Genomic DNA, 225,517 nt, shown 5'->3' on the forward strand with positions numbered 1-225,517 from the left:
GGTGATCTCATGTCAGCCAAGGCTCCATAAAGCAAGAGGCTTCTACTCAGTACTCACGTTCAAGTGAATATGGGCAAAAAGTCCCCTACAGATGTTCTTTGCTGAATATGCAGAGGCTGGAGTGTCATCAGAGGAACATGGATAAAAGCTGGCAAGCATAGCCCTGTGTCTCCTCCTTATGTGGAGACTTATGTGAACAGGACTATTCTGTATCACCAAGCCTGGGCTATAAAACCATCCCCTGTTCATGTTTTAATGAGTTCATGTTCTTTCTCCGCTGTCATAGAATCATGGAATTATAGAGTTGGAAGCGACGCCAAGGTTCATCCACTCTAATATAGGAATCCTGCCCACAGTCATCCTTGGGTGGGCTTGAACCACCAACCTTCTGGTTAACAGCCAGACACACTGACCCATTGCACCACGGAGGAGGGAATGTGTCAGAAACAGTATATCTCTAAATATCAATTGCTAAGAATCAGAAATGCAAAGAATGCTGTTGTTCTCAGGTCCTTCCTGCATTCAGGTGTCTCACGGGCATCAGATTGGCCACTGTGAGAAGGCGATGCTCAACTAGATAGGCCATTGAGCTGATCCAGCAGGGCTCTTCCTATTTTTCTTATGTTCTTAATCTTCCCATCACCGTCATTCGCTTGTCACTGTGATATTTTAGGTACACACAATTGCTGAAATGGTGGCGTGAGCCACAGGACATCTACCGATGTGGAGTGTGAGTTAAATGTTTTCTTTTCGATATTAAAAAGTTCCCTCCCAAATTAAATCAACATTGCTTGAGCCGCAGTGTTGGTTATATTATTTAGGAATGCAATCTTGCATGTAAGCCAGAAGCTTCTCATAGTGTCGGGGGGGGGGGGCACGGGTTGAATTGAGACATTGGAGCCATCCCCAGAAAACAGATGAAAAATATATGGACACATGTTAAGTTGCCAACTGCAACAGTGCAAATAGATCACGTTAAGTCACTGGAAGTGAAGCAAGGGGTTTCATGGAGCACAGAGGGCTAGTTTAGAATCTTTGTAGGGTGAAATGAACCCTCCTTTTAAAAAATCCCCAACCCCAGTGATTCAGCTCCATTTATAGTTAGCAGGGCTTTCTCTGCAAACCCCTTCATAACCCCAGAGCAATCTGGAAGCCTACCTTCAAAGAGGCTCATCACCTGACATCAAGGTAAATGACAAGTGGGCAGCCCCAAATTTGTCCCAGAAGGGGTAATGAAGATAAAGATCTGACCCACCTGGGATAAATGTTTCCCCATCTCTTATCTACACTGACTGCCAGCAGTTCTCTGAGGTTTCAGGCCAGGATGGCATCTGCAAGATGTCCTTTCCTGCAGAGTGCAGTGATTCGTTGAGGAAATAAGGGGTGAAACAATATTTTCGGTCTTCTGGTCCCAACCTCCACAGATCCTACTAGTATGAGCGGAGGAGCTAGCATACTAAAAATTGAAAATATCCATGGCAGTTCTCATGCTTGCACAGGTTCCTGAGCCAGGGTGGGTTGGGAGCTTTAGTATTTAGTTTCACTTACGTCATGCAGCACTTTTGCGTAGTTGTAAGAACTCCCTTTCCTGAAGCAAGGACCCCTTCAGCATGAAGGGCCCCTTTGGATTCAAACCATTACTTTTGCAAAATTACAGTCTGTGTAAGTCAAAAGGCAAGCTATGGAATAAAATAAATTCCAGCCAACAGCATCACACATGCCCTCACCAATGGTGGGGTGTGGAGTTATATGTGCGAGGCTAAGCATGATGGACATAAAACCATGTCTGAAAGGTAGACTTTGATGTGTGGCCCAGTCTTTGAGGCCTGTTCTTTTAGCAGCTCATGGTCCTTTGCTGTTTAGAGGGAAGTGAGCCTTTCACATGCAAAAAACAAACAAAAAAAAACCTGCAGCTTAGAGGAAAGACTCGGTATAAATGTGCATCTGACCAAAAAGAATATTTAAAAATCCTTTCTATTAAGGAAGTGGCTTGTGAAAATGGGCATATTAGACTGTATGCAAAAACAATGTAGGTAGTAAGATAAAAGCTTACAAAAATGCTGGTGAGATGGCGCTTTTTTAATATAAAAAAAATGCAAGCTGTTGCAGAAAGAAGTGAACCAAACTTAAGCCTGAAAAAATGAGAAACCAAGAGAAACCGAAATGGATAGATTCATCCATCTCTACCTAAGAGGTTCCAATTCTGATCTTTTGGGATTCGCATTCTTCCTATCTGGGGAAAAATCCATAATACCGGTCAGCAATGCTGCCTTCTTGTTTTAAGCTTACCCTCAGAACATCTAAAAGCAGCTGATGTTTCACTTAACGTATCACGCTCATCTTCGGAGGAAATGAAAACCACATTGTCTCTTTAGCAACAATGGGAAACAAATGCTCTTAACAGTATAGTTATTGGATAAAATGCCTTCTCACCAACAACCAATATGAAAGAAAGTGGCTATAAAAACAAGTCCTTAGAATGACATATTTCTATTATGCTCTGCACAGTGCCTCTCTTCCCCTTCCATATTTAAGAACTTTTCCAGGGAAACAAGACTTACGTTTACTGCACAGGGCCATTTCGAAAAGGAAATGACTGCATAAAAGAAAGACATCAGCATTGTACCTCAAGTCACGGCGCTTATCATTAATTAGATTTCTTGCACCTCATTCCAAATCTCCTGATTATCTCTCCCAACAGTCTCAGTTAGTTGGGGAACAAGATGGAGACCACAGGACAATTCCCATGGCACCAAACAATGTCCTCCTCTCCTATTTATTAGAAATGGCCTTGATGACACCCTAACAGTGCTACAATTATCAGAGTGGTATAACAGTTAATCCTTCTTCCCAGGGAACTCTGGGAATTGTAGCTCTGGGTGGGGAATAGGGGTCTCTTAACAACTCTCTGCACCTTTGACAATTATTGTTGTTGTTAATTATTTATTATTATGAATGATTAAATAAATATACTGCCCTTCATCCAAGGATTACAGGGTGGTTTACAGCTCCCAGAATTCTTTGGGGGGCAGCAATGCCTGTTTAGCGTGGTATCATACTGCTTTAAATGTATAGTGTGAATATGGCTTCTGTTTGAAACTGAATGGCTTTGTCTCCAAAGTTTAGTGATACTGTAGTTGATTTTGCTACTATTTATTTTCTCTTTGCACATGAATGTATCTGAGAGAAGACTGTGACTTTGAGGTCAGTGTTGGACAGGACCACAGACAAAAGAGGGTGGGGCATTCCTTTTCTGCCACTCTCCTTCCTTCCTTCCTTCCTTCCTTCCTTCCTTCCTTCCCAATAGGACACCGGGGGGTGCATTGCCAGAGATCTGAACTGGTTGCTTGCAGAAGGCTTTTAAAATCATGCTGAGGGCCACAGAAAATTAAGTTGAGAGTCATAAGTTGCCCCTTCCTGAACTGAATCCCACGGGATCCAATATTTTATGGAATGTGACACCTCAAGTTCCTTGCAGCTGCTAACTCATCACTTTCCACTGACTTGCACCAGCCCCTCAATGTCATTTCCCTCCCTGGAATTCCTTGTGGGAAGCAAGCATTAGGTTGGTTGTGCACAGGAGATTGCTCCATTGTGCGCTGTTTTTGCTGGAACCAGAAGGCTCTTTATCAAAAGGGGAGGCTGAACTTTCATTCAGACCTGAAGGAAGAGTCGGAGACGTTTCTCTTCCACATACCCTCACCCCCACATATTTTTTGAGAAGAGCTGGGTAGTGTTTATGATGATCTATTTCAGACATTCTTTAGCTGCTGACACCTTAGCTTCACGGCTTGACAACTGATTGATTCGCTCTCCTTTGTGGAATAAGAATGGCTGACCTTTTCCCTCCCAGATTCCCATCATAGGCTAAGTCCAGTATCCTATTTCTTGGCTCCATGCCATGGGAAAGAGGGGATGCAGAGACAGTTCGAAACCTGATGCATGCATTTGCAGGATGGCAGAGAAGGAAGATCGGGTGGGAGGCCGGGGAGAGCTTTGCAAATCATTTCGTATTGTTCTGTGCTCTTCAGTCTAGGAGAGGCATTTTTATCTCAGAGGCAAATTCTCCTCTATCTCTGCCCTGTTGTTGTTTTTTTACATAATGATGAGCCCTGCTTTAGACTGCTCCAAGCACGTCTGGTCCCTAGGATCTCTTTCAAAAGCCTTAGCCACTGGGGTCAATTTCCAAGGGAAATCCATCACACTCGTGGCATAGATACTCCTTTGCACAAGTCATTAGTTAAGTTAAAGGATAAATTACAGCTCCTATTGTGGGTCTCCCTGACTCCTTAGAATGCAGTATCTTGTCAGAGAGAAGCAGATGCCCATTGCTACTGTGAATCAGATTGGGGAAACAGCTAGAACTGGAATAACAATGGTGTGGTTTTCTTCCAAGTACTGTTGCCGTATTATCCTAGCTGGAGACATTGGAATTGTGCAGAGGCAATGCTCAAGTGCAAGTCAATGCATACCTACTCAGAAGTAGACCTCATTGCATTAACTGGGACTACTTCTAAATAAGCACTAAGCCTCAAATTGAGAGTAGTTCTTCAGAAGAGTGAATGGAACAGTCCGTTTCCATTCCATGTCAGTTTTGCATGTGCTCAATCATAGGTCCATATCTGGTTTCTGTGGATTAAAAAAAAAATCATGACATATTCATGCCCTCCAACATTCTCCTGATGAAAATTGGAACACAAGAGCACAACACCAAAAGACAAACATATTTTGGTGCCTCTTGCGCACCCAAGTCAGTTGACTAGTTCAAGAGCACAGAACCACTGCAAGCGCTGGCTCAGCCCCAGGACATTCTGGGATTGTTTCTGTAATTCTGGGAATGTCCTGTTAATAATAACAATAATTTTATTATTTGTACCTGGCCCATATGACTGGGTTGCCCTAGCCACTCTGGGCAGCTTCCAACAAATATAAATTAAATATCAAACTAAAACATAGGTAGTTGGAGGGTATACATATTCCATTTAAACTGTGCACACTTTCCCCTAAAGTATGCGTTTTGCACTCCTTCTGCTAAACTGGGACCTTAGGGTGAAGGGCAGGTAATAATAATATTATAATAGGGACATGGGTGGCGCTGTGGTCTAAACCACTGAGCCTAGGGCTTGCCGATCAGAAGGTTGGCGGTTTGAATCCCCGCGACGGGGTGAGCTTCCGTTGCTCGGTCCCAACTCCTGCCAACCTTGCAGTTCAAAAGCACTTCAAAGTGCAAGTAGATAAATAGGTACCGCTGCAGTGAGAAGGTAAATAGCATTTCCGTGCTCTGCTCTGGTTCCGCTAGAAGCAGCTGAGTCATGCTGGCCATATGACCCAGAAAAAACGTCTGCGGACAAATGCTGGCTCCCTCAGCCAGTAAAGCGAGATGAGCGCCACAACCCCAGAGTCGTTCGTGACTGGACTTAACTGTCAGGGGTCCTTTACCTTTACCTATAATAATAATAATAAGTTTATTGGTATGCTTTTTTAATGTAGCTGTTCTATGAAACACACATTTTGTATTCAACTTTCAGTAACCATTGTGCACATTTCTTATCCAAAACTTTGGATGGTTTTGTACAAAGTTCAGAAAAAAACAAATGTGCTCTCTGCTGGGCATTGCTTGGTGCTTAACACAAGTGTTGGCGACTAAACAAGCTACTGAAATAGGGTTGGGGGCAGGTTCCTGTCTTTAAGACAGGCCTACAGTAGGCTTCTTCCTAGAGAAGAGAAGGAGGGCTGTACTTAAGGAGACAGAAGACTGCCATCCACTGTGACTTTAGTGACATCCACTTTAGCTGATGGGGCCTCCTGCTGCCGCCGCACCACCGGAGCACAATTTCTGTTCTCATCCTGAAGCAAAGTTCTTAACCCGAGGTACTATTTCTGGGCTAGCAGAGACTGTAACCTGAAGCGTATGTAACCTGAAGCGTATGTAACTCGAGGTACCACTGTACAAGCCATAAAACCAGTTCTGTTTCTTTTTTAAAAATACAGAGCAGGGGAATACACACACACATACACACAAAGCATATATGTCCAGTGGGAAGGAAAAGAGGTAAAAAAAAATATGCCAGCTAATGATAAATGTATCACAGACCAAAATGCTTCCACTGTGATCCCTGCCTGGTCTTTATCTCCACGAGCACACACATGCACACTAGGGAATAGGGGGTGGGAATGGATGTAATTGCATTCTAAAGAGAAACTATCTAATATTGCACTTTTTGAACCAATAAAGAACGAAACACAATTATTCCTTCCAGTTTGCACTTTTCCAAACTTTGTGACACAATTCTCCAACCAATGTGTATCAAAATGCATATTTTAGGGAAAGTGTTTTGTATTTTTAAAAAATGACACACATTGGTGAAAATAATCCACAGAATGCAATATATTGGGGGAAGCTGCTTGCAGAAATGTGTATATTCAGGGAAATTTGCACTAAAATGCTGGTTAATTTCCATAAGGATTTTTTTCCCTTAAAAAAATCACAAATTGCCGTGAAGAACTAAATTTAAGATTGGAAAAATGACAACTGAGATACATAAAAATAGACAGATTCATCTGTCCCTGGTGCATGTGCATGTGTGTGCTTGCACAGTGCTAGTTGACACATTCAGAAATACAATATGGACGACATTTCACATGACTCCACTTGGCTGCTCTTGCCATATAAATCGAGGGATATTTCTGGGAGGGAGCATTCCAAGTGTGTGTGTTAGTATGTGTTAGTATCTTTTCACTAGATGGTGTCACTTGCCATATGGAAGAGTTTCCTCTCACACTGCCACACTGAGGCTCCCACCCTATCTGCATAGAAAAGGGCAAGTGGAAGACAATAAACAGTTACTTTTGCTGCTGAGCATATTGTAGTCCTGGATAGGCAACGTGTCTGCCATGCCACCTTTTGCAGCCTGTAAAAAAAGAAAATAAATAATCTGTCTTTTATAGAGCACTATTACAAAGCACTGTTGTAAACTTTGAGTTGATACGGCGCCAGTGGGGGGTGGAATTTACCTCAGACGAGAATTCTATAGGTTATATAGTAAATTTGTTTGGATTAACACATTTATTTTGAACTGGTTTTCTGTTCGCAGTTGTCTTTTGGTTTTTTGTATTGGCTCCACCTTCTGAACCTTGAGGATAGTGGAGAATAATGACGCATACAAGATGAAAGAATATTCCGGAAGTTTGAGGTACAAAACCTGAGGGGCAACATAGTCATCCATTTGAACAGAATTTGTCCAAGACGTTTTACTGTTTGAGGCAAAGGACAACCCACTTTTGACTTACAGAAGCTGACTGGATTGGCAGCTGAGTGTTACTTCAGTACTTAGCGACAAAACAAGGTCTTCCAATTCACTTGAAGGCCGCAGGTTAATAATTGGGAGCACAAGACAGGCCACATGGCAGGCAGTGCTTTGCCCTCCATTGCTCTGTCCTCCAAGGGCAAAGCAAGAGGAATCAGAAGGAATAGTCAAGGGCTTGCTAAGATGTATAAGGCTAAATCACATAAGTGCTGGAGATGCAATGAGGTTGAGGGAACGTTCTTTCACATGTGGTGGAGCTGTAAAAGGGTAAAAGAGTATTGGGAAATAATCCGTAATGAATTGAAAAAAATGTTTAAAAGTACTTTTTTTAAAAAAAAAAAAAGTCCTTTTCGTTGGGGATAATTCAGACGTAAATTCCCAGGTGTCAAAAAAAGGTTATTTATGAATGCCACTACTGTGACCTGTATTTTGTTAGCCCAAAAAATGGAAAATGAGCGAGGTCCCAACTAAAGAAGAATGGCAACTTAAGCTGACAGAATATGCGCAGCTTGCTGACTTAACATATAGAATAAGAGAACAAGAAGAACATACGTTTAGAGAAGATTGGAAAATGTTTATTGAATACATGGGGGAGTTGTGTACACTTGAAAACGTTGGGAGGATTAAGATAAATTCAACAGTGTAAATAAGTTTTGATGGATCTAATAATGGAATACTGAGTGGTTTAGGTTTTGTAAAAATATGCAGGGATTCATTCTATGCAAAATGAACCATGGAAAGAGAAGAATGGAAGTCATTGATATTTTATGGATGTTTAAATGAGTATTTTAAATTGTAAAACAGAAAATGAAATAAAAATATATATGAAGGAACAGCCAAGGGGCTACGCATGCTGCTCCCCGGCATTGCCACCTAAGGCAGGAGCTTCATTCCACTTCATTTAGGACTGGACCTGACTTTGAATGCTCTATCCAGATTCTGTACTTCTGTGATCCCTAGACTAAGAATGCACACCAGTCAACACTCACACTTTGAGCACAACTTCCTGGAATTACAGAACCCAACTTATGATTGTGCCCCAGGATGTTCCATTTCGGCTCCCGGGGGAGTGAGCCCCCCAAAGACATGGATTGGATCAAATCGTGGGTGGGAATTTTGAATACCATTGACCAGCAGGAGAGGAGAATTTGTCTCCCATTGGTTGCCGGGCGCGATACTCACAGCGACGCAGCATATGGTGGTGTTGGAGAGAGGATGGTGAGTAGATAACAACAACTGTTTGCTCTGGACAATGAGCTCCTGTGAGTTAACTCTCCTTTCCCACGTACTGTGCTGACTGCCCAGAAAACCGGGTGCCTCCCTGTGGCAGGTATTAACATTTTTTAAAATAAATAAATAAACAACAACAAACGTGGCACTTTAAACGATGTGTTTAGCATGGAGCCCAATTGGGTCCTCAGGGCTACAGAGGTATTAGCAGCAAAGGACGCCCTGCAGCTGGCTGCCAAATGCCTCCTGGGACAAATATCCATCAGTTCAGTAGCTGAGCCAGCATCATGCAGTGAGATCAGCTGCAGATACTTTCTCATGCATTGCAAATAAATTTCCCTGTCATCTACAAATCACATACAGTTTATAAAATATGAGCAAGGGAACCTTAGGGCAGTGGTTTGTCTTCAAATGAATATGTATATCACAGGCAGGTTGGGCTTTTCCTCCCTGGAAATAGAGCCTTGAACATAGCTGAAATGCATTAGAAGTTAACCTTTGGCACACTTACAACAATAGCCGAAAGAGGCCGGAGCAAAATACATCTAGGCAGGGGTCTTTCTGAGGCATTTGTGCCACCTAGTGCATGGAAACAGAACAGAGCATTCACTCTGGCTCCCAACATTTGAAATGCCATTTGTGATAGATAGATGATAGATAGATATAGATAGAGATGATGATGATGATAGATAGATAGATAGATAGATAGATAGATAGATAGATAGATGATAGATAGATGATAGATAGATGATAGATAGATAGATAGATAGATAGATATAGATAGATAGATAATGATGATAGATAGATAGATAGATAGATAGATAGATAGATAGATAGATAGATAGATAGAGATAGATGATAGATAGATAGATAGATAGATAGATAGATAGATAGATAGATAGATAGATGATAGATAGATAGATAGATAGAAGAAGAGTTTAAATTTGATATCCCGCCTTTCACTCCCCTTCAGGAGTCTCAAAGCGGCTAACATTCTCCTTTCCCTTCCTCCCCCACAACAAACACTCTGTGAGGTGAGTGGGGCTGAGAGACTTCAAAGAAGTGTGACTAGCCCAAGGTCACCCAGCAGCTGCATGTGGAGGAGCGGAGACGCGAACCCAGTTCCCCAGATTACGAGACTACCACTCTTAACCACTACACCACACTGGCTCTAGATAGATAGATAGATAGATAGATAGATAGATAGATAGATAGAATTTATATCCCTCCCTCCCTTCCAAAGGAGCCCTGGGTAGCACCCTGCCCCCATTTGATAAAGTGGGCTCTAGCCTATAGGAGATTTTACCACAATAAATAAGTTAATTTTTAACTTATTCAGATGCCACAATATGTGTTGCCTTTGCTGCTATAAACTTGGCACAGCTATCCCTTTAGACATTGGGTTGAATCAAGGGTAAGCTTAAACTGAAAACAATGGGACTTCATTAAGCCATTGATTGCAGGGGGAATTAAGTCCAACTATCTTAGCTTGAATCCAGCCCCTTGTAATTACAGCTAGAGTTGCAACTACTGTTCTAGCATTCAGACTGCAGCATCGTAAGTGGCTTTATGCTGATTCGCATTGAATATTATTTTAGCTATGCAACGAATTATATATATATATATATATATATATATATATATATATATATACTTGCCTTTTGGATTTCAGTGGCATATATAATATGTCAGGAATTATCCATGTGCTTCGTAGCATCCTGTAAGATAAAAAATATATGCTCAATCGTGGTTTCACAGAAGCTCTGCTAAACAACTAGAGTAACAGGTTTATTGCACGTGAGGTTTTGGAGGTAACGGTCTTTTATCACTGATACAGATTGCTGCTAAAAAACATTTAACAGCACCATAACAGACTAGGAGTTGCCACTGAGCTGATTTCCTTCTTGACACCTATTCACAAACCACATTTTGTCCTGTGAGGTATAATCAAATACAAATTGCTATGAAATGCTGCCATCTTGTGGATAATGAATATTCCAGAATTATATGGAAAGATAGCTTGTGGTGACTGCCTAAACCAGACTTATCTGCAAAGTGAACCCCTAGTTCTCTTGCCCGACTGTGACTCACTCTATAACTTAGCCAAAACACATGCAACTGAAACCATTGCACATCGCTTCCTTGCTTGACTATCTGTCAGCACTCACCCTCCTGAGTGTGCTATTGGGAAGAGAAGGAATTCTTAAAAATAGAAAGGAGCTGCATAGTATAGGCCTAAATCCTTTTTGTATTTGGATTGCAGGAATGAAAGGAGCTGAAACAGCACTCACAAATTTTAGGAGTGACTCCAACATTCACACCAAGCCTCCGGAGCTGATGTTCTCCATGACAATCATGGGACTGTCTCAGCCTGACACCCTCAATCTCATTTTTGCATTGCAGCAGGCTGGGTTTTGTTCCATGATTCAGGGTGCCAAACTTATGCCTTTATCATGCCTTGTTGCAGGAGATAATACTTCTGGCTTGTTAAATATAACTGGTTTAATTGACACAGAAATGGAAAGCCCATGTGTATTAATGAAGGTTTAAAATGGCAAATGACTAAATGTGGGGGGTTTTCGTAGTAGATTTCTAAGTGGGCTCGGAGCACTTGCTGAGTTGATGATTAAGTAATTGTTGTTTTCTGCTAGTTAACATGTGAGTGTTGTAACCTTAGATCAGGTGACAAAGGTATAGGGTTGCAAATTCACCATCTTGAAAGGGTGGCAGCTGTTAGTCTTATTACAAAAGCATGTGATAATGGCTCCCTAAGCTGCATAGACTTAAGAAGGCTAAGGCAGGCTGGAATGTGGGAGAGAGACACCGTTTTGATTTTTTGGAAGTTTTGGATGTATATTTGATGTCTTATATTCTGCTTTCTAAAGAGTTCTGCAAGTAAAAGTTTGAATAATAATTTTATGGGTCTGGACAATGGTTTCTGACAAAAAGAGTCCATTCTTTTGCATCCAATCACTTCAAACTGCACAATATTAATATCTGCAATACAGCTGCCTTGAAAGAGGTGCTTCCATCCTTCAGAGGCCCATCCTGGACCATGAGGTTTTTAATGCCAACATTCCCTTCTTGGGCAAGGCCTTGAGAAGTTTGTGGACATAAAATGTCACCTGATTATCTTGACGCATTTCAATCTAGCTTTGGGCTAGGGGTAAAAGGTAAAGGTAAAGGTACCCCTGCCCGTACGGGCCAGTCTTGACAGACTCTGGGGTTGTGCGCCCATCTCACTTAAGAGGCCAGGGGCCAGCGCTGTCCGGAGACACTTCCGGGTCACGTGGCCAGCGTGACATCGCTGCTCTGGCCAGAGCCAGAGCCAGAGCCAGAGCCGCACACGGAAACGCCGTTTACCTTCCCGCTGGTAAGCGGTCCCTATTTATCTACTTGCACCCGGAGGTGCTTTTGAACTGCTAGGTTGGCAGGCGCTGGGACCGAGCAGCGGGAGCGCACCCCGCCGCAGGGATTCGAACCGCCGACCTTTCGATCGGCAAGCCCTAGGCGCTGAGGCTTTAACCCACAGCGCCACCTGCGTCCCAACTTGGGCTAGGGGTGGGAAACCTTTTTTTTGGCCTGAGGGCCACATTTCCTTCCAGGGGCCACATACTATTGGCGAGCAGGTCCAAGGCCAAAAGTGGGTGGAACAGCAAATGTAAATTTTACCTTCACTTCTATCCTCCATCCAGGCAAGCAAGAGTCATGATCAGTGTTCAAGGACATGTTCCAGCCTGGCAGAAATGCTTGGGGGATGACATAGGTCCAGATGGGTGTATGGCCTGAGGAGAATTCTAAGGGCCAGATAGAGATGACTAGACTTAGGGTTTGATTCTTTCCCTCAGAAAGGGCTAAACCAGGATGGTCCAACATATGGACCGAAGACTCAAGGCCTTTTTTGGAAGCCCAAAGAACATTTGATGCCCAGCCGTAGCCCTTTCACTGCCTTCCCAAAGCCAAGTAAGCGAGGTGCTTGGCTTTGTGAAGAAGGCATGAAGTCTCTGATAAGGTACTAGAGTCCTCCTTCCTCATTCCCAAACACTTCCCCAGCTTTGGGAAGGAGGAGAGAGAGCTCTAGGACCCTGCCAGAGGCCTTGTGCCTCCTTCCCAAAGCCCAGCACCTCACTTAGCTGGCTTTGGAAAGGCAATGCAAGGTGCCATATTTTGGCCTCACTCCCACCACCCTGTGCATGCAACACAGCAGTATGTGGCCCTCGGGTTCCGTGTCAAAGTACTCTTGTGGCCCACTTGGCTCAGAATTGGGAAAAATGAGATCTTACCGACGAAGAAAGATTGGCTGACTAAATTGATGGAGTATGCTGAGATGGATAAGCTGACAGGGCAGATAAGAGATCAAACAAAACAAAAATTCAAAAATGATTGGAATATATTTAAACAATAAATAAAAGACCATTATGGAGAATTAAAAATTTTGACTGGTTTAGAATAACTCTTGTAAGGAAATATTAAAATATAGTGCAAAAATAAGTTACCAAAAATATAGATATGTTATGAGGGGCATTCAACTAAGTAAAATAGAGGACCCAAGTAAGAAGGGGAGGGAAGTCATGTGTAAATGGAGTACAAATGGATCAAACAAATAAGTAAATATTTTGTTTTCTTTATTATGTCTTAGAATCACATGTTTAGTTACAGGAGAATTGAGAAGTTACAATGTGATTTCATGAATATTTGTCAAAAGAGACGAATAAAGATGAAGTGGGGGGGAGTTGGGCTGCCCTGGGCTGGACACCCACAAGCATTGAGTAATGGAAGGTTTGGGCGTCATTTCCAACACCCTGATTCCCTAAGCTCATGCCGAGAAAGGGAGACTCCACACTTGTGGGGGAAAGCTAAGCACCCTTACTATTAATAAGCATCCATTTTGAGCTCCATTATGATTCAGCATGAATGTAGTTGTCTTTTCTAGATTTGGGGTTAGGGTTAGGTCTGGTTTGCCACCCTACTCCGATAAAGCTAAAAATGAATATGTCAATCCACAACAGCATTTCCATTTTAATCAGCGCCCATTTTTTAAAGTCAGAACCATCCCTTCATATACATATTCATCCTTACAGTTTGGTTTTCTACAGAGTTGATGAGATCCCATTCGACCACAACGCTGAATGGCAGCCGCTTAGCTAGCAGCAATGTCAAGCGATGAGGCTGCCCAGGCGCATTAATTACTGTTGCTGTTGTTAATTATTTACCCAATGTCATAGGTGTGCATGGCAATACATCATTTCGACAGGCTCCTACCCCAAGGATTTTACATTCTAATCTGGATGGACACACTACAAGCAATTATGGGATGGGGGCAGGAGTGGAGAGCACTTGGTCGACTCCATGCGGTCACTGTGACCGTGGGATATGTTTGTTCCTTTGGACACCCAATGTTAATGCCTCTAATGGCCATAGCTGTCAACTTTTCCCTTTTCTTGTGAGGAATCCTATTCGGAATAAGGGAATTTCCCTTTAAAAAAGGGAACAGTTGACAGCTATGCTAATGGCCTCTGTGTGCATTTCTTGAATCTATGGGTTTCTTTGTGAAAATTCAGGATGTAAAGATGTCAAAGATTTTGAGTTTCTATTTTATTAGAAACAATGATACAATGTCTTTTTAAGGAGATATCCTCTCCTCCCAAAAAGCCAGTTTTAAGCTTCCCCCCAAAAAATCTTAAAATTAGCCAGTACATAAAAACACCAGTCTGCCAAGCACTGCATCTGCATAAATTGGTACAAGTTAACTGTACTCTAGATACCAGCCTGGGATGTTTTTTTTTTGGCCCAGATTAAGGAAAGGCAAAGTTTTATATAGGTCCAAAGCAGTTCAGCCAATTAGAAGCAAATGGAGGTAGCAGCTGACAGGAAACAGCATGTCAGGGTCTGGGTACCATGGCCAGCAGCATGATCTGCAGCACCTGGGAGAGCTCCATGGGTAATGGCTTTGAGGGAGAGCAGATTTCAAAGGAGTCCTGCCACTGGTGCCCTCCAGACATCTTGGACTACAACCCCCATCAGCCCCTGCCAGCATGGTGCACCACCTGGAGCTGATGGGAGTTGTAGTCCTAATAATATTCATCTTATTATTTATACCCCACCTATCTGGTTGGGTTGCCCCAGCCACTCTGGGCAGCTAAACACCTAGAGGGCATCGTGTTGGCAAACAGCTGGTTTAAGGGATTTAAAAGGGTGAAGGGCTGACTTGGAGCCATGTGTTTTGTGGTGCATATAAATGATCTCAAATCTGTGCATCAGCTTCACACAGTCAATGGATCTGTGCAAGAGGGAGTTCAGACTCCTCGCTGTGAACTACCAGTCCTGCCTTCGGAGGCTGGCAAATCATACCTGTCCTTTTCCTTGGAAAGGTCCACATAAAGTCCCATGTTGGACTCTTCCCTAGGCAAGTGTGTAAACCTATAGGGTAGATTGGAAGAGTTTTGACTCCTGGGTCACTTCCAGATGACCTGTTTCTTGAGCATTCATTCTGATTTGTTTGCACAAAAGCTGTCTGTGGGGAGGTTGGGCAGCATCAGCTGTTTATTTAGCATCCCTCCTGGTTTGTTATATGGTGTTGCATCAAGCAAATATTATCTCACACTTTCCAGGGCATTGCCCCATAACTTTCCTTTTTGCAAAAAGTCTGTTTTTGGGCAGGATTGCTGAACAACAGCACCAAATCAACCTTAATTGTACAAACTGAATTTGCCAGTATAGGATTGTATCCCACCTGAAGTTTATCTTCCTTTCTTTCTCAGTCCTTCCTTCCTTCCTTCCTTCCTTCCTTCCTTCCTTCCTTCCTTCCTTCCTGTCCCTTTAAATTGAAAGTTTGAACCAGGAGGCTGCTTCATTTAATCTTGTGAAGTTTCGTCTGCATCTGTGGTCCTGTTCAAGTTGTTATTAGTAGCTCTCTGTACTGATTCTAGTGTGGTTTTGGATCAGGCCCTTCATAAGCATTCCTAGAAAATAGGCACAGCTCTTGATTTTATTTTTTAAGTCTAGCTATTTGGCTGACATTTCCTGCCAAAAAAGAAAAAGAAAGAAAGAAAGAAAGTTTGAAAAATTTGTTCTGGGACAGGATTTACGGAAGCAGGCTAATATAAAAGAGCTGGTAAGTCTGCTTTGCTTACAAATGCAGTATCTATGGGAACTGGTGGTTTGACCAGAGCAAATATGTTCTCCAGGAGAGACAGGGCTGATCCCAGATCAAGTATGTGGTCGTCTCACCCTTTCCCAGTCCAGGTCCACCTTCCTGTTTTATGAGTGTCTGAAAAAAGCTTCTCCAAGTCAAGGGAGCGGGGCCAGTCCAAGGCATTTTGTTGCCTGAAGCAGACACCATGTGCATGTCCCTCCCCACCAGCTATGGACAATACGTTAAGAAGCCTTGCTGAACCATTCAGGCATGTGTATTCAACTCGCCAATGGTTCTGCGTAAAGCAGGCTGCTTCACTCAGCTGTATGGCAGGGCTGGCCCTGGAGGTGGAGAGGAAGGACTAGCTGTCCGTTATTATTATTTTATTTTGTTGTTGTTGTTTAGTCTTTTAGTTGTGTCCGACTCTTTGTGACCCCATGGACCAGAGCACGCCAGGCCCTCCTGTCTTCCACTGCCTCCCACAGTTTGGTCAAACTCATGTTGGTAGCTTCGAGAACACTGTCCAACCATCTCGCCCTCTGTCATCCCCTTCTCCTTGTGCCCTCCATCTTTCCCAACATCAGGGTCTTTTCCAGGGAGTCTTCTCTTCTCATGAGGTGGCCAAAGTATTGGAGCCTCAGCTTCAGGATCTGTCCTTCCAGTGAGCACTCAGGGCTGATTTCTATCAGAATGGATGCGTTAGATCTTCTTGCAGTCCATGGGACTCTCAAGAGTCTCCTCCAGCACCATAATTCAAAAGCATCAATTCTTCGGCGATCAGCCTTCTTTATGGTCCAGCTCTCACTTCCATACATCACTACTGGGAAAACCATAGCTTTTACTATACGGACCTTTGTTGGCAAGGTGATGTCTCTGCTTTTTATGATGCTGTCTAGGTTTTTAAGATGCTTTCTAGGTCTATTTTATTTTATTTTTGGTTAAACTGCATACCTACAGCTAAAGCTCAGCAGCAGAGCATCTGCCTTGCATTCAGAAGTTCCCAGGTTCGATTCCTGGCACCTCCAGGAAGGGCTGGGAGTGACTCCCTGCCTGGAATCTTGCAGAGCTGCTGTCAGTCATAGAATCATAGAATCATAGAATCATAGAGGTGGAAGAGACCACAAGGGCCATCGAGTCCAACCCCCTGCCAAGCAGGAAACACCATCAGAGCACTCCTGACATATGGTTGTCAAGCCTCTTCTTAAAGACCTCCAAAGAAGGAGACTCCACCACACTCCTTGGCAGCAAATTCCACTGTCAAACAGCTCTTACTGTCAGGAAGTTCTTCCTAATGTTTAGGTGGAATCTTCTTTCTTGTAGTTTGGATCCATTGCTCTGTGTCCGCTTCTCTGGAGCAGCAGAAAACAACCTTACTCCCTCCTCTATGTGACATCCTTTTATATATTTGAACATGGCTATCATATCACACCTTAACCTCCTCTTCTCCAGGCTAAATATGCCCAGCTCCCTTAGCCGTTCCTCATAAGGCATCGTTTCCAGGCCTTTGACCATTTTGGTTGCCCTCCTCTGGACACGTTCCAGTTTGTCAGTGTCCTTCTTGAACTGTGGTGCCCAGAACTGGACACAGTACTCCAGGTGAGGTCTGATGAGAGCAGAATACAGTGGCACCATTACTTCCCTTGATCTAGATGCTATACTCCTATTGATGCAGCCCAGAATTGCATTGGCTTTTTTTAGCTGCCACGTCACTGTTGGCTCATGTCAAGTTTGTGGTCAACCAAGACTCCTAGATCCTTTTCACATGTACTGCTCTCAAGCCAGGTGTCACCCATCTTGTATTTGTGCCTCTCATTTTTTTTGCCCAAGTGCAATACTTTACATTCCTCCCTGTTAAAAATCATCTTGTTTGTTTTGGCCCAGTTCTCTAATCTGTCAAGGTCGTTTTGAAGTGTGATCCTGTCCTCTGGGGTGTTAGCCACCCCTCCCAGTTTGGTGTCATCTGCAAATTTGATCAGGATGCCCTTGAGTCCATCATCCAAGTCGTTGATAAAGATGTTGAATAAGACCGGGCCCAAGACAGAACCCTGTGGCACCTCACTAGTCACTCTTCTCCTGGATGAAGAGGAACCATTGATGAGCACCCTTTGGGTTTGGTCAGTCAGCCAGTTACAAATCCACTGAGTGGTAGCATAGTCAAGACCGCATTTTACCAGCTTCTTTACAAGAATATCATGGGGCACCTTGTCAAATGCCTTGCTGAAATCAAGGTAGGCTACATCCACTGCGTTCCCTTCATCTACCAGGGTTGTAATTCTGTCAAAAAACGAGATCAGGTTAGTCTGACATGACTTATTTTTCAGAAATCCATGCTGACTATTGTCTGTTGGACAATACTGACCTAGGTGGACCACTGCCCAGACTCAATCTGAGGCAGCTCCCAATGTTCCTAATCTTTTAGAACATCAATGACCTTGCATCAAAATGTGTGTCACAAATACGGAGAGCCATGTTGGATGGTCACCAGAACATCTGTTGAGAGAACTGAGAGAGAAAACGGGTTATCCAGAGGGGACGTTAAGAAGAAAAGAGAAGGTTTCAAAAAATAAAATGAGAGCAGCATATGTATTATTTATTATAAATTCAGAAGCAAAGTGAAGAGTTATGACCCAGCTTTTGGTAGACCTAAAGGCAGCCTTTGACAGTGTTCCTAGAAATATCCTATGGGAGAAACTTGCGAAACAGGGCATTGATAGAAGACTCTTATGGCTTATAAGTCAGCTCCATGAAGATACCCTTGCCAGAGTGAGACTTACTCCTGCGGGCGACCTCACAAATTTGATACCAATAAACAAGGGAGTGCGCCAAGGATGTATATTGGCTCCCTGTCTATTCAATCTATTTATCAGCGACATGCGAGCACCCCTAGTTAACGCTTCTTTAAGTATACACGCGCCTAGACTAGCGGACTACCGCTGCCCACTCCTTTTATATGTGGACGACGCGGTAATTCTATCTTATACACGTGTTGGACTAATCAGAGCTCTGAAGATCTTTGCCACGTATTGTCAACTCAACCAATTAACCATCAACCATGTTAAATCCAAGATTCTGATTTTCTCCAGAAGCCGGAGATTATACGAATGGAAGCTTGGTGGAGCAAAAATAGAGCAAGTTCTAAAATTTCAATACCTAGGAGTTATTTTTCAATACAATTTGGGGTGGAAAGCTCAAATTCAACACCTACTTAACAAGGCCAAAACTCTGTCATATGCGCTCCTCCGATTCTTTTTTTCGGATGGAGCTTTGCACGTTCCCTCGGCCCTAAAGGTGTTCAAGGCAAAAGTGGTTGCCGTGCTTGCTTATGCTGCCCCGCTTTGGGCTGTGATGACAGATCTTGCTCCTCTCAAGACACTGCAAAATCAATTTCTACGTTGGCTCCTAATGCTCCCTCTGTGCGTAAGCAACGCAGCCATGCGACTAGAATTGAAGATCGCATCCTTAGAAACTTGCCTGTGGAAGCAAGTCTTCAATTATTGGTTATCATTGTGGCATAGACTACCAAACCATTACCTTGTCCAATGCTTATGGCGAGATGAATTCTCTAGCCCTTGGACTAGTAGAATTCATGCCAAACTCCTGAGTTATGGAATCTCTCCTTCAGATTCCCTAAAACTAGACCAAATTACTGCTCAAAGACTGATCCGCCAAAGACTGGATGACATCGATCTACAGCGAAATTATATGCTGGGGGGAGGTGTTTGTTCGCCTCAGAACATTGGTATCACATTAACTTACTGCCTTCCATCATACCTCTCCTCCCTTTCGACTGTTGCCCATAGACTGGCCTTTACCAAAGCGAGGTTCAACGTTTTTCCCTCCAACGTCCTGAGACATAGATTCTCAAAGGGCCAAGCCCCCGCCATGTGCGAATGTGATAAGGAGACACCGGAGTCGCTCCAGCACATTATGTTCACTTGCCCCCTGTTTAATGTGCCACGGGCAAATTTGTTGGGATCAATCATACAGAAACTAGAGGGCACCCCATCAAAATTCCACCTTGCCCAAATCTTGCAGGATAAGGATACTCATACGACCCTGAAAGTGGCAAGGTTCCTGGTCGCTGTCCTTACCGAAAAGCGACGCCAGGGGGCACTACAAGCTAACTAAGGCGTAGTATGCCATTCTATTCTATAGTACTTTATTGTTATAGTGGTGCTTTAGTGGCTGTTTTCCCCACGTGCACAAGTTGTTATTTATGTGTCGTTTTTACCTGTATGGGCCTATGGCCGTAAATAAAATTACTACTACTACTACCCAGCTTTTGGAATAGTGAACAGCGATGCAACCTTCCAATTGGCTGCCAGTGATGACAGACCCGTCCTGAATGAGCTGCTTATGTTAAGCTATCTAAGCTATAACTTTTTTGTTGTTGGTTACATATTTCACAGCAGCGTAGAGCCCTTCTGGGTAAAACATTTCCAGGGGGTTATTGAGGTCCCCAGGCTGGTAAGGTCAAGCCCCTCCTTCACAACATGCTAGAGGTATTTCAGAGAGTTCACACCAAAGCTACTCCTGCCTGTCAGGACCAATTGTGCAAACCATTTACATGATTGCCTAAATTGCTTTCAGCTCCCATTCAGGATACGTAAGAGAAATGTTGAAGGGATGTGGTGGCAGGGCATTGTCAGTGGATTTATTCAAGGATTGAGTCATGCAATTAAAGTAGCACACGTTTGTGTTTGTTGACTTTGTGTGGACTAGTTTGGTGACATTCATTGTCTGGGAAATGGTTTGTCGGTTTGTTCTCTATGCATTCAGACACCTCTCAAGAGATCATTGCCAAAGTCAGCATTCCCAAGGTGGGAGGGGGGATGGTTTTTGTCAGTGTTGGTATGCCACCCGCCATTTTGAATGAAGATGGAGGAGGCAGTCCTTGTCAACATTTGGGCACCAGATGCCATGCTGAATCAAGACCAAATAAACCACAATTAAACATTAGTGCACATGCGCGCACACAAAAATTGATTTGGGGATGGGTCAGGTTTTTCCCAGGCTAGGATGAAGCCCTTTGTTGGGGTGTATAATGATTTCTGGCAGGCGAGCAGCCTGCTAAATCAGCAAAGACTCTACGTCAGTTTTATACAAGTTTATTTAAAAGAAAAGCACCTTCAGAGCATGGCAATCTGCCTGCTCCCATTAATCTAGCTACTCAGTCTGACTCATCGTTCCTCCCCCAACAGGAAGAACGCCCAAATCCCGCCTTTCGTCTCTTTTCCTTCCGTTGCTCTTGGAATCTCTCTAATCACCTCATTTAAGACTGCAGGGCTGAGCTACCTCTTCCCCAGAATAGCCTCCAACAGTGTCTTATCTGCTGGTTGCCTGGCAATGCCTTGGCCAACATCCAACTCTTCCTTCCTTTGGGAACTAACCGCTTCTTCTTTGGAAGGAAGGGGCCGTGGGCTGTTCATCTAAAATCAGACAGATAGCTCTCATCTACAGTCAGCCTCTTCCTCACCCAGCTCAATTTCTGAGGCTGACTCTCCCGGTGTGCTCGGGGGGGGCACATTCCTGACAGGGTGTGTGTTCCCAGTAACAGTAGCCAGCATCGCCAATGGTCAAGGATAATGGGAGTTGTAGTCCAGGGTCAAACTGGGAAAAGAGAGAGGAGGGGAAGATATGATTGACAGTTGTCTGCAATTAGTATACTAGAGGATGAGCGATGTAATGCTACTATAGATCGATCAGTTTATTTATTTCTGCCCTGATACAGGTTCTTCCAAGAGGCCCAAAACTCCATCTTCAAACATCAGTATCATTCAAAAAGTGTCACGCGTTCCAAATTGCAGGCCTTTAAATCTTTTAACCTAAAATAAGTCAATCCATTCTTCTGTATTTTGCATTCCTATAGCATCAGCCATTCAAGGGCGAACGTGAGACAACCATAGTGCGAATTTTTCCCTTTGAATTTTGTGCAGCCGTATATCTACTATTTCTTCCTGTGGGGCATGTTTATAAGAACCAGTAACCATGGTAGGACTGCAGGCATTTTTCACCCCCAGGCAATATTTCCCCTATTAAAACCATAGGCGTAAACTGACTCCTGTGTCAAATTTTGGAATGCCCCAGGTTTTACTCATTTCATGGAAAAGGCTCTAAATGCACAAAGTGACTGAAGAAGAGAGCTGCTTTGTGAAACTAAACGTATTCTGTTCCATGTTATAAAATGACTGTCATGCATTTTTGCAGCACTCCTCAGCCAGGGAATGTGGCAGTTTCAACAAACTCGCATTTGTGGTAGTGCTTTTTTAGATAGTTGCATATAGATGCACGTGCCTTTGAAGCTTCCTCGCAGAAATACAAAGAATATGTTTTAACAACTGGCAACTGTTTGGAATGGAATGCAGATGTGAGAACATATGGCTGTAAGGTGTGCTTCATGGGGAAGTGATACCCAGGGCAAACATTTTAATATATATATTTTAGCAAACCAGCTCTCCCTGCACTTTGACGTAAGCTGACTGTTTGTGCTACGTTCTGACATTTATGTAGGGAAAGGGCTTCTTTGTCTTACTTTGGAGATGGATGGTGAGAGCCTCACAAAAACAGAACACACATTTTCACAGGAAGTTGAAATCAACTTCCATTTTATTTTCTTTCTTTTACACCAGTTGATGTGAGCTTCATTTGGGCCATTGCTGCTATTATACTGCATTGGTTCAGTTTATGCCGAACCCAGTATGCACTTAAAAAATAGTAATTTTTTCTAGGCAAACAGAAAATTATCGTAAGGTGAACCACACCCATTAAAATCAAAACTAGGTTTGCTGTTGGGGCTGTAAAATGCCCTTGTGCTCAGTAATATTGTTATGAGGAGGGGTCGTGGATAAAAGAGGCTTGGTGGGTCCAGAAATATGTCTTAAAGTCGGTCAAACTTGCAGGCCAGGTCTGTCTATATCTTCCTTTGCAAGAGAAATTACCTGGAAGATAGAGCAGAAAACATTTTTTCCTAAGGAAAATCTCTGAAGTATTTCTTTTTCTCACCCCCTTAGAAAAAGAAAACCACTTTGCATAATTTTCTCCAAATATTCTCCAACTGCTGTGGAATGTTGCCACTTCTGAGGCACTGTGAAAAATGCAAAATGGTGCCTAGGCTGCCAACACAGTTGCTGCTGCTGCCACTCGCAGTACCCGCAAAACGAAACGAAACCTGAGGAGGAGGGAACACATTTGTTCCTAGTGCAGACCCCGCCACACACACATACACACACACAAAAACTGTTGTAGAACTTCTCTCCACCCCTGGAGAATCTGGTCCATTCCTCTGCCCGTATGGTGAAGGCTTTTGAGAAGCTTTTCAGACACAGCTCTACTGAAAGGAGAAATATTTTCATCCCAACAGCCCATCATCTAATGATTATATACATCTGTGTCTTTGTGAAAGGTGACAGGCTGTAGTTTTTTGAGCTAGTCAAGGAGACACAGAGAGAGGGCTTCACAGATTTTGGGGCTCTTTGAGGCATAGGAGCATTTTGGAGGTACTGGGCTTCCTCTCTGAAATTGTATGTGGGGCAGTGGAATTAGCTGCTGCAGCATGTAAGCTGTTTGCCTCCACCTATGTTTGTAATTAAGCTCAGATATGGAAGACACACCATAAGTCTTCAGTGACCTCCTTCCAAGTAAAACTAAGCCCAAGTAAGTGCTGCACCCTTAGAACTTCTCACTCCGCAGAGAAAACCTAACAATATATGTTACAATTTAAAACTATAAAACATGGTGAGGCCTTTTTTTTTTTTTTGTCTATAGCAGTTGCTGACCACCTTTCCTCGAAGTACCCAGGGCACTACTTGACAGAATAGGTCATGCCATCTAAATATCGTTTGAATGAGAGCCAGTGTGGTGTAGTGGTTAAGAGCGGTGGACTCGTAATCTGGTGAACCGGGTTCGATTCCCCGCTCCTCCACATGCAGCTGCTGGGTGACCTTGGGCCAGTCACACTTCTCTGAAGTCTCTCAGCCCCACTCACCTCACAGAGTGTTTGTTGTGGGGGAGGAAGGGAAAGGAGAATGTTAGCCGCCTTGAGACTCCTTCGGGTAGTGATAAAGTGGGATATCAAATCCAAACTCTTCTTCTCTTCTTAAAATTTAAAAAATAAAATAAAAATAAATAAATATTGCTTGAATAAAATAAATCCAAATAAATAAAAAGAAGATTAGTTATTATTAATTTAAAAGAATTAAACTTCGGTTTTCCATCAATGGTCTCCAAGAAAGCTTACATACAAAATTCAGTTAGAACAATGCATCAGTACAGATAAAAGAAAGGATTTCTTCTTATAGCACATAGTGAAACTTTGGAGCTTGATTCCACAGGAGGCAATTATTGCTATCCCACACTTTTACAATTTTTTATCTTTTTATTTTTATTAGTTTTCAAATTATTTTAGAACCACAAAGACGAACAATTAAAAAATCCATAATATTAAGTACAAGGCATACAAAACCTAAACATATTAAATAATCAAGTGATATATGATTCATGATACGTTTCACTAGACCTTATGGAGAGAGATGCCTTTAAATCTGAAACCAAACTCTATGAAATAAAATCCTACCATACTGAGTAGAAATGACCAGAGCCTTCCTGTTGCTTTGGGACCTGTAGCTTATGTGATATTTTTGTAATAACTAAAAATAACTAAATTCCAAAAATATTTATACCGTAAGGATAAAGGGGGATTTTTTCTTCTTATATCTCCTGATAAATTTTATTCCAGAATAGAGAAACATGTGGGCATTCCCACCAACACATCTAGTGCCTTCTCCCACACCACTTTCCTTATCACGAAAATTCCAGGGAAATTGGAGGGAAACAGTTCTGTGAATGGATCTGCTTTCCCCACCCCACCCCCAAAAAAGAATAGCAACCATCTGGAATCACCCTAAAATTGAGAGAGAGAGAGAGAGACTGTGATAGTTGGCAAGAAGGCAACTATAAGGAAAACCTGAAAATGGAGCAGCTCCCCCTTGGGAAGAATTAAATGCCATGCATGCTGCAATTGCTTTCAAATTGCAGCTTTTCCCCTCTAGAGGGATCTGTTTCACCACATTTGAAGCCTTCCACAGCAAAAGGATTTGTTTGTGTTGTTTTGAGGCTCTCGTAATTCAATTCCTTATGTTCTGCAAATGGGATCTATCAGATCTTTGCATACCTTGTGTGTTCCAGCTGATGCTTGCTTCTTATTATTGCTTTTCCCCTTTTACTAGCAAACCGAAACTTTACTAAATGTACACGAGTGAAAGTATGGTGAATGCAATCATGACAAGCCGCAGTGTCCATGGTGCTTCCATTCTATTTCCGAGTGCTTTCAGAATCGTGCCCTCTTTGGCAAGGCTGCACATGACTATCGGCAAGACCCAAAGGTGACTCCAGTAGGGGCATCTGGTCCCAGCTCTGCTCGCTGTACCACAAATTTTCCACACCTGCACCTGACTGATGTCATGTGAGTTGTTCCTCTGGCTAGGTTGCAGTCACATGACCTGCTCCAGCTAATCGGATTTGGTGCAAATGGTGCTGGCATTCCTTCCTTTTTGCATCTTATTGTTTGGCCAATTTGTTTCAGATGTTAGCAGGTCCTGAGGGATTCTTTGTTTGCATATGTGTCGGGGAACAGGTATGCCACTTTGATACAGAGTTGTCACAGGCCAGTCTGTTTACTTGCCTGCTCCATTTATATTCAGCTTTACTCCAAGGAGCTCAAGGCAGCACACTGTTGTGGTGTGACAGGGCAGCATGGCTGGCAGGACAAAGACGACCTGGAGGAGGGAACCTGCAGCTACTGGGGGTCCTCAGGACTCGGGTCAGAAGACTTCAGCACCCTGTGGAAAATGAAGAGCTGTCAGAAGGGCTGAGGGAAGAGGGGCCAGTGGGAGAGCAAGAAGACAGCATGGAATACCTGGAACCAGGGCTTTTTTTCCAGTCGCAACTCAGTTCTAGCACCCCTCAGGTTGATGCCATTGTCATGATGGTGATGATAGTAATAATTTATTATTTATTATTTGTACTCTGCCCATCTGGCTGGGTTTCCCCAGCCACTTTGGGCGGCTTCCGACAAAGACAAAAAATACACTAAAATGTCACACATTAAAAACTTCCCTGAACAGGGCTGCCTTCAGATGTTTTCTGAATGTCAGGTAGTTGTTTATCTCTTTGACATCTGGTGGGAGGGCATTCCACAGGGCGGGCGCCACTACCGAGAAGGCCCTCTGTCTGGTTCCCTGTAGCCTCACTTCTCGCAATGAGGGAACCGCCAGAAGGCCCTCGGCGCTGGACCTCAGCGTCCGGGCAGAACGATGGGGGTGGAGACGCTCCTTCAGGTATACTGGACCGAGGCAGTTTAGGGCTTTAAAGGTCAGCACCAACACTTTGAATTGTGCTCAGAAACGTACTGGGAGCCAATTATAAGAGAACAAGGGAGATGTTCATGGGACCTCTTTTTCTAGAGGTCCCTGTGTTGTCTAGCACAGAGGGGGTTCAGAGCCTGGAGGAAACCAGTTTCCCGTCCCTGCTGTCTCCAAGAGCCAGACGGGGGATTAGGAGGGCAGAACAGCTGGGATGGCAGATAGGAAGGAGCACCAGATGGAAAGTACATGACTCGCCGCCACCTGAAGACCATTAAGAGTCAAGCCAGCAGTTGGAACTAATGAAGCCAAGACCCAAGTGGTGAGTCTCAGCCCATCAACTAAGGGCAGAAGTGGAGAGATAGCAAGCACTCGGAGTCACCACAACTTTCTAGGGTGCATGCATGCTCAATGCGAGAGACGCACAGGAAGGGGACATCCGAGACAGTGTGACGCGGCAGCTAAAAAAGCCAATGCAATTCTGGGCTGCATCAATAGGAGTATAGCATCTAGATCAAGGGAAGTAATAGTGCCACTGTATTCTGCTCTGGTCAGACCTCACCTGGAGTACTGTGCCCAGTTCTGGGCACCACAGTTCAAGAAGGACACTGACAAACTGGAACGTGTCCAGAGGAGGGCAACCAAAATGGTCCAAGGCCTGGAAACGATGCCTTCTGAGGAACGGCTAAGGGAGCTGGGCATGTTTAGCCTGGAGAAGAGGAGGTTAAGGGGTGATATGATAGCCATGTTCAAATATATAAAAGGATGTCACATAGAGGAGGGAGAAAGGTTGTTTTCTGCTGCTCCAGAGAAGCGGACACGGAGCAATGGTTCCAAACTACAAGAAAGAAGATTCCACCTAAACATTAGGAAGAACTTCCTGACAGTAAGAGCTGTTTGACAGTGGAATTTGCTGCCAAGGAGTGTGGTGGAGTCTCCTTCTTTGGAGGTCTTTAAGCAGAGGCTTGACAACCATATGTCAGGAGTGCTCTGATGGTGTTTCCTGCTGGGCAGGGGGTTGGACTCGATGGCCCTTGTGGTCTCTTCCAACTCTATGATTCTATGAGACCAAGAGAGGAAATGACAATGGTGGGTCTGAACAGTGGAGGGAGCTGCTGTGTCACCAGATGGTGACGGATGGCAAAGGCAGAAAGCACTTCGGAAGAATCATTGTTGCTGACACCTAGGAACCATCAGGGGCAGGAAACTACATTATAGCTAGCCACTGCACAAGAGCCACTGGCCCTGGTATTGAAGCTGAGAACATATCTGGGGCCCACAGACCTCAGCATGGAATGCCTGCCAGGACACATGCATGGTTCTCCCATTTCACATCTTGGCCTTTCAACAAGGCTGCAAGGTTGGCTAGACTGAGAGATGGTGGTAACTCCATGTGCTTTGTGGACGAGTGGAGAGCTGAACCCTGGTATCCTGGGTTTCAGTCCAATACTCTGACCACTACACCAAATTAACTGCATGCCATGGCTAATTTCATTCAGGCCAGTAGCTGTGGTATGACACAGGAACAAACATCATTGGGCAAAATTCTTCACATGCTTCCCCTGAGAAAACAGCAGGAGACAACTGTATGTTAGTATCCCACCCACATGAAGGGGGCTGCAAATGCATTATTTTATGGAATCAAATAAGTGCAAAACATGTGCTATATTCCATCTTGTGAAAGCTAAAAAAATAACGCAGAAATTAACAGTTAGGAAAACACAAGGGAAATGAAATGAAAGGCCCTGTGATTGTGGCCTGAAAACAATTATTGGCCAGATATTGATAGTGGTGAGGATGCCTGGACGACAATCTCAGCAATCTCTTCCAGATTGGCATTCCATGCAAATATTCTCATTAGTCTGTCCAAAGGGCAGGCAAGACCTCAACTATTCCTCCGTAAGTTCTGAAGAATCCAGGGTGCTTATTCCATGGGCAGCCGATGATAGAAAAACATCTTACCTGACTTTCGGTTGAGAGTTTATCAAGTATCACATCTAATTACTTGGTCTTTGATTTTTTTTTCCCGTATCTCAGCTCTGACGCACTTCTGACATCAAAATGTATGTAAATGCTTCTGTCACAGCAAACTCTGCTACCTTTGAGCTTATCCTAATTAATAGGTAATAATCATTAAAGCTGTGACAGACTAAGAACTTTTTTTCCATAACATGGAATCAAGGACGGTACCACTGAACTAGTTTATTCATCACAGAACAGAATTTGTATAGGACTGTGAGATAAACTAAAAGGAATTTAAAGAACATTTGTTTTCTCAAAGCGCTCTGTCCTATTCATTCCTCAAAGTGAAGGATTTATTAACTGTGGCCAGAGTTTTCTGTTAGGCCTTCTCGATACTGTCTACTTAAAGGACCATCCCCTTCCATATTATGATAATTCATACTGTAAAAATGGTGACTGGAATAACCTTAAGCGCGGGGGGGGGGGAGCCTTTCTGTGACCACAATCCTAATTACAAAAGCTGTCTCCACACTTGGGTGTTGATGCATTTGTGGGCCCCTTTTTCCATATATGCATTTGTGTGCCTTCATCCTCACACGAGTGCTTTCCATTTTATACCTCCTAAATCTGTTTCGGTGTTTCTTGTTTATACCAGTGATGCATTCTGGGGTGTTTGTTTTCAGAACAGAGAATGAGCTGGTTTGGATGTCACAGTTAGTCAGAACATGGCTTACCATGAGTCCGCGCAAACGTGCTGGCTCCCAATGAATAAACTGCAGCTTGTAGTCCAGCAACATCTAGAAGGCCACAGCTTACCTGCGCCTGATCTAGAAGACCCAATTCATCCTCCCTTAAATGCACAGCTTGCTCGTGCCTCAACCAGGGCTGACATCACAAACCCGTACAGGTGATGAACAACCAGCTGAATTGAAACATGGGAGCCTGCCATAACGGGTTGTGGATCATTGCCTTGCTACATGTGTGTGCTCAGCCAAGGCTGAGGAAAAAGAACGGAAGCGAAAGAGGCTCCATTCAACATGATCCACCAGCGCTGTGGTCTAAACCACTGAGCCTCTTGGGTTTGCCAATCAGAAGGTAAGCAGTTTGAATCTGTGCGACGGGGTGAGCTCCCGTTGCTCTGTCCCAGCTCCTGCCAACCTAGCAGTGTGAAAGCATGTCAGTGCAAGTAGATAAATAGGTACCGCTGCGGCAGGAAGGTAAATGGCATTTCCATGTGCTCTGGTTTCTGTCATGGTGTCCTGTTGCACCAGAAGCAGTTTAGTCATGCTGGCCACATGACCCAGAAAGCCGTCTGTGAACAAACTCCGGCTCTCTTGGCCTGAAAGCAAGATGAGCGCCACAACCCCATAGTCGCCTGTGACTGGACTTAACCGTCCAGGGGTCTTTTACCTCTAACCTTTACCAGAGGGTGGATTGTGCCTTGGGTGCTCTTGGATCATTTTTAACACTTTGTGTACTATTTAACCTTCCCAAAGCGCCAGTTAGGACAGATCTAGGCCAAATGTTTGAAGCGTATAACTTCCCACAAAGAATCTTGGGGACTGCAGTTTGTTAAGGGTGCTGTAGCTCTGTGATGGTGGAACTACAGCTCCCAGGATGCTTTGGGGCGGTAAGTCGTGTGTTTTATTATGTGCATTGGACATTCCATTTTCCTGCTAGGTGTGTTCCTCCTTGCTTTTCCCGGTGACATCTTTCACCCTGCCTCAGGGTCATGAGGTTTGTTGATCGTTTCTTTGCTTGCTCTGCAGTCACATACCACCCTGCGATTACTGAGTTTTGTGCTGCAAAGGTGTTTTTTTCAAATGCATCTGGTGACTGGCCTGGTGACTATAATAAAGTGGGAGGGTGGGGAAAACCTCCCTCTTATGTCCCCTTTCTCATAACCTTTAAACCTTTAAAGTTTCTAGTTAAGAAGCACCTCTCTCTCTTTCATCTCACTGCACACTGCTCTTCCCTTTTATCTCTGTGTCTTCTACCTAGACATATCAAGGGCAGATCAACATCATGCATTTAAAGCATAGTTAACACGCATTTAAAGCACATGACTTCCCCTGAAGAATTCTGGCAACCATAGTTTATTAAGGGTGAAGGGAATTGTTGCTCTGTGAGGGGGAAACTACAGCTTTTTTGTTAGGAATTGGACATGGAACACTAGGAAGTAGGAATGGGTGGATCTGTCGATTTCAGTTTCTCTCAATATCTCATTTTTCCAGTCTTAAGCTCAGTTCTCTGAATTTCCACATCACTTTACAATTTCCCCCCCAAAACAAATGTTCTCATAAAAAATCATCCTTTTTTTCTACAGATTTATCTGAGTATAGCCCTCTCCCCAAACACAATGCATTTTTGAATGCTATTTTTTTACTAATATGTGTTTTTTTATTTGCACTTTGCCCTAGCATATCCATTTTATTTTACACATTGCTTTTGACTAGAGAACTGCATTGCAAAATTTGGAGAGGTGCAAATTTCGGAGGATGCTTATATTTCGGTTTGCCTGTGGTTTCAGAAAGTGTGAATTGGGTAGGTTCGCCTTTAAATGAGTGTTGAATGGAATTCCTTCATCATTCCTAGTACGACAACAGTTTTTAAGATACAGCGGTGGACTCAGGAATGTGTTTCTGTTTGTTGTTTAGCTTCAGATGTTTCCTGATAAGCAGGAGGTGCTTAATAGCAAACAAAACAAAATTCAGACATTAACATAGACTCCAATTTTTCAAATACTGTGCTTTAATGCCTATATTCTAAATATCAAAAAATGTTAATGTTAAGATTAATGCATTGTCACAAAGTTGTGAGTATGGGAATGGGAATTTGTTTTTCCACGTGGTGAAGGATCTCCATGCAGTTCTCCATGCAAATTCACTCCAGAGGGAACCTCTGTCCCTTATCTGTCACAAAAATAAGTCACTTAGAAGCAGTCACACTCTGGCAGCTGTTGCTTCACTGTCCTATCTTAGTGGAAAAAGGCTTTTTGGAGTCAGCCCTGCAGCTGACAGTGTCGATAATCAATTTCACTAAGTCATCATATCAGCTTCCCTCCACCTCCCTCCCCAAAATTAAAGGAACAATGTGCAAATTGCATATTAACCTGATTTATTTATTTTTTTAAGAGCGGAAGAGGAATAACCTGGTGATTTGCTAAATTCAGGAGAATAGGACAAAATAATAATAATACACCACCTTTGCAGTGCAGCTCAAACTGTGCAGCAATTCAAAGATGGGCAGTGAGTCAGATGGTGCAACAATTAAAAATTGGTTCCATTTAGGGTGGCCAGATGCAAAGAAAATACCATTTCCAGCATCTATCTGAGACACAAATTCCACATGACGATCAGTTGTATGACAATCTCCTTAACACTACTCCCTTTGCATGTTGTTTTTTGATGCTTAGTGACGTCAGGGGCTTCATTCAAGGGCAGAATGAACTCTCTGTGTATGAGACAAACAGATCAAATTATTAAACCCTTGACCTTTCTGTTAGGAGAAGGACCATGATTCAGTGGGAGAGCACAAGGTCCCAGCATCTCCAGGTGAAGTGTGGGATATTCCCTTTCTAAAAACCTGGAAATCTGCCACCAGTCAGTGTAGACAACAATACTCTGCTAGATGGACCAGTGGCCTGACTGAGTAGAAGACAGCTTATTTTGTTCCTGTTATTTTTTCAATCAAAATACCCTTCAACTGCTTTTCATATGTGTGGAGGAAGGGATTTTTTACACACACAGAGAGAAGACAGGATTAAACAGTTTCCTTGCCTCTCTTCCCATTCTTTCTTTAACTTCTTTATTTTTCAGTATTTTTAAAAAAATACAGTGTCTGCAAGACTTTTGATGTTTAAAAAGCATGAAAAGGAATCACACAACTGCTCATCAGGAAACAAGAGGAGCAAACAGAGAAAGGCACTTGACATGGGTCTCGCTCTTCAACCTGCTGCAAATGTGTCTCGGGTTCATTTTTTAATTCTTTGTGTGTGGAAATGCTGGAGGAGGGGATGTTTTCTGGCTGAACAAGTAGCACAGTAACATAGGAAACTGTCTTCTACTGAGTCTGGAGACCAGCACAGCAGAGATGGATTTAGGGCAGCATGATTGGTTTCCCCACACTGGGCACTGAGCTGAGGAGAGCACCACAGGGTGTTGCAACTATGATGTAGTGCATGAGCAGAACAGAAGATGAGAGGTGGAGGGGGGTGCTGAATTTTGGCCTCACACAAGGCACCACTTACATTTGATAGGCTAAAGTCCACCCCTGGTCTTGCCTCTGCACATTGGAGCCAGTTTTGTTAAAATGGTGGTGGCTGCTGGGTGCTCTGTTTGACACTGCAGCCTGCCTGCCTGCCAGCTAGGAAGCAGGTGGTGATGGGGAGGAACCAAGTGCAGCTTGACTAGGACCGCCCGCCCCCCCCCCCAAAAAATAAATAAATCTGGGCCTGAAGTGTGAAACCCTTCGCCCACCTGCACCAACATGCCTTCGGGTTCCCCTGGCAAGGTGAGTAGGATAAAAGCCAACTCCTTAAGTAATGCAAACCTTGTCGTCTCACCATGGAAAAACCAACTAACACCACCCTTTTTTTCCATTTGACAGGCTGGTAAACAGAGTAACCGGGATATTAAAATCATTTTTCTTCAGCAATGCAGTAGTGATTGGAATTAGTGATTGGAATTAGTCAATTAGTCAATGTTTTGTAACCGTCCATAAAGGGGGGGGGGAGCCTAACTTGACACATGCCCTCATAATCACTTTGGCAAACAAACATGCGACAGTGATATTATATATTGTGGGATAATGAGTTCAAAGCTGTATAACCTAGAAATCTTTTACTACGTGAAGCGGTATTACGGGCATAACGTCAGTTGTTATCACTGCTGCCGTGATTTCAAAGTGATCAGGAGAGGTGAATTGACTGGCTAAGAGTTTCTATCCAAGAACTACTGTACTGGAACTCAAAAACCTCTGGCTCTCTTGGCCAGGGCAACAGAAAGAAGCATAGTTGGCTGTGTATTAATTTGACATTTGTCACAGGCTCAGCCCCTGCCCAATTCCTCATGCACACTAATCCAAATGGAAGAGTAATGCTATAATAATAATAATAATAATAATAATAATAATAATAATAAGGCTCAGGGTGGCTAACAAGCATTAATAAAAACAAGTTGAATGAATACAACTTAAAAACAAGATTAAAATACAACATTAAAATATTGAAACATTAAATGATTAAATGCAGCCTCATTACAGGAGGAGAAAGGAAAAAGGAAAAAGAAAGAGGGGGAGGGGGAGGGAATCAAACTGGCTCCATGCCAAAGGCCAGGCGGAACAACTCTGTCTTACAGGCCCTGTGGAAAGAAATCAGATCCTGCAGGGCCCTGGTCTCATGAGGCAGAGCGTTCCACCAGGCCGGAGCCAGAGTTGAAAAGGCCCTGGCTCTGGTTGAAGCCAATCTAACTTCCTTAGGGCCCGGGACATCTAGGGTGTTGCTATTTATGGACCTTGAGGCTCTCCGTGGGGCATACCGGGAGAGGCGGTCCCGTAGGTCTTTAGATCTTTAGATCTAAGAGCATAAGAAAAATCCAGTTGCTTCAGGCCAGTGGTCCATCTAGTCCAGCATTCTGTTCTCACAGTGGCCAGCCAGATGCCTATGGGATGCCTGCATACAGGAACTGATCACCTCCTGCAGCTTCCAGCAAAAGTGTCAAGAGGCTTACTGACTCTGACAACTGCTAGTAGACATTGATTGCCTTCCCCTCCAATCCTCTTTCAAAGCCATCCAAGCTGGTGGCCATCACTGCATCATGTAGGACCATATTTCATAGTTTAATTGTGGGATGAAGCACTTTATTTAGTCTGCCCTGAATCTTCCCACATTCAGCTTCTTTGCATGTCCCCCAAGTTCTAGAATTATGAAAGAAGGGGCAGAGAATCTTCCCTATCCACTTTCTCTACACCATGCATGATTTTATATACCGTATTTTTCGCCCCATAGGGCGCACCGGCCCATAGAACGCACCTAGTGTTTTTTTTGGGGGGGGATAAAGAAAAAAATGTATTTTCCCCCCCAGGCGCGGGGCTGGAGTGGGAGAAGCCAGAGCTTCCCCCGACCCCAGCCCCCAGAACAGGGCTCCCGCCGGGCTCCCACGCCTTGTGGATATCTGCCTGAAGCCCAAACCAGGTCGGGGAACAGCGGGATGGTGCCGCTGCGCCTCCCCGCTGTCCCCCGAGCTTGTGGGGCTGGCGGCAGGGAGAAGCGCGCTTCTCCCCACGGCCAGCCTCCAAACCAGGTTGGGGAAGCGAAGCCCGGGCCACGCTGTGCAGCGCGCCCCAGGCTTCAAGATGCAGGCTGCTATCTGCAAGCCTAGGGAGCCCGACGGGAACTCCCGCAGGCTCCCAAGGCTTGCAGAGAGCTTCCTGAAGCCTGGAGAGCGAGAGGGGTCGGTGTGCACCGATCCTTCTCGCTCTCCAGGCTTCACCAACAGCCTGCATTCGCCCCATAGGACGCACACACATTTCCCCTTCATTTTTGGAGGGGGGAAAGTGCATCCTATAGGGCAAAAAATACGGTATATAAACTTGGGTCTCCAGCTGTTTTTGGACTACAACTCCCATCATCCCTAGCTAGCATCCTTGGCAACAATCCCAGCAACAAGGCAGCCTATGAGAAATTGGTCTATGGACCATTGGTCTACCTTTCTGCCTATCCTTAGTTTCTACAAATTGCAAACATCAGCATTTTCTTAAGAATTTGCCTGCAAGTGTTTTTCTTTTCTCTTTTTAAACACAGAGGGTTGGATCCAGCCCTCAGTGTGAACCCATTGAAATCAATGGTACTTGAGTTATCCCATGACTAAATTGGTTTCAATGGGTCTACTTTAAGCATGACTAAGTCTGGATCCCGCACAATACACAATCCAGGACAACTTGCTTTCCGTCACTCTTGCCATCACCAGCAGTGAAATATATCACAGCCTCAGAATGCCCAGCAAACTGGTTCTGAAACCAAGAGAGTACATTATGTGGCACAACCAGATTTATGAACTGATTGCAGGTGTTTGATAGGCATGTATCATAATTTAAAAAGTGGTGCTGCTATATGACTCCGTAATAAAAACAAAAAGAATGGGATAAAGCGGTGAGAGGAATTGGGGGGGGGGGTGGATTTGATTCAGAGCTCATTTAAATAACTAATTCACATTTTCTGAAAGAATACATGAAGCAACACACAGCCATTCTTCATAATTTGCATTTCTCTGAATTTTGCAGTGGCAGTGCAGTTCTTTAGCCAATGAATGTGCCCAAAAATTTATATACTTGGGTAAAGTATGTGTTAAAATGCACATATTGGGGGGGGGGGGATGCATGATATTAAGGAAATGGTTTTGATTTTCCAACTTTTCCCCTCATCTGCTTTTGAGCTGCTACCTTCCTCAAACCCCTGTTGTAAATCTATACCTCAGGATGAATACGCTTCAGCTTATTTTCGGGTTGCGCTCCGCGGCAACCCGAAAGTAATGGAACGTGTTACTTCCATCACCACTCACGCATGCACAGACACTCAAAATGACATCACGCACATGCGCGGAAGTGGCGAAACGCAACCCGCGCACTCGCAGTCGCATCTTACATTCGCTTCAGGATGCGAACGGGGCTCTGGAACAGATCCCGTTCGCATCCAGAGGTAACACTGTACTGTCTCCCTCTTCCTCCTCCCTGGAAGGATCAAGATGGGGAGGTCGTCTCCAGCATTCCTCCTCTGCCCAGTCCCTGACAATAACACAAGAGTTCCTGGTGCTCCCGGGGCCTTATCAGCTGAAGGCACCTATGAAGCCTTCTTCATATCTTCTCACTCAAAACTGGGGTTGACTGATGTGCATGCCACCTGATTCTGACTATTTTGCTTTTGTGGTTTGCACAAGGAAAAGCCCACACTAAAGCTTCAGTCTTAGCTGGATGATAATGAGACTGGCCCCAACTAGGAAAATAAAAAAGGGTTTGAACAAGCCTGTACAGCACAGACTGGAAATGCAAGATAACGGATGAGGCGTTGGGCTATGAGATCAGAACAGGAGCTAGCAGTGTTACACCCTCCATCTGGAAGAGTAAGAAACATTGAAAAAAAGAATCTGGTATACAACTTTTGAAGAGCACATGGCTTGTGGTTTGAGAGTAGGGAGTCATGTATGCTGGAGGTCCTCTGTAAAAGAAACAGCTGTCTGTTGCATATGTTATCTCCCAAAGTCCATTCGAACTTTGTGGTTCTGTGATTCTATAAAAACCAGTTAGAACTAGTAATGCTCCAAACCCATTCCCACCCAGCTTAGCCCCCTCCCCATATCCTCCACACATCACATTCCCAGTGCTATGGCAAGCGGTTATTGCTTAAATTTTCAAATTGGATAGAAATATGTTTGCAGGAAATGCACCATAGAGCAGCATTTCTCAGGAGATCACAGGGTGTGTATGAACTGTGGCTGTACTCAGCTTCAAACACCAGGCAATTGTTATCTCACCCTTCCAAACTTACGACAGCACTAAGACACCATTTGCCAAATAGTCCAAAATATGCATGCCTCTTATAATGTTGATACACATGAAAATTGCGGCATATTCCCTTAAAATACTAGGTAAGGTCAGAATCCCTTTGGCACAGACACTAAATTTTACCTGACATTGTATTTGTACTTCCATATACGTACCCAAGCACAAAATATCTAGCGAGAATAAGGCCTTGAAAGATTTTATTTTTCGTAGACACAAGGTGTTTACTTAAAAAAAACACTTTATTTACAGCATCCAACTTTTTCTTCTTCAACATATAAAATTCACAAGGCATGTGGAGAAAGTTTGCACCAGTGTTTTGTTCACAAAAGCATATATACAAGCCAAGGTTTTTAATTAGATGCAGAATTAGATGTGTCAGGTAAAACATTATTATTCCAAACAGAATTATATTCCAGGGAGTCCACTTATTATACAGACAGGAGGTAACTTCACAAGAAGTTATAACATAAACCTTCATACAGTGAAGAGAGCACATTCAAAAGATGATGCACAACCACTTTTTTTGGCAGTTCATTACCTGTGAATATGATTTTTTAAATGTCAGCAACCGTCCCCAAATGAAGTGCTTGGATTGAGGCCATATTTGGCACAAACTATAGAAATCTTTAGAATACTTTGGTTAAGATTCATGCAGCTTTCAATCCATGCATCTCAACATTAAGAATCAAGAACTCAGTCACCTCATCATAATCATAAGGTATCATGGCCATACCAAAGCCCGCAAAGAGAACTAAATCTTACTGGAATGTGCTACCCAATATTTGTGTGAAAATTTCAGGATGTGGCAAAATTTAGAGTTTAGAGGGCTTTATTGCGAATTTTTATCATACCAGGAAGCTGGCCAGTTCACTTAGAATCCCTCGGGGGGGGGACGGACAATGTTCTATTATAATTTATAGTACACATTTGTAAGTGTATAGCAATGACCCTGTGGCTTTCTTCATTGCGGGATGGCTTCCATCACGTCAGAATGAAATCCTTACATAGGGAGGAATGTGCTTAAAGCAAAAAATAAGAGGTCATGGATCAAAACAATCTATAAATGAGGATGGACAATCCACCCACTTCTTTCAAAGCTGAAGAAAATTTTGAGACGATGAGTAGGAAGTGGAACACAGGAAGCTGCCTTATTCCAAATAGACCACTGGTCTATCCACCTCAGTATTGACTGGTAAGGCTCTCTAAGGTTAGAGACAAGAAACTTTCCCAAGTCCTGCTTGGAGATGCCAGGAACTGAACCTGAGGACAGGCCCAGGGCTGACCAGTATATCGTGTTTTGAAAAATAAGACTTGGACAATGGTTTTGCAGAACAAAAACCCATGGGTGAAAACAACAGGTCAAGTGCTAGGAGCCGCTCTAGGAGCAAAGCAGCACATGCAATTGCATGTTTATAGAAACTATAGGAAGGTACAACAAATTTGATTTTTTTGGCAAGGGGGGAATCTCGACGACTCTTCCTGATCTGCAAAAGTTAGAGCAGTATAATAGTCAAAACCCTTGCTTCTCCTGAGAGTTGTCTTGGATGGATTGTATCAAGCTGCCACAGACATTCTTTGGCAAACATGTATCCTGACGATTTCTATATTCCCTGGTGTTAACTCACTGACATGGATATTTGAAGCTGGTGAAACCTCTCACTTGCACACAGACACATTTGCAAGAGGTGCCCATTTCTTAAAGGGGAAAAAATGAGTAGGAACATGATCTATATTTCCAAGTAAGATATATTACATGTTTATTTGCGGCGGACATTTTGGAAATAGGAACGACACTGACCATCACCCCTCAAACAAAATATGTTTGTTATTTTGGAAATATGCAGAGTACAGTTAAGAAGTTATGCTATTTAAGATATGATTGGGGGGGAATATAAATATATAACCTGTATACAAAAAAATCAAATCAATATTACAGATGGACACATACTAAAACACAACAGTCTCAACTCACGCTACAAAAATCCATACATTCATTCACTGAAATGGCAGGAAAATACACAGGCAGGAGAGATAATCATTTGTTTCAACGGTGCTTTCAACTGATAATACAGAGCAGCAATACTTTGGTGGATTATAACCATAGTTCATTGCCAGCGTTCAGGTAAACCTGCCTAACAATCCCTTAGGCCAGCCTTCCCCCCACTTGGTACCCTCCACCCCACTTTTCCAGAAATCCCACTTCTAATTTCAAGTAAACAAGAAGCATTTGAAAACAAGACTAATGAAACTACCACCTACTGTCATTCCTTCATAATGGTGCTCTGGGGCAGCCCAATCAAAGGGAACTAAGAAACCTGCAACGAGCACCACATTTCGGTAAAGACAGAGTTAAAAAACCAGTGTGCTCAGCCGTAAGGTATTTACCCCTGGAGGAAAAGGAATTAAGTGTCAAAATGGCACTGGGCATATTTGGCAAATGCCAGAAACACTCCTTGAAGACTAGGGATGGCTAAATGCAGTTCTGTTTCCTGGGATGTCCCTCATTTCAGCATTGCAGGGCTGAAGGTACCAGTGGCTGCATGGATAGAAGGGCCTTCTACCTGCACAGCTAGACCTTTAGATACAAGCCAAGAACACCTGCTCTAGATGCCCTCTTATGCTATGCATTGGACACCCAGCTGTCAAACGCCACTCCCCAGGCTTGTGGCAAGTGCTTGCCAGCAGCTTTTTAGCCAAGGGGGCATTGCCACGGATAACTTTGCCCTAGATGAACAGCAGTCGCCAAGCGCAAGCCCAAGCTGCCTAGAATTGTGTGCTGTTTATATAGGGCTTGTCATTGCCTGCTTCTTTGTAACTGTCCTTTGAGCAGCTGTGCTTTTTGACGGGCTCCTCAGCCCACATGGGTTCATTGGGAATCTCCACCACGTCTTTCCTGTGGAAGACTTTGTGCAGCGAGGGAGACAGGCTGCTCTTCTTCTCGTTGTAGCCGTTGACCTCAGCCAGGGCCGCTTCCTGCTGGCTACAGCACAACTGTGGGTCACAAGCTCTGGAGATGCACGGAGTGCTGCACAGGACTTCGGGGTTCTTCTGGTCGGTGTACTCTGGCTGGATGGTGACTGAGTGGACCCCCGCTTCATGGAACAACTCCCTCATCTTCTGCGAAGCGTCTTGGTAATCGGAACTGGTGTGGCATTTGACGTGGAGGGTGGCAATGTTCTTCCCACTGACCATCTCCCAGACATGCACCTCATGAATGCTTGTAATGCCTGGCACTTCGAGAAGCTTGTTTGCTGTTTGGTGGGGAGGGAGGACAATAAAAACAAGCAGAAAATAAACTCAATGAGATTTCATGAAGGGTCTACTGGCAGCAGTGATTTGATCAGAAACACTGTTCAGCAGCACACTGCAAAAGCAGAGAACCTTCCAGGACAAATACATTTTACGGGAGGGTTCATGGCCAGATCCAAAACATTCCTGGAAGAAGCAGAACAACTGGACCATGCTAAACTATGCCTAGAGTCTTCCTGGGCTGCAGGGGCATCAGCACAGCACCACACATGATAGGAAAACAGTGAAGTGGAGCTCAAGTTCTGGAAACATTAGCTGATTGAATCAAATGTGAGGTACTAAAAACAGACCCTGCTAAATGGCAAGTATCTGTATGGATTAGGTACCAGCATAATTTTAGGGAACCCAGCGCTGGGTATTTATGCCTTGCATGAGGTTTAAAACATACAAATGGCAACATCAGGTTCCCATCCCCACCCCCCAGGCTAGAAAGCTATCCCCATGGGATGGCATAACTCGGGGGAGGGGGGATATGTCTTGGAGACTTGGAAAGTTTCTGCACAAGTTTAAATTCAAAAGCAAAAAAAAGCCCCCAAACCTTCACATGGTCTGAGTGTGTGCATAAGACAAAAGATTTATTTTTATACTGCCCAACTAACAATGCCCTCTGGGCACTTAACCGTTATCCTTCTACCTTCTTACATCTATAGATGTATGCAGTGATTTCAGGGAACAGCAGCTCAACGCCTGCTGTTTTGCATGAGTACTGTGTTCTCGAAATGCATGCTTTCACTAATCCACCAAGATTTGAGTCATGTTGCTAAGACACCACCATGTGAGTCAGTTTCTCAAAGCTCCTGAGAATGTAGAGCTGGTGGTTTGGTGCATAATCCAGAAATGTAATTCCAGGAATAACACTGGCTTTTTAAGTGCTTCGGCAGTGAAGTGCAACTTACTCAGCAACTGCATATTAACACTCTTGGGAACCATCTGCAGTAAGATTGTTGCCGTCTCCTTGATAAGCGGGAAGGCTGACGAGAGTATGATGATCACCATAATTATGGTCAGGCTTGGATCAATGTAGCACTCCCAGTTGCATGGGGTGTTCTCGTCCAGAGGAAGTGCATAGAATATGGAAGCAGCCACTACAACGATAACTGAGCCAAGAGCATCTCCCATCACATGCAAAAGAACACCTGAAATAAAGGACAGGAGAAACATTTGCTTTGATGATCAGATTTTGGGTGGTTCAAAGGCAGTAGATGTCAACCAGAGCTCAATCAAAACTTGCTTTTGAACCTAACTTTTAATAAATAGGACAATATTAAAATCAAGGTTCCACTTTCACATGTGACCTAGACCCATAATTCCCAATGTCGTCACAGAATGACTACATTCACGTGAGCACTAGTATTAGATTCAAAGCATTAACTTTAAGAATGGAAGAGCAAACTATAGAGGACATTACAAGTGAAATTTTACTTAGACGGGTCCACAGCGATGCCAGTGAAAAAGTGTGAAGACTGCAATGAGTCCATTTTGCCACATGTACACATAGTGAGAAACCACCATCTATTGTGGCTTCCCATTGACCCAGAATTGGCCTCCACAGTCACTTATGGACACACTGTTAAGACCATATTCATGGCAAAAACAATTTTACTTGGCTATAGGTGATCGCCAAAGAAGAAGACATGCAATAAAGCGCATGGGCACATGATCTTCACACACTTATGTTCTCCTATGCCTGTGTAAGTAAAAAATAAAATGTGGAGCGTCCCTAAGCTCTTCGACTACAAACTGAAAGCTGGATCATTTGATATTGTTAATGCATCAGATACATGGACATCATCATGTGTAAAGCATTCTAAACTTGGCCTTCTAGGAGTCAACTTGGCTGCATCTGAGCAGCTATATTCTATCTGTATTCTTTTTATTTGGTCAGTAATTTAATAACTTTCTGGATTAAATATGATTTATTGATATCTTGTACAGCGGCGGAAGAACCCTCTCTGGAACCTGGGGTGGCGCAGCCAGTACAGACTGCGCACGCGTGGCAGCCCATACGGTCGCCATGCGAGAGGCAGCCTGTATGGTCGCCGCACGCAAGAGCGGCAGCACCCATACGGACTGCGGGCACCCTCGGCCGCTCTACAGCTGGGGGGAGGCAGGGGCCATCTTGTCACCCCTCCCAAAGTGGCACCCGAGGTGGATCGCCCCCTCCATCCCCCATTCCTATGCCACTGATCTTGAACTATAAATGTATTTAGAAATGGTGGGAATAAACCGGAACAGGTCACCAATAAAGACAGTCCCCCAAAACTGGGTAAGTCGTCTATCCTGTATTACCTCTAATATTCAAAGCTTCGGATTTTTTCTCTTTTTTCTGTATCACCTCATCTTCGGGCTTATTCTGGGTATTTATGGTGTCACCTGCATTCAAAGAAGAAACGCTGTGTTGTGTATAAGTTCTACAAACAGAAAAAACACCAATCTTTTCAAAACCAACTTAAATCTTAAACGGTACCAGACGTTTTAGCAATGACCCTCCCACGCCTGCATGCAGATAACACACGTGCAATCATAACTGGAATAATTTCATGGAAACACGGAAAGTAAACAAACTCCAATACATATAAATTGCGGTTATTTATTTGTGTTTAAAAGCTCTGCAAACTCCCACACATTTTTTTTGGTCAGCAAAAGGGGGGGAATTATTTTATGAGCAAAAGGGCAAAGTGCAAAAACCAAATACCCCAACCCCCAAAAAAAGTAGTTGAAGAAAAAGAAACTAACACAGAGAGAAAATATTGCCAGGGAAGGACACAAAAAATGAAAGGAGGGCAAATAAACATGGAAGAAGGGAACAGGAAGGAATAGAAAAGAAGGGGGGAAGGTGTAAAAAAAAAAAGGAGAGAGAAAAGTGTGGAGAGAAAAATAACAAACCAGAAAGCTGATGATCTAATCTACCTAAAAGTCAGTATAACATTAGAAGTTATTTAACTATACCCACTTTTAACTGGCACTAAAATCTGCACATATTTTTTTGTATTTGGCCTGTGTTCATATCACCTAGAGACTAGTTGGAGACTAGATGGAGGTGGAGGAAAGAGAGGTTGGAAAGAGAAAAGTAAGAATAGGGAAAGCTGAGGATTGGATAACTTTAGGGAGGATTTAAAACGAAAGAGAGCCAGTGTGGTGGTTGGCATGATGGGCTTTGAAACGCCCACTCGGCCAAAAAGCTCACTGGAGGATCTTGGTTCCCTATCTCTTAGCCTAACCTACCGCACAGGGTTGCTGTGAGGACAAAATGGAGACGAGGAGAAGTGCGTACCACTCCCCAGAGAAAAGGTGAGGTATAAATGTAATATAAATAAAGCAAAAAAGTACTAATACAAGAGTGGGGGATGTGATGGGGTGGCAGTGAAAAACAAGAGGGAAGAAAGCATTTAGAGCTGGATAAATATATTTATTCATCATAATATAAATAGAAGAATTATAATTATAAGTGTGGGGAAATGTACAAGTTAAGGAAAGGAGGTGGGTGAGAAACGAATTATACTGATGCAAAGAAAACTGATGGAAAAAGTCTGCCCCCAAAGAAGAGAATATGGGGGAAATAAGAACAAAGCGAGAAAGAAAGAAAGAAAGAAAGAAAGAAAGAAAGAAAGAAAGAAAGGAGGAGAAAGAAAATGGTGAAGAGAGGAAAGGAGGCGAGGGATCAGTGAAGGAGGAAACCGAGAGGCACCTGCTCCGTCCAGGCTGCAAGACTCCAGGTCAAGGTCGAGGGCCGCTGGCCGGGCGCCCTCGGGGGCCGCGGCGGCGCCGGGCTCGGGGTCTCCGTCGAGGCTGGGCTCTGGCGTGGCCTTGGCCGACGGGCCGCGTCGGAGGCAGGCGGGCCAGCAGGAGGCCCAGTCCTGGAAGACGAGGAGCCCCACGAGGTTGACGGCGAGGCCGAGCGCGCCCACGATGAGGATGAGCTCGGCGTCGCGGATGGCCTGGGGGCTGGCCAGGCGCTGCAGGGCCTCCACGAGGATGGTGAAGGAGAGCGCGGCCAGGAAGACGGCGTTACAGAGGGCGCCCACCACCTCGGCGCGGCCGTAGCCGAAGGAGGCGTCGGGGCTGCGGCGCCGGCGGCGGCGGGAGATGCGCCCGGTGGAGAGGCCCACGCAGAGCGCGATCAGGTCGGAGAGCATGTTGAAGGAGTCGGACACCAGCGCGATGGAGTTGCCCACGTAGCCCGACACCATCTCGGCCACGAAGAAGCCCGCCGTCAGCACCAGCATGAAGATCAGGCGGCACGTCTGGCCCGTGTAGCGCCCCATGGCGAAGCGGGAAGCGGCGCGCTTGGAGAGGAGGGCGCTGCCGGGTGGGCGCCCCTACTCTTGAAGCCCTCCAGGGGCTTCCTGGGCTCCAGCCCCCGAGCTGGCTTGCTGCTTCGCCGTCGCGCCCTCCGTCGGGCTGGCTGAGCCTTTGGACCGGCGGGCAGATAGGCGAAGGCGCGGCGCTGCTGGCCCTCTCCGCCGCCTGGCAACAAGTGCTTTGCGCGCCCTGCCGCGGCTGGTGACTCTGCACTTTGCTTTTATAGCGGCGCGGCAGGGGCGGCACCGACGCCCTTCTGCACCGACAGCGCCCGGCGAGATTTGCCGCCGTCCGCAATTTCTTATCCATCAGCGCTAAAGGATAAAGGGGGAAAAGCGCCGATTGCCAACTCGCCACCCCGCCCACGCGCTTGCCGTGCACCCAGCCAAGGTACAAGAGCCATCTCAGCATCTCTGCCTCCTTTACCTTTAAACCGGGAAGATGTTGGACAGGTGTAGGTTTCACCTGCCGCTCCTGGGGATCATTTAGGACGCTGCCACACACACATTAGGGTGTATCGGTTTTCCCCGTTGCTGGACACATGCTCTCACGACCATGTTTTGCAGCTATGGGTGTGAACTCGTCTTTATCATAAAGAGCTGGCGATCCTATAATCTCCCTGTTATTTGCAAATGCTCATCATATCTTAAATTATTGACCAATATTTATGGAGTCCCCTGCCCCGTTTGAGCCCAGAGCCAAAATGGCCATAAAATAATCTTGGAAAGAGCAATGGAGGATAAGAAGTTTAAGCGCAGGTTCGCCCAGCCCAAAAGCTTGTTTTTCAACATAATTGTGTTGTCTTATGTATATTCTCATTAAAACCCATATAAGCATCTCCAGAAAACATTTAAGCCCCAGGATTTTTTATGTTCTGCTTCCTTCAAGCTCAATGATTCTTTTAAAAAGCAGATACTTACAATATTACCAATTATGCCCTTTTCAGTTTCACTGTCTCTTATACAAGCTGGAATCAAATCTGAAGACTAGTCTGTATTTTAGATAAGATTATCTTATCATTTGTGGGCTGCCATTTAATTTCATCCTGATTTTAATTTTAAGCTGTATTTTAATTCATTGTTTGATTGTGTTTTTAATGTATCATATATTTGGTGTTAGCTGCCCTGAGCCCAGTCCTGGCCGAGGAGGACAGGGTATAAATAAAATTTATTATCATCATCAACAACATCATTATTATTACATGAATCCAATGCTACTACAATCAGTGCACATTTAAAGACCTGGCTTCCCCCAAAGAATCCTGGGAACTGTAGTTTGTTAAGAGCACTGGGAATTGTAGCTCTGTGAAGGAGAAGCTACAGTTTTCAGGATTCTTTGGGAGAAACTAATATACTTTAAATGCATGGTGCAAATCTGCAAATGGATCTTCATCAATAATTCCAAATTAATTTAAGCGGATGACGTGTTTTGAAATGTTATCAGCTTAAATTAATTTGGAATTATTGGAATTAATGTTGCCATTGAATAACCTCTTTTGAAATTCAGTGAATCACCAATATTAAACATTGCAGGATGGGAGGAAACCCAGCGTCAAGGAATATTATGGTCCAATGGGCATAGATTAGACAACATGAAAAAAATCTGGAACTAATTGAAATCACAAGCAACGGTATAGCTCTTTTCACTAAAAGCTTACAAATCAACAACAACAAAAAGACGCAGCATTTTCTGTATTGTCCAAGTCATACACCTTAAGCACTTATTTGCCTGTTACAAAATTCATCCATTATATGATATTCTCATCCTCAAAAACCAATGAAACAGCATCTGTTCCCCACCACCATGCACAAAAGAAGTATCATTTTCTCCTGAGAGAAGAAAAATGGCTCTGCTGCTTGTTGGTGAAGAAGATATGCTATATCTTCACTATATCCTGCATGTGTCGTAGAATTATAGAGTTGCAAGGGACCATGAGGGTCATCTAGTCCAACCCCTGCAATGCAGGCATCTCAACCAAAGCATCCATGGCCGATGGCCACCTCTGCTTAAATTCCTCCATTGAAGAAGAACCCACCACGTTCCAAGAGAGTCTGTTCCACTGTGGAACAGCTCTTACCGTCAGAAGGCGGGATTCTTTCTTTTCTGTTCCCCAACTGAATTGATGCCCGCCAATGCTGCCAGATTGGATAGTGGCAATAGTGTTTTACTGCCAAGTTGTAAGTGGATGCTGTAAATGACACTGCCTTATCAAATCGCAGCAGACAAGAATATGATTGCGGTTATGTTTAATATCCCAAATTGGCTTGCCAAGTTCTGTCGAGGAAAGAATAATATTTTATCTGAATAGCATTTGTAGTTCCCATTTATTCAAATAACAGTTGAAATATCAAGCAGATCTAACTGAAATTGAGACACTAACATTAAGGTAAAAAAAAAAAAACCTCATTCTGTGAGTAGCATAGTTTTAGCATCATTTACCCTCTTTACTGTTGCTTAAACCTCCAGTCACATTATTAATTATGTGTGCAAGGATTAAACTGGGGCAACACGACTACTAGCCATGATGGCTATATCTTACCTCTGTGCATCCCAGTTGCCTAGGATCGTATTGCACCCAGGTCCTGCTTGTGGGTTGCTGTGAGAACAAACTGCTAAATAGTCCTTTGGTTTGATCCAACAGGACACTTCCTGCTTTCTTATGTTCTGCAGACCAGTTTGTGGCAGACCATAGCTGTCTTTTTGTTCTCATGCTTAGCCATTCAGTGGGTTCGTAACTACTGAATTTTCTAGATCTCAGCCCTCTTAATGATGTCAGGCCATAACTGCCTGCACCTGATTGGTTATGGGGAAACCAATGTCAAGAATTACAAACCCAGCACAGGGATTTCTCCATCCTCAATGAACCAGTTGAGTTTCAGAATCCTTGTGGAGAAAGCCACTGACGAAAATAAAGGTAGCACAAGACAGTGGTTGGAATTTGGTTGTGACATAAAGATTGTGTCGCCTTGGAGTCTCTGTCTAATATAACTATCCTGCCTCCCGGGATTGTATTTAGGATTTATGGACATATTGGTCTATTTTGGTTTCTCCGTGTTTTTCCTGTCTTATGTTCAGATCGACTATATCCACATCAGTTTGTGAAGTTTGTAAAGGTCCTGACAAAAATTCATATACATTTTCATAGGAACTTAAGAAGCTGCTATATAATGAATCCAGGCCATTGGTCCAGCTAGCTCAGCATAATCTACACTGAATAGTGCTGGCTCACAAGGATTTCAGACAGATTCCAGTCCTACGTGGAGACTCTGGGGATTGGACCAGAGAAACGTCTACATCCAAAACAGATACTTCATCACTGAGCTATAGCCTTTCATGTATGCTTCTCCTAATATAGACATTTTTGCATGCAGTTTTGTCTAACGTACATATTTTTTCCCAGCAGTTTCTCCTCACAGAATGCCCTTTTTACATTATTTTCTTACGCACACATTTTTGTGTGCACTTTTACCTAATGCACACTTTTTGGTGTGCATATTCTCCGTCGGAGAATTGCATTGCAAAATTCAGAGAAGTACGAATTTCAAAGGATAACTGCAAAATTAGGTAGAATAAGAACAGAGAGGTCACATGCACACCCTACATTTAAGGCACTCCTACAGCACTTTAACAGTCATGGAGAATCCTGGGAAATATAGTTTGTTTGGGGTGCTGAAAATTGTAGGTCTTTTGAGGTCAGCACACGTAACAAACCAGAGTTCCCAGGATATTTGGAAGGAGCCATTGTGGAATGAGAGTTTTAAATGCATGGTGTGGATGTGATCCAAATCCAAAGTAATAATAATAAAAGTTATAATAGTGCAGGGAGGGGAAGCATCTTCACTCAACACTGAAAGGATAATACTGTGAACACCAGGCAAACTTCCTTGTTGACGGAATTTGACAAGCGGTGCCACTACTATACTAAGGAGATCTCCATTCTAGTCCTACCTGCCTTACCTCAGGTTGGGCTCACTTTATAAGCAGGTTGATGTGAGAGAAGGTGTTCCTGCAGGTATCTGAATTCCATCCCTGAAGGACTTTGAAGGTAAGCACCAGCATTTTTAATTGTGCTCCTTGTACGATCTCAGGGAACAATAACTTTGCATATTCAAGAAGGAGCTATAGCCAATCCTGCAAAGCGTACCTGTATGAGATATGCATTTGAACACCTGTTTGTCAGATTCCCACTTGGCATTTTGAGGGGCACATTTAAAAAAAATATCCACCTAAAAGAATGTGTGATTTGGCTCCAAGTCTGTTCAAAAGGAGTAACTCTGTAAGATGGCATGTTGTTTCTAGGTTACCTCTGAAGGATTCTTAATAATTGTGGCCAAAGTGCAAAGCTGGCTAATAGCCATTTATACAACAACCAGATTATTAATTGCTAGAAAGCAATAATTGGCTTGTCCATTGACGTCAACGGGCTGCACAGTTATCACTAAGGGCAGAGTGTGATGAGATGTGGATTGCATAGCTTGGAATGTGTCCTCTACATTCGGTTTCCATTGCTCCTGCACTGTGGGGAGGTACTATAGGTCCATGAATACACTCCAGAAACCACTCAAGCTGAAAGGGCAGGGAATTTACTGGATCTGCCACCACTGCTTCCCACACCTCCCAATTCTACAAGTTTATTTGGCCAGAATAGTGACTACAGATGTTCATGTTTAGACAAACATTTATCTCTGACACCTAAATGTTAGCCTAGTCCAGGGATAGCCATCCCAGGTGTTGTTGGTCTCCATCTTCCATCAGCTGCAGCCAGCATGACCACTGGTCAGCAGGGATAAGAGCTGTTGGCCAACAGGATCTGGAGAACATCAAGTCAGTCACCCATGTCCTGGTAGAGCATGACATGGCAACTGACTTTTCAAATGCTCTGCTTTAGTATTAGGGCATTGGTGACTCACACAATTTCCATCAAAAGCGAGAGAGAGAAAGAGATTTAGCAGACCCAATCACTGTGCTCCTTTAGACACCTGCTGAAAACTTTTCTGTTTCAGCAAGCCTATCCAGACACAGAATTTGCTCTTAAATTTGCTTTATCTCATTTTTAATTGTATTTGTTATTACCGAAATGTTTGCCTTTGGGAGGAAGGGTGGGGCATACATTTAATACATAAATAATATCAAACTTGGTTGACCAAGAAAATAACAGTGGAGTGATTATGTGTTCTCCCCAAGATCCTAATGAGAAAAAAGAGTCGACACACAACTTTCAACCTTTTATTTTATTTTAATTGTGTAACACATTTGCAACTTGCCCAGCCGTCAGAAGAGGTGGCTCATAACAATAATTAAAATCAGAAATCATATACCTTTGACATAATATATTGGTACAAACTAGTTATATCCAATGAAATGTGTGTAGCTTTTTAAAGCAAGAACAAATGTGACCCCCATTGGCAGTGCAGTGCAATGTTGCCTATTATAGTGCAGCTTCTTAATTCTGGACCCAGAACTTACTTACGTAATGTGCCATAAAGCTCCTGATGATTTAAACAGATGCTGATTTATTTATTTTTAAAGTCACTTAGGGGATTCAGATTTCCATTTCTACTGTTTGGCCTTTTCCCAGACTTCTACTATTCTCTTGACAGAATTCAGCCAGCAGTGTAGATTACTTAATTTCAAGGAACAGTGAGATGACGCTTCTCTTTCTCATAACGCAAATAGGCAGTAGCAGCAACAACAAATCAGCAATGTAGCCCTGATCGCACAGTCACTCTCACACACATTCTTAGTGCCAATGCATACATATAGAATAGTATATGTTGTACCTACTTCTGTACATATGGAATAAGGCATTTTCAAGACTCACCTAGATCAGGAAAGGGTGTTATCACTGGACCTTCTCTAATTGAGTAGCCTAAGAAAAATATTAATGGAAAGCATACTGGTTTAATATTCTGGGAAAGGCTCAGACTAACCAAACAGCAATAGAATTTGTCTAGTTTTAAATTACCAGTCATTCCACCTCTGAAGAGTATAGACTCAGCTGAATAGCCATGATTTCATCAAAGCTAATGGAAAATATCCATAGCCTCAAAGTTATATTTCCAATAGAGGTAGTTAGGGTTGCTTCCAAATGTAACTGAGTTGTGTTTCGATAAAGGGAAATGCCACACTGGTAAGTTCTCAGTAACTTGCCAAAAGCTTGTGGCTTGTGATGCATTGTAATAATTTTTTGTTATTTAAAAAAAGGCCAACACATGATTGCTTTTGATCATGCCACATATTGAACTATTTAAAAGTTTAGTGTCTGCATCAAGGAGCAACCCCCCCCCAAAAAAAAATCACCCCTTAATAACGTGTCAACCTATGTCTAGAAGTATTAGTTATGGACAAGGTAGTGATTTGTAAAATTCCTTACCTGTTTCCATGTCTTGGTCAACAGAGTCACGGCAGTAACAACAGTCCAGAAAGACGACATAATTGACTGCGTTGAAGAACAGCCCTACAAGTCCAGCGATTAGGACAAACAGCGCATTTTCGGTCTTCTGTGGGTTGAGGAACCTCTTCAGGGCTTCGATCAGGATGCTGAACATGAGGGCCGTGGCAAAGACAGAGTTGCCAAATGCACCCACCACATCGGCCCGTGGGAAGCCGAAGGTGCCATTCTTGTGCCACCGAATGCGGCTGACTCTTACGCCCAGCAAGCCGACGATCATAGAGATCAGGTGAGACAGGACAGCAAAAGCGTCCGACGTGAGAGAGAGGGAGTTACCTATGTAGCCCACCACCATTTCACCCACAAAAAGCATAAAAGTCACAATGCACATGAAGAAAAGCCGGCTGCTCCGTCCTGTGTAGCGACCCATGGCTTAGAAGCGTTCTCTGTGCTTGCGAGAAGGGTCTTGGCAGGATTAGCAAGCGACGATTGGCAGGTCTCCCCTTTTTATTGTCTGCAGCTGCTTGTGTTTAGAAGCTAATTTTTATAAGATGCACTAAAGCAATAAAACCAGTTTAAAGGGCAATTAAGCTAGGGGGTTATCGCGTGGAGGCCTCCACTCAATAAGTGCGTAAAGGAAACTAAGATATCAAATGAAACAAGCTGTTTGTTTGTCTCATTGCCCGGGGTGCTAACGTTTGAGGCTGCAGCAACAATTCTTCACAGCTGGGGCTCCCGCCTTATTGTTCACAGAGGTTCATTGGGTGCTGGAGGGGAGGAGTGAGGCCTTGAGCAGGACCTTGGCCTAGGCCAGAGGTAGAAAACATGATGCCAGGTATTGATGGGTTCAAACTCCCATCTGCCCCAGGCAACATGATGGGAGATGTAGTTCAGCAATATCTTGAAGGCATCTCCCCTGGCCTAGGTCAACGTTTCCCAAACTTCTGGGAGCTGCAACACCCTTTTTCTGAATCAATATTACAAGTGCAATTTAATTCATGGGTAGGCAAACTAAGGCCCGGGGGCCAGATCCTGCCCAATCGCCTTCTAAATCTGGCCTGCAGACAGTCCAGGAATCAGCGTGTTTTTACATGAGTAGAATGTGTCCTTTTATTTAAAATGTATCTCTGGGTTATTTGTGGGGCATAGGAATTCGTTCTTTCTTTTTTTCAAAATACAGTCCAGCCCCCCACAAGGTCTGAGGGACAGTGGACCGGCCCCCTGCTGAAAACGTTTGTTGACCCCTAATTTAATTTTTATACACCCTTTATATTGGGAGGATGAAGCAGTCGGAATTGGTCTTACATAAGTAAGAGCCAGCATTGGATTAGGATGAGGAGACGCAAGTTCAGATTCCCACTCAGTTATGGGCCTGTTACTTTCTCTTTCTCTTTCTCTCTCTCTCTCCCTAATCAACACCACAGGGTTGTTGTGGGATAAAATGGGGCAAGGCTATGCATCCCCCCCCCCATTGGAAGATTCAGGATAAAGAAAGTACTTCTTCACACAGTAGTGCATAGTTCAACTATGGAGCTCTCTCCCACAGGACGTACCCAGATGGCTTTAAAAGAGGATTGGACAGATTCATGGGGGAGAGGTCTATTGGTGGCTACTGGGCATGGTGGTTGTACTCTGCCTCCACACTTGGAGACAGCAATGTTTCTGAATACTAGCTGCTGGAAACCACTGGAGGGGAAGGGCTCTCGTGCTCAAATCCTGCTTGTGGGTTCCCCACAGGCAACTGGTTGGCCCCTGTGGGAACAGGATGTTGAACTAGATGGGCCACTGTCTGGATCCAGCAGGTTCTCCTTATGTTCTTTGAAGGACAGTGGACACCACAGACGTGTGGACAGAATGCAAGTATTAGTGGAACTAGAAAAATAAGCCTGGGCAAAGAATGGAGGAATGATTTTCTGAATTAGAGTCCTTGGCCATGCAACCAGTTGCTTAGTGTGTGTGTGTGTGTGTGTGTGTGTGTGTCTGTGTCTGTGTCTCTGTGTGTGGTTTGACAGGGTTTTCTTCTTTGCAAGTCCACATTCAAATATGCTTAAGACCAATTGGTCATTTAAGGGCACTGTCACGGACATAGCCGGTCATTCTGCAAACTCTCCTGCGAACAAGCCTAAAGTTGTAAAAACCAGACAGTCTTTTCATTGATTGCCCGGAATTCCATATTCCTGATGCTTTTTTAAAACCAAGTGACTACCTAAATGGGTCCAAAGTTAGAAACATAACAATTTCACTAAGCCTTCTGGTAATTTACGGTAATCATTAAGTTGAAACCATTACCTTTTTACTATAGAAAAGAATGTTTGTAATACCAATCCGTATATCTTAAACTGCATGCCCCTTCATTCCCAGAAGTACGTTTCTTGGCCCAGTTGACAGAAGAACTTGGTGATCTGCATGATCAGATCATGGGTGACAGCTATTCACACAATCAGCTTCTCATTGGAACAATATAAAACCCCAAGGAACTGCTGATTGCTGGTACAGTTGCTAATTGTCGTGGAAATTGGTAGCTTCTTATGGAACTAATTACCTAGGAAATGACAATAGATCCCAATAATTCAGAGCTAATTGGGATTTGCAATGAATGTCCCCTGCCCACTTTCATAATTGTATTTATTTCCATTCTTAAAATAGGTGGTGACCTTGCAATTATCACTGCCTTACACATTTCTTTATGATGCTGAAATTGTTTCCCAGATCCTTATTCAACCCAGAGTTGTGTGAATAAGACTTTATTTGATGCTACACCACAAAATAAGAATGATAATACCCCATAGCATACATCTTTATCACTGGAAGACTCTCCCCTCAAGGTGCAACATCATTCTCTGGGGCAAAAATGCATTAATGTACAGTAATAAATAAGGGAATGGGAGCTGTGCACTCTAAAATAAAGCACTGGACCATCCCAAATGACACCACCAGGTGAACATCCCCTACGACGTGCCCTAGAGTTGAGTCCAGCCTGTTACTTTCCTGTAGCAACTACAGCAGCGTCACAGTTTCACATGTTAAATAGAAGGTCTAGCTTGTTCATTTTCAGTTTTGTCATCATGATGATGATAGCCTATCTCCTCTTCAAACAGATGTTCACCATCCTCCATCCTGGTTATCAGTTTGGGAGTATGTACCTTTCAGTGCAAGTTAGCCCATTTTTTCATGCACACATATTTTAATGGCTCACACTTCTTTGTGCAACACACATTTTATTGCGCTTCACAGATATTGCTCCTGAGTTCACAGGTGCAGCTGCAGGCAGACCAGTCCCCATCCTACCCCACCACGACCACCCCTTTTCTGGCCATGGGTTTTTCCCCTCCTGCCCCTGCAGCTGGGGCATGTGTAGCTTAATAGGCTAGTATAGTGTAAACATAACTTTTATGTGTACTGGGAAACAAAACAAAAATTGTATGACTCACTTAATTGCAATATTCACTTTATTGTGGTGATCTGGAACCACACCCACAACTTCTCTGAGGTATGTCTGTACTTTGAGCAGACTTTAACTATGTTGGATGAAGAGCATTTCTTTCACAATTAATTTCCAAGCAATATCAAGAGCCAAGGTTAGCAGGGAAAGAAAATTGTTATCAATACTAGCTATATATAATACACGTTACTAAATAAAGCTTGCTTTCTCAACTGGCCAGCTAAACCATGGGTAGCCAATGGATCTCAAACCCTCAGAGAAGGAAAGCTCTGATCCTAAACCTCTGCTGCCTTGTGGGTTATCTTTGGGAGAAGAAAAGGCTAAGGATTGAACCCTATACACATCTGGAGGGGAGTCCCTAAGGAGCACACCTCCTTCCAGCAACTCCTGCAGCCAAGCTGGTGCCAAATGTATTGCTCCGCTTTCCTTTGGATCACCTCAACAAGGCCAAGAGTTGGATCTTGTTGTATGGGCAAGCTCAGGACCTCCATACACACTGCCCAGGTTTGCGCCCCAGCAAGGTCATTTTTGTGCTAACGCAGCAGTTTGACTTCACCCCTGGAGACACACTCCATTGCCTCCCAAGACCGACTGGGGCACACAGACTCCTGAAGGCGTACTCCATTATTTCCCAAGATAGATGGATGTGAACAACAACCACCCATGAGGCAGTCAGGTGGCAATGAGTTTACTCATTAATTTATTCTCCCTTACTCTCCAGAGCTGATTTAAGGCATGCACAGGGGGCTGTAAGAAGAAGTCCCATCCCGTAAACAGACGTCCACTTGTGCAACATGGAATATCACCTGTGGTATCCATGATCCAACCCAAAGTTACATATTGTAATGTCTCATAAAGTCACTTGTATATAAATTACAGGAGCCTCACGGTACTTAGCTTTGGCTGGGTCATTCAGCGCTTTTTCCAATTATGTTTTGGTTTCAAAGGCCAGGGCAAAGGAACTTCTGAGGGTGCAAACTACAGAGAGGGCCAGTCTCCTGAGAGGATCTGTAGGGAATGAAATGCTCTTTCAAATATTTGGAGTCATTTAGGGCTTTAAACACTAACACCAGCTCATTGAATTAATGTTCCTACTGAAACCTTAAAAAAAAAAAATCAAAGTAATTGTGATCAAGAGACACAAACTCAAGCAAATGACATAGTGTGGGCATTATTTAAATCAAGTTGTTCTGAATCTGCCATTCATTTCTTTGAAGCTGCAGTGACTCAGAAGCCAAACCAGCCTTGTTCAATGTTTCCCCTACTACATCTGTTCATGCCAATCATTTTTCAAATTGATATTAAGAGAATTTCATTTATAAAAGGGTAGTGAGGGGGGAAAGAAAAAAATGATAAAAAACCCTGTTATATTACCATATATTAATATACAGATGCTTATTCTTATTATCCTAATGTACACATAACTGTCAGTAATCTAATATATTCTGTGTAAACTAATTCCAAATATCACTGTATTTACCCAAAGGAAGTATGCCTCTAAGCTATCGGTTCATATGTTGCCAATGTTGTCATGCTGTTGGGCCATTAATTAAAGGGGATTGATTACCCTATTCCTGCCAATCATAGGAATGATCAGCAATTATCACAGTATAGTTGCATTCTTGTAAATCTTGTGAAAAATGACTTGGTAAAGGCACAAGGTAGGGAACTGTCCTATCTGCAGGTGCTGGAAATATGACTGGTTTTAATGGTCATTGTGACGCAGATCTTTAAACTAAACAAGGTGGCATCCATTGAAGTTGCTTCCAATGAAGATTATGTACACTAATGCAGTGCTCTCCAGATGCTGGATTACAAATCCCATCATCCCTGACCACTGGTCATATAGGCAGGAGCTCATGGGAGTTGTACTCTGGAGGGCACTATGCTGTACACTTTTAAGTTTTTCTAACAATTGGTTTTCTAATCACAATTTTAAAACTTTAAACTTAGCACTCTGCAGGCAGACAGTATCTTCCACTCATGGAATGAAGTGTTGCAGCTCATTCAAGAATGTTGAACACTACAGTATTAATGTGAATTTATCCAACCTTTGCATACGGCATTATCTACCACACAAACCATTTTATCCCACAAGCAAAAAAGAAGCCAAGTGGTAGCTGACAATATGTATTTATTATTAGAGATGTTGTATACAGAAAAGTCTGTGCATCACTGCTAGTCTGACTGGAGGGACTCTTTGACTCTGTATGGCTTTATTTGCAGCTGTTTTAAAAAGTAACAAAAACGTGATAGGATCTGGGAAGATTTCAGTCTTTATTTCAAAAAGTTGAGGGCTTAAAAGATAAAGAAAATGGTGTTTCAAACTAGCAGTTTAGTAACTACGGCCAAAGAGGGTGTAGAACTTGGCAAGGTTCTTGCCACAGACACATTTTGCTCCGTTCTCCAGCTTACACAGCGGCTTGAAGGGGATGCAGAGACTTTTTGCTCCCATGGATGGAGCGCCAGGCTCAAGGTCTTGATCTCTGAAATGGAAAGCAGATTTCCTTTAATGCCCAAAACTGAGCTAAATGGCAATGCCCCACAATTGTGCACTAACCAAAGGTATCACATATGACCTAATGTGAGCCTGATTTGCAGAAATCAAAACATTCTTGAACCAAAGGAATTAATGCTGCGCAGAGAGTAAAGTTAAGGTAGCGAGATAGATTTGCAAGAGAGCTTTACAAAGACAAAAGACGGAGGACTGACAAAAACGAGGGACAGTCTATTGTCCCATAATTAGTAGGGATGTTGCAGGGCTTCCGGTGAACCATGAACCAAAGGGTGTCTTGGCACCTTAATACAGATCATGGTCTTCCACTGTAAACTGTTCCTCCAACAAGTCTAGAACAAAGGTGCTTTTCCTTTTAGAAAAATTATACTTCTTGTTAGCTGATTCTTTAGCATGGGCCCCATAACATCTATTACAAAGACCAATTCCTATTTTTGTCTTAACGTTCAAATTTGAAAGAACTCAGAACAAGTGTGCATCTCAATTGGTACTTATGTATTTGTATAGTTATGTCTATACACAAACATTTATTTACCTGGCAGTTGTCTTTTTGATCCAGTCCTCACAATCTATTTCACCACAGAAAGGAATCTGCACTATCTGAAGTCAGAAAGGAAAATACACATTGTTGAGGTTATATAATTAATCTTAATTAATGTCTTATATATTGAATAAAACTTGTCTGTTCCAATCTGCAAGGGAAAATAACTGAAATGAGTCTAACAGAAAGTAGTGTAATGTTTATCTGTTTTAGCTGCCTTGAGAGAAGTCAAGTCTGATGATAGGATTCAAAAGCCTTATGAGCTTTATATTTCACTACAAATAAAATTTCACTCCCCTGCCCCTCTGGCCTAAGATTTGTGTGTACATTCAACACAGTGGCCCCAGCAGAGAGCTTCTTGAAAGTGACTGGACTTTTGAAAACATCTTCACATTAAGATAGAAAGTCGCCCCTCAGTGGTGCAACTCAGTAAAACACCACTTAAAGCCAGACGTTATAAGGAAGGACAATGTCATTAGAACTTATTCTGCAAAAGATTCATAGAAAAAACAGTCCCTAACGTATTTCCTTAAAGTGAAAATTTGAATGCCATGTTTTCTCTCCAAAATCACTTATTAATTGAATATTTTAGCTTTCATGTATTTTGCCAGAATTTCAGAAACACTCTTCTAGATCCAGAAGCAAACATATTTTGCAATAATGCACACAGAAGTGCTCATCACAAAGGAAGAGAGGTGCGTGTGTAGGGAGCTCACACGCCCAAGAGATTATTGGACTGGCATGTTAAACTGAATGACATGCCCTGGTCTGCAGAACCAAAGGAATAACCATTATGAGTTCTTGAACTTCAAGTGACGTATTCGCTTTTCAATAAAGATGTCTTCTGTATTGTTTGTTTTCCAAGCCATAAAGGCTTTACAGGCATTTGCTACATTTGAAATTTAACATAAACTAAGCTCAGCTTCAGTAGATAGCACATACAGCACATAGGAAAGTTAATAATTTCTCATAATTCAGCATTGTTTGAGTGATTATACTTCATTCTGGCTCCAACTTTTAGAAAAGAAAGAAATTGATTCAAACTTGAAGCACACATTAAGGGAGCCTGCTATTCTTCTAGGAAACATGAATATGAAATGTGTATAGTTTGCAGGATTTTGTTCCTCTCAAGAGTGCTACAATTCGAACAGCAGCACCACCAGATCACATAAAGGCCTTCAACTTGGACTCAATGGCACTGGACTCAATGACACTCCTGACCCATGAAAGGAAAAAAACAGGATGGAAAATGCCAGGTCCTAAAACCTAATTTAGTTTATGACAAACAGCAGCAGGATGCATAAGTTGTATCTGTTTAAATAAATTCCACAACGTAAGTCAGCTGCTTGTTTTGAAGGAGGCATGTTGGAAAATGACTTATCTTTAATAAATGTTATTAAAAATAGGTCAAAGCTATTTGAGAATAATTCACACAAATCAAACTCTAACGTAAAACCAGTAGCCAGAGCACAAAACACTCCAGCGGCAATCTAAAATACTTTGCTGCAATTAAAGGTGCTTCATTGCACCTTCATATCAATTCCAATAACCTCTTGTCATCCAGCTTTTCTGCATGTACTTGTTGACCTCTATTTAAATCAGATAGAAAGAGTTCTTTGACGCAAGCAATGCGTTCTTTGAACTGACAAGACTAGTTATATGGTCTGCTAATTATTTTACGGTTACTTGTAATGAATTGATTACAGTATCTGATCTAGAATTCAACTTGATACTATTTCTTAGAGATGGCATGGCTATTTTCTGCTGAAAAAGCAGCACAGCTGAATAAGTGTCACAGAGAAGGCAGCCTTCCACCTTCACTAATGTTTTTAAAGACGTGGAGAGGCATCCTTTTCACATACTGCAATGGACATACATAGATGTCCCATAGCCTTGATGGAGGATGAATGGGTTATGAGAGCTGACCACAAAGGAAAAGATTCTGCAGTGACAGCTGCAATTAAATGAGCCAAGAGGTTAAAGTTTTTAAAGAACTACAGGCTCCACTACATGTCTTAAAACTGCAAGCATTATTCCCAAGGAATGTGATATTGATTTAACATTTGGCATTTTTTGAGGTTGCAATTATTCTGAGACTCCTAAGAAACTCTCATGTTTTAGGTCAGTACAAACTGCTAATTCTGCAATCCCTGAATAAATTTGTGTTGCTCAATTGTGCCTTCACTTGCAAAAACAAAACTTGCAGCCTATTCTTACAAATGCTTCCTTGAAAGACCGCCACACCGTGTTCATTAAGGCTGTAAATATACATTGGATTCCAGTCTTGATCATGCTGCAGATTTCTTACCTTTCCCAAATCAAGTGCAGTCTGAAACTCTTCCATTGTATTGGCCACCACCATATGATTCTTTAGGTCATTAGAAGCTCTGAGAAAGAGTAGATATTCAGTCAACATAAGCTTTTACTTATTGTAAAAAGAAACTCTTTAACCACAGAGCCAGATCTTAAGAATGCATCTGAATTGCATCCCACTAATTACATTCCAGTTTTTGTCCACACAGCAGTCCAAACAATGGTTAGGTACATGCTTAGCTGCAGTCAAAGGTGGGATATAAAAGTGCAATAGCCCAAAGTACAATGCAACTCATTCTGTGTGCCCAAGGTGACTTTGGGCTTCTGTGCTTCAAACCTTCAACGCACACCACACCTCTTTTGAAAATGAAGGGAATTTGTGACTGTGTTATATTCACAAGACACACTGAAGTCCTTATGCAGACCTAAAGTAGCTCTTGGGATACAAATTTAAGTCCTGTGATATCTTAGTGCAGGACAAGCATCTGGGCCTAGAATCCACTTCCAAGAGAAGCTTGATTCCATTAATATAGAGTATGCCTTCTCTGGGTGTCAGGCCATAAAAACTGGTGGAAGAGCAAACTGAAAGTACAAGGGCTAGTATTCAGTTTAGATGGCATGAGTTTTTTTGTGAGAAAAGTCAGCATTAGCCAATAGAAAGGACTGTAACTTCTATACTGATGACCTTTTTTGCCTAGCTGGTCAGGCAAAGCAATCTAAGAGAATTGGGGGGGGGGGTGAATTGAATATAGATAAATAATCAGTTCTAGAGTCACAGAAGGGAGGAGCTGCATTTTACCCCCTCCCCCTTTCTAGTCTTGTTTTTTTTTTTTTAGTCTCTTCATTGCTCCTGTTTGGGGGATTCACTCGACCATTCCCCACCCCACCAGCTCAAGCTATTGGGAAACTTTGAGATCATTGGTGAGGGTGATTCAGACAGCTCAGTTTGCCATGCATTCAGTGCAATCCAGGCAGGGTGGGTAAGTGAATGTTAAATCTAGTTGTGCCCTGATCCTCAGTTCATTTCCTCATTCCTTTGGAAACCCATGAAACGACAGACAGATGAATGAGACACACAGTATAAAGAAGCAAATGTGTCAGTTTGAAAACAGCCTCCCCCAAACTCAACCTGTCAAAAAGATTAGTCTGGATTTTGTCCAGAACACGTCTCAGCTGGTCCACTGCTTCATTTTCAGCAAAAGTCAGCTTCTCTCCTGTGTCTCGTCTAACAGCTACAAACTGATGATTTTTCATATCTCGTGGACCCACTTCAAGCCTGATTGGAACACCCTAAAAAAAAAAAGGCGGAGGCCATGAACAGAGCGTTTTATACATTTCTTTACATCTGTCTACCTTGCTTAAGTGGAACACAAAACTATTTCAGGGAAGGAGCTACCCCGGGTTATAGTCAAGAAACTTACACCTGGCAAAAATGCAAATTATTCCACACTCCAGAATAATATAAAACAAATGTGTCACTTTAAACCAAATCTTTAAACTATGGTTTAAAGGTGAAGGCACCCACTGCAGGTATCACAGGTGCTTTATTCCTCTTCTGCTCCTGTTGCACTGCTAACAGCCAAGCCACGTTGCAGCTTAGCTTTACATCCAGGTTCGTGTTGTTTGTTTCGCCCAAACTACAAGTAGAAAGCCAAGAACAAACCTTCCAGACAGATCATGCTTTGCTTCAAGGAAAACAAACTCTGACTCTGGGCTTGGATGCAAAGCTAAGCCAAACCAAGTTTCAGATCCCAGCAGCACAGTTTAGTGCAAGTATGGTTTAAAGTGACATGCAAACCAGACCAGTATTGATAGCATGTCTCCAATAAGATAACATCCTGAAAGTTTAGTTTACACTGCAAAAACTCAAGCTATTACTCCTTCCCAGCCTAGAAGTAAGACAATGTGAGTGAGTCAATACTAAGAGGTTGGATACTTTATTACACAGGCACTCTTGAAGTAGGTGAACTCATCAGAACTGGAAAATAAAGAACAGATGACATGTACTTAGGGGAAAGTTCATAAGGAGGAGGGTTTACTGTCGCTAACTGGTAACTCCCATTTTCCTTCTGCATATACTACTGAATGATGTATCCAAGGAAAGGCTGACAATGAGGAATGCATCAAAGGAGAACAGAACTGAACAACATTTACCTTAAGCTCCCAGTGATTGAATTTCCATCCAGGTGAATAGTTCTCTCTCAAGTCAACACGCGCACGGATATTGGCACTTAATAGCTGCTTACGGTATTCAGTACACTTTGCCATCAGGGCCTCCTTGTCTTCTTCCGAAAGCGAATTGGTGATTCCACAGGGAATAATCACAACCTGAGTGGTGATGCAATGATTGAGTTAGGAGCATTAACAAAAATGCTGTTTGCAAGAATTACAATATGTAGGCCCTAAACTTGTAGATTGCTCTTAAAACCATCAGTTTTGAAGCAAAAGGACTATTGAAGCAGTGCTGCAATAAAATCAACTGCATTAAAATTTTATAAATATACACTGAAACAGTGACCAAGCACTCAATGAGCAGAATTATTTATACATGTATTTATTGTATTGATTTATTTTATTGTTTCCCAGAACTAGGACTCAAGGCGCTCACAAAAATTAAAATAAACACAGATAAAACACACACAGCTTAAAACATATAAAATGTTGCTGTTTAAAACGTAATTAAACTGGAAAAAAGAAACTGTGCCAACAGAAAAGGAATAGCAAGAGAAACTGTTAAGAGTATATTGAACTGACTAGATTAACAGAGGCAATTTGAGATCACATTAAACAGGAGTTTCAAAAAGCATGGGGAAAATGCAGAGAATACTTCACAAAACAGTGCCCTAAAATACATACCTGGACTTGTTTTGATTAATGTCTGCAGGAGACTTTGTGGATATTTAAGTTATAATTAGAAAAATCTTAATAATTATTCATAAAGGACACAGTTTATAAGAATAAGGAGGCCAGATACAGGATAAAGGAAGTCTTTTATTTTGTTGTTTGTACTGTTGTATGTTATGTTCACTGTATGTTATGCTCACGTTTAATGTGTATTGGGGGGGTTGTGTTATGTTGTAAATAAAATTCCAATAAAAAATGAAAAATAAAAAATAAATAAAAAGCAATTAAACTACCTATGGAATTAAAACACATCTATTAAAACGCAGATGGGGAAAACAGTACAGCATACCATTAGGATACCTTTCCTTAAAAGCAGTTAGTTCCCAAAGAAAGTTTTCAGATGCTGCTAGAAGGACAAGGAGAGAGCAAACATAGCCTCCAGAGAGTTCCAAAGCCTGGGAGCAGCCACTGAGAAGGTCCTCTCCAAAATACCCACCAAATGTCCCTGTGAGGAAGGCTGGACTCAGAGAAGTGCCTCCCCTGAAGATTTCAGAACCCAGGCAGCTTCATATGGCTCAGTCCTTCAGAATTAAGGGCCAGTAAATGTGTGTTGGATCAAAAAGGTGTTGTCGATTGAGGGTGAAAACACCTAAGTAAAGGTGTCTGCCAGATCTCTCAGGAGGCTGTTTCATAATGCAGTAAGAATGCCCTCTTTCTGCTTGCCACCCAGTGGACAGAAGCAGGCTGCCGCAAGATTTCCCCATCCTCTCTCTATTTCCCTCCACATCTTAAAGATACAGTCAGAGGACATCAGCAGCTGCACAAGCATTAAGATTATCTGCCAGTCAACTCAGTGACTTGGAGCCAGACTAAGTTACTTGTGCTTAGGTCTTATGCAAATCTATGGGGCAATTTAGTCGTGACTTACACTTAAGTTTCCATTAAACTAATTTAATGGGATCTAAGTGTAACTATCTTAGTCTGGATTCAACACCCCCCCACCACCACCATTCTAGAAAATAAAAGGGAAAAGAGAGATGAATTGGCACTAGCAAAAGGTTTGTATCTATGTGATTTTACTCACCTGAACAGAAGCGACCCTGGGAGGTAGTACTAGACCCATGTTATCTCCATGAATCATGGTCATTACGCCAATGGTCCGCGTTGTGATACCCCAAGAGTTCTGATAAGCAAATTGCTTCTCTCCTGGTATCCTGGGATCTTCAAAGACAATCTCAAACATCTTTGAAAAATTCTGTCCCAAGTGATGAGAAGTTGCTCCCTTAAAAAAGGCAACAATAAACAAAATTCAGATAACGTCTTCCTACATATTAATGAAGTATATAAAATGTTTTTATGAGAACATACCTGGATGCCTCGCCCACTGGCGGATATAAATGCCTCAATGGTAGTTGTATAATCTCCGCCTGCAAACTTCTCCTTTTCTGTCTTTCTTCCTTTCACAACAGGAATTGCCAGAAGCTCTTCATACACACGAGCATACAGATCAAGGATCTGTAATACCTGAGACAAGTAATAAAAAACAGTTTGTAGAAATTTAGACTAAGCTATATGCCAAAAGTATTACTTAACCATTTGGTAGAATCATAGGAAAGCCAATGATAAATATGAATGGCCTTCTCGAATCCTAATAATTTATGGCGGCTATCAAATAAAAATTTAGCATTTACAGTTTAAAGCTCTAGCAATAACCACTGAATCCTATCCGACAACAGATAGTGGTTCTCGGACATGAAATTATCTGTCATTTGTAACTATGATAGTTCACTAGTTGTGTTATTTCATTTCCTGTCTGGGGGTTCACATAGTTGACACCCAATTTTGAAACATGTAGATTATTTGAGTGACAACAACAAGCCAATGAGATTCAAATTAATTCTTGTATATCACCCCATGAGAAAACAATGTCCAACACAATTTAACACTGCATCTACTTTTCATATAATCTCTCTGTGTTATTAGCCTTTTCGGACATACTGAAGAAAAGAAGCTTCACTGTTTTCCCTCAATTATGCTGAAATAGGAAGTGGACTCCCTCCACCCACTGATACAACAATTCCAAATTTTCCTTGAATGGTGGATGGTGAAGAATGAAGTTCGTTTAACTTAATCTGTGCACTGTACCTCTTCTGCTGCCTCTTCGTAAGTTGCAAACGCTGTGTGTCCCTCCTGCCACAGGAATTCACGAGTACGCAAGAAAGGCTGTGGATGTTTGAACTCCCAGCGCTGCAATACAAAACAAACAAACAAAAAACAGAGTGTCATGAAAAGTTAAGTTGTTGTCATCATTAATGAGCTTGTTTTAAATGTATTATTTAGCATTGCTCAAAGTTCTATTTTTCAATGATGCATTATACTATATGAATTCAAAGGCATAGTGAGTTGTAATTAACGAAATGCAAAGGCTAAGGCTCCATCGGTACAAGAAACTTTCAACCCCTCTGCTCCCCCTAAATTTGTTCTGGAGTTTCCCAAACCCTCCAGATTAGATTTGGGGACGACATGAAGTTTCTGCCAGGGTGGGGTCCCAATGAACCTAGAGAGAGTTCTTGTGCTGGCTTCTGCTAGTGCTACCTAGATTTTACATATTGTTAAGAAACCTACTATTCACACAAAAGGAACCAGAGATTATTTTAACTGCCATTTGTTTTCAATATAAAAATGCTATATTCTCATATGCTGATTTCTATTATTTCTGTGAAGATTGTAAATACCAGTAGACAAGGATAATTTGCATGATCACATATCCAGATACAGTGGTACCTCGGGTTAAGAACTTAATTCGTTCTGGAGGTCCGTTCTTAACCTGAAACTGTTCTTAACCTGAGGTACCACTTTAGCTAATGGGGCCTCCTGCTGCTGCTGCCGTGCAATTTCTGTTCTCATCCTGAAGCCAAGTTCTTATCCTGAGGTACTTATTTCTAGGTTAGCAGAGTCTGTAACCTGAAGCGTCTGTAACCTGAAGCATATGTAACCCGAGGTACCACTGTATATCGCAACGGCTGTCACAGTTCAGGCCTGTAGAGATTCCCAAAATGTGTGCACTACATACCACATTTTTTTCATTCAACATGGCGTTTGTTAGGATGTGGAAAGCAGCAATGAAGAAATATTCAGAGCATAAGATATGAATCAAATCCTTCAACACAAGAAGTGCCAGGTGAAAAAATATGGCAATTTCTCCCCACAAAGACTATACATTCTAACAACCCACAACTTAACTTAAAAAGCGGGTTTTGGTGATTGCTGATTGATTGATTGATTGATTGATTGATTGATTGATTAAGAATGAGCATATTGGGTAAAGCACAGCAAATATCCGGTATATCTTTCACTTACCACAACATTGCACCACTGATTAAGTTTGATGGGGAGATCCCTGTGTGATTGAACCCACTTTGCATAGGCAGGATACATTACTGCAAAAAAAGGAGAATATTTTCAGAATGCTAACTATTGGTTTTGAAAACCTGATTTGTAAGAGTTTTTATTCCCATGCATAATAATACCTGTGTGAACTAAGGGTGACCTCCAGTGATGTCAGCCTATTTGCGCTTCCACTGGTGCAATGTGACTTGTCCTTCCTACCCTCCCCCTAGAACCCCCCAGTTTGCAAATTGGGGAGAAAGGAGAGGAAAGGGAAATCCCATCCTATCTGCTGGCATGTTGCTGGATCTTACCCTAAGTGTTAGGCTAATCCTTTATATTTAAAATTTAAATACATGAGAACATGTTGTTCATCTTGTTTCTTCCTTATTTATTGCATTTTATTCATTGCATTTATATCCCAGCTTTCCTTGAAGGAGCTCAAGGTGATGTGCACAGAAATCTTCACTACAACCCTGTGAGGTAGGTTAGGCTAAGAGTGAGTGACATGGCCCAAGGTCGCTCAGTGAGCTTCACAGCTACAACTCTAACCACTACACCACATTTCTTGATAACAAAATACTTGATTTCTCCCCTACTCTACCTGCTTTCATTCATGAGTAGATGAACTTCAGTTATTATAAAAGCCAACATCACTAATTGATAGGAAAGAGGGACTATTTAGCTGTAGTATTTTATTTTAAATCTGTAAGACTGTACCTGTTTCACTAGTAGGACGTACAGCTATTGGTTCAGCCAGCTCTGTTTTGCCAGATCTTGTAACCCAGGCAACCTGAAATCAATGAATGTAAAAGTTTAGAAAATACTACTTTTTATAAATATATTTCATGTCATTCTTAATAATATGGTGGGTACAATTTTGTTTTTTAAAAAAATTGTGACACATGTTGTCAGGGACTCAGCGGGAGCGCAGGGAGGAGAGGAGATGGAGAGCGAGGGGGAGCAATCCGAGGGCAGCGTAGGAGAGGATGACAGCAGCCCAATAGATTCCGTGAGCCTCTCCAGCGAATCGGAAGATTCACAGAAGGGGGCGCCGATGGGCAGGGCAAGGGGGGACCCAAGGGGGACACCCCAGAAACAAGGGGCCAGCGGGGACTCCCAGAGCAGCAGTTGGAAATCAGGACCAGCTTCCCCACCAGAGCGTAGTGGGGGGGAGGAGTCCCAGGTATCAGAGCCCACATATTCACCACCAGCGAGAGAAGAGGAGTCAGGGGTGGCCACGCCTCCATCGGAGAGCGAGGGAACGGTCAAGAGGAAAGTTGCAGGCTGGGCGCGCGCGCCAAGTTCAAATGTACAGGCGAGCGGCACAGAAGGTAGCCCGGATAGGGAACCAGGTCCTAAAGCCCGCCGGAAGGAGGGGGAAGAATCATCAGGGTCAGCGTCAGAGGAGTCCAGGAAGGATGAAACCCTAGCGGGCAGGAGGGCCCAGAGGAGAAAGGAACTTAGGAAGAGGTGGAGCAAGGCGAGAGTCTTAAACTGGTGTGGAAGGGGCGGAGACTCAGACGGGACTTCGCCGGTCTAAGGTCGAGACGTAGAGCTGCGCGCTGCGGCTTTAAAATGGAAACTGAACCTCAATAAAGACTTTTGTACATAACTACAGCCTAGCGTTGGTCCTCTGTGAGCTGGGACCTGGAGGCAGCTCTGACACATGTGAATTCTGTTTATCAATTGAAGCTCATAATTGTAAACTTAAATTCCATACATTATTATTAATAATGTGATATAAGATTACCTCCGGGGCAAAATCAGCAATGTGTGTCTTCTCCTTTTCCAACGCAGCCTGGGATACGAACATTGGAAAGTAGCAGTTTTCCACACCAAGTTTCTTGATTTCACCATCAAAAAACTCTTTGATGCTTTCCCAGATGGAAAAAGCCCAGGGACGGAGAATGTAACAGCCACTCACATCGTAGTATTCAATCATCTCTGATTTTGTGATCACCTTTTAAAGGAAATATCAATGTTTCAGTGTCACGAAAATCGTGTTGTCGGCAGCAAGTTTTAAAAGTATCAAATAGAAATAAAATTGAACGCATGACTTTCAATGGAAATGAGCACTGAACATTCATGTATGAAAGGTGTTTATCTTTTATTAGAACCATAAATATCCAAATGCACCTATGTAGAGACCGGTTTGCATGTAACACTAAGGCAAGACATTGCTTAGAGCGAGTAAGCAAACATATGGATCTCAACCACTGTACCCTTTTCCTATGGCTGCTGCACAGGCTGGGGCTGAGCCATGGTTTGGTTTAGCATTAAATCTGATGCCAAGCAGCCACTTTAGACAAGCCAGGAGCTGCAACCAAGGTTCGTTCTTGATTGCAGTTTAGCTGCAAAAACTGTTCTTAAGAGTACATTATTTTGAAGACTGTGAAAGAGCACTCCCAGGTAAAACTCAAGATATACTTGCCTGAGAATACCAGTCAGATAGATTCTCTTCCTTCTTAGCCTCTAGTCCCAACCTGTCGTATATTAGAAAGATAGAAGCATAATCTTAGCCTCAAAAACAACCGCCATAATTAATAAAGCAACAGCCCACTTTAAATATTTTGTTTTATTTCAAAAAACTGTTAAAACTATGCAGACATGAATTAAAATGTTTAAACATTTCAATGAATTTAAACAGGCAAATTTATTATATAACGGCAAGAGTCTTCAAGCTGACAAGCTCCCTCAAATAACAATACAATTAGTGGGGAAAGAGCATATTAAATGTGAAGGGGGAAAACCCCAGCGAGTGTTCTGGTAGCTCCAGTCATGGTGAGGAGGACTGGAGCACCACTATGCCACCCTCTGAGCTGTGTCGCTGCTGCTCAGTGGGACCCGGATGGGGCACAGGAGCACTGAGCTGATGGTGCCAATCTAGTGCTACCTTGTCCTCACTTGATCCCAGCAAGCAGCCAGGAGAACAGGGCAGGAGTGGTGCCCTACCTCATTCTCCGCAACTGGGTAGTTCTCTTTTTGCTCTCATGGTGTCAGGAAAAATACATACTTATGAAAAGAAAAATCCCTTCCCCCTTTCACATTTGCTATTTCTTTCACCTGAAACATCTCCATGCTTTTGCCAGGCCAGCTTCCTATATATGATTCCTATAAGCCACAATTTTACTCAAAGACTCTCTCCCATGGACTACCACAACCCCCAACTTACTTCTGCTACCAACTTAATTACGTCCATATTAGCTCCTTTTCCTTGGCTTTTGTTGTAGGCAGTCTGGACAAGGACTGTCTATTTTGTGTATTCTACCCAAAAGCTAGCAAACAAGTTGATAGTGATGTTGCAATAGTTAGAAGGGATCCAAGCCCAACAAAAGAACAGATTTATAATGTTTTAACATAAAAACAACCCAGCAGGGTTGGGGTGTTGTTGTTTTTTGCCTTCATTATCTCCCTTATAGCCAATACCAATTTTAACACTACATTATTTCCTTTACCCTGCTGCCCAGACTATATTTTAAGTAGAAATTTCACCTGGTTTGTTTCTTAGGTCCCTGACCATCTCCTGGTCCATTTGAGGATAAGTTGCTGCCACCACTTTGGTCTTTCTGTGATTCTTTCTTTTGGCCCTCATTCTGCTTCTGTTGCTTATTTTGCTTCTCGGATTTGTTCTCTTTCTCTTTCTTCCTCTTGTCTTTGTCTTCTGCTCCGGTTGCAGAGACTGGTTTATAGTCTATTCCCGCCAGTGTCTTGTACTGCGCCTTCAATTGAAGCAGCTCTTGCACTGCAGCATCAATCTTATCCTTGGGGAGGACACCATTCCCATGGAAACACAGGTAACCAAAAAGAAATGAAATAATAGTTAGCTGCATAGAATAGGCAAGGTACAATAATTATACGTACTGGGGAAACTACAGAAAGCAGGCTGAAAGGGAGAACTTCAATGAAACTTCTGCAAGCCGTGATTAGCTGACATATCCGAACCAGCAAACTAAGATTGGAAAGCTAGTTTTCAATCCTGGTTTGCAAAGCTTGAACCAACTATGCTTTTCTTCTTTTGGCGTCACAGCAAAGTGCAGTTTGGGGAAAAAACCACAGTCAATTACTAACCAAGGAGATTTCATGAGAGAGGTAAAAGCACCATTGTTTGGTGTTAGAACTAAAACTACCCAAATGCTTTGAGACATCTGGCGAGAGGCTATAATCAACATAAAAGCAACCCCCAAAGAGTCCCGAAAGTGGAATCCTCACATTCTGTAGCCAAAATATGTGTACTATTCCTTGTTAGGACATGTAACTTGGCAGTATGGAATATAATTGACAGAAAGTTCACACTCGGTGCACAACACCATCAGGAAACAGGATCACTGGTAGAGGTTTGCCCAGCATTTTTGAGAGCTGCTGACAGCTTGAGCAGACAATACCAGTCTACTGGACCACTGGTCTGATTTCATATTAGGCAACCAAAAAGGGAGGGGACAGCCAGACAGCCGGGCATAATGGTTAGTGCTGAACTCTGGGAGACCAGGGTCCAAATCCCTGCTTAGCCATGAAGCTCTCTGAGTGAACCTGGGCCAATGCTGTGGACATTTACTATGCAAACAGTAATATACAGTGGTATCTCGCAAGACGAATGCCTCGTAAGACGAAAAACTCGCAAGACGAAAGAGTTTTTCATTTTTTTAGTTGCTTCGCAAGACGGATTTCCCTATGGGCTTGCTTCGCAAGACGGAAACGTCTTGCAAGTTTGTTTCCTTTGTCTTGCAAGTTTGTTTCCTTTTTCTTGAAACCGTGCATTCAGGGGGTGCAGTTGCAACTTGACAACTCATAGCACGCGGTGTGGTAGCCTTTTTTGAGGTTTTTGAAGACTTTGGTGATTTTTGAAGCTTTTCCAAAATCCGTGCTTCGCAAGACAAAAAAACTCGCAGAATGAATTAATTTCGTCTTGCGAGGTACCACTGTAATGATGAAGTAAGACTGAAACTAAAACCTAAGAAAGGCCTATGTAGTCTATCATTCTGTTCTCACAGTGGCCAATCAGACAGGCCTGCGAAGCAAGCTCCTTCCTCAATTAGGAATCCAGCAACTGATATTAAGAGGCATAAGGTCTTCAGCATTGTGCAAAACAACAATTAGGTCAACATACACAGTTTGCCTCATCTTGCAACAATCTTATATATATATATTTAAGTCTAGGATATTTGTGGATTGCATTGAAAGATCACCAGGGGTCTGAAAATAGAAAAATAGAGGACAAATGTTGTCAGGAGCTGAAGTAAAGATGAGCATGTCAATGAAAGGCAGGAGGAAAAAAAACTGGAGCAGCTACTTCCCTCAAACTCCTTTTTCTGCCTTTGGCCAGAAGGTGGTGATAAATGCTCATGATACGCTTCCGAGTGAAAGGAGAATAGGCTGAATTAAGAGAGGATGCTTTTACATTTTACAAATGCTGCGAAATTCCAAATTTCTCCAGATGCATACCTGCAGAATACTTGACACTGAAAAGAGACCATCTTGCAACTGCAGGTCAGGATATTAGCATAAATTTTAAGTTAAAGGAAATGTGATGAGTACCCCAGGATCCACTCAAACACGTTAAACTGTTAATAAACAGTATTACCTTTTCTGCCTTCTCCGCTTTCAATTTCCGGACCTCTTCTCCTTGGAGAGCAACCTTGTTAAAGAGAGCTTTTGCTTCTGCAGAGTCAGGGACACTGGTTTCTGTCCTTGCCAGCTGGTTTAAGGCATGTGCCTGAGGTGCTGGTAACTGTCCTGGCTTATAATCCTGACCAGTCTTTTCTTTATATTCCGCTTTTAGGGAAAGGAGGAGTTTTACAGCTTCATCCACTTTATCCTATGGGAAGTATTATTGGGAGGGCATTCATGTCACAAGTCCAAGAGTTATGCATGCATATACCTCTAGTTTCCTGCCTGCATATCCAAGGGTGTGTTAACAACACTACATAGATTTGCAATAGATTTTATATTGGCAGATTCCTTTCTGCTCCTTTGCTCCCTCAAAATGGCCTTGTTTCCCCCACAATGGGATCCAGATACATGGAGAAAAGTATTAGCAGTTACTGAGAGTTGCATCCAATGCTGGCCAACAAAATTTTCACCTTCCTCTCCTACTCCCATTTGCCCCCAAAATCTGCTGCGGAGGATCTTCCAACCCTCTGGAACTGATTTTGAGGGTGTGCAGGGGCTGTACTGTTGCACAAGCAGAAGTGTGTTGAAGGAGTGAAACAACAGCACAATATACAACCTTGACTTCCTGGTCCCTTGAAAAAAACTTCTGCCAAAATCAGAATTATGCACAGCTGATGAACAGAGAAAAAACACAGATTTGAAACCACATGCATAATAAAACCACTATTCTACCTTGGACACCTTTTCGGCTTTGAGTCTCCGTACCAGCTCGCCTTGTTCAACTACTTTATTGTACAGAACGTTTCTGTCTACTGGGCTAGAAGATGTCAAACCATTGCAGGACAGAGGAGCAGGATCAGAAGCACAAGAGGACAGGGAGGAGGAAGAGGAGGAGGAGCAGGAGGAGGAAAGAGGAACTGCAGGTGGATGTCCAGGTTTATAATCTTGGCCTGTCTTTTGCTTATATTCTGCTTTTAGAGCAAGAAGCACTTTCACAGCAGCATCTATCTGATCCTGAAGCAGAGAGATAATACAAGAAACGTATCGGTTAAGAATGGAAAAGTTTAATGCAAAATTTTCCAATATGAAACTGAAGATTAAGTGGGCTAGTGCAAATGATAAAATGATCAATCTACAAATAAATTTAACTGTTAGCATTGATATCAAAGTTTTGTTCTGCTTGGACAAAAGAATCATCTGTCTTGCATGCAATAAGTGAAAATGGAGAGAAACCAAATATTGCGTAATACTTTGCAAAAGTAAAAATAAAAATACTGAAAAAAATAGAATACAATTTTCTAAATTTTGTGAATTGCTCAAGGACCTAATCATGCATCTTAAAAACATAATGTTCAGCACTCTTTCTGCCGTCATGACCATTATACCTTTGCTGCTTTCTCTGACTTAAGTCTACGAACCACTTCGCCCTGTTCTGCCACTTTGCTGTAAAGAGCTTTGCAGACTACTGGACAGAGGGGCATGGAAGAAGGAAGAGCAGAAGGAGCTGAACTAGGAAGCAAACTCTTTGCTGGGTTTCCAGGTTTGTATTCCTGGCCTGTCTTTTGCTTATATTCCGCTTTCAGAGCTAAAAGCACTTTCACAGCAGCATCTATCTGATCCTACAACAGGAAGCGAAAGAACAGTTAAAAAGAGAGAAAAAGACAGAAAAGCATGTAGCAAAGTAGATACGATAGTTAGGATGCACACGATTAAGTTGACAAAAAGAAAAAAATCAGTAAGAGGCTTATTAGAACCCATAAATCATCATATGCTCTTCACTTAATGAAGCTATTTGAATGTAACCAACAACTAAGGTTTTGCTTTGCATAGAGTGCTCCTTAACTGAAGTTTTATTTGTATTCTATGGGATGGATTCAGGTATGTAATAAGATGGGGTTCGTCAAACTGGGAAGGTAGCCCAGCTAGGAGAAGGGAGACTCTGATCCTAAACCTCTGCTGCCTTGCAGGGTATATCTGGGAGAAGAAAAGTCTAAGGAGTAAACCCTACACAAATCCAGAATGGAGTCCCTAAGACAGATGGATGGCACCTTGTATGCCTCCTTTCAGCAACTCCTGCAGCCAATCTGGTGCCAAATGTATTGCTCTGCTTTCCTTTGGATCACATTAGTGCGGCAGAGAGGGAAGTCGCAAGGTGAATACACCAGAGCAGGAGAAGGGGGATCGTTCTTTTCTGGCAAGCTGCAATGCTTGTGCAGACGGAATGTTCGTCATAGTGCAACACTGATCTCCACCCCGTCCAGAAAATTGGTGCAATATCCACTTTCACATAGTTCAGCAAAGATACCAGAGGGCCATTATTCTGGGGACATTAATGGAGGGGGCAGAATTAGTCACCACCACTTTTAATTAATATTTTATCTTTTGACACTTCTACCATAGATGGTTTTTTTAAAAAATCCATTTTCTCTCCTGCCAGACCTATGTTTATCATCCCCAACTTCTCCTGTTCTCTTAAGGTTAGTGGTAGTCCTGCCCAAGGAGTTATTCTTTGTCTATCTACTTTTATAAATAACAGAAAAGACAGATCTATCATCCACCTGATAAAAGGTTGCAACGATCACTTCTCAATTCCTTCTTATCCAGGCTTATTCTTCAAACACTAACCTTGGGCACTTTTTCTGCTTTTAGCTTTCGAACCACTTCCCCTTGCTCAGCTACTTTATCATAAAGAGACTTGCTGTCTAGATGGGTGGCACTGGCAGCCTCAGACTTGGAAGGCTGGGCCTGAACTGCAGCGACTGGAGGATTCCCAGGCTTGTAGTCTTGACCCGTCTTCTCCTTGTATTCTGCTTTCAAGGCTAGCAGCTGTTTCACGGCAGCGTCAACTTCTTCCTTTGCTGCTTTCTTTGATTTCAATTCACGAACTGCATCTCCTTGGGCAGACACCTTGCTGTAAAGAGCCAAGTGGTCTTCGACTGAAGCAGGGGCTGCAGCATGAGAAGCGTCAGCCACAAGTGGAGCAGATCGTCCTTTCGGTGCAGTACCAGCCTTGGGAAAAAAGAACAAATACATGTCTTTACAATGAATCAAACTGGATGAAAGAGAATTAAAACACTACTGGTGAAAAACTTGCTGTTTCAAGTAGAACCGCAGCAAAGTTGGTCAGGGCACTTCAATATGCAAAGACCTACTACAAATGTCTCTTTTATCCTCCACCCACCCAGAACAGGATAGCATCCAATGTTTGCAAAGGAGGAGAAGAACTGAAAATAAACTAAAATAAATCAACTTTGGTTAGCACAGGTGTTTCCCAAGTCTGATTACTAGTTCTGTGCTGTTTAAAACCTGGAACACTTTTATAGCAGTGTAGTTTGCCAAACACCTGACCATCTTCACTGCCCTCATCTGAACCCATCCCAATTTGTCTATATCCTTCTTCAAAGGCAAGGGTCAGCACTGGACACAGTACTCCAGATGAGGTGAGACCAGTACAGAATAAAGTGGAAGTGTTACTTCTTATGACTTGGCAACCATGGTTCTATTAAAGCAGCATAAAACTGAATCAGTCTTTTTGCAGTCAGGTAAGATTGCTGACTCATGTTCAGTTTCTGATGATGATGATTTATACGACAAGACTATAAACCTGGAGTTCTTTTTATATGTGCTGCTGTCAAGCCAGGTTTCCTCCATTCTACACCTGTTCTACAGTTATGCCAGGCATCCCAAACATCCTTCTGACGAACAATCAAAATACACTAGGTTTCCTTACCTCTTTCTTTGCCGTTTCTGCCTTGGTTTTCTCCTTAGATCCAGATGTTGGCATTTCTTTTGTATGTCCATCAGGGATATAAATCAAAATGCATGGGGCTTCTTTACAGCTGTATGGACTACAAAGATTACATCAATTGGTTTTTTCATGATTATCTCCCATTGATTGGCATAATATAGAAAATGTGAATACAACACTTCTGTCAGAGCCACCCTGGGTCCCAGCTCACAAGAGACCAAAGTCCAGTCCAAGTTATATACAAAAGGTTTTATTGAAGATCATTGTCGTGATTACATCCAAACTCCGTGGCTCCACATCTGTTACCCTTAGATGTTAGAAGTCCCCTCTGAGTCCGTCCCTCCCCTGCACCAATTTAAGAGGCTTGTGCTGCTCCACCTTTTCCTCTCCTTCCTTTTCCGCAGGGTCTTCCTGCCCCCCTGTGTTCCCTCTTTCCGGGACTCCCCAGAGGCTGAGTCTTCTCCTGCCTGCTGCCCCCTCCTTCGTGCTTTAGCACCAGGCTCCTCCCCAGAGCTCTCCCCACTTCCGCGCGCCTCCACATTTGAACTTGGCGCGCGTACGTTGCTCCTGACCTTCCTTTCAACAGCCACACTGCTCCCGGTACTGCTTTCCGCCCCTTCCGGCAGGACGTCTTGCCCCGATCTCCTTCCCCCCTCTGCTCCTTGTTCTGTTCCTCCCGACACACTGGTAACTCCACCCTCTTCACTCCGTTCCGGTGGAGAAGCAGGTCTCGATCTCCAACTCCCACTGGCGGTTCCCCCTACGTTCCCCTGCTCCTGACTGCTTCCCCCTTGGGCTCCCCTTGGCTTGACCAGGGGGGCTCCCTTTTGGGAATCCTCCGATTCACTGGACGGACTCATGGACCATCTCGGGTCATTGTCGTCCTCTTCCTCGTCAGGCTGGAATCCTTCTCCCTCACTCTCGGTCTCCTCCCTCCTCTGCGCCTCTCTCCCTGAACCCCTGACATCCATCCCCCCCTCGAAGCCCCCCCTTCCCCCCTCCCCCCCATCGGGTGCGGGTTGTGGGAACTGCAGCTCCTCGGAGGTAGATGCAGGATACAGTTCGGCTACGTCCATGACCTCTGCTGGCAGCTCGGTGTACGTGTGTTCGAATTCGGGTTCTTCACCCAAAATGTTCGCAGTTCCCTCTTCCATTGCTACTTCGTCTGGTGCTGCCGGCCAAGGCCCCTTCAGCCATTTCTTGCGCCAGGCTTCCTCTGGTTGCTCATCCCACCAATAAGAGGGCTCTGTGTCCACCCCCGAACACGATCCCCTGGGCGAGTTTGAGTTCGGCGTTCTTTCCTCGGCTGAAGAAAAGCCGTGGAAAGTGCTGCCTGAACATGTGGGGGTAAAGAGCCAGTCATCGAAGTACTCGGCTGGCATGGGTCTATGTGGGAAAAGGGCATGGAACTCGTCCTTTAAAAGAGGTTCGTCTAAAGCGTAGTCCGGCACCCACCCACTGGCACTGACTGGTGCACCCTCTCTGACTAGAAAGTATTCTATTCCCTCTTCCCCCCATCTCGAGTCCAGGATCTCTGTGACCTCGTTGAGTGGTTCGACCCTAGGCGATCCCTCCCTCCTAGGTGACTCTGTGCGTGGCTGCGGTATTGTTTCAGACTCCTGAAACCTGTGCGGGGCCTTGTAGGGAGTGAGCACCGACCTATGAAAAACCGGGTGGACTCTGGAACCTTCGGGGAGGGCCAGTCGAAAAGCCACGGGGTTGATCTTAGCCTCCACCTGGTATGGTCCTAGCTGCCTGTGCCCTAGCTTCTTCTTGGCCAACGACTTGGTTGGCATCGCCTGGGCCGCTAACCACACCCAGTCCCCCACCTGGATGTCCTCTCCCACTCTTCTGCCTTTGTCTGCCTGCACCTTATATGCTTGTTTGACTAGCTCCAAATGTCTCCGCAGCTCCTCGTGCACCTCTTGTAGTTCTGCAGCGAACTGGTCGGCCTCTTGCGGCTCCCCCTCTCTTGGTGCTACGAACCCCGGGAAGGTCCTGGGATGACGTCCATTGTTCGCGAAGAACGGCGTCACCCCCGTCGACGCATGCTTCGTGTTGTTGTAGGCAAACTCCGCCATCGGTAGGTAGTCCACCCAAGCTGTGGGTCGCTGATTTGCATAACATCTCAGGTACTGCTGCATGATCGCGTTGACCCTCTCGGCCTGGCCGTTGGTTTGTGGATGTCTTGCCGACGCTAGGTTGATCTTGACGCGCAGGATACCTAGGAGCTTCTGCCAAAAATTGGAAATAAACTGGCGCCCCCTGTCGGACAGGATGGCCCGCGGCAGCCCATGCGCCCGGAACACGTGGTCGATGAAGAGCTTGGCGGTCTGTTCCGCCGTCGCCACCTTCGCGCAGGGAATGAAGTGCGCCATCTTGGTGAACAAGTCCACCACCACCAGTACCGCCGTCTTGCCTCTGGAACTGGGCAGGTCAGTGACGAAGTCCAGCGCCACCCTCTCCCACGGTTGCTGTGGTGTTTCCAGTGGTTCCAGCAAGCCCGCCGGCTTCTGGTGTACTGGCTTGGACCTCTGACAAGTGTCACATCTGGCGACGTACTCCGCTACTTCTCCTCGCATCTGGGGCCACCAAAAGTCCCTGGCCACCAGTTCTATTGTCTTCTCCCTGCCGAAATGGCCCGCACTGGGAGCGTCGTGCAACTGCTGCAGAACCTTTGCTCGGAGCTCGTCGCTCGGCACGTAGAGGGCACCCTTGTGAGTTAACAGTCCGTCGCGTAACTGGAACTCATCGTCTCTCAGCGAACCCCGACGCAGCTCCTCTATTTTGGATTGTGCAAACTGATCTACCTGCAACGCGCGTCGCACTGCGTCCAGGTCGACAGCGATGGCAGCGCACGCCCACGCCTGCGGTGCAAAAATGTGCCTGGCTGCTATTGGCGCCGCTTCCTCAAGATATTGCGGTTTCCTGGAGAGCGCATCGGCTATAACGTTGGAGTCCCCTGGGACGTACTCTATCCTGAAGTCGAAATCCGCGAAGAACTCTGCCCAGCGCATGTGTCTTTGGCTCTGGAGTTTCGCCGTGCGCCAATACTCTAAATTCTTGTGATCCGTGCGGACCTGCACTGTGTGCTTGGCTCCAATGAGGAAATGTCGCCACGCTTTGAACGCTGCGTGAATGGCTAACAGCTCCCTGTCCCATATGGTGTAGTTTTGCTCCGCTTTGCTGAGCTTTCTGGAGTAAAAGGCACCGGGTCTCCAGTTTCCATGTGGATCTTCTTGCAGGAGTACGGCTCCAACCGCTCTGTCTGACGCGTCGGTCTCTACTCGTATGGGCTTGCCTGGATTCACGTGCAGCAGCTGCTGCTCGGAGGCGAAAAGGCTTTTAAGCTTCTGAAAAGAGCGCTCCGCCTGTTCCGTCCACACGAACCTCTTTTTCTTGGAACTGAGAGTGTCCGTGATCGCTGCCGTCTCCTTTGCAAAACCTCTGATGAATTTGCGGTAGAAGTTGGCGAAGCCGATGAATCTTTGGACTTCCTTCCGATTGCGAGGGCTCTTCCAGTCCAACACCGCGCGGACCTTGGCGCTGTCCATGGCCAGCCCCTTGTCGGACAGCTTGTAGCCTAGGAAATCCACGTCCGTCACATCAAACTGGCACTTCTCTAACTTGGCGTAGAGCTTGTTCTCCTGTAGTCTCTGCAGGACTTCCTTTACGTCCTTCTCATGGGCCTCCTCCGTTTCCGAAAAGATCAGGATGTCGTCGAGGAAACACACGCATTTCTTGTAGAGAAGTCCCGCTAGCACGTGATGCATAAATGCTTGAAAGACGTGAGATCCATTTTGGAGACCAAATGGCATCACTCTGTATTCGTACGTGCCCAGAGGCGTGAACATGGCCGTCTTCCACTCATCGCCCTCCCGGATGCGTATGAGGTTATACGCTCCACGCAGATCCAATTTGGTGAAGATCTTCCCCTTCCTTACGGTTGCCAGGAGATCATCTATCTTGGGCATGGGGAAGGCCTTGGGTTTGGTCTTACTGTTTATGAATCGATAGTCCACAATGAGTCTTTTTTGGGGCGTGTCCTTTTTCTTTACAAAGAAAACAGGACTGCCCCCCACCGCTTTCGATTCTCGGATGAATCCGCGCTTCAAATTGTGCTCTATGAACTCCCTGAGTTCTTGCATCTCGTCCTCAGACATGGAATACAGCTTTGCAGTCGGCAACTGCGCCCCTGGCACCAGGTCGATGGCACAATCATAAGGCCTGTGGGGCGGCAACTGGTCAGCTTCCTTCTCGCAGAAAACCTCCAGGAACCCCTCGTACTTGCGGGGTACTGCCTGCACCATGCCAAGTTGCAACTGCTGCTCCGCTCCCTCCTCCCGGCTGGACTGGATGCAATGTTGAGCACAGTACGATGAGCAAAAGGTGATCTGCCGTTGGTACCACGCTACAGCAGGACTGTGTCTCTCCAGCCAACTCATGCCTAATACTATAGGCGTGTCTGAAAGGCGGGTGACATTGAAGCTGATGACTTCTCGATGATTTCCAATCCTCATCACCATGGGAGGCGTCTGTTGCACAACTTGTCCTCCTAGCAATTTCCTGCCATCCACCGTGACTACGTTCAGAGGTGTTGTCGCTGGCAGAAGCGCTTTGCGATGCTGCTTGACAAAGTGCGTCCCCACAAAATCTGCGTTGCTCCCAGAATCAATCGTGATGGGGACTTCCAGGGTGGTTCCATTCGGCAACTGAAGTGTTGCAGTGAGCTGCACCGCTGGCTTGGGTGGTAAAGGGTCTGTGCGTTGCAAAAGCGCTGGGGACTGCTCTACAGATTCGCCTGGCTGAGCCCCAGCAGCTCTGCTTCCAGCCAGGCACTGTCGTTTCCCTGAGGTTGCTCTGCTTGCATCATTTCTGCTGCAACAGTTGCTAAAACTGCAGTGTGTTTCTGCAGCCTCTGGGGACACTCTTTCGCCATGTGCTGTGCACTGTCGCAAATGTAACACTTCCTGGTCCCTCTAGGAGGCTGTGCCTTTACTGCACCGGAAGCTGGGGCTCTGGCTGTTGCTTGAGCCTTAGCACCACCAAGTTCCATGGGCTCCTCCCCCTGCCTTCCCAGTGGCGAAGGATGTGACTGACTGAACTCCCTGGGGATGAAAGAAGACGTCCTCGCTGGTGGACGCACCTGACGTTCTTCCTCAGTGTGCCAAGGACGTCCCTCGTGCCTTATCCCAATCGCCAAAGCCCTCTGCACAAGCTCCTCCAGGGTCTGGGGTCTGTCTCCCCTGGCAAGTTCATCCTTAATGGGACCGCTGAGCCCCTCCCAGAACAAATCCCTCACAGGTGCACAATCCTTCTCCCAGCTTAGCGCAGTCAGTAAAGCAAAAAATCTGGAATGGTACTGACGCACAGTGACTTTGCCTTGCCGCAATCCAAAAATTTCCCTGCGTGCAAGATCCACATCTACAGTTGACTGGAAGCAGGCATCCATTGCTTTAATGAATTCATCTGCATCGCGGCGGGCAGGGCCATCTTCACGCCACAAATTGCGCAACCAGTCTCTGGCCGGCCCATGCAAGTGAGAAACAATAAACCCCACTTTCTCCTCCTCATCTTTAAAGTCATGACGAAGCAAGTGCAATGCATACAAAACGTCTGCTCTGAAACTGGGGTAGTGCTTCAGGTTCCCATCGAAGTGGGTGACTAGGCTGCCCCCCCTCCGTCCAAGTCCAATCCCTTCTGATCTGGACCCTGGGAACCCTTCCCTGCTTGCACGTTCCCACCTGGTTTGCAGGTCCTGGCAGCGCTTCTCCATTTCGTCATGCTTCTTCTGAGACGCAAGGACTGCAGCAGTGAGTTCGGAAACTGTAGTTCGTAGAGCTGTCAACTGCTCCTCCGCACTCATGGCTGTCACCGTTCGTGAGCTTTGCAAAAAAAAATTTTTGCGTTCTTCGGAGGGGACTTACTGTCAGAGCCACCCTGGGTCCCAGCTCACAAGAGACCAAAGTCCAGTCCAAGTTATATACAAAAGGTTTTATTGAAGATCATTGTCGTGATTACATCCAAACTCCGTGGCTCCACATCTGTTACCCTTAGATGTTAGAAGTCCCCTCTGAGTCCGTCCCTCCCCTGCACCAATTTAAGAGGCTTGTGCTGCTCCACCTTTTCCTCTCCTTCCTTTTCCGCAGGGTCTTCCTGCCCCCCTGTGTTCCCTCTTTCCGGGACTCCCCAGAGGCTGAGTCTTCTCCTGCCTGCTGCCCCCTCCTTCGTGCTTTAGCACCAGGCTCCTCCCCAGAGCTCTCCCCACTTCCGCGCGCCTCCACATTTGAACTTGGCGCGCGTACGTTGCTCCTGACCTTCCTTTCAACAGCCACACTGCTCCCGGTACTGCTTTCCGCCCCTTCCGGCAGGACGTCTTGCCCCGATCTCCTTCCCCCCTCTGCTCCTTGTTCTGTTCCTCCCGACACACTGGTAACTCCACCCTCTTCACTCCGTTCCGGTGGAGAAGCAGGTCTCGATCTCCAACTCCCACTGGCGGTTCCCCCTACGTTCCCCTGCTCCTGACTGCTTCCCCCTTGGGCTCCCCTTGGCTTGACCAGGGGGGCTCCCTTTTGGGAATCCTCCGATTCACTGGACGGACTCATGGACCATCTCGGGTCATTGTCGTCCTCTTCCTCGTCAGGCTGGAATCCTTCTCCCTCACTCTCGGTCTCCTCCCTCCTCTGCGCCTCTCTCCCTGAACCCCTGACAACTTCTAAAATACAAGCACCTAAATTCCAACGTGAGAGAGGGTTAAGCGTGAGCTCAATTTCCCTGCTACGTTAATGGGATATGTAACTTAGTCCTGTGCATATTTACCAGGCAAATCTCCCATGGTTCAGTGGGACTTACTCCCAGGTAAAGGTGTGCTACAGTGCATCGGTTAGATCTATGTACTTCTTTTCACACTGATTGTAATTTTATACATATCAAAAGAACATGTATTTGTATAAAAATAAATGCTCATATGAAAATTGTAAAAACAGTAATACCCCCAGCTGGACAAACTTGTAATTTATTTCAGCATCAATATCTGCTTACTGTTTGTAGTCTTGCTGCTCTCCTAATGGCATCAGTCTAGCAAAATAGTAACTAATCTGAGGCATCCCCAAAGCTTTTGAACCTCTGATAAAACAGGTTTCTTATTTACAGCATTTTTTCAGTTATCTGCCATTTCACAAAGGGCCAAGTGCCATGGGAAGCCAGTGTAAGAAGAGAAAATATGTGTCCATTGCCAAGGAAACCAGAATGATGCTCCTGTGCCCCAACCCAATTATGCTTAGTTGAGCAGCTGGGGCACAATGTGGATGAGATGTGAATCCTATTGAAACAAATGCAGTGCAGATGGCCAACCTCTGCATTCCAATGCCCTATTTTCAGTGGGATGCACCCCCAGATGCATATCCAAAGCATGCATCTCCATCCAGTCAGGCATAGCGATGAGTGCCGAGTGCTGGATCAGGCTGAAGAGTGGTGACTTTCAGCACAATATGATATGCCAGAGAGTAATGGCCTAGTTGCCTGAGGATAGCAGGATGCATTTCCTCGTTTTTTCCATGAAATGCCGACATATCAGGGGTTTGATGGCTGTCAACTGGTATGTGTGTTGGTGAAATGTGCAGAAGAATAGAAGGCAAACACCAAAAAAACCCCAACTATTTGTGGTGAAATGTCAAGCCTCATGAAAATTCAGTGCAGCAATAGAATTATGCTAAAATGGAGTTAGGAGTAGAATAATAATGAATAGATAAAACCTTTACATTTTGTTATCTGCATGGTTCAACAAATGGGGGGGGGGGGATATATAGCCTGATATTACAGAGAACAGGCTGCCTGCTGTTCAGTTTGTTCAAGAGGACACACAAGAGCTACACACACACTCTTTTCTAATCATTCTGTTCCAAAGGCACCCCTCTATTTACTTTTGTGAAATGCATTCGACAAGTCTCTAATTTTTTATCTACGTGGACTCCTGGCAAAACAGGAGCGTTTGGAATATGAGTATAAATATGGGAATTTGGGCTGTGAAACTCTGCAATGGCCATAACACACTTATCTAATGCTACGGCAGAGCATACCAAATGGATAAACGAAAGGAATGAGTTTCCAGTTGCTCACCTAATAGGCTCATATGGCTGATCACAAATATAAAAGCCTCTTCTCTGAATCTGTATTATATCTCCTTTTTTCAGATCTTTAAGGCAAGGATCACCTAACATCAATTCTTCTTGCTGTAAACAGGTTAAAAATCAAGTCAGCATTACATCCCATGAACAACATTGTACATGTGCTAAGAATTAGTGTAGTGGCATTGCAAGGGTGAGGCCAGCCCAGGAGGAAAGACACATCTTGCTGAATACTGAAAACCCCCAATTTACAATATGGCAACTCATTTGGAGAGCCAATATCTAAAAGGAAGAAAAGCAGGCATACAACCAATATTGTATAGTGGCTAGAGTGTCAGATTTTGATTAGGAAGACTTCAGCTCAAATATTGTCCCTACCACAAAGCTTACTGTGTGATTTTGAGGGCTATTCACAATCACCCAGCCTAAGCTAAATTGCAGGTTTACTGTGGTAGAAAAAAGTCCAGGGGAGTGGAGTGGGAGACCATATTTGAGCTCCTTGAAGTACGAGAGAAATTTTAAAAATGTAATAATAATATAAATAGGTGACATGTTGCAAGCTACCTTGCTATTTCTGTTGACATACTGCTTGAAATCTTCCTCTTTGCCCAGGACAGGTTTGGTGATCAAGTGTTCATAGTTGACACAGACAGTAGGGATGGAAGGAGCACGAGGAGTTTCTGCCAACCAGGTGATCTTAGCAGTTTTTTTGTAGTCCTTATTCTCCAAATTTAGTTTAGCATCAATGGATGTGATTTTCCCAGCGGCGTTCCTACACAGAAGCAGAACACACTGTAATTAAATAGTGCAAATAAATGACTGGTATAGTATCTAGGTTATATCAGTGGCATGCAGTTAACTTGATTTTCATAGAGAAGTTTAAATAAATAAATAAAATAAAACCACTCTGGGTGGCTTCCAACAAAGATTAAAAATACATTAAAATGTCACACATTAAAAACTTCCCTGAACAGGGCTGCCTTCAGATGTCTTCTAAACGTCAGGCAGTTGTTTATCTCTTTGGCATTTGATGGGAGGGCATTCCACAGGGCGGGCGCCACTACCGAAAAGGCCCTCTGCCTGGTTCCCTGTAGCTTTGCTTCTCGCAGTGAGGGAACCGCCAGAAGCCCTCAGAGCTGGACCTCTACCATCACATTCAACAGTCAAGCTACACTCGGCTGGATCTATTGTGAGATGTCACTTCAACTTATGCAATTTCTGCTTGCTGCCCCGCAGTTGCAGCTCCCTTGCAGCATGTCCTAACAATCCCTTGAACCCCCAAGAACAGCTTCTGGAAGTGCAGAAGGTTGCAATTGGGTGGGGGATACAGATAACGGAACTGTGCTTGCAGTGCTAACAGTCCCATCCATTACATACTTTTCTTCAATGTTTAAAAAGCCAGACCTCTTGTTCCCAATAAAATTCTCGACGATGGAATTCAACATCCCAGCTTGTTCCAAGATCCAGAAACTTACTTGTGTATTTTGGTGACGATTATGTTGCCCCAGTTAATAAATGTAACCATCTCTCCTTCTGTCAACGTCTCTGCATCTGCGCCTTCAATCAGCACTTTGGGACTGTACCATACAGGCTTCAAGCCAACCTCAGCATTCTGCATGTTAACGAGAAAGAAAAGAACTTACCCAGATGCTTGGTTAAGGCTGCAATCCTAACACGTGCCCAACAATAATCTCCACTTACTCACAGAACTTACTTCTGAGTAGACATGGTTAGGGTTGCACTGCAGGTTTTTGCTTTAGATTATAACACACCAATCCATCCTAGAATACACAAATGCTGAACTTTGCAGGAGAGTTTGCTATTAATCTGAATTCTTCTTTGGATTGAAATGAGATGGTTCAAACTATGAGCTGGTCCATCCTACATGCCTGGGGAGGGAGAACTGCTATGCTCAAGCCAGAAAGGCAAAAGATGTGAAGGGGGTAAAGGTAAAGGGACCCCTGACCATTAGGTCCAGTCGCGGACGACTCTGGGGTTGTGGCACTCATCTCGCTTTACTGACCGAGGGAGCCGGTATACAGCTTCCGGGTCATGTGGCCAGCATGACTAAGCTGCTTCTGGCGAACCAGAGCAGAGCACGGAAACGTGAAGGGGGTGCCCCTTCCTATTTCCCGCCTCTGCTGATAGGTCCCCCAGCTTCAGATCTGGCATAGTCTTCTCCCTGGTTTGGGGATGTGCCAGGGTGTATTAGACAGTTAAACTCCAGGGGCTCCCTCAACCTGCCTCAGCACATACATCCCAACTCTAAAATAAAAACTGTTTTCTCTCAAGATCTTTCCCAGAGTGCTAAAGAGCATATTATGTCACCTTGCACTCCCATTTTACTCTTTCATCAGCTCTGCCATCCATGAGCTAACTAATCTTACTTTTCCTTTGTTACATTTTGGGAGTGTGGAAGAATGGTTTCAAGCAAACTTGGGAATACTACACAAGTTCTCTGTTTTAACGATCTGCATTACAGTGTCTCTTAAAACAAAACAACTAACTAGCAAACCTTTGGATGCTTGGCGACTTCTTTCATCTCTTCTTGAGCTTCAGGAACGTTTACTGTGACTACTTCATTCTTCAGCAAAGCGGTGTAGCGAGGTGCCACAGGATCTATAACCTACATACCAAGAATAACCAAAAATAATCACATCTATTCAGTACGCCCAGAACAGATTTTTTTTTAAAAAAAAATCAGAATTATGTGAACTAAAAAGTGTATGCATCATTTAGGAATATTAACTGGTATTCTTTGTGTTACTGCATCTTTGGTCAATAAGAAAAGAGTAACTCAAAATCCACAAGAGTTACACACTCTCCTGGCCTTCCACACAAAAAACGGATACCTCTGGTTTAGAACTCATCTAAAACTTTACATATATAGTAGAGGGCAATAAATGTTATAGTTCTGGCCATAAAGCAAGTAAAAATCCTAGTAATCTCATACCTGTGTAGATTACAGGTAACTCTGAATGTTGGCTTAAGTCTTACAGGATAAGCCAATGTATGCATGCTAGAAAGCAAACCCTACTTGAGTTTCAATGCAGCTTATTTCTAAGTAAACGTGTGTAAGAGTGAAGCCTTAGTGTGCAATTATGCTGAACTCACGGGATCAGTTTTTAAAAGAACAATAGATTTCACCCTTAGTTATTATCAACACAGGACACAATTCCATAATTTCACTTTTTTTCCTGTGAATTTCTTCCGTGAAGTATGTTTTCCGGCATCACCGTTATTCAACAAAAGCCAGGAGCAGCCACATGGCCGGGCAGGGGGCATGGAGTCGCTCTCCCAAGAGCAGTATCACTACTGCTTACTAGGATGGTGCAGGAGAAAGTGGGTGGCATGACTGTGGTAAGGTAGGGACAGGGTGGGTGTGCCGACAGAGTCAATCTGGTACTCCCACCGGGGCTCCTGAGCAACCCTGGCCTCATTGTCACACTTCCGCATCAAGCTGCGGCAACACCTGTTGGGAAGGTGGCTCCATGCTCCCACACCCCACCGACTGCCCCTAACAACAGTGTTAGATCACTATAATAAGGCAACATCACAGCAATGAACTCAAGAATAGCTTCTCCTCTCTTGCATGACTGACAAAATAGTCTTCTACTCTATTCACAACTCAAACAGAACAGCCTCCAGGTATTTTTGCTTCTGCTTTTACTTCACTTGCTTCTTTATCAGTTTAGGCTTTTCAGTCTCTCTTACAAGGCCTTGCTACTTTGTACTAGCTGGAGGTGTTAAGGCTAGTAAAGGAATGGAGAAATGATGTACATACATACAAAACTAGCTCACCTGGGAGAGAAATCTGAGGGCAGTATTTATGTATTTATTTTTAGGTTACATGTGAAAACAGCGACTTCTAAGGAAATATCCTATATTCTGCTCTCCCAAATTCTAGAGTCATGAGTACAATAGTGTTGCAGGAGAAAATTAACTAAAACAGATTTTGTACCTGAAGTGAAACAACGTACACATTACTACTGATATGGATGCTAACTAGTTGGAAGTACTTGAAACACACATCACTCATATTTCCACCTATCAATAAGAAACACAAGGAAGTTGTTGACACCATGGATCTGGGCACCCCAGGAGTCTAAATTCAATAATCTGACTTGGGATTAGATCCAGGTATCAGCAACACTTGTGTTACTTTTTAATAGGTGTGAAGAGGTATAATTTTCTTATCAGTATTCACAAAAAAGCAAAACTTTAACTGCCCCACAGCTAACCAGCGCAGTTTGTTGACTGCACTAACAAACAGAGGTTATTTGGGTATACTTGAATTAATCTAACTGTTAAGAGTTTGCTTTTCTCTAGTGCTACTGACTCATTATTTTTGCTTTCTCAGTAGCTCAATACTTGGTCCTACAAACCAATTCAATGCCTTCGCTTTCACTCTTGCCCCAGGGTGAATGCATAAGGCAGCATACAGTGCCAAGAAGTGAACAACAACATAAATTTAAGGCCAATGGTGTTTATAAATTTGTTTGGCGCACTAGTGTCCATCTATGCAGCAACAAAAAGAACCAATTGATAATCCCTCATATAAAATAAAGAGAACAAATGACAGGGGCTTTAGGGGAATACAAGACACATGCCAGGCAAGCAAATACTTAGTTCTGGGGCAAGCCTCCTTGAAAACAAGCAAAAATCCAGACTCAAGTTAAAAGAATAAGAACAGCCACAGAGTTGTGCAGACAGACACAAACAGTTCGCCTTATTATAGTGTCCAAGCATCTGCTGCCAAAGAAGCAACTAACCATGTCAAGATGCAGTATTCCTTATTTGATGCTAAATTAAGACACATCAGAAGAGCTTTACTTGCTGTCTGAGAGAGAAAATGTTAACGCCTTCAGTACACTGCAGAAAGGCAGCATGTCCAGCATTGTAAATTAAAAGTGACACCTTCTTCTCCGTTGAGAAATTCAGACTCAGATCATTATTTCCCCTTTAGAACAGGAATAATGCATTTTAAGATGGAAATACACAGCTCTTGTTATGTAAGCAAACGTGGTTGTGCTATGAGAAGTTGCACAGTGATGGCTTATGCTATGTATGCTTACAATACTGTAAGCTATATGCTAAGGCAGAAAAAGCATTAAGTAATACCTTCTTACAGATAGCTCGCAGCTTGAAAGCAGAAAAATGAAATGCAGAATTTTCATCAGAGTTTACATTAGCAAAATATCATTATCTCCCACACAATTCAAGAACAACAATTCAGTATCAGACTGGCAGAAGTCAGCAAGATTAGTGTTAGCCCTGGTTAGCAAGAGGGGACATTCCATTTTCCTGAAGATGAGGAGCAAGGTGATGCAACATACTGCATTAGCTAGTCTTTGAAGAGCATTCCAAAGAACGCTGGGTTCACAACCAGCAACAAGAGAGCAGGTGTCAATCAGAAATGTCATCAGATCAAAATGGAGGAGCATGTACCTTTTTGTTAAATGACCAAATTTTATCCCACTCCATGTTTACAACTGATCGAGAGGAGCCCTGTAAAATATAATGGGAAGAGGGGGATAGGAGAAAGAAAGGCCATAAATCTTGATGGTGTTATTTGTTGTTGCATTTTGAATTACATCTTATTTACTTTAACCATTCCTCTTCCACAACCTTACTTCTTTACAAAAATAAACATCCTTCCTCAGGACTAGAAATAAGTGTCTTGCTGGGGGTGAGGGTGGGAGGAATCCATCAATAAGTAATCATTCTTTGTTGCAAAATAGAGACGATCTTCTTTAACACACTATGCTTTCTTAAAAGTTTCAGGTATAAGTCTGAGGGTAAATTAAAGATGTCCAGTTAGATATTGAACATGCTATAGTTATTTGATGTATTGTTATTTTCCAAATGTTAATACGATGTATCAACTTCTTTAAATCATAATCCTATGGTCCCTGGTAGAGTATCTCAGAGAATGAGTGGTCTATGTTTCACAGTAAGGTTGGTAGTACTATGGGAAATATAGCCCCAAAACATGTAAAAGGCTACCCATGGATTGGACAACTGAACAATCAAAGTCACAAGAGGAAGACTTTCCTGATGTTCTTGAAAGAAGGACTCGTCTATAAAATGACTAGATCTACAAAATAATAAAAAAATCCTTCCAGTAGCACCTTAGAGGCATGCACACTTCTTCAGATGCACACGAAAGCTCATACCAATAACAAACTTAGTTGGTCTCTAAGGTGCTACTGGAAGGAATTTCTTTTATTTTGTTTCGACTACGGCAGACCAACACGGCTACCTACCTGTAACTAGATCTACAAAGACACTCCAGCTGAAGGGAGAGTGGACATGCAACCACCTACCTGTGCAGCAATAAACTGTTTCAGTCCTTCAACTGTCATGCCTCTTCTTAGGACACCACGCACAGTTGGGAATCTTGGGTCATCCCTAATAGAAAGGAATTTCTGCTTAATTTAACAATGCAAAACTGTGACAATATCAAGAAGCCTATGTTGAATAAACTTGGAAGAGAAGATTCTTAAAATTCTCTTTTTATTTTGGCTCTCCCAACAGCCTGCACATCTTTCTTTTATCCTGCAAAAGCTGTGATACTGACTTTGATGAATTCATAGCAACCTGCTTAATTCTTGGGTATTTTCCCAAGAACAGCAGGCATCCCATAAGCACAGATCAATCTAAGGACCAGAAGAGTGTTTGCTGGAAATGGTTTTGCTGAAAATGATACAATGTATATCTAAAACACTATATCAGAAAGTAACAGTAATTTTTCAACAAACATGCATGCATTGTACCATTGATTTCTTAAATAATTACATAGTTACCCAAGGGATGTTATTAACATTCATACCAAACTTTCTGAGACTTTAACTCTCTTATTTTTGGAGATTTCTACTCATTTTGCTTAATTTATATGTAGTAAAAAGTTGTCAACAATGACACTTGAGAAGAACGAGCATCTTTCCAATCATATTTTTTGGGCATACAAGTGACGTGAAGAAAAACTCAATCTGGTTAACCTGGTTAATGTAGTACTAATAATTGTGCAGGTGGCCATGGAAAAGTAAATTAATCCACCATTCCTTTTGCATGGTTTTTGTTACTATTAGGTAGATTTCTGCCACATTCTGTTCCCCATGTTTGAAACCTCAGTTGAAAAGGAAAGATTACATTAAAAGAAGAGTGCAGGGAGACCCACACACTTTCCCTACTTTGAACCTACATATTCAAACATTGCTCATCACAAAACTGAGCACAAAACTCCACCCCCATCATTCTGCCCGGACACTGAGGTCCAGTGCTGAGGGCCTTCTGGCGGTTCCCTCGCTGCAAGAAGCCAAGTTACAGGGAACCAGGCAGAGGGCCTTCTCTGTAGTGGCACCCGCCCTGTGGAACACCCTCCCATCAGATGTCAAAGAGAAAAACAACTACCAGACTTTTAGAAGACATCTGAAGGCAGCCCTGTTTAGGGAAGCTTTTAATGTTTGATGGACTATTGTATTTTAATATTTTGTTGGAAGTCGCCCAGAGTGGCTGGGGAAACCCAGCCAGAAGGGCGGGGTATAAATAATAAATTATTCAATTTATTTATTTATTTATTTATTATTATTGTCAATAATTCTGAACAATTATCTGAGTTTGAAAGTCTAACACTGACAGTTAAGAAAAGTTGTTTGATAAAAAGACTGAGCAAGGGTATTTAAAATATATTGACTAACACAATAGCTAGCAAGTTGTAAACCTGTTAATTTCTTCATTCTTTGGAATAATTTTGTAAATTAAAAAAATTAAGCCACATCAACTTATTTTTAGTGTAAGATACTGCTTATGAAAAATTATCTATACACTGATTACATTGCAAAACAAATGTGCACATGTAATTCCTACCAAGTTTAACTCCTTTAACATACCAGCCATCCACTAGCCCTTCGTTGACAAACCAAGTGAGCTTCCTTTTAGACAATACAGTGTTGTTGAGGTTTAAGCGGCTGTACTCCCAGATATATGGTTTTCTTATTTCCAAGGCTTCAATAATCCAGTAGAACTGTTCATCTCTGTCATGATATTCTGTTGTTCTTAATGCATGAGTGACACCTTCAATACTGTCAACTATGGGACAGGCAAAATCATACGTGGGATAAATACTGAAACGTAAGAAAAAATGCAAGTAAGCTTCATGTGCACATTGAAAGTGTTGAGCACTGCACACACTATTAATAAATTTAATAAGCAATCTCTAAAGCAACAGAAAGATTTAGCCTGTTGTGATGACTACTGTTAATGAAAGAGGAAAAAAGAACTTTCTATTATCTTCAAACCAAGCTCAAACACTATACTGTACAGTTGTACCTTTGTTCTCAAACAAAGTGCTTGTGCTGTAATGTTCAGGTTTTGCTTCTGTTAAATATATAACAGAAGCAAAACTCTAACGTTACAGCACAAACACAGTAGTTATAGTGAGTGAGCTAGTTCCAGGAACTAGTGAGTGAGGTAGGTCCACAGTAATTATAGGAAATGAGCTAGTTCCAGGAACTGCTTTTCCAGAATGAAAAAGTGAAAGAGAAAATAGGAAGGTTTTTCTTTTGAGCTCACTGATAGTAGAGGATTGAGCCCAGCTGTAACTGTTCATAAAGCAAGCTTCTTTGGAGCAAAAAATTAATAGGGTGAAACTCCGTTATTACCCCAAATCCCTTTTTCCTGAGATAGTAAGAATGTGGGGGGAGCAGGGGGCCACCTGCAAGGAAGAATACTTAACATCTTCTATGGCTTCCAATCCCAGAAAAAAACCCCTCTCTCACACACACAGTGTGTGCTTTTTCCCAATTCACTTCCCATTTCAGATTTGGGAGGGAGTAGAAAGAGATTAAAAGGAGGAAGGAAGGGTTAAGAAACCGCTCTCTAATTCTCCCTGGAAAGTGCATCCGCAGTCCACAGTAGTATTAGGATGGGATCCCCTCAAAATGTTATCTCTGCCCAGTGTTTTAATCAGACAAAGCTATGCTGGCAAGGCCAGAAGCTGCTGTGAAAAGAAGAGGTTTTCCATAACACTGTTGGGATTTCATCAGGCAAAGCAAAACTCAACTTAATTTGATAAAGGGCCAAAGATAAAGACACCAATTCAGTGGCCCCATCCACACTTAATGAGAAACCATCGCTAAATTTTAAGAATAGTTTAGCAAGAATGTACAGTGTGCTGGGTAACACTGCAAAAATTCACGAGTCAATCCTCCCCTGGTCTTTCCTTCAGCATGCCAAGGAGGAAACAAACCAGAAGTTGGCTGGGCATGACATGTGAAACAGCTCTTGTGGTTTGTTCATAGAGAAACAAACCATTAGTGCTGGTTTGCAGGTAATGACAAACCAGCATCTGGTTTGCTTCCCTCCCTGTGTACTGAAAGAAGGACTGTGAGAGTCTCTCGTTCTGCAACTAAGAGCACAGTAGCCTGAGGCCCACTACTTATCTCACTGTAAGTGGCCCTATCACTAAGTGAATTGCAATTTCCATTTCCTAACACATACTTGTACTTATTTCCTGTTCGTGGATGTGGCTGGTTTTTGCAACGATAAAGAGTTGGGTCCCTCATGCATCCATTGTTACTACTCATGTCGATTTTTGCTCGTAGACAGCAGGTCTGCCCATATTCCGTTCCCTTTTTCATTTCCTCCCACATTTTGAAGTTCTTCTCAACAGCTATAAAACGGCAAAGATTTAGTTCAGATTTAATAACCCAGCTCTGGTACTATGAAATATTATTTACCAAAAGTGAGACATCTCCAACAAGAATGGAGCTAAAACTGACAGCAACTCTAGCCTAGCAGGTATTTTGGCAATGACTTTAACTAAAGAGTTTAACATTTTCTCATATGAAATTCCATTGATTTATTTAGCTACTATTGTCTCTTCTGACTGGCAGCATCTCTCCAGGATCTCAGATAGAGGTCTTTCCCAGATCTACAACATGATGATCTTTTAACTACATATGCAAAAAATTAACGAGATCATCATCTGAGGCCCATTTTTGTGTGCCTCCTCCATGAGAGGTCCAGAGGGTGGCAATACAATAATGGGCCTTTTCTGCAGTGGCTCCCCATTTGTGGATGCTCTCCCAAGGGAGACTCACCTGGTGCCTTCATTACATATCTTTACGCACCAGACAAAAACGTTCCTCTTCAACCAGGCCTTGGGCTGATTAGCATTCTATGTTCTTCTAAATGTGTTGGTGGGAAGGGGGTTCTTGATTTGTTTTTGTTACTGTTATGTATTTTGGGTTCTCATTTTGTATTTTTATGTTGTGAACCATCCTGATATCTTTGGATGAAGGGTGGTATTCAGATTTAATAAATGATGATAATAACAACAATAGTAACAACAAAAACTAAGCAACTAATTAACAAAGCAAATAGAGATGGAAGCCAGACAAAGCATCTTACAGTTATTTCTGTGCTTGGACTCTGTTCTTTGCTCTCGTTCCATTTTCATTTGTTCTGCTGGCGTATCATCTACATAAGCCTTCCCCTCATGAATGAGCTTCTCAGCATATTTCATTATTGTTTCAAAATGATCCGAAGTATATGTGAATTGGTCTGGTTTGATGTGCAGCATTGCAACATCTTCCAAGATAACCTGAAGATATAAATGTTGAAAGGATTAACTTGATATACAAAAATCCTAGTATGAAGTCCTCTCACTGACAGATCTTGCCTTTTTCACCTGATCCTTATTTTCACCTGATCCAGTAGGTCATTGGGGGTTGCGGTTGCTTACAGAGCTCTACAAAAGAACTTTGAAATCTTACTATGTCAATTTAGTTTTTTCTAAATGCTTAATTAATCCAGAGAATAACAATTTCTGCATTTCTGAATTGTGCATGAGGATATCCTAGATCTCACTGCCAATTTCAACCTCTCAGTACCTTCTGATACCATTAGCCACTATTTCCTTCTGAATAGGTCATCTTAGGTGGGAACCAGAGCCATCCAAGTGAAGAACAAGATCCTCAGTGCAATTATAGCAAGCCCACTTGGCTTCTTAGCACTATTAATGCATATGCATTGGGGTGAAAGAGGTTCATTTGCTATCAATGTGGTATTTTAAAAAACACTTTTTAAAAGCCCAGCTTCACAATGAATCAGGCTCTGTACTTGATTTCATAGTCTGCATTGTAAATCAAATAAATCCATAAGAGAGAGATCTTCTCTAGCTCTGTTCATATTTTATTCCAGTGCAATGAGCTTTTCTTCTCTGTTGTTTCATCCCATATCACCCAAGGTAACTTTTGAAAGCCTAGAAGCACATGGGTGAGGCCAAACACCCAGCTGTCTGCTGAAAAAAGCAAGGACAACATTTGGGTGGAAAGGACTTAGGTTCAGCCCCAGGCTATTCCTAAAGCACCTGTGTGAATGATACCCTTTGTGTTATGTAAGGTATCCCCACCCACTCCATAGTTAACAAACAGAACTGTATAGAAATCAAAACAATCGGAGACCCAGAATGAGATATCATTAAGAAAAGATACCTTTTCAAAATCTTCTTTTTCTTTTTCTGGATTTGTATCATCAAACCTCATGATCAGTTTACCCTTGAAGTTGACCTGGTAGTGCTGATTCAACAGAGCAGCTTTTGCATGTCCAATATGCAAGTATCTAGGCAGAAAAGAACGTCAAGAAAAAAAGAACATTGGATACAAGGGGAAAGTAAAGTAAAACATAGAGCACGCCAAAGGAAGAGGCAAAATAGTAGTATTTCCCTTCTTTAATTGCCACTGTAAAGTATGTTTTGTTTAATATAAAAAAAAACTTAAAACTTTTTCTTTCAGTCATAACTTCTTAGCCTCTTGAGAACAGAATCCAATTGTTTTTGGACTCAGACCAAGTTAATGTTTGAAGTCAGTGACTTAGGAATTGTACATGCACACACCACCATTCTTTTGTTTAAGGTACACTTTATATCACTTTCAAGACAAATGCCTACCACAATACTCAATAACTGATATGGCAAAAACCATTCTATAGCCTGATTATCATCAAAAAAAGCTCAAAAAAGAGGCTCCAGAAGGAAGGGAGCAAGGAAAGGAAAGCCCTATCCCCTAAGTGAAGCTCCACTCATAGTTCTTTCGATACAGGCCTATGTAAGCTAAAATATTTACCGGTAACTGATAAAACACAAATATTGTGAATCTTTAAATTTTCCAATTAAAAGAAATGTGAGCTAACAGTAATAATGCAGAACACTGAGGTTTCCCAGGACAGAATGAGACGGAAATAAAACTCTCAAAATATACTTTATTTTCCTTCATGTTTGACACATACATTTGTCAGTTACATGAGAAGGGCGTCTAAAGATAAGCAGTTTCATACAAAAGAACACGCTTTAAAAAGTAATTTAAAAGTAACATGGTTTTTAAATTCTCCTTTCCTTATGAAAATTACAAGAGAAAATCCATTCTCTATCTTTCACACTGCGAAAAGAGTGTGGGTTTAAAAGTCCTTACACACACCAACCTACAAATGTCAACTTACCCACTTGCCTCAGGAGGAAATCTAACAATGACTTTTCCCATCTCTGCTCCAGGGAGTTCAACGAATTTCCCAACATCTTGCTTCTTCTCTGCTGCCTTAAAATTAAAACAATGAATGAAATTATTAAATCACAAACTGAGCACAGAAACACACAGACTTTTATTATGAAAGCTAAGTTAGCAGTAACAACTGATTGAGTAAATAATTATCTGAGATGGGCTCTATGAACAGCAGCACAAGTTCAATGGGCTGGATCCAGAGAAAAGGCGGCTGGCGGAAGAGGCTTTTTCTGCCACCTCATTCCCCTGGCAGCTCTACCCCCCCCCCCACCTTGTGCCCCCAGCATCTAGAATGGGGACCTTCCAGTATTATCTTTCTGTTACTGAACAGAGAGCAGTGGTCAGCAGGTAGAAGTGGTGGTGCTTATATGATCTCCCGTTACAACACTGCGCTTACCAGGAGGGAGAGGGGTGAGGCAGCAGAAAGGTTGGCACAGTGCAAATGCAGGAAAGGAGTCAATCCAGAGCTCCTGCTGGTGAGTTTGCACCATGCTGACCTCCCTACCCATCCCAGCAAGCACAGTGAAGTCAGTGACAGGAAGTGAGATAAGCGTCCCTGTCCTTTCCCACTGATTGCTACTGTGAGCAAATCCCTAAGCTGAAACATGACAAGGTTGTTAGAGTGGCACAACTATATCAGTTAAAGCTTGCATCTTAACAGTTTGATTCTAAACTGAATATGCTTGTTTCTTTAACTTGCTTTTTATTGTACTTTGAGCACTACATCCAATACAGTGGTACCTCGGGTTAAGAACTTAATTCGTTCTTGAGGTCCGTTCTTAACCTGAAACTATTCTTAATCTGAGGTACCACTTTAGCTAATGGGGCCCCCAGAACACGATTTCTGTTCTCATCCTGAAGCAAAGTTCTTAACCCGAGGTACTATTTCTGGGTTAGCGGAGTGTGTAACCTGAAGCGTCTGTAACCTGAAGCTTCTGTAACCTGAGGTACCACTGTATAGGCTACATTGCACAGAAAGACAAAAACTGCTGTTAGCTGTGCTGGTCTACTAGAAAAAAAAAATATAAAAGCAACAGTAGTGCAATATCTTTTATAAGGACCAACCAAAAAGTCACAAAGTAATGAACAAGCTTTTAGTTTCCTCCCATTCTTCTTTTGAAAACTATGCTAACAACACTGCTGATTCAGATCTTTTGTGTCTCAGATGTGCAGCAGCCCATTGTGACCTTTTCTGCTCAGCACTTTGCAGATAAAATCATTTACATCCACCCTTAGTTAGATGACAGAACTCTGGTAGAATACGAGCCAGAAATGCCTAATCAGCAAAAAGCTTACCATTTTAGTCTTTGGAATAGCAGCTCCCACAGTCCACCTGGAACCTACTGACTGGAAAACATGCTGTGTTTCAAGAAAGTTGTACCAGCGTTTTACATGAACTGGAGCTTTACCATGAAGTAACAGCTCTTGCCCTGCACTGTTGCCTATTGGGGGGAAAAGCTATGTTTTATTAAACATTAGGAAGCAGACAGTTTGGCAGGATTTCTTACTGACATGATTCACACCAAACATCAGCACAGATCAATATTAGAAGCTCAGCTATGAGAACACACCACTAGAAAAAAATAAAATTCTATGTTTTAATTTTAGGGAGGGCACAGAATAGATGCATTCACTGAGCTGTTCAGGTGTACAGGTCTCCTCAAACATATGCAATTTTTTTGGGGGGGGAAAGTGGTATCACATTACAAAATAATTCACTGGCGAAAATGGTAAAAACACAGTTGGAAAAGCTGTTTAAACAATAATGTAACAGATCTGTAGATTCCATGGGTTGTAGCCTTCCATGAATAGAGTTACTTTCATTCATATAACAAAAATGAGGTATGCAACCTATTATGCTGCAGAATTTAATTCATGCAAAACATTATATGTTATTTAATCTGTCATTTATATCTAACTCTTCAATCCTAAAAGTGCTTCCAGAGCAACTATTAATTAAAACAATCTATTTAAAACAGCCATTACATTAAAACAATAAAATTACAGAACATCACCCAAAGCAAAAAGAAGAAAAACGGCTGGTCTCACTAAATTTACCAGTATGTAAAAATAGGAAGAGAATTCTTTGGATTTAAATTTCAAAATATATTAACACGCTGGTGAATGAGTAGTTACAAAGGTCCTGCAATTTTAACACATTTTCTATATTATTTACCTTTTAGTGTTGCCCAGACACTGAAATCTGCAAGACTCAAAGAGTTCCCAACCAAATAAGTTCTCAGAGAAAGGCAGTTATTGAGCTCTTGAACTGCTGAAGCAAAACTGGTGGAAGAAGACAACTTTGTGGTGCTGAACTCCATCCAATGGTCAACCTTTGGAAAAGAAGGGAGTTTTTTTTTGCTTAAATATTTTGTAACAAGTTATATAAAAGTGTTGTTTATAGCCAACACCAAAAATCATACACTGGGTGCTATTAACCTAAGTTTTACTCAGTATAGATCTACTGAAAACCAACTATTGGTCTTAGCCATTCAGTCTCCTGGAGCCTATCTTCGCATGCAGGGGAGGTTCCTAACGGACTGAGAGTTTGAGACCCATTGGCTATTCTCATCTGGTTTAGCCAGCCAGTTGAAGCCATTCCTGGGGTGTGGCTGCTGTCACATCTTGACAGCTTCTAGGAGCCACAGGGGAGAACTGAGTGCAGGGTAGGGTCCAAGGGTGGAGAAACTACCCCAGAAGAAGCACGACGAGTCCCCTGCAGAGGTACTATGATTCCCACACTAAAACCAGCACAATGAGCTTTTCTTAGTAGGTAATTAATGTCGGTGGCACTGTGGTCTAAACCACAGAGCCTAGGGCTTGCCGATCAGAAGGTCGGCAGTTCTAATCCCCGCGACGGGGTGAGCTCCCATTGCTCGGTCCCTGCTACTGCCCACCTAGCAGTTCGAAAGCACGTCAAAGTGCAAGTAGATAAGTAGGAACCACTGCGGCGGGAAGGTAAACAGCATTTCCGTGTGCTGCTCTGGTTTCGCCAGAAGCGGCTTAGTCATGCTGGCCACATGACCCAGAAAAACTGTCTGCGGACAAACGTCGGCTCCCTCAGCCAGTAAAGCGAAATGAGCGCCGCAACCCCAGAGTCATTCGCAACGGGACTTAACTGTCAGAGGTCCTTTACCTTAATTAACAGCCAGTGAAATTCTTTCAACGGTGGAGTAACATGTTGGCAATATCCTGTTCCAGGGAGGAGTCAAGACTCCACATTTTACACCATTTTCAAGGGCAGCTGCACATAGCATGAATTGCAGTTCGCTAATTTAAGTGGGACTACTTTGAACTAAAACTTAGTTGATTACCACCCATTGCCATTAGGGAATATTAAAAGAAATACACAGCCTACACATCAATTAATAACACTCTGCAACATTTAAGGTAATAATCAAATAGCAGGGGGAATAATCAAATAGGCAATCTCAAATATAAGCAATTGAATCATACCTCAGTGTGTTCCAGCAAATTAGATCCATATAATCCAGCAGACGTGGCAATTCTAGCCAGATAGCGAGCTATGGAATTCACATCTGTAAATGTAACTTGACTATTTAAAGGGGGGGGGGAGAGAGAAAGAAAAATACATGAGCTTCTCCAGGCTGAAATACAATTGCATTAGAATGGATCATAAAAGCAGCTTAGTAAGTTATTTTTAAATGAACTAATGGGCATTCTACCAAATAATAAAAAAAATCAGTTAAGTGCCTGCCCCTTTTAGACCTTTACAATATGCTGCGCTACTCTAAATCTCGTTACTTGAGGAGAAAAACCATCGGAAGTTTGATGATGTTCAATTAACTATCAAGCAAGAAAGGTGGCAACATGAAAATGTTTTTTTTAAAAAAAAAATAATATATCAGGAGAGATATAGATATAGATATGCTCAGGGCAATCTTCCTTTTTATTATTCTGAACTTAAAAACTAGCATTTTTCTACTTGGAATGAAGAGGGGCAGATGCTGCTCATCTCTGGTCCATGCTTCTTGATGGGGAAGGTGCCCCTGTATCTATTCACAACTAGCTCATAAAAATGAGTGAACCAGTCCCAGCCCCTTTACTTTGAATATGAAGAAGGGACAAAGAGAGGTGAAACAGCCAGTATGTTTATCAAACTAAACTGAGGTAACCATTTACAATGAAATATTGTTTGGGGGAGGAGGGGAGAAGACGGGAAGTGAAATACAAATTGCGCAACTGATTTCAATCAATTAGTTTACAGTAAGAATACTACTATTTTAGTTGTTGGGTGCTAAAACAGATAAAAATGGATTCTAAGCCTAATAAAGATAGCAAAAACAAAATAATGACAAACAGGAGAATTCCTAAATTAATTTTATTAAGAATACCACTCCAAACTCAGTTCAACGAAGAACTAAAGAAGGGTTTTTTACATAAAAAGTAGCAATAAAAAAGAGCAGTATGTAAATATATACAAACACATAGTAGCTTTATAATACAGAAGACAGAGGTCAAACAGGAGCAAAGAAGTGAGATGGCCAAATATTCATCCCACAAACAACCATTAAATCATATTACTCTTTCTTCTGCCCTCCACTCAACAGCATAAATACATAAATTGACTTTTAAAAGCACTAATGGCAAAGATACAAGGCACTTACTCAGATACCCGTAGAATGTTCTCTTGGCCTTCTTCAACTGAAATTTTAACATGATCCTTCACATGTTCTGCAGTAAGCAAGGCTCCTAAAATACAGTATTTGTTGATTAAAAGAGAAAATTTTTCATAATCATATTTTTTGAAGGGATTGAGATTAAACTCAATACTTCCCTCATCACTTGAAGACCGATACACTCAGGAAAGAAATCAGTTTATTCCTGCTGGTGATATTTCCGGGCAGCAATTAGGGTTGAAGAGAAGGGGGAAAGCCTTGACTAGTTTACAGTAATGACCTCAGTAGGGAAAGGCTGTAAATTCACTTACCAGCACTATCTCAAAATTCAAAGTGCTGCACCACAACACTATACTAAATGCATGATCCAAAGAAATCTTTATATTTAAGCCCTGCAGATTTCAATGGGAGCAGGTTAAACCTAAACTTAAAGCAGCTATTCTGTTTGAACTAACAGTTCTAAACTTCCAAGGACTGCTGTTAAGGTCACATCTATCTAAAAATTTTGGATACTTGGATTTTAAGCACTCCCCTGGTAGCTATAGGTGCCAAGAACTGCTTGCAGGTGAGTAGGCTGGTGCAAGAGGGATGAAGTTTCCTATTGCTCCTCCCAACCAAGCAACCAGAGGGAAGCCCCTCCTTCACAATCAGCTAGAAATGCAGAGGGTTGCTGCAGGAGGCAATGCACTCTGTCACTCCTCTACTAGCCCACGGCAAGATAGTAGAACAAGTATTTCAGGCTAGTAACTGTTTGTGGCTTATTTACAAGATTTGTCTTAATTTTAAAAAACATAAAAATCCAATGCATGTCTATTTGGCAGTAAGTCCTGGTTACAGTTTTAGTGAATCTAAACAAAAGAAGAAGAGTTTGGATTTGATATCCTGCCTTTCACTCCCTTTAAGGAGTCTCAAAGCGGCTAACATTCTCCTTTCCCTTCCTCCCCCACAACAAACACTCTGTGAGGTGAGTGGGGCTGAGAGACTTCAGAGAAGTGTGACTGGCCCAAGGTCACCCAGCAGCTGCATGTGGAGGAGCGGGGAAGCAAACCCGGTTCCCCAGATTACGAGACTACTGGTCTTAACCACTACACCACACTGGCTCCCTCAAGTTCACTTAAGTTACTTAAGATCCTCAAGTTCACTTAAGTTACGTTTATCATTTTGTTATTGTGCAGCTTTGACACTTCTATAAGTACCACTAGCTTCAATATACCAAATAAGTGTGCATTAGATGAAAGTTCAAATTCTAAATAGTCTTAGGCAAAATTATTTGGTGTTAAGTCCTGTAAAATTAAGAGGAATGCCTGAACAAACTTGCATCCACACTGTTAAAATACTCAGTGTTTTTCTATATTAGACTCAAAAGACTTGCAGCCTAACTCAGTCCAACTCAGCATTCATGCATTCATATTATTTCAGGTCAAGGTTTTGGTTTTGGTTTTTTAAAAAAGAGGGACAAAGAGAGAGGAACACACAAGCATTCTTTCTGGGTGAACATCTTCCTGCATTGTGTCCATAGCATAAGCACACTTGCTTCAGTGGAGCTTACTTCTCAGTAAGCATTCTTAGGATTAAATTGCACAACAAAATATGAATGTTTTAACTTTACTTATATTAAGTAGAACAATATTTATGGTACAATATTTAATATGCTAAACTTGCAGTATTATTAAGGAGTGTTATTGCAGGCAAATGCACATTATTCAAGACTACACTGGAGTTATTTCAGGAGGCAGGATGAGAAGCTATAATTACAATTCAGAAATCCCATGACTGAGCATAAAATCCTCCTGAGCTACGCCCCACTATGTCTAAAAGCAGTGCCAATTCACTAACGAAATGGCATTTATAGAATTTCATAAATATATATATATAGAGAGAGAGAGAGATGCTCAGAATTTACTTTTTCTCTCTCTCTTGCACTACGTGGACCAACTCCCTGGGTTTGGTTCTGCTTGATGGCATCTACACATCTTATAAACTGTAAGGATCTACAGTGAATGAGGTGCCTTTTCTGATCGTTAAGTCCGGTGCCACTAAAAGTGGCGATGCATTATTCTCGATGACCCCGATTGTTATTGAACAGGGTGGCTGTGAAGGGCGTGAAGGAATCACTAATCCGGAGTCCCAGGCATGCCAGGTTCCGATGCTTGTGGCCTATATATACTCTAGATTAGAAGATCCTCCAGCTGTCCAGCTCGGCGCCACGTGTCAGCCCCTTTCAGTCGAGCTCGGCCCACCCCCCAGCCCACCCCCTTTCTCCCCTTGCCTGCTTATGCATACACTGAAGGGAAGGGAGGCTCCCATGTAAAATAATGCAGCTGGCAACTACAAATTCACTTTGGGCAGGTGGATTATGGGTATGCTCTGTCTCCACATGAGTGGTTGTTACTCCAGATTGGGTATTTGGCTCTCGAGCCCCCAGTTTCTGCCTGCCCTTGCCGGCCTCTTCCCACCATCTCAAGCCCTTTCTCACCCACCCCCCTCTGCCCTCCGTCCCCTTTCGCCCGCCTCAACCCTCTCTCCCTCGGCCCAGAGAAGGGGGGGGGGGGAATGCGGCGAGGCGCGTCTCGCTCTGCCCTTGGCTTTGGAAACGTCCCCGCTGCCAGGCGAGCGAGCGGGAGGATGAATGGACAGGCGAGGCGCCGCCGCCGCCGCCTGACGCAACATGGCAGCCACACGCTGCCGCTCCACCAGCCCCACCGGAGGGGCTGCCCGCTGGCCTCCTCCCGCGTCCAAATCCCGTGTAGGAAAAGAGGGGCAGCCCTTACCGAGAGGGACGTCCGAGGGGTTCACCGTCAAGCTCAGCGCCATTCCGGCGGCGGCAGCGACAGGCAGAAAGGACCGGGCAGGAGCGCGGCGACTGGCAGCGAGGCTGAAGACGCGGCCCTCCCCTTTCCCGGCTCTGCTCCCGCCTCTCGAGTAGAGGCAGCAGCGCCGCCTCCTGCTTCGGCTCCCGGCTGGTCACAAGGCCTGACGCCTGCGCCTCTTCCTCCCCGGAGGACGCCGAGAGGCTCTTCCCCGCCCGCAACCCCGTAACTCTCGAGGCGCGTTTCTCCTAAACCGTAAAGCCCTTCTCGCCTTGTCAGCCGCGGCTCCTCCCCTCAGAAAAGAATGAGGGGCGGCCGCAGGCGCTTCACGCGATTGCTCTTCATACGTTACGTGGCAGGCGCGGGTTTGGAAGCGCGTGTGGCTGCTCGTCACGCAGCCGCCTACAGTATCCTTGTCGAGGACACACGTGGCGGGTTTGGGGGCTGTCAAGGAGCCCCGAGGCAGCTGGGATATTGGCAGCCTCTTCAGAAGCTGGTGCCTGAAAGGGCAAAATCTGCGACCTTCGTTTCAAACCTTGGTCTTCTGTAAGGAAGATGGGGCATGGGCAATGCTGCGTCATTGTCACTGATGGGCTATGACTATTGTTATTTTATTTTAGGTTGCAATTCTAACCAATAGTAAGGGTTCATAGCAGATACTCCTCACTTTCCCATTATCCTTCTAGGCTAGGCCTAGGTGGACATGCCTCATCATCACTCTTTTAGATTATTGAACGTTTCCCTAATGAACAAGAACCTGTCATAATACTGCTAAATAAAATACAATTAGAACACTAAAAATACTAGGATTTAAGTGGCTTCTTCCTCTATGCCTACTTAATTGGGTCTTACCTTGCTTATTGACCTTCCATATGATTTAAGCAATGACACAAACTAGAAAGTGGGAAATCTGGGATAATTTGTACAAAAGGTGTGATTTCCAACTTTTGAGGTGTTGCAGTGAGAATTCTGCCTGGAGCTGTAACACAAGCTAAACACATCAATTGTGATCCAGACTCCTTTGTACAGAGGGGATACTTATTTTACACGAGAAGGGAAATTTTGGTGGATTAAACTCCTTCTCTTCCTGTACTGCAGTCTTGATCCAAATTGTTTCCCAATCTCCCCTAGGCTGCTTCTAATGAAATAAAAATACTTCCTGGTTTGTTAAACCTATATTCCACGATATACAAACCAGAAAACGATGAGTAAGGGCTTCCTACAAAATAAGAAGACAAACCAGTTTCCAGAGTCAAGCTGTGTGTGCAATGAGGAATGGGGAGAGAAGAAGAGAGAGCATCAAGGGGGCATCATGTCCCATTTCTGAGTCCAGTGTTAATTCCAAACAGACCATAAGACACATTTAAGAAATGGTAAATATCATTTAATTTTCACAGTCATTTTAATCCACTCAAGACACATTGTGCTTTCAGTGTATAAAAGCTGAAATACATTTGTCTATAGCCTCTTCATACGTGAATTGAACAAAGGGGGCATCATATTGCTGGTCAAGCATTGTATGGATGTTTGCACTCAAGAAGCCTAGCATAAACAGTAGGCAAGCGGTGTAGCCCTGCTCCCCAGTCATCACATGAGACCCACCCCCTTGAGTGAGTCACTTGTGAACAGGGTTTATAAACAGAGGTGATTTATTTTGCACCATTAAATATAATGGTACTTATAGTTTTTTGCTCTCAAGTTATCAAGGAAATGTGATTGTGTAAAGATTTGATTATTCAACAGGAATGTGTATAGATTAATAACAATAAACACAGTAATGGGGCAATATAACATTTTAGAACTATGCTAAGTGAAGTAACCTACTGTTCCAAATGAAAACCAAATTTAATGCCTGTTGTAACCTATGGTTGGCAGGGAGAGGAAATTACTAAACACTGTGGCAGAATGAAACTTTGATCCAGTTCCATAAGCCATTACCAATTCCAGCTAAGAATAATAATAGCTGAAGCTCCTTCCCAATCAAGTGGAATGCACCATGCTTTGAATTTTAAGGCACAAGAGCTTGTTTAACTGTCTCAGGAACTCGACTGGCATAATAGTCATGGTTTTTCAAAGCAGCAAGGACACCTCCTGAATTCATATGCTTGACGTCTTTGTTATAACAAAAGAAATTGCCATGAATATCAGTGAGCTTGCCTGAAAGAAAAAGAAGAGGTTAGCCTTTAAACAGAGCAGCTCTATTTCTACAAAGGAAGGGGATTGTAGAAACATAGTAAGTTGCCTTATACCAGTTCAGACCATTAGTCAATTTAACTCAGTATTGTCTACTCTGACTGGAAGCAGCTCTCCATGGTTTTAGACAGAAGTCTCTCCCAGCCATACCTGGAAGTGCCAGGGATTTAACTTTGGATGTTTTGCATACAAAGCAGATCTTCTACCACTGAAGTATGGCTCTTCCAAGGTTATTTGGTAAAGGAACTGAACTCTCCTTTTCCATACCTTGGTTATCTAAATTTATTTCCCTCCATTACATAATCCCATTTTAGCATAATGGGTAATTCATTTATTTAATTGATTTATAATCAACTCTTTAAGAGAAATCTCGACAAAGTAGCTCACAAGCATACACTCCAAATATTATAGATACTGAAAAACATTGAAATATTCATATGCATGATTATCCCAGTAACAAAAGCCAGAAAAAAACCTAACCACAAAATATAACTGGCCTATAACTCAGCAATATAGTTGCTATGTCAAGGAAACTCAGTAGCCACAGAGAAGAATTTAGCACATAGGTCTTCCTGTACGTGCAACTGGTTTCATCAAATGTTTCAACTAACAATTGAAAGAACTGGAATGACTGCAAAGGTTTTGTATCCTTGCTTGCTTATTTATTTGCACTTGAGAAGATATGCCAACAAATGTGAGTGTAAATGAAATCATAATTTTAATACTACCTCATATAAAAATTGCATGGTAAAACAACCCAAAATAGAAAGGCAGTTTTAGGTTATTATCTAATATATATGTGTACACAGACACACATACTGTGTTATCATACATAGACAACATTACAAAATGTAGAGCAGCATCTGAAAACCTTTTTGTTTCATTTATTCCAGGGTATCTATTGACTCACCTCCTACAGCATGCAAAATAGCTTCTGGTGCACATGTGTCCCACTTCTTGCAACCAGGGCTGGCAAATACATAAGCAGATGCCTTGCCTTCCACAAGTTGAATGATCTGTCATGAACAAAGTTACAGTCACCATGTAGGCAATTGCATTTACAGGCAAACTCTCCCTGTATGAGTTTGGATGATCAAATTTCAACTTAATAAGGCAAGATGGACCAAGGCTTTGGCCCATTAACACAGTCCCTTCACTCCTCCCTTGGTGTGAACCAACCAACCAAGTCGTCTTTCATTAAATGTAGCTTCTTATTTCATTCAAAGTGAGTATCTATTTATAGTTACTACTAACACTTTTGAAATAAGGCAACACATTAAACCAAAGTTTGAAATCATTTCAAAACCACGGTTCCTTCCAAAGCTGTTAAACATCATTCCTGGTTAGCATAGAACAGTTACTATAGTTAAGGGAAGATGATGTTCTGCATGTGGAAAAATGCTTCATCACAACACCCTGAACATCTTTACAATGAGTAGGGCAGCACAGTTTTCAGTTGGTGGTGATTAACTATGTACACTATGCATCTGTAGCAACCAGCTTCTGTGGAGGCAGAGTTCTATACATTTTTGATTCAGTGAAGCTATCCCAATATTTCAGTGGTCATTTTTACATAGTGAACAATTTATCTGAAATTCAGGAGAAATTACCCTCCTCCACAGGGAATGGTTGACGGGTCGGTTGAAGTTGCTTCATTTGCCCATGAAAGCCCAAACTCCATTGCTTGAAAACAACAACAAACCTATGACTTAGTCATAAGGTGTTTTCGGTTTTTTAATGTGCAAACCCCCTAAAAGCACTAGAAGGAGGCAGAGCATTTTGAAGGCCACTTCCTAAATTATCTCCGTCCTATCAAGGATTAGTATGTCTCAAAGTCCCATCAGAAGCTAAAACAATTCACATTTCTTCCTAACACTTGCATATCCCACCCTATAACGTGAGAAGAGGTTTAGTTTAGCAGTGAAAGGGAAGCAACAGTGGCACCCTACTGACAGTGGGAGAGATGGAGTCAAGTGGCAACAAGGTCAGGTGAGCTCTAGGTTGGTGGCAGACCTGCAGGTGTATACACACCTGCAAGCCTGCCAGTGGCAATTGGAGATCCCTCTCTGCAACCTCACCTTGCCCATCCTCTCTGCAACCTCACCTTGCCCATCCCTTGTCACAGGAAGCAGCAGCACTGCCAGCAGCATGAAGAAATTGCTACCACTACAGCTGACGGCTTAATCCATGTACTCATTCTCATGGAAAGGATGTTCTGCAGTACAGCTCACAAAGAGCAATCGTATTTTTTGGTCCTAATCTTTTTTTAAAAAACATTATCTTTCTAAAAATTGAAACAAAATTATCTCCACACCTTATTTCCTGCACCACCAACTCTCACCACATGATCAGGGTTCATGGCACTAATGCAATCATTGACCAGCTTGCTGCTGTGTGACCGTGTGGTGGTGATAATATGTTTCCCAGCTGGAGCCTCCTTCAGCTGAAATCCAAAGGCACCCAAACCTAGGACTCCCCAGATTGTCCTGCCCAGGACTGCATCTGCACCTGCCTGCGAAAAAGGCACAAAAAGTTCAGACACTGCAATGATGCCTTTCGTCGTAAACTACGGTTTTAAAAAGAAAGTAACGCAGATGATCGCTGGAAGTACTGCACTTATGCTGTGGAAAGAAAACAAAACTTATTTAACAGCATTACTCTTATTTTGCCTATTTTTTCCATTAACACACGAGTTCCATCCCTGGTAGGGATTGTATTTTTATGATTAGTGAAGAAATAGAGTCAGGACTCTGTGATTCTTTTCCTGAGTTACAGCAGTATGAGGTCTACTTTTGCCCTATAATAACATATAACGTCTCAGAACACTTCGTAAGATAATATTACTTCCTCCAAAACTCCCTAAAGGGGAAATAGAATCCCACTAATGATACTAAGTCAACTGTTTCGCTTTCTGATATACAATATTTGCTTTCCCAAACATTTTATCTTTGACTGCAGTCATTGTACCATCAAGCTCACTTACTCAATTACCTTTATAATTTAGTGATTTTTCCTCCATGTAAATGAGACAAAGCTCCAGGTTTTACCCAGACTGTTAAGTACAGCAGCTCTATCCCCATCATCCATAGGAAGTCATCTCTGCACAGTATCCAGAAATATTTCCAGCCTTCAAGCCTAATCTCAGCAGACCACAGCATATGGTGCGTTACTTTATAACGAAACAACTCAAGAATTCCTGATGTTATACCGGTATATGAAAAGTTTCCCCTGACTCTACAACAAGATTGCAGATAAGCCCTGATTGTGGGCATAGCATTTGCCTAGTGGGATTTAGTAAGAAAGAGTTGATCCTTTCCTTAGAAATAATTCTTTGCCTAATTTTGTGCACTTTCTTTTATCTATACATACACCACTGTTATATGCACCCCATTATCCAGCAGCAGCTAGGGGAATCAGGCAATTTGTTTGATAAAGGTAAAGGTAAAGGTACCCCTGCCCGTACGGGCCAGTCTTGACAGACTCTGGGGTTGTGCGCCCATCTCACTTAAGAGGCCAGGGGCCAGCGCTGTCCGGAGACACTTCCGGGTCACGTGGCCAGCGTGACATCGCTGCTCTGGCGAGCCAGAGCCGCACACGGAAACGCCGTTTACCTTCCCGCTGGTAAGCGGTCCCTATTTATCTACTTGCACCCGGAGGTGCTTTCGAACTGCTAGGTTGGCAGGCGCTGGGACCGAGCAGCGGGAGCGCACCCCGCCGCAGGGATTCGAACCGCCGACCTTTCGATCGGCAAGCCCTAGGCGCTGAGGCTTTAACCCACAGCGCCACCTGCGTCCCTAATTTGTTTGATACTTTTCAGCAAATCAAGGCATCTCCTACCTCGTAGTTATAATAGGGTTGGTTAATGACTCCTGCTATTGCTTTTCCTCCATAAGCAATTCCGATAAGAACTGTCACATGATCAAGAAGTCCTGAAAGAGTGAATAAAGAGTTGTAGCTTGAAACGTCTTCTAACTTTTGTCATCTGTGTCATCTCAGATCATATCAAGCATTTTTCTCAGCATAGGGTTAGACCAAGCATAACCAGGGTGGTGGTCCCCAAGTGTTGAGAGGAAAAACTCCTATCACCCATTACCCAAGTTATACGGGGCCCTTGGGAGTGGGAGTCAAGCAACACCCCGAGAGCACAATTTGGGCCACCCCCCAAGTTAGATTTACAGTTTCAGAATATTTAGAACATTATAATAGAAATTTGCTGCATGTATATTTATTATATTACATTTATATCCCACCTTTCATAAATGATGAAATTCAAGATGGTGAATATATTGTTCTCAGGCACTCTCCTAACCAGACATTGCTGCACCTGCTTATATTGAGCAAGTTTCCTGCACCTTGTCTCTTTATTTCTTATGTACTGGTATCTTATTGTATTACACTCAAAGGCCGCCAACTCTAAACAAGCAAGAGGTGCTGGCTATCACTCATTAAAATAATGATTCACTAAAATCAAGATTCATTTTAAAAAGGAAGAGCTAAGACAGGCTCAAATTCTCACAACATAACTTGGAAGAAATAGGGATTCCCTGAATGTGGCTAGCAATTGACAGTACAATCTATACATGTCTACTCAGAAGTAAGTCACATTGAGTTCAGTGGAACTAACTTCCAGATGAAGGGGAGATAGGACTGTAGGCTTAGTCAATTAACAAAGAATGAATAATCACCCAGCTGATTTGGTTTCACAGTCCAATTTCTATTATCAAACCCAATCTTCTACAGCTTTTTCAGGTAATGGTGACCTCTACCTGTCCAGTTATCGCTGGTAAATGTCACACATTAACTCAATATGACTTTGGCATTGTGCTTATTAAAACAAAAGCGCATACTCAATGCAAATGCTTTTTTAAAAAAGAAAAAGCAAACCTTCTGTGTATTCTTTGGTTCCATCCAGAGGGTCGACCCATACAACAAGCTTTGAAAGGAAACAAAATGAAGGATAGTATCAAGCAGAGATACAGACCTGATATCAAAAGCATTGCTACCAAGAAAGAAGAAGAAAATAAACTGTGAAGTGCATCTTCACCTGGAGCAACTACAAATTGCCTCATCACTGCTGAATAAGTTCGGCCACCCCACTCCCTTATCTCCCCTTGGTCAATGCACATCTCATAGAAGTGTGATCTGGCATGTGAAGGAAAGATCGCTGAGCTGTCAAACGTATGCAGCCGAACTCCAGACTGCAAATTAGAAATCTTTTTATGGTTAAGGATTAATGTTAGTTTTAGTTTATCCAAATGTCTTTCTTCACACAGTCAGAAATCCCAAACCAATTTACAAAACCAATGACATATTAAATGTATTGTACAATAAAAGAGATTTTACAACAGTACAAATACCCTAGAATGACTCGCCCAGAAAAGTCATCTAACAATATAAAACAAACCATCCCACCTGTGTAAGAACACACACCCAAAAACAGTCACCAAAAGCCAGACTCCTAGTGCTATCCAAATGCCTGTAAGAATAAAAATGCAATCGCCTGGCCCAGGAAGGATAACAAAATTGACACCAGACAAACTTCCCTTGGGAAGTGTTCCATAACTGGGGTGACATCTAATTCAATAATTAGATGAACCTTTAGTTATTAGTACCTCTTCTTCTTTAATGTTAGTATACTGCTGTGGACAGGTTTTCTTCAAGATATCCTCACACTGGCCATTCTCAAGTAACTCTTCATCTACATCTTCAGAGGGAAGATCCTGATGTAAAAAGGAGAGAGAGATACACAGTTAAGGTTAATAATACTGAGACCGGTACATAAGTATTTGCCGGTTCACCATGCATAAACCTACGTAATAATGGGTAACATGAGAAAGAAATGGTGGTGTGTGTGTGGATTGACAAATCTCTCTCTTTGGGGCTTAAAAAATTATAAGCTATGAAGAGGCAGCAATAAGAAAAAAAACTGAGGACATTTTATTTGCTTTTTACTAATAGTCTCAATTAATCAATTGCTGCTTTTATCAATTGCTGTTGGTGTATTGCTGCTGCTCGTTTTCAAGTGGATTGTGGTTCTATTGCTGTTCTATTGCATTTTTATACATTTTTGTACACCACAGTTGTGCCCTACAAAGTATCAAACCAGACAAGCCTGAACAGCACATGCTGGATTTTAGTGTCCTCACCTCTTCACCGATGATCGTGAGCTTAGGAAACTTTCGTGCCAAAGAGGAACAAATGCTCATCTGCACCAGCCGGTCAGCCTTGGTCTGCAGGTCATTAGCTCCTGACTGTTCAGATAGAATAGAATAGATAGAATAGGTTGACAGTCAAAGCTATGATGTGGCCCAAACAGAATACTAACTTCTTTCCTTTCCCCAGTGAAGATATACTAACAGCCTTGCAAATACATTTCTCAGCTTGTAAACTATGACAAGAGGCCGTGGTAATCTTGTGAATCTGTGAGGTTCTATGGCCCAGCAAATCTTTCCATGTTCCAACAGAGGGAAGGTGCCTTTTTTCGTGGAATGCTTTAGACTTAGATAAGTTTGCATGTTTGCATATCTAACTAGCAGTCATCTAATGAATGTTTCAAGCACTATAAAATATATTTATAAATAAATTTCCAAATAAGGTACTCATTTTTATATTCCTGAAACAGATGTTCCCTTTAACCACCAACTCATACCGAACATGTTTTCTCTTTCTTTCTTTTTCTTTCTTTTCATACTGAACATGTTTTCTAGGACTTGCCGATATCAGAAGGTTGGCAGTTCGAATCCCCGTGACAGGGTGAGCTCCCGTTGCTCAGTCCCTGCTCCTGCCAACCTAGCAGTTCGAAAGCACATCAAAGTGCAAGTAGATAAATAGGTACCACTCTGGCAGGAAGGTGAACGACGTTTCTGTGCGCTGCTCTGGTTCGCCAGAAGTGGCTTAGTCATGCTGGCCACATGACCCGGAAGCTGTACGCCGGCTCACTCAGCCAGTAAAGCGAGACAAGCGCCGCAACCCCAGAGTCGGCCACAACTGGACCTAATGGTCAGGGGTCCCTTTACCTTTATTATTTTTATTTTTAAAATGTAAAAATTGTATTTTATGTAAAGAAGTTTTTGTTAAGGTGCAATAAAAGGTAGATCAGAGTTAGACTCCACGCCTTGAAACAAGATGCAGAAACTTAGGCATTCATAAGCACCATCATGGTGCGGTGGTTGGAGTGTTGGACTAGGCTGGGGAGACCCAGGTTCCAATCCCCACTCAGCCATTAAGTTCACTGCATCACTGTGTGAGCCAGTAACCATCTTTCTACTTAACTGACCTCACAGAGTTGTTGTGAAGATAAAGTGGGGAAAGAACTAGTTATGCCACCTTGAGCTCCTTGAAGTAAAGACAGGATATACATGATGATAAATAAAACACCAGTCACAATGTCCAGCACATAAAGAAGACTTCTACAGAGGGCCATCCAGCTCAATATTATCAAGATTGACTGGCAGTGGGTCTCCATGGCTTCATACAAGGATGTCTCCCAGCCCTACCAGAAGATAGTGGGGTCAAACCTGGGACCTTCCGCATGAACAACATAATGCTCTACTAGTGAGCTATGGCTGTTCTGCAGAGAGAAAACATGTGTGCAAAAAAATCACAAACACCACAGTGAAGAATCTCTTTTAATCGCTTTGATGGAATTGACAAGAAAGGGTCAATACTTGGGTTTTATCAGCTCTTGTATCCTAGATTATTGCCTATGGAATCCTGCAAATTTTTCAAAGCCTAGAATTTTAAAATGTCCCAGAAGCCTAAGAAAGCAGGCATCTGCAGAGTCTCTATACCAGGCATAGGCAAACTCGGCCCTCCAGATGTTTTTTGATACTACAATTCCCATCATCCCTGACCACTGCTCCTGTTAGCTAGGGATGATGGGAGTTGTAGTCCCAAAACATCTGGAGGGACGAGTTTGCCTATGCCTGCTCTATACTGTACTAGAATCTATAGGGATAGCCAGCAAAATGATTCAGAAAAAGAAAGCTGGCAGGTGGATTCACAGTAACGTGGGCCATGATTTCTGATTACAGTTCAGGCGACTAATGCATTTCCCAGCACCCCATCAATTGAAGTTGGCATGGCCTATCTGAAAATAGCAATTCAGAATAGGTCCCCACTGAATACTGAGAGGCTTGTTTCTGAGTTAAACACGCATAGAATTCTGCTACATGTTATACTGGGGTTGATCATTAATGCAATGCACACTTACCTAGGAGTAAGTCCCACTGGACTAAATTGGAACTTATTTCTGAGGAGGCATGCATAGGAGTGTGCTGACAGTTACCTTCTCAACTACGCCCAGATCTCCTCCGGCCATGACTTTTCTCACAATTGTTCCTGCCTTATTAGCGACAGAATATGCCGAGGCCACAAGACGCATCAATACAGTTGGACTGGAAGACATGCTTACTGCACAGAAGAAGGGATAAAAATCTTGTGAGTGCCACCGTCATCTCCCCAAACAAACACGTTACAAGCTTAGCACAAAAATATTCAGTGGGGAAAATGAATATTGCATTAGCAGTGGGCAACATATGCTGTATTTTTCTTTCAGAAATATTGTGAGGCACGACTCGCCCACCTAGAAATATTCTTTGCTCCTTCTGTGCCCCCTCAGAATTCTTTTCTGTTTCTGCCACTGTTGCCTTGATGTTGACTAAAGAAGAATGAAAGGGTGAGAAGATGAAATTCACATTTATCGCTCTGCCCACTTTTGCCTGTGGCCCTGCCCACCACTACCATGTGGCTTCTGAAAGCTTGCTGAGAGGCAAATGCAGCACTGAGGCTGAAAGGTTCACCATCCCTGAAATAAATAATCAGGTAAATAAATGATTTAGTAATGCCTTCATAGCACTGTGAAAAGGAAAGGCTAAATGTAAACTCCACAGAACATTTTATTGTGATTAGAAAAGGCAAGAATGTGCAAGCTTTAAACTAGTTTTATTATTACATAAAGATAAGTCTCCACAGACTCCCTTTGTTTGCTTTCCTCACTTATTCTCAGAGGTATTCATTACCTTTGATCCAGTTATGCAACTAACTGCTTTTCTACCTTTGGAAATTCCTTACCCAACTCATGTTACAATCTAACTCTTTTACATTTATTGCTAAACCTGCTCAAAAATATAGATATATATTGTCTTCTCTCCTCTTTTAAAAGAACCCCCCCCACACACACCCACACACAAATGACAGTGTGTCCTTCAACATTTGCATCGGAAGGTAAAAAGCTGCAGAGTTTAGCTAAAAGGGGCCTTTCTGGAAGTGATAGGCCACAATCCCATGATCCTTCAAGACAGAGGTGATGAACCTTTTTCAGACTGAGAGCCACAAATCCTTCTGGACAACCTTCCAATGGCCACATGCCAGTAGCGGACAGGGCCAGGGGCAAAACCTGAGTGGAACAACACCTGTAAATTTTACCTTTGTAGTTTACACATGCACACCTCTGTCCTCCATGCAGGAAATCAAGATGGATTATTCAATGACATACTCCAGCCAAGACAAGCACTCAAGGAGGGTGGAGAAGCAGGGCTGGTGAGAGGTGTGACTTGAAAAAATAAAGTGTGGCTGGGCAGAGGCTTAAGGGCCAGACAGAAAGGTACAGGAGGGTCACATCCCCACATAATCCTAACCCCACCTGCCTGGGCCTGAGGTTAAAAGTGCTTGTGCATACCCAACAGATCTTTCACCCACTGCAAGTGCAAAACACACAGTCTGAAACTCTACCTGTTTACTTTAAACACAGTCCAATTATGTTCAATGAGGTTTACTCCCAGATAAGGGTACACAGGGCTGCAATCTTCTGCTGGGGCGGTGAGAGGCAAACCTGAAATGATATTAAGCATGACAAAAGCCCTATTGTGGATATATCACAAAGTGCTTGGCAGATATATAACTTATGTGACTGATAGTATTATTCTGACCACTACACAAAGCTACACTTTTATCCTACATTAATTGATCTAGAATTCACATGTAGGATTTGCTTGACAGTGAAAATAGTAGAAATTTCACATTGATTTCTGTGGTTTCTTATGAACAAATAATAATGTTTTTAAAACATGCCATTCCGGGCCAGCCTAGGCAACATATACTAATGTTATATATTTGATGTTAGCCGCCCTGAGCCCGGTTTCGGCCGGTGTGGGCGCAATACAAATAAAAGTTTATTATTATTATTATTATTATTATTATTATTATTATTATTACTAGAGAGCGGCAAGGATCAACAGCAATTCCACGTCAGCTCATTACATTAATTTAATGTTAGGGAAAGCCCTGCCCATTCTAAAAGCCCAGCGAATTGCGCCTCGTTTTTCCCTGGAAGTTCAATGTGCTTCTCTCTCTTTCGCAATCGTGGAAATGCCTAGCGGGTGCAAATATCCCTCCCGTTGGTTCTCCGCCGCCCCATACGATCCCTGCAGCTGCTAAATAAATACTGGCACAAACATGACTATCTGTGATACGCATTAAAGAAGGTGAGGGAAATATGAAAAGTGCATGCCTACCTGCCTTTGCAACAGCAGCTCTCCAAGCACACCTGCAACACAACCTCCCAGCCCGAATGCTAAACCCTTCCGTGACTTCCCCCCTCTAAGCCGCCCGTTCTTTCTCCGCCTCGCCTACCAGCATCAGCTGGGTCCTAAAGCCCATTCTATCCATTTCCCGTACACGTTTCTTTGCGGGGCGGATAGGAAAATACTCTAGAATTCACGTAGGATTCGCATGACGGTGAAAAACAGGCATTGAAATAGTAGAAATTTCACGGTGATTTCTGTGGTTTCTGATGAACAAATAATGATGTTTTTAAGACATGCCATTTCTGGCCAGCCTAGGCAACTGTCTCAATCTACCGTACCTAACGGTAGGGCCAGCCCTGTATTGCTACCATGTCCTTAAGGAGGAAGAGCAACACATAAATAATATTAAATAAACTTACCATCCTAACTACAGAATAGTAGTGCGTAGATAAACAATCAAACTTACTTAGCTTACTTACTTACAAACTTACTTACCCAATCCTATATACTGGTGTACATTCCATTGAGTTCGATGGGGCTTACTCTCAAATAAATAAGAATAGGGTTGTAATCTGGGGTGTGTGAGAGAAAGCTTCTGGGTTATCTATTTACTCACTGTAGCAAATTGAGGTCAGATTGCAGAAACTCCTTAAACGGGCAGCGTCGACTATGTATGTGGTTTCTATTTAAAGGCAAACCTCTGAACTGTTCGACATTTTAGAGAGTATATTATATTGCTTCTGCATAATAACGCTTTAGTAAAAAGCAGCTTTCTTAAAGTCAATGCGGAGCGTCCAGACTTAAAGATCTATGGATGTTTTACCCATCAAAACGACGCCCCACTCAGTTCAGTACAAGTAATAAGTGAGTCGTGGATGGTGGATGGCGGATGGCAAACTTAGAGAATTCCACTGAGGCTTGCAAATAAATGTGCATAGGATCGGGGTTTTACGTTGAAAAGCATGTGCGATTCCTTTTAATTGTGGATTGTTTTCTGTTTTATAACTTTTCCTTTAAATGGGTAGCCCCTTTGAATTTCTTATGACAAATAGCCTTGATATAAGGTTTGTTTTCCCCCTCCTAAATGCAAAAATAAACACCGGCGGCAATATATCAGTCCTTGAAGTGCAAGGGGTGTTTTTTTGTGTGTGTGTGTGTGCGCGCGCGCGCGTCTGTTTTCTGTTTGTTGGGTTGCGGCTTCTCAAATAGCAAGGCAGCGTTGTGTGAAGCCTTTTTTGCTTACGACCTTTCCAGGGTGTCTTTGAAAACTTCAGCACGCTCTCTCCCCTTCCAGAGTCTGAAACATGCCACAAGCCGGTCTGTGCGATTTCCAGTCAAGAACTTTCTGCGTGGCTCATTAAAGCTCCGAAAGTTGGGCTTCATTTGCCTTTTTCAGCTGTTATTACACACCCGCAAGCAGCAAGCGGGAGGACCGACCTCTAGAGGGCGCTGGGCAATTCAAACCCCGCCCGGCCCGGCAGCACGCGAAAGAACGCGAAAAAGAAGCAAGAAGCCGTTTGAGATGTCCCTTTCCGGGCCCCGTTATACCCTCGCTGCTCGCCGTAGCAGGCCCGGAAGTGCCCATAGGGCAAAGTTAGGAAGATGTGGGCACTGCGGGCGCCGCCGCTGCTCCAGTCCTCTCAGCGTGCCTGGGGCTGGGCATGCAGGGCGGTGTCTGCGGGGCCCGGGAGGGCCCAGAAAGCGAGCCCAAACTCGAAATACCGCGAGACGGTCTTGCTGCCCCGAAGCGATTTCCCCGTCCACTTGCCCGGCCGGCTGCAGCCCGAAACGGAGTTGGAGATTCAGCAGGTAGAAGAAGGAAACGGGGGCGGCTGGGCGGAGATAGGGGGGCGCTTTTTTGAAAAAATACGCCCTCCCGCCCCCCAGTTGCAAACCAAATTGCGTAGTAGTGCAATCGACGCGCACGTTTTCGTTAGGACATGTCATGTCACTACGGGCGCTGGGGAAACCTGAGCATCCTCGGGGTCCTGGTGAAGGAGAAATCTGACACTTTCCTTCAATGCCGGATTTACGTATAAGTTAAACAAGCTATAGCTTAGGGCTCCATTCTCTTGGGGGCTCCCAAAAAATCAAAGGGGAAAAAACTGGATGTACATTTCCAAAATATAACATAAAAAACAAATAAAGTAAAATAAAAGCCTAATACAGCAACAGTGTGTTGTGCAGGCTCCTATGATGTAAGTAATGGACATATATTCAACACAAAAATATAGCATATACAGTATTCAACACAAAAAAAACAGCGACAATTTGTTGTTGACAAAGGACAGCTGGACATATAAAGGGCCCCGTTACCTTCTGTAGCTTAGGGCCTCATCAAACCTAAATCCAGCCCTGCTTTCCCCCCACTTTGAAGCTGCCAATGAAGTTTTCATAGCAAGAAGTTACTTGAGGTTCAAAAAAATAGTAGCTTCAGGAAGGCGATTTGTTGAGAGAGAGAGAGAGAAACGTTTCCTACCCATGCACCAAAGTGCTGAGACTCTCCTGTTATTCATGTAACAGAAATGTGCGTGTTAATTGTTTTCAAATGATTTCTTTGCTAGTTTGATTTTATTGGGACATACCAGAAGGTCAGATCCAACTAATATCAAGAATCTGCTTTTGCAATCCTCTACAGTCACAACTATTAGACTTCACCCCCTAAGAGGCACTCTGTTGTCTCCCAGGAAAGATGGATGCCAACCCACCAGCTTTTCCAATCAGCATCCCAGAAATTTATACGCATAATGCAAATTACATATAATGCAGTTTGAACATTTATTCCAATATGCTATCTTCATATGTAGTTGACAGATTAAACTAGTTTAATTGCAATCCCCTCATTCCAGGGAAACCTGTAAAGAAAGCTAAGATTGCCAAAAGTGGTTGGGGATCTCTAACAGAATTCAAAACACCCTTACCAAATTACAGTTCCTTGGGGGAGTTGTGATTGTTAAGCTCCACAGAATTTGAATTGTAATGCAGTAAAATACAATATAACAAGCAAAAGCAATTAATCACAATTAAAAATCAACCACAAATCCGCAGATACACCATAGACCAGGCATGGCCAAACTTGGCCCTCCAGATGTTTTGGGACTACAATTCCCATCATCCCTGACCACTGGTCCTATTAGGGATGATGGGAGATGTAGTCCCAAAACAGCTGGAGGGCTAAGTTTGGCTATGCCTGCCATAGACCATTGGAAGGAAGTTTGCAGACCCTGCTGTAAAATACTCATTTTGTGTTTAGAATATGGTATGTAATACTATTTCTAATTATGTGTTTCTATAGAAATGTGGCTTCTCAGAACTGTATTCATGGCAAAGACAAAGGAAAACCAAGCAAGAATTTTGTCTTCATGATGGACCACCGTATGCCAATGGAGATCCCCATGTTGGTCATGCATTGAATAAAGTGAGTGTTATCTTCCTAAATAAAACTGCTTTGCCTCTATAAATACTTAACAATCAGTTCATGAGCAGGTCAATAAAAGTTTTGTATCTTTCAGTATTGATCTTATGTGTACTTAAATGTATGGAACGATAATAGAAATTACCTTTCCATTGAGGCTCCAAGAATGAGTGTGATATTAAATGGCAAAGAATGGTTGGTGTGATCTTCCGTGGCATATTAATGTTGAATTGTGTCAATTTGAAGTCAGTCAATGTTTGCCAGTGTATCTAGTCTCTGAGTTCATAGGTTTGTTAAACATTGGAGCAGGTGGAATCTAAATACATGCTGAAGGAACCCTGAGAACTTGTAGAGTGAGATAGAAATATGTGTGCTTTTCTTTTTCTTTGGTTTCCCTTTAGATTTTGAAAGACATCACAAATCGGTTTCACGTGATGAGAGGCTATAAGGTACACTATGTGCCTGGATGGGATTGCCATGGATTACCTATAGAGTTGAGAGCATTGTCAGAACTTGAGGAAACGGAACATCTTTCTCCAATGGAAATCAGACAGAAAGGTATATTGCCTCTTGCAAGCTTTCTGAGAGAGGTTTGTGATGTGGGTGAGCAATTTATGTCATTGTTGGTCTATGATAGGTATGTTGTGTATGTTCTATGTTATGTATACTTGTTTGTGAGGATTGCAGAATCGGTGTGATCTCATATGTTTGAGAGATACCTTCTTAGATTATAGGTGCATAATTTAAAGCAGGATTGGGGAACCTGTAGCCCTGTTGATGCTTTTGGTTTCCAACTCTCATTTAGCCCCAGCAAGCATGACCAGTTGTCAGGGATGATGGGAGTTGTTTGAAAGCAAGTTGTTCACTAGATAGAATTGCAAGAACTGCTTTCTGGTTCTAGGCCTTTGTGGAGGAATTTTGAGAGCTGAAAAGGTAGTCTGTGAGATTCAAATTCACAATGGGCTTTTTTCTCCACATTTCAGCTAAAGAATTTGCAGAAAAGGTAATTGAAAAACAGAAAGAGGCCTTTATCCGCTGGGGCATAATGGCAGATTGGGAGAACTGCTACCATACATTTGATAGAAAGTACGAAGCAAAACAACTGGGCATTTTTCACCAAATGTTTGATAAGGTGAGTTAACATTTATTTGGTAAGTAAGACTTACACTGCCAAGGTTGCCATTCACTTTTGATTACTTAAACCATGTTCTTTTCCTTCTAGGGTTATATTTATCAGGACTATAAGCCAGTGTTTTGGTCTCCTTCAACAAAGTAAGTGGTAACCGTACTCATTCTTGAAATATAGTCGGTGAGAGAGTGGAAGGCCTTTATCCTCATTTAATTCACTTTCTTTTCATGCAGTACAGCCTTGGCTGAAGCTGAACTTGAATACAACCAGCAGCATGTTAGTCGTTCTGTTTATGTCAGATTTCCCTTATTGAAACCACCACCCAAGCTAGCTTCTGTGTTAGGTATGTTGTGTATGTTCTATGTTATGTATACTCTTAGCACAGTTTTTGTTAATGTTCTTTTAATGTACTTGAAATAATGCTTATTAAATAGACTTTTCCTTGTAGACGGATTACCTGCTGTGAATTTGATAATCTGGACCACACAACCTTGGACTATTCCATCGAATGAAGCTGTCTGTTATATGCCAAATTCAGAGTATGTACTTATTTGCTTTTAATTTCTCTGGGACATGCTTAAAATCTGTTATTGCTAACAGTAGGGATTAGGGTTGTTGTTGTTCTTATCACAGAGGTAGGATGATCCTATGCACATGTACTCAGAAGTTAGTTCAATAGAGCTTATTTCAGGTACATATGTATGATTTTCTACTTTAATAGGAGTAATTTTGCATCATTAATTTTGGCTGGTAACTATACTGGTATATCACAGACTCCTCCGGATTGAAAAAAGGTGTTTTGTATGCATTTTATTGCCAATATGTATGTCTCTTCTTGTATTCTAGCCATTTAATGTAGTGATGCAGTAAGACCACTTATTGTCTACCTTTATTCTGTTGAACATTTTTGCTCACTGCTTTACAATTTTTTTAAAAAGAGGTGCTTGTTGTAAAGCTTAGAAACATACTGTGTTGCAGCTTGCTGAAGGGCTTTTGATCTATCAGGGATTATTCTGATGTCCCCTCTTGTCTGGTGCCCCCTGAACCACATCCCACAGTGTTCTGAAGAGTCAGTCTCCAAATCCTCCTGGAGCAGATTTTCAGGGAACACAGAAGAGAAGGGAATTGGCAAAACACTGTATTGCTGTTTTCCATTCGCTTAAGCTTTAGCTACATCAAATCTCTTCTATGAACAAAGGGCCACCTTGGAGGTTATCATAGTTGTGAATGCATCAGATGTGACATGGGTTCATGGTTTCCAGTAGTCTCTTCCACCACTCCATTCACAAAACAAGCATTGTGAATCTAAAAGCAGTCTGTAGTTTCGCACAAAGAGCTGCTAAAGAGGAAAGAGGAAAAGCCTTAGATTTGTGTTCTTGCATGTTGTGTTAGCTATGTCTAATGGCCACAACAAAGCAAAAACAGCCTGTAGGAGGATTTAAATAAAAATATTTGGAAAATCCTAGCTAAAACTATTAGAGACTAGGAGTTGTGTGGCCATGGAAGGATGCAGCATAAATCAAAAAGAGATAAAATTGGAGGATGCCTTGTGTTATTGTATCCAATTGTTTTCTGATTCAAAGACAGGTGACCTTTATAAGGAAACTAATGTAATTTAATTCAGTGCAGATTTCTAGAAACATTGAACTGGATTTTTCTGTTCCTGATCACAATGAGTCATGTGAAAATGCCTTGTTATGGCATTAACATTTCCATGATAGAAATTGTTTTAGCGGCACCCTTGGGAAATACAGATTGTCACAAAATGGGGAGGATCTGCTCTACTAATTTTGGGGAGAGCTCTGTGATACTTGCATGCATTTTTTATGATTTGAATGGTGCTAAATTAAAAGATGTCATAAAATTTTAGGTATTCCATTGTGAAGTGTGCAGACACAGGGGAACATTTCATTGTAGCGGCAGAAAGAGTACAATCTATAGCTGCTGCTTTGGATATGCAGTTTGACGTGATTTCAACATGTAAAGGTAACCCCCTTTTTAATATTTGACTAAAGAAATGGATATATTTCTAATACTGAATAGTAGAGGACCGGTTGCTGACTTACTTTCCTGTAAATTAGAATAATTTACCTGTAGCTTACCTGTAGTTGAGTTAGAGTAATTTGTAGAATGATAGCTAATCTGAAACAATAAACCTATTTATTAAATTATTGTAGTTATTCTTGAGGTATCCATTGGTGCCTCCTTCAACAGGCTGTTCCCATGTTGCTTTTTAGGAGGTGAATCTGGTAATCCAGTTGCTCACTGGCAGGCAAAAGGAATGACTGAACTAGGCTATATAATTCAAAAGTTCCTCATAGAAAGAATGGGGAGACTTTAAATTGAGTGGTCAGGGAGATGGGGTGTTAAACATTCTACAAGTTGACTAACTTGTTTAGCCTCCTGCCCTGGGAGATCTCCCCTTCCCTGCCTCTCACACAACCACCCATCACCTTCATCTGTATGCAGACCCCTCATTAACCCTGAGTACAGGATAACAAAAAAGCACAAGGGCATTCAATAGCACTGCCTCATCGTGAAACAATATGTTCCCTTCGCTCCAGGGTTCTAAGATCTTTGGAGAGCCTTCACAAATACAGGAAACTTCAGGAAGTGGCTCATGAGTTGAGAACAGTGGGAATGACTGGAGTGGGTGGGGCAGGGAGTAGAGGTAGCACACTCTCCTACATGAGAGTAGAGGGTAATGCTTCTTTTTAAGATGGTGCTTGTTATTGGCAGTTTCTTTTAAGTACCTGAATTATCAGTACATATTTCTTTGGAAAAGATGCTGCCTGGTTTCTTTGGCCATCTTTTTCGTCAATAAAACACTGCAGACCTCTTCTCTCTCTCCATCCCCCAACCCGCTATAGATATATACATGTGTGCAGTTTTTCTACTGGTCAGTTGTTGTTTTTACTTCTGCTGTGTTCTCCTTCAGGTACAGATTTGGAAAGTGGTGTGTGCTCACACCCCACCATTCCTGAAAAGCAGTCTCCCCTTTTGCCTGCAAACCATGTGACCATGTCAAAAGGAACAGGATTAGTTCATACAGCCCCAGCTCATGGTATGGAAGATTACAGTGTAGCTTCTCATCACCAGCTACCCATGGTACTGTGGTTTTGCTTGCTTTGTCTTTAACATGTGGGTTTTCCCCCCTTCTTGCACCAAAAATATTATTTATCAAACATAATAAGTGTTATAAAATCACTTGATAGCACTCTGTAGCCACTCTGGTGCCATCAAGGTACACAAGACTACCAACTGTCACGCTGGTGGGGGGCTTGTAGTCTAAAACATTGTGGAGAGGGCACTTACATTTGGAAGGCTGACTTAGGTGATACGTCCATTCTCAAACAGAACAAATCTTTGCTGGTGCAACAGGGTTTCCCATCCTCTTCTCCCCCTGCCTCCCCCCCACCTGCCCAAATCTGTTCCAGAGAATTGGGAAGCCCACCAAAATAAATTGGGTGGGGGAAGCTGTTGGGGTGAATAGAGGGAAGGGAAGAGCCGCTGTATGCAAGAAAGTTTATCTGTTTAAGTATACTGTCAGAGGTGGAACAGAATGTGTTTGTGCATTGGATAAAAGCAATAGTTGTATTCATCCAGGTATAGGTCGCATGTAGTTGTGCAATAAAGAAACAGAATGCTCTTGATTCGGTCCTGAAAACCATCCAGTTGCAATAAACATAGTGATGGATTTACAAGATGTATATAAATCCTCTATTTTATTAATATTCCTTTTTATATCATCTAGATTGCCTAGCATCCAGAGTGTGCAAATAAAAGCATTAAAAAAACCATACCCTAGAACAGAAAACATTTTAAACATTGGGGACAAACAATTGGATACTAAAAGTATCATATACAGCCTTACTGTCTCAGTTCTTCCAAAATACCTGAATAACTAAATGCATCCTCTAAAGGTGCTAGAAGGACAATACTGAAGGAGCCAGCCATATTTCCAACAGGGGGAGAGTTGCATCGTTGTGGTGCCACTGCAGAGAAGTCCCTGGCATGTCTCATCACACAAGAGGCAATACCTGTTGGTGATACCACTAGGCACTCCTCCCCTGCCCATCTCAGAGCCTGAGTAGGCACATACTGGGAAGGGTGTTCCAAGTGCCTGGCTCATCTAGAGCACTTGTGTTCCTTAGAGAGTACCTTGTGGAAGTCTCCTTTTGCCATCTCAAGTTGACTGTAGGCAGCTCCTTTGATAACACCCTCTTCATGTTTAAAAACAGGCTTTAGCTGCCCTTGCTATTCTCCACAGCTCTTTCCAGCCCTATAGTTCCTTCACTTTGGTTATTCTGCAAAATCCAGAACTGAGAGTATCTTCCAGATAGATCCCATCCCCTTAGAATTCGTGAAGTTTTGTAATACTCTAACATATATAATTGTATGTGTATAAAATATAAATTACATGAGAGATGGGGGGCCATAAGCTTGCATTTGAAATATTAATCTTAGTTTTTAAAATGTTTTATGTATGAGCAGTACAGGTAGTTGCCATTTTGAGCAAAAAGAGTTAATGCGCCTCACTAAAATCTTGGAAGTCTGCTTTTCTCTCATGGCTAAATGTATTTGCTTCTGGTGGGAAAGTTTAGCATCTTATACCTCACTCTGGATAAGAATGATATCGCCTTCCTCCTTCTAGTAGTGAGCTCAAACTTTCTCAACTTTTTTGACATAACCTCAAAAGTTCCCACCTCCCCCTTAGGACTGCCTGGTGGGTGAAGATGGACGTTTCACAGAGGCTGCAGGGTCTGAGCTTCAAAAGAAAGCTGTCCTCGAAGAAGGAAATGAAGCTGGTATGTATATTTTGTATTGTATTCAGAAGTAAAATGGAGTTTATCAGATATAATGAATGCCCTGTTGTGCCAAGAGAAGTGCATTAGCATTTGGAATTTCAGCCGAGTGATAATTTTCAGCCGAGTGATAATTTTGTTCACTTTCCTCAGTCATTCGGATGCTTCAAGGAACAAAGAGCTTATTAAAAGAAGAGAAATGCATACACAGCTACCCCTATGACTGGAGGACTAAGAAACCAGTGATCATTCGTGCCAGCAAGCAGTGGTTCATTAATACGGCAAATCTCAAGGCTGCTGCCCAGGTACAAGGCAGACTTCTAAGGTGTATGGATACTCACTTGTATGTGGGAGGGGGGCATACTTTGCATAGCTGATACAGTCATACCTCGGGTTGAAGTAGCTTCAGGTTTTCGGGTTTCGCTCTGTAGCGACCCAGAAGTAACGGAACGCATTACTTCCAGGTTTCGCCACATGCGCAGACGCTCAAAATGACGTCATGCGCGGAAGTGGCGAATTGCAACGTGCAGACGCGGGTTGCCTTCACTTTAGGATGCGAACGGGGCTCCAGAATGGATCCCATTCGCATCCAGAGGTACCACTGTATTTTAATTACCAAAAGTATCAGTATTACTGCATGCCTCTAGGCGGCTTTCTGATGAGTGATGTGTAGCAAGAAAGACCATTGGTTTTGCTAGCTGGGGCTGATGGGAGTTGGGCTCCCCAGTCTCACCATCCATGGTCTAAATAGTGCCTTCGTCTTCCTTTAAGTCTCAACTTTGTCAAATGCTTTCTGGCTATTTTACAGGACGCACTAAAGAAAGTAAAATTTGTCCCAGCCTCGGGGGTGAACAGAATGCTAGAGATGCTGGACAAAAGAACATACTGGTGTATATCGAGGCAGCGGCGTTGGGGTGTTCCCATTCCAGTTTTTTACCATAAGGAAACGGGAGAATCATTAATAAACAGGTGAGTACTTTACAGTCTTCTGTTTTATTTCAAAAAGGAATTTGGTTTGCTGTCAGAAATACAATCTTTTTTGCGTAGAACAATCATTGGCATTACAATACATGCCGTATTCTGGCGTTTGCTGTTTCGGTTCCTGTGGCGGATGATTTGTCGAAACAGGGCATTTTGCATGGAAATCCAATCCTGCGATATATTAGCATGTTTGTTCCCAAATTAAAATCTCTCAGGAAGTTTGATGGATGCTGGGCGTAAACAAGCACTGCAGCTATTGGCTTTGATGTCGGGATCTGCATGGGATGGGATAAGAGTACAGAGCAGCCCTCTAGACTAAATGGGGCAATGTCTTCCGCAAGGGTTTGCGTGCAGATTGCACCACATCCCTATGAAAGCGGCCACAGAATGGGACGCATCTATGCAAGCTGAGATTCCAGCATTTCGGGGTTGGACTAGATGACCCTTGGTGTCCCTTCCAAACTTACAATTCTATGATTCTAAGTCAAACCATCACAGTGTGCTAAATAGGCAGACCACAGGCATTTACCTGCTGGGAGCAAAATGCTTATACAGAGGATGAAACCTGTCTTATTTGCAGTGCACATTGCACTGCAAGATCAAGGAGCATAGGCTCTGCTGTCTAGCATCAAGGAATGAAGGGGTGGTGCTGGGAACCCTGCTCATCTGAGAGCCAAGTGCAGCCCTGGGTTTCCCCCTCCATGAATGACGAATGAGCCTGCATTCACTTATTTGGGAAACAGTAAGAGGGTGTGCCTCTGGATGGGTCTCAACCTGGCAGCCCCAGACCCTAAGAAACAAGCCCGCTGCCTGAGTCTTGAATCACTCCATTTGGTGGTTATTTTTGCATTTGTGCTGGCCCTTGGGAAGTGGCATCTATCTGTGAACTAGTCCCTGTTGTTGTGGTTTGCTTTGGCTGGCCATGCAGCAGCAGCAGCAGCAGCAGCTGGTGTTTCTTTATGGTTGCTGAAGGTGAGGAAAAGGCATGAGGTCCAGAAGTTCACCAGACTGCTGCTGTCGGGTAAGAGTAAAACAGTGTTGGGTCTGTCTGCAGAAAAACAGACATGTTCATGGCAGCGCTTGCCCCGTGCAGAGGCCTGGTGAGGCCGCCCAGCTGTAGTTCTTACAGTGGGGGCAGATGCAGCCTGGGGTTGCAGTGGCTAAAGAGTAAAGTCTGTCCCAATATCCCAGTATCTTGGGTATTGGGAGACCTCTCAGGAGCTAGAGGAAATACATCACTGAGCACAGGTATTGTTGCCTATCTGCCGTACTGCACTCCATTCTGGCTTTCACAGGAGAAAAGACTGCATCATCAAACGATAATCCCTCTGTGTCACAGAGAAACTGTCTTTTATGACAGTTGTGATTTGCAAAAGCCCATCTTCTTTCCCCTAAATGTTTGTTTGTGGCCAAGTGAAGTACCATGTCACCCTCTTGTCCTATACGTCTGCTTTTATTATTTCTCCTCTCTGATTCCTGATTTGCAAGGCCTGGTTGCTATTGTTCATTAATAAAGGAGAGCTATTGGTGTTATTGGTGAACTCTTCTTGTGCAACCCAATCCTGTCCTGTCCTGCTTAGTTTCCCCGGAAGCAAGCTGGGCAGGGAGGCTAGTTTGCACCAGGGGGAAGAGGTTTTCCCCACCTCATCATGATTAAGAGAACTGATTGGGTGGAAAGGAAAAAGGACAGAACTAGTGGTTAATTACTGGAAGGAGAAGTGCTGGACCTAAATCTGCCTGACCTCAGATTTCACAGTGTTTGCAAAATATTGTGGCTCAACTAGAGAACTAGTACCCCTGCCCTTTGGTGCTTAGGTATCAAAGCAGGTCAAGGCATTGCTCATTCTTGAAATGTAAAAATGGCTTTGTCTTGCCAATTTGCTGTTGTAAACTGTCTGTGTTCCAGTTTTAACCACACCTTACTCTTTGTCCTCTGCGCTACTCCCTCTGCAAACATTCTGCAGCAGATAGAGATGGATAAGTGTGTTTCTCAGAGCAGGGGTCGGTAAGAAGGTTGACCAAAGTATTCTGGTAGGCTAATTTCCGGTGAACGGCTTAGTATCTGCTGGTTGCTGGGGTTCTTGCCAAGAATGCTGGATTATGCAGACCTTGGCCTAAGCAACAAGGTGCCTTCATTCTTACGCAAGAGTTCGTGCTTGTGATCACGTAAATCAAAATGATGTGCATGCTCTCTTACTCTGTAAGCTTTTAAAGCACATTGGTGATTCCAGTAACAAAACAAGAAATTGACCATGCAAGACTGAAGTCTCTGCTTTAGAAGTTCTGAAATAGATGTTCATGACATCCTGATAGTCTCTTGTCACAAAGGATTTGTGGATGGGCCATGTTTGGCTTCAACTCTGGAACTAGGAATAGGATTTCTGGAGTGTGCTGCTTCTACTTGGATTTGACACTGTGTGTGTTTACTCTGGTTAAGGCGAATCCAGCAGTGTTCCTGAAGCGACTGAACCTGCTAACTTAGCACTGTTCACTTGTAGCGCCAGAAAGAGGGAGATGAGAGCTCGGTGCCCAACTATATACCCTTCATATGTACAACATTTCAGATTCAGTAGGTAACATCTTTGGTTAATAAATGGCAGTAGCACGGATAAGAACAAGAGAACATGTTCCAAGCTCTAGACATGAACGCAGAAACCCGCATGTTCTAAATAATCCTACACATTATTTGCTTCCTCTTTATGGCACACTACTTGCAATCATGTACTTTGCCCTCCTGTACTGCAGGAAGTTACTGTTTATGAATTCGGTTCATTTAATAAAAAAGCACCCTTGATCATAAAATCACTTCTTTTGTATGATCAGGGATGAAAGTAAATTAAACACTCTTAGCACTCTTGGCCATACATGGGATGACATTTTGAAAATAGTTGAATAAAGCATTTTATTGGAAGCAAAGATTCTCCTTATTGTAGTTTTGAAGTGGACATCTAGGCAGTTGTCTAACAAACAGCAGCAAAAGCGTACTCTTTTGAAACATGCAATTGATATATATGCCCCTAATATTTCTGAGTAGTTATACTGAACAATTGGGGCAAATCGGTCAACTCCAACAGTTTTTTTTAAAGCCCAGAGTATACATTATCATTTGCAGCAATCATGTGAAGCAAATCTTCCCTTTGGTTAAATACAGTAGTTAGTAATACATGACTGCAAACTAAGCTCCTGTGCAGATGAGGACTGCATAGTTAGATAAAAGTATGTTTATTTTATACTTTTACTTGACATACAGATCTTGTGCATTCCTTGCGGAGTAGTGAAAGTATTCAGAATATTGGCCTACAGAAATGACAGGCAAACTTAGAAAGCACTGTCTGTCAAATCATAGGTCATTACCCTGAACCTCAATTTTGAACAGAAACTTTGTCAGAACATTTCCTGCTGAACACACGGAACTTTTATGTGTGTAGCTAGACATCATGCCAACATTATCATACAGAAATAAAATTTGGGAAAGAAACACGGTGTTTTCAGTAGAGCTGATGCACTGTAAATAACAGGTAGTTAGTTGTTCTGTTGTGCAGTTGTTCTTCAGGGAATATCCAGTGAAGGTCAGTGGCCTTCAAAAGTAACAGCACCTCCACTGGAAATATGGCTAGTCCACATGGAGTTGCTGTTACACTTGACAGCCCTGCTTGAAGCATTTCTTTTCTGTCCATCGTTGGGTCTGTAAATGTTCTTATTGCATCTCGTTTAAAATAGGTGTCTGTGAAATGTTCCCCTCAACCTCAAGATAAGCAGAACAAACGTTTTGTGCAGCCCATAGAACATTTACTAGAGTGATTTTTTAAAATCTCCATTTCTGACATACCTGCTACATGTGAAAAATCAAGAGTTTGCCGTCTCTTGCCCCACCCAGTCCCCCATTTATATCCAATGTCATGTGGGGAATCTGGTACATCCCTGGTGCCCCACAGGTATAGTACAGAACCGGATTATGCTGCAGCAGGTACCACGATCCATCAAAGAATCTTTAAAGAAGAAGAAGAAGAAAAGTTTAAAAATGGTATTTGAATGCAGATAAAATCCTTTCTGGAGAAGCATTTCTCTGCTTTGAGAAATGTTGAGATTAGAGGCACATGAATTTATGTTAAAAGAAATGAAACCAGCTTTCAGTTTCCCCCAACAGATAAATGAAAGTTATTTCAATTCAATTTCCCACAACAGATAAATGAAAGTAAGGACTTGTGTGTAAAACTAGGCAAAACTGTTTCTTAAACTAAGAAACAGATTAACAGCCTTCTCTCTATGAAGTGGAAGGACTGAAGCTAAATGTTTTCCCACTTACAGAAGAAACAGTGGCCCCTAGAACTTAATTCAATTTAAAACTTACAAAATCCTGAACTATGCAGTGTGAGAACACTGAGCAGAAATGGAAAGAGTTAATTACAAATTTGTGAAAGCGTTTGCAGCTTGTTGTACACTAGATACTTTACTCAAATAAGGGGAAAGCTTCCTCATTGACAATCCAGATTAGCTGGAATGACTTAGATTTAAAATAAATGAATTACCTTGCTAAATCAGCTGCTTTCCAAGTACTCAAGTTTAATTACTTGAATATCTGTCCATGTGAGAGCTAAATGTCCCGTCACCTATATTTCACTAGTAGATGGATGTGGTTATCCTCATTTAATTAAGAAAATTACTAAATCGCCTGGTTGAGCTAATCCTTCCACATCGTAGCTCTTAAATCTTAATTTCTGATCCAAAATCTGCATTAATTTCTGTAAATTTATAAGGTCCTACTTAAGTAGCTTAAAAGGTAAGTGCAAGAGAGCTTACCTGGCACTCCTCGCTGTTGTACAAAAAGGTTGGAGCAGCAACCACCAGCGCCTGTTTCTTTCCTCGCCCCAAAAACGTCTCAGTGTTGCTTAATTTCCCACTAAATAAGCATTTGGTGTAATCAATATCAGACTTCAAAATGATTGGTTGGCGTCATGGTAGCGTGAATTGCCCTGTGAATTTTCATGCTAGAAACCTAGAGAGTGACACGTAATGCAACTTCTGCCCAATACGGCGTATAAATCCAGGGCAAAGTTTTACAGCCAAGCTTCTTTTGCTTACATTGTGAATTATGGTTCTCAAACTGAAACTTGCCCTTCGTAGAGTGATAAGTAGATATTTGAGGAAGGTGTATAATGTACACTGCAGAGAGAACTTTTGCCTTGGGTTTTTTTCAAGGTATGTTCTGTACAGATGAGAACAGGAAACATATGCTTGTTTTGGGGGGGGGGGGACAACCCACAAGAGTGGAGATGTATTCCAGGATTTGGAAAGGTTTTACGGCTATCAAATACAGTGGTACCCCGGATTAAGTACTTAATTCGTTCCGGAGGTCCGTTCTTAACCTGAAACTGTTCTTAACCTGAAGCACCACTTTAGCTAATGGGGCCTCCTGCTGCTGCTGCACCGCCGGAGCACGATTTCTGTTCTGTTCTCATCCTGAAGCAAAGTTCTTAACCCGAGGTACTATCGCTGAGTTAGCAGAGTCCCAGTGTATTTAACCCAAAGTGCCACTGTACGGTGTTTTTGGGGGCCAATGAGATTCTGAAAAACTATAGCTAGTAGTTCTTTTTTTAAAAAAAATTGTGAGAACAGTAAGTTGCTGATCATTCTGGTAATTAGAAATCTGTAGGATCATATTTTGTTTTTAACTTCTTAAGAAAATGAGTTTCCTGATGTTTTTGTGCCATAATTTTATGTTCTGTTTTAGATTAGCAGGTAACACTCATTGACTATATAGAGTATAAATTCTTCCATGAATGTTACTGCTTTTAAAGCTAGGTTCTAGTCTGTTCTACAGCAAACTCTGAAAATTTGTTTGCAAAACTGCTTAAGGGCTTGAAGGAAATAGAGAGAGAGAGACCCTGAGATTCTGAAGAATGGTTCTGTTTTCACAAATGACACCTGCCCACCTACACATGTTTATCATTTGTCATGTCTATATCATTGATATCATTTATTTATCCCTTGTGAAGGTTTCGTGCCTTGTTGCCTGGAGGCAATTCTAATTTCCCCCAGACAAGTGGCTATTTTCAAGCCTGTTACATGCAATTATTAATTATATCTAACCATAGCATCTTCACTATCAACTGCTTGTCAGGTTGCAGAGTGAAGTACCTCCTATAGCCAGCTAATTTTGTGAGTGCCTGTCATTTTGTAGCCAAAATGGCACCAGCCACATTTAAGAGGGTCGTCATCTGCAAGCTTGGGACGCAGATGGCGCTGTGGGTTAAAGCCTCAGCGCCTAGGGCTTGCCGATCGAAAGGTCGGCGGTTCGAATCCCTGCGGCGGGGTGCGCTGCTCGAATCCCGCTGCTCGGTCCCAGCGCCTGCCAACCTAGCAGTTCGAAAGCACCTCCGGGTGCAAGTAGATAAATAGGGACCACTTACTAGTGGGAAGGTAAATGGCGTTTCCGTGTGCGACTATGGCTCGCCAGAGCAGCGATGTCACGCTGGCCACGTGACCCGGAAGTGTCTCCAGACAGCGCTGGCCCCCGGCCTCTTAAGTGAGATGGGCGCACAACCCCAGAGTCTGTCAAGACTGGCCCGTACGGGCAGGGGTACCTTTACCTTTTACATCTGCAAGCTTAGGGAAATGCAGTGGACTATCTTGAAAGTAGATATGGCTGGAACCCTGATAGAAATACTGCACACTGCATCATTTTGTTGCAGGTCTCACTTGCAGTAATCTAATCTCATCAAAGTGTGTTCAATTGCTATTGGCTTTTGGGTTTCTCAGGGAATGTAACATGGCTTTGTTATCACATTTTATATGCTTTGCTAAAGTCCAGTATGTGTTGAATCAAGATATTATCTTGATTCAAACAAATGGCTCATTTTAAATTCATTGTAGTTAAACTATGGAACTTGCTCCCACTGGAGGCAGTCATGGCCACCAACTTGGATGGCTTTAAAAGAGGATTAGACAGATTCATGGAGAGGAGAAGGCCATTCACAGCTGCTAGGCACATGCCATAATGTCCATGTTACAGGTGGGCAGAGTGCACTTATGTTTCCCTCAGGCCACTGTGAGAACAGGATGATGGGCGAGATGAACCACTGGCCTGATCTAGCAGACTCTTATGTCACAGTGTTCTGAAATAAAGCTTGCCTCTTTAAAAGTTTTACTTTTTTATACAGCTCATGTCTCAGAATTGGAAATTCCAATGCAATGGTCACCAACCTTTTGGGGCCCAGGGACACATTTGGAATTCTGAGGGAATGTTGTAGGCACCAGTCACAAAATGGCCGTCACAAGGGGGCATTGCTTGACACAAAATGGCTGTCAAGTGGGTATAAAAAGGTAAAGGTAAAGGTACCCCTGCCCGTACGGGCCAGTCTTGACAGACTCTGGGGTTGTGCGCCCATCTCACTCAAGAGGCCAGGGGCCAGCGCTGTCCGGAGACACTTCCGGGTCACGTGGCCAGCGTGACAAAGCTGCATCTGGCGAGCCAGAGCCACACACGGAAACGCCGTTTACCTTCCCGCTGGTAAGCGGTCCCTATTTATCTATTTGCACCCGGAGGTGCTTTCTAGGTTGGCAGGCGCTGGGACCGAGCAGCTAGGTTGGCAGGCGCTGGGACCGAGCAGCGGGAGCGCACCCCGCCGCAGGGATTCGAACCGCCGACCTTTCAATCGGCAAGTCCTAGGCGCTGAGGCTTTAACCCACAGCGCCACCCACCTGTCAAGTGGGTATAGCTCGATGCAAAATTGGGACTACTGGTATTCCTACATAATAATAAAGCAGCAACTGATTGGTTGACCTGGGAAACCAGGTTTCAAATTCCCTACTCGGTCATGAAGTTCACTGGGTGATTTTGGGCCAGTCACTTTCTCTCAGCCTAAGGTACCTCACACTATGGTTGCGAGGATATAATGGAAAGGGGCGAAACTATGCTTGCCAGCTTGAGTTGCCTAGAGGATATTATTGTAATAATAATAAAAAAAAACCCTCATCCTTCAGGGCAAGAAAAAGTAATGAGACAAGCTTAAAGGCTAGTGGGGAAGAAACCCCCTTTCCACTCTGCCCGCCACTCAAAATTAAAATTCAAGAAACAACAAGAAGGGCTGCCCCATCATCTCTTATCCCCTCCCCTCTGAGGCAAAATGCCCTCTGGAACAAGAAAACAGGGGAGAGAGCCCCTCATCACCTCTCCTTTTCCAAAATAAACATGCTTTATGATACTGTACTAGAAAAAGTGGGAAGGCAAACCATGAGGTGAGCAGGAATGCATACCTGCTGCTTACCTGTCCCCCAAAGGAGGGAGGAAGTGGCTGCCCAACCAATTTGAGTGAAAGCAAGTGGGAACTTCCAGCTTTGGGGGCTGCTCTGCAGTATAAAGCAATATGAAGCCTAGAGAGTACCTGCACAGTTTGCTACATAACTTTTTGTCTAGGAAGGCTGGAGACTTAGTGTTTCTTTTTAAGGGAATGCTCAGAGTTGGGAGCTCCTTCCGGGGGGTGCTAACGAAGACCTTCACAGGCGCCAGATTAGCAACCTCTGTTCTGCTGGTTCTCAGTTTGCTTCAATGTCTTGTGCTATTTTGAAGAACATATTAGCAGTAGTCTCTTGATCCGTTGTCTCTGCTTTGCTTTCCCCTCCCCCCTACAGACAAAGCATTGAGAATGTTATTAAAATAGTGGAGCAGCATGGCAGTGATGCCTGGTGGACCCTTCCTATTGAGCAGCTTCTTCCCAGTGAAGCTTTGGCACAGGTAAGTCATTGTCAGTGGAAGTTCTCTCTGAAGGCCTGGTCCGTGTAGGTAATGGCTGAAGCTGAGGAGCAGGAACCAGGAGGGTGGTGGTCTGGCAGGCCAGGGGTTAACTCTGATCCCATATACCGTGGTAGACTGGGATAAAGGGAGCAAGCAGCAAAGGCCGAGCACTTCCCAGTAATGTCCCATGTTCCAAAGAATATCCTGAAGTTGGGTCAAGACAGTAACTAGAACTGTTAATAGGTTGTATGAATACACCCACAATATATATACACAAAAAGAAACCTATATCTTAAACCTTAAAATGCCAACAGATTTTATCATAGCATAATGTTTTATTGGACTAGCTTCTGCTGCCCCAGATGCATGAAGAGTTTTCTCTTCAGTTGACACTGACATGTGTCGCCTCTTTCAATGAGGATATAATAAAAGGTTATACTGTGGCTGGTCCTTTGTGAATTTTTGCAATATAGAATTCAAGGGGGTAGAAATGGAAGAAAAGCTGATCTGTCTGAGAGTTGTGGAATCCTTAATTTGTTCTTTATTTCTGGAACAGGCTGGCAGTGTCCAGGATTACGTACAAGGACAGGATGTCCTAGACATCTGGTTTGATAGTGGAACATCTTGGGCTCATGTTTTGGAAGGTAAGGGGTGGTTTTAAATTCAGTTACTATCAAGAATTGTGCAGTTGGGCAATAGACATTCACGGGGAGATGGGGAAACTGTGCCCCCAGATATTGTTGGGTTATAGCTCCCACCATCTCTGACAATTGACCATGTTGGCAAAATATACACACGTTTTTGCTGGCTTTTGACACCTGAGACGTGTATTTTTAGGACTTGCCTTATTTTTGTGGCTGTAAATTGTTGTTTTAAACTGTTTTCAATGATGTGGTTTCATTGTTGTAACATGCCCTGGGAGCTTAGAGTGAAGGGCAGGTAATAAAAGACGGTGTTGATTTTGATGAACTTGCAGGACAATGTCTGAAAGTCTGCAGGTTCCCCAACCCTAGTTTAAGCAGCTGCAAAGTGTAGGTCTGCTTTTTTTTCATGTAACACAATGTTGAAAACCTGTTGAAGGTTTAAGTGTGTATGGATGTCATTGCATTTCATTTCCTAAGTGTAAGAGCTAGGTTTTGTGCGCTGCGGTATGTTAATCTTGCTTCAGGCAACAAAGCTGCCTTTTTTTCTTACTCTGTTTTTTAAGAACATGTCAGTCATTTTCAAATAGTGGCTTTTCAGGGTGTTTGTGGATGTGTCAGTAGCCAGTCCTCTGAATATTTGCAGAAGTGACATATATACAACAGAAGGGGGGGCAGGGAAGACCTATGTCTTCACCTTTATATGCTCCCCAGTATAATGGCAGAAAGGTGTAGCATGGGATGCTGCTTTGAGTCGGAATCTGGTACAGGGCATCACTGCTTTTGAACTTTACACCCGGAGTACACAAATGTCTGATAACTATCTTGTTGAACTGTAAAACATGTTGGCCCAGGGTTGTGGTGGTGGTGTTTTTAATTTCCCAGCAACCTAGGGAAGCAATAGAACCATCAGCAAACAGTGTGTTTATTGAAGGGCTCTTTGCCCCTTGTCTTGAAACCATTCAGTTAGATAATAGTGAATTTTGTACAGCTCCCTTACAGTTGCAGAATCCTGACAGTGTTCTTCAAGAAACTGAAAGAAATGGACAAAGATGGTTTTATAACCAGGGTCAACACATTACATGTTTATGACTTGACGACTTAATATTATAGTTACAGCCTGGTTCATTTAAAAATGTCCTGGTTCATTTAAAAATGGACATAGCAGGAACTGGAGAGGAGAATCTTGCTGTATTCCTCTCACTGCAATACATTGTTTAGTTGTGGACACACTTTAACGTCATGGTTGAAACGTACTCTAGTATTTGGGAGAACATAGCCCTAGATATCCCTGCAGCACGACTCTTAACTACTTGCAGAGCGTTCATTGAAACACACACATGCAATACTGCATTTCAGTTCTGGTTCAAGTGTTCTGTATCTAGAAACACTGAATGCTGTTAGGTTGTGTTCCTCTTGCAGAAGGATCTGCTTGCTTAAGCCAAGTTTAAAGATGCCAGAGAGATGGAGCATCAGATAAAAACAGCACTGAAATCCGTCTGTCGTCTTTGTGCTAGCTCTCACCACACTAATGTTTAACTAAACGAATGGGATTGTTTTATAACAAGACTATCTGGTTAGAGCTTTTGTGCTGACAGTGGTAGTTTAAGGGAAAGGTCTGGGTAATTGTACTTAATCTATGGGTTAAAGTCTCCTATAATCAAAGATACAGAATACTATATTCCAGCAAAAAAAAAAAAGGATTATTAAGAACCTATGTTCCCTAACTGTAAAGAATAACCCTAATTAAAGCCTTCTATTCCTTTTTTTATGTTGTAAACTGTAAGGGGGGAGGAGGCAGATATCTACATAGAGATATGTGAGCAGTTAAGATTGAATTATTTTTTGTTTGCACAAACTTGGGCCAATGCCCTAATTTTATTTCAGTCTCAAGTCAGAAGTGTGTTTGAAAACATATATTTTTCTTCTTTATTTTCCTTTGAACTATTTACAGGCCACTTTTTCTGAATACAACTCATTCAAGGCAGCTAACATTTAAAAAGTCCAACATAACATCCATAATACAAAACACGGTTTAATTTTGGGCAGAGCAGTTATAAAACAGTATGTCAGCTCGTGCATTAATAACAAGAACACACACATATTGATAGACAGTTGACGCTGAATATGTTTGAATGGAAGGTTTCTCTTAGGAGCACATATAACAAGATTACGTTTGCCCCACTGCTAAGGTGTTGTCTGCTTTTCACGTTTTGTGAATATGTTTCCCCTTTCCTTCCTTCCTTCCTTCCTTCCTTCCTTCCTTCCTTCCTTCCTTCCCCTTTTTTCTCCATAAGGGACTTTACAGTGCTTTGTAGAGGCCCACGGAATATAGTTCTTTGGCAACAAAAATCCCCCACAACACACATACTTGCATGATACACTTTTACAGTGCAGTGCTATGCATTTGGAGCTAGTAATTCACTCCCCTTAAGGAGTCTCAAAGCGACTAACAATCTCCTTTCCCTTCCTCCCCCACAACAAACACTCTGTGAGGTGAGTGGGGCTGAGAGACTTCAGAGAAGTGTGACTGGCCCAAGGTCACCCAGCAGCTGCATGTGGAGGAGCGGGGAAGCGAACCCAGTTCACCAGATTACAAGTCCACCACTCTTAACCACTACACCATGCTGGCATTTGTTTTGCAGGCATCCCACTTCTTTCAGTGGGGGAGTAATCCAAGTGACTTTTTACAGGAATGTAGCCTTGCCGAGCTGAAGTCTTTCCCCTCCATTTTTTAAATTGAAAGCTTGAGGTTTTCATCTTAACCATCTCCAAATAAAATCTCTGCAGGAAGTTTCCTGTTCCAGAGCAGTGCCTTGTTTGCAGTGGGTGTGCAATCAGAGCAATAACATCCTGCCATTAAACCTTACACATGTTGGGCGCCTTGTGTGCATTGCATTTCACTGGATTATGTTGTGTGTCCCTGTGTGTGGGTGGGTGGGTGGGTGGGTGTGTTTTATTAAATTTGTATCCTTCCCTTCCTCCCAAAGGAGCCCAGGGCAGGTTACCCTGTTGTGACTTTAAAAAATGAAATGAAAAATAAAATCAGAACATAACATCTAAAAACAATAAAACGTCTAAAACAAATATAAGAACATATGTAACCAAATCATGTATCTGGATGGGCCTCAGACAGACCATTGGGTCATCATCTTGGGGACCCTTAGCCAATCATACCAGGGAGGAGAACTGGCCAATTAGGAGAGAGTGAGGATGTTAAAGAAATAGCTAGTAAGGCAGGACCTAACCAACCTGTTTAATTTCCTTAGGTGGCTGAAAAGGATTTAGGAAGGGGCTAGAGGTGCTTTTATGTGAAGAGGAAAAGTGGATAGCCATTCTAGAAGGAGATAGTTTTGATAGAAACTCTACTGTTGCGGAGAATTATAAGTAAAGTTCTTGTTCAAATGTGAAACAGTGTTTCTGACAGAAATTAAGTACAGTGGTACCTCGGGTTAAGTACTTAATTCGTCCGGAGGTCCGTTTTTAACCTGATACTGTTCTTAATCTGAGGTGCCACTTTAACTAATGGGGCCTCCTGCTACCGCCGCGCCACCGGAGCACGATTTCTGTTCTCATCCTGAAGCAAAGTTCTTAACCCAAGGTACTATTTCTGGGTTAGCGGAGTCTGTAACCTGAAACGTATGTAACCCGAGGTACCACTGTATTGTGTCTTTTAATATTGAAACTGCCAAGCTATATCCTCCTTTCAGGCTTAGTCAAGAAAAATAGAATTTTTGTTTTTATCATGCCTCAGCTTTAATTGATACCTGCTTCAGGGAATGAGTTGTCACAGGAACTCCCGATATCAAGAGTTCCTGTTTCAGGTTTATATGATGTACTACCACATAGTGGTACTACTGAATTCTTTGTTGTTTGAGGAGGGGAGTGACCAAGGTCAAATCACTCCAGACTTTGCTCCCATCTTCACTAAAGGAGTGTGTCACAAGGCCCGCTGAAAGAAGAAAAGCTTTTGGCAGGTGCCTGCCTAATGTCAATAGGCAGGGAGTTCCAAAGTACAGTTGCTGCCACACTTAAGGCATGACTTTAGTGTATAGGTGTGTTACATAGTAAATCACTTCTCTGTGACCTTTGTCACGTTGTGCTTGTTACAGCAGAATTTAAATATCAAAATTCCTTAAACAAACAGCAGAAGGCTATAAAAATGGTGTGACAAAGGAATCTGTGAAAGGAGTAACTGAATACTGCTGTAGAGGGGGGAAAATGAAATGTTCGAAGTTCCCATTGCAAGGCAAATTAGATATTTTTCAAAAATATGCTCCCTCGATTTCATAGGTTTAATATGGGACAGAGGACTTATGCTAGGGGAGGAAATGCAAGTGAATGAGGTGTCTTCTTACATAAGACTTCAGGGATGTGAGAAGATGCACTGGCCAAAATTCTACCTTTCCCACTCCTATTCAGGTCACAGCAGGTGTGTCTCTTATTTAATCAAACAACTGGATTCACGCTTTTATTTGGGAATAAGAAGCTTAACAGTACCTGCACTCTGAAGTCTTTTAAGTGTCTTTAAAAATGGTTAGATTTAGTATTTTATGTATGAGGCATGTTCAGACTGTGTGATGGTCTTGTGTGTGTGTTTTTAAAGGGCTTTGTGTAAACTTTGCTGTAAAGCTGTCTTACGGGTTACATTAGTATAACACGGTATTAAAGCAAAAGCTCGACAGCAGCTAAATTCCTGCTTTAAAATGCCACTTTTTTCTTGACTTTCTTCAGATGCAGGTGAAAGGGCTGATCTATACTTGGAAGGGAAAGACCAGCTGGGAGGCTGGTTTCAGTCTTCTCTCTTGACCAGCGTAGCAACACGAAAAAAGGCACCGTTTAAGTAAGTTGATGCTTCTGGAACCAGATACCATGGGAAGCAGTAAACACAGTACATCGTAACTATCTGTTGAACCTCTGGATGGAAATGACAGCGTCGGGGTCTTTCTTTTAGGGCTGTTATGGTTCATGGATTCACTCTTGGCGAAAAAGGAGAAAAGATGTCTAAATCGATTGGCAACGTTGTCGATCCGGATGTAGTCATCAATGGCGGCAACGTGAGTAATTGCATCGTTACATTCCCAAATCACAAAAATCAGTCTATTAGTTTCTCAGAGTAGCAATGGTAGGCACCCAATAGTTCAGCTAGGTCCGATTATTTACTGCCTGAAATAATTTGCTTTGCGTTAAATCCATCCCCAGCTCAGCAGTGAGAGAAGAATTACTAAGAAGGTGGCGAGTAAGACATGTAAGACATAGGGTATCACAGCAGCAGAGTACCCATTGTGTGGAAGGATAAAGTGCAGATGATGGGCAAGTCCACTGCTTGAGACTTTGGAGAGCCACTGGGCTAGAGGAATCAATAGGCAGCTTTCTATGTTCTGGAGTTGAAAGGTTTAGTTGAGAGCATAGCATACAGGCTGAGTGGGTAGGTTAACCAGGATCAGGCTGGAAGGGAGGTAAAGGCAGATGCATTGGTGAAAGAGCTCATGGGCATAATAAACACTGACTTATCATTATGAGAACAAGCCTTAGGTGCTCCCATCTCCCCTCCTCTGGTGTGACTGCGAAGAGGAAGTTGGAAGCTGTCACTTCCACTTCAGATTAACCACAGTTTAAGAGTTATGTTCAAAGTGATAAAATTGCACTTAGGTTAACTGTGGTTGCTTGAAACGTGAATTACAAAGCTGGTTTTCCCACCAACTATAGTTAGAATTAACTAGTATATGGATGCAGCATTAAATTGATTTAATTGAAATCTGAAGTGAAAGCCTCCAACCTCATATTTCGCTAGAGGAGGGGGGGTGTGGAGGAGGACGAGTCCTAGGTTTGTGCATGTCACAATAAACCATGGTTCAATTGCCAGGTCTATATGTCCCTCAAATGTTGGCTTCTAGGACTTCCGGTCGGCGCCAGCGTTTAATGGCGGTCCGAGCCTCGAGCTCCGAGGCAGGACTGCTTCGCTAGTTCGGGTCTTACCCGCTACGGCGAGCGGGGGACCCCTAAAATCACAGGCGCGGAGCCTGTGAACAAAGGAGATTCGGTGGGCACCTTTTGCGCCCCCCGGCACTGTGAAGGAGCCTTTTTAAAGGCTTCTGAGCGGCATCGGGGTAAGTGCGGTGCTGAGAGTCGTCACCCAGCTAGCGGAGTGAAGCCGCGTCGCCATGAACGGAGAGCGCCGATTCCTTCCTGTAACTGGAAATTGACTACAACACCCGTGAGTAAGACTGAAAAATTGACGGGACACTAAAACTTGAAATTTGGCTGAAAACGGGAAAGGCATAAATTAAGGAAGTCTGCCTCCCCGGAGCTGCATGAGAAACAAAGCAACGAAAAACCAAGCTGCATTTGAAGGGAACTTTTCTTTTTTTTAAGCTGTCAAACTGACATCGGACTTAAACTTCCCCCCCGACAGGCAGGAGAAGGGGGGAAGGGATTGGGACATTGTTAACCTGCTGAAAAATTACTGGGAAAATAAGACCTTCCACTGCCAAACCCCCCAGGTCGGGCTGCCCAAACAAGACACCGGGATGTGAACTGTCATTTTAAACTTTTCAAAGTGGGGGTTTGTTTGTAACAAAGTTACTGGACTTTAGACTACCCTGTTGCATTTTGGCTACATAGAAAGACAGAGAGTTTACAGTTTGGACATTGGAAATTACTGGCTATTGTTATACTTTCTTGCTCCTTTGTTTTTCCTTGCCATTTGGATACAATTGAATGCTCCCTCTAGAGGGTTTCAAGTGAAATTGTTGCATTTGGAAAAGTAACAGTGGGATTTTCCACTTGGAAACTATTTCTGTGAGAACGACCTTGAGGATATGAGTGGCCCAACAGAAGAGATAGTAACAAGGCTCAATATCAGGAACTGCACCAGCTGCACAGGAAAAAACAGCAGCTTCTATGGATCCTATGACACAGGCACTCCTTAAAATAAATCAATCTCTGGAAGCACTGACAAAGCTGTCGACAGAGAACTCCAAAAAGTTAACAGAGTTGACAACAAGACTAGATGTTAATACAGCCAGCGTAACGTCTAATACAGATTCTATAAATAGATTAATCCAGGAGAGCTCTGAAACACGAAAGATTGCAGAAAGTGCAAAAATTACTGCTGAGGAGACAAAGGAAAAGTTTGGGCCTATCATTAAAAAAGTGAATGAGCATGATGCAGCCCTCTCTTTACTGGAACTTCAGAGGAAAGAGAAAAACTTAAAATTAAGACTGGTTCCTGAAGGGGAAGGGGACAACCTTGTGGAATTCCTTACAGAGAACTTTATATCTTTCTGGCAAGAGGAATGGGCCAAACAAGACGAATTTGAGATAACAACAGCCTTTCGACTGGGTAGGAGACAGGATAAGAAACCAAGGGATTGTCTAATTACACTGAGATCAAAGGAAGAAAGAGATAAAATACTGAACTTAAATTATCAAAAGTCGTTGGTGATCCAAAACTGTCAAATACAGATCTTTAAAGACATTCCCAAGTACATTTTAGAGGTGAGAACCCTCTATAAAAGTTTAGCAGACCTGCTGAAGAAAAACACTATACCATTCAGATGGGAGTTCCCACAAGGACTGTCCTTTAACTTTAAAGGAAGAAAGATTAAAATAAAAACAATTCAGGACAAAGAACAATTTCTGGAGAGATACCTGGAGGACTTGCAGAAAGGAACTGTAGAGGAGAAAGAACCACCTGATATAGCAAATCTATCATTTGGACTTTTACCACCACCATCGGAGGAAGAACAGAAGCTTGGAGCAGTTGGAGGAACAGGTACTTAAACACAAAATGTCTCTGCAACTTCTTAGCTGGAATTGTAACGGCTTGAACCTTCCTCGGAAAAGACGACAAGTTTTTCACATTTTGAAGAGAGAACAATTAGATGTAATATGTCTGCAAGAAACCCATATTGCCAGGATACACAGGAAATTATTGATAAATAAGAGGCTTGGTCAAGAATTTATCTCATCAGACAAAGTGAAGAAAAGAGGTGTGGTGATCTATGCAAAGGAAAAATTGGCTCCAAAATTGATATTTAAAGATGAACAAGGAAGATACCTGGCAATTGAAATACAAATTCAAGGAGAAAAGATTCTGATTGTTGGAGTATATGCCCCAAATGAGGGGAAGGCCGAATTCTTTAAGAAGCTGCATGAGACACTAGTTGACTTTATAGACTATAAAATCGTAATGATGGGAGATATGAATGGAGTTGTCTCAACAAACATGGATAAAGCACAGAGACAAGTGATTTCAAAAGAAGGGAGACTACCAAAGATCTTTTTTGAATTGACTGAAACTATGGACTTGATTGACATTTGGAGAACAAGGAATCCTCTAGAGAGAGAGGGAACTTTCTTCTCCGAGGCAAAAATGACATGGACAAGAATAGACCAAATTTGGATTTCTAGTAGTCTGGCGTCAAGAACAAAAAAAGTAGAAATCTGCCCAAAAACTTGCTCCGACCATAATGCTGTGAAGATGGAGATGAAACTAACAACAACTGGATCCTTCAGATGGAGAATGAATGACACCCTATTTAGAGATGAAGAGATTTACAAGAAGGCCCTTAAAACATTAAAAGACTATTTTGAGATAAACAGGAAAACAGATGTGGAGAAAAGAACAATTTGGGACGCAAGCAAAGCCGTGATGCGAGGTTTCCTAATTCAACAGAATTCTATAAAGAGGAAGAAACAAAACGAGAGGAAAGAAAAAATCTTAGAAAAAATAAAAGGAGAAAAGAAATTGAGGTCCAAACCAAAGTCCCATGAGATTTTGAGAGAAATAAAGTTTTATCAGATGCAGTACATGGAGCTCATGAACCAACAGATAGAATGGAAGATAAAGCAAATGAGACAAAGAACTTTTGAATCAGCGGATAAATGTGGGAAACTTCTGTCATGGCAATTGAAAAAAAGGCAGAAAATGAACACCGTGACAAGTCTAGAAATGGACGGGAAAATTATCCACAAACCTAATGAGATAAATAATTGTTTTCAAAGTTTTTTCAAGAAATTGTATGCACAAGGGCCAATTAATGAACAAGAAATAGAAGAATTCATCAGAAAATACGGCTTACCAAAAATTCCAGAACAAAGTAAAAGGATCTTAAATGAGGAAATAACAGAACAAGAAATAGAGGGTGCCATCCAAAATATGAAATTGGGAAAATCACCAGGACCAGATGGCCTGACGGCTAAATACTACAAAATGCTGAAAGAATGGCTGATACAACCATTGAAGGAAGTTTGCAATGAAATTCTGATGGGGAAAAAGGCACCTGAATCGTGGAAAGAGGCTTTCATCTCACTTATACCGAAAACAGAGACTGAGAAGAACCAGGTTAGAAACTACCGCCCTATATCTCTACTCAATGTGGATTACAAAATTTTTGCAGACATTTTGGCAAAAAGATTGAAAAGAGTGCTGATAGAGGAGATTCATAAGGACCAAACAGGCTTTCTCCCAGGGAGACACATGTCAGATAATGTGAGGAACATTATAGACATTTTGGAGTTGTTAGACGTTGACATCAATAGGAAGGCAGTCTTGATTTTTGTGGACGCGGAGAAAGCCTTTGACAATATCTGTTGGACTTTTATGAAAAAGAATCTCCAAGGAATGGGGGTAGGCCAAGGTTTTGAAAACGGTATAGGTGCAATATATTCTAAACAAAAAGCTAAGTTAATTGTAAACAATGTGGTAACAGAAGAAATACCCATAGAAAAAGGTACACGGCAGGGATGCCCAATATCCCCTTTGCTTTTTATATCAGTCCTGGAGGTTTTGTTAAATATGATTAGAAAGGACCAGTTGGTTAAAGGAGTTCAGGTCGGAGTTAGACATTACAAACTAAGAGCATTTGCAGATGACCTAGTATTGACTTTGCAACAGCCAGACACTAGTACTAAAAGAGTATTAGAATTAATTGAAATATTTGGTCGAGTAGCAGGTTTTAAATTGAACAAACAAAAAACGAAAGTGTTGGAAAAAAATTTAACAATGGAAGAAAGAGAGAGTTTTCAGAATGAAACAGGCTTGGAAATAACAAAAAGGGTAAAATACCTGGGGATAAACTTAACATCCAAGAATGTGAACTTATTTAAGGATAACTATGAAAAAAGTTGGTCAGAAGTAAAGAAGGATCTGGAAATATGGTCAAGGTTGAAACTTTCCTTGTTAGGCCGAATTGCTACTATTAAGATGAATGTATTGCCTAGAATGCTGTTTTTATTCCAGACGTTGCAGATTTTGGACAAGATGGACTGTTTCAAGAAGTGGCAGAAAGACATATCAAAATTTGTCTGGCAGGGCAAAAAGCCCAGAATTAAATTTAAGATTTTAACTGATGCAAAGGATAGAGGGGGGTTTGCCCTGCCGGACTTAAGACTTTATTATGAATCGGCAGCTTTCTGCTGGTTGAAACACTGGCTACTTCTTGAGAACACCGACATTTTGGATCTGGAAGGGTATGACAATAGTTTTGGTTGGCATGCATACTTATGGTACGACAAGGCAAAGGTGTATAAAAGTTTTAAAAACCATATTGTAAGGAAAGCATTGTATAATGTTTGGAATAGATATAAAGATTTATTGGAAAGTAAAACCCCTAGGTGGGTGTCACCAATGGAAGCTAGGGAAGTAAAAAAGCTTAATATGGACTCTAAATGGCCAAAATATTATAAAATCTTAGAATATGATGGTGAAAGGGTTAAACTTCAGAGTTATGAGAAACTAAAGCCCAAGGTTCGAGATTGGTTGCACTATCATCAGATAAATGAGACATTTAAACAGGACAGGAAAATAGGATTCCAGAAAGAGAGGTCAAAATTAGAAACAGAATTGTTGGAATCCAATACTAAGAACTTATCGAAAATGTATAACTTGCTGTTGAAATGGAATACACAGGATGAAACGGTGAAATCAGCAATGATTAAATGGGCACAAGATATTGGTCATGATATTATGTTTGCTGACTGGGAACAGTTATGGACCACCGGTATTAAATTTACTGCATGTAATGCTTTAAAAGAAAATATTATGAAAATGATCTATCGGTGGTACATGACCCCAGTCAAGCTTGCAAAAATTTACCATTTGCCTAACAATAAGTGTTGGAAATGCAATGAGACTGAAGGCACTTTTTACCACCTTTGGTGGACCTGCCCAAAGGTTAAAGCTTTCTGGGAAATGATCTATAATGAAATTAAGAAGGTCCTTAAGTGGACTTTTCCTAAGAAACCAGAGGCTTTTCTCTTGGGCATGGTTGGCCAATCGGTGCCAAAGAAGGATAGGATTTTCTTTATGTACGCCACTACAGCAGCAAGAATTCTACTGGCAAAGTATTGGAAGATGCAAGAACTACCTACTCTGGAAGAATGGCAAACAAAGGTGATCGACTTTATGGGACTGGCCGAGATGACGGGCAGAATCCGTGACCAGGGGAAAGAGACAGTGGAGGAGGACTGGAAGAAATTTAAAATATATCTTAAAAACAATTGTAAAATTGAGGAATGTTAAGATGTCAGGGGGTAAGAGGTAAAGAATTGCAGCAGTAACTAAAAAATTAAAGGAAATTTTATGAAAGGGAATTAAGATAATGGACCTAAGGGTTGCTAAAGAATCATTAAACAAAGATGCAAGGAAGGGGAGGCATGGGGAAGTCAAAAGAAAGAAGGGTATGAAATGAGGAATTTAAAGTTACATGGGTTTAATTGTTATGTGCCTTATTTGTTTTTTCCTTTTCTTTTGTCTGTTCTGTTGAGTTTTTGTTATTTGTTTGAAAAATTAATAAAAATTAATTTATAAAAAAAACAAATGTTGGCTTCTAAGCTCATCTTCCACATGAATTACTTGTGCCATATTAACATAAAGTGGTCTCAAGGACATGGTTTTGTTATGTTTCAACTGCGTCAGCAAGATACTTTCGAGTACCCAAGCATCCCTCTTGCCTTTTATATAGAATTTTGGTGCACTGGGTGCATCCAGCAGTCTCTTAGGATAAGGTATTTTCAAGATCATGCACGTTGCTTTTATTCTAGAATTTCCTGTTCAGCAAGTTCTGTAGGACAGTACTCGGAAGTTGTTCTGTGCCTAGTCCAGTTATACTGAAACTCCATTAAAACCTCAGTCTGCTTCTGATGGCTTTAGAGGGAAGGGGAAATATGGCACGAAGGTAACACTTCGCTCCAGTTGTTGAAAAGAGCAGATTTTTATTGCTGCTGATGGAAAAGCTTCCTAAAGTGTCTTTCTGAAGCTGAGCTTCCTTGTGTATCCTTAAACAGTCGTTGAAATACAGCCCTTGGCAGCCTCGCTTGCATATATCAATCATCATAAAAACAGACCAGTTTTATTGCTGCTTTACCTTGCTTATCAGTGCCTGTTCTGCTGCGGGGATGGGAATGGTTTTCATGCCTGGTGGCTTGAAGCTCAACTTGTGCTTGACTTATTAACATTTTGATCAACTGTTTAGCCTGTGTATTGATGTTCACTGCCCAGCTCCTAGCTGGTCCTTTGGCTGCTCTGGCTAGATTTGATAGACCCCAAATTTCTACTTTGCCAGAGCTCTTGGATCTGGGAATGTGGAGCAATCCCCAGTGAATTAATAAGGGTTCAGCTACTTGATGCCATACCATGTATCAATGGAGACCAGGACATAAACATCTTTAAATGGGAATCAGTCGCTAGACCCTCTACCCAAGCAACCCTCTTGTCTTATATGGGAAGATTTTGGGTCTGGTTCTTTGACCTTTATCAAACAAGTCTGTTCTAATGTATGCTTCACATGTTGGCTGAGTTGTTCTGTGCCACCATATCATTTGAAATTTAGAAGTTCTGATATCAGGATTTGAAGATAATCCTGATATTTGTTCTGATTTTAATGTGTATGAAGGAAATATTTAGCGTGCAGGTTGGTTTGTGGATGTATTTTCCTGAAGTTCAGTGCATGCTACAATTGTTACTCCAGTACTCTTCCTCTTGACCATGCTTAGTTTTTCTTTTTTGCTACTTATTATAGTGCAGTTCAGATGGCAGATGACAGTAAGGAGTTAGAGGAAAATAGAAAAAGGAGGGGAGGTGAGCAGTTGGGGAGGGGAGAGAGAGAAAGAGAGATGAGAGTTGTATAAATTGTTTCACTACATACTTGTAACTGAGTTGCTTATTCTGCTAGGGCTGCCCCATTCTTTGTTCAGTAAGGGGGGTTCATCTTTTGGAGCAGACCTCCCAAAGTAAACAAGCACAATTCTAAACAGGAGGAGAGAAATTGGCTGCAGCTTTTGCTAATCCAGGCTTAAAAAATTTAATGGCCGGGGCGAGGGGAATTGTTAGCATGCTTGAGGCTGGCAGAGGAGAGGCATATCCGTCCACAGCATTCTACTGCATTTCTGTGCCAGGGGAAGAAATGGGGAACAGACCATCTCCTGCCTTACACTGAGTCAGGCCAGCGGTCCACCTAGCTCAATGGCAACTCTCCAGGTTTTCAGACCAGGAGTCCTTCTCAATGATTGAACCTGGAGCCTACTACCCCTAAACTATGGTACTTCCCCTTTCTCTCTAGGCAAGAACATCAGTAGTTGCTGTGTAGTAGTTTTTACAGCAGCAAGGAACTTCCCTGCACCCCCCCCCCCATGTCTGTGACTTGAACGCTTTTCAAGTAAAAAGTAATGCTGATCCTTTGATGTAGCTTGTCCTGCCACAATCCTTGATGACTCCAAGTTGACAGCAAGTGTGATTTGACTTTTCTCTCCTTCCCCCCCCCCAAGCTTTGCACTAGCAAGCATGACATAGGGGGGGGGTGTGTGTGTGTGTGTGTGTTTGTGTTTGTTTGTGTGTGTTTGTGTGTGTGTGTGTTGTGCTCTGCAGAGCAATAAGGAACAGCAACTATGCTGCTAATTTTCATTTGAGAATCTCTGGTCCAGTTGAATTGTGGGGTGGCTGCATGTCAAGATTTCATTTCTGTGCTGCCAGAAATCTGTAAGCAGTTGGTGCTTTTTGTGCTCCAGGAAAATGTGTGTTGTCAACGAAACATGCTAGGTAGACTTCCAACGTAACGCTAAAGAGTTTGTTCCATTTCTGCTTGCCTGATAGAACAGTCCTCCTCCCCACCCCACCCCGGTTCTGGGGGTTCACCTGACCTGAGCGGATTTGGGAGAGGAGTAGAAGAGAGGAAAGTCCTGTTGCACTAGCAGGAGTTGTTGTGCTGGCTTCCAGTAGCAGAATGGAGCTGTTGGCTCTCACCCACTGTGTAAATTCAGCAGGTTTGCAGAGCTAGTCTCTCTCTTTTAATCTCTCCCCCTACCCACCCAATCTTTACACTCACAGGACCACAGTACAGACCCTCCATATGGCGCCGATATTCTACGCTGGTGGGTGGCAGAGTCGAATGTCTTTGCGGAAGTTCTTATTGGGCCAGCTGTGCTTAACTCTGCACGAGATGACATCAACAAGGTAGGAAGCCAAGAGAATAATAACAACAGTAAGAAGAAAAATAGAGTGTCTCCTCTTCAGTAGGAGCCATTTCAGATTTAGAACTGTCAGTTTGTTTTGTAGAATGCATAACCAGGAAATAATGTTTGAGATCTTCTCTTTAGTTTCTGTTTCAGCTACCACTTGCCCAGCCTTAGATAACTTGACAGGAAAGGGCAACAAAATCACTTGCAGTGTGATTGCATTCAGCTGTTTGTTTGCTTCCTATTCTTATGGTAGAACTAGATGTGTTTGTCATGGAATTCTCCTCAATACTGATCCAGAGCAGAACTCCAATGTATAGTTAGCAGAGTAAAAACTTAAAACACATTGCAGGATTCCCAAAAAATAGACCAGAGGCAATTGTATTTCATCCAGCAGAGCTACTGAAGACAAATGAGCATAATGGTCACAAATCTAATACATTCAGGATTGGCACTGTCCATAAGAAATCCAGTTGCAGCAGACTTAACTTAAATTTACAATAACTTACAATAAGACTAAACTTTAGTGCTAAGTATACTATGTGCAGAACACCACACCAGTAGGAAGAGAGATAGAAAGAGAAAGTGAAACCCAGGCTCCTTCTGGCCTTTTTTTAGTCAGCATGACCTTGACAGAAGAGATAACAGAACCAGTTTAAGCCAGCTGTACTCAGCTTCTCTGAAGGAATAACCCAAACATCATGAACCTTCTGCTTGTTTCTTTCACACAGAGAAGCTTCCTCTTGAATTAATTAGAATATGAAAGATCTCTACACATCAGATCAATATTTTCTGCACTAAGGGATGCAAACTGACAGTGTTGCAGCCAACTCAAGGCTGTTGTCAAAGCCCAGTGTCTCCTACTCTTCCCACTTGACAGGCCATTCAGCTGGAATTTTGGGAAACTGATGTTGCATCATGTGACGCGTGTGCCTAGGCAGTAAAGTCCAGCTACCTTGTGTTTGCCATAACTTTCCTTTCCAGCCCTAGGGCCTTGGCACTGATAACAATTGGGCAGTCCTCTGATCTGGTATTCCTCCATTGTATATTGCAAGCCACATGGAGCTTTTGAAAAGAGAGGAAGGGAAGAGCTGAAAGCATTTGGAGATCATGTGACTTCTTGACATGATTTCAAACTCCTTTAGGATCAAGGAGGATCACCTTGAGGTGATTTCCAGGCAACTATAAACAGTCTCCTTTCTTTCCACCCCAAATTGTGAAACAAAGCTTGTATTGGAAAAGTGACCAGATAGGAGTCTCCAGCATTCTCAAGGAATTAGAAAAGCCTCTGAAATGTTAATGGCACTATTGGTAGCAAAACCTGTTTTAAATTATTACTGCTGTATCATTCTGGATTTTGTGGAGTTATCCTGATTAATGCATGTTGCTGACTGGTTTGTTGATAGCTTCGGAACACGCTCCGTTTCTTGCTCGGCAACCTGGCCGGCTTCACTCCGGAGACGGATACAGTCCCCACATCAGAGATGTATGTAATAGACCAGTATATGCTCCACCTGCTGCAGGGCTATGCAAACAAGGTAAGCAGGGAAGGAGGGGGACTAGGAGTTATAAGTGCATACAGCAGAAGGATGTGAGCCTTTGAGCAGTCAGCTGTGTGGATTACTTAGAAGAGAGGTTGGATTGAATCATATTAAGCTAAGGTCCTAGTAGTTAGACAGTGTTTTGTCATGAATGCCAATCTGGAGCATAAGAGAGACCCTCCTTATGATTACAACAGGCTTGCAGATGTTTTTAATGATTGACATTTTATTATGTTTTTATATTTCGCTGGAATCCACCCAGAGTGGCTGGAGAAATCTAGCCAGATGCGCAGGGTGTAAATAATAATTTTTTTATTATTATTAAATAGCATTTTGTACTCAAAGCATAGAGAATTTTAAATATGAATTGGGGAGCCCCTAGTGGTCATAATTTAGCCAAGGCATTATTTATTTTTTATTCAGCACATTTGTTAACCGCTTCACAAATCCAAGCAATGTACAATGGGACAAATTTAAGATAAAATGCAAATTCAAAAAACCATTAAAACCATTACTACAAACTCTGAATAAACAATAAAGCTACCTCTACAGATGCATAACCAGGGTTTCATAAATGACTCCCAGAAAACCTTTAGCAAAAACCTGTTCAGTGGGCACCTACATGTCATGATTCTAAGTGCCTGCCTAATTTCAGCAGGCAACCGATTCCAGAGGGCTAGAACCACAATGCTAAAAACTTATGTACATATAAGCAAATCAGGACTTTGGGGCATTCCCCCCCCCCTCCAGTAGTACTCCTGTCTTTAAATCCTGGAGGCATCTGATTGGCCACTGTGAGAACAAAATGCTGGAGCAGATGGGCCATTGGCCTGATCTAACAGGCTCTCTTATGTAAATACTGGGCATGGAGGTGTGAATGGAGAAAGGCTCTTTCTCTTCCTGTGGTTTCTGAATCTTCAGTACTTGCTTCTTAATTTAGCTGTCTGTTTTTGTATTTTATTTTTTCAGGTTACAACAGCGTATAAGGAATATGACTATGGCAAAGTCATACGATTACTGCAAGCCTTCCATACTAGAGAGCTGTCTAGTTTTTACTTTAGCATAATCAAGGACAGGTATGTATAATAGTGTACCCTTACTAATGCGAGTCTCCCTATTCACTACACCTTGGTTCCCGCTTAAGAAAGCTTGTCTTTAGGAAACCTCAATGTGCGAGTGGAATCTTAAACCTGAAATTTATTTAATTTTTGATTTTGTGTGTGCTTCACTCCCCCCTAAATAAAACAGTGTGAAAAAATTCTAGCCATCGGTACCAAAACCACTGGGTTCAGTGCTATTTGTGTGTTGATACACACACACACACACGTATTAATTTGCCAAATGCGAAAGTATATTAGTTGTTTGAAATATAGAAGGGCAAATACTTGGACATTCCCAGTTTAAAATGGCATCATTCCGGCTTTTAATTCCTACCAATATCTAAAAGTTCAATCCCCCCCATTTCAGACTTTATTGTGAAGAAGAAAAAGATCCCAAGCGCCGCTCATGCCAAACAGCCTTAGCTGCAATTTTCGACACGGTGGTTCGTTCTTTTGCACCAATCCTTCCTCATTTGGCTGAAGAGGTATTCCAGTACCTTCCGTATCAGAAAGGTAAGGTAGCTGGAGCTGTCAGGTGCTTCTTCACGCAGGGCTCTTGTATGTTATAGCCTTAGCAGTGTGTTTGAGAATCCCTGGGAATTCCTTTATCTAAACATTTGAAGAACTGTCTGTGCATTGGCTGGAATGGTGGAACTGCCTGCAGGCCCCCAAGAGAGTTAAACTAATCATTTTAGGAAAAGATGGGAGTCTTTAAAATCTTGTAATATTGATGATCTGAAACTAAAATATTAAGAGTGCCCCAATAAGTGAAATTTTAACTGACAGCCTTAGCTTCGCAGGGGGGTTCCAGGGTTGACTGTATGAACAGTTGCTTTGGGTATTAACCTTTTTCTTTCTTTCAAAGAGTCAGATAGCGTGTTTCGTTCTGGCTGGATGAACACAAGTCCCGTATGGAAGAAACCCGGCCTTGAAGAAGCAGTGGAGGGAGCATGTGCAATGAGAGATGCTTTCCTGGGTTCGATCCCTGGCAAAAATGCTTTGGAATATCAGGTGGTACTTGTGATTGAGCCTGGACTGCTCTTTGAATTAATGGAGGTAAGCAGGAAAATCAATACCATTTGTTCAAACATCAATTAGTACAGAGCTTGGCTTCCAGAATTCTGACAAGTGCAACAAAGTTCACTCATTTTTGCAGCAATTTTAAAAGAATTTCATTGACTAGATGTTCACTTCAGGGCCTTAAGCAAGGTGCTGGTGTTTACTAGCACTGTGTTTTCAACTTCGTGATATATCACCAGCTAATCATCGCAATATACTGATATATCACAATGTCTGAAACAAGGATGGAGCCGTGTAGAGGCATTGGCTGGCTTCATGGTTTTCCCCACATTGTGATTTTTGCATAGTGCACACAATATATTGCTAGGTCAAAGATTATGAAACCGGTATCATGATATGGACTTCAAACTGGTTTGGGATGATATATCACACAGCCCTAGTGTTTACCTTTAAAGCCCTATGTAATGGGACCAAAATACCAGAGAAGCGCTTCTTCCTATGCCAGCCTAACCATGTCTTGAAGCTTTTCTGCTGACTGTTCTCTTGTGGCCTTGTCTATCAGACATAAATCCTTCAGCCACAAAGGAAGAGGCCTTTTGAATGATTTTCCTAAAGAGGCTTGCCTGTTGCAGTCTTTTCCACTCCTGGCTGAAACATCCATTTTTTTTTTTTTTACACAGGCATCTTAAATTAGCTTTACTCTGAATAATGGTTCTAATATACTCATTGTATAAATTTGTACACACTTCTGAAATTCAGAGTAGCTGAATTGGTATGTAAAAAGATTAAAATAAACCGCTGGGGCAGGGGAAAATAGTGCTATTCTCCAGCACTCTGTTCAATTCTGGATCACAACTAGGTTTGTCCACAGTATTGCTTGATGCTTTTGCTGTCTTTTTGTAAAGATATCTATCCATATTCTGCAAATTAAAAAAAGATATTTTGATGCTGTACTGCACTGAAATATTTAAATGTTTGATTATCCTTGAATCTTTTTGCCACACTTGACATCTTCTCCTGTCACACTGTTTGAGAACCACTGTTTCAAAGGGATCAGTAGGGCTGGCAGGCTTTATGGCTGGACCTGCTTAACTTCAGCCGCAGCCATCTCTAAATGCAATCATTCACGTCCAGGTGCTGCAACACGAGGAGTGTTCCAGTACATCCCAGCTAAACGAAATAATGATGGCATCACAAACGACGCTGCTTAGTGAAGTCCCGAGAGACATAAGCACAGATGATATGATTAAAGGGACATTTCTGATCAACTTAGAAGGTAAGTGCAGAAGGAAATAACTTCCAGTTTGGCATCTGTTTGGACTAGTTGTACCTTCCCTTGTTTCTTGGGGTGGGTGAGCAAGAGACGGAGAGGTCTACCTAAATGTTGAGTCTGTCTCTTTCAATAGGTGGTGATATCCGGGAAGAGTCTGCCTATAAAGTCATAGTTCTACCAGCTGCCAAATCAAAATGCCTGCGCTGTCGAAAATACACTGCGGATTCAGCGGACACACCCTGTGCACGCTGCAGGGAAACACTTGGTGGGAAATAGCAACCACATCTCCATGCTCTCTCAAAAGCAACCTGATATTTTGCTGACTTATTTCTAAGAAATGTGTATAATGAGAAAACACAGACTACTACTGTGGGGACAGATGTTGGAATGTTTATTTGAAAACTGGTTTGGTGTATATACGTAAGCTTGTACATTAATAAACTGCTTGTGAGAGAAGCCAAATGGTCTTTGGTGTTCTTAAGGGTATAAGAGTTCTTAGTAAGAAGTGAGTCCCCCTTTCTTACTGGTCAAGGATTTCATGCTAACCAGCTGTCAACCCACCATTAACAGCAGACAAACATACATGCCAGCAAGGTAACTGAGTAATCTCAACCTGCATTCATTTTTCAATTCTGGTAAAGAAGTGATCATGTTATCCTTAGATCTATAGACTGTTGCCCACAAACCCTGCTGCAAATTGAATAGCAACTACAGTCCCTCCTTTACAGGTTAATTTCTGCCTTCTGCCCTACGAGATCCAAACTATTCCTATTGCATCCACTGGAAATCTGTGCTTCAAAGACCCAGATATGTGTGCCGGGCGCCTCTTCGGAGAGGGCAAGCCGCCCAGAGATATGTGTTCATACTTCATAATACCACTGAACACCACAGAAGAATGACTAGTTTATTTTTAATACTTCATATACTGGGCAGCTGTGTACAGAAAGCTGAAATTTCAACACAGGGTACCTAGGGGCTGGACAATTTACAATATTTTTACAACAAACTGTACAACAATCAATGTTACAAAAAGACTAATGCTTCTACAGAACCTGATTGGCTTAAATTAGATTCCTAATTTTATTTCTGAGACTTTATCAGAACATCCAAGAGGCAGCTTCTGTTTCAAGATTTTGAAATTAACTTGTGCACACTGCCCTCCCAATGGAACAATCTTTTTAAGAATGAGCTGCCCCTTGCCCAGTTGTCCAAGCATGATGATTGTATGAAGTAATTATTTAATGCTGTAAGCCTCCACCCAGCTAGCTCTTCGCTAAAAGTAGCCAAGAGACTACTCTGAAAACCAGAAGCAACATACACGTAGGAGCTCCTGCTTTCTCAGCTTCTAATTAAATTCCTCTCAATTTAACATTTAAAATGCAACAGTCGATCTTCTAGCACATGAAAAACTCTAATATGTTAATCTGGATGACAAAGCTGTTCTTAAACCTGAACTACTGCGCAAGTGCTTCAAGTTAGAAATAAATATTTAAGGTTATATAGACAAATATACAAAGATGATAGGTTGCTGGTATTACCCACCACAGTAAGGTAGAACTTCACATGGGTAGCATCTCCTAAAAGCCTTAAAAGGGTTAGTTTACGAAAGTCACTTGAAACCATTTCCCACTAGGTGGTTCTTCATCTCTACGTACAAGAGCCATGCACTGGACTTGTACGTAAGAACGGTTCAAAACTAGCAGCAGAAATTGTGACCTTGCCATCATGACATTGCTTCCACTGCCTCAATTAGATTCAAGGCAACACTGTACTGCCCGTGGTTTTCCGGTAAGTGTTCTATCACTTTGTCTACTAGCTTTGCGGTTGTGGTGATTGGCACATCTACATTTTGAAGATCCTGTGGGTCCTGCAGAGAAAGAGGAGGGGAAACACAAGTCGTCAGGCATCGCCTATAAAAGCAATTTTCAAGCTACAGCACTAGGCAACGGAAATGCAGGATTTTCACTTAAATGCTTATGAGGCACCTTCCAATTTTGTGGGTTATTTTCTCCAGAAACACATCATTGTATTCTAAAGCAATGAGCCTGGTCCTTATCTATTTGCATACTCCACAAAAGCAACACTGGTGTCTGGATGCAAGGGGTGCAGCTACAAGTCCATACTTAGCTGCCATAAGGAAACCTCAGTGTTTGTGAAGATCACTGTAACACAGACTATTCTGTGGCAGAGGGGAAACCATGGCCCTCTTATGGTCAGGTGGTGGACAGTGCTGATGATGTCTGTGGCTGCCAGTGAGAAAGAAAATACATATAGGGAACAGAGCTCTGAACCTCTGCCTCCAGTGCCTCTCTTACCCACTGGTAAACCTGTTGCTTTAATCCACCATTAGCTAAGAATATCAATGAGACTACCGGAGGCCATGGCTTCAGCAGCAACTTTGATTCATGGCTAACTTGTTAACATCTGGCATTGAGCAGCCAGCTGGCTGATCTGCAACCGCTACAACCAGAAGAGCAGAGCTGCCTGGTTGTTCTGGTGGGCCACAAAGAGGTCATCACTTAGAAGCTGGACAAGGGCACCCCCTTTCCCCCCTCTTTCTGGAATATTTCTGAGATTTTGACCAGGAGGCAGGATTGTTTTCTTTTGTTATTATGGCGTGAATTTTTGTGTTTTTATATTGTGATCTTCGGATGAAGGACTCTATATAAATTTTATAATTAATGAAAGTAATAATAATGTATGTACTTGGTTTAGCCACAAATAGGATTAAGTGCACTCTTTGCATACCCAGGGTGAGTGGTGGTTATTGGGTAGCCTTCAAGTAAAAGGTACTTGGAGTAGATCCATAGAAATTAATGAGCACAAGTAAGTTAGGTCCACCCTGATGCATGACCTATATCCAAGAAGGGACAGAGGGAGCGTAGCCCTGTTATTCTTCCTTGATCTTTCAACAGCTTTTGATACCTGGCCTGACTGCTCTGGCTGAGCAGCAGAGGCACTGTATTACAGTGGTTTCGTTCCTACCTGCACAGCAGAGTCAAGAGAGTGGCATACAAAAGCCCTGTTGTAGTACATCTGTATACTGAAATACTAACATCAAATAAGGTAGTGTGCTCCTGCTCTAAGGCCATTCTTTTTTGTTCAAATGGCTGCTAATCCTAGAGAGATACAACCACCTTATGCCCAGGGTTGGTCCTACTTACTATGCTTTGTGAGCAAATTCCGTTATTTAGGCTGCAATTATAAGGAGCCCTGCTGAACCAGGCAGGCATTAACTTCCAAGTTAAAATTTACTGTGGTTTTTTTTTTAAAAGAAGGGGAGGGGGGTAGTGACAGCGAAAACTTCCTGGAGTCATCTGATCCCCACTACATGAGGTACAATGCCAGGCATGTCTTTGTAGCCAGATCTGCAGTAGAGTCCAGATTCCATGCCACATGGCACACTCTGGCTAAAGATTAACAGTCATATAAGACACAGGAGTCACCTCAAGTACGAATCTTAGTCAGAAATTATTCATGCATATTAACCCACTCAGAGCGGGCACTGCTTAAAGCAAAGACAGCCTCACTTTGGAAACTTTCAGATGTGAAATGCTTCTCTAGACATTTATATCTTTTTATACCAAGTGTATGAAGCACTACGGGGCAAATGGGGCTTGTCAACCTGGGAAAGATAGCCCATCTAAAAGAAGGAAAACTCTGATCATAAACCGCTGCCTTGCAGGGTATCTTCAAGAGAAGAAAAGGCTAAGGAGTAAATCCAGAATGGAGTCCCCAAGATAGTTGGATGGTGCCTTATATGCCTCCTTCCAGCAACTCTTGCTGCCAGGCTGTTGCCAAATGTATTGCTCTGCTTTCCTTTGGACCACATCACTGAGGCCAAGGGGCGTCTTGTCATCTGAGCAGCCGAAGACCTCCATACACACTGCCCAGGCTTGTGCTCCAGTTAGATCACTTCGGTGCTGCTAACACGGTTTGACTTCACCCCCTTAGGTGCACTCCATTGTCCCTCGAGACAGACAGATGCCAACAACATAGTATGAAGCACTTAATAAACTTATGGACTTGGTGAAATCTTAAACACTCTTCCTTCTTGTGCTATTTGATGTAAAAAGATGCTTTGAGTCAAAGGACATTACCATAGCTTTAAGCCATGTGCAGAGTGTTGGAGGCAGCCTGGCCAGTAGCTCCATGCCTTCCTTGGTCTGGGTGTGCAGTAAGGCGTAGGCAAGCCTCTGTCCGGTCAGCACCAACAGCTGAGATGCAAGGACTTCTTTGTCGTGTACTTGAAGAATAGCCTGAATATTACAGGACATGTTAACACAATCATATAAAAAGAAGAGCACTGGTATATTAAGAGCAGAACTTCAGTGTTCTACCTAGGCACAAAGGAAACGATTGACCTCAAAACAAGATTGGCAATGATTAAAGTCCAGGCATGTCCTAAGTCCGTTTCTGGGCCTAATCAGGCCTGCTGGTCAGTATAATCCTGCTCCTGTAGCAGTTTATTTCCTGGGGCAAAATCATTAAAAAACCTCAACAACTTCAACCCTAAAAAAAGTTAACAACTTTGGTCGGCCCTCACGGCACTTTACTTCATCAAATCTGGCCCTCTTTGAAAAAAGTTTGGACACCACTGGATTAAACCAATTTAGAAGGGTTTGATTACAGAATTGTGGAGTTGGAAGGGGCCACAAGTATCAGCTAGTCATTTGAACAAAGCACTGCAAGAATCTTTCACCCAACATGGGGCTTGAACCCACAACCCTGGGATTAAGAGTCTCATGCTATCCAGCCTCTGTTGGACTTGCCTGAAGGGTGTTTCTGTGTGATGGCATACTGGACCCAGGTGGGTTTAGCTCCACCTATTGCTCAAAGGCAGTAACCTAGTTGCCTTTCAGGAAACTTTCAACCACCCAAGTTTTGCCAAGCTGAGGTGTAAGCAAATGCAGGATGCACAAACAAAAAATGAAACACACCTGCAATGCAGACAACAACAGATCCTAGGAATTTCAAAAACAGACTACCCATTAAATTTGAGATCTTAAGGCGGACAGCCAAAATCATCCACATAGGATGTGGTCCTGGGTGCAGTCTGTCATCGTGTAGAAACACCCTTCAGGTAAGTCCAAAGGACCCTTCTCCCCTGATGGCATATTAGACCAAGGTGGGATGTAGGGTGGATAAAGGCTGCCTAAGAGGGAGGAACAACACTTTTAAAGACTTGCTTCCCAAATGCCAATTCAACAGAAGGAAATAACATTATGTCATAGGCTTAACCCATAGGCACAGCATGAGGATCTCAGGAGACCTAGCTAAGTACCGTATTTTTCCATCTATAATATGCCCCCATGTATAAGACGCCCCCTATTTGGGGGGACTCTGATTTAAGAAAATGAGGGAAGATCTATCTGTGTATCACGCCCCCAAATTTTGGACATTATTTTTTTTGGGGGGGGGGACGAGTCTTATACACGGAAAAATACGGTACTTGTGAGGAACAGTTGCCCTCTGACACATGCTACACATTAACTTCCTTTTTTACCTCTTCTCCAAGGTGATCAAGGCCATAGTTGTACAGCTCACAAACATAGTGCCGCCTAATTATATCCTCTGCGACCTGAAGGTGCTGAGCCAAATCCAAAGCCAAGGCTGGCCAATCTCTGTCTTTCACAGACACAGCGACTAACTCTTCGGGGCTGTCTTTTGTTTTCTGAGATGAAGACTGGGCTTGCGCCACGGCACTCACCAGTTTGGTTAAGAACTGCAAAGGAAACAAGACCGCCACATCAGTAGCAGTTCAGTTTGATAAAACACACAACTGCCACCAATTTCCCCCAAGGTTTTAACTAACTTGATGACGTATAGACAGCAGAGCTGGATCCACATCGCCGCTGGGCAACAACTGGATTGAAGTAAGGTCTTTGAAAAAGGCATTTTTACCCTGCACAGAGAAAAAACCAAATAATATTCTTTTAAAATCATGGAGGAATTTGGAAAGAAAAGAATCAGTTAATAACAAATTATAGAAGAAGAAGAGTTTGGATATGATATCCTGCTTTATCACTGCCCGAAGGAGTCTCAAAGTGGCTAACATTCTCCTTTCCCTTCCTCCCCCACAACAAACACTCTGTGAGGTGAGTGGGGCTGAGAGACTTCAGAGAAGTGTGACTAGCCCAAGGTCACCCAGCAGCTGCATGTGGAGGAGCGGGGAAGCAAACCCGGTTCACCAGATTACGAGTCTACCGCTCCACCACGCTGGTTCTTTTCTCAGAGAAAGATGGCATTCAAAGTCCAAGGAACTGACATCAAGAGGGAAATCATTTGCGACTTATAGTAAAGTTGCACAATGATTTAGCCATCTGCAGCTTCCTAACACATGTACGTTAAGGGGGGGGGGAACCCACTCATTTGACCAATTCAAATGAGTATTAATTTCTATTTGGATTAAATGAGGCTGAGTATTAATTTCTATTTGGAATTTTCCAATGTGATGTGGCCCTGAATGCAGTGTTGGTTGTTGGTACAAAATACAGGAGACAGGACTGAAAGAAGCCAATGGGTTGCATAAAACGAAATCATTCCATTTGCGCAAGCACTTCCACTTGTGGAACAGACTCCCCCCCCCCCAAAAAAAAAAAATGTTCGGGGGGGGGGGAGAAGTTCCATTGTGAAAGCAGACATCCTTGCATGAGCTCAATGACTTCACTGGATACAACCCCATGTGTGCCATGGTCCCAAAAATCTAAAGTACGGTTTCGGATTTTCCTTTCCTCTTTGATCCAATTAAATGCCACTGAAGGTACTGGATCAGGAGCAACTTTTCAGGGGGGAATGAGCGGCTGCTGTCTGGATTTGAACTCTAGTCTTCCAAACTGCTCACTCCTGCCCTAAGTATGTAAAATATATATACATTTTTCAGCAACTTGTCTGATTTTGACTCGTTGGCAGCTCTTTTATAATGTACATACCTTGCTGTCAAAGAGGGAGAGGGGCTTCACACTCTTCAGCGAAAATTTCATGATTGCATACAAGATACTACAGAGCACAGACTGGTGCTCCACGAGGGGGTAATGGATGTGCTTCTGCTCAAGGGCTAGTTCCACAAGGGAGGTCTGCCCTTCGACTGACACCCAGGCGTCTTCCGTGTCCAGCACAGGAAGCTGCATTTCATCACTCCCTATATCAGCCTGCAGAAAAGCAGGGGAAAGCATTGGCACTTGAAATGTCACTGTAATTTCATTCTGAATAAGATGTTTTCAACACTAGTAGGTGGGGAGGGGGTCGCGGCTGAAGGTGCAAAAAGAAGAAATCTGCGCAGCAAAACCAGTGTTGCAAAGGGATAATATCAAAATGAGTACACATTCACTCAAAGCTACTGTACTTTCTGGCTTGAAATCTGTTGTGTTACATGGATACCAAAGTCTTTAAGGACTTGCTCATTAACATTTCCTATGAAAAGATAACATGGGGTGGAATTCAACATCTCGGTCATCTGGTCATTCCATCTGCACAAGCATTGCAGCTTCCTGGATGGAATGACCCCCCCTCCTCCCTCCCTGGGCTGCTATGATGATGATGATGATGATGATGATGAAGAAGAAGAAGAAGAAACATTGATAGAGTTAAAACTAAACACACACACACACAAACAAACAAACAAACAGATAGATAGATAGATGAGAGATAGATAGAGAGATGATAGATAGATAGATGATAGATAGATAGATAGAGAGAGAGAGAGAGAGAGAGAGAGAGAGATAGATAGATAGATGATAGATAGATAGATAGATAGATAGATAGATAGATAGAGAAAGATGATAGATAGATGATAGATAGATAGATAGATAGATAGATAGATAGATAGATAGATAGATGATAGATAGATGATGATGATAGATAGATAGATAGAGATAGAGATAGATAGATAGATAGATAGATAGATAGATAGATAGATAGATAGATATAGATAGATATAGATGGATGATAGATAGATAAAGGTAAAGGGACCCCTGACCATTAGGTCCAGCCGTGGCCGACTCTGGGGTTGCGGCGCTCATCTCACTTTACTGGCCGAGGGAACCGGCGTACAGCTTCCGGGTCATGTGGCCAGCATAACTAAGCTGCTTCTGGCGAACCAGAGCAGCCCACGGAAACGCCGTTTACCTTCCTGCCGGAGCATTTGACATGCTTTTGAACTGCTAGGTTGTCAGGAGCAGGGACCGAGCAACGGGAGCTCACCCTGTCACGGGGATTCGAACAGCCAACCTTCTGATCGGCAAGTCCTAGGCTCTGTGGTTTAACCCACAGCGCCACCCGCGTTCCTAGATAGATAGATAGATAGATAGATAGATAGATAGATGATAGATATAAAAATGTAAAACCAGGGGGGTTCTCTCAACTTCCCCAAGCCAGTTTCGGGGGGTGGGGAGCCCTTGCACAGAGTTTCCACTGACGAGACTCATTAGATCAATCCTGGCCAGAGGGTTTGTGGGTGAATGGTTCCCAGGTCTGGGAACAGGTTGCCTGACCTGGATGGGGTCACATTCTCCTAAAGGACTAGGTGAATCCCACCCACCGACTCTTTGTTGTACAGAAGCTTTCATTCCTCTCTATTGCACAGAAACAGAGTTGCAACATGCCACTTTATTAATCTATTACAAACAACGTGAGTCTCAGCTTTGGGGGTGGGTATTACCTCCATTAGTGTCTGAAGAAGATCTGAGCAAGACCCAAGAAAAGATGTCATTGCCATGTCACTCATCCCCACATCCTGTTTGAGAAAACAACATTAGCCTGCGCAATGTGCTTTTTCCTGCACACATTTAAAAACAGTTCTGGTTTTCTGGAACAGAGGAGACTGAGTTATAGCAAAAATAAAATCTTAACTCTTGTGCTAAACAAGACGCTGAAGGAAAAGAGAAACCAGCAATAATAAAACACTTTTTAAAAAAAATTCAAAATGTTCATGACATTTCCCACTCAAGTAATAACTAATATTCAAAAGAGCTCTTCCCATTGAAGATGTTTATGTAAAACAATGATAAAGACCAACAAGTGCCTTAGAATATAATTCCCCTTATTTTTCATCAATACTTTTGTTTACATTGCTGCTTAAATCAAGGTCAATTCAAATAAAAGTACTCAATATTAATCTGATCCCAATCACTTTCAGTGGATTTGTCCCTGGCTAGGCTAAAATTTTAATTAAAAGACTGCTCAAATAGATACTGACTATGTTGAAAGCAGACTGCACTAAAATTATAAGGAGATAAAGACTGTTATGGAGAAAAATATTCAGAACACAGTATCACTGTTGCCTAACGCTGGTAAAAGCAGAGCCCTTATTCTGCAGAAACATCATGAATATGGAAGTGCAAAACTGTTCAAAGTTACCTAGGTTTCAAAAAAACCCTTACATTTCATAGAATCAGAGTTGGAAGGGACCCTGAGGGTCATCTAGCTCAACCTCCTGCAATCCAGAATTCTCAACTAAATCATACATGAAAGACGGTCACCCAACCTCTGCTTAAAAGCCTCCACAGAAGGAGAGTCTACAACCTCCAAAGGGAGATCCTTCCACTGCCAAACAGCTCTTACAGTCAGAAAGTACTTTCTTTTTTTTAAAAAAAATATTTTTATTAAACTCTTTTTCGTAAGCACAAACAAAAAGAAAGACACAAGAAAAAGCAAGAAAGAACAAACAAATAATAACATAAGACAAAAGTACAAACCCACCAACACTTATACACCCACCCATCCCATAACAGTGCTTGACTTCCCTTCAAAACGGCTTGAGTTGTATTCCCACGTTATCTTCCTGTGGGGTATTTTTGTCACCTTTGTTTACACCTCTCAAACTTTATGTATCACCTACTGTGATTTTAATGTTTCCTAAATTTGTTTCCATGTATGTAAGGAATTTGCTCCAGTCATTAATAAATTTTACATTTTTCTGATGCCTGATCTTCTGTGTCATCCTTGCTAGCTCTATATACTCAAGTAACTTAGATTGCCAGTCTCTGATGGTTGGAATATTAGGGGTTTTCCAGTTTTGCGCTAACAGTATCCTGGCAGCTACCGTTGCGTATTGGAACATGGTTTGATCCTCTGGTCTAATTTCCTTCCCAACCATCCCTAAAAGGAAGGCTTCCGGTTTTTTAGGGAAGGTGTATCTCAAAATTTTTTTTAGTTCGTCATAGATAAGTCCCCAAAACCTTTTTTACTTTTTCACAGGCCCACCACATATGATGGAAGTCTCCTTCCTTCACCTTGCATTTCCAGCAAGTTTTGTCCCCCGTCTTGTACATTTTTCCTAGTTTCACAGGGGTAAGATACCACCTGTACATCATTTTTTGTAAGTTTTCTCGGAGGTCAACACATGCCGTGAATTTCATGTCCTTATTCCAGAGTTTCGCCCATCTGTCATAGTCTAGGTTATAACCAAGATCTATGGCCCATTTAGTCATAACCTCCTTTACCTCCTCATCCTTCGTGTCCCAGTCTAATAGTTGGTTATACATTTTAGATAGGAGTTTGGAGTTTCCTTCTATTATTTCCACCTGGAATCTGGACTTTTTCTCACTCATTCCTATTTTTTTATGCTCGTTCCATTAGGAATTAATTTGGTAAAATTGCAACCAGGTTAATTTATCCTTCAGTTCTTCATAGGGTCTAAGCTTCCACCCTTTGTCTGAATTTACCAATAGATCCTCATAGGTCCATCTTTGACCTTCCATATTAGATTTTTTAATTGTCAAAATATCGACTGGTGATAACCACCATGGGGTATCTTTTTCTAAAAGTTTCTTATTTCTATTCCATACCTCAAGTAGCGCACCTCTGATTATGTGGTTGGAAAATCCTTTGTGGGCCCTCTCCTTATCTTGCCATAGATACGCATGCCAACCGAATCTGGCGTCAAACCCCTCCAAGTCCAGCAGCTCTACATTTTTCAAAACAATCCAGTCCTTGATCCAGCACAGACACGCGGCCTCGTAGTATAGTTTCAGGTTAGGAACGGCAAACCCTCCCCTGTCACTGCGGTCTGTAAGTAGTTTAAATTTAATTCTTGCTCTCTTGCCCTGCCAAATGAATCTGGACAGGGTTCTCTGCCAGTCTTTAAATGATGTCGTACCCCTGATTACCGGAATGTTCTGAAATAGGAACAGCAACCTTGGGAGAATACTCATTTTAACTGTGGCCATTCTGCCCGACCAAGAAAGTCTTAGCCTACTCCAGGTGTCCAGGTCTTTTTTGATCTCTTTCCAGGTCCTTGTATAGTTATCTTCTACTAGATTTATATTTTTCACGGATATCCAAATGCCCAGATATTTCACCTTTTTCACCACCTTAATTCCCGTTTTCAACTCTAGCTGGTTTCTCAGCTCTTCAGTTAAATTCTTTGTCAACATTTTAGTTTTAACTTTGTTTAGTCTAAAGCCGGACAGATTTCCGAATTCCTCAAGCAGCTCTATAACTTTACCGATACCCACTACTGGGTCTCCTAGCGTTATCACCAAATCGTCGGCGTAAGCTTTTAGTTTATACTCTTTGGCTCCTAATCTGATTCCCTTTATTTCGGAGGTTTCCCTAATCTTGTTTGTAATCACTTCTAGTACCATAATAAATAGGAGGGGGGATAGAGGGCAACCCTGTCTTGTGCCCTTCGAGATCTCAAAAGGGTTGGTTAAATTATTATTAATAATCAATTTGGCCCTTTGTTCTGAGTATATCGCCCTTATACCTTCCAAGAAGGGTCCCTCTATACCTACCCTCTCCATACCTTTTAGTAGAAACCTCCATGATACGTTGTCGAATGCCTTTTCAGCATCGATGAAAATTAAGGCTGCGGGAATATCAATCTTAAGTTCCAAGTACTCGATAATATTTATTATATGTCTTACGTTGTCCTTTAAGTACCTATTAGGTAGAAATCCTGCTTGATCTTTGTGGATAGCTTTCGATAAGTATTTTTTGAGCCTATTTGCCATTATTTCTGCGAAGATTTTTTAATCATTATTGAGTAGTGATATTGGTCTGTAATTTCTTATGTCCAGCTTGTCAAGTTCTGATTTGGGGATTAACGTGATGTGCGCCTCTTTCCAAGAATCGGGCACCGAACCTCCTTGCAAAATATTGTTCATTACGTTACAAAGGACCGGGGCCAGATATTCTTCTAAGACTTTGTAATACTTTTGGGATAACCCGTCAGGACCTGGTGCTTTCCCTGGTTTCATCCTCTTAATTACTTCCTTGATCTCATCAGCCGTTATTGGTTTGTTTAGGTAGGTTTTCTCCTCATCCGTCAGCTGTTCTCCTCTATTCCTTTCCAAGTACTTATCTATTTCTTCTGTGTCTTCATCTTCCTTTTTATACAAATTTTCATAAAATTGAAGGAACTTTTCCTCTATTTTACCGGGGTCCTCAAATATTTGTTCTTCTAATTTAATTTTATTAATCACATTCTGTTTTTTCCTTTTTCTAAGTTGCCACGCCAGTAGCTGTCCCGTTTTGTTCGCAGATTCAAAGTATTTTTGCTTCATTGATCTAATTCTCCATTCTACCTCTTGACTTATTAGTATCGAGTATTGCGTCTGCAACATTTTAGAGATTTGTTTAGTCCTTTCGTCTCTGGGGTTTACTATTAATTTTTTCTCACATTCTCCTAGTTGTTTGACTATTTCTTCCTTCTTTGATTCTCTTAATTTCTTTCTATAGCTGTTTTGCTGAATAAAAAATCCTCTTAGGACTGCCTTACTGGCGTCCCAAACTATGTCAATTTTTGTTCCTTTATTCAAGTTCATATCAAAGTATTCTTTAAGAGTAATCTTAGCCTTTTCACTTATCTCCTCATTTTCGAGTAAGTATTCATTCAATCTCCATCTATATGGGCCTGCTCATTTACATTTTATTTCCAACACTATTGGGTTGTGGTCAGAAAGGGTTCTGGGTTGTATTTCACATTTCATTGTTCTTATCGATAACTCGCTTGAAACCCATATCTGATCAATTCTACCCCAACTCTGGTGTGGTTCTGAGAAATACGTGAATTGTTTCGTTATTGGGTTTTTATGCCTCCAGAGGTCGATTAAGTCCAGATTTTCTTGGAGATTATTAAATGATTTTGGGAGTTTCCCTTGGTTCGATTTCCTCTTTTTTCCATTTCTGTCTAATTCTGGTGATGGTACTCCATTCAGGTCTCCAAGCAGAATTAATTTGTGATTTTCTAGTTCTAGTAACATTTGCTCCAGTTTTTTAAAAAACTCTGCTTTCTTTGTATTAGGTGCATAGACAGTTACCACATTAAATTTTTCCCCTTGATGGTTAATTTGAACTCCCAAAATTCTTCCTTCGGCATCTTTACAAATCAATACTGGTTCCCATTTCTCTTTAACATAAATTACCAGCCCTCTTTTTTTTTCTACATCCGAATTGATGAACTCTACTCCCAGCTTTTTATTTATTAATATATGTTTGTGTTTTTTGGCTACGTGTGTCTCTTGCCAGCAAATCACATCATAGTTTTTATTCCTCACAATTTTTTCTACTTTATTCCTTTTTGATTTTTCATTCAAGCCGTTTACATTCCAGGTCAAAAAGTTCAAAGACATTCCTAACGATTTAATCTCTTTATTCAGTCAAGATTTTTAAACTTATATTTTGGGGCTTCCGTTCCCAGTGTAGTCCTCCTCTTCTGCTTCCTCACCTCCCACTGCACCCTCTTCCTCTTCTGTTTCTTCTTCTCCAATTTCTCCTTCTTCCTGTCTCCCCTTCTTGTCTTTCTTTCTTTTTTTCTCGTTTCTAGATCCCTCTCTGTCTCTTATCCTCTCTTCCCCCTTACCAAGCTCTTTCTCATACCTTCTCAAAATTTTTTCCACCTCTTGGATATCTGTCAGTTTAAATCTTTTGTCTTTGAAAAAGAAGGCGATCCCTCAGGGAACTCCCATCTACATTGTATACCGTTTCTCCTCAGAGCGCCAGCTATCTGTCCGTACCTTTCCCTTTTACGCAGGAGCCTAACTGGGATCACTTTAAGAACAATAATTGGTTTACCATCAATTATTAATTTTTTATGATAGCTGGTTTTTAGTATTAAATTCTTCATCTCAGTTGAGTTTAGGATTACTAGACAGTCCTCAAGAGGTTTCTTTAACCTGTTTTTTTGGGGTCTCATTCTTATTCTAAAGGCATTCTCCACCATACAAGCCACCTCTTCCTCTTTCAGTTCCAACCACTTAGCTAACTCCTCAATCATTTTCTCTTTTATGTTCCCTTTAGTTTCCTCTCCTATTCCTCTAAATTTTAAATGAAGATGTTTCTGTCGCATTTCTGTCATCGCTAAATTGTCCCATATTTGCTCCTGCATTTTATTCACTTCTCTCACTTCTTCCTTTATCTTTTCTGTCTCTTTTTTCTGCTCTCTCATCTCTTTTTGAATTTTTTTATTGGTTTCCTCATATATTTTTGACTTGGCAGACAGTTCTTGAATTTTGGTGGAGAGTTCTCCTACTGCTCCTTCTATCTTTCTATCAACTCTTGCATTTCTCCTAGTTTGCTTTCCATGTGGGTTTCATTTTGTTTAAACTCCTCCTTGATTTTTAGCCAAAGGATATCTAGATCTTTAATTTCTTCCTGTCGGGATAGCTTTCTTTCATTTGGGGTTCCCCCCACCTTTTCCCCATCTTTTCCCCACATTATATCCCAATTTTCGCGTTCTGTACTTTATACCAAATCTCTCCCTTAAAGGGTTCACAATCTTTCTTCCTTCTTTCCCTTCTTACCCCTCCTCTATAGAGGTTATCTTATACAGAAGTTATCAGGGTCAGCTGCTCCACCACCTCCAAAAAATATCTAGGATTTCGTGAGGTGTCTCACCCCAATATCTTAGATTGGTCTGCGAATAGGTCATACCCCATGAATCTGCAGATACAATTGCAGGTATAATTTCCAAATGTCAGAGGGCAAATAGCCCTGACTCACAAAACCAGGGGCAGACAGAGTGTTTTCAAACAAACGTTAAAGAAAGCAAAAAGAGAGAAAAAAAATAATACTAAAAGGGTAGAATTAAGTAGAATTAGCCCACAATTAAATGCGTCCAAATAATATAAGTACTAGTGGCTTCACCTCCATGCGGGATATTTAGCCAGAAGTGAGCTATTGCTTAGGCTGTTTCACAAAGGTTATTTAGTCAGTCCGACTTCGCCCTAGGTTCTTCAGCCACTTGGCGGCCTAATCCAGCCTTGATAGGCAAACACTGCAGTCTGCAAAGAGGGTTTTTTCAGAGTTCAAAATTCAAAATTATTGTAGAGTTAACCAACCCCGTTATTAAGAGTGGACGGTAGGGAGGGGGAAGAAGAAGTACTTTCTGATGTGTAGTCAGAAACTCCTTTCTTTGTAACTTGAATCTTACTGGTTTGGGTCCTAGCCTCGAAAGCAACAACGGGCCCAGGACAGAACCCTACAGCTCCCCACTTTTTCCAGGATGATGAGGAACCATTAGCGAGTACTCTTTGTGTCAACCAACTACAAATCCACCTTGTCCAGTCCACATTTTACAAGCTTTTCCCAAGCATGTGGTTAGGATTAAACCACACGCTTAGGCAAGGTAAAACCACTAACATCACCTGATAGAGGCCACAACTAAAAGTCTGAACCAGCAGGAAACCCACATTCAGGTGAACACAAATGCTCTCAGATATGCCATTTTTATACATGCCTTCAATTAGAAATGGTAACAACAACAAAAAAATTACTTGCCCGTCTGCATAATCTGTCTTTTGGTGCTTTTCCAACCTATTAAAGAAATGGTTTCTTGTTAAGTATCAGAATCCATTTAGTAAAAGCAAAGAACTCAATACATTGGGTTTGCTCTCATCAGTCAATGTAGAGAGCCTCTCCCTCCCATTATTCCCTACAGGCAAACGAGAGGAGATAGCCCAGGAGTTAAAAAAAATTAAGCTTCCTTTCTGTCTGAGCAGCACACACAAAACCGGTTCCTTCCATCTGGGACAAATTCTGTTTTGTGAACTGCTGTGCAACCACAAGGCACCTGGCCTCACCCAAAATCCCAGAGTTGGGCCAGCAGGAAAATCGGTTGGTACACAACAAAAGCAACTGACACCTGAAATACTAAATCCCTGGCAAATTTTATCATAAAACCAAGCAAAACAAAATTGGTTAACTTTTTTTTTAAAGCAAAAAATGTATTTAAAATGCAGCTGCAACATTTATCCAGATAGTCTCATAAAACTTTTTGATTTAAAAGGTGCACCTACTTATTGGAAAAACAGGGGTTTTTTAAGGTAAGTACTTGCAAAATTACAGATAGCATACGCCTTCTGAAAAAGTAATCTCTCAGCTTATGGGAGAGTGAAAAGTGAGAATGTCCCTTCTAAGACAACAACAAGCACATAGGGCAACAAGCACTATCTAAAAACCAACACAGAAGGGGGGACATTCTTCAGAACTGTTTAAATCTACATATGTTTTTATGTGATCATTAAATTAGCCCACCAAACCCATATCATTAGCTGACTATGATGTCTTTAACTGAGTGCCCTAGTTTAACACTGATTTCTGTAATGTTGCCCCCACTTCATAGAAAAAGAAAAAGGGAAAGTATAATTCAGTATTTACCTTGTCCATTAAATAGGTAGCAGCAGAAAGTCTTTTCACGATGAATGTGTTCCACATCATCAGAGCAATTCCTAAAACAATTACAGTAGAAGGCTATGTCAAAAATATTTTTTGTCAGGCAAGATTCATAAGGTGAAATCCAACATTGCATGAGCAGACTTCTTCTTGTTGTTGTTCCCTAGAGCCCCACACAAACACACCCATGCCCCCAATCCTCTGAAACAGATTTGAGGGGTTCTCACAAAGCACCAAGCTAAAAGGAGAAAGTCCTGTTGTACAAGCAAAGTCCGTTCCAATCACAGATCACCACAACTGGATATCATTGCACAGGATGCAACATCTTTGAAAAGTGTTGATGTGAAACAAAGAAGATTGCTTTGGTGGAAAAGAACTTCCTCCATTTATACTGCTTCAGTGGTGTTCAAGTGGGAAAGTCATTAAATGCTGTACTGATTCAGTAAGCAAACTCTAAGAAGGATTTGGGGGGACTGTGACACTGCCTGAACGTTTTCTTTCTTTTGCCGAAGTTCTGACCTCTTAAACCAGACCAACACACTTCTCTCAAGAATTGTTGGTCTAGATAGAATATACTAGTTTTTAACAACAGCATCTCTCAAAGTTTGCAAGGAGAAACCTTCATAGATCAGTTTGATTGAACGATAAGTATTGACAGCATGCAGAATCTTGTGCTATTCAAGTATTAAATAGTTATTTCATGCTTACCATACTGAACATGAGCATTATTGATGCATCTGAGATGTTCTATAGACCTGATGAGAAAACGTGCTTCCTTGTATTAAAGAGAGAGAAACAGAGCGTTAAAATTGGTCAATGAAATGAAGTAAATAAGCTGGAAGTTGGTGCCTCTTAAGCTACTCGTTGCAAAATTTGTAGCCTTGACCTAACATTTCAAACTTGTTTTATCAATGACATTAGCTTTGCAGGCTGAAACTCAAGTACACACACAGAGGAGCATTTCACTTTTTCTTTCAAACAAGAAAGCTGAGAGTAGGTTCCCCCCCCCCCCCCCGCCAAAGAAAGCTTTGTTCTGGAAAGATTATTCAGATAGAAATAACAATAGCTAACTGGCAGTCACTGCAGGGTTTAAGAGAGCAGTTATAACAACATTAAAGCAGCTGATGCTGTGCATAAGTATTTCTAGCTTTAAATATAGATGGTGGAATGTGGGAAAGAGATAAGAAGACTGAAAATAACTTTTTAAAAAATATTGTGAACCACAGTAACAGTGAACTTCCCTCTTTGGGCTCATTCAGACTTCCTTTTGTGCTGTGCTTTCTAGGCACAGGTCTGTTTGTAGTTGTGTGTGTGTGTGTGTGTGTGTGTGTGTGCACGCACGTGTATTTTCCTGGTGCTTTCCCTGGGGAAAATCTTCATTTTACTCCTGAATCAGAGCAAACAGCAGTCTGCAGAAAACTTGATTGCTGTTTGCTCCAATTCAGCGATAAAATGTGGGTTTTCCCAGGGAAAGTGCAGAGACAAACAACAACACTCTGACGCACAGCATTAAAGCCCAAACCTGTGCCCAGAAACGTGGCACAAAAGGAAATCTGAATGTGCCCTCATGCACAAGAGTATCTGGGGTGCTGCTTCTTTTTTCAATCATCCTACATTGGGAAAACTCCTCTGACTGGCTGAATTCAGCCTGGTGTTGGAGAGAGAGTCAAGAAGAATCCACCAGATGATCTCTGAGTGATTTACAGTATACAAGGCAGAACTTTGATTCCCAATTTTTTAACAATGGTAACAAAAGCAGGTAGCTATATTAGGCTGGTGAAGTTAAGGAGAGGAGTTTTGTCTGAAAGGGCAGAGCGCTCATTTCAGTTCTGGTACTCAAAACAAACCCCTAAACTCAGGATGTGCTGAGAGACACCCTGTTCTTTAATTCTGCATCTGGCTCTGATTGTTTCTTTCACTAGCACTCCCAAGATCTACCAAAATAGATGAAAAAAGTCTGAAGTTTACCAACTCCTGATCTAATGCAACAGCCTTATCTTCCAAGAGCCCAGCTCTGTATTGCTATGTACCCTAATTTGCTTTAGTCTGCAAAACACACAGACACATAGTTCAGTCTAGCATTGTAGAAGCTGATGTGAAAACAGCTAACAAAACGCCTGAGCATTACAAACACAGTGCAAAATTTGTTCTCCTTGCAAAATAAGTGGTAAAGTCGCTTTCTAACTTGAAACTGGTCCAAGCAGCTTTTTCTTTCTTCAATGAGCCAGTCTTACATATATATATGTTTTTCATCAAATCTAGTTTACATTATTTACATCACACAGCAACAGCACCTGTAAGATAGGAAAGAGGCAGTGAAATGCCCCATTACCTCTGGGTCCTTGTTCCACTGCACAACATACTCCCAACAGCAATGTGCGTGCAGCACATCCGCCTCCAGGCTACAAGGAAACTCCTGATATGCTAGATGCAGTAATTCTAGAAATAAAAGTTACAGGAGATTGTTCTTAAGTAATTTGCTGTTTGCCAGTCAGAAACAATTCAGTCATTTCTGTTTGCTCCTGAAGTAACTTTTCATTCAAAGATTGGCTTTGCATTTTTACCTAATATGGTTTCCAAGCTTTTCTGGTCTTCTGCGGCCTCCTCTAGAAAACTGCTGTCTGTTTGTGGCATTTCCTCTTTGCTTTCTGCTTCTTCTCTCTGCCTCCCCAGCCTAAGTAATGGCAGACTGAGGTCCTGCTTGAAAACCCATTTTGCTACGCTGTCAGCAATGCCTCCTAAGACAAAGTAAAAGATTCAGTTTTATGTTTCTCTTTGAAAACAAGCCTAGGCCCAGTTCACACATAACACCCCGCCCCCAATCAAAGAGTATCATCTTCCTCAGGGGAAACCAATGTGGTACCTTCCAGATAGTTGGATTTCAATTCCTATCACCCCTAACCATTGCCCATGCTGACTGGGGCTGATGGGAGTTTGGAGGTCCATCCCCGTCCCAGGTAGCAATGTTTCAGGTTGCATATAGCTAAGAATGCAAGAGTCCTGCTGGGTCCGTCCAAAGGCCCATCTATTGTAGCATCATGTTCTCACAGTGACTAACAAAAATGTCTGCGGAAATGACCACAGGCAGGACATGAGTACAATAATACAAAATCACGCTGGGATGCTCTTACATGGTAAATTCTTCCCCATATATAGAAAAAGAGCACATTAGTGAGAAGAGTTAGACCAGGCATGGCCAAACTCAGGGACTACAACTCCCATCATCCCTAGCTAACAAGACCAGTGGTCAGGGATGATGGGAATTGTAGTCCAAAAAACACCTGGAGGGTCAAGTTTGGCCATGCCTGGGTTAGACAGAGCCTTTTACCTCAGAATGCTAGTTTTCAACATTCAAATGTGAAACAATGCATGTGCAACCTAGCAAAGCAAGCAGCATCCGAGTAATGCATGGGTGGGAAGGCCACATTCTCTTGGGGGTCTTCTTTCTTTTGGCATAAAGCCACCCCACCCTGCCATTTTCACCCATCCTCCCTCCCTCCCCTCCTCTCTCGCTCACACACCATCTATTTTCTCTCTCTCTTACACATCCCACCAAAATTATTAACCATCCCAGATTGCACCAGCATTGCCTTTCTAAGAAACTTCCAGGTTTGCCCCCCCTCCCCCACTGCATTTTATGTTTTTGCAGAAACAGGTACTGGGGGATAGTGAGAAAGGAAAAGCAAACAGGCATTCCCCCACCCACAAGATAAAGGTTGATTCTGTTGAATGTATGAGCAGGCCCAATGTTTCATATCCAATATGAAATTCCTTCAATAAATTTAGAAGGGCCGAATTCATCAAGTATCTAGAGAGAGAGACTGCATGGCTCCCATGCATTTCAACCCTGTAATTGCTCCTAATTTTTTTTCTATTGGATTCTCCAGAATGTTCAGAAAACTCAAACCTGCTGGAACCTTTATACAGATTATTTAATGTTGTGTATGTTGCATTTTAAGGTATTTTATTGGATTGAGATTTTAAACTTTTTTAAGATGCCCCAAGTGTTAATGGGCAGTAGAGGAGCATGATAGAAATGTTTACACACACACACACACACACACACACACACACACAGACAGACAGACACACACACACACACACACACTTAATATATAACATATAATCTGCCTACTTCAGGCTGAGCTCTCTCACCCAGGGGTAACTTTGCTTGCAGTTGTCATAATGCAAAGAGGAAGGAGAACTTTACCATATTGGGCACATATGTCATCTATATGCAATCCTGGCCTATGATCTAAATTAGTCTAAGCTTGGAGAAAAAGATAACTGCGGAGAGCTTTAAAAAAACAAACAGGACTGAAGCCCCTATAAGAGACACATCCTGATACTTCCTCTTAAGTTTAGGTTTTTCTGCCTTCAATCACTAGGGGGAACCAAACCCACAGAAGAACCTTTGTCATGGGAGAAGACAACATTCAAAGCTATAAACTCAGATGTCACTATCATTGCTTAAATCAAAGCAATTGCTTAAGCTTCCCCCTACGCAGTTTAAAAACCATTTTTTATTAAGATACCTTCCATCTTAATGTCTCGCTTGAGGTCAATGTCAACATGCACCCAGTCAATCCTTTGTTTCATCAACCCTTTTCTCTGCTGGGACGTGAACACTGGTGCAGGCCACATAAGCTACTACTGACACTAATCTCATTATCAGATTCTACCACACTGAACCTGAAATTGTCCTGTAAAGACTAACAGAATGCCTGATCCTTTGCTAGCAAATGCTGTTTTTTACATTCATAACTACACATCTTCCTTCAGGCTTCTTCCACACCACTGGGATTTGTTTTATCTCTCTCTCACGCGCACACACACACAGTTCAGAGAGTACAACAACTGCGGCACCTTACTGACTCTAACCCACCCCTGCTGGGGCATGTTCTTCAGCATGAAGCCACAGATCAGCAGTGGGGGAATTCTGGACCGCAGGCCCAATTAGGCCTGGTGAGGAGCGGAGTGGAGAAAGAGGTACGTGGCTATCAAGAAACCACTGGGAGTCTTGAAGTGCACTCCCCATTGTTCCTTAGTAAGCAAAAAAGGGACAGCAAGCTAGAGGCTTCTGATAGCCATGCTGACTGCTAGGACACGAGGCAGGGAGGCAGAAATCCAGTAGGGGCGTTTGCTCACAGAAGATGGGGAAGACCTTTGATTTCCCCTGCAATCTGTGTCACCTTCCCAGGGATCGCAAACACTCTGGAACAGATTTTCAGGGGGCATGGGGGCTGCAGGGGAATGGGCAAAAACTGCCCATCTCCCCTCTTCTGCAAATGAAACCCCCCCACTCATGGGTCTTTGGATCCAAGCCAATGTTTTTCGGCACATTCACCTTTTCCTCCTTCCAGCAGCTTCTTCACGGAGAGTCTGCCAAGAGGCTCAGTCTGCAGAGCTGAGACTTGGCTTGTCTTCTTGTTCACTTTACTGTGGAGGAGTGTCTGGAGAATCAGGCAATCCTCTAACTGTTTTAGCAGAAGTTTCCAGTATTCGGTATCGAGGGAAAGTGCTTCCCAAGGGTCCGTGTCGGCACCTACTGTGATATGGGAAAACTAACAGAAAAGATGGTTTTGTCCAAGAAGGCAAAGTAAGAGGGAAGTTGGCAATATTTCCCCCCATTACACAACGCAAAACCCAGTTTAGAAAGCTATAGCAAAACCACAGCCGCCTGATGAGTGTAGCTATGTGATAAAAGTGTGCATGTGAGATGTAGCCCTTGGAGAAGAAAAAATAGGAAGAGAGAAAGCAAATCTCAGTAAACACAGCGGAAAACGAAAGATGTAACCATCACTACTTCTACTGACCTATTTCATAGGGTTATGAAGATAAAACACACTTCATGCAGGCAACTCTCCAACCATTGATGGAGGGACACAATAAAAAATGTGAATGAATACATAGCCATCATCTGCACACTAAAAGCTGGAAATTTGTTGTACAAAAGCTGATCTTCCTAGGACTGTAAGAGCTCAGCAAGAGCAAAAACAAAGCACATTTAACTGTTAACGCTCAGCTGGTGAGAAGGAACACAACTACACAGCCCAGGATGCACACAATGCATTAAGTAAAAGGAGGCACTCCAGTTTATCCTGCTAAGTTTACTAAGCTGTTAGCATGATCCATCTTAACAAACCACGGTCCTGACGCCTGGATATCTCATGTGCCTAGAACAACAACTTTCACCATACCTTTTCCAAATGGTGGTGAGATTAAAATCAGCAGATCACAGAGGGGCTTTAGAGCTTTCTTTCGGGGAAAGCAGCAGCTGCTATTTGGTGGAGAGGACTACAGCTAAGTTACTTACTTTTTTCTCCGCTATGCTATCTGTTATCTGTGCTGTTACACAATGCCCGACACGAGCAGATAGCAAAGCAGCTCCGTTGTTCTCAGACTGAATACACGCCGTGCGCATCTGCTGCCACCAGGGGGAAACGGACTGGGAATCCCAAGTCTCATCTATAGCGACTGAAACAGAAAGTGGGAAACTCTGGTGTGCAACTATGTCAGCTAAAATCGGCAGAACAAGAAATAAAGCAGAAGGAGAGGAAACCACACTTTTAACAAAGTCAGCTCTATAAATACAGCATCGATCTGTAAGGGTCGGATCCAGACACCTTCTTCCATGAATGCAACAGCTACTGTACTTCTGTTCGTGGAAGAGATCCCAATCCAGTAGCGGCTCCTGCCGGTGGGAAGCTTTTCAAAAATGGTGCGTGCTACAAGATATTTTACATGCTATCGGTCATCTCCAACACCTGCTGGAGCCATTTTTTAGAAAGGGATTTAGAAAGGGAAAGGAGGACTGTGTCTTTTTATAAAGCACCTGTCATTTGCTGGTGCTGTCACAAGGGTTTCACGGGTCCCATGCAAAGGAGACTTCTACCATAAACTCTGCTCCATTTGGCACATGCAAGTTTAAACCTGACCATTAGGAAAGTTGAACAAGGGCTCTGGAAGGCCATGCAAGGCTCCTGAGAGACTCAGCCCACAGACTTTCGATAGGAAGGGATGGCCACTCAGGGTGGCAGTGGTTGAAGGTCTTCCTGACTTTATGTGATTTTGCATTTGCACACAGACTTCCGGAACATAACCTGCGCATACGTTTCAGGCCTACTGTACTGCAGGAGTCCTCGCTATGTCCCTGTTTCTTAACAAGGGAGCAGAAAATATTTCCAGAGGGATTATCTGCCCAAGAAGACCCCAGAAAAAGCCAGCAAGAAAGTCAACCAAAGCTCTCACTGTGGTTCAGTGAAACAAGGTTAGGCCTGGGTGTGGGACCAAGTCACATTTCATCTAATGATTCAATTGTCCAGCTCTGGGCTTGTATGACCATCAGTTTTCCCTTCTGTAAAATGGGGCTCTGAAAAGCAAAGCAAAGAAGCTGGGAAGACCCTGAGCAAACCAAAAACACTATGTGAAGTACATAAAGTGTTGACAATATAGAAGTGACCCTTAATGTGCAAGAGAGATAGAACCTCAGATTTCTGTGCCCACATTTGAGTACAAACACCAGGCTGAGAACAGGAAATTTCCAGTCAGCGCAACCGGACGAGGAGATATTTTGAAAGGTCTGTTGCACCTGAGCGTGCAAAAGTTCAGGTCTCCTAGGCACCATAATGAGAACATTGGTGCAGCCACAGATGGCCCTTAAACAAACTTCTCAATTATTCATCGCTTCATTTATTCTGAAATACATTCACATGCAACATTAGGTTAGGCTTTATTCACGGTTCTAATTATTGCTTGCAGAGTCAGGTAAAGGGCCCGTTTTTCAAGAAGTGAGCATTTGCCCATTTCCATTCTGCGAATTCATCTCACCTGTCATTTTGCTCAGGAGGGAGAGTGCTGCATGAAGGCAGCAAATTGATTGCGTTCTATGAAGAATATCCTTTTCCTTAGAAAGCCACACACTGAGAAGCAGGGACTGGGGAAGGTGAGAGAGGAGAAAGAGATTCAGGATATTTCTCTTAAATAAGAATAGATTCAGGTGATTACAAAAAGCCACTGATGGGCTAAAACTCTTAGTTCTAAAGAGGATTTAAAATCACCATTAAGTCATTTCAGACTTAATTATTGGTGTTCATTGGGTTAATCGGCCGCAGTTTATTTACTGCATTGTGATTTCACTATTTTACTGTTTTATTGTTTTAATCTGCATGCTGCCTTGAGATTGCAGGAGGCGGTTTGGAAAGTTGTTTCTTCGCTATGCATCCAGAGACGTCTTCAAATATAATAACCAACTTTTTATGTTGGTTCCTGAGATCAAGGACCTGGTAACTTTTCTCTCAAAAGTAAGAAGAGCTCTTTGGCAGAGAGCAGCTAGAGTGGAGGCCTGGCAATGACTATAAAAAACAAAACGGTAAAGCTAATAATAGGACTCACCAATAATAGTTGGGGGCTAAATCCCGCAGTCTCTAGTGTCTGGCACATTTCTTCTGTGGAACTTTCTCCATGTAAACACTTCCAGAAAAAAAAGCTTCCTGCACACACACACACAAAACACACCACACATGGTTTCCCCAATCAATTAAAAATGAAAGCTTCACCCACTGAATGGATACTTTCTGCTTGCAAACAAAGCAACCTTTCAGACAGTAATGCACCCAGATTTGGCCAATTCACACCAGCAGTAAATAAGACTAGTGGGAACTTGCACACAGCTTTCCTCTTCTCCTTTCTGCATGTGGCCCACTAGGCGCTACTGCAGGTCTTTCAGCCTGCTATCGCAGGACTACCTTGACCCAGAGCCCTCCGTTCAACTCCAATTTTCTTCTCCTGGAGCTCTTTCCCCAGTTCATTATTTTAGTAGATGAGACAGCTCTAGCCAGACACAAATGGGGGAAACCCTCAGAACAGAGGAGCTTAACGTATATACTGGAGACACCACAGGGGGCGTTTACTGCAGAATGTTCATACCTAAAGCCACATATTCTCTTTCATCCAGCTTCTTCACATTAATCGCATCCTTTTCATAATCCATATACTCCAAGAAGGTTTTCACGGGCAACACGCCATCTTTGTTGTCCGCAAAATGAACCGAAGGTTGAGTGTTCTGCTGCTTGTAGTTCTCCAGTAACATCTGCAGCCTAGCAAACTCTTGTTCATCTAATCGGAGTAATTTAGCCAAGTCCTTGAAAACAGTAAGTCAAATATGCAACAGTGAGTTTTATATGTAATCTTGGCAGCATGACTAACGATTGCAACTCAATGGGAAACAGCCCAAAATCTTACACTGGATGCTTAGTATCAATCACTGGAATATAGCTATAATGGAGAGAAACCCACAAAACTGGATATTTTGACAAGGACTAGAACTGCCAGACACTTTTTATATGATTTGGCATTCCTTTATGACATATACAGCAGAACCATCATATCCATGCCTGGCAAATTTAGAAGTATAGTTGATGATCAGATAAAGATGATCGTCTTTACTTGGACTTTTGTTATTTTAACTCATGTGCAACTACTCATTCTACGTGCCTATTTTATGGTTTTGATTTTTATATTTTAATTCTATTATTATTATTTATTGAATTTATATATCACCCTATAGCTGGGGGCCTCAGGGCAGTTTATAGAATAACATCAAGATATAAAACCACAAAAGACATAATAAAAATAAAAACAACAATCCAATAGTCCCCCCCCCCAAAAAAACCCCACATTTTAAAAGGGCATAGGATGTCAATCAGATCAACCAAAGGCCTGGTTAAAAAGGAATGTTTTTGCCTGGTGCCTAAAGATGTATAACGAAGGGGCCAGGCGGAGAGCCCTGGGGAGAGCATTCCGCAGATGGGGAGCCACTGCAGAGTAGGCCCGTTCTTGTGTTCCCACCCTCTGGACCTCTCAAGGAGGCGGCACATGAAGGAGGGCCTCAGAAGATGATCTCAGGGTCCAGGGAGGTTCATATGGGAAGAGGCGGTCCTTGAGGTATTGCAGTCCTGTGCCGTTTAAGGCTTTATAGGTCAAAACCAGCACTTTGAATTTTTGTCTGTTGTTACAACTGTTCTGTCTATGTTATATACATTATAAAATGAAATAATAATAATAAATTTACCCCAAAAAATGCAACCGTGAAGATCACATCCATTCTGGAAATATTAATAGCAGCTGTAGGACATGCAGGAAACATAGTTCTCACATTGCCATTCTCTCAGAGCAGATACTGTTTTATTAATGCTTCTAAAAAATGATGACCTATATTGCGCAAGCAGCTGGGAGTAGCCCTGATTTTTAACATGCAAGTGACAATTACTTAAAAAGTGAAGATTATTGAGAAGCCACCTTTAAAATACATTTTTTTCCTCTTGTAATGCTCATTTCCTGCATATACTGCACGAAGCAAGCTCTTTTAAAGGTCTAGGCACCTTGATCAAACAGCTAAGTACCAAGAAAGCCACTAGTTAAAGTGTGTTTAAGTTACAGGATCATATAGGGTGGTAAAAAAATAAATTCCCTCATGCACCATTTTAATCTCTGTGTAGGAAAAAACATGCAGGGTCATAGAAAGCTGGCTTGTACCAGGTCAGATCACTGGGTCCATCTAACTCAGTATCCCCTACACTGACTGGAAGCAGCATGCCAGGGTTTCAGGAAGGAAGTCTTTCCAAGCCCTAAAAGGAGATACCAGGGGCTGGTTATGGTATTATGGTGAGCTGCTGAGAGCAATGGCCTTTAAAACATTTTATTTTAAGAAGGATTAGTACTTTATTAGAAAGCAATGTTTTTGTCCATATGTTTTTCTTTCAACCACAATGCACAGAGTGCGCACTCTAAGGATTCTTAAATTTCTGTCTTTCTCAAAACCAACCCGCCCGCCCCCCAGCAAAAAAATGTTCACACTACTCACGTTATTAGATGGCACAATCTCACACGGCACAGTCAGAGAATTTAGCTTGCTGACTGACTCATGAAGGTGCATTAGTTTCAGTTTGTTTGCACAGAACTGTAACAGCCCTTCATCGATACACTCCATCTCTGCCGGGGGGGGGGGGGGAGAAACACACACACACATTAGTCTTAATGAATGTGCAATGGAGCTGTAAGATCGCTCTGCAGCTTCATTAAACTCCCCGTTAAGCAATATTTCCAGAGCGCAGCTGCTTGCATGAGAATTCTGTTTTATCAGGTTAAAGTCTGGGTGAGTTTTGCCTACGGGCAAAGGAAGTGTCAGCTTCTCTTTGAAAGCAGAATCTTGAGCAGGACGGTTAAACAACATGAAAATCAAAAGTCTCAACACACAAAGAACGTCTCTTCACAGCAGGCAGGCAGAAAATGAATTCCCTACACTGGCTAACATTTCATCACACACATTTTGACATTTGTCACACGTCGCTTACATATAGGGCGCAAACCATTTAGTTTTGAAGTCACCCAGGTTGGTCTTTTTTACTTCTGGAAGGTTTCAATATCTACACTGTGACCTCTGCCTACTGAAGCAGCTCAAGACTTCATTAACAAGAAGAATGGGGTTGTCTCAATATGCAACTGAAGCAAACGAGACGGGCCATAACATTTGATTTTACACAGATCAGAGTGCAGGTAGTTGGGGTGTGTGGGGAAATCTGCTTATGTCACATAGGTAAAGGTAAAGGGACCCCTGGCCATTAGGGTCATTAGCTAGGGACCATTAGCTCACCCCATCATGGGGATTCGAACCGCCGACCTTCTGATCAGCAAGTCCTAGGCTCTGTGGTTTAACCCACAGCGCCACCCACACATACAAAGGAACAAAAAAATGCTGCAATAGCAAATCTGCTTCTCGTAAGTTCAGATTCACACTGTGTAATAATTAATTTACCTCATATTAAAAAGCTACCCTAAAGTTTCCCCTGTCCAGCTACTCACCTTGCAACTAAGGGATCACCCACCAAATAATCAGTTTATAAGTTAACTGTTCGCATGCAGGCTCTGAGAATGCCAAATGTAAGGAAGGATCTCTGTTGAGGTTGAGATTCCCTATCCTTGCAGAAAGAGAGCAGGGGGATGAGACAAACCCTACCCCACAGCACTGTCGACAAGGGGTGTATATGTGTGCTTCCCTCAAACTTCCTGGAATCTCTTAAAGCAGAAGCATACGCCCTCACCCCTTTGGGAAAGAAAGCGATCACAGGGTTCAACTTAGGGGGACCAAAAAAGGGACAGGATCCCTTCGTCACCAAATCAGTAGTAGGGGAACTGAGCTCAGGGGACAGCCCAATTCTCTTTCTCCAACAACTGCATCAGGGGCTAGATTCTGCAAGTTAGGGGCGAGTTCTCTCCAAGCATGCACTTCTCCCTGTAATTGATCAGCCGTGGGGAGAAGAAAGAATCTAAAAATCAGACCTCCCTCAGGGTCCCACTTGCTTCTTTCATATGAAATTCAGTCACCATTTTGATCACAGCCGAAAAAGTATTTTGCCAAACTGCTTTGAGGTTTTTTTCTTGCAGTCCAGCAGTACTGTATTTTTCGCTCTAACAAGACGCACTTTCCCCCTCCTAAAAAGTAAGGGGAAATGTGTGTGCGTCTTATGGAGCGAATGCAGGCGGGAGGCTCTGCTTAGCGCTCCCTTTAAAGAGCGCACTGAGTGTTTGTGCTTTAAAGGGAGCGTGGCTCTTGTGGGAGGTGGGGGAAGGGACAGAGCGCGTGGTTCTGTCCCTTTCCCCACCTCCGAGAAAAGCCAGGGATAGCCGCGCTCCCTTTAAAGAGCGCGAGGCTCTTGCGGGAGGTGGGGGGAAAGCCAGTAGGCTTGCTTTCGCTGAAGCCAGGAGGGCAAGAGGGATCGGTGTGCACTGATCCCACTTGCTCTCCTGGCTTCAGGGATAGCCCCGCAAAACCTCCTGAGCGAAGATGGAGGAGCACTCCCTCTTAGCTCAGGATGCTTTGCGTTGCTTTCTTATTTCTTGTTTTCCTCCCCTAAAAACTAGGTACGTCTTATGGTCCTGTGCGTCTAATAGAGCGAAAAATACGGTATATAAATTTCATGAAATATATAAATAGAACAAATGATGACTGTGAAAGTTTCAATAGTCAAAGTATTCCGTCTCCATTTTTACTGTCTCTATGGGCCTTTGGTTCAATCCAGCAGGCCTCTACTTATTTTTTTACATGGTTACGGAAGACATTTTCACTCACCCTGACTTTTTAAGGTATCCATTAACGTTTGCGCTATGCTTGTCAAAGAAGACAGTGGCAATCGCTCGTTTGCAAGAATGCTTTCCAGTGCCTGTCAGTAAAATAAACCACACACGAGTCAATTTTTCTCCATCATTTCATGCTGTTAAAACAAAAGCCATGCAGGTGCTTCCTATAAGCAGCCATCAACACAATTCCAAATAATCTCTCTTGGGCTGGAATGCTTTGCTGGGCCTATGGTGCATGTGCTGAGGGACAAGGGCTGTCAAGGGGGGGAAATGCCTACGAAATTAGTCCTGCGTTTATAGTCTGATCTCCCAAACCAGTTCTGTAAATAAATCTAATTTGTAAGTTATCTAAAGCAACATTGTTCAAAGTGTCAGGGTGGACTACTTAGAGAAACATAGGCAGTTGCCAGGAACCAGCAAGCACAACCAACACTACCCCACAATATGAATGCACTGATTGGCCCAGGAAAGAGAGAGAGAGGGAGCCACTACCAAGCAGGGTGCTATAATCTCTGCATGCTCTGCATGTGGGTGGGAAATGCAGCAACCCTTCACTCTTACAGTTCGCCTCCCCATTTAAAGAACTAAAATGTCTGCACAAGAGTTGTTAGGAATGCATAAAACAATAACAAACCGTTTGCCTAATTTGGATCAAAAGGCAATAATGAATGCAAAATAAAGCTCTTCCTAACTAATTACCGGGGACGCAGGTGGCGCTGTGGGTTAAAGCCTCAGCGCCTAGGGCTTGCCGATCGAAAGGTCGGCGGTTCGAATCCCTGCGGCGGGGTGCGCTCCCGCTGCTCGGTCCCAGCGCCTGCCAACCTAGCAGTTCGAAAGCACCTCCGGGTGCAAGTAGATAAATAGGGACCGCTTACCAGCGGGAAGGTAAACGGCGTTTCCGTGTGCGGCTCTGGCTCTGGCTCTGGCCAGAGCAGCGATGTCACGCTGGCCACGTGACCCGGAAGTGTCTCCGGACAGCGCTGGCCCCTGGCCTCTTGAGTGAGATGGGCGCACAACCCCAGAGTCTGTCAAGACTGGCCCGTACGGGCAGGGGTACCTTTACCTTTTACCTTTAACTAATTACCTGTTTTTTAGTAGCGGGATATTTAATATCAAGAATTAATCCCTTCATTTCAGCCTCAACCACATCTGGAAAGAAAGATAGAAAGAAAAGAATATAATAAATGCACATTACAAAAGAGGTTTAAGAAAACTAAAGGGTGCCCACTTTAGCTATTGGGGGCTCCTGCAGTCAAGAGAGCAACAAATGAGGAGGCGCAGAATGCCTGCATCATACCACTTAGGGGCAGTGCACTACAGCCAGCCACTTCCAACCAGAATGATCTGGTTCAGTTGCAGTGACACAGCACATCAGGGAGAATTCAGCATCTTTGGACAGGAGCCAATGCAAGACAAGCTTCACTCTAATGATCAAATTAAAGCCTAAAAGTAGAGTACAGTCTAAAAGTAAAACTGCCTATCACGCCACCCTCTTGTTTCAGTTGTGGGACATTTGTTTTCCTGCCTCGCAGCCCTAGGGTCTTCTCAACTATTGTCACAAGTAGCTCAAAGTCTAGCACTGCAAAGTGGAGCAAATGGGAGACTCTTTGGGCAGAGCTTCATTAATAGCTGCTGGGTGTGATACTAGGATGTTTCAAACAGCAGAAGGAACTACACAAACCACAGCTATGCAATAGTGCCTTTAGCAGAATGCTGAGACGCGTGGGAAACGCATTTGCCTCCACGCAATCCAACCCAAATTCCTTACCCCCAAAAAAATTCTAATTAAGGCCACGACATGTTTTCCACCCTTCCTGCTTATCTCTGTTACATGGTTATCTTCCCCCAAACACATCCCTTGACCCCTTTCTGCCCCACTACAGTAGCAGTCTGTACTAAGATTTGCAAATTAAGGAGAATCATATGGCTTTTAAAAACACACACACACAAAAAGCCCCCACCATTTTTCAACTGCTGAAGCTAATGGCAAAATTAAGTCAGCAGACTGTTCACTTTTCCAGGAGCAGTGCATCTGCAGAGCCAACTGTGGCATCATTTGCACCAGGCATCAAGCAGCTAGGCCCTAGTTTTTTAAACCTGTCACTGGGAATTCAATTTGTCTCTGCTGTTGCACAACTTGTTTACTTACAACAAAAAGCAGCATCTCTCAGGTCATAAATGAATAGCAGAGAGGACTAAGTTGAAAGGAAAGCTAGAGATGTGAAGCAAAGTTGAAGGAAAGGGGTGTCAGGCCTGCATCCTGGGATGTGAACAGTCCCTAGGGCTTTCAAGGGTGGAGTGGAAGAGATGTATCTCTCTCTGCTCCTTGCCAGATCTATACATTCTGCACAGGCTGGCAGCCTGAGCTGTTTGCTCTGTTTTGTTTTGTTTTTTTAGGGGATGTCAGCGTGTATTATGCTCATGGTGTGACCTCTACTTGGGGTTTAACCTGACAGCTCAAATTCACTTGGTTAAAAATAACATGGAAAAGCACTGAAACGAAGTTGATAGTGTACAAGGTGAAAGGCACTTCCACTAGAAATGCGAAGTCTCTAGGTAAGCCTTTATGCCGCTTTATATAATAATAATAATAATAATAATAATAATAATAATAATTTTTATTTATACCCCACCCTCCCCAGCCAAGGCCGGGCTCAGAGCAGCTTACAAGCAATAATAAAAACATGCTGAATGATTACAACTTAAAAACAAAATTAAAATACAACATTAAAATATTGAAACATTAAAATATTAAAATATAGCCTCATCGCAGGGGAAGGAAGGAAAAAAGAAAGAGAGGGAGGGAATCAAATTGGCTCCAAGGCAAAGGCCAGGCGGAACAACTCTGTCTTACAGGCCCTGCGGAAAGAAATCAGATCCTGCAGGGCCCTAGTCTCATGAGACAGAGCGTTCCACCAGGCCGGAGCCAGAGCTGAAAAGGCCCTGGCTCTGGTTGAAGCCAATCTAACTTCCTTAGGGCCCGGGACATCTAGGGTGTTGCTATTTATGGACCTTGAGGCTCTCTGTGGGGCATACCAGGAGAGGCGGTCCCGTAGGTACGAGGGTCCTAGGCCGTGAAGGGCTTTAAAGGTCAAAAGCAGCACCTTAAATCTGACCCTGTACTTCACCGGGAGCCAGTGCAGTTTGAAAAGCACTGGGTGAATATGCTCCCATGGCAGAGACCCCGTGAGGAGCCTCGCTGCAGCATTCTGCACCCACTGGAGTTTCTGGGACAGCTTCAAGGGCAGCCCCGCGTAGAGCGAATTACAGTAGTCAAGCCTGGAGATGACCGTCGCATGGATCACTGTGGCTAGGTCGGGGCGGGAAAGGTAAGGGACCAACTGCTTGATGCGGCGAAGGTGGGAAGACCATATATGCAAGGGGTAAATTAAAAACAACATAGTCCCACTCCAAAATAATGCATTGCTTTAAGCAAGTTGCAGCTTAAATCAAGCTACTTCTGCAGAATGTGAAGTGCAATGCTGTTGTGCTAGGAAGTTATAAAATATTTTAATCTGCCCTATGACTGTATCACATTTAATTATTATATATTTAATGTAACACGATATTAAACTAAGTGTAGTTTAACATAATATTACCCCCATGAGCACAAAAAATGCATGGCTACTGGCTACTGGCAGCATGAAGAGTTGATACTCTTTTTTCTTACATAATTCATGGTCTCTCTTTAGGAATCTAAATTCACTGTATACATTTTTAGGGAAGGTAATTTAACAATTAAATTAGAGTTCTTTATGAAATGCCCCCAAATCATGAGAGAAGAGAGAGGCATCTCTTAAGACAATTCAGCTATTCTACAAGTGATCATAGGCTTCCCAAATTTATTATCCAAGCAAATAAGCCAAGTATTTCTCCATGACAATTCAAGTGCTCATTTCCTTAGACCATGGAAGCTCTGCACAGAGGTTAGATTATCTGAAGTAGGAATAAGTCACAATCAAATTAAGAATGGGTGTCACACCTTTCCAAACTACATCTTCATAAACCACGTTTATGAACTCAACAGCAGTTATGCAATATTGCCAATTCCCATAAATTTCAAAAGACTGTTCACAGAAAAAAAAATCCAAAGGGATTGCACATTTCATCTTGTTTGGACCAACTGCATGGAGAGTTTGCACTTTGGCAGCTTCTACACGGGTGGCACAATGTTTCAATCAGATATTATACGTATACATGTATATATATATATATACATAGGTATATGTAGTGCAGAATATTAGTGATACTAACAAATTACCTACTTCTAACTAATCGCTTAAAGGTAACAGAAAGCCTATCCCTCTGTGATGTAAGTGAACCTCAAAAGGTACCCAAGAATGCTAAGGAGAGCCTGCTTGATCAGGCCAGTGGCCCATCTAGTCCAGAATCCTGTTCTCACAGTGGCCAACCAGATGCCTTGGGAAACCCTCATGCACGACCCAAGCAAAACAACCTTCTGCCCTCCTGCAGCTTCCAGTGACTGGTCTTCAGAAGCATACAGTACTGCCTCTTATCATATCACATCATACTATGACCCCATAAAAAAAAGAACCTACCCAGATTTAATGTTTTAGCTTTCAGCAAGGCAGTCAACTTCTTTACTAGATGCATATCCTTTGCTCGCTCGCTCTTCTTATCGCTAGAAGGTATTTGTAAGGGTAAACACATGAAATTGATTGAATCTCAACAGTACATACCAATTAATGTAAGAGATGGTAGCACACAACCTCCAAACAACTAATGAAGAAGTAAAAGTCCATGATATTAAAGCAATTGGGAGGGGATAAATGGTTCTGTTTTTCAACCATAGCAAGGCACAAGGGGTGGAAGTCGTACAGTTCGTCTCATGTCTGTCCTCAGCATGACTTGGAGGTTTGATGCGTCTCAGGATCAAGACGCTAATGTTCACTGATGATAAACATTTGAAGAACTACATGAACACTTCCAACAGGGGAGTGTTCAGCCTCCATCGTTACAAAGTAATGTATTAAATATTTACCAAGCACACACACCACCACTGGGGGCAAAAATTGTGTCGCTTTCCACGGGTCATGTCAGGTACACTACCTGACAGCTGCATTCCAAAAACTATTGAGAGCAGCAGTGGCTGCACTAGCTGGGGATGGTAGAACTGAATTTTTCCCCAATGAAATATCACCATTGGAGCACTGCAAAAATGCAGTATCTCTGCAAGAGCAGCACTGTTTCAAGAAAAGTTGTCTGGGTTCCCCAAAACAAGTGAAAAATAATGATGTGTTGGTAGCATACACAAACACGGAGGTCTGGTTCATACACAAGGCTAAGCCAAATATTAGCTTAGTGCAGAAACATGGGTTCTTGGTTCAAAGCTTACCATTTGTCTGAAGGAGACAACCCTTGAGCATGGGTTTGGACAATATGCTTAGCTAAAGCATAGCTTAGCCCATAGCAGTGCAGCAGCGGGACCAGAGAAGGAGCAAAGTGGCTGCATTCTCCTCTTCAGGAGCCTGCACACTTTTTGCATTCATGCTAAGCCAAGGTGACATGCAAACTGAGCCACAGTCACCTAGAAAGATGCCTACTATTTCTCTGAAACAGAAGCAGAGCATGCTGGGTTATCCAATAGCACAACAGTGTTAGTGATTTACCGTGAATGCACAGTTCACTCCTATTTCACATCTCACACAAATGGGAGCAACAAACCACAATTCTTTTGCTGAGGGTTGCATCTGAACTGGGGATCATTCCCCCCCCCCCAAGCAAGCCAAGGTTTGTTTTTGGCTGACTAATCATGAGCAAAGCAAACGACAATCCCTGGTTCATTCATAGCACTACACCTAGTAACATGCTTTACTGCTCCTACTTGCTGGAAGGAAGGAGAAAAGTAGGAACAATCTGTGCATTCATGGTAAGCCATGGACTATGGCTTGCTGCAACATGTGAACACAATCAGCGTGAAGCTCATCAAGACTTACCTCAGAGCTAAATGAAAAGGGACATGAACAGTTTTTACTGTTCCTGACATTGGATCAACAAGACAGATCTGGTAAGTCTGAGGCTGCCAACCCTGACTTGTTACATTGTTCAGGCCCATTATTTTATAACCAGGATACAGCAACCTAAACAGGCGTTTGACAAATACAGAAAAAAGCAGAACCATCAACATACACTTTTTGCATAGGGGAGAAGTAATATCTGGAAGGTTTAAGTACACTAAGTTGGAAAACACACACACCACATTTTGAACACTCAAATTTTGTGGCAGATAGGGATGGATTGACCAGTATTCTGTTTCCTATTAAGAGCAATTTCTATGGAGTCCAAGAAAACAACATGATGATCATTCTTCAGCAGAATTCACACACATGTATTCAAGGCAAATGCAATCAATTAAGAGAAAGAACTAAGGCACTTTCTTGAGCCATCTGAGCATGCTCAATCCTGCTTCCTGTTTGTGGAAGGCTTTGGGAAAAAGCAGGTGATGAAAAACATTTGGGATATGTGTTACAGGTGTGTAGACTTCCACTTGTGAAATGGGACTTCTCCTTCCTCTTCCCTCCCCAGGAGTGTCCCCCCCTCCTCAAATTTGCTCTGGAAAGTTTCTCAATCCTCTAGAACAGTTTCGGAAGTGCTTGGGGTGGGGGAGAGGGGAAGTCCTGTTGCAGGAACAGAAGTAAATTTCATTTCATGACAGACACAACTGAATGACACCCATCATCGTAAGTGCTTTCATTTCTTACCTGCAGTGTTTTCCTACATTGAAGGCTCCAACCCGTGGACCTTGTTGTGTACTCCACACTTCCAAAATGCCTCTCCTGGGAGCATAAATCACAAGGAACTGAGCAACTCTGCTTGGCCCTTGAGGCGTGCCAAAGGGAGAAAAATCCATCTTTTCAGCTTCTCTTTCGTGTAGGTCTTCCACAATCTGAATCCATCCAATCTGTGCATCACGGTAGCCTGCAAGCAAAAGTGAAGGAAGTCATTATTAAATAGGTTGCACATACAGGTACTACCTGTTGACACTTAAAACTGCAACACTGCACTCAGTTGGATCTGCTAAGCTAAACTTGGTATGATAAAATGCCAACCTTGCCAACAACTGTGGTGCATGTGGTGCTTGATCCGCTCTAACACTTCTTCCTCCTGTTATCTCTATCTCATTGACACCCTTTTATGACAGCTGCCACCTGTCCCTCTTTCTGCTCCTATCCCTAGTGCTGCTGCTTTCCCTATTTCCAGTTAATAGTAGTTGCTATTATGCACGCATGTTAAGACAGGCATTCACACATCTATGAAATAATGCGTGTGAGTATCCTCAGGGAAGCTCTGATAGGAAGATGTATGTCAAGGAGTTCACACTCGAGCCTTTTAAGAGATACACAGAGAAGCAATGCAAAAGCTACTCTATCGCCCAAAAAGATATGTCCGTATGTTGTACCTTTCCACATACGAACAGCAAGCCCTCTTGCGACATCCAAAAGAAGAACCCTTCCAAAATCATCAGTTATTGCTGCCAAAGAGTTACAAGGAGACAGACATATCCTTTCTCCATGGCGACGAGAATCTGGAATTCCAAACCTAAAACCAAATAAAACAAAGCATGTAAAAGTCACAAAATATGGCACCCTTGATACAACAGCATATTCAAAGCTAGTAAATAATGGTCCAGGTCACACATCATGGTAAGCTTATATGCCGTGGCTAACCATGAACTATGAGAACATGCTGATGAACGCGCCTGAATTGCTCCCATTTCACACCACTTTCCTTGAGCTGAGAACAAACCTTGGTTTACTGTGACAGGAAAATCAGAACTCGTGGTCCGTTTCTCCCAAACAAATCACTAGTAAGCCAGGAAGAGAAACTAACTAAAAGTGTATGCCATGATTAGGTCATTGTTTGCTACTCCCAGCTCAAGAAAGGGCGGAGCAAACAGGAGTGATTCAGCAGCATTGTACTATTACACTGCTCATTCAGAGAAAGCCATCGTTTATGGCTTATCATGACATGTGAATGCAGTTATCCCCATGCCTTAAAATTGCCTTAATTTCTTAATATTAGGTAACAATAAACCAAATCAATTCAACAAAATACAATGAATACTTTGATTTTTGGAAGATCCTCTCAAGGTACAGCAACTTCACGAATACAGTCTTACAGGCATCCAGAGGAGCAAGCCATGTTAGTTTATTGTAGCAAAATCGTCACAGTATTAAGTATAGGATTGCCCAGTCCAGCAAACTTGCTGGGCAAACCAGGATCAAAACTGAGCGGCAAGCACAAGGTTTGCAGGTTCAGACAAAATGTTTGCTCTTACCAGGATCACAATGAAGGAAGTAAACCACCTGAAAGGAGCAGAGTGAGGAAGTCCTCCCCACTCATGCACATAATGCTCCACTATGCTTTGGCATGATTTCTGAACCACCCCTGCATGCCTGTGTGACTTCAACCGGGGCACGAGCCTGCCAGAAGTCCTGCACACTCTCATAGAGGCCAGTACCAAGTATGAACTAGGCAACAGTCAGCCTATGGCAAGGTGGGAGGGATGGACAACATGTTAGGCAGTTGTGGCAGAAGAAAAGGAGAGGCAGCCTTCCCAACCTGGTACACTCAAGACGTTTTGAACTGCAACCCTGGAAATTGGCCATGCCAGCTGCGGCTGATAGGAATTGAATTTCAAAACACCTGGAAAGCCCTAGTTTGGAGAAGGGTGCATTAAAGTGTACTGGGATTGGAAGTTTTGGCCTTGCATGAATTTTGCACATACATGGACAACAGTTATGCATTTTCTCTTTTTTTAAAAAAAAAACCTCAGTTCTATAAACACTTGCCTTACAGCTAAAGGAGTTGCAGGCTCAACCTTGGGTTTCTGCTTCTGCGCAGGCTCTTCTTCCTGCTTATGTTTCCACCCAAGCCAACCACTTGAAATCAGGGGGGAAATAAATATAAAAATTATCTCAATTTAGAGAACACACATGCCAAAGACACAATTTTCAATCTATTGTTCATTGTAGTGTTGTTTTGACTTTCATTACCTGGCAGCATTAAATAATGCAGATGTCAGCTTACTCGCAACTGCTAAAGCAACATGAGACAACAGCGGCTGTGAACTACCCTAGAGGAAAGGTAAGACATATTTTATATAAGAGTCCATTACTCCTTAGAAACTTAATGAACACATATCACCTTGAAATGTCTGCTATAAGTTATTATTGGTGGGAGGGGGATTAAATATGAAAAATACACCCAAAACAGATGTAACTTCTCCATGGGCCTGTCTAAAAAAAAAAAAAACGTTTTAAGCAGCCCAGCAAAGGTGCCTGCATGGTGTCAACAGGCAGGGAGTTCCAAAGTGAAAGGGCTGCCAGATGAAAAGACTGATTTCTTACAACTGCAGATCTAGTATTTAGTGGCACCTGTTAACAGTGCTGGTTGCACAGATCAAAGCAGTCAAGTGGACATGCATGGGGCACGGTGATCCTGCAAGTAAACTGGTCCCAAGCTGTTAAGTACATTAGAATACAGTATGCCAACAGCAGCACCTTGAACTTGGCCCTGCAGGAAATTAGGAGCCATTGCACATCTCTGAGCAGAGGTGCAGTATGCTGACAGAGTCGTGTCACACTCCTTGCCAGCAGCCATGCTGCAGCATTCTGCACTAACTGCAGCTTCCAGATAAAATAGAAGGGAATCTCCATATAAGAGTGCACTGCAGGAATCAAACCTTGACGTCCCCAATGTCTGAACTACATACAGGTCCCTCTATCTGCACGCTCACTATCCAAAAATTCACTTATCCGCACTCAAAGAATTATGCCCAACCTCACTATACTCCGCAAAGTCACTTATCCAAGCATCTGGCTTCCTTACTTCCTCATGGGATTTTTTTGTGCTGGTCAGTGGCAACGATTTCCAGGCAGAGCTCATGGAGAGGGGAACAGGGGAGCCAGAACAGACAAATCAGGGAGAAGGAGAGGTTGGACAAATCAGTTTTTTACTTTGTCTCTCTTTTGCTGATTGGCTGCAGCCATTTCAGGGAGGAAAAATATAGAGAGATGCAGGAAAGAGAGCAGGCATTAGAAGTGCTCCCATAGAAAATAATGGAAATCACAGGCTCCCTATGAAAATGCTCGCCTAATGAATTATTTCCTTGGATCTTCAGAAAGAGGGACCTGTGTTTATTGTGGCCAAGCTCTCCCAGTTCAGAACATCCAAAAGTTGTTGTACCTGTCACAGCTGGCAAAAGGTGCTTCTAGGCACTGAGGCCATTTTCTGGCCATTTTCTTGGAAAGCAGAACCACTCACTCAGAACATCACTGCAGTTGGTAGCTACAAACTGTAACACTAAACCATGGTTTGATTATACACACAGTGAGGAAGGAACATCTGGCTCATACCCTCCCCATTTTTGCTCCCCCATAGCTGGCAGGATCTTTGCAGCATCCAGTTCCGCTTATTAACAAGCCAGTATGGCTTGAAGTTGGCTTGCTTCGAAATTGACCATTGTTTTTATAAACCACAGTTTGGTGGTTGGAGGAAGCAAGGAATGCAACTAGAGCACTGGTCCGGCTGGTCACAACATCTCCCTCACGCAGATGGTGGCCCTATCCCCATTTGAAGCACACAGGCTGAAGACTGAGAAGATTCTGGTAGGGATTTCAGGGCTCTTCCCCTTCAACCTCTCATCAGGTGCAGAGACAAGGCATTTCAGCTCAAGTTTTAAAGCATTCTGATCTCCAGTTTTGCTCCCCACATGCGTCTTTCCCCCCAACCGACCCCCCCCCAAAGAATATCAGCAAAAGCAGACAATGAAAATATGCACAGCAGGGAACAGGAATGTCCCATCTCCCAGGCAGCACACTGCACTTCACAATGACTGATTCATAATACACTTACCTCAAGCGCATAAAAGAAACCCGTGAAAGGATTTGACCCTACAGTGATGTACTGAGACATAGCAGGAGGGTTATTCTTTATGGCTGCATTAAATCCACCAATATTGGAGGCAGTCTTCATTTGGTCAAAAGGCGAAAGAGTCATGATACCTATTTTGTTGTGGTTTTTTTTTTAAAAAAAAGAAAACCAATTTTAGAAATACATGTCTCCAAATTTCTAAAAGCCCTACATGAACTTGGGCCCAAATATTATCATAAGTTTAGAAAAACAAGTCTGTCGTTTCCTGAAAGCTCCAAGAAGATTTAACAACAGACGCTCTATTAAAAATATGCGGGCCTGAGGCATTTTGAGTGCTCCATACTGAGGCAAAGGTTTTATTGGCAATAAACTTAATACGGTGCACAAAAAGAAATCTAATGATCTTGAATATTTTCATTATTCATGAATATTTCATGAGCTCTGGGACTGCAGGAATAACCCTTCATGGTTTAGTGTGAAGACTTGTCTTTTACCTTACCCTTTAAGACCCTTGAGTGACAAGTGTAGACAGGGAGAATACAATGACAGTGGCTGCCTCCCGAGATGGGGTTGGGGCCAGGAAGAAAGTAGCAGCTGCGTCCTTCTGCTGACGCTGGGATCCAAAAACTTGAGCTACTGATATAGTAAACTAAACTAAAAAACTGAAGACAACCAGAAATGATACTGTCCTATTTGTGTAATGTATGAACTAAGAAACCAAAGAGAAGCGCAAATAATATAGACCCATTTATTTCACATAATTTATGCACTGCTTGATAGTGTAAAAAAAGGACCCTCTAAGCAGTTTACCAAAAAATAAATTAATTCAAACTCAGTTTTCTAAGCATCCAGGTAGGCTTGTCTGAACAAGAATTTTTTCAGTAGGTGATGGAAAAGGGTACAGTGAAGGCAGCTGCCTGGCGTCAATAGGCAGGGAGTTCCACAGTGTAGTTGCTGCCACACCAGAAGATCTAAGTTCTTACAAATGCAGAATGCGTATTACGTGGCACTGGTTTTCATGTAGTATATTAACTATGAAACCAAAGAGAACTAGAAAAAATGGTAAGGGTTATCAAAGCAGCTTACATGAGGTGTTTTTAAATCCTCTACAGTGTTCCTATATACATGCTTTTTAGTATTAATTGTATAAGCTGCAGCATCCATTCAGTGACAGGTCTATTCATTTAATAGAGTGAGCCAATGTAATACTTACCAACACTAACATGATCAACTATAGTATCCACATCCTGCAGACCCCATTTCTTATAGGCCAAAGGTGGTGGCTGAACGTTCTCATTGCCTGACGCTGCAGCTGTCCATTTTTTATCAGACAGAGAGAAAGAGAGAGAGAGCAGAAAACTATTGGCTAGAATAAAGTTATGGTACATTGACCAGCACAAAGTAATGATAAATGTATGTGCTGCTGAACTGAACTGACAGTTTAAAAGGCTCAGTCACATTTAATTATTCCTTTATTTAATGTAAAGCAAAACTTAATGTAGAAATTGTATTGTGCATCATATTGCCAAGTCTAAGTTTAATTGAAAGACTGATATCAAAACTGCAATTTTATATGCACTTACATGAGTGTAAGTCATGCTTATTTCAGGTTAGATATGCATGGGATTGTGTCATAAGTTATTACTTACAGTCAGTACAGTACAGGACATTTGGAAGTTAGGGATCTATATTCAATTCGCTAATCAACCAGTAAACTAGGTAGCATTTAGCAAGCCACAGTTTTTTTGCAAGAACATATACCAAGTCCTTGGATTGGGGGAAGGGGACTAAATAAAATTAGAGTGATTAAAGCTTCTTCCTTTTTACACAATACAACATTCAAAAGGCAAGCAGTTCACTTTGGCACATGAGGTAAAAGTAAATGCACCAAACCTATACCAAGTTCTCAATGAAACAAGAATATGTGTTGCCAGCAATAACAGGCTCCCATCTGATACAAACTATAACCAGTCATTAGAGATCCAAAATTCAGAGAGTATTCAAAGTTACAAGTAGCCAGCAGGACCATAAAATTATGAAGGTATCTAACCTTTTACTAAAGTGGGACTCCTCTGGAGCCTGGGTGCTGTCAGATTTCCAGAAAGGAAAATTTTCCAAATTATTTTGGAAATAAATATATTTCCAAAATGCAATGGGTGATATCCAGTATTAGTCATATGCAGAACAGAGCCATGGAAATAAATTGAGTTCATTGATTTCAGTTGTCTACTCTGAGGATGGCTAATGCTGGATATCACCCAATGCTTTGTAACATCCCTGTATGTATTGTCAAATAATATAAAGTTTAATACACTTTTGCCACTGGAAGGCACGCCAGAATGGGTCAAATTCTCCCACATGCCTGGACCTACCTCTTGCTACTTGGTTTCGACAAGCACGGAGGGACTGAAATAAGCTGAAACCATCAATAGTCACAACTGCTGCAGGATACAGGATGCTCAGTTCCTCGTTCTGAAGAAAAAGAAGATCACTGCCTTGTTGTAGCAAAATGAATTAGTGTGCTATCCTGTTTGGCTTATTTCACTTTTAAACAAGCACCAGTGTTCATTCAAACTACAGCACCAGGATCTGAACCCAGCGGTGGAGCAGAAAAGAAGTGCGGAAAAGAAGACTCAACTGCTGCAGGCTCATTGCTCAGCACTTTATAAAGACAAATGGGGAAGTCTAGGTTGTCACTTAGGGATGCGGGTGGCGCTGTGGGTTAAACCACAGAGCCTAGGACTTGCCAATCAGAAGGTTGGCGGTTCGAATCCCCGCAATGGGGTGAGCTCCCGTTGTTCGGTCCCAGATCCTGCCAACCTAGCAGTTTGAAAGCACATCAAAGTGCAATAAGATAAATAGGTACCGCTCCAGCAGGAAGGTAAACGGCATTTCTGTGCGCTGCTCTGGTTTGCCAGAAGCGGCTTAGTCATGCTGGCCACATGACCCGGAAGCTGTACGCCGGCTCCTTCAGCCAATAAAGTGAGATGAGCGCCGCAACCCCAGAGTCAGCCATGACTGGATCTAATGGTCAGGGGTCCCTTTACCTTTACCTAGGTTGTCACTTAGTGCAGTTTGGCACAGCTCCACGTCACCAGCCTTGAAACCTCTACAACAAGTGTAACAGTATAAGATCAACATCTGGAGGAAAAACTAATAACCTAGCATTTGTAACTAGATTCAAAACATGATCTCAAACCCTGGGTTGAAAGCACATCATGGTTAGCCTAAACTAGGGGTGGTTAACTTTTTTGAGAGCTCCAGTGGCTGCACAAAAAAAGTGGGTGTAAATGTTTTATTTTTAAAAAATGGCATGTGGTGGGCACAAGATCCTTTTGACATCCTGGTGTTACGGAAAACCAAAGGAACAGTTTTTGTTTGTAATGATAAATTTTTGAGGACATACGTGGTTCAAGGGCTGCAGTTTCGTCAACCCTGTCCTAAACTATGATTAATAGTGCAAAATGCAGTGATGAGCCATGACGAGGCAAAGTAGGGAGGGCAAATCTACACAATAAGAAAGGGGCAGCAGCAAGGATCCACTCAAGCCAGCAAGCCCAATTCAAATCCTTTAACCAGTTAGGGATTGTTACCTACATAACCCCAATAAATTTAATTCCTGCAACTCATTCAAAAAAAAGCTTCAGCTCTGAAAGATTAAGAGTTGAAAACCGTATCATGCTCTGTAATTATTTCACTTTCTTATATATCTGCCATCATACCTGCTCTGTAACTCCAGGGTGTCGTGGAATCTCGTAAGTTCGGCATTTAAGCTGCATGACAGGATCTTCATTCAAAAGCTGTGCCAGCAGAAGTACTCCATTCTAAAAAGTGAGAACAACGAAGCTGAAAGAGTATTCACTCTATTACTGGCGAGATGGGACTACAAGTCACAAAACCTCAAAGGTCACATCACACATTACATGTTTTTCCAGCACTACAGTCGTACCTCTGCTTACGTATCCCTCCTCTTGTGTAAACTTTGGGATACGTAAGCGACAAAGCCGGAAATATATTTCCAGGTTTTTGCCACTCGTGCATGCGCAGAAGCGGTCCCTCTGGTTGCAGAAACCTCAGGATCCGACCGGAGCTCCAGAACAGATCCCGTCCACAACCGGAGGTACCACTGTATAGGAATTTTAATCTAGTTTTGAAGCATGGTGCCAGTTATGTTGGAGGTTTGTCATAAATACACTTGAATAAGCAAGCAGCTAAGTAACGGCTGTCTTCTTGGGGCATTCATATAAAAAATATCATACGCACCGTACTTCAGCATCGTTAATTCTACACAAGAAAACCATGGTACATGAAACAGCCCTCAGCAGGCAGGCAAACCATGGTGACAAGTGACAAACCTCTGTGTAGAAGCGAACGTAGCCAGAGGTGAAGCCCACAACAATACAGGTCCAGTCAGGTCGTCCTGTTGAGCTCCTGTCTCAAAGAAAATGAAAGGCATTCTGTCAAGTCTTACTCTGAATTGATGAAATTACCATGGGTGTCTCTAAAGGCAGCACCAGGCTTTGTAAAGGAGGTCTAGCTGTGTGTGTGTTTATAAAAGCATTTTCTTACCTCTTTTGACTTGCCAGTGGGATGCACAATACACTGCTCACACATTCACTAGAGGAAAAACACAGCAGTATTAAGCACTCTGCCACGAAGAGAACTGTCAGCATTAATAACATTACAAAACAGAGTGGGACTCATCTAACAAACCCTGTCAACAGAAGCCCTGAGCAACAGAGCTTCCTCCCCATACGTCCGCTGCAGTTGGTCAACAGAGCAGAGGGAATGTTCGATACAGGCCCTCTTCCACACAAACCAGTATACACCACATAACTGCACACCTAGTAAAGATGGATTTATGGCACAAGCCATTTGTTTGCATATTCTGTGCTCATGTTTTCCTCCAGCTACGCAGTCTAGATTCGTTTAGGCTTTTTCCTGCTCGTGCCTAACAAGGCCATGGACATTTCATGTTAATTAGCCCATAATAAGAGAACGTGAACCACTGCACATCATCACGGGGATGCCACATGTCTAAATCCAGCATCTCTGTAGCACCACCACTACCCCCCTCCTTTTCCTACCTCCACTTCACAACACCACTCAGTGTCTAACTGGAATAGAGAGCTTCACAGATCCATCTAGAGAAGCTACACCTAAAACCGTGAAGAGGAGACGAAGCCTACAGTCTAAGAACCCCCCCCCCAAAAAAAAATATTGCAAGCAATTAAACCAAACAGGGAAATTTTAAATTCAAAAGAATGTTTTAATCACTTATCAATTAACTGATTAAGGTCTGCTGTTCTAATTAATGGTAATTTAATAGCATCCTTGTGCCTGTCTAAAAAACAAAGGTGCTGCCCTTTAAAGCTTTTGGCAGTTTATGATGCATAGCAATTTTAATAGCTGTTTTCTTCTACTAGGTATCTTATTTGCTATACGGAATCATTGTGCTCAACCAGTAGCTCTCTTCCTCCACATACTTTCCCATTCTCATACATGAATAGAAGGAATTTTCTCCACTGGAGAGAATGAGAACAAGACGTGTGTGGATGCTTCTTGGAGAGGGCTGGATCTCAGTGGTAGAGTCCCCTTCCTGCCTTGCATGCACAGTCCTGGGTTCAACCCTGGGTAGGGCTGGGAAAGAATCCTGTCTGAAACCCTGGAGAGTTGCTGCCAGGTAGTGCAGGCCAGCCTTCCCCAACCTGGTGCCCACCAGGTGTTTTGAGTAACTCCCAACTGGCCAGCTTCAGCAATGAGCAGGCATGATGAGAGTTCTAGTTCAAATCACCTGAAGGGCACCAGGCTGGGGGGACTGGCTTAGACGTAATGAACTACATGGACCAATGATCTGACTCAACACAAGGGAAACTTGTATGTGCATTCCTTCGGATCACGTCTTACATATAAGTTTTGACAGAGCAGTAAAAAAAATAATCAGTGGCGTTCTCATTCACAACATAGTCTAGATCCCATGCCTACCCTTCTTCAACATTCAAAGAGCCACTCCAGCCAACAGCAAACTGCATTTCTTCTTTCCCTTTTTCACTGTGCTTCCATTTTGCTGGGAAGCAGAGGAGAGAAAAGTGGATAAAGTGTTATACTTTAAGGTAACACAGTTAAATTAAAAGGTGATGTTTTTCTTGTGTATCACCCATAAAAATAAAGGTTTCAGCTTCCAGGCATTTAACTATTTTTCTTTTATTCTGCACTACAAAGATTTTGCCTTGTAAAATCTATTTCCCTGGACTTCCTTCCATAATAATTCTATATGCACTTACTTGGGAACAGCAATAACACTCTAATACTTATTTTAATGCATAAGCCAAAATGGGAAGATACATTCTTTAGCAACCACCTGATTCTTATTGCATCTAAAGTCAGATCATAGCTTTGTTGGAAACTACACTGGTACCTCGGTTTAAGAACAGCCCTGTTTATGAACTATTCGGTTTACGAACTCCACAAAACCGGAAGTAGCGTCTCGGTTTGTGAACTTTACCTTGGTCTAAGAACGGAATCCGAACAGTGGAAGGGCACCAGCGACAGGCGGCCTCATTAGGGAAAGCGCGCTTTGGTTTAAGAATGGTGTCGGCTTAAGAATGGACTTCCGGAACAGATTAAGTTCGTAAACCAAGGTACCACTGTATAGCAAACGGAAGAGGTTGTTCCATTCATACAAGGAACTCAAAACCAGGGGTGACTTTCATTGGAAGAAGGGGTGGGAGGCTAATTCTCCCTGTGCCCTACATGCCACCTCCCCCACCAATCCAGATAGTTCCCTCAATCCTCCTTTTTTGGTGGCACAGGAACCTACAAGGAGACGCAAGAATAAGATAAAATTGCCTCTTCTCCTTCATGCAATCAGAGTATCCCTTGAGTGAAGTTCCACTTAAAATTCAGGTTTATCAAACTGTATCAATAAAAGGTGGGGAAGAATGTGAAGAATAAGTATTCCTAATACAGTGGTGCCTCGCAAGACGAAATTAATCCGTTCCGTGAGGCTCTTCGTATAGCGGTTTTTTCGTCTTGCGAAGCAAGCCCATTGACAGCTTAGCGGATTAGCGCTATTAGCGGTTTAGCGGCTTTTAGCGGATCAGCTGTTAAGCGGCTTAGGGCTTAGGAAAGGGGGGGGGGGAGGGAAAAAACCCTGCAGGAACTCGCAAGACATTTTCGTCTTGCGAAGCAAACCCATAGGGAAATTCGTTTTGCGAAGCGCCTCCAAAACGGAAAACCCTTTCGTCTAGCGGGTTTTCCGTCTTGCGAGGCGTTCGTCTTGCGGGGCACCACTGTATGTGCTTTTGCAGAAGCAATGTTATTTGCTGCAATTGTCCTGTAGCCACCCCCTTAGTGACAGGACCACAGCAATTGTAGAACAGTATCTTGCTCCTATAGCTTTCTTGTTGAATAAGGAAAATCTGGTGACTACCATCCATTGTGCTTAGTCAAGCCCATGGTTCTGCTTTATTATCTGCTGCACTTTGTAATGAAAAACAAGTTTCCTTTCTACCTCCTCCCTCCCAAACCCATTTTCCTTTAGTGCCACGTCTTTTAGAATGGGAGCCTGGGGACAGGGGTTGCCATATTACTGATCTTTGCAAGCTGCTGCAGGAGCTTTTTTTAGCTGAAGAGTGGGGTAAATACACTTTAAATAAACAAACAGAATTCCAGGGGAAATGGGAACAAATTAAAAGTCTGTGATATACTTACGCACAAAAAACACAGCTTTCTGCTCACGAGCTATTGCCATGAGATCATTTGTTGGCGACAAGGATAAGACACAGTCCTGAAGCCAGGAATTTGCCTGAGTCTTAGAAGTTGATTCTTCCTCCTCCTCCTGTGTACAGTGATTTTTAAAGCTATTAATTTTCTGGGCAACATATATACTGTTTTAAAGAAACATATATGTCCACACTCACTCACACAAAAGATAGCATCATTTAGGGAAAATGTAAATAAGCCTATTTCCATGTAATTGCAAATTTCGTAGGACAGTGAAAGCACTTGATTTTTTCACTGTGCGGTGGCTCTCAAAGTAAAAGCTATTTTCATTTTGCTGATTGTAATTAAATTTCTTAGCAACTTTAAGGTATCATTTGTGCAAAGGCATGTTACAAATATTTGAATAAAATAAGGTAGGATGTATTCATAACAGGAAGAAACACTGTATGATCATCAACCTGTAAGTTGGATGGGTGAATTGAACCTTAAAAGTTTAATTACTGAAAACAGTTAACAGAGTTACTCAATGGATTATTCATATTATTCCAAGGAACAAAGAGTGCACAGCTACAGAAGGCATAATTAGTAATGAAAGCAAACAGAGAGGCTTACAGGTCCTTGTGTTTCTGGTTCATCCCACGCTCCCCAACCATCTTCTTCCCAGTTTGCTGGTTTACCTAATATTGAAAAATTCTAGCTTAGTTTCAAAATCATAACCATGGTCCATATATCGCTTTTTGATGCCTAGAAAAGCATTTGATAAACTATTAATTTTAAATATAGAAATAATCGTAAGGGGGTTTATAAAGCAATACCCATAACAGCCTTTGAAGCATGCATGCAAAGCCACCTCTGCAGACAACTCAGAGGTAGAAGGTGCAGAGTCTAAATACCTGACCAGGGAGAGAAGTCTGAGCCAGCAATCACTGGGCACACAGACCTGCACAACTTGCCTCACATCAAATCAAATGTAGCTTGACTAGTATTTGTCAATCAACTGTTTTGTAGAAACAGGCAGGCAACAAAAACAGGATATCAATCAAACCACTTCTTCATCAAACATGTCTGCTGAGATGCCTTCAACTTGCTCATTCCCGGGTTTTGCAAGTCCGCTCCAGAATCCATGCTGCCTTCCATATAAGCTCTGCTATAAGCACTGTATGTCACAACCTACATATTTCCTCTTTCTATAAGCATGTTGATCATCTTACAGAAGCAGTGTAAGATCTTTGGTCTAGCATAGCTCACTAAAACAGGTCCTGTATTTTGATACACCTGTCTAGGAACAGGAACACTTTGCTGTGGTCCCTCACATCACCATGAAAATGAAACAAAGAAGAAATAGACGTTTCTTTGTAAATTCTGTTACATAGTGAAGAAGCTGGGTGTTTCACAACTTAAACTGAAAAGCAACTGGCTTTCTCAGTTTCCCTTTTCTCTCTTTAGGCAATTAACACAGTATGCCAAAAGGGACTGACTATAAAGCAATAGAATCTACTGCTTTTGGCCACCAATTGACTAGGCAATACTAGAACAAAACACTCAGTTTTCAATATTTGCCGAGTTCATTGCATATTTTTCTTTCTGCCAATTTTGTTCAGCATAGCTGCTAGGGCTACAGAGAGCATCAAAATCAAGCCAGCTAGACTACAGCAAAACTACTCTGCCCCATTTCCAAGTATTATGATCAAGTACATAGATTCCACTCAGGGAAAGATGGCATTAGAATACCAAAGCCAAAATGTCTAAGCAGGACTGCTTTTAATTAGAAGTTTATTACTGCCAGCACTGATGTACACCATTTTGGAAGTAACCACTGCTGCTAAAGCCATTACCCACACACAGCTATTTATAAAAACTCCCACGGAAAAGCAATTTATTGAACTGAAAAGGTCTCCACATAGTCTGAAGAAGTGAGTCACTCGACCTTTGTGCATAACAACCAGAATAAATCATATCCACCTCCGACTCAAATTTAGAAATATTCGAGTTTGTGCAGTTAATAAAGCAAAGCTAGAAATCCCTATGGCAGACATATTTCACTTTGTCATAGGGAGAAACTGAATGAAAAGCACAGAAGGGCATCATAAGGGGCTCATCCTATGCAAAGTTAAGCCAGTAACTGTTAGAAAGCAACTGTGAAATACTCTGTTCTATACATTCTGAAGCCTTCTAGAAGAGGCATGTTCACCATTACATCTGGAAAATGAAAATGAAAATGCTGTTAATTTTGTAATGTTCCTAAAGGGTTTTATATATTGCTGCACCCTGCCCTAATGTTTTGTGAGAGGGAAGTACAAAAATACATTAATAGAGTATTGCTATTAAAAAGAAGCAATCGCCCAAAAGCCACAAGCAATCCACTGGGGGGGGGGTATTGGTTTGTTTTGTTCTTGTTTTTATTATGTATTTTGTGTTTTTAACTTATATTTTTATGCTGTGAACCATCCCGAGACCTTCAGATGAATAAATAAAATAGATCAGTGTTCAAGCCTGCCAAACCCACATTTAACCCAAACATGCACTTGGGATCTCCTTTCTTAGTTTTGATCCTATATCTGTATAGTGGAAGTTCTGTCATTGCAATATGACCTAATAGAGCAGGGGTCAGCAAACTACAGTCCGCGGGCCGGATACGGCCCGAGGGGGTCATTAAACTGGCCCCCGGCCCTTGCCGCCCACACGGTCAGTTCCTGCGTGGAGACTGACTTCCGGGACGCAGCTGGCGGAAAAGTTTGTTGACCCCTGCAGTAGAGGGTAACAATCTACCAGTTGAAGACCAATGTACTAAATGATCTTTATGGGTAAATCCCTTTGGTGCCCTTGCGCTCAGCTCAGGGAAGGTCTTTTAATCCAGTGGATGCTTCCACAGATGGAAGAGGGGAGGGTATGTCTGCCAATTCCCCTTTTCTTCCTGCTCCAGCACCAAAGAGTGGCTCCAGACAGTTGAGGAACCCTCTGAAACAGAGCAGATGTCAAGGGGGCAGGGCTGCAGGGAGAAGGGTGAACAAGAACAAACTCTTTCCTCCTCTTATCTTAATAATAATAATAATAATAATAATAATAATAATAATAATTTATTATTTATACCCAGTCCATCTGGCTGAGTCTCCCCAGCCACTCTGGGCGGCTCCCAATCAAGTGTTAAAAACAATACAGCCCCTAAACAGGGCTGTCTTCAGATGTCTTTTAAAGATAAGTTAGCTTCTTATTTCCTTGACATCTGAAGGATGTGGGGGCACCACTACCGAGAAGGCCCTCTGTCTGGTTCACTGTAACCTCACTTCTCACAATGAGGGAACCGCCAGAAGGCCCTCGGCGCTGGATCTCAGTGTCCGGCCTGAACAATGAGGGTGGAGATGCTCCTTCAGGTATACAGGACCGAGGCCGTTTAGGGCTTTAAAGGTCAACACCAACACTTTGAATTGTGCTCGGAAACGTACTGGGAGAAGTGTCTTCTTAACAGAAGTGTCTTCAGAATCAGAAATACTTTCCATAAATGCAAGGCACCAACTGGATTCCACCCTATGATTTTATTTTAAATCAATGCAAATTCAATAAATCCACCATTAATTAACTCATTGTGGTAGCCAATTGGATCACCTAAACTCCACCAAAATGAAGAGAATAACAATGGAAGCTAAATTTAAACAAGCCCTTATTCTTAAGCACTGCTTTTTAAAAATGCAGTACGTATTTGGAAAAATCCAATTACACAAATTATCCCGGGTATAATCTTAACTGGGGTGATTTTCTGTGGCATCATGACACTAATAGCCTCTTAGCGATACAGCCAAGTTTTTATTAAAATTAGCATGGAGTCTGCTGCACAATGAGAAATATTAAACAGTTAATTTAATAGCTTGGTTTGCTTTTATTATGTTGGTGTCTCTTTATTACAGCTCTAAATCTTATGACAGGTCAAACTGAAAATTTTAAGCACATGCTGACATCGTAAGCTATTCCTGACAACTCTCTTCCTCAGTCAAAACCTTCCCCAAACCATTCCAATCTCTGCACATCTGAACTTCCTCTGCCAGTTAAGTCCACCATAACTCCTCACTTGGAAATAGTTACCTACTTGTCCATGGCAAGAAACAATTACCTTTACTTGACCAGGCAAGAAAGTCTTCAAAACACTTCTTGTTCTATTTTCCTTCTAGGCTATAGGTGACTTACACCAATATGCAGGTTTATTGGAGCTTTTCAAATCAAGGCTCATGCTTGTTGCAAATGCAAGAAAATGCAAAAATTAATCCCTGGGTACAAGACACCACTCAGACAGCATAGTCACACCAAAAAGCAGGAGAATCCTATGTATGGAACTATGGTTGTGTTTAGCATTGAAGATTATCTGTGCTATCCTAAGCATGAAAGTCACACTCCCAGGTGAGATTTGTTTGGGATTGCATTGTCAGTCATATTAGCAATTATCTACAGCTCAAGGTACATAAATTTCATTTTTAATAGTTCAGAATGCATCGGTGGGGGCGGGGTAGTTATTCAATTTATATACCGCCCTAAACCCACTGGTTTCAGGGCGGTTCACAGGATAAAATCACAATATAAAAGCACTAAATACATAATCAAAATAGAAACAAAACCAACCCAATAACCCCCACAACACATTTTTAAAGGGCATGTATACGCTTCCCTCTGTCAAAGCCCACAAAAGATCAGTAATAACCCTAAATAATATTTTTTTAAAAATTATTATTATTGATTAGATTTAAACACTACCCTTCATCAAAAGATCTCAGGGAGGTTCACAAGATAAATGCGGAGTAAATAATCTGGAGTAACCACAGATCAGGTTCCAACGCTCTTCTTATTTATAAGCTCTTTATAACATTTCACAGGCATCCTAAATTTTAAATGTACAATGTTAACAAATTATGAAGGATAATGTAGATTAAGCAGAACATTGTCAGGAAATCTTAATTATCCTGTCTTGCCAACACCCCAAAATTTAGGGACATTCTTGCAGAACTCTTCTGGCACAAGGAAGCCACACTTTAAAAGCTAATGAAAACTCTTCCAAGGCTTTGATTTCCTGCATTTCAGGGGGTTGGACTAGATGACCCTCGTGCTCCCTTCCAACTCTACAATTCAATGGTTCTATGATTCTATGACATACAAATAATATGAAAAATTAATTGTGGTTCTGTTGTTCACAATCATTTCTCTGGGCCAAAGCTGTTCCTCATTATAGAGAAGCATTACTGTATTTCTATTGCACAAGGTACCAAATTCAAAACATACCCTGTAAATTACATCTATGGCTCACTTTAATAAGACAAATAGTTTATGCAACGCAGTTAATGGAACACAAGAAAATACTGTGACGCCTGTTGTCTTATTCCAAAAAGGTGTGACAGGTGAGAATATAATTTTCTGGCTACATTTCTAACACAGATGGCATACTGTTTAGTGAAAACTTTTCCAAGTTGTGTACTCTCAGGAGATGCTATGTAAGGTCATTTTTGCTCAGGAGCTACCTTAAAGAATGGCACTTACAGGTCTCCTCTGAAAGCCACAAGAAATAAGGAGAGAGTGGCTCTGCTGAGTTCTCAATATCGGGGGATGGGAGTGGACAGCAGCAATGAGAATATATTTTGCCTACTCTGTACGTCCATGAAAATCCTCATGCCTATAGGACAGATATGTTTATTCCATAAAGCACATAGCTGAATCAATTCAATCAGAAGGCTATTACACTGATAGCGCATACAAGTGACAAGAGGAGAAAGGGACTATTTTGGATAGTAAACGCCACCGAGCCCAAACTTCAGTGACAGACTCAGTAATTTTGAGTTTTTGTTGTAAAACAATTTATCTTTTTTACAAGCCATAATGAAAGGCAAAGTGCCACAACAAGAGTTAACAAAATGCTTAGTAAATCACTTAAAGGTTCTATTTACAAACAAGCAGTACAGTGTATTAATTTTGTTAAACAAACAGAATTACATCAGATCTTTGCTAAAACTTCACCCCTTCTTTTAAGAAAAGAACAATTACCTTATTATGGTATGTTTTTATAAAGGCAACAGACATTTACAGTTAACTTCAGATTGTAAATGGGTGCACATGATTAAATGCTCATCCCACAAAAATCCCCAGCATTCAGATAAATAATACTGGTATGTCAAAAAGAAGCTAGGAGAAGCACCCTTTCCCCAACATCTAGTTTTCTATGTACAGTAAAGTTACAATCCTAAAACACACATATGCAAGAAACAGCCTCACTGAATTCAGCAGAACTTTCCTCCAAGTAAGCGTGCATGGATTGTACCATTTTGTTTTGTTATTGCAAAAGTAAGATTGTGTCTTGTGAGCCCTCTGAATCTGAAACGGACACATTTTGCTAGATTTTCTGCTGTTTATAACTGCTTTGCTGCACTAATATTCTGCACTTTAAAAAACCAAAACAAAAAAAAACACCTCATGAAAGGGACATTAAAACATAAGGTCCAAGTTAGGCATGTGGAATATAATGCAAGCACACATAACATATCCGTTCAGCATTTGGCCTTCACAGGATAAGCAGACATCATCATCTTTGACAATCATAAATGAAGGCAAGTTACTCCTGGGCTAGTTTATTCACAAAACTTGACTTATGACATTATTAGCAGAATCTAGCAGGAATCCCCAAATCATCCAGAAGTTACATGGAGAAACCACTCTGCCATAACTTTTACTTTGGTTCAGAGTGAAGACCCACCACCACCACACCCAAAAAGTCAATCCAACTAGTGAATCGTCAGTCCACAGCCCATGGACTTCAAGTCAGTAAGACCACAGAGCAAAGGATCCCACCTAGTCCCCTCTGTAGAAATAGAGTACAGGTAACACACACACGTTACTTACAGCACTCACAGGTGCCACAAGTCAGCCTTGTAAATAAGTTGGTTAAAAAAAAAGTTAAAGGTAAAGGTAAAGGTACCCCTGCCCGTACGGGCCAGTCTTGACAGACTCTGGGGTTGTGCGCCCATCTCACTTAAGAGGCCAGGGGCCAGCGCTGTCCGGAGACACTTCCGGGTCACGTGGCCAGCGTGACATCGCTGCTCTGGCGAGCCAGAGCCGCACACGGAAACGCCGTTTACCTTCCCGCTGGTAAGCGGTCCCTATTTATCTACTTGCACCCGGAGGTGCTTTCGAACTGCTAGGTTGGCAGGCGCTGGGACCGAGCAGCGGGAGCGCACCCCGCCGCAGGGATTCGAACCGCCGACCTTTCGATCGGCAAGTCCGAGGCGCTGAGGCTTTAACCCACAGCGCCACCTGCGTCCCTAAAAAAAAAGTTACTTGCCTGCAAAGTAATATTACTTGTGTACCAGCGGCTGGCACAAGAAGAGAAATAACTCCTCTCCTATAGCAGCCTGCTGTATTTCTATGCTAGGAACAGTGGAGAGACAAGAGCATGCCATCACTCCTTCCCTGAACTACTCCGGCTACTAGTCTAGTGTGTAAATGCAAGGCTGCCACGAACAGCCCATCTGTCATTCCCTTCTCACGGACACACACAGAGCAGAGAAACATGAAGCTGTACCAGGATCTGCAAGCAGAAGGCTTTCAATTAGCATCGGAAGGAGCTCTACTTAAAGGGATCTACTTCGAAGTAAACGTCACAGAAGGATCTGGGTCCCTGGGCCTTGCCCACGGGAGGAAGAAAAAAAACCCAAAAAACCAGAGTGGTGAAAGGTGCCTTGGGCATGGGGCGACGACCCCTCGCCCCGCCATCGTCCAATAATGGAAAAGTTGAGCGATGACTGACAGGAGGACAACAGGCAGCTGCAGCACCGGTAGAGCTGCTGAAGTGCATTCTTTCCAGCACCCTCTCGGTCCCCTCACTCACCTCCGCCGCTTTCCTTGGCGCCCCCCGCTACACCACCACCACCGCCACCGCCGACGCCCCCCTGGCGAAGGTGCGAACACAGGAAATCCCGCGCCGACTCCAGGTCCTGGAAGCTGCAGAAAGGCACGAGCGCGCAGGCCATGTTGGCGCCAAGCGGGCTCTCTCCCCTTCTGCCCGCGACCACCCTTTTCTCTAAAAGCGACAGCCGCCCCCGCCCCCCTGCGCCCGGCCTGAGCTGGCTCGCGAGCTCGGCAGCCAACACAACCCGGAAGCCGTCGGCGCCTCAGCCTGCAGTTCCGCGCACGCGCACGAGGGAAGTCAAGGAAAGGGAGGAGAGCGGAACCTTGAATGACGGCTCTGGGGTCACGTGGCTCTCAGAGGAGGAGGAGGCGGCGACGGGGCGGAGTATCCCGGCCTCACGTCAGGCGACGCTTCGCTAGTCACGTGGGAGAAAGAAGCAGGTGGAGGGCAAGCGGAGTCCTTTAATAGAGCGGGTTAGGCGGGAGAGAGGCGCTGGAACTCAGGACGACTCAGCCTCAAAAAAAGATTTAGTGAGACCAGGCGCAGATTTACTATGAAACTAATGAAGCTTAAAGTTTAAAAACTAGAAGGCATAGGAAATTTGTATTCACACGTGGTGAATTTTTGTATCCCGCTTTGACATGGGAGATAATCCAGTACAGCAAAACCTGAGATGTGATGGTTTGTTGTTGTTTAGTCGTTTAGTCGTGTCCGACTCTTCGTGACCCCCTGGACCAGAGCACGCCAGGCACTCCTGTCTTCCACTGCCTCCCGCAGTTTGGTCAGACTCATGTTGATAGCTTCAAGTACACTGTCCAACCATCTCGTCCTCTGTCGTCACCCCTTCTCCTTGTGCCCTCCATCTTTCCCAGCATCAGGGTCTTCTCCAGGGAGTCTTCTCTTCTCATGAGGTGGCCAAAGCATTGGAGCCTCAGCTTCACGATCTGTCCTTGCAGTGAGCACTCAGGGCTGATTTCCTTCAGAATGGAGAGGTTTGATCTTCTTGCAGTCCATGGGACTCTCAAGAGTCTCCTCCAGCACCATAATTCAAAAGCATCAATTCTTCGGCGATCAGCCAGCTCTCACTTCCATACATCACTACTGGGAAAACCATAGCTTAAACTATACGGACCTTTATTTTAAAAAATAATAATATGGTGATCAATGTGGCAGAACAACCCCATTGAAGAAGATAACGGTGGTGACCCAAACATTGTTGCTGCCTCACAAAGCTGGGACCTGGGGAGGCTGGCACAAGCACACAACAGTTATGCGCCCCTGGATCCCAGCCTCCCATTTGCTGTTGAGGCTGGGGTTGAAGGGCGCATGGGCACCGTGCCACCCTCCCCAAGCAGCCTTGCAAAGCGGTGCAGGGCTGGCTAGGGGAGGGCATCAGGAGCCACGTAGCCCCCAGAAAAAGCGCTGGTGGCGATTGTCCCAGCAGCCCCACCCCACCCTCCCGTTCCACAGCACTGCCCTTGGTTATACTGTTCATATGGGAATTCTCTGTAAAGGATCAGCACCACTACTGTACCTGGTTTGGGGTGGGCTTGTGTGCGGTAAGATTGACAAATTAAAAATGCAACAGCTCCCCAGGTCTAGCTGGTACACCTAAAATAGTTTTTTTTAAAAAATAAAAACACGTCCTGAATTGTTTTGTTTTCTAACACAAATATGCAATTTTTCACTAAAATTTGCTTCTTTGCCAGAGCGTTTGAAAGTAGCCAATGTAAGATCAGCTTATAAAGACAAAACCAGAAAAATACAGATCAGTGAACTTAATATCTGCTTTGGGCATGTTTGTGGAAAGCATCAACCTCAAATGATTAAACATATAGAAGAACAAGCCTTGCTGAAGAAGATCTTCAGCAAGGCTGCAGTAAAGGGAAACTCCCCCCCCCCCCCCGCACAATCTGCACATTCCTATGCATATTTCAGCCCTTGCTGAAAACATCATTGTTGAAACAAGCCCAGATGCATAGTAAGTTGAGGTAATTTTAATCTGATTTAGTATTTTAACTTGTGTATGTTTTAATGTGGATTTTTCTTGATTTTATTGTTCAAATGTTTTTTTCTAAACCACTTCAAGGTTTTTTACACTTAAGCGCTCTATAAATTTTATGTAATAAATAAAATAAATAATATTAGTAGGAAGTAAGTCCCATTGTGTTCAGCTGGCTCATACCCAAGAAAGTGTTCAAAGGATTGCAGTCTGACAGTGAGTGCAGTGCTATAATAGCCATTCAAATGTAAGATTCATAGAGTTGAGTGTGGCTTTCTCCTAGATAAGTGGGTATTGAACTTCAGCTTCAGACTGTCAACAGAAGCCCCTTCCGTTTTCCTGATTGCATCTCCTTTCCCCTCATGCCATACAAATCAATGGAGCATCATTCAATTTCCTTTGTTCCATTATCTTGGTCTGTTTCACTTATCTAAGATTTATGTATATGCAACAGGGCTCTGGAGGGCTGCCAATAGCTGCCCTTTTTAGTGACACTTGTCTGTGCCTTCATATCATAGAGAAAAGATTGTAATGAGCACTGTTAAATTCTGTAATGTCCCATTTGGATTCTGTTATGCATGCAGAACTTACCAAAGCACTGAGATATTAAGTAATGCATTAAACAAGGAAATAAATAATTCAGTAAATGAATTACTCTTTCTCTGCAGAGCTGAACTTCAGCACATGTTACCTAACATCCTGATAATTGAAATTTCCAACAGGTCTTGATATCTGGTTTAAGATATACTCCAGAGAACCAATCTAGAAAAAACATCTTAGGTCCACCAGATGAATGACTTTAGGCAGGCATGATGGACCTGGTGTGTACAAAATGCAAATTTAACTAAGCACTTAGAAAGAAGGTTCCCAACCATAGTTAAGACTAACCACGATTTGGTGTTTGGGTATAACAATAAAGCATGGTTAATTTAAAATAGAGGCAAAAGCTTCCAATCTCTTCCTCACGACCCTGTTGGAGGGGGGAGAAGGGAGTGCATAGCCAGAGGTTTGTGCCTATAATGCCAGGCTAAGTTTTGCATTTACATTTGACTCAAATGTGTGTTATCAATGTGTGTTAGTTTTATCCAAAACTCCAAGGTTATTTCTGAGGCAAACGCCAGGATTACTTGTTCAAAGCTTTATTTTTTTAACTGAACAATAATGTGATAAACAATAAAATGGTCCAAGATGTGTTTCAGAAAGGCTGCCCTGTCTTTTTAAAACATTCATGACTTTCACAAGGGGCTTATGCAATTTTAAGGCCTAAAGGGAGCTGATCCATCTTTCCCCCCAACCTCACCTTTCAAGGCCAGATTTACATGCTTGCCTGGCTGTACAGAGACCTGCTGTTGCTAAGCAACCAAGAGCCCAACATTTCTAAAATGGGAAATTCACTAAAGCTAATTGAAATTTAGCCAGTTTTTAAAGTGCTCTGAAAACTTCACTTTCAAAAAAAAAAAAGAGAAAAAGTAAAATGCAACATTTTTGGAAGATAAATGTTTCATTTTAGGAACACAAAGTAATTTACATCAGCAGCTGTTAGGGCTATCACTCTTTCCCTTTCTAAGAGATACCACAAGCATCAGAATTCATGGGAAAACCTAGAGGATTCCTATTCATTTAAAGTTAGAGTTGAACTGAACAGATCAACCATCAAGTGCAATTGATTTTAAATGGTCTAATACTAGGTGGGAAATCTCCCCTCCCAAAAAATTCTAAGCTTTACAAGAGCATCCTAACTAAGCTCTTGGAACAAAACTCTCAGTGGGGTGGCGAGGGGAGATGGACAACATGGCTGAAAAATTAATTTATTGTAATTTTTTATAAATGGCGGGTTTTATTGTGGTTATGTGTAGAATCCAGTTGGTGCCTCAACTGGCTTTAGATCCAGTGGATGCATCCATTAATAAAAGAGAAGGGGGAGGGGACTTTTGCCCATTTCCCCAGCAACTACCCAAACCACTTCCTACCTTGTTTTTTTCTTTAACCAAAACCTTGAAGGGGGTGCAGATGGGCAATGTGTTCCCCACCACACTCCAAATCAGAATGATGCCCTTTGCTTCTATTTGCGATGGGACAAGGGCTTCCAATGGCATCAGGGTGACCTACTCCTCCCCCATACCACCAAAGCTAATAGTAGCTAATGGTAGTAGGAGCAATTTTAGTTGGGATCACAGCTGAGTAGGGAAGTATAAAACCTCCTTCTCCCTATGTACAGCAGTCCCTGTGAAAATACACACACACACAGACACACACACACACACACACACACACACACTTTCAAAACACCGGTGTAGTTTCTAATGGGTCATTTAGTGTCATGTGTAGTTGGGCCCAGAGATGGTCCTATGACCTGTCTGAATCAAACAGTCAAATTGATACCTACTTTTCCCTTCCCCACCAGTATGGTGTCTTTCACTACTACAACTCCCATCAGCCCCTGGGAGAGAGATTGAGAGAGGCCCGTCGCTGGGCTTGCATACCTGCCCAGGATGTCCTTGCCTAGCTGTCTGCTCTAAGGTGGCCTCAGGTTGCCATGGCACGAGCCAGCAAAGGTAAGGCAGCAGCGAGGGGACAACGATGGCAACACGGTGAGAGGTAATCTTCTCTGTATCGTTCCAATTTTAGTATATGTGCTGTAGGAGCGAGTACTTTTTTTGGGGGGGTGTCCCAATTTGCCCTCCTGAGATGTTGGAGGGTATGCTCTTAAATGCCTACTGAAAGATATGCTGACATGCCGATGCAGGCCATTAAAAATACATCTTTCCACAATAGCTAACTGATGTCCGATCCCGGAAAAAGGCATGGTATGAATAAATATGTAATAATTATAATAATTAGTGTCTAGTTTTAATTTTTAACAGTTTTTTCTGTATGGTCTTATGTAGTATCATACACTGCTTTGATATTTTTCTATGAAATAGGGGTATATAAGTATTTTTCTATAAATAAAATTAACTCAATCATTCCATCAGGATGTAGCAGAGAGAGAGAATGAGAATGGAAGCAGGATGGCTCCATCGGCTCTGCTGAGAGAGCAACCACTTTTGCCTCCTCCTCTTCTTGTACCGTTTCCGCTCCAGCTAGTTGTTGAAAGATCTTTGTGACAAAGATCTATCATAATAAGTTCTTCATTACAAAGAATTATTCCTTGCCCTGTGCCTAGTGGTAGGTTTGTCCCTCTAGAGACAGACCGTTAATACAATTCTGGTGAGAATTAACAGAATTATTCCACACTGCCTAGTGGTAGGACTGCCCCACTAGAGATAGTCACTGCAATTCTGGTGGGTATTATTTTGAGACGTACAGGAAACAATCCCCCTCCAGGGATTAAAAATTTATCTCATCTATGGGCTTTCAGTATGCATGTCTCAGAATTCCCATGATGAGAAGTGCTTAAAAGTTTACGGCCTTCTGTGCTTTTATGTCATCATTCAAAGCAAAGCTGACATATCTGTATAACTGTACCGTTACTACCTTGTTAAGAAACTGTCACCCAAACAAAAATATTCATTTGCTGTATTTGAAGTGCAGCTTTTCAGTGCCTGTATTCATTAGAGTAAGACTTTGATGTCCCAGATCTGAAAGAAACAGCAGGGACATGATCAGGGGGTGGAAAAGCAGGGTGGGTGGAGGGAGACGACACCTACAGAGCTTGTGGCCTTTAATGAGCGAAAAGCTGGATGTCAGGAAAGCAAATCTCACCATCTTTGACAATGAGTTCAGGGGGGAATTTGTGCTAAGAAGCCTGGTAGAAGGACCAGGGAACTTAGCCCTCCACCACAGATACAGGAAAATTTACTGCACAGTAAAATAGGTTGGAGCATTCCTCATACATAATTAACCTGGCCTACTTTCCTGCTTGCAAACAATCTGCGAGTGGGTAAAGTCTTTATTCCTGAGAATGTGTTGGATATTCTGTCAGGGATTTGTTTTCAGATTACAAGTTACTCTGCATTCGTTCACTTTTGTGCCTTGGCGTCAACCCACAAATGTCCGCTGGTTTCTGTCCACTGGCTTCAGAAGGGGAATTTCAACCAGCTTACATCCACAAACATCAGCTTGCTTTAGTCTTGAGGCATCCTCTAACTTGCAAATGTGAACCACCAGCTTCCACCCACTAACATTCACTAGACTAGACCATGGAGCTCAGCCACTTTCAAGCCATGATCCTGCTCAGCAAATGAATCTGCCTTATTATCCAACAGCCAGATGATCTCTGTCCACCTGCCATTTCGCCTCCTCCAAATAGAAGACAACTGGCCAGTGCTGACTGTCCCAGCTGACTGTCCCAGCCACTGTGTTCTGTAGGGGAAAAGGACAAGGACCTCTATAGCCACTCAGATGCCATCTGCTTTTGCTACATCGGGGTAGTCTATAGCCAACAGCAACAGCTAAGGATGCACCATCATACTCTCAGGCATCAAAACTGTAGGTGCAACTCAGCAGTGATTTATTTGTGCTCTTGTATATTATTTAAAGTGTTTACAGACCAACCTTCACCTGTACTGATACCAGGGAAGAGCACACCATAAACTTGTTGCAAGGGGACCTTTTCTGCACAAGGATTGCATTCCCTTGCAGGAAATGCCCACCCTCCATCTTGGGATGCATATCAGTGGTGGGTGGAGGGCAGAGGCAGAGGGCAAGGGAGCAGCCAATGTGACTTTGGTGGCTTATACTTGATTCAACACAGGAACACCACAGGGATGCGTATTTAGTCCGCTCCTTTATATTCTCTACACGTACGATTGTGTCGCTGCTCACCCTAGTAATAGGGTTGTCAAATTTGCAGATGACACAACCGTGATTGGGCTCATCTCTGAAAGGGAGGGTGAAACGGACTATAGAGATGAGGTGGAGCGGCTGACAGAGTGGTGCAGAGCTAACAACTTGCTCATAAATACAAGGAAGACAAAGGAGCTTGTGGTGGACTTCAGGAGACAGAAGAGCAATGTCCAGCCACTTTTGATTGATGGGGTCTGTGTGGAGAGGGTAACAACGTTCAGATTCTTGGGTATTGAATTACAAGAGGATCTGTCCTGGAGTGTCAACACAAGGGGGCTTGTGCAGAAGGCACAGCAGAGACTGTATTTTCTGAGAATCCTAAGGAAAAACCATCTTCCTAAGGAAAAACCATCTTCCGCAGAAACTGCTGCTTGCCTTCTATTACTGTGCCATTGAGAGCATGCTCACTTATGGCTTATGTGTGTGGTACGGAAGCTGTACTACCCAGGACAGGATGGGGTTGTGCAGAGTTGTGAAGGCAGCAGAGAGCATTGTTGGCTGCCCACTCTCCACCTTAGAACAGATTTATGCCACAAGGTGCCATAGGAAGGCACTGGACATAGTAAAAGATCCATCGCATCCTGGTCACTGTCTCTTCGAGCTCCTGCCGTCGGGACGGAGATACAGGACGATGAAGACAAGAACGAGCCGTCTCAAGAACAGCTTCTTCTCCAGAGCGATCTCGGCCCTGAATGGGAAACCTGGACTTTGAAAGTCATCTAATCTTCCTTGCTGTATTATACTGTATTGTTTAATTAGTGTTTTTATAGTTGTTCTGATTTTGTGTGGAGTGCCCTACCTGGGTGGATGGAGGAGCCAAGTAATTTTCGTTGTCCCTGAGAGGGGGCAATGAAAATAAAGATGATGATGATGATGATGATGATGATGATGATTCATGGGCTGGAGCTTCCCCACACCTGTCATAGTGTCCAGCTCCGAGGGCCTTCTGGTGGTTCCCTCACTGTGAGAAGTGAGGTTACAGGGAACCAGGCAGAGGGCCTTCTTGGTGGTGGTGCCTACCCTGTAGAATGCCCTCCCATCAGATGTCAAGGAAATAAACAACTATCTGACTTTTAGAAGACCTGTGAAAGCAGCCCTGTTTAGGGAAGTTTTCAATGTTTGATCTTTTATCGTGTTTTTAATGTTCTGTTGGGAGCTGCCAAGAGTTGCTGGGGAAACCCAGCCAGATGGGCAGGGAATAAATAAATTGTTGTTGTTGTTATAGATCCCAAGAGTTATAGCCAACCTAAGCTGTATTCAGAGAAGACCTATTGAATCTATAAACTTAGTAACATCAATTACTAAGCATGAAGTATTTGAAGTATCACTTCAGTTATTAAAAACACCAGCCCACAAAGACATTATGAAAGCTAAACAGAGGAGAAGGCTGAAATACTAGTTTCACATTTTATTTTAATTTTTAAAAAAAACTTTAAAAGACTGAGTGCACTTCAGTCTAGTTTTTCAGGCAACACACACCATGAGGAAGGAATCTATTTGACAGCACTGTGGTGTGTTTGCAAGAAAAGAGTTAAGCATTTCGTTTCCTCTTCTCTGCTGGAAATGCTTTGCTGAGGTGTAACCTGTCGTTTGGTCCTCAGCTAAGTAACCCTGGTCTTTCCACAACTTGTGCTGGGACTGCTTTCTGTCCTATGCGTCTTTCCTACTCTGAGACAGAAGCCAGTCAGAGAATGACGTATGAAAAAGCTTCTGGAAAACAAGTATGAGAGAAGGGAGGAATGGACTGGAGGAAGCATGTCCCTTATTGGTTTAGAACACATTCTAAAGGGGAAAGAGTTCAATTTTAAGCTAGTTTGTTGCTTGCATCAAACTTGTCGAATTACATGTAGTTCACTGGTGTGTATGGGACAAATCTGTTTTTAGCTTATAAGCCTTCTCATCAAAATCAGGCATCTGTTGATGATATTTACAATGTAAAGGTTTTTCCTGGCACCATTAAGCTTTGGAGGATGGTTAGTTGCAATAAAGATCAGTTTTGGAGTCATAAAATTATATTGAGATACATACCGGTATATCTCTGTCTGCATATTGCCTCTCTCATTGGTGCCCTTTTTATTAGAAACTGGAATCTCTGGCTGACTTACTGAAAGGCACAATTCAACAGCTCCTGTAGCTGCACAGTAAACTTTACTAGCAAGTGACAATCTTGCCTGAATGAAATACAGTAGTACCTCGGGTTAAGAACTTAATTTGTTCTGGAGGTCCGCTCTTAACCTGAAACTGTTCTTAACCTGAGGTACCACTTTAGCTAATGGGGCCTCCTGCTGCCGCCGTGCCGCCGGAGCACAATATCTGTTCTCATGCTGAAGCAAAGTTCTTAACTCGAGGTGTAGCCTTATGAGGCTTTGCCCTCGGGTGGGAAAAAGTATTGCACCCGGGAGAGGGAGTGGGAGTCAAACAGACACTCAAGGAATAGTTCAGAGAAAAAGCTTTATTTCTACCATCCATGAACTGGTAGAAGGAGCAAGTGTGATAGATTCACAAAACAAGCACGAGTTCACAGCCATTTGCACAGAGCATATATTCCCTTCCAGTTCCCTCCCCTCTCTACTCCTCTTCAAGAGTCCTGCCCCATGATGTGTTTCCTGAGCATGAACAGAAAGCTCCTGTCTTGGGACTCTTTTGGACTCTTCCCAGGAAAGCGGGTGAGAAGCCAAGGGGGTCGAGGAGCCTTGTGGTTCAGCATGTCCAAGATGTTGCAACTGAATGAGATAAAAGTCAGTTCTCAGGCTTGCTCTGACAGCCTATTCATTAGCTTTTTGAAGCCTTCTCGTACTGATAAAAGTAACGGTTTGCCTATGCACGGCATCTTGTGAGAAAAGCAGAGGAAAACTTTAGCTGTGGATTTTTAGAAGAGAGAAAAGGAATTTTGGACAGTTTTGAGGCCTGGTTGGGGGGGGTGACTTCAGGCCTAGGTGGGGTCGCCTGTCCTCACCTCCTTCAGAGGTACTATTTCTGGGTTAGCGGAGTCTGTAACCTGATGCGTCTAACCTGAAGTGTCTGTAACAAGAGGTACCACTGTATCAGTCTTTTTTTAAAAAGGCCTACCCTACTTTACAATGCATCTGTAGATTAGGGTGTTTTGATGTTAGAGAATTTGTCACAGAATGTGGTTTAATATTTATGTATTTAATAAATATTGTTTTGTATTTACAATGACCAACACCAATGCATTAACTAAAACAGCAACAACTAAAACATGTAGTCAGAATACAACCATCAGTAAAGAGCAACCAAGAGCACAGACTGGATCAGGCCTTTGGTCCATCTAGTCCAGCATCCTGTTCTTACAGTGGCCGACAAGATGCCTGTGGGAAGCCCATAAACAAAACGCAAGGTCAATAGCATTCCCCTCTCCTTTGGTTTCCAACAACTGGCAGTCAGAAGCATAACTGTCTCCAACTGTGGGCCAGGGTCTCAGTCCCAAACAGTAAACACATCCCATGACCCAATCAGAAAAGCAGAGCAGAAAAAGGGGTGCTCCACCTACAGACATCTATCTACGAGGTATGGTATTTGTCAGCTACTAGCCCTACGAGTCTAACACTGGGAACAACTCACTGTGTGAAAAGCCTATGTTGTATAGTCAAATCTGAAGTTATTACAGAAATAGATTCAGGAGCAAAGCAAGGCGTAAATGAAAAGCTGATATTAATTGAGATGCAGCTGGTTTGTTCTCCACTATTCAAGAGAGGTTATTCTAGTGTCCATAAAAGCTTATGTTACAATAAACACATTAGTCTTTGTGGTGCCACAAGACTGCATTATTTCTGCAACAAATCTGAAGGTTCGTAATATGGAATCATAATAACAAAGTGCTTAAACAGTTATAATAAAAAAAGAGAAGAGAGACATGCAAATCTTGAGCATAACCGAAAATAATAACTAATAAAACTAATTGTCCTGATATAGCAGAATCCATTCTTTACAGGTGGAAATTAATAATAATAATAATAATAATAATAATAATAATAATAATAATAATTTACTATACCCCGCCCATCTGGCTGGGTTTTCCCAGCCACTCTGGGCAGCTTCCAACAGGAGATTAAAAATACATTAAAATACATTTTAAAAGTACATTAAATCGTGTCTTCCCGAAAAGAGGGCACATGTTGGACTGACACCTGGAGACTGACCACCTGTGTTGTGGGTGGGTAAGATTGGTCAGCCACAACACCTGATTGGTAGGTTCCTCAATGTTGGGTTCAATCTGGCCAATGGGGCACAGTCTAAACAGACTGCAGGACCTATACATACCTATGCATGTGACCCAGAACTTCTCTTTTGGCTTGTGCATTCAGAACACCCACCCACCTCTCCGTACTTTTAGGGCATTTTGCGATTGACCTTGCTATGCCATCATGTGTCGTCTGTCGTAGGGACAGGGGCACGGCAGGAATTTCCCCACTTGGCTGATTGGCTGTTGCCATTTGGGTTTCGCTTACCGCGTAGCAAATCGTCACAACTTGTAAGGTTGCGGATAGGCTCTGGTTCAGGTGATAGGGATGGGAGAACGGTCTCGCCATCCCTATGTGAAGGGTATTCCATTGAATGAATCCAGGGACTCAGCTGGTTTCGTCAACCCCCGAGAGGGGGCTGTGCCCATGCCTGAGTCCAGGGGGGCATCTGGGAGGTGAACATAGTCTGTTCCCGGCTTTTCGCCTACCCAGGTGTTCACCCTTGGCTGACCTATGCTGTTGCAAGGGTGCAGGGAGCCAGTCGAACCAGAGCCTATGCAACCACTCACCTACTGTAATCAATAAAGCTGTGGCCTAAATTCTGCCAAAAACCAAAACTAAAATTTGAGTCAAGTGTGACAATATTTAGGGGGGAGGTCTCTGGGTCTGAACACGCAAAACAATTGCACTCAAGTGTTAATTCACAGTTGTTGTTTTCTTCTTTGTTTACATATCTATCTTCTTCGACAAATGTGTGTGTGTGTGTGTGTGTGTGTACTGTACAATAAAACTTTTAGCATTATTATTTTAATTTCAGGCTGGTGTCAAGGCAGATTAATAGAAACAGATGGAGATATCAAGTGAGTTTGTCATTGTGGGGGCTGGATTGTTGCAAACCATGCTGTTCTGTTATGCAGAACGTGACAGTAATCACATTTGTTCTTTGGCGCAATGGAGTCTGCTATTCAGTGAGGACTGTGGGCATCAATTAATAAGATTATTGACTGCAAAAAGAAGACCTTTCCTCTAACCCATCTAGAATATAGCTGGAAGTCATTCCAGGGCAGGGGATCATGGAACCAATTTGTTGAGCCTAATGGAAGTTGCTAGGAGAGCTTTTAGAAACAGTTGGGATTTAGCCATGGATTCATTTACTTACTATATACCACCCAATAACAAAAGTAACACAGTTACATAAAAAGGGGAAACGATAACACCTAAATAAGCTTAAAACAGCAGCAGGAGATGAAACAAAAACATAAGGAATCTAATAGCAGCATTCCTCCCAACAGGTGTTAAAAATCCATAAAAATCCAGTAGAAGACTTTGAAATTAGGGAACATCAGCAGCAGTGCCGGATTTACGTATAAGCTGAACAAGCTATAGCTTAGGGCCCCACTCTTTTGGGGGCCCCTAAAAAAATTAAAGGGAAAAACACCTGGATGTACATTTCCAAAATATAAGATAAAAAACAAATAAAATAAAACCTACATACAGCAAGAGTGTTTCATCTTATGTAGGCTCCTATAATGTAAGTAGTGGGCCTCACCTGCTAGCCTGCTCCCTAAAATATCACTGGTTTACTCATTTCTATATATTGTATTTCGCTATTAATATACAGTGGTACCTTAGGATGCGAACGGGATCCGTTCTGGAGCCCCGTTCACATCCTGAATAGAATGTAAGATGTGACGGCACGTCCATGGGTCACGTTTTGCTGCTTCCGCACATGCGCGTGACGTCATTTTGAGTGTCTGTGCATGCACGAGTAACAAAACCCGGAAGTAATGTGCTCCGTTACTTCCGGGTTGCCGCGGAGCACAACCCAAAAGTGCTCAACCTGAAGCACATTCAACCCGAGGTATGACTGTACTTCTTAATTGTATTTCAGTTCAACAATTACTTTGAGAAAATACATATTTTGTTATGTGCAAATGGCTTTACAGTAGATACCTATTAGGTCCATAAACTACCATATAGCATATATTCAATATATATATTCAACACAAAAAACAGCGACAATTTGTTGTTGACAAAGGACAGCTTGACATAAAAAGGGCCCCATTACCTTCAGTAGCTTAGGGCCTCATCAAACCTAAATCGGGCCCTGATCATCAGGCACCTGAAAGGCCAAATAATAGGTGTCAGGCAAGCCACTCTGTGAGGAATATTTCATAACTAGGGTGCCACCACTGAGAAGGCCCTCTACTAGCCACCTACTGTACTCCATTTGGTGGGGGTACTCAGAGGAGGAGCTCCAAATATATATATTAAGACCTAGGTAAGTAGTGTACATGCAGGAGGGAGGCAACCTTTAAGTCAAGGTTTCCCAAACTCAGCTGTTTTTGGACTACAGTTCCTATCATCCCTGACCACTGGTCCTAGGGGTGATCTGAGTTGTAGTCCAACAACAGCTGGAGACCCAAGTTTGGGAAACCCTGTTTCGGCAATCTGAGCTGCTTAGAGTTTAAAAAGCAAAGCCTGCCCTTTGAATTGGCCCCAAATATGGACTGGGAGACAGTGCAGGTGACAAAGCACTAGTGTCCTATGATCATACTGTTCAGTCCCTGATAGCAATCTTGCTGCCCTGCTTGGACCACCAGGTGAAATTTCCAGACTATTTCCAAAGGTAAGCCCACACATGCAACACATTGCAGCAATCAAACTGGGACATTATCAGAGTATGAGTATGAGAGATATCTTTGTCTGGATAGGTCTGTGGCTGGTGCATCAGTCTAACCCAGGGGTCAGCAAGGTTTACATTGCCTGGGCCGGTTCACTCCAGCAGAGATCCCTCCGTGGGTCAGATCGCGCACACGCCTGTGATTTCTGGCGTCTACGCAGAGGTGATTTTCGGCGTCTGCTCATGCGCAGACACAATTTCCAGTGCTGTGGAAGCTAGTCTCCGTGCCGTGCTGTGCCAGTTTAGCGCAGTGCTAAGTGGGCAGCTCGGTTCGGGGGCAGCTCAGGGGCTGGTTAAACGACCCCATGGGCCACCTAGGTTGCCAACCCCTGGTCTAACTTGATGAAAGGCACTTCCAGCCTAAGGGCTCTAGGAGCACTCACAAACTGCAAACTGGAATGTTCAGACTCGGTATGGGGAGCATGTGGCCCTCTAGATGTTGTTGTACTTCAGCTCATATCTTCCTGGCTGGAGCTGATGAGAATTAGGAGTAAACAAAGCAACACCTGGAAGGGCATAGATTCCTCACACCTGCTTTAGGGGAGCTGAGCTGCTGTTGCAATGAGGCCAACCCTGCCTTGTGCTTGCTATAACACTCTTGTACCTAATGTCTGCTCAACCTGTATTTCAGTACAGAAATTAATTATAATAAATACAGTCTTAAATGTGTGGGTGTGAGTGGCTCTCTGG

At 42.7% G+C, this 225,517-nt stretch overlaps 5 protein-coding genes and 1 long non-coding RNA gene across 11 annotated transcripts; 1 reads left to right on the forward strand and 5 right to left on the reverse strand.

Annotated features, from left to right (window-relative positions):
* Positions 1-36,732: 36,732 nt before the first annotated feature.
* SLC30A10 (solute carrier family 30 member 10) lies at positions 36,733-51,069 on the reverse strand. Of its 2 annotated transcripts, XM_079968862.1 has the most exons (5): positions 50,536-51,069; positions 49,984-50,031; positions 42,150-42,233; positions 40,757-40,996; positions 36,733-39,802 (listed from the first exon to the last, which is right to left on the reverse strand). In XM_079968862.1, the coding sequence occupies exons 1-5, from the start codon at positions 50,981-50,983 to the stop codon at positions 39,315-39,317; spliced, it is 1,308 nt and encodes a 435-aa protein (XP_079824988.1). In that variant the 5' UTR covers positions 50,984-51,069; the 3' UTR covers positions 36,733-39,314. The 2 variants fall into 2 exon arrangements, with proteins under 2 accessions (XP_079824988.1, XP_079824989.1); XM_079968863.1 differs by lacking the exons at positions 49,984-50,031; positions 50,536-51,069 and adding an exon at positions 43,549-44,623.
* Positions 51,070-56,112: 5,043 nt separating this feature from the next.
* Positions 56,113-103,641, reverse strand: EPRS1 (glutamyl-prolyl-tRNA synthetase 1). 4 transcript variants are annotated; one of them, XM_079968408.1, is made up of 35 exons: positions 103,051-103,641; positions 100,268-100,352; positions 99,096-99,195; positions 97,816-97,972; positions 96,936-97,081; positions 95,581-95,675; positions 94,578-94,704; positions 93,493-93,685; positions 92,581-92,752; positions 90,972-91,205; positions 89,406-89,490; positions 88,528-88,587; positions 88,201-88,221; positions 85,595-85,705; positions 84,555-84,691; positions 83,644-83,851; positions 83,072-83,184; positions 74,936-75,053; positions 73,831-74,214; positions 72,591-72,824; positions 71,938-72,219; positions 71,177-71,410; positions 69,091-69,359; positions 68,030-68,081; positions 67,349-67,558; positions 66,316-66,388; positions 65,569-65,648; positions 64,354-64,455; positions 63,577-63,732; positions 63,293-63,490; positions 61,519-61,692; positions 60,494-60,654; positions 59,360-59,438; positions 57,046-57,110; positions 56,113-56,481 (listed from the first exon to the last, which is right to left on the reverse strand). In XM_079968408.1, exons 1-35 carry the CDS (start codon positions 103,091-103,093, stop codon positions 56,331-56,333), a joined length of 5,109 nt encoding a protein of 1,702 aa, XP_079824534.1. In that variant the 5' UTR covers positions 103,094-103,641; the 3' UTR covers positions 56,113-56,330. The 4 variants fall into 4 exon arrangements, with proteins under 4 accessions (XP_079824534.1, XP_079824535.1, XP_079824536.1 ...); XM_079968409.1 differs by lacking the exon at positions 88,201-88,221 and having other exon boundaries at positions 103,051-103,640; XM_079968410.1 differs by lacking the exons at positions 71,938-72,219; positions 72,591-72,824 and having other exon boundaries at positions 103,051-103,637.
* An 810-nt stretch (positions 103,642-104,451) lies between these two features.
* On the reverse strand, positions 104,452-115,912 carry BPNT1 (3'(2'), 5'-bisphosphate nucleotidase 1). 2 transcript variants are annotated; one of them, XM_079971225.1, is made up of 10 exons: positions 115,797-115,912; positions 115,015-115,114; positions 113,570-113,694; positions 111,429-111,533; positions 110,895-111,002; positions 110,167-110,215; positions 109,120-109,211; positions 107,597-107,794; positions 106,193-106,298; positions 104,452-105,246 (listed from the first exon to the last, which is right to left on the reverse strand). In XM_079971225.1, exons 3-10 carry the CDS (start codon positions 113,687-113,689, stop codon positions 105,098-105,100), a joined length of 927 nt encoding a protein of 308 aa, XP_079827351.1. In that variant the 5' UTR covers positions 113,690-113,694; positions 115,015-115,114; positions 115,797-115,912; the 3' UTR covers positions 104,452-105,097. The 2 variants fall into 2 exon arrangements, with proteins under 2 accessions (XP_079827351.1, XP_079827352.1); XM_079971226.1 differs by having other exon boundaries at positions 115,801-115,894.
* Positions 115,913-117,369: 1,457 nt separating this feature from the next.
* Positions 117,370-155,360, forward strand: IARS2 (isoleucyl-tRNA synthetase 2, mitochondrial). The gene is made up of 23 exons (XM_079969191.1): positions 117,370-117,617; positions 119,104-119,226; positions 119,625-119,781; positions 120,207-120,355; positions 120,446-120,495; positions 120,586-120,695; positions 120,801-120,891; positions 122,223-122,338; positions 123,291-123,460; positions 125,070-125,160; positions 125,311-125,462; positions 125,966-126,126; positions 134,770-134,872; positions 135,429-135,516; positions 140,248-140,356; positions 140,468-140,570; positions 149,843-149,968; positions 151,377-151,508; positions 152,481-152,587; positions 152,979-153,124; positions 153,477-153,667; positions 154,766-154,907; positions 155,038-155,360. The coding sequence occupies exons 1-23, from the start codon at positions 117,411-117,413 to the stop codon at positions 155,178-155,180; spliced, it is 2,967 nt and encodes a 988-aa protein (XP_079825317.1). The 5' UTR covers positions 117,370-117,410; the 3' UTR covers positions 155,181-155,360.
* LOC307212267 lies at positions 129,255-134,741 on the reverse strand. Its single transcript, XR_013836919.1, has 4 exons — positions 133,840-134,741; positions 133,342-133,440; positions 130,939-131,134; positions 129,255-130,127 (listed from the first exon to the last, which is right to left on the reverse strand). It is a non-coding gene; the product is annotated as an uncharacterized lncRNA (long non-coding RNA).
* Positions 155,361-155,794: 434 nt separating the features above from the next.
* On the reverse strand, positions 155,795-211,413 carry RAB3GAP2 (RAB3 GTPase activating non-catalytic protein subunit 2). Its single transcript, XM_079969162.1, has 35 exons — positions 211,132-211,413; positions 203,889-203,953; positions 203,265-203,391; positions 201,537-201,618; positions 200,121-200,168; positions 199,907-199,982; positions 199,274-199,375; positions 197,924-198,023; positions 196,765-196,863; positions 195,534-195,682; positions 193,673-193,752; positions 193,469-193,558; positions 192,076-192,215; positions 191,378-191,594; positions 190,613-190,756; positions 189,215-189,297; positions 185,740-185,804; positions 184,648-184,738; positions 182,383-182,510; positions 180,447-180,660; positions 179,913-180,010; positions 179,349-179,454; positions 177,835-177,995; positions 176,866-177,082; positions 174,083-174,256; positions 173,851-173,957; positions 172,227-172,293; positions 171,504-171,574; positions 170,625-170,660; positions 163,564-163,638; positions 161,837-162,055; positions 160,720-160,809; positions 160,411-160,629; positions 159,005-159,163; positions 155,795-156,771 (listed from the first exon to the last, which is right to left on the reverse strand). The coding sequence occupies exons 1-35, from the start codon at positions 211,271-211,273 to the stop codon at positions 156,628-156,630; spliced, it is 4,185 nt and encodes a 1,394-aa protein (XP_079825288.1). The 5' UTR covers positions 211,274-211,413; the 3' UTR covers positions 155,795-156,627.
* Between the last annotated feature and the right edge of the window lie 14,104 nt (positions 211,414-225,517).

The sequence above is a fragment of the Podarcis cretensis genome, assembly GCF_951804945.1.
Source record: "Podarcis cretensis genome assembly, chromosome: 3".
Taxonomy (NCBI): domain Eukaryota; kingdom Metazoa; phylum Chordata; class Lepidosauria; order Squamata; family Lacertidae; genus Podarcis; species Podarcis cretensis.

Bases quoted from the DNA above. Each gene is read 5' to 3' on its own strand.
- SLC30A10 (XM_079968863.1), bottom strand. From the start codon at position 44,125: ATGGGGCGCTACACGGGCCAGACGTGCCGCCTGATCTTCATGCTGGTG. The intron at 42,234-43,548 runs GTGCCTCTCGGT...CTTTGAATGCAG, and splicing joins TTGCAGCCTGGACGGAGCAG to GTGACACCATAAATACCCAG. The intron at 39,803-40,756 runs GTAAGTTGCACT...CCCACCAAACAG, and splicing joins TGTTAATATGCAGTTGCTGA to CAAACAAGCTTCTCGAAGTG.
- EPRS1 (XM_079968408.1), bottom strand. From the start codon at position 103,093: ATGGCGCTGAGCTTGACGGTGAACCCCTCGGACGTCCCTCTCG. The intron at 85,706-88,200 runs GTATTACTTAAT...CTTGGTATGTAG, and splicing joins TGCGAGCTATCTGTAAGAAG to GTTATAGATCCTGTGGCACC. The intron at 60,655-61,518 runs GTAAATGTTGTT...TTTTTTTTTTAG, and splicing joins TCAATCACTGGGAGCTTAAG to GGTGTTCCAATCAGGCTTGA.
- BPNT1 (XM_079971225.1), bottom strand. From the start codon at position 113,689: ATGTCTTCCAGTCCAACTGTATTGATGCGTCTTGTGGCCTCGGCATAT. The intron at 110,216-110,894 runs GTACTAATAACT...TTCCTTTCAAAG, and splicing joins CTAACATTAAAGAAGAAGAG to CTTGTTGTATGGGTCGACCC. The intron at 109,212-110,166 runs GTTTGCTTTTTC...TCACTCTTTCAG, and splicing joins AACCAAAGAATACACAGAAG to GACTTCTTGATCATGTGACA.
- IARS2 (XM_079969191.1), top strand. From the start codon at position 117,411: ATGTGGGCACTGCGGGCGCCGCCGCTGCTCCAGTCCTCTCAGCGTGCC. The intron at 120,356-120,445 runs GTGAGTTAACAT...TTTTCCTTCTAG, and splicing joins TTCACCAAATGTTTGATAAG to GGTTATATTTATCAGGACTA. The intron at 152,588-152,978 runs GTATGTATAATA...CCCCCATTTCAG, and splicing joins TTTAGCATAATCAAGGACAG to ACTTTATTGTGAAGAAGAAA.
- RAB3GAP2 (XM_079969162.1), bottom strand. From the start codon at position 211,273: ATGGCCTGCGCGCTCGTGCCTTTCTGCAGCTTCCAGGACCTGGAGTCG. The intron at 160,810-161,836 runs GTATGTACATTA...TTCTCTGTGCAG, and splicing joins TCTCCCTCTTTGACAGCAAG to GGTAAAAATGCCTTTTTCAA. The intron at 156,772-159,004 runs GTAATGTCCTTT...CTTTCTCTGCAG, and splicing joins GCACATGGCTTAAAGCTATG to GACCCACAGGATCTTCAAAA.